Source organism: Elgaria multicarinata, chromosome 1 (genome assembly GCF_023053635.1).
Source record: "Elgaria multicarinata webbii isolate HBS135686 ecotype San Diego chromosome 1, rElgMul1.1.pri, whole genome shotgun sequence".
Classification (NCBI taxonomy): domain Eukaryota; kingdom Metazoa; phylum Chordata; class Lepidosauria; order Squamata; family Anguidae; genus Elgaria; species Elgaria multicarinata.
In genome coordinates this window covers 160,593,343-160,881,700 of record NC_086171.1, presented here as the reverse complement: position 1 = coordinate 160,881,700, position 288,358 = coordinate 160,593,343, and the positions used below count along the sequence as shown (strand labels likewise).

At 41.8% G+C, this 288,358-nt stretch overlaps 11 protein-coding genes across 31 annotated transcripts in view; 7 read left to right on the top strand and 4 right to left on the bottom strand.

The window, feature by feature from the left end:
* The first annotated feature begins 11,505 nt into the window (after positions 1–11,505).
* On the top strand, positions 11,506–53,584 carry BAK1 (BCL2 antagonist/killer 1). The gene is made up of 6 exons (XM_063118924.1): positions 11,506–11,546; positions 24,151–24,241; positions 47,613–47,742; positions 47,853–47,996; positions 51,532–51,712; positions 53,361–53,584. The coding sequence occupies exons 2-6, from the start codon at positions 24,184–24,186 to the stop codon at positions 53,463–53,465; spliced, it is 618 nt and encodes a 205-aa protein (XP_062974994.1). The 5' UTR covers positions 11,506–11,546; positions 24,151–24,183; the 3' UTR covers positions 53,466–53,584.
* A 24,396-nt stretch (positions 53,585–77,980) lies between these two features.
* On the top strand, positions 77,981–87,737 carry TSPO2 (translocator protein 2). Of its 2 annotated transcripts, none has more exons than XM_063141277.1 (4): positions 77,981–78,192; positions 80,524–80,726; positions 81,619–81,757; positions 85,567–87,737. In XM_063141277.1, exons 2-4 carry the CDS (start codon positions 80,560–80,562, stop codon positions 85,744–85,746), a joined length of 486 nt encoding a protein of 161 aa, XP_062997347.1. In that variant the 5' UTR covers positions 77,981–78,192; positions 80,524–80,559; the 3' UTR covers positions 85,747–87,737. The 2 variants fall into 2 exon arrangements, with proteins under 2 accessions (XP_062997347.1, XP_062997337.1); XM_063141267.1 differs by having other exon boundaries at positions 80,519–80,726.
* A 15,976-nt stretch (positions 87,738–103,713) lies between these two features.
* Positions 103,714–120,203, top strand: APOBEC2 (apolipoprotein B mRNA editing enzyme catalytic subunit 2). The gene is made up of 3 exons (XM_063141254.1): positions 103,714–104,104; positions 118,454–119,001; positions 120,054–120,203. The coding sequence occupies exons 1-2, from the start codon at positions 103,932–103,934 to the stop codon at positions 118,992–118,994; spliced, it is 714 nt and encodes a 237-aa protein (XP_062997324.1). The 5' UTR covers positions 103,714–103,931; the 3' UTR covers positions 118,995–119,001; positions 120,054–120,203.
* A 2,694-nt stretch (positions 120,204–122,897) lies between these two features.
* On the bottom strand, positions 122,898–131,640 carry OARD1 (O-acyl-ADP-ribose deacylase 1). 5 transcript variants are annotated; one of them, XM_063141218.1, is made up of 6 exons: positions 131,409–131,640; positions 131,043–131,120; positions 127,003–127,147; positions 125,553–125,611; positions 124,553–124,665; positions 122,898–123,402 (listed from the first exon to the last, which is right to left on the bottom strand). In XM_063141218.1, the coding sequence occupies exons 2-6, from the start codon at positions 131,073–131,075 to the stop codon at positions 123,300–123,302; spliced, it is 453 nt and encodes a 150-aa protein (XP_062997288.1). In that variant the 5' UTR covers positions 131,076–131,120; positions 131,409–131,640; the 3' UTR covers positions 122,898–123,299. The 5 variants fall into 5 exon arrangements, with proteins under 5 accessions (XP_062997288.1, XP_062997312.1, XP_062997295.1 ...); XM_063141242.1 differs by lacking the exon at positions 131,043–131,120 and adding an exon at positions 129,052–129,148 and having other exon boundaries at positions 131,409–131,638; XM_063141225.1 differs by lacking the exon at positions 131,409–131,640 and adding an exon at positions 129,052–129,148 and having other exon boundaries at positions 131,043–131,402.
* Positions 131,641–131,893: 253 nt separating this feature from the next.
* Positions 131,894–159,329, top strand: NFYA (nuclear transcription factor Y subunit alpha). Of its 6 annotated transcripts, none has more exons than XM_063141126.1 (10): positions 131,894–132,068; positions 145,090–145,208; positions 146,302–146,382; positions 148,456–148,602; positions 149,768–149,899; positions 150,547–150,652; positions 152,428–152,594; positions 152,958–153,131; positions 155,252–155,353; positions 156,251–159,329. In XM_063141126.1, the coding sequence occupies exons 2-10, from the start codon at positions 145,134–145,136 to the stop codon at positions 156,302–156,304; spliced, it is 1,038 nt and encodes a 345-aa protein (XP_062997196.1). In that variant the 5' UTR covers positions 131,894–132,068; positions 145,090–145,133; the 3' UTR covers positions 156,305–159,329. The 6 variants fall into 6 exon arrangements, with proteins under 6 accessions (XP_062997196.1, XP_062997205.1, XP_062997212.1 ...); XM_063141135.1 differs by having other exon boundaries at positions 146,302–146,385; positions 152,446–152,594; XM_063141142.1 differs by having other exon boundaries at positions 146,302–146,385; positions 157,624–159,329.
* On the bottom strand, positions 151,093–178,586 carry ETV7 (ETS variant transcription factor 7). Of its 4 annotated transcripts, none has more exons than XM_063141188.1 (9): positions 178,408–178,586; positions 174,697–174,826; positions 172,701–172,865; positions 170,016–170,138; positions 169,091–169,327; positions 168,197–168,339; positions 164,938–165,038; positions 162,906–163,026; positions 151,093–151,170 (listed from the first exon to the last, which is right to left on the bottom strand). In XM_063141188.1, the coding sequence occupies exons 1-8, from the start codon at positions 178,411–178,413 to the stop codon at positions 162,909–162,911; spliced, it is 1,023 nt and encodes a 340-aa protein (XP_062997258.1). In that variant the 5' UTR covers positions 178,414–178,586; the 3' UTR covers positions 151,093–151,170; positions 162,906–162,908. The 4 variants fall into 4 exon arrangements, with proteins under 4 accessions (XP_062997258.1, XP_062997250.1, XP_062997241.1 ...); XM_063141180.1 differs by lacking the exon at positions 151,093–151,170 and adding an exon at positions 157,760–157,838; XM_063141171.1 differs by lacking the exon at positions 151,093–151,170 and having other exon boundaries at positions 160,806–163,026; positions 178,408–178,585.
* KCTD20 (potassium channel tetramerization domain containing 20) lies at positions 178,388–206,598 on the top strand. 5 transcript variants are annotated; one of them, XM_063141092.1, is made up of 8 exons: positions 178,388–178,418; positions 191,206–191,408; positions 193,961–194,141; positions 196,994–197,096; positions 197,668–197,788; positions 197,951–198,148; positions 199,824–199,934; positions 202,396–206,598. In XM_063141092.1, the coding sequence occupies exons 2-8, from the start codon at positions 191,219–191,221 to the stop codon at positions 202,683–202,685; spliced, it is 1,194 nt and encodes a 397-aa protein (XP_062997162.1). In that variant the 5' UTR covers positions 178,388–178,418; positions 191,206–191,218; the 3' UTR covers positions 202,686–206,598. The 5 variants fall into 5 exon arrangements, with proteins under 5 accessions (XP_062997162.1, XP_062997153.1, XP_062997179.1 ...); XM_063141083.1 differs by lacking the exon at positions 178,388–178,418 and adding an exon at positions 185,228–185,328; XM_063141109.1 differs by lacking the exon at positions 178,388–178,418 and adding an exon at positions 185,228–185,332 and having other exon boundaries at positions 193,964–194,141.
* Positions 206,599–207,163: 565 nt separating this feature from the next.
* Positions 207,164–230,990, bottom strand: STK38 (serine/threonine kinase 38). Of its 3 annotated transcripts, none has more exons than XM_063140945.1 (14): positions 230,943–230,990; positions 229,216–229,351; positions 223,837–223,888; positions 223,590–223,712; positions 222,658–222,741; positions 220,644–220,767; positions 219,171–219,325; positions 217,638–217,740; positions 215,486–215,547; positions 213,671–213,788; positions 213,320–213,443; positions 211,970–212,065; positions 211,781–211,875; positions 207,164–210,886 (listed from the first exon to the last, which is right to left on the bottom strand). In XM_063140945.1, exons 2-14 carry the CDS (start codon positions 229,344–229,346, stop codon positions 210,756–210,758), a joined length of 1,398 nt encoding a protein of 465 aa, XP_062997015.1. In that variant the 5' UTR covers positions 229,347–229,351; positions 230,943–230,990; the 3' UTR covers positions 207,164–210,755. The 3 variants fall into 3 exon arrangements, with proteins under 3 accessions (XP_062997015.1, XP_062997006.1, XP_062997023.1); XM_063140936.1 differs by lacking the exon at positions 230,943–230,990 and adding an exon at positions 230,797–230,903; XM_063140953.1 differs by lacking the exon at positions 230,943–230,990 and adding an exon at positions 230,816–230,893.
* A 5,211-nt stretch (positions 230,991–236,201) lies between these two features.
* On the bottom strand, positions 236,202–241,168 carry LOC134406842 (parathyroid hormone 4-like). Its single transcript, XM_063138486.1, has 2 exons — positions 241,080–241,168; positions 236,202–236,613 (listed from the first exon to the last, which is right to left on the bottom strand). The coding sequence occupies exons 1-2, from the start codon at positions 241,166–241,168 to the stop codon at positions 236,202–236,204; spliced, it is 501 nt and encodes a 166-aa protein (XP_062994556.1).
* Positions 241,169–253,336: 12,168 nt separating this feature from the next.
* Positions 253,337–259,170, top strand: SRSF3 (serine and arginine rich splicing factor 3). Of its 2 annotated transcripts, none has more exons than XM_063140859.1 (6): positions 253,337–253,508; positions 254,220–254,427; positions 255,118–255,252; positions 257,271–257,309; positions 257,969–258,055; positions 258,307–259,170. In XM_063140859.1, the coding sequence occupies exons 2-6, from the start codon at positions 254,222–254,224 to the stop codon at positions 258,332–258,334; spliced, it is 495 nt and encodes a 164-aa protein (XP_062996929.1). In that variant the 5' UTR covers positions 253,337–253,508; positions 254,220–254,221; the 3' UTR covers positions 258,335–259,170. The 2 variants fall into 2 exon arrangements, with proteins under 2 accessions (XP_062996929.1, XP_062996930.1); XM_063140860.1 differs by having other exon boundaries at positions 253,345–253,418.
* A 27,145-nt stretch (positions 259,171–286,315) lies between these two features.
* CDKN1A (cyclin dependent kinase inhibitor 1A) overlaps positions 286,316–288,358 on the top strand; it is an 11,683-nt gene continuing 9,640 nt past the window's right edge. Inside the window, exon 1 of the mRNA XM_063140855.1 lies at positions 286,316–286,402. The gene's annotated coding sequence lies outside the window, so the exon portion shown is untranslated. The remainder of the gene's footprint in view (positions 286,403–288,358) is intronic.

The window sequence follows — 288,358 nt, the reverse complement described above, 5'->3', positions numbered from 1 at the left end:
AGCCACCAGAATGTTAAATTATACCATTTTTACAACAATTTCATTGTCTCCCTGTGGATTCCAGACCCAAGTTAACATGCTATTTTTAACCTTTAAAATCCTAAACAATCCCTTATGACAGCCAAAAGACTTACACTATCACATTGGAAGGACAAATTCACACCTCCCATAATGCAATGGGTCGAGGACCTAATAACATTATCAACTTTTGAACGAGTGTTATATAAACACAATTCACAAGTGGATAAACATATGGATATCTGGTCTGCTTTGCTTGAAACCTTTGTATAACTCTCTCTTTTTTTTTTTTTTTTTAATGGTACATACGATGGAAAATGATCATTTTATATACACCATCTATGGGTCGTTGTGTCCCGCACGCCCCCGCCATTTTCACGATGCATTTTCTGTTCTGTTTGTTGATATTCACAATAAAAAGGAGGGGAGAATCCTAAACAGTCTGGATCCAGGATATCTCAAGTACTGCCTTCGGTTATATGAACCTACCCGTACACGAAGAGCTCCCTCGGAGGCCTGCTCTGTGTGCCCCCAACATCTAACGTAGAGTGGGTGGGTTACTCAGGGCAGGACCTTCAGAACAATGGTACAGAAACTGCAGAACTTCCTTCCTAGGAAAGTCCATTTTACTTGACCTCTATGGGCGTTCAGGTGCATGATGATAGTGGCACTCTTTCAGGGACTTTACAGGGCTTGTTGACTATTTTCAGTTTGCAGATTGAATATTGTTACTGACAGTTTTGCTGATGGTTATGATGTTTTCTGCTGGACCTACTGATTCTTACAGCCATGTTATTCCTTTCTTTTTTTGTCACGGTGTTTTTAATCTGTTCTTTGGGTTTTATTTATTTTCTGGCTTGTGGATCTTTAAATCAAAAGTGGGAGATTATATTCTAAGACGTAAAATAATAAATATATAGCAATAATATCAGGCATAACGGGTCTGTGAGTGTCAAGCTTTTGATTTTAAAACAAAGCAAATTTACTGTAGGATTATGGAGTGTGTAAGACCTCAGGGGCCAGCTCATACTGTGACTTTGTTACCTTCACTCTCCTAAGCGGAATCCCATTTTTATTCTTACTTGCAATATGAAAATGCCACTTGCAGAGAAAAACTTTCCAACAGCTTCCCCCTGTCACATAATTACCACTTTAGAAGCAGGGAGCCTCCGGCGCTGCTTGTACATATTGATGAGTCTGTTCCAGGGAGAGAGCTCTGCTTTTGGAGGTTCTCCTTGTACACCTTCTGTTTAAAAGAAAAGCCACATCAACGAGTCATCATGAAGTCCACAGAAGAGGTTTTCCAAGTTTCAACACTTTCTCTTAAACAACACAACAGATTGAAGAATTTTGCTCCATTTACGTAGAGAGCAAAGCAAAGACTGCAAAAATTATGGGAAACATTCAAGATAAGAAATTTCTCCCTTGCCCTAGACAAAAGGTGAACAAGCTTTGTGGGCCTGTGGAAATTTGATAAACTGTCCTGGGCACCATCACAAAATGGCCACGCTGTAGATGAAAACATCACCCTGCAGCCACCCGCCATCTTCATTTCCTAAGAATGAGCTTTATCACACCAGCGTTATACTGTACAATCACTGCGAATTGCGTGCAAAGGACTCCAAAGTTTTCAAGCCTATAATCTGCTTTTATTGTGAAGTACTCTGAAGTTTTCCAGTTTATAATCTGCTTTGACTGTGAAGTACTCCCATGCATCCTGCTTTAATTGTGCTTCAAAGACAAAAGACCCGACCTATTTTGGTACTACTTTTGGAGCGAATCATTTGCTGTTTTCCGAGCGGTCACTGGGGGCATAGGAGCAGGATTTGATATGTTTAAAGAAAAATTAACAAATGCTTACATCTGCATAAGCTTTAAAGATAAAGACATCAAATTTGGCGCAATAATAGATATTAAGGAGAGCTTTAAGCATACCAAATTGGAATCGGATTGGGTCATCTGTAGATTTTTAATGATTTTTTACATTTCCCCCCTTAAACCCATTTCCTGGTATGCAAAGGATCTTAGGAGTGCTGCCGCCCAGGGTGTGATTTAGCTAACAACAACAACAACAATAACAACAGCTAAACACTGTAGGGGATAATTCGAGGGAAATAGGTACGTGGGATGAAGCTAAATGTCTGAGCCCCACTTGTGGCCATGTGGCGTTCATGAGAAAAAGATGGGAGCAGCTAGAGGCCCTCGCTTTGCTTAGAAGCAATTCCAGTTACCAGTAAGACATTTTGTTATTTAAAAAAAGCTAAAAATAGAAAAGTAGGAGGGGTATGGAAACCAAGGAAAGTGTATGGGGGTGCACTAGTGCCCATAGGTGCCACATTGCCTATCCCTGACCTACCCTGTGGGATGACAAGGTCTAAGATGAGAGCAGATGTGACCCCATCTTCCCACATTTTATCAAACTGCAGCCCCCTCTGCTCATTTAGGAATCAGAGAGAAAACTATCAAGGAAGAAACACAACTCCCCCATCCCCAATACAAGAAAATGTGGTTGTAGGGAACAACAAAACTAACTTTGGCCTAGGGAAGTCAAATAGCTTGAAACAGAAGTCCAATTGATTTCAATGGAATTTAATTCAATAGAATTTAATAAACATGCTAAAGTCTGCAATGTTAGTTTACTTCTTATCCATTTTGATGGGCCATCTGACATTATAGAATGTTCCTGGTTATAAGGTTTGCCTCCTGTTTACTTTAAATACAAGCCCAAAACCTCAGATTTCAGGCATCAAATGTGATGTAACAATCAAAGCCCAGCAGCTATTTGGTAAATTATTTATTTATTGCATTTCTATACCGCCCAATAGCCGAAGCTATTATATAGAAACTGGATCAGTAGGAATCTTCTTCCACCCCTCACCTTTCAGTAGATGTTCTCTTTCCTCTTCAGCTCTACTGTCCTTAATTTCTGCCATAGATCCTGTAGACATGGAGACTCCATCATCTGCACATAGGACCTGGGAGATTCTATCTCTAAACCCAAAACACAGCTATTATAGCCATTCCACAGAGTAAGGGATCCCCACAATTCTTTATTCATCACGGAGATGGAAATCCCTGTTTTCTCACCCTGGTATCAAATTCCACTTATTACTCTTAGTAGCTATAACTACATCACTACTGACAGGTGTATGTATTGGACTGAATAAAACCTGCACTGTTGATAGCGACTAAGTTTTTTTTTTAAAAAAAATTCCAAGATCAAGTCTTTCCAGAAAGCATGGTCTCTAGTTGAGTATATGAACAAAGCCATTAATCTTTATCTAAAAGACCCAGATAGTCAGACTCCATGATAATATGTGGCTCATAATAACAGACTGGAAACTTATTCCCAAGGAAATCTTACATTAAGTATTGTTCGTGCTTTACACTGCTTAATATGTCTATTTAAAACTTGAATTCTTCATTTCACAGAATTATTAATTCCATAACAGAGGGGCTACTGAAAAAGTTTATGAGTAAATTGTAGGATTGTCAAGTTTTGCTTTTTAAAAATTCTGGCACCTCAAGCTAAGTGGCTCTCAGCATATTCAGAAGTATTTTTTCCTTACAGTAATGAAAGTCCACCCCCACCCCCAGCTGAAAGACATTTAAGGAAAAATGCTCTGGAGCATGAACAAAGTGTCCTTGTTTGTTGAACTCTTTCAGCCTGCCTGTCAAGGATTATGGCAGCCTGGAACAAAATTGCAGGCAGTCACCCAACTGAGGGGAATAGTGTCGAGACCTGCTCTGGGATGCCTGGCTCATCTGTACGGCAGCAGCTCGGAGACAAACAAACATGCGTGGTCTTGCCAAATAAACCCTGCAAAATGCCACCACCCACTTCTGCACATTTCTCAGTAAGGGCAGATCTCCATCTAACAGCACAGGGCACACACATTCACACTAATAGTGCCTGCGTGCACACACATATGCTAATCTAGTTCTGCTGGATTTTTTTTTTCTGAATTTGCATTCCAAAGCATTAGAAGCCAGCCACAATGATAACAAGCAAGCTAACTCTGTGAAATTCTGACTGGCTGCTAGCTCTAGTAAACTCCTCCTTCCACATGATAGCACTCTTCAAATACTTGAAAGGTTGTCACACAGAGGAGGGCCAGGATCTCTTCTCAATCCCCCCAGAGTGCAGGACACAGAATAATGGGCTCAAGTTACAGGAAGCCAGATTCCAGCTCAAAATCAGGAAAAACTTCCTGACTGTTAGAGCGGTACGACAATGGAACCAGTTACCTAGGGAGGTTGTGGGCTCTCCCATACAAGAGGCATTCAAGAGGCAGCTGGACAGCCATCTGTCAGGGACGTTTTAAGGTGGATTCCTGCACTGAGTTGGACTCAATGTCCTTATAGGCCCCTTCCAACTCTACTATTCTATGATACATCTTCTTGGGTAACATCTCATGCAATGAAGTTAGCAGGAGTCAAGTATCACACACCAATAATTTAGTGTGTGACATTAATCCAAGGGAAAGGTAACACCAAATGTTTTGCCATACCGTCCTTAGCCAAGAATATGAACCATTCTAGTCCTAGTTATTCCCCATGTAATACAGCCTGAAATTAATTAACACAAATGATTATTGTAAAGAGGATTCACAATATCTGACGATCTGTCTTCACACTCTCCTTTAAAGTGAGGTAAGACTAAGCTACAAAGTGCCCATTTTGCTGATAAATAAATTGAGACCTAGAAAGAGAAGAACATGGGAAGGAGCTAATCTCAGATTCACCAAACTGAAGAAATCTTCCAGGATGTTGATCCTATTAGAAACTAGCAGATATACCCAGCGTTGCTCGGGCCCCCTAAGATATATGTCTGTGAGGTAATCATCTTAAAGTAGTAGGCTGGTGCTAGGCCTGTGAGTTAACGGTTAAACAAATTAAATTCGTTTTTCTCCTCTCTCACCCTCACAACAACCTCACAAGGTAGGCCAGCACTAGGTGTATGAGGTAACTTTAAAATGAATTAAATTAATCTCTCTCTCTCTCTCTTTCTCTCTCTCTCCCTCTCCCTCCCTCCCTCTCTCTCTCTCTCACACTCTCTCTCTCTCTCTCTCTCTCTCTCTCTCTCTCTCTCTCTCTCTCTCTCTCTCTCTCTCTCTCTCTCACACACACACACACACACACACACACACACACACACACACACACACACACCAGATGCAGGCCAGGGCTGCCTTGAAGCCACAGCTCTCCATGGTCACCCGGGGCACTGTTTCTGGGCAAGTGCAGAGTGCCTCCCCTTCCTCCCTCCCTCTTAAGGGTGAAGGCCACGCACACATTTCCCCCATATTCTGAGAAAACAGCGATATCAGGACAGGGTGCCTTTAAGCATGTTCAGACTTCAGACTCTCAAAGTCACACTGTTGTATCTAGTTATGATTGTGAAACCATGTTTGGCAGGCAGGAGGAAGCACCACAAATGGAAGCAGCCCATTTATGTGGGTTGTTTGTTTCCTTTTATGTGGAATTGGGTTGACTGCTCGAGACCAACTTTAAGAGTATGGGTTGTGAAAGGCACTCGCCTGTGCACTCACAATGTCCACTAAAGGCTAGTAAGTTTGGCCTACCACCCAAGGCATGCTGGGAGTTGGAGGTTTTTTTTATTAAAATCTTTTTAAAAATATGTAAAACCCGAAATTTCATTTTTCTTCTTCTTCTGGTGCATTTTACAGCCAGACCTATCAGTGCACCAAATTCAAAGTTTCTAACTCATCTGAATGTGGATAAACATTTCTGGACATACATTCCACACATACACTTTCAGCTTCATAGATAGAGATACAATGGTATAAACACTTCATGCTGCGCACCCAGAATTTGGCCTCAACATTGCTGACACAAAACTCACTTCTCCAGTGTTCCTGTGTCACCAGGCTCTTCTTTCTCCTCTCCTGTGACAGGAACTCTTTCACATGGGTGCTGGGCCAAGCCACTTCTCATGGAATCAGCAAAGCCATCCGAGTCTCCCATCTCCATCCCAGTCGACTTAAGTAAGCCAGAAAGCTTCTTCTCATCTGTAGCGATGCTGGCATCTCCAAGACTTCCTTCCTTCAGCAGTGATAGCTCTTCACTGTGGCTGTCCACCAGCCCCTCGTGGATTTCACTGGAAGAAGTGTTGGTAGTGCCTGGCTCTTTACCTAATAACGCTGCTTCACTATCAGGCATGGGACAACCGAGGAGTTCGCTTCCGACATCATCTTTTTCTTTTGCCTTGGGTCTTTGCCCCTCTTGGGTGACATGCCTGCTGCTCCCAAAGAGGTTTCTGAAGAACTGGACCACCCAGGGCCTGCTGGACACAGAGGAGGCTGTGAGAGTATCCATCACTTCCCCCCACCCTTTTGTGGCGAGCTCTTCTGTGGGGTTAGTGAGGCACCTGGGTGGCTGCTCCTCTCAGCAGATTGGAATTAGGGCTTCAAACTGAAACCCCCAACTGTTTAGAATCCTCTGAGAATTCTAGAGTTTTCTGAGGGGGTGGGGCTAGATATAGGGTGACCATATGAAAAGGAGGACAGGGCTCCTGTATCTTTAACAGTTGTATTGAAAAGGGAATTTCTGCAGGTGTCATTTGTATATATGGAGAACCTGGTGAAATTTCCTCTTCATCACAACAGTTAAAGCTGCAGGTGCCCTGCCCTCTTTTAAAATGGTCACTCTAGTATAGCTCCTGCAGCTTTAACTATTGTGATGAAGAGGGAATTTCACCAGGTTCTCCATATATACAAATGACACCTGCTGAAATTCCCTTTTCTATGCAACTGTTAAAGATACAGGAGCCCTGTCCTCCTTTTCCTATTGTCACCCTAGGCTAGAAAGAGGTGAATCCCCTTCCCAGCTTCACAATTTAGGGTTCAGCTTTTCCTCTCTAGGATCAGCAACAGTAATTGCCTAGTTAAAAGATGGTGAAAAATAGATGAAGCGGGCTACAGGGAGACATTTGGAGGTTTATAGCTCCCAATGTCATATAGAAAGCCTAGTGTATTTTGGGTCCAAGTACTTTATTTTTCCATCCTTCCAAAGCATGTTTATTCCACTCTTCAGTCAAAAGGGCTCCCAGAGTGACTTGCAAGAATCGATAATGAAATAAGCCCTGCCTTCAGGCTTACAATCGAAAAAGTCATGAAACACAAGGAAAAAGAATTGGGAGGAAGGAGGAATAAAAAACATTATGAAGCTTAGGCCAATCCAGAAATATTTGAATAATGGTGTTATATGGGGAACTATATATGGAACTATATATGGAACTATAGCAGCCTTCTCCAACTAGATAGTGCCCTCCAGATAGCTGGGAATGATGGGAGTTGCAGTCCAACACATCTGGAGGGCACCCGGTTGGGGAAGAAATGGGTAGTATCCAGTTTTAGTCATACACAGATTAGGCTAATTAAAATGGATGAGAAGTTAGTCATGACTAACAAATCTCATCTATATCAATGTGTCTACTCTATGTAGGACTAACATTGGATACCACAGCAGAACTTACATGATCGCCAGAAGTGGCTTATCCAGCATATCTGACAGGGAACACTTGTATTGATTGATTGATTGATTGATTCCCCATTTTTTCTACCAAGTAAGGCTGCTACCTGATCTTTTTAAGTGGAGCTGCCATGAATTCAACCAGGGGGCATTATACATGTAAAGCAGGTACTCCACCATGAAGTTCTATAATCCGCACAAGCAGGAAGTCTGTCATCTCCTGGAATAGATACATTAGGGGTAGATCTACACTGGGAGATGCCCTTCCCGCAAATAAAAATTAGCAGTTGTTCATTTGTTTCAACATTTGTATGTCTCCTTTCAGGCCAAGCCCTTCCAAAGCAGACCATAACATAGTAAAATGATAACATTCATAAGAACAGACCATAAAACCACAATCTATGCTTACTTAAACACCAAAACAGTCAAGAATATTACCCCAGCAGCAACTTAAAGTGGAAAAATGCTATACATATATTAAATCAAGTAGCTAAAACAAAACAGATGAGAAGGCAGCAGTTTAAATAGAGAACATTACAATATTAATTAAAAGCAGCTAAGAATAGGAAGATCTTCAAAGCTTGAATGGTTCTAGAAAGGAAATTCTGTAAACATGGGACCATGACCAAAAAGGTCCTGTCTCTATGCCCCATCAACCTAATACATCTTGATGGTAGAGCCTCTGAGGTCTGGGCAGGTTTGTATGAGTGCAGGCAGTCCTTCCAATAACGTGGTTTCAACACCTTTAGGGCTTTCACCTGCACTTTAAACTGGGCCCAGAAATGAATTCAAACCAGTGTCGCTGGTCTAGATAGGTGTTATATCCTCTGATCACTTGGTTTCCACAAGCATCCAAGTAGCTGCATTCTGTAACCTGTGGATTGTTTGAACCATTTTTAAAGGCAGCCCCACACAGGGCGCAGTACAGTAGCCTAGTCTGGATGCAATCTGTGCATGTATAATTGTGGCAAAGTCTCATTTCTTTAGCTAGGGTCACAGCTGGTGAATCAATAGATCTCATAAAAGGCACTGCCTGGTTCCCACCTGTGCTTCCATCAATAGAGCAAAGTCCTCCCTGAAACTCCAAACTAATGTGTAAGAGGGGATGCAACTTCATCCAGTGCAGGTTGCAAACCTGCCTCCCAATCAGCAGACTTCCCTACCCACTGTACCTCTATCTCATCAGTATGAAGTTCTTTTTAAACTCTCAAATTTAATTCAGCCACATGTGTAAAGATGACATTCCCATTGCTGACCCTCAACCCTCTTTCAGAATTCAGAATTCAGCTCACAGCAACAGCTGCGGGGTTCATGTTATTTCCGCCACAACCACACAGGAGAGTTTTGGGTGGATGTTTCCAGGAAGCTGCAGCAGTGTGAACAGTGCTACAAACAAAAGAATGGATCCCTTCTGCTATCAGAATTCTGGCATCTTCAGAGTGGAGATAGCTGCTGTGGAGGGAAGAGTTAACCCTCACCAACACTGTGACAGCCCCCCCTCAAAATCCCCCTTCCCCACAGCAATCAGGCTTAAAAAAAAACACGTTGGTGCTAATGGAAGCTCTTTTCAAGCCTAATTACAAATATTAGTATCTGCCCTATGATTAAGACTTGTCTTACTTCAATCCATAAAACAAAGGGTGTTTTCACATGCGCCCTCACCTAAAATATCATTCATTCATATTTCCTTCGTTCCCAAGCGAAGAGTTCTCTTATTTTAAACATCCATATTCCTCTTTCAACTTACATAGAAGAAGATGTTTTCCCACTTGCCAAATCCTGAGTATGTACAAGATATATATTCAGACCTATTGATGGAGGAGCAATAATCCACTCCAGGTGAAGCACATCTGTTCAAAGATAGTGAAATGTGATTATGAATTCAGCTCTCTGCTCAGCTTCCAGTCAGATTTAAAATGAGGGTACTTCACAATCAAAACCACATGCACACAAACAGCGAGCAAGCGAGAGGCTCAAAGTTACTGTTAGTGACCTGTAAAAATGTTCACAAAGCCACAAGGCTTTGTTAGTTTTGCTCACAATTTTGCAACTGTGCTAGCAAACAATAATATTTGAAGAAAAGTTGTTGTTGTCTGTTACCATGTTTCATATCTCCAATCAATACCTCATTCCAGTGTAACATCTCTTTCATCAAATTTTCAGAGCAAAAACACAGATCATAAATACAAGGAGGCACATGGCAAAACCCCAGCGCCATCAGTGATTCCTTCAGCATCCTATCACTTCTCTGCTACATCAGCTAAAAAAATCAATACTACTGCATCAGTCTCTAGCAAGACTATTTTTCCATGGAGTTTAATTCTAACATATGCACATATGTCTTCATTAACCTGTGTCTTGCAGATTATTCTATCTGCAAGATACTATTCATCACAATATTAAGTTTCCCCATTTGTAGTGGTCCTCTATCCCCCCTTTTTTGTCTCTTTCTTTTTCTTTTTTACTGTTCATGCATGATAGCTGTCAGATATTGTCAAAAATTGATTGCATGTCACCTAGCAAATTCAGTCAGATATGGGCTGTACTTATATGCCAACTGTCAAGCAGTGCATACTGCTGCTTCTTGTCTGAGGCCTATTCCATCTTGTACAATTCTCCTAACATCATTATTATTATTATTATTATTATTATTATTATTATTATTTTACATATTTATACCACCCCATAGCTGAAGCTCTCTGGGTGGTTTACAAAGATTAAAAACCATTAAAAATATAGTATACAAAATTTAAAAAACAATAACATAAAAATGCACAGACATTTTAGCTTTCAACATGGACATGAGCAATCTGTTAATGCAATCCTATGGATATGTTCTTGTGCCTGCCTGGAAGAAGGAATTTCCCCCACCCCAAGGCTCCATGGAACTCTTTATGTCCAGGATGGATTGCACCCTTGGATTTTTATGTATATTTCCAATATAAAGGCAATCACAGACATTTTTCTAAATGTAGGCTGCAATCCTAGTATTTGCTTAAATTGGGAAAGAAAAATGGAAAATTGGGGGAGGGGATGCCCTGCATGAGCCCATTACAATTTATGGTATCACAGAAGAGGACATGACTGACTAGCACAAAGGATACTTGCAACATTTTGTTGCTGGTGTCCCACTCGTTGATAAACTGAACTGAACCAAACCATCAATTGTTGACTGCTGCTGCTGCTGCTGTCAGCTTGACAATGTTATTGCTATATGTTGTCGTATGTGGTAATAACACGTGGATGCTACTGCATGACACAGTGATCCAATGCAGTCAAATATTGTATGTGCTACTTGTTTGTTTTTTAAGGTACTTAATATACTAAAAACCCTACGCGGTTCACAGGAAAAACACAACATAACAAGGTAAAATAATAAACAATTTAAAACATTACTACGAAATAACAATAATATAGGGCAGTTCCATAATCTTTTAAAAGTCAGGGAAACAAATGAATTTGAACAAATGCATTTGCAAGAGGATTTTAAAACTTGACATCCAAAGACTGTCCCAAAGGGCAGGTGCCACTACTGGGAAGGCCCGTCTTCATGCCATTACCTGGTACCATTCCATTGATAGTGGTAGGAGCAGTAAAAGTCAGAAAAGATGAAAGTCATATATTTTGCACACGTCAAATACTAACGCCTGGCATGTAGCATTTGACAAATATCTAACAACTATTTCCCAACCATCGTTTGCAGTGGAGGGCTTTGAAGAAATGGGTGGGTTTCGGCCCTACTTTCATCATATAGCTAGCCGCTATAAGTACAGAAACCGTTAGAGGGAGCTGAATGTCGGCATCCCGCTTTCTGCTGGGTCGCATCTATGGTTTTGCTGGCTGACTTCACCCTTCCTCTCACAGTTTCAGGCTTTTGCCGTGCTCCGTCTAGCAGCAAAGGAAGCAGGAAGGGAGGGAGGCAGGCGCTCGGAAGGGCAGCGGAGCTCGAGCCCATCCATTTCTTCCTCAACAGCATCAGAAAAAAAAAGTTGCTTATTGCAAAGGGCGCGGCCGTGGCGACCAGGAGCTAGAAGGTGGGTGAGTGAAAATAAACTCCGGGGATCGGTGCTTTTCGGAGGGGCGCGCAGGAACCCTGCAGTAGATAGTGGGGGGGGGGGGGTTTCGGTGTCTTCTGGGAACGCGAGGCATTTATTCGTCAAGATCCCCCAGGGAGGGAGCAAGGGTTCAACTTCCCTCCGAGCTGGGAGAGAATTGTGGTGCCGGTTTCCTGCCGGGCAGGGCCTCTCAATCGGTCCTCGCGCTTGTGGATGCGGAACGGAGATGCTGGGCTGGCGGCGGCGGCGGCACCGGCGGCAGCAACCACCACCGCCGGCGCGGAAGCGGTCGCGAGGCCGCCTGCCGGGCGCTCAACTGAGCTCGCCCTGCGTGGCGCTCTCTGCGGAGCGGGCCTGCAAAGGCACGCTCGGCAATGTCCCGAAAAGGGCAGCAGAAAAACCCGGCTGGAGGGACCAGTTAGGACCAGTTTCCAGCCAGGCAACGGGCTTGTCTAGCCGGGCGTAGGGACTCGCGTTCGCGGAATGCCTTAAACCCGCCCGTGCGCGTAGAAAAGTAACATTATTATTATTATTATTATTATTATTATTTATTTATTTATTTATTTATTTATTTATTTATTTATTTATATAGCACCATCAATGTACATGGTGCTGTACAGATAACACAGTACATAGCAAGACCCTGCCGCATAGGCTTACAATCTAATAAGTTGTAGTAAACAATAAAGAGGGAAGGAGAATGCAAACAGGCACAGGGAAGTGTAAACAGGCACCGGGTAGGGTAAAGCTAACAGTATAGAGTCAGAACAAACTCAATATTTGAAGGCTATAGGGAAAAGAAAAGTTTTTAGCTGAGTTTTAAAAGCAGTGATTGAGTTTGTAGTTCTCAAGTGTTCTGGAAGAGCGTTCCAGGCGTAAGGGGCAGCAGAAGAAAAAGGACGAAGCCGAGTAAGGGAAGTGGAGGTCCTTGGGCAGGCGAGAAGCATGGCATCAGAGGAGCGGAGAGCCCGAGCTGGGCGATAGTGTGAGATGAGAGAGGAGAGATAGGCAGGAGCTAGACCGTGAAGAGCATTGAAGGTCAGCAGGAGAAGTTTATATTGGATTCTGGAGTGAATTGGAAGCCAATGAAGAGATTTCAGAAGTGGAGTGACATGGTCAGAGCGGCGGGCCAGGAAGATGATCTTAGCGGCATGTGTGTGCGTAGCAAGCATCGCCTCCCACCGCGGGCGCTCTGCCTTTTGGCGGATGCTTGTGGGTGAAGTGAGGAGTTAGAATGACTTTTTTAGGAATTGTGCGCAGGGAACCTCCTCAGACAGGCAGTTACTCCGAATTAAAGAGTAGTGGGTAGCCGAGCGTGATCTTCGGAGGTGCATCCCCGTTTTCCTGTTGTAATTAAACTTACATACTCCGCGGATTACTTCATTACACTTTATCTAGTATTGTAAATGTGCAAGAGAAGCCGGTCTTCCTCTCAGGCTACTGCTAAAGTCGGGGCATTTGCATTGAGAGGGGGTGACTTCCTCCAGCCAAGTCATGGAGGAGCAGCAGTTTCAGTCTGTTATTACTATAGAAGTCAAGTGCTGCCCTCTAACACACTGGACCATAGTTCTGCCCCGAAACTCTTATAATTCCCCATTCGTTCCAGGGACGGGCAACTTGTGGCCTTCCATCATCCCTCACCATTGGCTATGCTGACTGGGGTCTATTGGAGTTGTAGGCGACAACATCTGGAGGGCCAGTTGCCACCTTTCTCCTGCAATGTGTATAGAATTGCAATGTTAAAGGCCTTATCTTCGTTGTCAGTCAGACACATTTTGTGAAAACGGTTTTGTGACACCTTAACTAACAAATATTATCAAAGTTTTTATGAACTAAAGTCTCTTCATCAGATGCATGAAGTTTTGTCTCCCATTGATAGGGGTATTTGGCTATGTAATAAATAAATATTCTACGTATTTTTCAATGTATATATGGGGGGGTAGAGGATGGGTGTAATGGTAAGAGGATCGAAAGAAGGAAAGAAGGTCAAGGACGCCAATAGAGTTGCTGTTGCTTGGAATCAAAGCATCACTATACAAGGGAGGGAGAACTGCAGGCTTTTTCACAAACTACAATTGGGCCAACAATGGAACGAAAACAACAACAAAACCTTAGATATCTAGTTAGCGAATGTGATTACTAGTAGACTTTTTGTATGTAATAGGGAACACAAGCACGGACAGGCAGAATGATTTCAGCGAGATTTAGGTATACCAAACAGTTAATCAGCACTAATGATGCAACCCTATACATGTCTACTCAAAACTAAGTCTCATTGAGTTCAATGGAGCTGAGGATTGCAGCCAAAATTTTCCTTTCTCTGGTTTACAATGGGTATGTGATTTTATCTTAAAAGTATTGCATGTTTAGTTATTCAAGAGTAATAGCCTTTCTTGATATCTGGAGGGAGACCCCACCCCATGCCCTTACCCAGCACTATGAAGTGAATATAAATAGAAGAATCTGCTTTGGAATGTTAATGTTGTGTTCACAGTACAAACTGAAGCTATTACAGGATGGGCAGAGGGGTATACAAAGAAATATATTCCTCTTGCAAATAAACTCACAGGAGAGAGTGGAGCAAAAGACAAATCCCATGTCGGTGATGTTACATGTTATTGCACTGCAGTTTCCAGGAAACAAATTCTACCGAGGTGAACAAGAGTAACATTAAACTAGTAAAACCACAATAAACTATATTAACAACTTTTAAAATAAATAGTACATATAAATGCCTCCTGAAAACGCATCTTTTCACACCAGCTTTCCGTGTAACTGCAGTAACTGCTGCTGGGTTTATTTGGGTTTTACAGGATATTTTTTACACTTTTAAAGCTTATGTTACGTTTTGATTTGCTGCATTTTATGGTTTTAATTGTGCACTGCCTAGACAGCCTCAGCTATTGGACAATATAAAAATATATCTAAATAAAATAAATAAAAATAAAGTAAAAAGCATCAGGATCTTCCTATAAGGGCAATTAATAGAAAATGGGCCTGGTTCAGGGAGAGTCCAGTTGGAACAGGAGCACGTGTCTAGTGTCATCCTCATCTACCACTCTCTCTCTCTTGGAATACTTCTCACAGGGCAGAAGACTAGGGCACGGTCCAGCTAGACTCACCCACTCTGCCAAGCCATCTACTGAGTCTTCCTTGCCTGCTTCTCTCCCTCCCCTGAATTTTTTCCACAGGGCAGTTGATGGTAGATGGCCCTGTGACTTGCCTCTCTCTCTCTCTCCTGGCTTTGTGAGGAGCCATCGTCTGAAGGACCTGCCCCTTCCAAAACCAGACTGCTTAGCGTGACAACAAATGCACATTTTGATAGGTTTGCCATGGTATGCAAACTCCCTGATTCGAGAAACAATATGCAGTTATTTCAGTTGCACAGGTTAGTTTCAGGCTAGATACAGTAGGGCATGAAAAAATCCTGTGCTAAGAGCTTCCAGGGAAAGGTGGGTTTGAGGAGGAATTTGAAAGAAGGAAGAGAGGTGTTCTGGGAGGAAGTTCCAGACATAGTTAGGTGCAACAGGGAGGAAGAGCCAGAGTGTTCTGATGGAGGAGGAGACCTACAGATGGTGGAGGATGATACAGCTAGAGGAACAAACATCATGAGCAGAGATGTATTGGGAATTAGGATATAAGAACATTCATACCCAGGATCACACCTTTAAACCCTTGGTCATCATTTATACTGATGGCAGACACATTCTTCACGTGCCAGTCTTCATGTTGCCAAAACAGTACAATCCGTGCACAACTATTAGCAGGCTCGGGGGGGAACCCCAAGATTTGCAGAAGTACAACAGTACTTTGGGAGGAGGAACAGGAGGTGGATGGGGAATCACAAAATAGCCCAAGGAGGGCTGTACATGCTCAGTGTCCATAGAACACTGACCAATTGTTGGGAAGAGGAACACAAAACCATGTGGGAGGGGAGAATGAAATGTATACTGGAAAAGGGCACGGCTGGCTGGAACCTTGAACAGGACTGTTCTGTACTGCAACATTTTGTTGCAGATCCCACCTGTTAATCTGGAATAACAGGTTGCCACCAATTCCATTTTCATAGTCAAGCATGCAAATTAGAATCCCACTTCACACATAAATGTGCAATGAAATATAGGAAACTCCACTTTTTATGCTCTTTAATCACTCTGATTGTAGTTAGTAGCTGATCTGTGTGAAATGATTTTGGGGATCCTTTTGGTAGCCTCTGATACTACTAGGCTTACTGGGTTCCAAATCTTCCCTGGATCTGCTCCTAATTTCCACATTATGGACCACTTTTGTAAGAAAGGCCTTAGACAGGATTTTGAGGAAGAGAATATTCCCTAGCCTTAAGGGGTTAGGATCCAGAAGGAAGTGAGGGGAGTTTGCAAAGCTTGCTGCCTGCATAAACTTAATGCCTACTGTATGAGGCAAAGGTCTGTTTTATAGCTGGCACTTAGTGACTACATGGCACGCACCCAGTGAGAAAGATAAGCAGGTTTGCAAGCTCTCCGGCATTGATGCTACATCCACATTCTGGTGCTGCTTCTGGTTCCTCTTTCAGATCAGCTGAGCATGCTAGATTATTAAACCTTTCCTAGCTGGCTGATAATTAACCTTAGAACCAGTTTCTGTTGTGCTTGTCTCCAATTTGATTTGTGGCAGGCTTGTTTTTTCTTTCTTTTTTGAACAATGTATTCTAGATTGTTTAAATAAAATCTTAGCTGCCCTGGGCATCATTTTACAAATATAAGGATCAGGGCTGCTATCAAGGGTAGGTATGATTGGGCACTTACTGAGGCCCCACACCAGCAGGGGCCCACTGTCAAGGGCTCCCTGGCGTGTTTGCTCCTCTTCATCATTGCAGCCTGCCTGTTTGCCTGCTTCCTGCTCTGATCCAGACAATGATGGTGGTGAAAAGGAGGAGCAGTAGATACCACTGACTACTTGCTCATTGGCTTACTTGTTCACTGGCTCTCTGCGTGACAAGCAAGCAAGTAGTAGCAATGATGAGAGAGAGAATGAGGAGCAATAGCAGCTGCTAAGAATGGTAGTGAGAAGATAGAATTACAAGGGAACCCACTGGGGTGTCTGGCCCAAAGCCCCCCCAAATCCTGCAGTCGGCACTGATACTGTAAAAGGATATAAATAAGGATATAAATTATTGTAAATAATAAATAGGCAAGGGCCTAACATACATACAGTTATATCCTTGTGGTCTGCGTTCATTAATCTGCAATATAGTCTTCCCCAACTGGGTACCCTCCAGATTATTGAACTACAACTCAGCTGTATTGGAGAATCGTAGTACAACCTCAAGAGAATCATCTGGAAGGTGCCCTGTTGATAAAAGCTGCTGGTAAAAACCTATCACATCCTATTTTTCTACTCACAGCCACTGAGGCATGTTAGAATATTATTTTCATCCATAAATATGAATTGAAGGAATAGTGAAATTTTTATCACCCTGTGCCAAACCCATTGTGTGTTTGACAGGGTGTTAAGGGGTAACTAATCCATGTGAAGTGATCTTAAGAATTAAGCAAATAAGGGTCTAATCTTAATTAGACTAATCTGACTTTTGTTGGGAACATTTTCTTCCCCTTCGCATGAGTGAGTTCCTGAATCTTTGAAATGTGCTATTATAATCAGTATTGTTATTTCAAATGTTTCACAGTTGGGCTATAGATGGGGCGGAGATCTATCCTCTCATACTGTGTGAAGAGCTGATGGCAATATAGAATACTGATAGTGCATTATAATTCTACTCACAGTGATTGTGATAACATACCTTTTAAGTCTTAGTTTTGTAAGATCAGGTTAGATTCTGTAGATGAGATTCTGTAGCGCAGACAAAAATGTTTGGGTAGAATTAACCAACCCATTAGAGCTAATTCACCAGCGTTAAATATTAGTCATACAAAGGATCTGCTTGCTAACAAGATGTGCTGTCATGAGAGTCAGAGGTTTGTAAGGATTCGGATTAGGCATCCTCTTTAAACTTAGTGTTTTATTCAAAGGAAGAGGTACATACAACATAAGAGGAAAGAAAACACATACAAAATCTATAGGCCAGCATGCTATGGCGCACTTCAGAGTCCCAGCCCATGGTGAAGTTCACAGTGGAGGTAGTTCTTTAGGTTTATGTTCCTTCCACCACCACCAGTGCTTGCCATATACATTTTCTATTGGTCATACAGGTGCTTAGCCTTACTGTTAAATCATACCTGACACTGAGATATTATTCTAGCCTAAAGCTCTTGGTCCTGGGTACAGCCAAGACTTAGGTATAGAGAAGACTTATTGCACGCATCAAATCCTAACCTCCTTGCTATACAGAGGTCTTTCAGTGGGTCCCACTACACAAGAACAGGACATGGAGGTGAAACTAGGATAGTCTTGGATGTACTTTAGCTGCAAATTTTGGAGGAATTTCATGGGAGGGAGCAAGGAACACAAATTTGTACCACTAAAACTAATTTATGGAAGATAAGAACCTAAGAAGAGCCCTGCTGGATCAGACCAAGGGTCCATCTAGTCCAACACTCTGTTCGCACCATGGACCCACAAGCAGGACACAGTGCAACAGCAGCCTCCCATCCATGTTCCCCAGCAACTGGTATATTTTCTGCCTCTGATACTGGAGGTTGCACTTAGCCCTCAGGACAAGTAGTCATTGATAGCCTTCCCCTCCAGGAATTTATCCAACCCACTTTAAAAGCCATCCAGACTGGTGGCCAACACTACATCTTGTGGTAGCAATACAGTTGGACTACCATTAAGCAGCAGGAAGCGAGCACAGCAGGGGGCGCTGGCTAGGAAACTGTGGAGCTGCTTAGCCGGCTACTCTCTGCCTCCTGCCGGCAACCCCGCCCCCCCTCCCTAGCTGTGTCCTTGGCGAACAGTGGCAACAGCTCCTCTTCCCTACCCCTGGCTGGCAGCTCAGCCAAAATATTGTGAGACTTCCCGCATTACTTTAGCAGAGACTCCCTGCCAGCCGATGAATGGAGCGGAGCAAGGAGTCGTGAGCCAGGAATCCCTGCCACAGCATGGAAGGTGGGAAGTGGGAGCTGCCACTGCCCCTGCTGTGCGAGCGCAGGGGGAGGGAGGTGTGGGGAGAAGAAGTGGGATGGGGGGGGGGGGCTTGCTTAAGACAGCAACTTTGGTTGGGCTGGGCCTGGGTAGTGAATTCCATAGATTACGCGTTGTGTGAAGAAGTGCTTCCTTTTATGTCCTGAATCTCCCACCAATCAGCTTCACGGGATAACCCCGGGTTCTAGTATTAAGGAAGAGGAAGAAAAATGTCTCCCTATCCACATTCTCCACACCATCCATAGTCTTACACACCTCCATCAGGTTTCTCCTTAACCTCCCTTTTTCCAAGCTAAACACTTCCAGTTGTTGTAACCCTCCCTCATAGGGGAAATTCTCCAGTCCCTTTTCTTCACTTTTTCCAGCTCTGCAATATCTCTGTTTAGGTGTGGTGATGAGAACTATACACAGTATTCTAAGTGTGGTCTCACAATACATTTGTATAAAGGCAGTATGATACTGGCAGTTTTATTCTCAATTCCTTTTCTAATAATGGCTAACCTGGAGTGTGCCGTCTTGACAGCGGCTGCACACTGGGTTGACATTTTCATCGAGCTGTCCACAACCCCAAGATCTCTTTCTTGTTCGGACACCACCAGCTCAGATCCCATCAGGATATACTTGAAGTTGGGATTTTTTGTCCCAACGTGTATCTCTTTATACTTGCTTTCATTGAACCACATCTGCCTACTCTCTGCTTTCTGTTCTTTAAACAGTTATTGATCCATAAGAGGACCTCTCCTTTTATTCCGTGACTGCCAAATTTGCTCAGAAGTCTTTGATGAGGTATTTTATCCTTTTGGAAGTCCAATGTTGTTCTGCTTTTCCATTTGCCCCTCCCACCTTTTATTATTCTAATTTTATATTTTCTCCCCAGTATATGTCTTCTGCAGATACATATACATAAATACCAGAAGGACCAGTTATTAGAATTCTGTTTTGTATTTGGTTGGATTATTGGATTGTTTCTATTTCAACTTATTTAGCTTGATGGAAGGAAAGAGCTATTCACAAAACCAGCGTTTATCACATGATAACAACTAATTTAGTGCAATGGCACAATTGTGCAAATTGGCCATCAGAGAAGAAATTAACTATTTTGATGATTTCATTCATCATCAAGAAAACTCAAAGCCCTTCAATAGAGCCACATTATATCAACTGATAAATTACCACTTCAGCAAGTTGTGAATTGGATGAAGATGTCACAAGGAAACTGATTGAATCTTGCAGAAATCAAAGTCCATTATGTTTTTTGCAATTCTCTTATTCGCTAATTGATTGTTATAGCAACTTGACATGGCATGGTTTAATCACTTCATTTCCATGTGGATGACTCCCCAGTTTCCTCTACAGACTGTTTGCTTGATAATAAGGTAAAGCTAACAGATCTATAATTCGCTATGATGTCCTCTTTACCCCATCTTCATGCACACACCTAAATAGACCTTCCAAGAAACATGCAGTGAGCAATCCAATTTTATTTTCCTGACAGGGATTTTGTGCCTTTAAGAACTTCATGACAAGCCAGTTGATCAGGTGCAGCTTTTCCTAGCATGCAGTTGTAATAATAGGGAAGTCTGCACCTCTTGAATTTCTGCCTGTTGCTCAGCTGTTAAATCTACCTAAGACTTAATTCCAGCAGATTCTAAAAATGGAATTGAAAAAAAAAACTCTTTACTGAAATGTATTTTCTAACTCCTGCTTTATTTGCTGCCTTCTTCTGGGGTAGGGGCAGGGTGAGATTCCTGCAGCAAGTCCAGATCAGCTTGTCATTTGATTAACTTGTTTCTGTCTACGGTCTTATTGAACAATAGCTTCTCTTTGTTTGAGGAACAATTTATTTGGCCCAGAAATCAGGATGCCATCTTTGACTTTGCTGGGTGGAGGTCCTTGTAGAACTGGATGCTAGGTGGAAATTCAAAAGGTCAAGCTTTTCCCATAAGTTCATCTTGATGCTGTGGAAAATGTGCCCCTGCTGAGTTTCTGCCTGCCATCCACAGGAACCCTGCCAGAGAGAGAAGGTGGCTACCTCCTTTACCACCCTAACATAGCAGCTTAATTAGTTTTGATTTTGCTCAAAACATCCCTGAAGAGGAACTCTGTGTAATCCAAAAGCTTGTGCTTCTGGTACTTAAAACATTAATTGGTCTTATATAAGCAACCACTTCCCTTATTCTGTGGCTTTTTTCTTAACCACTATTTACAATTGTTGACATTTCAGACGAGAATGCTTTCCCAGTTTTTATGCAGTTAACGGAGTTAACTCTTTCCCAGTTTTAACTGTGAGTAATTAATGTATGTGATTTCCCTCCAGATTGGTTTCAGTAAGGAAGCTTGATATCTCCATAGGAAAAATTGTTAATCTTTCTTAAATTCTATTTGATCTTGGAGCTTGTAGAGTTAGGGTGGTGAGGTACAAACACAAGCTGTAGTTAATGCCTGTCACACTATGCAGAACCAAAAGTGAACAAAATGTTTGGGACCATTGCTAAGGAACTGCTATCTTTTTTAAAAAAAACTTTCCTCTTCATTCTCAAGATTTTACAAAATTAATTAGCATCTTGCTAATGAATGCTTACACACAGCCATTAGCACTTCCCAAGCCACCTACTCCAGAGTATTCATGATGAGATTTATTGAGCTAAGTAAGCCAGTTACTTTCAGGCTTACACCCTTAGGCAATTTGAAAGCTTGGTACATCAAACCAAACTCAAGACAACTAAGGGCTCATATACAAGCACTTAATAAAACAGGCATTATTGAATTCTACCAGTTATATTTAATTGTGCATTGCTTCATGTAAGTTGCATCCTTGTAGAAAATGGCATGCTTCTAGGACATTGTATGTCTATTTTGCTTGAAATGGCAAGAATCCATTGTCAGTGGTGGCATTCACATGGGATTCACACATTTTCCTCCCCCAAAATGGCTTCCATGAAAGGAACTAGTCTTGAATGAAGAGAACTTTTGTGCTGCCATTATTATTATTATTATTATTATTATTATTATTATTATTATTATTTTAAATCCTCACTTTCCTCAAAGGTGCTCAAAGTGGGATTCTCTCTGAATTTTATCCAGACAACAACCCTGTGAGGTAAATTCAGCTTTGAGAGACTGGCTGAAGATCACCCAATGAGCTTCATGGCTGAGTGGACATTTGAAATTGACTCTCCCCAGTCCCAATACAATGCTCTAACCTAGCCTTCCTACCTGGTGTCCTCTATATGTGTTGGGCCATGTGGGCTGGGAATGATGGGAGTTGCAGTTTCTCACCTGTGCCTTGAAACATTTCATTTGCTAATTCCTGTGCATCAAGTTGCTGTTAATGGAGCAGGCCTGGCTGGGTTTTTTTCAGATCCTAAGATAAGGCAGCTGAAGTTTAACCATGTTCACACACACGGTAGTGGGAAGAGAAGAGACACGGTGGAAGAATATACTCTGCTGCTGTCCCTCTTTAACTGTGTACTCTTGAAAGTTGCTCTGGACACCATGCTCCACTGGCTTCAGGTCTGTTTCTGGACACAATTCAAAGTGCTGGTTATCACTTATAAAGCCCTATATGGATTGGGTCCAAGTTATCTGAAAGACTGTTTTCTCCCATATGAGCATGCCTGTGCTCTGAGATCTTCCGGGGAGGCCTTTCTCTCAGTCCCACCAACTTCCCAGGCATGCCCGATGGGTATGCGGGAGTGGGCCTTCTTGGTGGCTGCTCCAAGGCTCTGGAACTCCCTTCCCAGGGAGGCTAGGCAGAACAACAACACACTTAGACATCAAGAGATATTACACACCTTTGTATTTACTGATAGCATAGAAATAATCACTTTGCTGCTTTGAATTGGGGATGTGACAGAGGATGATCTTCAAGGCTTTCATAAAAACACACAGTTTGTGTGAGAAATGTTCAATAGCTGGGGGATGCATGGCACGGATGTCCTGCATTTAAAGTATATGTGCAAAGCAGAGGCTAGTATCAGACAAATAAAGACCAGCAAGGGCTGCACTAGTTATGTTCTTGTAATAGGAATATGAAAACACATTTTCTCGAGAACAGAACCTTCTGTATTGAAATTTAAAAGAGGATTGTAGAAGAATCACATGTTGAACATTGAATTTAAAAGTTACTAGCAGTAATTAAGTAGTGGGTATCTATTGAGAAGAATTTGATATGTGCAGATTAACCTGTATGTTTGTTTCTAATTTGCTTATTGTCTGTATTGAAATGACATAATGAGATGAGATAGACATGGATTAATGTACGGCTGCAGCTATGTAATGTTTTAAGCATTGTGTTACTTGATTGGAATCTGTCATCAGTCACCTCAGCCCTGAGAGTGTGAGATTACTATCTGGGGATAGTAATATTGTTTGACATTTTAGCCCATTATCTTCATACAGTAGCCAACTTTATCTGCATAAATGCCTGTGACCAAAATGTTGAGGAAACTTTGTTTTTAAATTAATATATCAAAGCTTTAGTTTTTTTACTGGAATATTTTAAGACAGGTTTGTGCTTTTACGTATTGTTTGATATTTAGGGAATAGTAGTAAATAAGTATGGAAATAAATCCTACAACTTTCAGCATTCCTCAGCCAACATGGCTTGCTGGAGAATGCTGGGAGTTTTTGGATATATATTTTTCAATCTAAACATGCATAGGATTGCACCCTTAGTTACTTTATCTTTTAACATTTTGCACTAGAGAAAGAATTGCTTTATATCCTTTTATTATGAGCATCTTCTGTTTAAAGCACAATGTCTTCATGCTATGTTTCAACTACTTCTTAATTTCTTTGGAAATCTGAATTATGATATATGACTGTATCAGTCTCAAAAGCATTTTAGGTTTCCCTAGGAATCTGTGGTTCTTGTTTTGCTTTTCAAAAGACTTATTGCTGTACACTTTGAAGGCCTGCCCTGTCTCATAATTTTATGAAATACCAAATTAAGGGTTCTAAGAACTTAATTGAAGGCAAGCAAGTATGATAAAGACGTTTGGCTCCTTTGAATCAGTTTGCTATTGTGCCAGCACACTCTCCATCTACAGTCAGACTGAAACTGTACAAGGGGAAACGGTATTTAGCAATTGCAAGGAAATCTTATGAAGATACTATTTGTTGCATGTGCTAAATCATTCCGATGCGTGCGTGCGTGCGTGTGTGTGGGAGAGAGATGTTTTACAAGCACTTTACTGGAACATTTTTCCAATGAAGATAGTGTGGGCAAAAGTTAAGAAATTAAGGAACAAGGTTTGAGGAGTGATTCAGGAGGAGGAGCCAGAATGTCTTAGGAAGCGACAGGCAGGGTACTAACATGAAGGGTGAGTAAGAAAAGCAAGAGTCAGATTACGGAGGGGTGGAGCTAAAAGGCTCTTCGGGGAAGAGGAAGCGGCTGAAGTTGTTCGGAGGGAAGGGGCCGTGCGTATACTTAGCATCTAGATCCAAACTCTTGAGCCTCACCGTTACCGACTGGCTTGGCTTGTCTCTTCATCATTTGCAGATTAACGCAGCTCCCCCCAAACTCCACTCCAGCATGGCCTCGGGGAATGGAGGCGACCCAACGGACAGATCATCCCCCGAAAGAGCATCAGGTAAAATCTGCACCTCCTTGTTTACTTTGATTGTGAGCGAAATGATGAATGGAATCGCACCTTTGAAAAGGAAGTTGCAAAACTTTCCTCGTCTGTCACATCAATAGCTTTTACTAATGGAATGGCCAGGACACATTTATTGAATGACTTTGGCTGTGCTTGGGGGTGAGCCCCATTCGACACAGTAGGAGAGCTGTACAAGTTTGTGCTCTGAGTTGGCTCGCTTTCCTGTTATGAATTAATCCATGGGATGTATGTAAAGAAAACCAACAACTGTTCACTTCAGCAGAAGGAATTTACTTAAAGGTAGAGAGGACTACGAGCTACAGTATTTGGGACTTATTTGAAACTGTTTATCTGTGGCATTCACATATACATTTTAAACTTTAAGGGTGCAATCATAGAACTACACCCTAGATGTTTCTTTGGGTTAATTTGTTTTGTTATTTTGCTGGTTAAGCGTTCGTATGCCTCTTACTTTGTAGCATTGTTGTTTATTATATTGTATTTTTATAATTTGATGTATGCAGCCCTGGGATCCTTTGTTGATGAAGGACAGTTTATCCATTTTTAAACTAAATAGATAATTCCTTTCCATGTGGGGGCTTTGGGCAAATCCAGCCCCCATCCCTAAATCCACTCTGCTCATCTCTCTTCCCAGCCACCCTTAAGTGAAGACATCAGAGAAGCCTGTTCATGCTGCATGTGCATAATGTTCGGAGTCTTGCAGGACTCCGGACGTGGGCCCCTTTCTAACATTTTCCTGACAGCACTAGATAATGTAATTCCTGTTTTACAGTTGGAGTACCTGAGGCAGAGGGAGTTGATGGCTTAGCTAGAATGTATTGATTATTTTAATAGCACTTATTAGCATACTCATGAATATGAATATGATGCAGATTGGGAATGGAAGCCAAGGATGACTTTCTCTACAGGGGGTATTGAATAAAATAATTATTAACAATAAATAATGTGTTGTGCTTTTCCTAAGGCCTCAGAGCATTTAGTTATCTTTACAGCAAACTTGTAGGGTAGGCCAGTACGACAGATGAGGACTTGGCTCTGACTCGCCTAAGCCCACCCAGGACTAAGATTTGAACCCTGAACCTTCAGCACAAGCTCGTAATCTCTGGCTGGTTATGCTGACCCTGTGCTGATTGTCCATATAGGCCTCCTCGGTTCTAAGGGAATACTATATATCCATTGTACTTACTATGTTTACATGGGTTCACTCTGAAGGAGCACAATGGTTCTTGGCTCTGGTTTGAATGCATATTGCATCTTGTGCTTAGAAGAAAAGTACAACATAATGATGACTTGTGTGCACTTGCAAGAATGCTTGCGATGTTGATTCATTTAATTTACCCTGATCTTATAAGAACATAAGACGACCCTTGCTGAATCAGATCAAGGCCTATCTAGTCTGGAATTCTGTATCCCACAATGGCCAGCCAGATGCTTAGCCAATAGCCTTCTGCTGCTGTTGTTCTCCAGCAATCGTTATTCAGAGGCAGATCCTGGTATTTAGTCATCATGACTAGTAGGCCTTGATAGCCATGCAGTGCAGTCCTATACATGTCTACTTAGAACTAAGACCCATTGAGTTCAATGGGACTTACTCACAACAAATTATTTATAGTATTGCACTCTTAACCTCCATGAATTTGTCAAGGAGGGCCAAATTTGGCCCAGGGCCTGAGCTTCAACACCCTGATATAGAAAAGCCATTTCAAGCAGGTCAGTGTATACACACAATATATTACAGATTTACTGGACTTCGCATACTTTGGCTGTCATATCAATCATACCATCCCTCCAAAAAGAAGTGCAAAGTTTGTCCAACATAACTAATCAATTTAATATATTTGAAGTGAGCAAAATTGAACATCATTTACATTGTTGGAAATGTTTTGACCAACATCTTTCTCAGTTGCCTTTCTAAAAAAATCCAATATATAGTTTATTTTATTTATTTATTTATTATTTATTTATTTATTTATTACATTTTTATACCGCCCAATAGCCGAAGCTCTCTGGGCAGTTCACAAAAATTAAAACCATCATAAAACAACCAACAAGTTAAAAATACAAATACAAAATACAATATAAAAAGCACAACCAGGATAAAACCACGCAGCAAAATTGATATAAGGTTAAAATACAGAGTTAAAACAGTATAATTTAAATTTAAGTTAAAATTAAGTGTTAAAATACTGAGTGAATAAAAAGGTCTTCAGCTGGCGACGAAAGGAGTACAGAGTAGGCGCCAGGCGGACCTAACAATAGCTACAATGAAGTGAAGCTATATCTTCTTCAGCTTCTGTATGTGCGTGTAATAAAAGAAAATGGCATAATTGATTCCTCAGTTCATGATGTCGGTACCACTTGTTTGTTTATTAACCTTCCCAATTTTGACTGGGAGGCAATATTATCACTTCATACAGAAACATGATTCTTCTGTGCAACATCTGAACATCTGTGCCTTTTCCCTGAACCAAGTTCAGAATAATTTCCAGATGGGTAATTGGGGTTAAAGCACCTGTATATGTTTACTCAGAGTCAGAAGTCCCATTGTGTTCAGTTAAGTGTCCAGGATTGCAGCCATTCAATGCAATTCCAACCAATTTCCAGAGGGGTAGCCATGTTAGTCTCTTACGACAAAGAATCTTGTGGCACCCTAAAGACTAACTGATTTATTATGGCTTTTGTGGACTACAGTCCACTTTATCAGATGCATGAAGAGTTTCAGGTATACCTGTAGTACATGTGGTTCAGTGGGTGGGGGGTAGAATTCTGAACCTTGGGGTCAGAGGGAAATTAAATGAAGGAAATACTGACAGTGACAATTACATTATTAACAGTAGCCATTCACAAAATAGTTGTTGCTGATATCACAATCATCCTGGCATTAGGTGAGCCAACTGTTGGGGGGGAGGGGTTTGCTGTTTTTTAAAAAACTTTATTCCAATTCAAGCCTCTGGAGATAGAACGGATTGTAACCCAGCAGTATTTAGTTCTAATTTCTCTTTGATGTTCCTTTGCTCAGCAACAGGCACTTTAAGGTCAGTAACAGAGACTGCACAATCAGGGAAGGAATATAAGCTACCATGGCCTATTTTCCCACCCCAACGTACTGGTTGCGTACCACCTAATTACCATAATTACCCTTCCCAGACGGGGCTTGGCATGACTTCTGAACCCAGCAAGGTTGGGTAGTGGTTGTGGTTTAGCCACCATCTCCAGAACCCATGGCTTATTCTAGAGTTTCTTCCCCCCGCCCCCCTATCCAGTTATGTGAACTCACCAAGAGTGTCCTGGGAGGCTGAAGTATTCTACCACTGGGTTTTTGAGTATTGCTAATTCTAACCAACAAAATGTTGCTACATAAACCAATAGCTTGTCAACAGTTCGTTGTCTAGCGAATTCTTTATTTCCATTTTGATGGTCATAATTCTATAAAAGGAGATTAGTATTTGGAAGGTGTGTATGGTCTCGCTGTGATGCAGGCATCTGAAGGAAAAAGGCAGAGCCCAATTGAATTGCTAAAAACGTACCTGTACTGCGAACCTTTATGCACAGGTGACCTTTTCACCTGTTTCACTGTCACCTGTTTCACTGTCGACTTGTAAATGAGTCATTGCAGCTTTTGTCACTAATCGCTTATTTGCAACTCTCTGTCTCTGTATTAGTCAGGATAATACATTTGTGTCTCAGTATAGTACTTGGCAGCCAACATGGAATAAAAACTCTGAATATGCTTGGTGCTGCATAAAAACAAACAAACAAAAATGGCCTTTTCTAAGCTGAAGTCTGAGATATAGAAAATCCTCAGATCAGCCCTTCTCTAGCCTGCCCTGTTCACTCGAGTGCGATTGTGTCTAAATAATTATTGCTGAAGCATCCAGAAAATACAATTAGGACAGAGTGTATATTCTATTCTACTCTATTCTATTCAGGTGACCTTATGAAAAGGAGGCCAGGGCTTCTGTATCTTTAACAGTTGTATAGAAAACGGAATTTCAGCAGGTGTCATTTGTATATATGCAGCACCTGTTGAAATTCCCTCTTCATCACAACAGTTAAAGCTGCAGGAACCCAAAGGGCAGAATAATAAAACAGCAGACGTGTCTCAGGGTGGCCTCAAGTGCTAACAGCATGTGCTCCCTGGGCCTTTCCAAACCTGGTGCCCTCTGGCTGTGTTGGACTAGAACTCCCACAATTCCCACTTGACTGGCTTGGAATTATGGGAGTTGTGGTCCAATATAGCTGAAAAGCGCCAGGTTGGGGAAAGCTGTCTTAGACCACATAGTTTGAGGAGGGGCCATAGCTCAGTGTGATAGAGCACCTGCTTTGCATGCAGAAGGTCCCAGGTTCGATTCCCGACTTCTCCAGGTAGGGCAAGGAAAGAATCCTGCCTGAAACCCTGGAGAGAGCTGCTGCCAGTCAGTGTCGACAATACTGGGCTAGATGGACATTGGTCTGACTCAGTATAAGGCAGCTTCTTGTATTCCTATATTCCTAGTTAGTAAACTACCAGTGGTATTTATCCCTATTGAAAGTGTTTATACCAGGGGTAGGCAACTGAGTGCCTTCCTGTTGGTTTAGATTACAATACCCATATCCCAGACCATTGGCCTTGCTGATTGGGGCAGATGGGAGTTGTAATCCAAAATATCCAGGGGGGGCACCAGGTTGGCTACCCCTGGTTTTAGACAATCTAACTGCACAGCTGCAATCAACAGTAATTGTACACTTAAGTCTGGTCGGTGACTGTAATAAAGTTGATGATGATGAGTAATTTTACAACCCGGGTTGTAGTGCATGGGTGAGCATTTTCATGGTCAAAGATATTCATATACCAAAGGGAGCGAATCAGTAAAGCTTAATTACTCTTAGTGTTAATTCCACTGGTTGTATTAATATCTGTCACTGCAGAAGAGTTACTGTTGTTTGTGAAAACAGATATAGCTGCTGTATAAGAAGAAGAAAAAGCATAAAACTAGGACTATTAGTGCTCGTAATTAGATCAATAAAATGAACTGCATAAACAGTTGTTAATATGGAGCTGAGGTAATTTCATAAGTTATTTTAAAGTTGTATCTAAGAACTATGGCACTCTTCCTTTCCCTGCACAAATATGTTTGGTTCTGGTATCAGTGCGTTGGATGTATTGTTGATGACTTGTTGATTTCCTCATTTGACAAGGCTGCCTGCAAAGGAGGTTAAGAAATCGTGATTAGAGCTTGTGCATTATGTTGTATACTGTAGTAGAACGTGGAAAACCCTGCTACAAACTTGGATCCTTTCTCCAGCTTAGCAGTTCGATACCTCTCATACTCACAGGTATCCATTACCTAACAGAAGACAATCTCTTTTCGAATCTACATGTCTTATGTTCCCTAGAGGGACTCAGAGCAAAGGAATCTAGGTGGGACAAATAACTTCTACCAGTCTCTTACAGAATGCAATGTCTTGTTTAATCATATTTTATTAAATTTTATTTCTTACCCGCCTCTCCATTTTGATCGAGGCAGGGAACAACAGTAAATATAAAATACATAAAACTGAATTAAAACATAATATACACTGTTAAAACATCCTAAAAACATTCTAAAATATCTTAATCATATATATTCGAGTTTAAGTACCACCATCTATAGTACTTGTTAAGTCCGTTTATGTCCAAAACTAAATCTTAAGTACTGGTCACTTAAGTCAGTCTTTTGTTTACTGCTTTCTCTTTCTCTTGCAACTTTTTCTGCTGAAGACAGGTTGGATCTTTGCTTCACTCAGTGAACCGGTTCGCACATTCCAGCTTACTATGGATTAAACATCCCCATAGTTAGTCAGGGCTGCACTGCTTGCTTGTCACTTCCACTTTGCATCCGCTTTTGTAAACAGCCAAGCAACAAACCATGGGTTCAGCCTCTGGCCCTGTTTGGACATAACAACAACCCATCAGCTTAAAAATGCTGTCGCTTTGTGTGTTCTGGTGCAGGGGTTTGCGCCGGGGGGGGGGGCATTTGTATTGCCGTGAGTTGATTGGATCAACGCATGGGCAGCATGTGGATGTTGTCACTGGTAAAGTCCCTGATTGGTGGCCTACAGAGGCCTTTCTAGGGGCTCGTAACTGTCATTTCCCCACTGTTTTGTGTTTTCTACTTGTGTGTTTTTCCTTGCTGTCCTTGGGTTGGGCATTGAATACAGCAGCTGTTCTTCTGGTATAGCAGCGGTACCTCTCCATTCCCAATGTAATGGAAGCATCTGATTGCTCTGTCCAAACGAAATTTGAATCAACGATGTTGCATTCTACTTTTTTGACTCTGTCAAACACACTTATTTAGTGTGTTTGACTGAGTAAAAGAAAAATCTTCTGTGTAACAGAAAAATCATGGTGGAAAAATTAGACATCCAAGACCAAGTAGATAAATGTAATCATGACCTTTTTCTTTTTGCTGTGGCAAAGTATGACTATTTATGACTGTCAATCCAAACATCATGGATATTTATTTCCCACCTCATGGAGAATCATTGTTTTGGCCAGTAAACACCACCCTTACTTCTGGAAAGTTCTAGACACTTTAGCCCATTATCCAATGTGCCTACTACGGACTGAAGCGACAGACAAGGCAGCAGGACCTTCTTCAGGGCAGGTGAGCTGTTTCCTGCCACCTGCCAGGCTCTGCCTTGTCCTGTCCTGCGTTTCTGCATGTGGTTTGTTGTTTGAGGGATGCTGAGATCCTCCCCCAGGCTGATTGATAATGTAGGTCAGCTGAGTGCAGTTCACCTGCTCTCACACCTTTCAAGGCTAGGAAGTGACCGGCTTGACTTTACTTCTGAGCAAGTTGCCAACAACTCTGAATTCTCCCTGATTTGAGGCCAAGGTGACTTCCGATGTAACATGTGATTCTGAATCTATAAAGCACTTGCCTCTTCCTAAGTTTCAATCCAAATATTATTATTTTATTAGGGGTAAACATAAATGAAAGCAGAGAGAGGATGGGTGCATTCAAAATAAACAGGATGAATATACTAAGAGCTCATTCAATTGCTATGCCGGCTAGGTAGCCAAAACAAGGCTGAGAAACAAGACGAAGGTATCGGCGTGCTCAGGGTAACGCCACAGTTTGCTGTTTTGAAAATAGCGTCACTTGTGCGAACCAGGAAATTATCTCTCCAGACAATGAGAAAGATGCCCTTTTTATAGCTTATGTATCTCTTCCTCTGTCCGCCATTGCTCATTTCTTTCGGAGGAGGAGGAAAGAGAAAGGGAAAAATAGGATAATGGATGAGGAGACCCAGAGAACTAACTGCCCCATCATCCACTCTCCTGTTTGCCCCTCTGCACCTCTTGCCTTCTCTCTCATTTAGGGCATCTATACACCAAGGGAAGTTGTGTTATTCACCTGGGTCTGTTGTGCTTTCTAGTTCTTGGTGTGACTGATATGGAGAGGGGTGACAAGGTGGAAGATCCTGCTATTTCCTGGGACTCCTTTAAAGGTTTGAATCGAGGGAGCCCCTCCCTCCCTCCCTCCCATGTGTGCAAGGCAGGGGAGGGGAAGTCTGCAGTATTGTTTCCTCATAGCCTCCAGGAAAGCCAGGACTTACTTCTGGGTAGACATAAGACCCTCAGCACATTTGGGAGTAAGTCCCGTTGAACATTATCATCACCGTCATCATCATTATTATATCCTGCCATTTCCCCAATACTAGGACTCACTTCTCAGTAGACGGAAGTCCCTCAGCACACTTACTTGGGAGTAAGACCCATTGAACTGAAAGGGGTGCTCTTGGTGGGGTGGGGGATCAGAGCTGACTCCCTTTGTTTCAGGGGGGCATTTTACCCTCTTCTCCCTCAATTGCAGACACGGGAAACTCCTTCCTCAGTAAGTTCATAGCGCAACCCAAGCTCTACACGTGGCCGATTTCGTGCCATTAGGGTTTATTCCAGCTTTATTTTGATCCGTTCTATAACGGAATAGCAGGGCGGGGGAGAAGCTGCAGGAGACGACCTGCAGAAGAATGCTGGATTGGATAGGCCTGTGGTCTGATCCAGCAAAAGGACACTCAAACTTCCGGGAGTGGCCAGCCACCAGCGTGCATTATTTTGGTCATGTGAAGAAGCCCTTAGTCTCTCTTGTCCCTCCTGCCAGCTGATCGGTGGTGTTTTGAAGCCTCCCGATCTGCTGAGGCTACGCCCTCCTCTGCACAGGTCACAGCCAACAAACTCCTGCCTGGAACCGTGTCAACAATACTGGGCTAGATGGACCAATGGCCTGACTCAGTAGAAGGTCTTATCCTTCCCCTGTCTCCACACCACCACCACCACCCAGAGCTTCCTTTTCCAACTGACTCAATGCTCAGCCCTCCTTAGGAAACTAAGAAGAGCCGGGTTGGATCAGACCAAAGGCCTGTCCAGTCCAGCATTCTTATCCCACGGTGGCCAACCAGATGCCGATGGGAAGCCCACGTGTGGAAAAGGAGTGCAACAGCACTCTCCTGCTCGTGTTCCTAGAACTGGCTTCGGCACAGGCATACTGACTCTCCTACTGGATACTACAGATCTTCACAGACCAATGGTTCAAGAAAATTCTAGACCTTGGGGCAATTATAAAAGAACAAATTCCAATAACCCAGAGACCTGCAGATCATTTCAAAGACAGCAGTATTGATTAGGTACAAACCAGAAAGGGCTGGGTATAATATCCTGGAACCTGGCAGGCTGGGGAAACAAATTGGTGGAGCAGGAATTTGTTAGAATGCTCCAACAATATGATATAGTCTGCATGCAAGAGACATGGTGCCATGAACACAACCCACCACATCTCCAGGGCTATACATCTTTTAATCAGCCAGCCATAAATAAACGTTAAAAAGGCCGAGGAAGTGAGGGTTTAGTAACCTTTATTTCAATAGAATTGGCAGGAGAACCCCAGATGGTAGACTGTGGACTACTGGATACTGATAATGGGCGGCCGGGGGAGGGGGCTCCTAAAATAAGGGGGTTTGTACTTCTGCAAACCTTAGAGTGTAGTGGTGAATTTTGGGTTGCAGGTGTGCATCATGGCAGTCCCCAGAGCCACACACCCAAGGAGAGTCCAACATTTTAGGCTGCTGTGAATATTAACAAACTAGAACAGAAAATACATTGTTAAAACCGGGGGGGGGGGACACATATATTATGTATATAGGATTGTCATCGATTTCCATCATGCATACCCGTTCATGAAATAAAAAAGGTTGGGGAGAGAGTTATACAAAGGTTTCAAGAAAAGCAGACCAGATATCTGTGTATTTATCCACTTGCAAGTTGTGTCTATATAACACCTGTTCAAAAGTTGATAATGTTATTAGGTTCTCGATCCACTGCATTATGGGAGGTGTGGATTTGTCCTTCCAGTGTGATAAGTCTTTTGGCTGTCATAAGGGCTCTGAAGATCCATCTGCACTGACCATGTATTAACTTCCAAGAAGCCAGTAGATCAGTGGTTCCCAATTGGTGGTCCGTGGACTCCAGGGGGTCCATGTAACCCACCCAGGGGGTCCGAGGCACCATTCACATATTAGCTCTACAAGGTCTGTGTTTTAATAAAAGAAAATACGCCGTCTCCCGCGCTCAGTTTGCTTTGACCGTGACGTCATGCGCGAAAGCACCTGCGTGATTTAGCGACTAGCTTCAGAGATTACTTCCCTGCACCTAATCCTGAAAACTCATGGAGAAGGAACCCTTTTGAATGTGGTGGTGTACAGCTAACAACTCTGATGGTTCATTGAAATCATTTTTCAAAGAAAATGGACCAATTCTGGGTGACAGTTTTTCCTGATTATAAGAAATTAGATGAAAAAGCTTTGAAACATCTAGTTCTGACATTTTGTTATATGAACAACTGCACTGCCAAAAGATATGAGTTAAAGAAGCATTAGATGCATTACATCTCCTACAATTGTGCAAGTTAGACAAACCCTTATTAAAAATCCGTTGTGGAGTCCAGTAAACCCGAAACAATTTTTTTTGCTGAATAAGACCAGTGGTAGCTGTTGTCATCTCTACCAGGAGCAGGTCTTTTATGAAGCTTTTGGGTCTTAATTGACCATTCAAGACCAAGTCACACACACACCATCATCCCCTGCATGGCCTGGTCTGGCTGGGGATTGGGAGTGTTGTAGTCCATCACTTCTGGAGCACTCCAGCTTGAGGGAGGGCTGGTGTAGCCTAACAGGAAAAACAGTCCATTATAGCATGTTTTTAAGTTTATTCATTTTTAAGCTTATTTTAAAAAGTAAAAATGAAGAAATAAAATAAAAACTCTTTATATGATTTCCAGACTTAAAAGTTTTCATTTTTTAAAGGTTTTGCTTCCATATTTTAACCTGTCCAATTTAAGAAGCCAGTGAGTGGATCCTGCTGCCTTGTATAAACCATTGTAAGAGAGAGAATATCTATTAGGCAGTATAGAAATGCAATAAATAAATAATAAATAAATAAATAGCTAGACAGGGCGAAATCCTGGGGCGATCCCCGGGATCATTACTGTGCATCCACATGACGCACAGGAGATCCCGGAAGCAGGGAGGGATGGATCTCGCCCTCCCCTTTAAGCCCGCTTTTTCCACCGTCTCGGGCTGATCCTGAGACCGCGGAATGTGTGTGCGGGTGTTGCGGTTTCTCCTGGTTATTCACGAGAAGCTCTGCACCCATTGGGAGTGGGGTGAGCGGGGAAATTAAAATTTTAAAAACTTACCTTTTGTGCACAAGCGTTTGTGCGCTCTTCTTCTTTAAGAAAACAAAATGGCTTGCGCGATGTCCTCTCCCTCCGAGGTCGTCGTGTGCCATGTGTGTGTAAACAGAGGGGGAGATCTTTCGATAAAAATATCATGACATCCTCACCCCTCTGTTGTGCTAGGCCTGGTAGGTCTAGCTGAGACCTGAAGAACGTTTGTTTCCTGGTCACCCTAAGGCTGCTATCTCTTCCTTGGGACCCTGTATCCCTTGCCGTTTTTCAGGTTGTGTCAACTAACATTGGTTTCCTGCATGTAGAACATTGATTGTTGTTCAGTGCTATGTTTACTTGTCAGTGTTTGCCACTGAGTCACCTGTTTACTATTCAGCAAGATTAGCAGGAGAGGAAACAGCCAGTTTCATCTGAGCTATGACAGTGGATTCAACTAAAACAGTTTCAGGCAGACGCACAAAGCAGAAGAGGCTACATTTCTGAATATGAGCACTATCTTTAGAAAGTGTGCTGAGGAATGTCATTGCATAGCACCCAGAAATAAAGGGGGGGGGGCTCAGGCATCCACATACTTCATCTGTGGGTCTCCCCTCCATATCTGAAGGTAAAATCTGTCCCTACCTTGCATAGAGTCACATCATGGAAGAGGTCATTCCGGTGAGATGTGCAGCGATACTTGGCTGCTGAAGAGCAGTTTTGCACCAAGAGAGTAGTTCTGCACTGGAGTTGTAACCTTTGTAAGTTACGTGATGTGTGGATTGGCCTCATCTTGAAGGCAGTCTGCAGGCCAGTACCTGCTGCTGACAGGGAATGCATAGTGCTGGAGTTGAAGCCGTTGTTCACACAATCCAGAAACCAGTAGTGTAGTGCTAAATTTTGAAATGCAGTCACTCATGGTTTAAATCCCATAGTAACACCCCCAAGGAAAGTCCCAAAATGTAGGCAGCTGTGTTGATCCATATCGCTCTGGGTATGTGTGTGTGTATATTATACATGTCTTTTGCAGGTCTTTTGTAAAGCTTTTTTTAAAATTTACAATGTTTATATACTGTTCCACAACTAAAAGATTTCTGGTCCTACTCATTCAAGGCAAAGCCATTCCAAAATACTTTGCATTACAACACGGATAGCTCACAACAATATATTGTTGCTGGGGAAATCCAACATATTTGTTTTATGAGTCTTTGTAGCAGAGCATTTTTAAAAATGTTTTTATGGTTGTTAGCCACCTTGTGCTCCATTTTCTCTGCAGAAAGGTGGAGTATAAATAAATTCATTTCCTCACCAGCTTCTGTGAGGATTTCAGCTAAGCTCAGAGGAAACAGAGAAGTCCATTGAGGGTGGTAGATGACAGGATCTGTTCATTACGTGAACTCAGTGATTGGTTTTGGACATCATGATAACCCACGATGGTGTAATTAACCCATCGTGAGTTATTGTGTTATCTGGTGAGAGTTTTTCAACCCACAATGATTTATTTGGCCAAAATAACCCACTCTGATAACCCACAGTGCAGAGTGGGTTATTTAAACCATCATGGGTTATTGTGTTGTCTGGTGGTCACCGTGGCTTATTTTGGCCGGCTAGAGAGCTGAGCAGTAACAATGGTCAAAACTGCTGCCATTCTGCTCTTTGCCATCTATCAGTGTCAGGGTGCAGGGTTTTGATGATGCATTGGGCGCTTCTCAATCAGAAGAGGCTGTGTGTGGAGTTTGGTTCTGATCCTGCAAACCCCCAAGTTTTTCTAGCCACTTCCCCGTTTTGGTGCACTCAGGATTTTTGCTGCTCTGCTGTAAATGCACAAGGGTTGGTGGTGAAACAGGTGCCTCCTGACTGGGGGAGGCTGTATACGAAGTTTTGTCCTGATCCTGCAAACGTCCAGCACTTCAGAGGTAAAACAGCACCACGGCTGTTTTAAAACAGCACCACGGCGGGAGAACTGCAGCATGATGGGATGGAATGGGGGTGGAATGAGCAAAATACACACAATTGCTCAATCAGCTGTTCACAGTAGCTTATTTGCCCACTATTTAAAAAATAAGCTAACTGTGAGTAGATTATTAACCCATCTTGAGCTATCGTGATGTCCGAATGTAGCAAGTGTCATATCTAGTTTAGTCCTTAGCCCTGCACAATGGCAGCAGAAGGATTCAAGAAGTACAAGAGTTGGTTGGGTTTTTGCCCTACAGGCTAGCTTTCCAGAATGCCCTGGGAGCTTTTTATTCCAGATGATAACGGGGACACAGAATGTTAGTTTTTCCTCCTCCTCCTCCTTCATGACCTGGGTGTTAAACCTTAGTGAATATGGAAAACAGATAGATTTTTCCCCCCTTTGTTGTTTACAACTTGTGGGCTGGTAAGAATTTTTGCAACTGAGATCTACTCTGATATGAGTCAACGCTTTGCTTTCGTTTTTCAGTTGCTGTTTCCCCATCCCGTCCTCCCACCCCTTTCACTGGTCCTGCACAAGCCATGTATTCGTGTTTGATTTCTCAACAATGCCTGAGGGCGTTGTTTTTACAGTAAAACGCAGTATTAACATCAATTGGCATTATCGGTGGTTTTTAAAAGGGATCCTGGCATTGGCAAGTATTTAACATGCACCTGTCCATTTTGGTTTGGTAAGTTATGCCTTGCAGCAAGGTGATGTCCATCTTTCTTTCTTTCTTTCTTTCTTTCTTTCTTTCTTTCTTTCTTTCACACACATTTCTTGGTGAAATGGACACCATGTCATATCAGCATCATGGGGGCCAGAGAGTGGAATGCACTACATGTTACTCATCAGACAGTTGCCCAGATATCTACTGGGAAACCTTCCTCAATCCTGGTACCCTTGAGATGTGTTGGACTACAATTCCCAGCATCCACAGCCAGCATGGTCAATGGTTATGGTGGTTGAGATGGTGGGGAGTTGTACTTAAATGCATCTAGAGGGCATGAGGTTGTGGAAGGCTGGTGCTGAACATCCCCTTTGGCTGAGCATCCTCCAGGCCCCCTGCTCCACCTCATGAAAGAGGTAAGACTCTGAAAAGGGCACGGGGAGGGAGACAGGGAATGATGGTTTTCTTCAGTGAAAGATGAAAAATGTTTAACACTTCCAGGGCACCACCTTCATACTGTGATGCAGATACCGACTAGCCAAGTAACGGCTGAAAATGACCCCTTTAACCTCTTGGAACCTTAGCACACAACATAATGTGATGACCACACGATGTGGCAATTGGGGAAAAAACCCGCTGTTGCTTTCCTGGATATTTGATAAGTTTGCCTATTTTGTGGTTTAAAAATGAAAATAAAAATCTTGCCACTCAGCTGGATGCCATAGAAGACAGGGTTTGGTTGTGTGTGTGTGTGTGTGTGTGTGTGTGTGTGTGTGTGTGTGTGTGTGGTTGTAAGTGCACTGCAGTTAAGTTTTCAGTTCATAAATGTCATCTTTTTCCGTCCCCCAGAAAGCTTTGAATGTTCATGTTTTTAAGGTGTGTGTGTAGATTTGATAAGGAACTGCATTTGGTAAAAAGGGATTAATCCATCATCTGACTTAAAACGCAGTATACACCATGCACCCTGAAAAGTGTAGGGGAGGGGAGGGGGAGGTTGGTGAGGCTGAGAGAGATGACTGAGAACTGAGAGAGAACTTTGTGGCTGAGCTGGAATTTGAACCTGAGCTTCCCAAGTCCTCTGCTCTCTATACCCGCTATAGCACATGGGTTTTCACTTGAGCGTGTGAATACCTATCCTGCAGTTAGAACTAAGGACAGGGGAGAAATTTGTTTAATTAACCTTTTAACACAAACCAGCCTAATTCATCTGGTTGTGGAATACTCTCCCCTTGGAAGCCTGACTGGCACCAACACTAGCTTCATTTCAGCACCAAGTTAAAACATGGCTTTTTACTAAAGACTTTGAGCACTAAACTCTCCATGGTCATACGTAGTTTTAGTTGTTTTTGTCTTTATTGCTTTTTTAAAAAATCTGGTTTTAATTTGTTAAAGATTTAATACTTTTTTGGCTGTGTATATTATTTATGTTTACATTGTTCTGATTTTATCTGTATGCCGCCCTGAGATCCCAGTTATATAGGGCAGGATACAAATGTTTTAATAAATAAAAATAAAATAGTTCTGTTGCGAAACTAATATGCGAATTGGAATACAATTATCCTTTGGTTTCTGTACTTCTCTGAATTTTGTGATGCAGTTCAGGCATCAAAACATCTCTGTGTTTTTGTACACATCCGGAGAAATGTGTACAAAAATGTCTTCAGTTCTGTATGAATTTCTCCCAATACATTGGGAAAGAGATATACAAAAATGCGTACTAAACTGAAGATGCTGAGAGCAGTGCATTTGATATTTTGTGCAGACCTCTAACCAAAAAATCCTGTAAATTGATGCTGAAACTGGACGGAACAAATTTGTGCTTCAAAAAGCTAGAAAGTTGTTGAAACCAAAACAGACTCGCCCATCCCTGGTTAGAACTGATGCTCTTTATTGTTATAGGTGTCCACATGGTGCAAGAGAGTGCTTTTTGAATATGCATGTCAAGGACAACTCCCATTAGTGCAATTACTATCGTGTCTAGTTTGGACCTTTATAGAATGTGTTAATATCTTTGAATTTTTGGGTCTCCTGAAAGTTTTGAACATGTTTCTCTTTCTCTTTTTCTGCTTTGCACTGCCCTCTTGTGTTCACTATATTGAATTACACAGGAGTTGTTTTATGCTAGGTAGTCTTCTTCCACCCACTAACTTCTTTGCCATGATATTTCCTTGAATCTTACTTCCAACTTCTGGATATTGTGGTGATGCATCAAAGCTAAATACCACTTTATTTATTTATGCTATTATTTATAGGATTTATTTCCCACCTTTTCACCAAAGTCCTCAAAGGGTCACCAAAACGACCATTTTAAAAATGAGTACGTCAACAGATAAAAATGAGACTAGCATATAAGAATATGGATTAAATGTTTATTGTGCAGTGGAAGGTTAAATTGAAGTGTCTCTCACAAATGTTAAAAGTCATTAATGGCACAAGAGAACAGGACAGACTTTGCCTGTCACCTTGAAGTCAGCAAAGGAAGTGCCAAGAAGAACACGTATTTGGGGAGGGAGCTTGGGTGCCACTACAGAAAAGGCCCTTTCTGCAGGAGCCAGCTGCCTAACCTCCAAAAGAGGGGAACCCATCAAGAGCCCAGTTAGTGGGCAGGTTCATGTGGGAGAAGGCAATCTTTTATATACTTGGCTTTGAGGCCATTTAGGCCTCTTATTCACTATGATTTGGGAAATGGAGCACCACAGGGCTCTATCTTATCCCCTATGCCGTTTAACATATACATGAAGCCACTGGGGGAGGTTATCCGGAGATGTGGACTGAGGTGTCATCAATATGCGGATGATACCCAGCTCTACCTTTCCTTTTCATCAAACCCAGGTGAGGCAGTGGCTGTTCTGAACCAGTGCCTGGGCACGGTAATGGACTGAATGAGGGCTAACAAACTGAGGCTCAATCCAGACAAAGCGAAGGTACTGTTAGCGGGTAGTTCATCCGTCCACGAGGTGATGTTTACCCTGCACTCTCCCTAAAGGATCGGGTCCGTAGTTTGGGGGTGCTCTTGGATCCAGAACTGTCACTTGAGGCACAGGTGAACTCAGTAGCAAAGAGCACCTTTTATCAGCTTAGGCTGATATACCAACTACACTCTTATCTGGATAGAGATAGCCTAGCTACAGTTATCCATGCTCTGATAACCTCTCGTTCTTCTTCGTGGTCTCTGTGCATCACACATTATGGGCTCTGCGCCTGCGCGGAGCCAGCTCCGAAAAGTTCCCTAGCTGAAAACCGTTTTTGGGCGGGAAACCCTCCCCCACCATCCACTGAGCATGCTCGGGGTTTCCCGCCCTAGCTCTTCAGTTCTCTTCAACTGCCTGTGGATCAACAGCTCTGTGAGAGAACTCCCAGTTAGGTAGTTTTACCTTGTGCTGAAAACTTCCATTCTTTCTATCATTTTTTCTATTCTATTCTCCTTCTCCAGTTTTCTATCTTTTCTATAATAAATAAATAAATTATATTGTTATTGTTAGTTGATAAAATAGGTGCTTATGGCACTGAGAGGACTTTTCAAAAGGTGCAGTAATTGTTGACAAAAGATCTCCCAAACGGACGGACATTCTCTGTGTTTACTGTGCCTGGGAGAAGCACATGTGGTGGACTCCTGCGCTTTTTGCCTGAGATTTTCAAGGCAAGCGAGGAAGAATCGCTCAGATCGCCTTCGGGCTATTCTCTGGGAAAGGGCTCCGGCAGCAGTAGATACTCCTAAGTCGGTCCGAGTATCTACCTCTCCAAAGGAAATGGAGCCTTTGCCCCAGCCTCCTCCTGTACAGAGTGAAGCCCTGTCGGATCCACCCGCTCCAGCTTGTAGCTCTTCCGTCAAAGCGGCAAAGAAGCTTTCTAAAAGAGCTAGGGAGCATAATGGAAGCGAGGACCCTCTTAAAAAGAAAAGCAAGTTGAAGGCGAAACATGGAAAGAAAAAAGGATCGCATCTGTCTTCGTCGGTACCGAAGATCCCGGTACCGAGATCCCCGCCTTCGAAGTCTCCCTCGGTACCGATAAGCCCGATACCGAGGCTTTCGCTACCGAAACCCTTTTCGATACCGAGGCGAGCAACACCATCCTTGCCACCGGCATTAACGCTACCATCTTCCTCATGGTATGAGGAACAACTAGATTCTTCGGTACCATCACCTTGCCAGGGAGTCACGGTACCGGTGGAGGAACCACCATTAAGGGCTTCGATTTCGGAGGGAGAAATTAGAGACTCCCCTCTAAACACTATCACGGAGTGCCCTGTACAGCCACTATCGGAGCATGGGCTTTCCCCTCCTTGGTACCGTGAGGAAACTCATCCTGCAGTCGATAGCAGAAACCGTCGGTACCGAACGATGTCTCCACACTATCGCCCCCGAGACCTCTCCCCTACTTCAATTGCATCAGAGTACTCAGGATGTCAGCGCTCTTTCCACGGCGATCACTCCAGCTCGCCTGCTAGAAGGCATGATTATTATGCTGATTGGTCACCGCCTCCATATCGCCCATTTTATTATGACGACTGGAGGCACCGTAGGGAACAAGACTATTATGACTATTATGAGAGGCAGCCACACTTGCCGTACCCACGTTTTTGACAGCCACCATCAGAAACTGTCTCTCGTCCCCCACCTCCTCCCGATGTCAACCCTATGCCACCACCACCTCCACTGCAACCGATGTGCCCTTCGAACCCGACGCAGCTGGCGCCGGCAACGTAACCATCCGCATCGCTACCGACCGCTTCGGTACTGAACGTGAATATCCCTTCTCACACTATGCACCTACACTTCAATCTGAAGAAGACTATCAGTCTGATTCTTCGCAGGACGCCTCCCCAACGCCGTCTGTTCCTTCACCAGATGATTTAGTTGCCACTCCCGATATAGTCTCCCCGTCAGAGGACCTGGCTCACTTTGCCGAGCAAGTCCAAAGGATGGCGAGGTCTTTGGGCATTGAAATGTCCCAACCCTTGGAAAAGATGAATGATCCAGTCTATGATGATGTATATTGTGAATCAGCTACACCAGCTGCCATCCCGTACTTACCTGTGCTATTAAAGACGGCCCAACAATCCTGGAAGTTGCCATCCTCTATGCCCCCAACTTCTAAGAGATTAGAGAACCTGTATAAGATAAAAGAAAAGACAGCATCATTCCTATTCACTCACCCTAAACCTAACTCCATCGTAGTAGAGGCCTCGCAAGGGCGTTCTCAGAGAAGACATAATGCGCCTATCGATAAGGAAGGGTGTAGACTTGATGGCCTAGGCAGAAGAATTTACTCATCCACTGCACTATTACTGAGAGTTCATAATTACCAAGCCATCATGGCAAAATACCAACTCTTCCTATGGGAGAAGATGGCATCCCTCTGTGGTTATCTTCCGGATGATCAGAGAGAATTGGCCACAGTTTTCTACACGGAGGCGATGAGGCTATCTCGTCAAGAATTAAACACGGCTTGTCATGCCACGGACTGTGCTTCAAAAGCCATGATTGCTTCTATTGCGCTTAGAAGACATGCATGGCTACGATCAGCGGGCTTGTCCCAAGAGGCGCGTACTCGTATAGAGGACTTGCCTTTTGATGGGAAGGGATTATTCAACTGCTCCACCGATGAATCGATGGAAAGTATTCAGAAGGCCAAGAACACAGCCAAAAGAATGGGTATTGGGCAACAGCAGCAACAAAGACCTTTCCGCCAAAGACGCTGGTTCAGGAACCAATCACAATCCTTTCCTAGACAACAACAGCCAAAAGAAGGATTATATCAGTATCACCCTCAAGCGCAATACAAGAAGCAACAATTCACCGGACGTTTCAGACAAAACAAGGGCAAACCGGACGGAGCCCAGAAATGCCGTCTTTGACTGCCCAACTGTTCCTATTTTTTCCCCGTTTTGGAGAAATTCTCGCCCCATTCTACCCTACATGGGCTATCATCACTACCGATACATGGGTCCTAGACATCATCCGCTGGGGCTACAAAATAGAGTTTACTGCCATCCCTCCGCTCAGGATCGCAAGATCTTCACCACCTACAGACGCCCTTCTTCAAGAAACTTCATTTCTGATGAGAAAGGGCGCTATAGAACACTTATCCCCAAGCAATCTGAATCTTGGGGTTTACTCCCGTTATTTTACGGTCCCAAAGCGAGATGGAGGCCTTCACCCCATTTTGGACCTCAGAGAACTGAACAAGTTCATCAAGCCCAAAAAGTTTCGGATGAACTCTTTAGCAACCATCCTCCCATTCCTTTCTCAAGGAGATTGGTTTACAGCAATCAATCTCAGGGATGCATATTTCCATGTGTCAATCCACAAACACCATCGTCATTTCCTTCGCTTCCTCATAGGGGAAGAAATTCTCCAATTCAAAGTCCTACCGTTCGGCCTTTACACTGCTCCTCGAGTTTTCACAAAGTGCATGGCCCCTGTATGCGCTTATCTCAGGACTCAAGGAGTAGAAATCTATCCATATCTAGACGACTGGCTACTGGTGGCAAGTTCGAAACAGGAGGCCATTCACAACACCAGGCTCACGTCCAACCTCCTTTCTGCAGTAGGCCTCTGCATCAACGAGGAAAAGTCCACTTTCATACCCACTCAAAGGATAAAATTCCTAGGAGCTATTCTGGACTCAACTCTCTCCAAGGCTTTCCTTCCGGAATAAAGGGCCGCCACGTTACTAACACTAATGCTCAGACTTTGTCGGTCGCGCAGCATATCTGCCTTCCAGGTACAGAGACTACTTGGATTCATGGCAGTGACGGTGAGCGTTGTGCCATGGGCCCGCCTTCACATGAGGCCCATGGCACAACTGCGGTTGCTGCGGGAATACGACAACACCATGAACGCTCATCGAGTCAGACTTTTGATCCCTATCGCACTGAAGAAGTCCCTTCTATGGTGGACAAACAAAGCCAACATCATGCAAGGCTTGGACTTTAGACCCCCTCGGCCATCCAAGGTCTTGGTGACGGATGCGTCGTTGGTAGGCTGGAGCACCCACCGCGGAAAAATGAAAATCCAACAGCGTTGGAATTTTCTCAGCAGGAGAAAACACATAAATGTTTTAGAACTACTGGCGGTCCAGAAGGCATTACATGCTTTCTGGCGGTCTCTAGCAGAACATGCGGTCCAGATCCGCACAGACAACATGGCTGTTGTCTGACACGTCAACAAACAAGGGAGAACCCGCTCTATGGATCTGATCACGTTGACCCTAGAAATATTCCACTGGGCAATTGCTCAGGACATGGCACTATCCGCCCTTCATATCGCAGGCCAAGACAATATTTTGGCAGACAATCTCAGCCGCAACTTCGTGAACACACATGAGTGGAGAATGTCGAGATCTGCACTTGCAGATGTTTTTCGCACATGGGGCCAGCCGGCAATAGACCTGTTTGCGTTGCCAGAGAATGCCGTCTGCAGCTGTTTTTGCACATGGGGGGGTCACGGACTAGCATCCCTAGGGGACGCCTTCCAAATGACCTGGTTGGGCCATCTACTTTACCTGTTCCCCCCAATACCTCTCATCCCCAAAGTGATAGGGAAGCTACGCAGGGACAATTCCAACGCCATACTAATAGCCCCCTGGTGGCCAAGGCAACCTTGGTTCACGCTGCTTCTCAAACTGTCATCAGCGGAATTCATCAGGTTGCCTCAACGGCCCAACCTAATCTACAAGGAAGAAGGTCTCATTCTCCACCCAGATGTGCATACCCTAAATCTAATGGCTTGGAGGATACGGGTTCAATAGACCAGCAATCTCTCCCTGCAGACGTATGGAAGGTGATACTGGCAGCTAGAAAGCCAGCCACTAGAAAATCATACGATACGAAGTGGGAGTCGTTCTATGCTTTTGTCTTAGCAAGGGACGAGAACCCTGTCTCAGCACCCATTTCTACAATCCTTTTATTTCTCTATTCGTTGTTTAAAAGGGGTCTTAAGTTTTCATCACTTAGAGTGTATCTGGCAGCTATTTCTGCTTCGCACCAATGGATTCTAGGATGTTCTGTATTCACACACCCCTTGGTTAAACGTTTTATGAAGTGAATGAAGAATACCATCCTTCCGGTTCGTTCCTTTGTTCCCCAAAGGAGTCTCTCTGTAGTCCTAAAAGCGCTTTCAGGCAAGCCATTTGAGCCCTTAGCAACCACGGACCTCCATCTATTAACTTTTAAAGTTGCATTCCTGGTTGCCATCACGTCTGCTAGACGCTCATCAGAATTAGCCGCAATTCGCATGGATCCCCCTTACACTGTATTCCACGCCAACAAGGTTGCCCTTAGGCCAGATCCGGCTTTTCTCCCTAAGATTGTCTCGACATTCCACTTCAGCCAAGATATCGTCCTGCCAAGTTTTTTTCCTTCACCATCCTCTCCTCTAGAATCAACCTTGCATACTTTAGATGTTAGTCGTGCTCTCACCTTCTATCAGTCTAGAACAGCCTGTTTTCAGAAATCCCAACGACTGTTTATTTGCTATGGAGGAGTGAAAAACGGTCTACAAGTCTCTTCAGAGAAATTATCAGCCTGGGTCGTACAGACTATTAAGTTAGCGTATGACCTTGCTGGCCTGCCCCTGGAAGGTAGAGTGCGCTCCCATTCCACAAGAGGGGTCGCTATTACTACAGTGTTTGAGAGAGGAATCTCCATACCAGACCTCTGTAAAGCGGCCACCTGGGCAACGCCACTGACGTTTGCCAGTCACTATCGCCTGGGCATTCGGGCACGTCAGGATTGTGCCTTCGGGCGTGCCGTGCTGTCGGCAATCCTTTAAAGAACACATCTCGTCTGACACCACCCTCCTCCGGTAAGTCAGCTTGTTATTCGCCCATAATGTGTGATGCACAGAGACCACGAAGAAGAAAGACAGGTTGCTTACCTGTAACTGTAGTTCTTCGAGTGGTCATCTGTGCAGTCACACAACCCTCCCACTGTCCCCACTATGGTGTCATACCTGACTACGTAGTGGTTTTTACCTCAGTGAGACTGTTTAGGCGGTTTTCAGGAACTGAGGAGCTAGGGCGGGAAACCCCGAGCATGCTCAGTGGACGGTGGGGGAGGGTTTCCAGCCCAAAAATGGTTTTCAGCTAGGGAACTTTCCGGAGCTGGCTCCGCGCAGGTGCAGAGCCCATAATGTGTGACTGCACAGATGACCACTCGAAGAACTACAGTTACAGGTAAGCAACCTGTCTTTTGGATTACTGCAATGTGTTATACGTGGAGCTGCCTTTGAAAACGGTCTGGAAACTTCAGCTGATACAAAACAGGGCAGCCCACCTACTATCAGGGACTGGCCAGTGAGACCATATCATGCCAGTCCTTCTACAACTTCATTGGCAGCCAGTCCAGGCCCGATTCAAAGTGGTGGTACTAACATTCAAAGCCCTAAACGGCTTGGGGCCAGGTTATTTGAAGGAACGCCTCCTCCCATATGTGCCTGCCTGGACCTTAAGATCATCCACAGGGGTCCTTCTCCGCGAACTCCTGCCAAAGGAAGTGAGGCAGGTGGCTACTAGGAGGGCTTTCTCTGCTGTGGCACCCCAGCTGTGGAATGATCTCCCCAGAGAGGTTCGCTTGGCGCCTACAGTGTACACCTTTCATCGCCAGCTGAAGACCTTTTTATTTTCTCAGTACTTTAACACTTAATTTAACTTAAATTTAAACTTTGCTGTTTTAATTCCATATTTTAACCTATATCAATTTTTCTGTGTGGTTTTAATCCTGGTTGTGCTTTTTATATTGTAGTTTGTATTCGTGTTTTTAAATTGTTGGTTGTTTTTATGTTCTTCATGGTTTTAATTTTTGTGAACTGACCAGAGAGCTTTGGCTATTGGGCGGTATAAAAATGTAATAAATAAAAATAAATAAATAAAATATCTAAGAGTCGCCATACCACATCAAGCAACTGGTCCACTTTGTCTTCTAAGTAGATACTTTTATAATTTAATGAGAGCTGAAGCATACTCTGTAGAATCTAGAGTATTATAAATCTAGAGTACAGATGGCTTCCTGATGCTCCCTTATTGTCTCTTCTGCAGAAAACCAGGTGGCTCAGGAGACTGAGGAGGTGTTCCAGAGCTACGTTTACTACCGATATCAGCAGGAGCACACTGAGGGGGATGTGCCAGAAGACCCAGAAATAGCTGAGATCCGTCAGGAGCCAGATAGGTATGACTGCATAGATTTTACATCCTGTTCCCTCCCAAAACACAAGACGTGGCCACATGTCCGCCTCCCTCCACATTCCCATCTAACCATTTCCTTTGTCTTTTGGGCAGCATCCCCAACCAGGTGGGCAGGCGCCTGGTCGTCATCGCCGATGACATCAATAAACGCTACGATAAGGAGTTCTCTGATATGCTGAAGTCACTGCAGCCAACGATGGACAACGCTTATGAGTATTTCATCAACATAGCTTCCAGGTAGGTCAGGCAGGGAGCTGAGGCTGGATTCTTCTCCTTGCACAAAGAGTTCCCGAATGGAGCCCTGAAGGGTCCCCTTATAAGAAAGGGGCAGGTCAACGCTAAGTAGGCAAGAGATTTATACAAGCTCTTAGCAGATCATCCCATCAGCTCAAAGCTATTCCTCTAAGCCCCACTCTCAGCTCTTTGCTTCCTCAGAGTCTGAAGCCAACTGGCAACTGCTGTTGTTTTAACTAGGTCCTCCTCCAGCCCTTGCTTTCTAAGTGGCATAGGTCCCATTTAGAAGACACCTTAGACCATGGCTTTAACCATGGTGGTTAAGCCAGAAAGACAGCCTGTGTTCAGAAGACACCTTAAACCATGACTTTAACCATGGTGAATAAGGCAAAAAGCTTTATTCACCATGGTTAAAGTCATGGTTTAAGGTGTCTTCTAAACACAGCCTGGCTTTCTGGCTTAACTACCATGGTTAAAACCATAGTTTAAGGTGTCTTCTGAACGGGCCATAAAGACCTGTAGTGTTTTCCAAGGCTGTTGTAATTCACATGTAATTCACAACATAGGAGCCGTTTAGCAAATTCTCTGATTTATCTACTTCCAGAGGGGTAGCCATATGTATCTGCTGCAGAAAAAAAACACAAGTCTTTGGGCATCTACCTTAAAGATTATCACATTTATTAAGGTGCAAGCTTAATAAATAGGTTAATCTTTTAAAGTGCCACCAGACTCTTCATTGTTTCTGATTTATCTGACAAGCCTGAATGGAAAGGCAATTTCTTCTTCAGTTTTTTTAGAAACAGCGAACGCCTCTGAATACCTATGGTGCTGACCCTCTTTGAGCCTGAGGGCCGGATTCTATTTCTGAGAAGCTCCCGAGGTGGCTGGAGACAATGGCGGAAGGGGGTGGGGGTCAAAGTGCCAAAACTACCTGTGTATTTTTGCCTAATGCTCTCACTGCTCATTACTAATGTTTAGGGGAGGCATTTCAGCCTTTCAGAATGGGGGCAGGGGAAAACTGTGCAAAGGTCAGGAAGCCACCAAATGATTGGCACTCGGGGTGGGGCCATGGGAAGGGGGCGTGGCAATGTTAGCCAATCGGCCAAGCAGACTGGATAAACCTCTGTGATTGGTAGTTTTGATTATTTATGAACAGTGCAATCCTATGCAAATTTAGACAGGGAACAGTCCTACAACTCCCAGCATCCCATGCTGGGAGTTGTAGGACTGTTCCCTGTCTAAATTTGCATAGGATTGCGCTGTTCATAAATAATCAAAACTACCAATCACTTATCAATACAGTACTCAATTACTAGCAATTATACAAGGAGCAGGCATTAACTGACGGCATTCACTAGATGGGTTGCTTTGGAGAGCCCTTAGCTTGTCCATAGTGGTGAATGCCAAAATGAAGGGCTTGGGTCAGGTGTGTCCTTCACAATTTCTCTCACTTTCTGCCAAAGAACCCACAACATAGACATACCCATATGTAGGTGCACGCCCATCCACTCCCTGTTCTCTGCTAATGTTGTTTAACTGTCTCTTCTGTCCTCTCTTCCTGCTTTCCCTTCCTTGGGAAGCCAAGCGGCGTTGTTCTCACTGCTTTACCACCCTGAGGTAGTCATTATGCTACAACCAGGTAAATTAACACTACAGTACTTTCCCGTTCTTTCTTTTCAGTGGTAATACGTGTAAACCCTCTCCATTCCATACTATGCCTGCTAAACGTCCTGCAACACATATCTCCAAGGTTCTGCAATGTGGCATCCAGCCATGTCATAATTCTCATTTCCTCTTATAATGTTGTGTTTGGGATTTTTTTTAAAAAAAGGCTTTTGTAAAAACGTTATCGGACAAGTCCGCCAAAGAAGCTTTCCAGGCAGCTAACAACCACGTTAAAATGCATATAAAATTCAAGAACACTAAAGTATCAAGAACAAAAACAAATCACGATAGCAATGTTAGATAACCAGTCAAGCAGACTGGATAAACCTCTGTGCGGCCATGCAGCAGGATGAGGTGATCGAGTTCGGTAGATAGTGCCATCCCAGAAAAGGCCCTGCTTCTCACCTCTAGACTATGGTGCCAAGAGCAGCACCCATCTTGAAGATTTAGGAGCTGGAGCAGGCATAATATAGAAGATGGTATTTCTTGTCTTTGTGTGGGTAGAAATTGAAATTATCAGCTTCAACCAGCCTTTTTTCCCTACCTGGTGCTGCCAAAGGCTTAAACAAGTGCTGTCTTAGCTTTGCTTCTCAATTCTATAGCAGCCTTCCCCAACGTGGTGCCCTCTACATGCGTTTGACTACAACATGTAGTGTGATGTAGTGGCTAAAGTATTGGACTGGGAGTCGGGAGATCCAGGTTTTAGTCCCCACTCTGCCAAGGAAACCCACTGGGTGACTTTGGGCCAGTTAGTCTCTCAGCCCAACCTACCTCACAGGGTTGTTGTTATGAGGATAAAATGGAGAGGAGCAGGATTATGTATGCCGCCTTGGGTTCCCTGGAGGAAAAAAGGCGGGATATAAATGCAATAATAAATAAGCTCATCTGGAGGGCACCAGGTTGGGGAAGGACACTTTAGAGTATACTCTGTTATCATACAATTGTAGAGTTGGAAGGGGCCATTTCAGCTATTGAGTCCAACCTCCTGCTCACTACAGGAATGCTGTTTAAAGCATCCCAGACAGGTGGCTCTCCGGTCTTTGCTTGAATACCTCCAGTGACAGAGAGCCCACCACCTCCCTAGGCAGTTAGTTTAATTGTCTGACTGTTAGGACGTTTTTCCTGCTGTTCTGCTGAAATCTGCCTTTCTGTAACTTAAGCCTATTATTTTGGGTCAAACCGTCTTGTATAATGGAGAACAGGCTACGTCTGACTTCTACGAGACAAGCCTTTAGGTACTTAAAAAGTGCCGTCATGTCCCCCTTCAGTCTTCTCTTGTCTAGGCTAAACGTAGAACTTAGTTGGGTTCTATCTCAGCTGACTTTCTGTTGTGCTGGTGGAGAGGGGTTGGATCATGGGGCATTTTTCAAAGCAGGGGAGCATTCAAAAATATCTTCCCTAATCAGAGTCTGAAATGCAATCCATTCTACCACCTCAGGACTCTTCCTCCTCCTTCCATTCTTCATACAGACCAGGCCTAAGTCCCACTGCTAGAGGAGCTGCAGTGCTTTGAGAGGCCCTTGGGGCCTCCCATCCAAGAAGTGCATGTTTTAACTCGAGGAAGGGGTCCGAATGGAAAGTGGCTCAAATTTAGTAGCAGCTGTGCATTCTGTTGATTATATTAATTGGACGAATAGCTTGAACAAGATCTGTGTGTGGATTCTTTCTCCCTTGATAATACACAGGTCTGTTAGAATATGCCTCGTGGGAGCATAAGTGACTCTGGTCTGCTCACACTAGCATAGTTTCCTGGAGTGTCCTGGAGATGCTTTATTGGAGCTAGCAGGATGTGAAGAAGTGGCGCCCCAGTAGAGGGCAGCCAAGAGCCATCCATCCAAATAGCCCTTATTTTTTAAAATCCTCTTTTCCACAGTTTGTTTGAAAGTGGCATAAACTGGGGTCGTGTGATAGCACTGCTGGGCTTTGGCTACAGGATGGCCATCCATGTCTACCAGCATGGGTTGACCGGCTTCCTGAGGAAAATTGCACGCTACATCGCTGAGTTTGTGCTTCGCAACAATATCGCCCGGTGGATTGCCCAACAAGGAGGATGGGTAAGTGAACCTCAGAGCCATCCCAGAGGAGTGGTTTTTTTTCCAAACACACATGCACACAAGCCCCTCACTTGTTTCTCTTCACATGAAAGTAGGCTTGCTCTGACCTGGGATGAATGGGGGTTGTGGGCAGAATTAAGTCTCCTCCCTTGCTCATAGACTTAAAGGCTAGGATACCAATGGCAGGCCTGCCCCTTTCCACAGGGCTCCTTGGCAAAGGGCTTTAGAGCAGGTCAGACCATTGATTCACCTAGTTCATTATTGTCTGAGGACTGGCAATGGCTCTCCAGAATTTCAGACAGGGGCCTTTCCCAACCTTGCCTGGAGATGCCAGGGACTAGGACTGGTACCTTCTGCATCTAAAGCAGGGGTGGACATCATGCAGGGAGCCTGACCCACTGCTGGTGAATTTGCCGCAGGAATTCGGCAACCAAAAAGGGCTTATTTCCCCTTATATTATGCAGAGGTGGGCAACACGCAGCCTGTGGGCCACATGTGCCCCCCCAATCTCCCCCCCATGACATCCATAGTGGCTATGGAATGTCCAAATGACCAAGTTCAGCATGCGTGCTGGCTAAATTCGCCCCTTTGGGCCCTCTGTAGCCACTATGGAGCACTAAACAGGTTAAATTTCAAGTGAAGACAAGCAAAATTTAACCATTATAGCACTACAGCGTGTTTTGCCATAACATTCCAGTGACAATCCAGCGATTTTAACCATTATTTTTAGCTTTTAGCTCGTGAACTACAATGTGTGCCAGGGATCAAAATGGCCCCCGGACTGCCATAAGTTGCCCACACCTTTATTAAAGGAAAGCAAGGTGCTGTTTGTTGCTGAAATTTGGCAGTATGGTAGCAGAACAGAAGAATCTGCTCTTTTTTTGCTGATGATGCATTTTTGCAGTAAATTCAGCGGCACAGTGAGGGGGGCAGGGTATGGACCCCAGTGGGTTTCAGGTGTGTGGCGTGGGGTGGGAATTGTCCCCTGGACCTGCCCACCCCCGATCTAAAGCATGTAGTTTATCACTGAGCTACAGTGTCTGCACCTGTGCTTCTCTTACGGCCTTTTCTCTGATGGTCCAGGTGAAATTTGAGCTGCCTGCTGTCAGCTTCTGATAGGAGGGTGAACACCTGAGCCAGTAGCTGCTCTCCCTCACTCCTCATCCTTCACCTCTTCGGTTGCAGCTTCTCTGTCCCAGTGCCCACATAGGCAGTATGACTTTGCCTAGGTCAGGTGTACCGCACCAGAAGCAAGCCCTGGATCTCAAGGCATTTGAGGCCCGTTTTACACGTTTTCGTTTGTAGAAACTAGGAAAACATGTCACAATTTGTACATGTACATAATTCATCACATGAACTTGTGCTAGGATCTCACACAATTGGACATGAATTCACAAGGTGTGCATTGGGATGTATAAGCAGCAAATTATACATAGGCCATATAAACATGGTTTTCATGAATTTTCCTACGTGTGCTTTGGAGCCCTTATTAAAGTTTGAAAGCCATAAATACATGTCTACATCTAGAACAGCCTGGCCATGCTGCCTGGGGGTGATGGGAATTGTAGTCTCCACACATCTGGAAAGCACCAGGTTGGGGAAGGTGATCCTTTCGTTTTATATTTAACAGTAGTTTTCTTTCCCCTAGGTGGCAGCACTGGACTTAAGCAATGTTTACTTGAAGTATGCGGTGATAGTGGCAGCCATTATCTTGCTGGGCCATTTTGTGGTGCGGCGTTTTTTCACAGACTGACCGAGAAGGAAAGTGTTGCTGGCCACTTGCACGCCAGCCATTGACTCACTGCTCTGTGGTGATACTTTCAAAGACAGGAGGATCCAGGGAACAACCAAAGGAAACCCCGATGTGTTTTGCCAGCTTCTATCCCAATATGGCCTCCGTTTCTTAATCATCCACATGGAGATTCCAAAGCAGGAGATCTACAGCATAGTACTATAAGGAAGGGTGGAAATGAGCGTGGGACAGGATTTATTACTTCAAGAAGCCACGGGGACCAGTGGTGAGAACCGTGAGAGGCTGTGGTGTCCACAGTGCTGCAGGAGAGAAAAGGGACATGATCTCCTCCATGACGTCTCTTAAGAAGAACAAATCCTTTTCCAGAACATTCTCAGGTCCACATTAATTGTAGCCTTTTGCAGTTTTGTCCCCATGGAAAGCAGAATCTCCACGAGCATCATGTGGCATCATGGCTAGCTCTTTGCATATGTGCTGAGATCAATTCCTTTGCCTCCATGAGCTTTTTCAGTTCTGAAATTATCAGGTGGTCGATTAGGAGGCCATGTAGATCTGTCCTTGGATTTATCCAAGGATCATCTACCTGATTAGCCCCTTCTATGATCTGTGGATATCCATATAGGCATAATGTATTTCAGAGGAGAGAGAAAAAAGATACAAAACCCCTACAATACTTCATGAGATGTGGGCCTCTCTTTCATCCGCCAGATTATTTCCTAGCCCAGGTATGGAGTTCAGCACTTGTCAGTGGTTCTCTTATCATCACCTCACTTGCTTTTAACTACCCTGCAATAATCCTTCTCTGTCAGTGGAGCAAGCCAGCCTTTGCTAAAGGGCTTGAATGGGGCCTTGTTTCTCTTCTAGTTGAATCCAAAGGATGTTGAGACTTCATGTGTGTTTGTTTTTCAGATTCCATCATATTTTCCCCCTTTAGACCATCAGTAGCCAAAAGTTAAATTTGCCTTACACAAATGATGGATGAAAAGAGACATTTGATTTCCTGCTAATACATTATTTGGAACCTCTGTTTTCCTTTAAGATATATGGCCATGATCCAGCCAGGTTAAGCACATTTTAAGGCTACAATCCCATACATCGGGAGTTACTGAAATTGGTGAGACTTGCTTCTGAGTAAACAGGCAGATAATAAGGCTGCATGTCCTACTGCTGGGGTAGGAAATGTGTGGCCCTACAGATGTGGGACTCCAACTCCCATCAGCCCAGCCAGTATAGTCAATGGTCAGTAATAATGGGAGTTGCAGTCCAACATCATCTGGAGCATCACACATTCCCCATCCTTGTCCTGCTGATTTTAATTGTGAAGTTGAGCATGTGCTTAACTTGCCCAGTGAAATAAATAAGGACTTAGAAGTGCTTAACTTAGTCTGGATCATGCTTACCTGGAGTTCACCAAGCATTTCAGTGGAAATACATTATCCTGAGTAGTAAAGAGTGACAGGTGTGTAGGGCTGGTGTTTCCATTGCGAAGTTGCTGTTTCTTAAAGTCCCTTTTGGCTTAAAGAAACCAAAATGAGTGGTATTCCTTCCCTAACACTCACTGCAGTCTTTCCCTGCTGCTAGATTTCACTTTGTTGAAATCTGGGATAAAGCTACCATTGATTTTAGTAAAGCCACGATTTTGAACATACAACTGTGGGTTATTTTTCCTTGCTATGTCAGACCTGATTAATAGTGGTTTTTTCATATCTCTCTTTCTGTTACCAAAAGCTATTAATCAGAAGACTTGAAATGCATACCTAGTCTGTACATTTTTGAAGGTTTTTTTAAAAGTCACTCCAACTTAGACCCCCCCTATATGTGTCAGCAATATTTTTTTTTCTTAAAATGATTAATTTGGCTAACCATTTTCAAACTTGGTCATGTTCTTTAAAGAATTGTCATGAGTATGTTTTGACACCTTGTATTTTATCTCCATCCTATGCAACCTTGCTTTGAAGCAAGACCTATTTTGTTTCCAAGGAACATGCTTGCGGTGCCTTAAACTTCAACATTCCCTATTTTTAGAAGCTGAGAGAAAAGTCATTTCCAGAAACTGTTGCAAACAAGCTCGTTCTAAATCCCTTAAGAATTAGAATGGATTCTATGGCTCACCTAGTCCATTCCCTTCAACGTCAGAGTAGATATCTTATAGCAGGAGTGGGCAGAAGGTAGATCTCCAAATGCTTTGGATTTTAACTCCCAGAGGCCCCTGTCAGCAGGAATGCACACAGCTGAAGTCCAAAATATCTGGAGAGCTACTTTCTGCCCACCTGTCTTCTAGTATATCTTAAGGTAGAACAGTTTGCATACAGCAGCATTTCCCTACCTGGCACCTCCATTTGTGTTGGACTACAATCCCCATCATCCAGCCAGCTATCTTGGGATGATGCGAGTTGTAGTCCAGCAGAAGTGGAGGGTGTCATGTTGGGGAAGGCTGACCCACAGTATGTGAAGCAGATGCCTTCTGTAAGCATCTCTGGAAATGTGCCCAAGTCCTCTGTGATGGTGGCAATAATACCACGCAAGCCAAAATAGTAGACTGCATAGAGACTACTACAGGTCTGTTTGACGCTTGTCCTGTCCTTCAGCTGTGTTCTGTCCTTGCAGGCGGTCCCTCGCTCTGGTAATCCACTGCTCCTGGGCAGAAACAGCTGTCCATGTTGTTTTCCTAAAGCCCTTTAATATAGTTTGTAACAAATACAAAGTCCAAAACCATTGGAGAAGGCAAAGGCTCTTCCTGGTGCTGGGCTTCTGACAAAGAGCCAGGGTCCCCTGCTGCTCTCAAGTGGTTTGCAGCCTCCCTTGTAGTTTCTTTCTGCTTTTCTGGTTCTGAGTGTGGGCTAGAAACTTTCCCTCAAGAACTTCCTTCTGGGTTCTCTTAGCTCTTCTGAAAGGTAGCTTTAATTTTCCCCAACCCCTTTCCCAAATTCCACATCCCCCTGGCTAGATTCTACCTCAGAACGCTCAGGTTTGCTTCAGAGGGAGGCAGAGACTCTCATTGCTCATGCTAAGAAGCGTGCAGAAAATGTAGGCAGAAGTAGGCAGAAAATGGTGGCTGGGGCTGACTGAAAGCTGTAGTGGAATTGGCTTATACTTTTCCAGGTATTGCTTAGCTCTTGTGCCATAGACATTTTCTAGGACACCCTGGTACAAATAACCACGTTCACTCACTCATCAGTGGCAGGGTTGCCACAACAAGGGCTAGGATTCTGGCTGACTAATTTATGCTGTACAGCAATGGTTTTTCTTCCCCACCACGCTTTGCATTATTGTATTGCCATAGTCAGGGTTATATGTAGGTCACAATCACACCCATATGAGTACAGAATTGAGAGGGCTGGCTCTTCCATTAGGCAGGGTGAGGTAGCTGCTTCAGGCAGCTTATTTGGGGTGTCATGAAAGGGCACCAAACGGTTATTGTTGTTGTTTTACTGCCATAAATGGGGAGAGATGCTTATGGGATTTTCTGCCTCAGGTACCAAAATGACTTGACTAGCCTTGGGTACTCTCTATGCATTTGCTGCTGTGCCTAAAGGCAGCAAAATGTCTTGGGCTGTCTGTGAATTAGTTAAGCTTTAAGGCGGTGAAGACAGGCCTGCAAATGCATAGAGAATGGCTGATAACATTTCAGAAGCAGGTATGGGCATTATTTTGAGGGGACAAGTTTTCAGCTGCCTGTACCACCCTTTGTACCTTCCATTGACTAGCATAAGCAAATAAATGATACTATACTATATATACAAATTTGCATATATACAAATTTGGATAATTAACTCTAGATGCAGAATTTGGGTTGCCCTGGTGCAGGAGATAGTCCTGGGCCCACCTTCTCTCCTCCTTTGCAAGTTGTGATATTAGTGGAAGTTTTCACGTTCCTACTTCTGGTGTCATGGGTGAGATCAGCCCCTGGCTGGTGCCATTGGGTGGAGGCGTAGCTGCTACTCATCAGTAAATTGATAAATAAAAATAGAGTGGACAAGACTGCATCTTGTCTTAGAGCAGTCTTCCCACAACCTGGTGGCCTTTAGCTGTGTTGGACTAGAACTCCCATCAGCCCCAGCCAGCACAGCCAATAGTCCCAAACGTCTGGAGAGCACCAGGTTGATGAAGGCAGCCACGGGGGTCTAAACACTGGCTTTACTTTTACTAACACTGGCTCTGGTTACTGTGGGTGTATTGGTGCATTTTTCAACCAGCTTTTCCAATTGGGCAGTGCTTGTTTTATCTTTTATTTAACTTTCCATGCCAGTATGTCTGCCATAGAATCCTTATCCCTTGCCAAAGTTCCTGGAACTTATTCAGAGGCACTCACTTGGCCTGTTGCATATTGAACCGAGTGTCCCAGTATTCCCCACACAAGGTTTGATCAAGTCCAGAGCTGCCAGTTACCATGGTACTATTTGGCAGACAGGCAGAACTACTACAGGAACTGCTCCTACTTAGCAACTACCTCCATGCTGCCTTGAATCCATCATGGGTTATTTTTGTTCCCAGGGAGGACCTAGCAGAGAACCCTAAAGGGCAACTGAGGAAAGGGAAAAAAGTACCAGGATATGAAGCTTTTGCTGTTACACCATAGCTTTATGGGCGCACGTTCTGTGTGAGGGTCAGTAGCTGGGTTGGTAGACAATTTGAGTGGAGAAAGCATACCTGGGAGGGAGGCAGACCGGTGCAAGTAGCTCTCTTCTTTGGTGAAAATTGCTAATAGAAGTCATGGAAGATAAGGGGGCATATTGGGAAATGGAATTGCTCCAATAAAGTACCCTTAGACATTTGTTTTTATCTGATGAAGAGTTATGTGGAGCCCAAAAGCTTGCATAGTCCCAAATTGTTTCACATTTTCAAGATGTCATCTAACTTCGTTGTCTCATTTGGGACCAACCTGACAATTGTATAAGTGACTGAAATGTATATGCGATATTTTAATAGATACAGGTACGGTGGGTGTAAGCTAAAAGTACTACAGAAACACAGGACCTGGTATAGCATGCAGAATTCAGCTGCTTGTGAATCTCAGCTTTTTTACTTTTTTTTTAAAATAGACAAGTGTCTAGCCCTCTTGATAATGAAAATATGTTTGAAACTGTTGGACATTTTCTGCCAAAATCTCAGAAGCCAAAAAGGTGGCTTTTAAGTAAGATTTCCAGTGGTTGGCAGTGGGGCTTCAGTGACCTAGATAGCTTCTTATTCCTCACCATGACTAGCCAAACCAGACTAAATCCTGCAAAATAGGAATTTGTGGAGATATACCTTAAGTTTTATTGGCTGCAGAATTTCCGGTACAGAATTTGGATTGTCTGGGCACCGCATTTTAACTTTTAAAGCATGGAGTACACATAGTCCTGGCTAGAGGCAGAGCTTGATCCTTGCCAACACATTGGTTTGTGAAATTCCATTGATCCCTTTAACATGTGAAGAAGACAAAACGGAAGACCCAGTTTCTGAGAGTTTGTCAGTAGCATTGGAATTTTCCCTAAGTAGGAGCGATTTCCCCACTCACACCCCATTTTAGAGTCATTAATTAACACTCCACTTGCCTTCACCCAAATCATTTCCTTAAGGGATTATTTAGACCCTCCATCTGAGCCATAAGAGTTGTGGCCTCTCTATGGCATTACACATACTCCTGGTGACCCTTGGGGCAGTTCTAAATTCATACCTATGAAAGGCGGGGGCAGTGCCTTCCCAAATAGGGTTCTTACCTGCCGATCTGAACCACTTGAACCATTGAGGACATATTTTGGGAAGACTTTGTTTAAGTACATACTTGAAGCCATATGTTTGCCTTTCTTTGCCTTGTATTATATTTAAAAGGCTGCTTTTTATTTTCCATACGTCATACCCAGCTTTAACAGCCCCTTTCCCTCAGGGATTCAAAGGGAATGAAGCCAGTGATCTAGAGGCACCCAGTACATCTGCAGATCAGGCAGAATATTCTTTTTCATTATCTTATTTACCTGTCTCCAAGCTGATTGCTGGGAATGCAAATTGCAGGAGAAAAAGAGAACCGCTTCCAGAAAAGCGCTGCAATCTTCATATCACTTAGTTTGGCCTAATGGCACTGGGGTACACATGGCCAGAACTTTGGAGAATTGGCAGTTCTGAATTCAGATCCTGAATTATGGTTTTTGGGGGAAGAAAGAGATGACAACAATACTTTCTGCTACCTGCATTGCTTTCAGATTTGGAATGACACCTGACTACAGTATTTTATATAAATTATCTAGTAGCGATTTCTGGTTTCAAAAGAAAAGGAGAGGGGGTGCTTCTCTTGGACGTGGGTAAATATGGTAACCCATCATGCATCAAGCAAAAAAGCCAATCATGTTCCATTCTACCTCCATCAAAGAAAGGGACCCCTCCATGGGTGGTGCTACTGGACATGCAGAAAATGTGCCTCTTTTCTCATACACTCCAAATGAGCAATCAAGCATTCGTTGCATGGTGTATCCATGGGGAGTGCACTGGGTTGTTTACTGGAAAGCTGTATTTTTATGTACTTTAAAAGAATCCTTAAATTGTGAAGTGCCTAGCACACTATCGGCACTAAATAAATGTTAAATTGTAGTAGCTGTAATATATATATTTCAAAATAAAAGTGTATGAACATGAATTCCAAACAGAAGGCATTGCTTAAGGGTTTTCTCCGACTCTGGAGAGCTGAATAGGGAGGCAGTTGTGTTGTATGCTTTCTGATTTAAATGGTTGATCGATCTCTGGAAAAGTGGAGTTGTTCTAAGCCCTCACTTTCCACTTACACATGAGGCTGTACAGTTTGTGAAAGCCATCTGGGGGCTTCTACCTTGCAGCTGTTACAATTCATATGTGCTGCTGATCTCTGTTCAGTCATGACCATGGCCTTGGGTGCTGACCCAAATTCAGCTAATGCACTTCCAGACCACTGCAAAAGCTCGCGACACTTCCAATAGCTCTGAATCCACATACGACTGAAGGAGGGGGAGGGGGAGTACTTTTCCATACTGGGATGCCCCAATCATCCAAACTGTTGAGCTATGGGGGAGTCTTGGGAGTAGAAATGGAGTGGTGGTAGTTTTTACCATCCATTCCCTGTCTGTACAATTTGGATGGTAATGAGTTTGCATGAAAATCTCAGCTGAAACAGGGAGTTAGCAGGAACATATTCTTTGAAGTCAGTGGTGCATCCTGCAAGCATCAGACACAACTATGCATCACAACCCTGTGCCCTGAATTAAGTTTTAGAGCCTTCGGTAGTTCGTTGTGATACATTTAACGATCATTTCATAGATAAAATCTCTCGGATAAGAGCCAATTTAGATGCCGTCGTTATAACAGAAACTGAAGATGAGGTGTCCAGCAACTCTGTGAGTAGGATTACGCTGGATCAGTTTCAGTTGGTGAGTACTGAGGATGTGGACAAGCTGCTTGGACGAGTAAGGAGGACAATTTGTCCTCTCGATCCCTGTCCTTGGCTGGTCGCCCAGGGAGGAGATGCAATTAAACAACAACTACAACATATTAATGCATCTCTCAGGGAGGGGAGTTTTCCATCATGTTTAAAAGAAGCAGTGGTACGGCCGCTTCTAAAAAAGCCCTCCCTGGACCTTAGTAACAGACCGGTATCAAATCTTCCATTTTTGGACAAGGTGATTGAGAGGGCAGTTGCCTTTCAACTCCAAGCAGTTTTGGATGATACAGATTTTCTAGACCCATTTCAAAACAGCTTTAGGGCGGGATACGGAGTTGAGACAGCTATGGTCGCCTTAGTGGATGATCTCCGCATGAGTATTGATGGGGAGTGTGTCCCTGCTGGTACTTTTGGACCTTTCAGCGGCTTTCGATACCATTGACCATGGTATCCTTCTGGAACGCCTGAGGGGTTTGGGAATCGGGCGCTGTGCTGCAGTGGTTCTGGATGGTGATGCTTGGGGATAGTTGCTCCTCAAAAAAGGAGCTGTTGTATGGCGTACCACAAGGTGCCATCCTATCCCCAATGCTGTTTAACATCTACATGAAACCGCTGGGAGAGATCATCCGGAGGCATGGAGTGGGGTGCTATCAGTATGCTGATGACACCCAAATATATTTCTCTATGCCTTTGTTAACAGCGTCAGCTAAGGATAGTGTGTCTCCTCTGAATGAATGCTTGGAGGCGGTAATAGGCTGGATGAGGAAAAACAAACTGAAGCTGAATCCAGACAAAACAGAGGTGCTTGCTGTCAAGCGCTCTGACCTAGGTTTGGAGGTGTGTCAACCGGTTCTGGATGGGGCTACACACACACCCCCGAAAGACTGTGTTCGCAGCTTGGGGGTTCTCCTGGATCCGTCGCTCCAAATGACAGCCCAGATAAACGCGACGGTCAGGAGTGCCTACTATCAGCTTCGGCTGATAGTTTTGTATCTATCAGTTTTGTAAACTTCGAGGCAACAATGGATGAAGGCCAATGCACCACAGTACAGAGAACAGCTCCAATAGTGCCCCAAAATAGTGTCCGCAACAATGTAGGAACAAAGCCAGACTATATAAAACACATGGTCTTCGATGTCTATATACTAATGCCCAGAGCATGGGAAACAAACAGAATGAACTTCAACTCTTATTACATGAAGGAAAATATGACTTGATAGGTATAACTGAAACTTGGTGGGATTACTCCCATGACTGAAATATAGCAATTGAAAGATATAACTTGTTCAAAAAGAACAGAAGAAATAGAAAGGGAGGTGGAGTTGCACTATATGTTAAAAATACCTATCCCTGCACAGAAATACAGGCGGATCAGACTGGGAGCCCTGTCGAGAGTGTCTGGATTAAAATAAATGGGGCAAGGAATAAAAAGAACATGATAATCGGAGTCTACTACCGACCACCCAATCAAGGAGAAGACGAGGACGAAACATTTGAGAAACAAATTGCCAGTGTTTCAAGGAAGTGTGATGTAGTAGTGATGGGGGACTTCAATTACACTGATATCTGTTGGGAGACAAATACTGCCAAAAGCCTTCCAAGAAATTCCTGACATGTGTGGGTGATAACTTTCTCCTACAGAAAGGCAATCCTTGACTTGATATTGACCAACAGGGATGACTTAGTGGATAAAGTGGCAGTTACGGGAACTATGGGGGAAAGCGACCACGTCATACTTGAATTCTTGATTATGAAGGAGACAAAAGTCGAGCGTAGCCATACACGTACTCTGGATTTTAGGGAAGCTGATTTTAATAAACTCAGAACTATGATAAGTAAGGTCCCGTGGCAAGTGAGCCTAATGAGAAAAGGAGTGCAGAATGGGTGGGAGTATTTAAAAAAAGAAATTTTAAAGGCACAGTTACAAACAATTCCAACAAGGAGAAAAGATAGAAGACAACAGAGGAAACCAATGTGGCTCCACAAAAAGCTTAGAGATGACCTGAAAACAAAAAGGATACATATAGGAAGTGGGACGAAGGCCAGGCTACAAAAGAAGAGTACAGACAGGTGGCGCAGAAGTGTCGAAATGGCGTCAGGAAGGCTAAAGCTGAGAATGAGCTGAGGTTAGCGAGGGATGCTAAAAGCAATAAAAAGGCTTTCTTCAGATACATGAGTAGTAAAAGACAGAGGAAAGAAATGGTGGTTCAACTGCTTAATGAGGATGGCAAATTGATAACAGATGACAAAGAAAAGGCTGAAGTGCTCAATTCCTACTTTGCCTCACTCTTCTCCCAAAAGCGTGTCTATGACCCCCTGGAGAAAGTGAAGCAGAAGTTGAGGGGGCAGGATTGCAATTTGAGATTGATAAACAAATGGTCAAAGAACACCTAATTTCCTTGAATGAGTTCACATCTCCAGGGCCTGATGAACTGCATCCTAGAGTAATGAAGGAGCTAGCGGAAGAACTCTCAGAAACTTTGTCTATTATCTTTGCAAAATCATGGAAGACGGGTGAGGTGCCGGACGACTAGAGGAGTGCTAACGTTGCCCCTATCTTCAAAAAGGGCAAAAAGGAGGAACCTGGGAACTACAGACCAGTCAGTCTGACATCCATCCCTGGGAAAATTCTGGAGCAGATTATAAAGAAGTCAATCTGTAAACACCTTGAAATCAATGCGGTGATCACTAGAAGCCAACATGGATTTGTCAGGAACAAGTCCTCTCAGACTAATTTGATCTCATTTTTTGATTGGGTAACCTCCCTTGCGGACTGTGGGAATGCTGTGGACGTCATATATCTTGACTTCAGCAAAGCTTTCGACAAAGTACATCATGATATTCTGATTAACAAACTAGCTAAAAGTGGGCTAGATGGAACAACTATTAGGTGGATTCACAGTTGGCTACAGAATCGGACTCAAAGAGTACTTATCAATGGAACCTTCTCAAACTGGGGAGAGGCAACGAGTGGGGTACCGCGGGGCTCAGTCCTGGGCCCAGTGCTCTTCAACATTTTTATTAATGATTTGGACGAGGAAGTGCAGGGAACGCTTATCAAATTTGCAAATGACACAAAATTGGGTGGGATAGCTAATACCCTGGAAGACAGAAACAAACTTCAAAGTGATCTTGATAGGCTGGAGGAAATAGGAAATAGAAACCAAATACACAGTTACAAGATGGGGGATACTTGGCTCAGCAATACTACAAACGAGAAGGATCTTGGAATTGTTGTAGATCGCAAGCTGAATATGAGCCAACAGTGTGATATGGCTGCAAGAAAGGCAAATGCTATTTTGGGTTGCATTAATAGAAGTATAGCTGCCAAATCACGTGAGGTACTGGTTCCTCTCTATTTGGCCCTGGTTAGGCCTCATCTAGAGTATTGCGTCCAGTTCTGGGCTCCACGATTCAAGAAGGATGCAGACAAGCTGGAACGTGTTCAGAGGAGGGCAACCAGGATGATCAGGGGTCTGGAAACAAAGACCTATGAAGAGAGACTGAAAGAACTGGGCATGTTTAGCCTGGAGAAGAGATGATTGAGGGGAGACATGATAGCACTCTTCAAATACTTAAAAGGTTGTCACACAGAGGAGGGCCAGGATCTCTTCTCGATCCTCCCAGAGTGCAGGACACGGAATAACGGGCTCAAGTTAAAGGAAGCCAGATTCCAGCTGGACATCAGGAAAAACTTCCTGACTGTTAGAGCAGTACGACAATGGAATCAGTTGCCTGGTGAGGTTGTGGCCTCTCCCACGCTAGAGGCCTTCAAGAGGCAGCTGGACAACCATCTGTTAGGAATGCTTTAGGGTGGATTCCTGCATTGAGCAGTGGGTTGGACTCGATGGCCTTGTAGACCCCTTCCAACTCTGCTATTCTATGATTCTACGATATGGCAACTGCACCCCTTCTTAGAGTCAGAAGACCTAAAGACGGATGTGCACCTAAATGGTTTGGGTCCAGGTTACCTGCGGAATCGCCTTTTCCCATACAGTCCGCCCCACACACTCAGGTCCTCTGGGGAGAACTTACTTCAGTCAGCCAAGAGTAGGCTGACATCAGTTTCCATGAGTTTCTTCTGTCGCCCCTGGATTATGGAACGGCCTGCCGGAGGAGATTCGTAATATTAACTCCCTCTGTGATTTTAAGGCAGCTTTGAAGACTGGCCTTTTCCATCATGCCTACCCAGATTAATGTAAAATCAAGAATTTTTTTAAAAATGTGTTGATTCCTGCACTAATGTTGTTCCCCACCTCGATCCAAAGGGAGAGGCGGGTAAGAAATAAATAAATAAATATATTATTATTATTATTATTATTATTATTATTATTATTATTATTGGTAATGCCAAACTCAAATGTTAAAGAGGCATATGTTGGGCCTCTATTTATTATTTATTTATTTAAAACATTTATATCCCGCCCTATATCATTAAGATCTCAGAGCGGCGTACAGATAAAAGCATACAGTATGAAACAATAAATATGCACAGTTAAAAACAAATTAAACCATGAACCAAGTTAAAACAGTATATAATTTAAAAGCAGCTAAAACAGTTAAAACAATGTGCCAGTGAGTTTAACCATCAAAGGCTTTGTTAAAAAGACATGTTTTTACTAAAACCATGAGACTTGAACACTTCTCTCACACATTGCAAGGGCAGCGTGGCCCACATTGAAGAGCTGGGGCTTCAGGTTTGCTCTTGAATAGTTGAGCGATTTAAGAGATGGAATCCGTTATTCCATTTCGGTATTGGCAGTGAAGTAACTGCTAGCAGTACATTCTTAGAATCTTCCTAGCACAGGGTTAGAACATGCATCCCTAAAAGCAGTTCCACTTGGCCCATAAAAATACTGGGAGCATTAGTTTTTATGTTTGTGAAGAATTACTTCTAGCACCAGACCAATGTCCTACAACTTGGTCTCCACTCTTACCCTGTGTGCACAGCTACATAAAAGCAAACTTGTCCATTGCCTTCCTTGCAGGCCCTTCTCTTTTCTGAGCAGCAAACCAAGCAGAGGCCTTAACCCTCCAGATGTTTGGACTCCAGTTCCCATCATCTCTACCCATTGGCCTGGCTGACTAGGGCTGATGGGAGCTGGGAGCACCAACAAGATTTGAAGGGCCACGCTTCCTCACACCTGCTCTAATGCGTGTTCTATAAAATGTGTTCTGTGGGTTTCTCAAGAGGAGGAATAAGCAATCGTAATGAATAGTCACGACTGACAGTAAATCACAATACGAGATATATATGTAAGGGAAGATTTGCTAAGAGAGTCTGTTTTCTGTGGCCTTGGGCAGGTCAGTTCATCCTTCTGTTCTGTTGGAGGGGATTGGTTCAGCCAATATGGAGAAAACGAGTTGTAAGCCAAGCAGTCTCTAAGCCTTCCCTTTATTCTGCCTATACCAATGTAATGTCGTTCCAGAACTCTATCAACACAAGGAAAGTAGAATTTTTTCCTGTTCACGTTCTCAGGAGCTCCCAAATACCAGCATTTTCCCTCCCTAACCTTTCCCATGGGTGGCTCATTCTAACCTGTTTCTAATGGGCCACCTTGCCCCTCCTGCTGGAGAGTTTGGCAATTCCTGATGACGTGGAACTGGCAACTGCTGGGTTGCTTCTATGCTTGCCACTTGCTCTACCCTGTCAGTGGTGGAGGCACAGTTCAACCTGCCCATAGCTACCATAGCTCTTATAGAGTTCCCACAGGCACCTATTCAGCTCCTCAAAAAGCTCCAAAGTGACAGGAGCTAGACTTAGTTGGCATGAGAAATAACTGCAGGAAGATGACCATGGCAGTCTTGGCTCTGTGGAAACCTCCGAAACATCCACAGGTGAACAAGCAAGTGGACAAAAAGGGATACTTTCATAGGAATGTCTGGACAGGGACCCTGAATGAAAGTCATGCCTGTGGAGTCCTCCTCCCGATTCTCTGGGTCTATGGACACTTCAGTTCATTCGTCTCCCAAGCTGCAGAAACATATTTTGGCCTCAAGTCTGAAAGAACTGATTCAACTAGTACAAATGTATATTATCCCATAAAAGGGAACGTGGATAAGCTATCCCAACATAAAACTCTTTGTTCATGTATATCTTTAACATGAAGACATCTCTTGGCACCTAGCAGATTCCTTGCCCTTCCTATTTTAATTTTATTTCTCAATATATTTTAAAGTTACTATTTATTTTTTAAAATTGGGATGCTGGCATGTTGGAGGGCAGTGGGAAGTTCTGCCCCCCAGTGCCCTATTTACTTGGGTTCAAAAGGCCAGTTTAGGATTTTGGAGGTCAGACCCCTCTGTTGCCTTATACTTCGCTTCTTGGACAAGTTACTCTTCTTTTAGTCTCACCAGTTTGTCTTCTGGGAAATGAGTGTTTTATGGTTGGCCACGTCCACCATGGCAGCCATTTCATAAACAGGCAAGCCTGCTTACATGGCAGCCATTTTGTGAGAGCACCAGTGACATTTTCTCAAAATTCAAGATCTGGGGTTGGGGACACCTTGCTCAAGTCCATTGGACTCTGTGCTGCCTGCACTCCTGGTTGGCTGCTTCAGGTGTTTACTCTCCCCACTATGTTCCCACAGCTCACCACTGAATGTGAGCAGGTAGCTTCAGCAGCCACATGTATTTGGAGATCAGATGCACTGCAAGTATCCCACCCCCAGAGGAGAGTGCCCACCGCATCTCTGTATGAGTCAGCTTTTACTGGAGATGAGTAGAAGAGCTGGGAGAAACATACTAAAGGGGGTGATTCCAAATGTCCCTAGGTTATGAAGAGCTTTAAAGGTAAACACCAGCATTCTGAAGTGGCCCTAGAAGCAAATGGAACCAGTACAGTTGAGCCAGAATAGGGCAGTATGTCTCCTGCAGCTCATTCCTTTCAAGAGGTTGGCTGCATTCTACACTAGCTACAGCTTCCAAATTAGTGTTAAAGGCAGCCTCAAACAAAGCACATTGCAGTAAGTTAATACATGAGGTTACTGAAGAATAGATGAAGGGCAGATCTCTCTTGGAGACAAGCAGACATAGCCAGCTCACCAGCCTAAGCCCATCAAAGCCACCCAAGGTTACTGTCATCCCCTAAGAATCCACATACATTAACATCTATTGATGAAGTTAGTTGCAGAGTAAATTGAAGGACAGCAGCATGAATATGCATTTCCCCTCCTGCTTTTCGTATTCTGTGGATTATCAGATTGCCACACTGGCAATCTGATGAGCAAAGACAATCAAAGGAAATTGGAAGAGACAAGCAATTAATGAAGAAGGAAAAGGCAATTAACTTAAACCGCTATAAGTGAAGTGTTGGCTGCTGGCTTGGAAAATTCCAAGTGAAAAGACTGGCTTCAGTTGCAATCTTATACTCACTTACCTGGGAGTAAGTCCCACTGAAATGGGCTTACTTCGGAGTGGACAACTATAAGATTGCACTGTTGGGCTACTATCCTAAACATGCTTACTCTTTATTGTGGCAATTTTGCATGGAAGCCACCACTGCCATCTCTGGGAACAGCCATTCAATGTGTGGCAAAACCTCCAGGCCTGCCTGATCAATCCATGGTTTCTGCTTGGGGCCGGGTGGGACTGCATCACCCAATGTTTCTGAAGGAAAAAGCTAAACTGTGCTGGATATTTGCATGATGGAAGGTAGCCTTCCATAACCTGATGTGCTCCAGATGTACTGGCCATTAGCTGGCTGGGGTTGGAATTATAGGAGTTACAGTCCAGCACATCTGGAAAGCACCAGGTTTGGAAAGGCAGATATAACAGGTTGCACAAACATTCTAAATATGCTTATTTGTTGTGATTTATGTCCCATCTTTCTATAAAACATCCTAGGTGGCTTACAATCTATGTAAAAATACACAAACTATAATAATAAAAATAAGAGAGACAACAGCAAATAACAGCAGTGACAGCAGTCTAAAAAGTCGCCTAGTTTTCATCCCACACATGCAAAGTCTAGATGCCTATTTGGGTGCCAATCATTCCCGCTGATGTTATTTGGATCTAACAGCATCTGCAGCTGCTCAAAGAGCTCACAGGGGATTCTGGAATACACACATACAAATGTATCTCGGTGACATTCCAAACATTAACTACAGGGAGCTGCCCAATTGGGTACAAAGACTTCATTCCCTCTCCACATAGGGTTGCAGGCATGGCTGCCAGTCATGATGGCTATACATTACTAGAGATGTGAAGGCCCAGAAAAACCCCAGAAAAATTCAGGAAAAAAATGTTTCTCCACAGTTTTTTTCCAAAGCCTTTTTTGTTTTGTTTTTCTGAAAATTGGAAAAATGGAGGGGAAATGAAGAAAAAAATGGATTATGGGATGCTTTATTTTATTTTAATAAAATGTTTAAGACAAGGTGTTCAGATATTTACTTCTCCAAATGATTTCTAAAAACTATGTACAGTATCATAGTTATTACAATTTCTGTGCACCAAGGACAAGCAAGTCTTAGGTTGCAAACTGAGACTACAACTGTCAAATGCAAGAGCAAGATGCATTTCTGCCTCTAAGGGGCACTGCCATTGAAACAGAGACTGAAACTGACAGTAATAGCTATTACAGCTCAGAAAATGAGTCTGATTAAATTTCATGCATATTCATTGAATCTTGATTCCCCCCCCCCTTTCCTCCCCTCTCAGTTCTTTTTATGGGAATGGGTGCTTTATGTCTGCTTGACACAATGGAGGACTAGTGGAGACATAAATAATTTTCTTTGTTACTAATGTTGATGGTTTCCTCTATTGTTTTTAATTATTTTTTGCCTGTGTTAGAAAAATTGCGGATTACAACCCAATTAAATCAAATAAAAAGGCATCCGGATGCAGTTTCAAAAGGAAAGTTTATTTTCCACCTCAGGTACCAAAAAATCTCTTTGTACAAAGGTCCCTTTCCCTTGCCAATGTAAAGGAAAAAGGCCCGGAACAGAGTTTATGTTTTATTTTATACAGGGGGGAAACATTGTACCCAAATAATTGGTTGCTAGCTCAAATCGTCACAGCTGATCCTCCTCCCTGTTTTCTTGACATGCCCAGATGGGGAGAGACCCTGTTGACCTTGCAAACTCCATTATCACATAATTCCCTTAGTAATGAATCCTGGGACCTTCCTGTCACGTATTCCATTCTTTAACTAATCCCTGTCCACCACTCCCTCCCTGGTTCCCCCCCCCCTTCGCAATGTCCCCTGGGGCATTCCTGTCCCACCTTGCCTATGTGGCAGAAACCTTCCTGCTTCACCTTCCCTTCCCAAATTCCCGCCAGAGTGTGTGGAAAGGAAGGCGAAGAAGAAGCCCCCAGCCCTCAAGATGGCGCCTGACATTCCTTTCAATGGGCGAGCTTCCCACCTCTTATTTCTCTCCCTGGTTTCCCATTGAGCTGTGGGGAAAGGAAATAAGAGGTGGGTGGGTGTGTATGCCAGCTGCGCAAGCAAGCGCCTGGTGATTTAACCAGCAGCTAGGGCTCGTCCTTTACACCTGAGTAAGCGACCTTACCCAAATAGGTAAATTGGACTTTTCTCTCCTACTTGGGAGTAGAGGGTCTATTCTACTCATCTAAATCGCTTATAAATCACCCAAGGATGGCATTTTGGGAAAGGGAAATGAGGAATCTTGGAAGAAGGACAGGAGAGAAGAGATGGCCGAAGGGAGTAGTGGGAAATCAGTTATTGTTCCATAACACCTACTCCTCATAAACTGGCAAAACCAAAGAGGTTCCTTACAGTTCAGGTGTTCCTAACAGTTCAGGAGCTTGCAGCTCCATTTGTTACCCCCCCAAAAAGGTAAAAAAGTAAATTCAATTTGTAATAATTGTTTGAATACACTGTACTTCTAATATACCAAATATAATAATTTTATGCCAAACTAACTTGGACTTAATTATATTTTATGTTCCTAAAGTAACAAAGTGACTTTCAATCTATAAAAAGTGCTAATATTGCATTATTTCAATTTTTCTGAAAATTTGTTTTTTTCTGACACCCCCGCCCCCACCTGAAAAAAAAGGGATTTTTCCAAGATTTAAAAATTTCTGGAAATTTTACATCTCTATTTGCCTCCGGTTTCTGTAACAATATGCTTCTTTATACCAGTTGCTGAGGAACATGAGCAGGAGGGATTTATTGGTTTTAGGTCTTGCTTGTGGGCTTTCCATGGGCGTCTGGGAACAAAATGCTGGACTACATAGGCCTTTGGTTTGATCCAAAAGGGCTCTCCTTATATTCTGCATTCTGTGCCTTTCTCTGCATGCTCAGTCCTCACCAATGTTTTCCACTTATCCAGTTGGGCTAATTTTACAACTAATCTGCCACTGGGAAGCATTTCCAAAATATATTAATTGTGCCTATTTTCAACCAAGCAATGGAGAAAATTTCAGTATCCTCTAAAGTAAGAGGACAGGGCAACTTTGCAGATATTAAGACCGGGGTCCGAGTTTAAATTTGCTATGAGAGTTTGCCAGATGGATCTACAGAACTACCATTATTGTTAATAGAACTTATTTTAACATATGGCCTGCTTTATCCTGAAAGGCTAAGTGTGGATAAAAGACATCTCCATATCTTACTGACCTTGCAAAGGACATTGCTATTCCAATTCTATAGAAGGGGTTAGCTGGAATTTGGTGAATCAGTCCGGGGTTAGCTGGAATTTGAACCCATATCTCCAAGCCCAAATCAGCACTCCATTTGAATGGATTCAAATTATGAGGAAACATGCCGGAGGCGGGGGGGGGGGGGGGAATCCTAACATTTTTTTTTTAATCTGCAAGAATGAAGGGTGGTTACAACTTTTTTAAAATAAATAAAATTAAAATAAACTAATAGCATGCCTATAGTATGAGTTTATTACAACTCATTGCAAAGATGGAACTGGTTTAGCAACCTGCAGCACAGGAAGGGCTAGGCAGTACCTGAAGTAATGTTTGTACAGATCAAGTTGTATCAAAGGGGATCAAAAGTTCCCAGTAAACGTAACAAGATGCAAACAGGCAAAATAGCATTTTTTTGTTTAATCCCACATTCCCATTGTGCACAATGCTTCGTGAGGGCATGGCCTTGAAAGGCAACCTCTAAATACTTCAAATGTCAAAAAATAAATAATAACAGCATGGCGCAGCCTTTCTCAACCTGAGGCGCTCCAGATGTGTTGGACTACAACTCCCAGAATGCCCCAGCCAGCTGGCTGGGGCATTCTGGGAGATGCAGTCCAACACATCTGGAGCGCCTCAGGTTGAGAAAGGCTGGCTTAGAGGAAGCAGAGCAGCTATGAGTATAATGCCCATCTAACCACATTTGCCTGCACCAGAGATATTCTATTTAATTTGTTATCCATATCACGGATATCCATAGTTACTTACGGGCCATAGAACCAGCCCAGCAGCACAAGAGGAGCCATGCTGGATCAGACCGTCTAGTCCACCATTCTGTTCGCACAAGCAGGACACGAGTGCAACAGCAACCTCCTGCCCATGTTCCCCAACAAATGGTGTGCACAGGCTTACTGCCTCTGCTACTGGAGGTTGCACATAGGCATCAGGACCAGTAGTCACTGATGATAGCAAGTGCACCTTCAGTCTATAATGAACAGAATTTGTTTTGCAGAGGTAACTGCTTAGGCTGATTTAAATACGAAGTTCTCTGCATATAACCACCACCACCACTACCAGCTAGGCAGAATCCCATGCGCCCGGCTGCACACACAAATAGCCAGCAGCCATTTGACCAAGGTGTGAAACAGAGGGAGAAAAAAGAAGCACTATTATTCCATTGCCTGAGAGACCAGGTGCCTTTGGCTCTCCTCCACTGTCACCTAACTAGCAGCCATTCCTTCAGGCTACCTGAACTGTTTCCATCCCAGCTGGTCATTCTTAAGCACTGTAGCCTAAAGAACGGGTGCCTAAGCTTGCTTTTTCCCTCCTTCCTCCCCTCTCCTTTTTCCTCATGTGACGTCTGTTCCACGGTAAACCTGAGGGCCAGTACTGTCTTACTACTGATATTTGTAAGCCACTCTGGGAGCCTTTTTGGATAGTGGGGTAAAAAAAAAAAGTGCTTTACATAAATAAACAAGATGCCAAGTGTCCATAGCATCAATGGATATTGTACTGGTGTCTTAACATTGCACTGGTAGCAGCTGAGAGTTTGGTTTAAATGAATCTCAGAGTGCAGGAAACACCACACACGTATGCTCTTCTTGCCTGTCTGGTGTTGCACTTGAGGTCCTTAGGGGGCAATCCTAATGCAGGGTGGCTGGAGCACAGAGGTGATCTTCACCTCTGTGCTCTGGCTGTCCTGTATTTTTGCTAGACGCGCTATTTTGCCCATCTAGCCGTGGGGCTTCTGAACGTGGAAGGAGGCTGGGGCATGCCTAGGAAGCTGCCTAACACAGATTCCCCGGTCTCCTCCACTCCACTCTCCTCTCACAGAACTGCTCCTCCCTCTTTCCCATCTCTGTGTTCAGTTTCCAAGCACGGAGACATGGCTGGGGTGGAAAGAACCGCAGTGGCTACGAGGAGGAGGAGGAGGCAGGGAACGCAGTTTCTGGCCTCCGAGGTCGAAGCCCTGGTCCCGACCTTGCATCCCAGAAACTGAACAATCCTATGTCGTCCTCCCGCAGACGCCGTCTAGGGGACATAGGATTGCTCTCACCGTTTCCCTCTCCTTCCCTCCTCCAGAAGAGCTGGTTTAAAAATCTGATGGAGATTTAACAGATGTAAGATAATTTGATGAATTTAGGCCCGTTAGAGAGCTCCAGACTTGGTTCTGGACTTAAATTTCCCAGTCCAATCTTACTTTAATTAAAGGACTCAACAAACTTCTAATTTGTTGTAGCCTAGACTGTTTGAATAAATAAGATTGAGAGATTGTGTTAACTAACATTATATGGCAGGGCAAGCTAGAAAACTGCCCTTTTTTACGAGGGCTCTTTATTTTTGTTACTATTACCACTGAACAAAGAAGGAGAGAGAGGGAGCCTTGCGGCAGCAGGTGCAACTGGTAACATTCTCTGTCCGTATCTTTTTATAGGTGTCTGCTCAACCTGCTATGAGACAGGATGCTTAAGAATAGACTATGATCTCACTTAAGTTTTGAGGGCAACAAAACTTTTGCCAATGTGGCCTATGCTCAACCAGTGTTTGGGCTGGTGATTATGAGCACACTGTCGTTTTTCTGTGGTTCAAGCACTGGGGGAAAACTCAGGGGCGCTAAGAGTGGTAAAATGAGATTTATTGCACCCTTTTACCAAAATGCTTGTGCGATTTTGTAGACAAAATTAAATCCAATTGCTGCAGAACATGAGTCAGTGCTGCCCCTCTGGCATTGCTTGGCTACAGTGACATCTCATGGGTGTGCACAGTGTCAAGAAACCTTTGAGGAAAGATGGAGCTATGAGTTTTACATAGCTGTGGCATCTATCCCGTGCTGAAAAGGCATCCCTGATCTTGAACAACATTGTCCTCTTCCTCTGATCCATAAGCAGGAATCTTGCAGGTTTGCTTCCATCATTTCTTCAAAACTATTGCAGCAAATTGCAGGAATCAATTCAAATCAAATTCTTTGCAAAGAAACAAGCATACAATAGAGAGCCATGCAATAATGCAAAGCAATCTAAAAAAAAGATTTTTTGACAAAGGCAGCAAGAAAAAAAGTATAGGGAGCAATAAAGACAGCCAGTTTGACCAATGAATAAATTAGACACATCCCATTGATATACATTACTGTGAGACACCATTTCGGCATGGTAGGTCTAAATGAACCATAGGATTACAATGAGAAAATAACAACACAGAATCACATTGCTTAGATCACTTTAAGAAAGGCAGCCTGGAAGGTGTACATTTTTAAGGTATGTTTGAAAGCCTGCATTGTGGGGGCCAAGTGTAATTAATTCAGAAGAGAGTTCAAGAAGGCCGTGTCCACCAACCTAACTGATCTTACCAGCAACTATACAATTACAACCTCCAATGCTCATCATAAAGTACTGGTGTAAAGCCCATACCACCATGGGCACTAGTAGTCCTGCCCTTCAGTCCCCTCACCACAGAGGGGCTCATGTAAAATGTAAATGTGGCTCATACATAGTGAATACCCCCTCTGAAATTTGCGTGCGGTGTAGCCCCATCACCTTATTCATGCCCCCAATTGGACGCCTCCATTCCCTTCACCTTCCTGGCTGGGGGGACACAGCCTAATTGCATGGCAGTGCCCAGGGCCCACCTTCACGACCCATCATCCTGCAGGTGGAAGGGCTGCCCTGCCTATTTGGTGCGGAGGAAATTAATTGCTATTAAATCTCAAGCTTTGAACTTTTTCAAACTTTTCTGCACATCCACACTGCTCAGTTTAAAACAAAAATGAGCAAAATCAGTCAGATAGATCTCGAGTAATAAGGCTTACACTACCATATTCGTATATAAAATAGGCAAGAACAAGCAGGTCCCAAGGCATATCTTCTTAGACATACCAAAACAGCAGCAACAACACATTCGCAAGATCACTTGGCCACATGAAAACTGCAGGGAAAAAGTCTTGCATTGTGGTAGAAATGGCTGGTGAAGCTATTTGCCAATCGAAACACCTGTCTGCAGCACAGTGATGAAAGAGATGGGGGAATTCCCACCTTTTATTTTCAGCAGCCGGGAGATGGCAGGGGAGGCAGGGGAGGCCTCAGTCAACACTGTGGAAGCTTCTGATTGCTGACTAGCTCCCCTGGTGATGTCAGCAGCCTAACTAGCCAGTCAGCAATTAGAGGCTTGCATAATACTGACCAAAGCACCTCTTGCCTGCTAATGGCAAGGATGGGGATCTCCTCCATACAGTGGTCCCTACTAGTCAACCCCTTCATTGGCTACATTGTGCCGATTTTCTCACATTAAGAGCAGTTGTGAGCGGGGGCATGTCTACACCAGCCTTATATCCCGGGATCGTCCCAGGATTGTTCCTGTGCATCTAAATGCCACACAGGGGATCCCGGGAGCAGGCAGGGACCATCCCTCCATTTTCCTGGGATAACTCTTAGGGGGGGATCTACACTACTGCTTTAAAGCGCTTTATAACAGTTTTGACAACTGTTGGGGCCCAGGACACACTGCATATACAGTTTTCAAAACATTTTCAAAGTGCTTTAAAGTGCTTTAAAAGCAGTAGTGTAGATCCCCCCTTAGGTGTAGAAAGGACCTGGGTTGATTGTTCCTTAGAGTGTCTTCCACCAAGCCTGCTGGCCATGAGCTGGGTGTGCTGCCGCAGTGGCAGCCATTATTCTCACACTCGGCTCAAGCAGGAGCAAGGTTCTGCATGTGCAATTGCATGTTCATTTTTTTTTCAAAACAGGGAAATCTTACGAGGTGAGAAATTTCTGTAACAAGCACAAAATGCTGCAGTGTACCCTCTTCACCTCTTAACTGAAGAATTCGTATTCAAGCTTCCAGCTAGCCGGATATGCCCTCTTCCAGCATGCTACAAGCTGTAAGGGGCTCAAGCAGGCCATTCCACCACCACCCCTTCCACTTCCCAATTTTCTTTTCCACCTGACAACTCAAAATGACATCACTCTTGGAGGCCACACTAAGCATGCTTAGGCTTCAATGGGCTATTCGGGGGGGGGATAGGGATGGGGTTATCCCGTTGGATGCATGTTTTTCATTGCGCTTCTGCAAACATTGGGGTTCTCCTAAGCACACTAGAATTTCTTTCTTGTTTCTCAGAATCCAATCCCACGCCCCACACGATGTGTGTTTGCTAAACCATGTGCATGAATTTCGGGTGCAGTAGAACCGTTCTTTAGCTGTTCGTTCTCCACATTTGCTCTTCCTTGTCTATTGCCATTGAGGGCATCTTTGCCCATGGGGGCCCCAAATCCTGGAACCAGCACTGGTCGTACCAACATTTTTGAGTGACATTGTTTGTGATCGAGACCTTTGCTGCAACAGGCACTGTAGTGATATCCAGATGCCCATTCTTGGATTAATGCATACATTACACTTGGCACTTTGAAGAGACAGCTGCATGCAGAAAGTTAACAGCACTTACATGAAGCTCTGTGGAATCACACCAGCGGGGCATCTGCTCCTTAAAATAAATGCCTTCTGCCAAATAATTTTCATCAGCGCTGTTCGAGTGCAATAAAACATAACACTAATTCTGTGCAATAGCAATAGTACTAAATTCCATCTGGACACATCAGCCTGGTTTCGGGCCATAAAAAATTAGATAACTATCCATAGCCAAAGCGAATGAGTTTTTAATGCTCCATGCATTGCAGGCAACCCCCTAATGGAAATGGATGCCTAGCTTTTATTTGCATTTAACATGCATCTGTAATGTTGTTATTATTTATTCAAGTGGCTTATGCTAACTTTGGCGGAGAGGTGCTCCCAAGTGCATATGGTTAATGAAGGTTGAGTTGCAAAGAGCAACAGTAATTAAAACAGCCAAGGCAATAGCTTACATGCTTATGCATTCAGGGTTTGGAACACCAAGGGCCTGTTTCTAATGCATGTTAAAAGTGTTATAGAGGAGGCTGAAGCGAACTGGACAAGATCAGAGTATTCAATGAGATTCACATACAATCTCTCATCCAGTATGCCTATGCAATTGGAATCATTAACTGGCAGGCCAGGGGCTAAATTTGTCCCCTTGGGTACCACCAGCTCCCCCCCCCCTCCTAGTTTCTAGCTCAGAGGTAAGAAAAAAAGAGCCCAGGAGAGATATCTATGGGGCTGTGAATTGTTAACAGTTCGCTTTGGTATACAGGATCACCATCATCTCATCCCCTCTCCAAAATGTCATTTGGGGGGGGGGGCAAACAAAAACAAAAAAAAACTAGTTCCAGATGAGCCTTACAACAACCACCCTACGAGGTAGGACCAATACTTTTGAATCGCCCCTTACCCCAGGTGGGGGAAGGGGGGGTCGGACTAAGGAGAAGCGCGGCTTCCTTGCAGTGCCATAGCCCAGTCCACTTCTAGGCTCTACAGCTGCCTGTGCGTTTACTCTGCTGGGAGGAGCGGGGAGTGCCTGGGTCGGCCACTCGTAAGCCCAAATTTCACTGGCTAGGAGTTGGGCTCCTGAAAAGCTGCATCTGCCACGCCCTCTGCAGACGGTTACACAAACGGCGCTCTCTTCGCGAGCGTATCTTACTTGCCCGCTGCAGCCTCTCGGTTGTGTTGTGTAACCCAATCCACCGCCTCGCCCTCGCTTTCCGCCGCCGCTTGGCCGTAATAGCGACGCCGCTCCAGAAGCCACGAAAAGCGCCACCATCCATTGGCTCACTCGCGAGTTGTTGCGCTTGCCCGGAGAGGTGGGGGGGCAAGATCCGCTCGAAGAAGGTAAGGGAGCCACCAAGCCACCGTGGGTGACCATCAGGGTAGCTTTGCCAAACCTCCCAAAGCAGAACGCTTTCCTCCTCCGACCTTGGAATGCCTCCGAGCCCCAAAATCAACCAAGCGAGTCTTTTTGCAGAGCCCGAGGCAATCGCGCTTCCAAGGAGAAAAGTCAAACCAAGCCAGCTGCGCCTTTCTAGAAATAGGACAACAGAGTCTTCCTGTAACACCCTGAACGGGGACTGTAGTCATAGATTCTGTCATCAATGCATTAGTATTTCACGTGCTACTTTTCTGTTGGGTTTGTTTGGGATTAACACAGGTACACCTCAAAGTTTTCATCTAGGAATGTAAAGTGACCTGTGTGCAAGTGTGGGCAGAAGGTAGAGCTCCAGAAAATTGGGATTCCAACTCCCAGAAACCTGTGCCAGTATGGCCAATGGACAGGAATGCTGGGAGCTGAAGTCCAAAAAAACTATAGATCTACTTTCTGCCCATCACCAATCTGTACAGTCATCATTCACCTATTATATGGTAATGAACATGTTGTTTGAGCATGGATATATGTATCTACTAGTTTTTTATTTTCCCAGCATCCCTTTTCTAAAGGCTTTCTTGAATATTAATAATCTCTCTGTGACTTGCAGAAAAGTTGTCACGTTAGTTTGGCAGAACTGCTGCTCCCATTGTTGTCATTATTTAGGCTTCTAAAAGCTGGCGTCATTGTGACTTTTAATAGCTGTGTGTTAAGCAGAGAGTGAGTGTCAACAGGAGCAGCTGTCCCTAGTATGGGGAAGCTTCACTAGTTGAATTTCTGCCTGCCACACAGCTGTTAAAAGTTGCTGAAGGCCAATCAGAAAAAAAGTGGCATATCTATTCTGGAGGACAAGTGTAAAGAAATGTTGCAGGCTGTCTCCAACAAGTGATTATCTCTTTCTTTCTAAAGTGTATTCTGAACAAGCACACACATGAATTCCTACTGAAATCTTCTACTTAGAACTCCATGAATAACCTTTGATGGGACCTCTGATGAGAGCCCTAGGCCTGTCCACATGATAACTTGACCCATACTCACTTGTCCACTAAACTGGAAGTGTGGAAAGTAGGGAAAGAAGCCCAGAGCTACCTTTTCGCATGAGAAGGGACTGTAGCTCAGTGCGGCAGCCCCTGCTTTGCAAAGAATGATGTACACTCGCTGCATATCCTTTCCCACTGTGTGGGCATGCCAAGTTGTGAGACTCATGGTCATAGAGCAACAGTAACTAGGATTCCAGATGTTTCTAGATTTGGTAGGAAAGTTCTAAACAAACCAATAACAGGAAAAAAAGAAAACATTATCCCAAGTGGAAATTCCCATTGGACTTAAATGGAATGACCCAAAATAGCTTGTTTATTGTCTGTCCCTCCACACACACACTTTGGTGGTCATGATTAAAAGAGTGTTCAGGTTGAAGGGGCTATAAAAAAATCTGTCCAGAATGTGCTTTTTGAGAAGATACCTGTTACCCAGCAAGCTCTATTTAAACAACTGACTCTCATGGAGACTTGTTGGCAAGTCTGTGAAAGTGTTTGGTTATAATCCCAAACGTATTTTAAATCAGTGGTACATACTCCCAAGAAAGTATGTTTCAGTTTGGACATTACTAGATTTCTGATAATAATTCATACCTTTGAAGGCAGTGCTTTAAAATCTGGAGGCACTAATCTGGGGCATAATCCATACTTTGAGAGTGTAATTATGTAGGTAACATTTTGTCAAAGGGAAAAATAAAACTTAAGAATGGCCTTGCTATCTTAACACCAAGACCTATCTAGTCTAGCATCCTGTTTCCAACAGCAAATAATGAATCCGTCCCATATTGTCTCTCCCTGACATCCCATACTCAAGAGATATATACATTGCTTCTGAATATGGAGGCTCCATTTGGGCTTGTAAATAGAGTGGACTTGTGATATCTAAAGAGAGTAGCATTTCACAAAAGAGAGATAAAAGTTGCCAAGTGAGATTGCCCCAGTATTAATAGGAATGGCATTCTTTATATTGTAACAATGTCTTATGCTAATTTTAAAAAGCTAAGAAAAAAAATCCTTTGACAAAAAGAAAAACACATTACTGGAAAATAAGTGCTTCTAACTAACAGAGAGAAAAGCAAAAATCCCTTTTCTGGAGACATATAAACATTGGCAGATCACAGAATAATTATTTGTTGCTGAAATCGTTAATATTTGCTTTAACCTACAGAATGAATCACAGAATATCTTAAGTGAGAGTAAATACCAATCAATATGAAGATAACTAACAACATTCCATTATGATTTTCGGTTTCAAAAGTGCAGGAGTGATTAAAATTCTCTTGAATTGTCTGGCTGAAGATGTGGGTTTGTGGCTTCACCACCTTGCCCCATCTTGGTGGATTCCTTGGCTGGTTCTTTACCCGGAAAGAAGTGCCCACATGGTTTGAAAGTCTGAAGAAACCGTCGTGGCGTCCACCAAATAAAATGTTCCCAGTTGCTTGGACTACATTATATACAAGTATGGGGTAAGGCTTCCTGAATACCTACTTCCTCCTCATCTAAGGCTGCAATCCTTTCTTGGAAGCAAGCCCAATTGAACTCAGAAGGACTTACATCCAAAAGAGTATACATAGTGTCAATCAGAGACCTACTGAGACTTCTGTAGTAATTACCTGCGTGCTATTTTGCACATCATGTAATTATTCTTGATGCAATTGCTCCTCATTTCCTTCTCCATTCCTGCACTTCATGTTGGGAATCACTTTCCTAGAGTCCCTTGTACTGAATAAAGTAGTAGCAAAATGCTGCATTTGATGAGGATGCTCTAACCAACTGTCTCTGTCCAAAAGGACAGAAGTAGCTGTACCAAGGGTGCAAACCCATGCTAATTTGGACTTTTTGTAGGACATTTCATTTTTAAACAAGCACAGGATTGTGCCCTAAATCTTAGAACTGTGCTGTCCCTTAAATGTAGGTCCTTAAATGTCCTTTAAATGCCTTCCCCAACCTGATGCCCTTGAGTTGTTGGACTTCAACTTCCATAAGCTTCAGCTTGGCACTGGTCAGGAATGCTGGGAGTTGTCATCCAAAATATCTGGAGGGCACCAGGTTGGGGAAGGATGTGCTAAATCATCCAATGGTGACTAAATCTGATGTAACAGTAAACTAGCTCTGCGGTTTAAAGTACACTCTGACAATATTTATAAGCCAGAGGTGCAACTGGACTCATAGGTGTGTTGATCGCATTGGATTGCATTATGTCTAGGTTTGAGATTTCTGCTGACAGCTACAAAGGTGCCTAATCCTTCTGAGCTGTATTTAACTGGAGTACAGCTTATCCTGAAAGATCTGCTCAAAGAGAATCCTGTTGAACCTGACATCCGAAAGCAAAGTACTGACTGGTTTCCTTTTCTGCAGCTACGCTTCATATCTGGTGTGGAAAGACCTTGGTGGCTTCAACAGCAGAGCAGTTGTGCCACTGGGCCTCTACGGAGCTCAGCTTGCCCTGAACTGGGCATGGACTCCTATATTCTTCGGAGCTCATAAACTAAAGCTGGTAACAATTCCCCTCTAATTTGCAGTACCTTTATATTGCATGTATTTCAGTTATTTATTTGAGACCTCTAGGAAGGCTGTCTCAGAATTTGCTGGGCTGATTGTACTGCGGAATGTGCAAACTCTTGAAAATTCTAGCATTCTTTTTTATTTAAATGCACACATTTTCTGGGCCTCAGAATATGCTTGCAGCTTCTGCTAAAAAGTTTTTTTAAAAAATACAGGGAGATCCAGAGAGATGCTTTCAACTGTTAAGAACTGGAACCATTTTGTTCATGATGAGGGTTTTTGCTAGACATTTAAAAGATTCTGATATAAATCTACATAAAAATTGTAGCTGCTAATATACACCTATATATGCACATTTAGAAATAATTGCTAGGATTTATTTACATTTCATAGAATGCAAAGCCAGGCAATTGATTTCTCATCCCAAATAAAATATTCAATTAATTTGTACCCACCCCAGATCATTCTTCCCCACCCCAACTAAGCTTAACTGTCCTGCAGATTGCGGGAGAGGGGTTGCAGCATGTCATGAAGGGGGGACTAACCTTTCCCTCCCTACCTGCCATTCCCCCTGAAAATTGTCCCTTGTATGGCAAGCTAGTAAAAAAGCTTCTGTTGGCACCAATGCATACTCAGGGCTTTGGGAAATAAACTGGGGACTGTTGCCCCACATGCCAGGCCTAGCAATGCCTCTGTCCATGACATTGTTCTCTGCTCTCTACGATCCCCACTCTGCCGCAGAACAAAGCATGCAGAGCAAATACATTCATTGAAATGTGCTTCATCTTGCTCACAGTCTATGTGATTCTTTAACGCGAAGTATTGCAGAATGTTTATAGTAGATATTTCATAGCAAGAGCAAGGAGATTTTAGACAAGCCGAGGCAAAAGGCTTGTATCGCTTGTTCCCACTTTGCAACTGGTTCCCGCCAATGATATCAATCCCTTGCAGTTGTGTTGACTGCTTCTAAACTGAAGTAGCTGGCTGTATGGATAAGGGTGTGAAGTTAGTAGCCTCGTGATCAAGGTGCTTCATTTCCTCCGATTGCAAATGGTGCGACTGAGATAAACAGCTCTGAGCACCACCCCTGGACCTAATCAGTAAGCAAATGCTAGAGCTTCAGTGTGAGTTTGTTATTCTGATGAGGCTTATTAAACAGTAAAATCCTCAAGTGTGAAGAGGAGAATCTGTAAGAAAGCATTTGTCAGTTAGTGCATTTAAACAGCTAATGCTGCACTGGGGACAAGAAGGAGGCGCTGCTGGAGTATTCAGATGGCTAAAGTGTAGGCCAGCCTTCTCCAACTTGGTGCCCTCCAGATGTGTTGGACTGCAACTCCCAGCATCTGGAGGGCAACAAGGTTGTGGAAGGCTGGTGTAGTCCAGGGGTGGGCAGAAAGTAGATCCCCTGATGTTTTGGATTTCAATTCCCAGAAGCCCCTGCCAGCATGGCCAACCATCAAGAATGCTGGAAGTTGAAGTCCAAAACATCTGGACATCTACTTTCAGCCTACCACTGGTGTAGTCTATACGGAATTCCAGTGGAAGAATGCTGACTTCTCTGGTATATTAGTATTAAGTACAGATGGAAGTCTCATTGCAACTTGATAATACATTTGAGTTAATGAGTTATAATTCTTCTAAATGTGTTGTGAAAGTGATTGGGATACTGAAAGGATCATGTAATCAAAGCAGGTAGCTTATTGGCAGCTCAGCTCCGGGTCCTGGAGTTCAACCATGTCTCTGTACAAGGACCGTGGCTTCTTTTCATATTATCATATTTTTATGACATAGCGATCTTGGAAGCCACTTTCCTATCAGAAAGCAGCACATGGGAAGAAATAGCACACAAAAAGCCAAAAAGCCATATTCACTGTGGTTAAAGCCGTGGTTTATGGTGTCTTCTGAACAGGGCCACCAACTACCTTCAACAAAGGTGTGGCTATATTCAGAAGGTGTGTGTGCGTAAGTAAGTGTAAGGGACAGCCACCTGTGCGGCAGGAGTGTTGCTTGCTGTTTTTGCTACAGCAGTTCATGCTATCTACAACAGTATTATACAACAGTATAATACTGTTGTATTATACTTCGAATGGTTTTAATTTTTGTGAACTGCCCAGAGAGCTCCAGCTATTGGGCGGTATAGAAATGTAATAAATAAATAAATAAATATCAAAGAGACAAGCTGCTGCTGAATTTAAAAAGTAGCCTATCTCTTGAGCAGTGGAAATGGCCGGGGCAGGGCAGCTGTTATGTGCGGTTCTCTCTTACATATGTATAAACCTTCCTTGGATTCTGACCCTCCTATGTTGGGAGAGAAGTTAAATGCATATTATTGGGGAGTATATTTTAGTACACAACTTCAGATGGAATTTAGTTTGTTAACAGAGCTGGCTGTATTGGCCTCAGAAAGAAACTATTCACTATTTATTAGACCCTGGATCATATACTGTTATGCACCTTTCCTATATTTCCTTAGTGTAAAGTGGGATCAAGAGTTTTTAAGATGTTGAGTTCTAAATTCAAAATCTGCCAATGACATGATCTTGTTCTTAATGGTGGTTGCAGTTCCCTACAGTATTAAAGTTCAAGTGTATGTGGAGCCTCCAGAAAAAATATATATATCTTGAAATGATAGATCTCATGGAGCACAATTCTCTTCCGCACCCTCACCCTCACCCTTCCTATACTGCCTGAAGAAACAGCCCCAACAGCCCAGTTCTATGCTCTGCTGTTGCATTACAGCGTGGTGAAAGGCTTCTAGAGTTGGCCTGTAGTGCTTGAGCAAAGCTGGAACCATCCCATGCACTGAGTCAGCAGCCATCTCTACCATCGGTGCTAGGTAAAACCAAGAGCATTGTGCAAAGAACTTGGTGCAGGAGAAGGTAGTGAGGGAAATGAGGTGACTGGCACGTTGCACAGTCAATGGTGCAACTTTTGCATGGGCAAAAAGCTGTAGCCTAAAGGGCTTGAAAGAGATATATGGAAGGAAATGGGGCAGTCTTGACACCTTTGCCCAGTTGCCATTGTTGGCTCATATTCAGCTTGTGATCTACAACAATTCCAAGATCCTTCTCGTTTCTAGTATTGCTGAGCCAAGTATCCCCCATCTTGTAACTGTGCATTTGGTTTCTATTTCCTAGATGTAGAACTTAGCATTTATCCCTATTAAATTTCATTCTGTTGTTTTCAGCCCAGCACTCCAGCCTATCAAGATCACTTTGAAGTTTGTTTCTGTCTTCCAGGGTATTAACTATCCCACCCAATTTTGTGTCATCTGCAAATTTGATAAGCGTTCGCTGCACCTCCTCATCCAAATCATTAATAAAAATGTTGAAGAGCATTGGGCCCAAGACTGAACCCTGCAGTACCCCACTGTTGTCTGAACAGACCCAATATAAAAAAAAATTATATACAAAACTATTTATATACAAAAACTATTTATATACAAAAACAATTTACAACTATCAACATTAGAAATCCCAGGACTAGTTAAAACCTTATTATATGCTGTCAAGTACGCTGTCAAATATTATATGCTGTCAAATACTTGGGAATAGAGGAAATTCTTAACCCTTTTGCTGAAAGGATGGCAGTGTTGATGTTAGGCGGACCTCACAAGGGAGAATCTTCCATTATCAGGGGACCACCACGGAAAATGTCCTCTCCCTTGTTGTCATCCTCCGAAACTCCCTCCCACAAGGCACCTAGAGGAGGGCCTCAGTTGACAATCATAGTGTATGGGTGGGTTCATATCAGGGAAAGTGCTCCTTCAAGTATTTAGACCTTTCGATTTCTTTCTTCCAGGCCTTGATCGACATTGTGGGTTTGTACGGGCTAGTGCTGGGCACTATGTATTTCTGGTACCCTATTAACAAGACCGCAACACTACTGATGGTGCCTTATCTTGCCTGGCTGACCTTGGCATCTTCTCTCACCTACTGCATCTGGAGAGACAATCCAGAAAAGGGAAAGAAGAAAGAATAAGAAAGGAACTAGTAAAATTGAAGTCATTTAGTGAAACCCTAAGATCCAGTACTATGGAAGGATGTTAATTTGATAGACACAAGACTATTTACCACTTGAGCATGGAGAGATGGGGGATCTTTTACAAAATCCAATGGTGCATATTTGTAAGGCTGCCATACAGACTGAGCTTGAAAACATCAACTCCTTCCTCACTCAGACTGCAATCCTATACATGCCTACTCAGAAGGAAGTCTCACTAAGTTCAATGTGGCTTGCTCCAAGGTAAGTGGGCACAGGATTGCAGCCTCAGTATCTTAATGTGTTGATGTTGTCAGCTTACAATTGTATGGTTATGTCCTCAGTAAAACTTCAAACTAGCTTTGCTTGGTTCTGTCCATTTATATTTTGACGGCTACTTCAGAAAAATCTTGGGAATTATTCTGGAAGTGCACAGGGCTCAACAAGAGCAGAATCAACTTTTATGTGATCTTTAAAAATTGTGCTAAACAGAGATTGTATTAATTACAAATGAGGTCTGCTTCCTCCACACATTCTTGCTTTGAAGTGTATATACTACTTTTCCCTCTCCCGTTTCTCCCTTCTCCCTGTTCTCTTTTCCCACTATCAACATTTTAGATTGAAAGTTCCTTGGAGCAAGGATCTTTTTTTGTGCATATTTCACTTTGTAATGACCATGTACAATGATATTATATAAATAAGCATTACATTATAGGTGTAAAGCATGAATGCGACCAAACACGTGGCTTGCCAACCCATTTTTAAAACAAGCACTGGTACATTTTGAGGGAACAGGGAATGGCCACAGCTCTCTGTTGAGTGGATACTCTTTGATAAAGCTGGGTTTGCCACCACCCTGGAATGTATGAAAAGCAATGTTTGGAATGGAACAGGAAGTATTTTCATCTGATAGGCTTTTTGTTCTTTGTTTTTACAAGGTCAGAAAAAAGGAGACACGAGTTCTCAGGATGCAGATATTTTATTTATTATCAAAGGGCTTTGTGAAATAAAATATCTGCATCCTGAGAATTTGTTTCTCCTTTTTTCTGACCTGGTTTGGATGCTCTCCTTTTGTTTTTGGTCTTTCTTTTTACGAGCCAGTTACTACTTGGGTCAATAGTTTTACATGGATTCACAATGCAGAGATGCTGCACAGGCAAAGGTGGGCTTAGAGATTCATCAGACAGGGGAAAATGGTTCCCTACCGTCACTTCTCCACCCCCACTTCTATCGCACAATACTTCCTCTTTCCTAACTGAGAAGAAAGAGGAAGTAAAGAACGACTACGTGGCCCATTCAGTGGGCGTTTTTATCGCACCACTTCTCCTGCACACAGCAGATTGCAGCAAGTTCCGTTTTTAAAAATAAATTGGACTTACCGGGGACTTCTTTGTCACGGGAAGAAGGCCAGAAAGAGCAAGAGATGGACGGAATCATGAATAGGATCCGCAAAAATCTGTGAGTGCCCAGTAACGAGCATACTATAAAATGCTCGTCTGTTGATCTGCTAAAGGAATCCAGTTCAGTGCGGAAGACAGAAATGAGTAACTGCTATATTTTATATTCCCCCCTCTCCCCAAAAAAGAGGGAAAATTGGGAACAGCCATCTTTGCTTCTTTGTCCCTTTAAGCCTTGGTCCAGCAGTGGCTGAGCTAATTGGGGTGGTCAACTTGTGGCTCTTCAGGCATTTTGGCCTACAGCTCCCATCATCCTTCACCATTGGCTATGCTAATTAGGACTAACGGGATTGCAGACCAAAACATCTGGAGGGCCAAAAGTTGCCCACATCTGGTGCAGAGGGTTGCAGCCTAAATCAGCACAGTTCTTCCTGCACTCCATCTTGACTGTTACAAACTGCAGACTTGGGGGGGTTTAACACCATGCCCTAATTCATTTCCCCTTCCCTTTATTTTGGTTTTTGAAGAACTTGAAAGCTTACTCATGACTTTGTGAATTCTGCCTTGTCATAATAAAGGTATTACTTGACTGTGTCTTTTGGATTTTTTCTAATATGGACTAACATTGCCGCTTATGTATTTAAAGGGGCACAAATTACATGCAAACTCTTCACAGTGGCACAGATCTAGAATTTCCAGCTAGCTAAAATGTACATACAGGTGGTGGCTGTATTTGTAGCACATCACACCGGTATGTGCTCTGAAGCTGTGAATGCCAACAAATACACTCTATAATGGCTTTAACCACAGTGGTTAAGCTAGAAAGCCGGGCCATGTTCAGAAGACACCTTAAACCATGGCTTTAACCACGGTGACTAAAGCAAAAAGCCTTATTCACCATGGTTAAAGCCATGGTTTAAGGTGTCTTCTGAACACGGCCCAGCTTTCTGGCTTAATCACCGTGGTTAAAGCCATGGTTTAAGGTATCTTCTGAACGGACCAATGTTTCATATAGTCCAGCTATCTTAATAAGAGAATCCTAGCAAAGGCTGCTGGCACCATTTTGAAGACTCCATTTTGGTGGGACTGCATGCTTTTGTATTGGTCTCCAGCTGCCCTAAAGACGAGCAGCCCACCCTAGAGACCATTTTTCTTGACTTCACTCAAATGACTGGCTGACATCTCACCTTAGGCTACACTACTGGCAGTGCGACTTCTCTGAGACTACTATCATGCTAGGTGCTCAGGTGGAAATCCAGGCATAGGACAGCAGATTTTACAATCTCTTAGAGAATGAAGAATTGCTCTTTTCGCAAAGGAAAGGCCCTCAGTGCATTGCTCTTAGGTAACTTTTAGAAAGACTCTTACCCCTTGGAAAAGAAGTCTGCACATGCTCAAAGACATTAATCCTAAATACCAGATTTTTTTGTAAATAAAGGGTGGGAACTTATTTTATGGTCTAGCATAGACATAAAAATAATAGAAAGGAATAGAAAATCTGATAGAGAGACTGGCAAGTCTGACATGGGATACTGGCCCTCTATCACTGCAATCTTAACAGATCTCAATTATAAGTCAATGATCTTTCTGAAATTGGATCTTGACAGATGATCCATTCTGATCTCCCATTCTGCATGTTACTCCGTCACTACTTTTAGGATGTAATATTGTCTTCCGAGAGAAGATTACAACTTTTTTTTTTTAAAAAAAAAATTAAAAATAATAATGAAATAAATGCATTCATGAGTAAGTTTTCAGTACTGGCCAGTAGTTGTGTTTGAAAATGGAGGTGAACTGGGACCTTCTATCTTGCAGGTACAAAGGGATCTGCAACTGTTTTATTAGAACTTAAAAGGCCAGACTGCACAAGAAGGGGGAGATCTGGGATGTTCCTATATTTACTTAAAAGCAGCTGTGAGTTAAAAGTAGACCCAGTTTTGAATATAGCAGTAGTGCTGGGGAAGGTATTTTTCCTCTGCAGCATTTTCCTGGCCTAAATCAGCTCAGAATATCCTGCTATTGCTATGGGTGCTCGATCAGGACTACCACAGTGTTGGCTGGGCCTACATTTGGGATTTGTCATCTCTGCTTGCCACAGATATAAAGCATACCATGGAGATAAGCTGATAACAAGATTGCCAAAGAGAGCACAAAATGGAAGATGTTCAGAGAGATAGAATCATAGAATAGTAGAGTTGGAAGGGGCCTAAAAGGCCATCGAGTCCCACCCCCTGCTCAATGCAGGAATCTACCTTAAAGCATCCCTGACAGATGGCTGTCCAGCTGCCTCTTGAATGCCTCTGACGTGGGAGAGCCCACAACCTCCCTAGGTAACTGGTTCCATTGTCGTACTGCTCTAACAGTCAGGAATTTTTCCTGATATCCAGCTGGAATCTGACTTCCTGTAACTTGAGCCCGTTATTCTGTGTCCTGCACTCTGGGATGATCGAGAAGAGATCCTGGCCCTCCTCTGTATGACAATCTTTTAAGTATTTGAAGAGTGCTATCATGTCTCCCCTCAATCTTCTCTTCTCCAGGCTAAACATGCCCAGTTCTTTCAGTCTTTCTTCATAGGGCTTTGTTTCCAGGTTGCCCTCCTCTGGACATGCTCCAGCTTGTCTGAGTCCTTGAAGTGTGGTGCGCAGAACTGGATGCAATACTCTAGATGAGGCCTAACCAGGGCCGAATAGAGAGGAACCAGTACCTCACGCGATTTGGAAGCTATACTTCCAAAGCACTCTTTGAGTCCGATTCTGTAGCCAACTGTGAATCCACCTAATAGTTGTTCCATCTAGCCTGCTTTTAGCTAGTTTGTTAATCAGAATATCATGGGGCACTTTGTCAAAAGCTTTGCTGAAGTCAAGATATATTACGTCCACAGCATTCCCAGTCTACAAGGGATGTTACCCGATCAAAAAATGGGATCAAATTAGTCTGACAGGATTTGTTCCTGACAAATCCATGCTGGCTTCTAGTAATCACTGCATTGTTTTCAAGGTGCTTACAGATTGACTTCTTTATGATCTGCTCCAAAATTTTCCCAGGGATGGATGTCAGACTGGTCTGTAGTTCCCAGGTTCCTTCTTTTTGCCCTTTTTGAAGATGGGGACAACGTTAGCACTCCTCCAGTCATCCGGCACCTCACCCATCTTCCATGATTTCGCAAAGATAATTGACAGTTCTGAGAGTTCTTCCACTAGCTCCTTCATTACTCTAGGATGCAGTTCATCAGGCCCTGGAGATCTGAACTCATTCAAAGAAAAAAGGTGTTTCTTGACCATTTGTTTATCAATCTCAAACTGCAATCCTGCCCCCTCAACTTGTGCTTCACTTTTTCCAGGGAGGTCATAAACCTGCTTTTGGGAGAAGACTGAATCAAAGTAGTAATTGAGCACTTCAGCCTTTTCTTTGTCATCTGTTATCAATTTGCCATCCTCATTAAGCAGTTGAACCACCATTTCCTTCCTCTGTCTTTTACTACTCACGTATCTGAAGAAGGCCTTTTTATTGCTTTTAGCATCCCTCACTAGTCTCAGCTCATTCTCAGCTTTAGCCTTCCTGACGCCATTTCGGCACTTCTGTGCCTCCTGTCTGTACTCTTCTTTTGTAGCCTGGCCTTCCTCCCACTTCCTATATGTATCCTTTTTTGTTTTCAGGTCATCTCTAAGCTTTTTGTGGAACCACGTTGGTTTCTTCTGTTGTCTTCTATCTTTTTTCCTTGTTGGAATTGTTTGTAACTGTGCCTTTAAAATTTCCTTTTTTAAATACTCCCATCCATCCTGCACTCCTTTTCTCATTAGGCTCATTTGCCACGGGACCTTACTTATCATAGTTCTGAGTTTATTAAAATCAGCTTTCCTAAAATCCAGAGTACATGTATGGCTACACTCAGCTTTTATTTCCTTTATAATCAAGAATTCAAGTGTGATGTGGTCACTTTCCCCCAGATGACAACAAGGCACCTGTGAGAAAAGCCCTGCTTTTTCATGAAAAGAGAATCAAAAGCAGACATTTTGAGAAACTCAAGGTGAAGCAATCTTTGGAAGAATGTGTTCTATGTGCCCCAACCAAGTGAAGTGAGGCAGGTAGCTACCAGGGAGAGGGTATTCTTTGCTCACTTGTCACTTTCAATGTAATCTTTCTTGCACCAACTGAAGACTGTTTTATTCACCCAGGCCTTTTAAGCAACTGCCGTATTAAAATCTGGGCTCTTTGTTAGCCACGTTAAGAGATAATATTTTAATGTTGAATTTTAATGTTTTGTTTTTATTTATTATTGTGTATTTTAATATTGTGTTTTATTGTTTTTGCTTTGCCCAGGGAATATGTGTTGATGAGTGGCATGATGGTGATGTGCAAACTTTCCCAAGTATGGCTAATTTCATATTTTATCATATCTGGTAACAATTTGGTAAAGCTGCTACATATGCTTGGAAAGATATGTGGATTTGCATTTCACAGGAAGGGGAATATAAGAAACGATGGAATATATTACACTGAAACTGCCCCTTAATGGATCAACTTGCCTGATCCAAACTATTTATTTATTCATATCATCTGGCCAATCGTCTATGCTATTTAGAGAGCTATAGCACCATCTAGTGATGTGTAGAACAGCAAACAACTATATTCTTCCTGATACAAGAGAAGTATAAAATGCCATTTTGATTCCAGTTGTAAGAGTTTAAAGGAAAATATATGTAAAACAAAGTGATTTTATAACACCAGCCCTTATATGATTTTCACTAGATCATGTTCTATTTGAGAATTAGAGGCAACTGTTTAGTCATTGACCTTGCAGTCAGAACTCTGACCCATAGCAATAATACAGGTATTATCCAAAGGATTGTCTCCTCCCGTATATTCTTGCCTAGACCCTAAGATCATCTCCAGGGGGTTCTTCTCTGTGAGCCCCTGCCAAATAAAGTGAAGCGAGCAGCTACCAGGAAGAGGGCCTTTTCTGCTGTGACACCCCGGCTGTGGAATGAGCTCCCTAGAGAGATGCACATGGTACCTACATTGTATTCCTTTCAGCGCCAGGTAAAGGCCTTTTTATGTTTCCGGCATTTTAGCATCCTAGTTTTTTAGCTCTGCTGTTTTAAATCTCTGCATTGCTGCTTGGTTTTATTCTGGTTGTACTTTTATATAGTGGCTTTAAGCTTCCATATTTTATATTTTATGCTGTAACTTGTGGTTTTAATTTTTGTGAACTGCCCAGAAAGCTTTGGCCTGAAACAATGTTTGACAGTAGTAAGGGGCTGGGTGTGGGAGGAAAAAATGAAATGTATTCCAAGTTAGAGGTACTTATTAGTCAGTGGACCAGTTGATCCAGGAATAAATGTGTATCCTGCACTGCATGGGACTGCACTCTTTCTTACTTTTCAGTTTTGCAGCTTGTGAGTGCTCCTTGTTCCAGTGCAAATTCTAGATCCTCAGATTGCAGTGGTGACTCAAAATACCTTTTACCAGCTTTGGCTAATGCACTGGGGCTGCGCCCTGTTCTAGAGAAAATAGACTTGGCCATGCTCAGTTAACTCCAGAACTGGGGCTGCCCAGGAAAGTGTCCAGAAACTTTAATTGATCCAAATGCTGTTACCAAACTATTGTCTGGGATAGGATGGATAGAGCATATAACTGTGGTCTTACTCAATTTGACTTGGTTACCTGTTCATTTCTAGACTTAATTTAACTTGCCAGTTATGTTGAAAGCCTGAAGCCACTTGGGACCTGTGTTCCTTAAGTACTCTGCCCTCCCATATTCTCCATCCATTAAAGTTTCTGCTATGAGTCCTCCCACTGGCTGAAGTTCAGCGATGGGCACAAGAAAAAGGAGCATTTTGGTTCTGCCATTGACATTTTAGAATGCCACATAGAATGTCTATATAGTCAAGTTACTGTATTCTGTTGTCCCTTTAAGGGGGAGTTTGGAGAAAACTGAACGAATTACTTTCATGATTAAACATTATATTATATGCACGCTTATGACTAATATTCTATTTTTTCTGCTTCTGTGGCGCTCAACAAGTCAGATCATTTGATGTTGACATACATCTGAGATCATCACATTCTACTGATTCCCTTGCCTCTCCACCACGGACACACAGACACTCAGACAGATACGAACACATCGCACTTGCCAGTTCCCTGGGCCTCCAGGGAGTTAGTGTACTGGGTACTACACTGATACCTCACTTGATCTTACTCAAAAGATCACATCCAAAGTTGCTAGTTACCAGGATACGTTTTCATGTAAATAGTTTTTAGTCTTAGCACCAGCCTGTGCCTGAAGATTCACTCATCAGGCACAGGCTGGTGCTAAGTCACAGGCGTGTGTAAAGCAGCATTCTGTGTTTGTATGAAGGACCTGCATTTAATTGTTGAAATTTGAGGAATTCTGTGAAGCCTTTCTGACTGAGTAATTCCATTGGCTCCATCCCAAAATTTAGAAGGGCTTGTGCTGCTTAAAGCTTTCTTAGTTCTTCAGTCAAGTTTCAAAAGAAACATAGGAAGTTCAGTATTGTCACCACCAACAGTTTGCCAAGTTTTAGACAGGTGTCTTTCCCTGCCTTAGCTATAGATGCCGAGGATCAAATTTGGGACCGTCTTCATGCAAAACCGGTGCTCTACCACTGAGCTATAGTGCTTCCTTAACTGACAGAAGGCAAAAGAGGTTGTATGGAACTAGGGTGGAGATGTGCATAGCTTCTAGACCTAGAACAGCAAATGCATGCTTGGAGTTATAACCAACTCCTGATACACATATGCATATCATACACACAGTAGAAGTCACATTTATTGCAAACAACCAATGCAGTTTTATATGTATATAGTTAAAATATAATATATGAAACAAATATTTGACATACAAACATTCCCAGGAAATTCCTTTATCTACAATACTTCATATGTTTGTCTTACTTCTATCTTTTTTCCCTAGACACAATTCTATACATACAATTCTCTCCTCATAGGGCTTTGTTTCCAGACCCCTGATCATCCTTGTTGCCCTCCTCTGAATCCCCTCCAGCTTGCCTGCATACTTCTTGAAGTGTGGTGCCCAGAACTAGATGCAATACTCAAGATGAGGCCTAATCAACACCAAATAGTGTTAGGATTACTAGCAGGATTACTAGCGCAACAACACATCATCAGTAGGGTAAAACTAACCAGTACCTATAGCTTCCAAATCAAGCGAAGTACTGGTTCCCCTCTATTCGACACTGGTTAGACCTCATCTTGGGTATTGTATCCAGTTCTGGGTACCACACTTCAAGAAGGATGCAGACAAACTAGAGGGGGTTCAGAGGAAGGCAATGAGGATAATCAGGGGTCTGGAAACAAAGCCCTATGAGAGACTGAAAGAACCAGGCATGTTTAGCCTTGAGAAGACTGAGGGGAGACACGATAGCACTCTTCAAATACTTGAAAGGTTGTCTCAGAGGAAGGCCAGGAACTCTTCTCAATCATCCCAGAGTGCAGGACACGGAATAATGTGCACGTTACAGGAAACAGATTCCGACTGGACATCAGGAAAAACCACCTGACTGTTAGAGCAATACAACAATGGAACCAATTACCTAGAAACCAAATACCTAGGCTCTCCTACAATAGAGGTGTTCAATAGGCAGCTGGACAACAATCTGCCATGGATGCTTTAACATGGATTCCTGCACTGAGCAGGGGGTTGGACACGATAGCCTTACAGGCCCCTTCCAACTCTACTATTCTAATTCTATGAAATAAGTCCCACTGAATTCAATGGCACTTTCTTTTGAGTAGATATGCATAGGCTTGGATTGTAAGAATCTATGGTCAAGCAGGAATGGAAAGCGCAATTAATGCCATAGATATTTAAACTGTTATTTCACATTCTTATTTTCCATGGACTCGTACTAGTGAAAGCCCGTATCACAATCCTTCAACATTTCTAGATAGCAAATAGGTTGTCTATGTTTCTCCCCCCCCCCCCCGCCCCACCACCCTGTAAAATAATATCTAGGGCCCAGGTTGTTCAAGTATATACATAGTGATAGATTCCACTAGATTAACACATTTGTTTGTCTTCTGAGAACCTTAATATGGATGCCAATTAGTAGTGTGTGGCTTTAATGCGCAGGAGAAAAATAAACAGATGCCAACCAATTAAGGCAGTCCAAGCAAACCTATGAGAAGAGTATCACCATTTCTTCCTTTATAATTTCTCCATACTGTTCCAATGCTGGGTATGGTTCTACAGTATGGAGCAAATCTGTACAGAAATATGAAGTCTTGCCAATCTGTCCATGAAATCTCTGAAATACAGTAGTCAGGGCAAAGTTGCTGGTGTAGAGAAAAGTAAGACTTGCCCTCTATGTTGCTACTAATTAGGTTTGTTTATTGTTTGTTTGTCTTTCAGTAGTTACAACGGGGGGAGAAGCAGAAGAATTGCTGCCAGACAACGTATCCAGGGATATGTTTTGTTTTGATTGCCAGCTGTCCTTTTTATTCTAAAGAGCACATCCCAATTCAGCCTGATACAGGCAGTGTCTTATTTCACCTTTGCTTCTGGCCAACTAAATATTTCCTGAGCCTGTGACAGCAAGGTTCTTTCCCCTGCAGGCTCATTTATAACAGACAATAAAACTGAACTGAATTAATAAAAATAATTAGAAAATATCCAGAGGGGTAAACCCAGCAAAACAGAAGATGCATACACACAAACTGACAAAAAACAAAACGAAAAACACCCACCAGCCCTTAAAAACAGATCATCAAAAGATATTCGACGTTCACTTGCAAATTTAAGAAACCCAATCAGTCATTGAAGCTAGGGGTAGGTTTTGAATGCTGAAAGATACTAATAAGACATCAATTTATGAAGTAGCCTTATTCGCAGTGGGTGCAGTTACGATTTGCTCTCAAACTGTGACTAATGAGCCATTAAGCTAAACTACAGAGGAGATTATTATTAGTGACAGTTTTAGTATGTTTTGAAGTTAGTGGACTATACAGTAGATCTTTTTAGATCTTTTTCATTATTTTATAACTTGTAGGGCTCTTTTGCAATGCAATAGAGATACTGAGAATGAGACATATCTAGTAAATCAAATCAGATTTTGAATCGAAAATTGCATATGCAAAAATTGCATCAGAACACTTTCTGTGAACAGTCACAACAGTCAAAATGAAAGAATTGCAACATTGGAGGGACACAGAAACGTTATAGAAAGGCAAGACAATCATTAGTTTTAAATAACATGCAATATCTTTCCAAGCTCCAACAGGAAGCTGGCCCTCTCACACATTTCTAAAAGGATGCTTCTTCATGTAGACTCTACTGCATATATATAGAAGAGCGAACATCCAAAGATTTGGCCCCATAAAAGTTCATCAGAAAAACCCTTTTTGTCTCCTTAATCCATACCAAAAAAAAAATCCCAAAACAACAACATATTTCACAGTCAATTTGAGAATATCTACTTTCTTAAGGTTTCATAGGATTTTATGATGAGAGTCAATATTGGTATCGATCCACCTAGCTCAGAACGATCTACAATGAGTGTCAGCAGCTCTCCAGGGTCTTTCCTAGCCCTCCCTGGAGATGCCAGGGATTGAACATGGCATTGATTGACTGATGGATGAATTTCTGTACTGCCTTTCTGGAACCAAACAAGGCGATTTACAAAAATTCAAAAAACAAAAATCATAAACAAATAAAGTCATAGTAAAACATTAAAAATAACTTTTTTAAAAGTGTCTTGTTCCACTTCCTGAATGCAAAGAAACTTGGGACCAGTCATAACTTCAGAGGAAGTGTGTTCCAGAGCTTGGGAGAAAGCCCTTTCCAACTTGCCTGAGAAGCGAGGCTGTCTACGAAAGAGTCTCTTGCTGATCTTAGTAATTGAGCAGGTTCCAAGAGAGAGGTAGGTGGTCCCTCTAATAGCTAAGTCTAAGATGGTTAGGGCTTTAAATGTTAAAACCAACACCTTAAATTGAGGCCAGAAAGTAACTGGTAACCGGGGCAGATCTTTTAGTATCAGAGTGATATGATCAGGATAATGTGCTAGCTACCACATTTTGGACAAATGGAGCAGGACTGTCAAAGATACTCCTCATCCTGGACAAAACGTGTTCTAAGAGTTATTTTGTTTAGGAAGCTCACCAGTCTCGTGAAGCTCCCCTGCCCAGCCTTGCTGTCCTTAGATCTTCAGGCAGCAGGGAGTGTACTTGCACACCTATGTCTAGTGAACAAGCTACTGCAGCCATTGCTGTGTCAGCCTAATCTGGAAATAGTTATCTATGGCTTGGTTACATCACAATTCAACTATTGCAATATGCTTTGAAGAGCATCTGGAAGTTTCAATTGGTGCAAGGCTGTCGACTGCTTCCTTGGAATTAGGTAACAAAGAGCAATATAGCTGAGTGCCATCTGCATACTGATGGCATCTCCTCCCAGCGGTTTCATGTAGATGTTAAACAACACAGGGTACAGGGCAGAACTCTGTGGGCCATCATTAACCAAAGACCATGGTGCCAAACTGTAGTCCCCCAACACCATCTTCTAGACGTGATGTGACAGGAAGGACCAGAACCACTGTAACACAGTGCCTCCAAGGCCCAAATCCACCCAGAGATCCAGGAAAATTAGTAGGGCCACAATCCTCCCATCCAGTTCCTGGTGTACATCATCCACCAAAGCAACCAAAGCAATCTCAGTTGCCTATCCTGGCCAAACCCCGACTGGCATGGGTCCAGATAATCAGTATCATCCAAATACATCTAGATTTGCAGGGCCACACCTTGGCCAAGAAGTGAATATTTGGGACTGGTCAATAACTTCTCAAATCCGTTAGGTTCTGAGAAGCTTTCTTTAATAGAGGTCTTATTACTGCAGCCTTCAAGCAAAAGGGACATGCCCCTCCAACATGAAGGCATCAGTCAGTTCCCTTTACCATGTGGCCAGTCCCATACTAGCTGATTTAATCTGCCAGGATAGGAAAGGGTCAAGCAGACAAGGGGTAGTCCTCACCTCTCTAGACACCCTGTCCAGCTCCTCAAGATCCACAAGCTGAAAAGGATCCAGGCCAGTTGGACAGGCTATTTCCAAGGTTACATCCACCTGCCCTGCCCCAGTGTTGGAGTCTGGGTTAAGACGAATCTGAGCAACTGTATCCTTAAAAAATGAGGTAAATTGTTTGCATGTGCTCTGTTGCTGAGCTACAGGCCTTCCCTAGGTATATTCTGGATCCTGAGGACAAGATCCTACTTTCTCAGGGGTGCTTCTTGCATACTGACTGATGTTGTCTCCTATTTATAAAGTAGAATCCCCATGAGAAATGATCAGGTCTGAAAACATCAGTGGACCAGCCTAATGTTGAAGCTGGGAAAGATATTATACGTTATAAATCCATAACATGGATGGCCTTATAGGCCCCTTCCAATTCTACTATTCTATGATTCTATGATACATAGACTATTTCTGTATCAAATTATTATCATTTATTACATTTATATCCTGCCTTTTTTCCTGTTAAGGAACCCAAGGCGGCGTACATAATCCTCTTCCCCTCCATGTTATCCTCATAACAACAACCCTGTGAGGTAAGTTGAGCTGGCCCAAAGTCACACAGTGGGTTTCCATGACCGAATGGGGACTAGAGCCCGGATCTCCCAAGTCCCAGTCCAACATCTTAGCCACTACACCACACTAAAGGGGGGATCTACACTACTGTTTTTAAAGCACTTTAAAGCACTTTGAAAACATTTTGAAAACTGTATATGCAGTGTGACCTGGGCCCAAGCAGTTGTCAAAACTGTTATAAAGCACTTTAAAGCAGTAGTGTAGATCACCCCTTATTAAGGTTCTGAATAGGCATACTCGTTCCTTGCAATTCTTTCATTTTGAAATATGCATGTGTGGATATATAAATATAGCAAAAAACAGACAGCCTTTCTTTCCCGTACAAATTTGCAAAACATCACTATATTCTACAAACACTACACCATCACTACTACACATAGCCTGTGGTGATCTGGCCATATGAATGCAGAGCACTGCCCTAGAAGGAGTTCAACAGCAGCTGAGAAAGAGATAGACCCACAATCCCAGCACCACATTCCGGAGATTAGATTAAAGCTCAGCATTGATCTGTACAGCTTGGCTGGCTCCGGTGAAAGTTAAAGCAGCAAGAATGATGGGACCCTGATTAATCCAGCAGTCAAGAGCTTCCAAAAATAAAGTGGGTCAGAGGGACACAAGAAGGGGCAGGGAAGAGCTATCACTCATCAGCTCAGGATTCCCATCCCCACAATCCCTCCCTAAAATGTCAAAGGTGACAGCGATTGGTCTGGGGTGATGGAATTTGAACATAGTTACCACTGAGAAGAGGAAAACAACCCACTTTCTAAGGAAAATATTCCATACCATTAAAAGGGAAATATTCCGTACTGTTAAAGAACAACCTTTCAGCATAAGACCACAACCAGCTGATAGACAGCTTTATAACCTTAATTGTCACGGGCTCATTTTACAATAAAACTCACCCCAGCAGAAGCAGTTTACCAAATGCACAATGACAGTTCACAAGGGCACTGCGATCACTGCTGGTGCCACATGCTAACTGATGCTGATCCAAGGGATAGAACAGCATTTCTCAAACCGTGGGCCAAGGACCACCAGTAGACCTCAGCCCTCTTTCAGGTGGGCCTCCATGCTGCAGCCTACCCAGTACCTCCTCACTCAACTGCCCTGCGCCCCACAGCCTCTTGGATGGACCAATGCCAGCAGCAGAGGCATGTGGGTGGGTGGGAGGTACTTGCAGAGCAAGGCTCTAGCATGCAACATTGAAAGGAAGGGGGGAAATGACCAAACATATGACAGAGTGGTCAGAAAAGCGCAAGGGAGGGAAGAGAAAGAATGGAGATGAAAAGGGTGGACTGACTGAGGGAGAGGGAAAGGAGAACTACCTGGGGCTGCCGCTTTACTTTCTGGAGCAACAGCCAACTCCTCTGCCTCAGGAAAACAACCTGGCATTGGGCATGCAAAGGACTCCGAATTTTTCCAGCTTATAATCTGCTTTTATTGTGAAGTACTCCCGTGCATCCTGCTTTAATTGAGCTTCTTAACCAAAGAAGTGCAATATTTTGCTACTAGTTTTCGAGCGTATCATTTGTTGTTTTCCGAGCGGCCACTGGGGTGCAGGAGCAGGGTTTGAAGAAAAATTAAACAAATGCATACATCTGCATAAGCTTTAAAGATAAAGACATCAAAATTGGCACAGTAATAGATATTAAGGAGAGCTTTAAGGATACCAAATTTGAATTGGATTGGTTCATCCATTGATTTTTTTATGTTTGTTTTTTACATTTCCCCCCCTTAAACCCATTTCCTGGTATGCAAAGGATCTAGCCGCCTGGTAGCAACAACGGTGACAGCTTAGCGCTGTAGGGGATAATTCAAGGGAAACAGGTACGCGGGATGAAGCTCTAAGTGTGTGCATGAGTTTGCATGTACGTGTGCGTGGAGGAGGCCCGAAGCCAGCATTCAGGGGCAGGGGAAAGGGAACGGAGGGCTCCCTCTCTGAGGGGAAAGGGACCGGGGTGGGGGCAGGCTTTGAAGGAAATTAGAAAGAGAATAAAGGTTGTTTTATTAATACAATTTTAAGAACTATGAGCAGGGGTGGGCAATCGCTGGATAAATGACGTCAAAAGGGTCGTGGGCACACCACTGACATTATTTGGTACCCAGCAGGTGCATCAAGAAGATAATCCTCCTGGCACAACTGACAGGAACTACCTTTGTTGCCCATGAGCCTCCTCCTATTGGAGCAGGTCTATACACAGCAAAGCCACTTCACCTGCTCTTCCCCACACGTGCCTCTCCAAGTCATTGTCATTTCTTCTACCCTCCTCTTTCCATATTTAACCTGGCAGCTGCCTATGCGGCGGCAGCTTTCGGACGCTATAAGCAAACCCCCACACTTTTCCTGCTGCCGGGGGGGGGGGGGAGCTAATCCTGACACAGCAGTGAAAGTGCGGGGTTTCCGGCAGCCAGGCCCATCCCCTGCCCAGGCAGACAGCAATCAATCAGGGGTCACCATCAGCCCCCCACCCCACGCCTTAGTCGCAAGGACAGATGGTGGATGCACTGGACTTGCCTCGCTAAGGATAAAAACATCAGGATAAGTCCCCGACTTTTTTGCTTTGCAACTTCACAGGAAAACCCTGCGATGGCTGCAAGGTGGCGGCTTTATTCATTTATTATTTTATTTATTACATTTATATACATAAGCCTCCATTTTTTCCTCACAACAACAACCCTGTGAGGTAGGTTGGGCTGAGAGTTTGTGACTGGCCCAAAGTCACCCAGTGGGTTTCCATGGCTGAATGGGGACTAGAACCCAGATCTCCTGACTCCCAGTCCAACACTCTAGCCACTATATCATATAATCGACATGGCGGCACTGTACAGCCACCCCAGGGCTTTCAGTGCATATGCGCAGACCCGTATTACCTTCCTCCTGCCCCCCCAACAAGAACTCTGGTCATCCAATGCTCTTCACTTAGTTTCACCTTCTTTCTTCCTCTCCCCAACCCATGTATGTGCACGCACACACACTTGCTTTCTCCAGTTTCCATCGCCCACTGCCAGGTAGTTCTTTGGAGGCAGAAAAAGGTGCAGCAGCAGCCCTGGATGTTACTTTTTCTCACACTTTTCCTCCATCTGGCCTTTTCACCTCCATTATTTCTCTACCTTCCCTCACACTTCTCTAACCACTCTGGCCATCAGTCACTTGTTTCTCTTTTTTTCTATTCACCCAACTTTAGATGCTACAGCCTTGCTCTCTAACCAGCTCTGATCCTTACATACGCCAATGCGCTGTGCAAGCAGAGAACTGCTGGTGGTGGCATTGGTCCAACCCAAAGGCGGTGGTGCGGCTGGGTGTGTGTGAGGCAGTTGAATGAGGAAGTATTGGGTAGGCTGCAGCTCTGAGACCCACCTGAAAGTGGGGCTGAGGTCTGTCCACTGGTGGTTCCTAGCCCACCATGTCAGAAACACTATATTAGAGAGTTCAGAAAGTTTTGGAATCATGGAGTCTGTGTAGCAAATGCAGCAGCTCCCAATGCACAAGGAAGTAAAAAGTGTAAGGTTATCTGTTGTAAAAAGTCCAGATGTACATATTTCAAGTACTGCCTTTCATTATTAATATGGTTTCACTCAGAATGATACAGCTGGTGGATTTTTAAAATCTTTAATGCCTAAATCCTACATGAAAGCCATTCCATGGAATCACCATCCTCAGGAAGTTTTGGATAACTCTGTGCAGAGCAATGCAGATATCCCAACCCCATGCTTGTAAAAATATGAAGCCGAGCTGTGCTCTATATTTTTTTCAGAATGAATGCATGCTTAACTAAGCTCTAATAGGCAGGATCAGCAAACCTCACATCAGACCTTTACTTCCTCCTGATCCAGAGCCAAATCCACTACAATTCAAAGAATTTACCTTGCTCCAAATTTCACAGTGTATGTGTGTGGGGGGGTGGGGAAGTAAACCATAGCACAATGATAGGGCACATGCATTGCACGCAGGAGGTCCCAGTTCAACTTCTGACATCTCCAGGCTAGGGAGGAATATAGCTTGAAACCCTAGAGAGCTGCTACCAGTCAGTAGTGACAGTACTGGGCTAGACAGACCAATGGTCTGACTCAGTATAAAGCAGTTTCCTATGCTCCATGGCATGCTCACTCTCATGTCTCAAACTGCTCTCCTATGCATAATCCATCTGGGCATAATTTTCATCTTCCCACATTCATTTGCGCATTCAATTTTTTAAAATCTCCAATCCAACCATAGCACACATTGATCATGGTCCCTTGACTGTGATTTGTAGCTGAGCAAAACATTAACAGCCAGTCTGACTGTAGAGAAGCAACAGAAGATGTCACCTAATAGACAGAAACTCTTTATTATATATTTCTTATTAACGAATGCTGTCACACTGAAATTACAACAGCAATATACTGCTGGGCACTTCTTGAATCTTCAATGAAGAAAATATTCTGCCCAACACACATACTCTCAGACACGCAAAGAGGCCAAGAATGCTTAAATCAGTGGAGGTTCAGATATTCTCACCCAAAATATTTGAAGTGTGTGATACTGATGCTAAATGAATTTTGTGTCTCATTTTCTTAGTATAGTCCCTATGGAAACTGGCATTTTAAAGCTACATTTTTCATGGCAGGAATATAAAGGAGGTTTTAACAAAAGCCCCCCATCAACTTCTGGCTCAGCTGCAACCAATAATAACCAAAGGCATTTTTTTTAAAATAAAGGAAATGGTGGCATTGAACCTGCCTCTTCCTGTCTACTCTGGCAGGGTAGTCCATCAAGGGCAGGAGGAGGACACATTGGTTTAGTCCAGGAACGTAGGATAGTGGCCAGCTCTCCTGCTTGAAGCCAGATTTCTGTCATGACTATGGATAAATGGGTTACTTCTGCATTCAGGATTTTCCATCCATCACCTAATCCGCCCACGCTGAACTCATCACTTCACGTTCAAAATAAAAAGGGGCAAGAAAGAGTCTAGGGCCAGAGTGAAAGTGAAGTAGAGGCGACATCTGAGAGTGCTGGGGTCAGCCTAGCCTGCTCCCATCCCTGCCACTGCTGTTAGTCCATATATAGCTCCTGACAACTGGAACGTCCAGCTCTTCTCCCCACCCCCACCCCCGTCACATTTCTGCTTCTGAAGCTTGAGCACAGCTCTTGGCCACCACTGTGGTCTTTGGGCACCCACTGCAACAGGATGGCAGAGAAGCAGGAGGAGCCCCAAGCCTCCCAGAATGGCGAAAAGGCTGAAAATGCAGAAAAGGCTGAAAATGCAGAAAAGGCTGAAAACGCAGAGAACCCAGAGAACCCAGAGGAGGCTGAAAAGCCGAAGGAACTGGAGGAGCTGCCACCATTTGAAATTGTAACAGGGTAAGAGACCTATTTTGTCTCATATTCGTCACTAGCAAGTGCATGGAAGTCAAAAGAAGATTTCTATTCAGGGATTTGCAGATGTTGGCCAGCACAATGTTTGTGGGCTTGTTTAGAAAGAAGTTTGCCTCAGGTACAAGTTTTTGCTGATTAAAGAGGAAACCAGATTATTTCTGAGCTTTGTAATAAAAATTGGAGAATCTTACATTTTATCCATGCAGGATGAGCTGAAAGCACATCAGTGGCAAATCCATTTATTTAATCATTAGCAGTTATGGCCCCAAAACTATTATTCTCCCTTACCCAGGGAGGGGGAGGGGAGGGGAGAATCTAACTTATGAACTGAGCCCACAGAAATGTCATGCATCTGTTTAACCTTTTCCACATAAGCAGCTCCACTTAAAAAGAGAGAAAGACACACAGAGAGAGGAAACTTTCTCATTGACTAGTACTACAGAGACTTAAGATCTAATCCAACTCCTAAACTGAGAGTAATGGCAGCATTTTCTGATTAATATCTGGGTATCTAAAATCAAATCTTTGGGAAAGCCATAACAGATTAGTGATATGAGCAATACACTATGTAACAGTCACATAATGAAATCAGCAAATCTTTATTCGTCTATAGAGGAAAGATTAATGCAGAAAAAAATAATCTGCTCTCTTTAAGCATGAATAATAGTTTTCATAGCAGCATATAAATGCAATACATATGGTTTCAAGTAAGACCCGTAGCAAAGAATACATCTTTATCTTCATTACCTTATCATGATGTCTACACCAATGTATTTCATTCACGAGACAAACCAGAACTGGTCATAAACTTTAATCAAGGATCTGAATACAGTAATTCTATCTCAGCTGGCAATTTGGATCAGTACCTTTGCAACACCATTTATTTTTCACTAATCACTATGAGCTGATCTGTACAGATGTTACAGAGCACCAAAGTAAACGCCGATGAATGGAATTTACAGCTAAGCCCTGACACAATGCTTTGTTGTGCTGGGCAGCTCCTGGTTTCAAGGTCTATAAGCTTCTGTTCTTTTGATGAGTATCATCTTGCTCTATTCTAGGATGTTAAGCTAGGGTGGAGCAATAGTTTAAAGAGTAAATATTTTATTCATTCCTTGGTCTCACTAACAAAAATAGCAGCAAGGCAGTTTGGGGCAAATTGTAAATATCCACTTTAACAACACAAGCTGCTGAATTACTTGGAACTAGGAGCCTAAGCTACAATCCTATAGACTTATTTGACAGTAAACTCACTGGAATTTACTTCTAAGTAAATATGCATAGAATTGTGCAGTAAATAATCTTTATCACATATATGTTATGTTTCATATATTGGCAATTGCTTCTGGTCAGCTGGATCACAGATTAAATAGGATCATGGAAGCGAGCTCCTTCAGTTCTGCCAGCTTTACACTGCTAGAAAGACAAATAAGTGATCCACCTCTGGGGAACTGAGAATGAAGTATTATTTATGTTATCTCTTTCCCATCCTCCCTCACAAGGAGGCTCAGGATGGTGTACATGATAGTCACCCCACTCATTTTATTCTCACAACAACCCCATGCGGTAGGTGAGATTTATAGTGACAGATTCAGGCTCACCCAGTAGCTTCAAGGGTAAGAGGGATTTGGACCTGAGGGTCCCTGGATCCTGGTCTGACACTACACCACACTGGCTTCGTGTGAATGCTGAATTATTGAAAGAAATCATGCTGTCGAGATGGATTTTTGCTTGGCAAAGACTAGGGCTAGAATAATAGAATTTCATCTATAGCTGTTACCTCAATTTCATGAGTATTAACTTCCAACAGCTCCAACCAACACAGGCTCCAGAGGAGGAGGAGGAGGAGTCTGCTGCAGCAAATACAACTAAGAGTCTTGGGGTGCTTAAAGACTTAACACATTTATTATGGCAGAAGGTTTCGTGGACTACAACCCATTTCATCTGATGCATGAAATGTTATCCTGAGTTCTTGGATAACCTATATGCATCAGATGAAGCAGGCTATATTTCAAAAAACCTTATGGTGTAGTAAATATGTTAGTCTTTAAGGTGCCACAGGATTCTTTGTCAGTTTTAACCCAGACAAGATTATTAAAAGGTATTTTAGATCTAAAAACATAAATTAAGAATTTCAGTCTTCACTTTAAAGTAGGCTTCCTCAACCTGGTGCCCTCCAAATGTTTTGGATTACATCTCACAGCATTCCTGACTATTGGCCATCAGCTTGGGCTGATTGAAATTGCAGTGCAAAACATTCGAAGGCATTAAGTTAGGGAAGGCAACTTTAAAGACAGAACTCACAATGGAAGTGACTAAAGGCCAAGGAAGTTAAAGGCAAATGCTGACCCCATCCCCCAGACCTTGGAAAGTTCTCATAGTTAATGACTTGTTTTCTTGTCTTTTGTTATGTAGGATTCACATCTTCATATGAATTTCCAGAGGGGTAGTCCTTTTAGTCAAAACAAGGAGTCATGTGACACCTTAAAGACTAACAAATTTATAATGGCATAAACCTTTTTGAACTACAATCCATTTCTGCAAATACACTCGAGACTGTTGGGTTCTGTACATCCAGCACATCCAGAAGATATTCATTTGCAGGCTGAGATATTGATAGCACCACTTATTTGAGCGTTCTTTCCAAGTAATTTCTGCTTGCTGATTTTAGAGGCTTAGTCAGAGTCATGTTAACCAATGTTAGTGTTAAGTATTTTAAAAAAGCAGAACACGTTTAAGGAAGCTTATAAGTAACTGAGGATAAAAATGGGCTACAATAAAACAAACTTTAATAAAACAACTAGTCTAAAATATGAAGTGTAGAAAATGAATGTAATTTTTTTTGATACTACAACTGTAAAATTATGCAAAAGCAAGAAGTTGACAGTCCAGCATGTTGCAGTTACGCATAGTGATATCACTGGTTTCACAGCAGACTTTTTCTGATACAATTGTAATACAGTGAGTTATACTAAAACTTACTGACCTATCCCAAATGTATTTTCGACTATTAAGTGGAAAGGATTTTGTTTCACTGTAACTGTAGCCCAACGAACAACAACAAAAATTATGAGGCTGAATTCTCAGAATAAGACCTGAAAGAAATCCAAACTCACCAGAGCAGATGTTTTCTAGTTGAAGCTGCCAACCTGTAAGGTAAACAAAACTGTAGGTAAGATACTGTTCTTAAAAAGTCTAAACATTGCAGGCTTGGGTACAATACATAATCCACTGCTCTACATTTAACAGCCATAAACTCAGAGCAATGGATTACCTACTGTACCCAAGCCTGAGGTGCTTAAACTTTTTAAGAACAGTACCTTATCTACAGTTTTGTTTACCTTTTGGGTTGGCACATGGATGCATCAACTAGAAATCATCTGGTTTGGTGAGAATACTTTGGTTTTAATTGCTTACAGATAACTTATTTGTGATCAGGTACTGTTACTTAATTTATACTGTATGATTTTGCTTCTTTTATACATCTCAGGAACAGGAGGGAATGGTGGGTTCCCTTCCCCCTCGGTGCATTCAGTTATCAACCACAGCAGGCAAGAAAGATAAGCTACATAGTGTAGACTTACTGGTAAAGAAAACTTATATCAGTCTATATTTGTGCCTAGTTTAACAAATCAAGGCTACCTCAGGTATCTGAAACTTTCTATATTTTTGTCTTGCAAGTCTTATCTTGAGATGACCTAAAATTTATTGCTGTTCTTTAGGCTACAGTTATGGTAAAAAAAGGGCATAAAATTTATTGCTGATCTTTGAGCTACAGATATGTTAAAAAAATTCTCCCATTGACAAAAACCTTAATGGTTGAAACACATTTGCGTTAGGTCAATAAATATTAGTATAACCCTGTTGTTGTTGAATTTGGTTTATGATAGGGCTTTCATTGATATTTATTATTAAATATTAACTGAGCCATTGAGGTTTTTAAACAAAGCTGAGGTTCTTCACAATCCTTGCCACATTCATAATCACAGCCACCTCTATTTCAATTGGGGAACAGAGGCTAAGAAATTATGATTTGCCAAAGGCTGTTCAATAAGTCTATGGTGAGATGAAATTTGAACCCAGACCTAAGTTTAACTACTCACTGTATTAAATTCCTCTTAAGTAGTAAGATTAATGCCTACTTAATACAAGAGGACACACTAGTGTCATGTTCCCCGTTTCCTCCAGCATTCACACGTTCCAGCAAACTGACACAGGGCATCCACGTCAGTGAGATTTCTTTTATTGAGGGAAATCTCACACTCCAAGATAACGTACAGTCAAAATGCTACTCACTACAATAACAACCTGGTTTCCCAGTTGCCATCTCAACGGTTCCAAAAACGGGTTCCAGTCCTGACCAAGGGAGGGGAATGATTCCTGCTTTGTTACATCAGGCAATCACAATGAGACATTCTTAAAAGGCTTAATAAACCATCCCAAGGGAGCTAGTCCAAACGCAGCCACACGTTGGTAACTCAGGGAACATGGTGAAAGCCTAAACAAGATCACGGGATGAGTAAAAATCTCAGGCACAAGAAGTCCCATGTTGATAGCACAGGGAACTCCCCGACACCTGAGTCTGCAGAGAAAAAGTCCAACTATAAAAATCAACCCCAGTCTACCCTTACACTGCGCAGTTGATGAACGAACACACACAATCCACAACAAACAAGAGTTCAAATCTATGAAATGCCTCACAGCACTTTTCAGGGCACAGTCCTTAGTAACCCAAAGTCCAAATAGAAGAGAGTGCATGTGCAGAGTGCTTTCAAAGTCCCAAATGGTGATGGATGCAAACAGGGACGGATTTCAGGTCATGAGTCGAAAGATGATTCTTGCAAAGACTTCTCGCCTTTGCTCCAGCTTGTAAAGGGAGGTGTGGGCCTGTTCAAAACCACTTCACAGACAGGGGCTTTGGCCCACAGACCATGCCCGTGTCCAAACAGGGCGGCACTGCTCAGCCACCAAGATGATCCTACAATCTGAGTGACTCCTTCAACAAGACTCCCCCCCCTCGCACCTTTCTAAACACTTTATCCATTTTCCAGAGAAGTCTTACAGCCTCAATGCCGAGACAGAGAGTACGTGAAGCTATTCTCCTGAGAACTCTTACAGAGATACGTTTGCACATATTCTGACATTCCAAACTAATTCTAATTAAATCTAACTCAACGGCCTTGCTAAAACCTATACCAGACATCTAGATTATTTCAGTGGTCCTGTCAACATTTTAAACATCTGCAGCAAGACAAACAGATTTTTTTTACCTTCACATTTTTCTTTTTAAAAGTTTTGCTCATAAAAAAGGTGCTGCCTCAAGTCTAAGGATACTTCCAGATAAGGCTTTTATTGTGCCATCACATTGCCTCATTCACAGTAGTTTACGGGGGCCCTAGTTGGCATTGCCTTCTATTCGTGACCCTCCCATGTTTTGTTTTACTGTTTCTTCTGCCTTTTTCTTTAACGCAGAAAATTTGTTTTAAAAAGATGGAATAGCTGCACAATGCCTTCTGATTGCTAGTGCTAGGAGCCATCCATCTGGAAGCACCCGACACAACCCCTGTAGCTGCAAAGAGAAATCCCAGTTAAAATTTTCTGTTTATTTATAAGCTTCAGTCTGATGAAGACTGCCATCCAGCTAATGAGGAGATTAAAAACACCAAACATACCGGCAGTTCTATCTAATTATCCAGTGGCAGTTCAAGCATTTTAATTTCCATCTTTGCATTAGGGAAGCTACATGTTGCCTTGCCAGGTTTTTTGATGCTGCTCCAAACAGGTGCAGCTGTAGAAACTGTGCTGGGAATCTGACCAGTCTTTATAATTAAGAATATCCTCCTGCTGCTTTCTACAGCATTATGACATGTCCTAAAGCAGCCAATGTATTATTATTTTTTGAGATTTCTATGGATGCATTCATTTACACTTCGTTCTTCTACAATGTCAATTAAACTATCAGTCAGTAGCTACAGCCTAGAGGATGGAGGAAGATAAAGTGCAAATCCTGCTCCCTTCTTCTTGGCAGTGGCAGATTACTGGCACAATCATGTGGATAACTGATATCAAAAGTGCTTACAGATGGCTGGGGGGGGCTCCTAGTACTAACACTCAAAAAGCATTGTGCAGCTACTCTGGTAAGAAAAAGGAATAAGAAGCAATGGGAAAACACACAGGAAGGCTACCAATGGAAGTTAATATAATCTGGACCTCTTGTAAAATTCCATGAATGAGGCAATGCAATTATACACTAAAGGATAGTGAGGAGTTTAAATAGACTGACATGATGTATTCATGCAGGACGTTACTATGTAGCAATATCCAATGGGACACTTACGGCCCTGCCAATTCTGTTATGCCCCAATTCCCCTCTGCAAGCAGCACCCATCACTTGCAAAATGGAGGCAGACATCGTGAGAGGGACCTGGGAAAATCCGTGAGTGCCCAGTAACGAGCGTGCAATAAAAAGCTCATCTAATTGAGCTCCAAGTGACAAGCCATAGAATTCTAAGGATACTTACTTGAAGAATGCACCATTGAAACAAGTTATTCATTTCCACCAAATAAATGCATTTATCACTTGTTTTGTGAGGATTTCCCCACAAATAGCTGACCTTGAATGCAAAACTACAATATATACCTAATATAAGCCTATATTTTATTCCTTCAAAATAATGGGTGCGAAAACTTTGTCTTGTATAACTCTACCACTGTCACCACCTCTGCCAGACACTATACAAAGATGTGTAATTTGTGTGTGTGTGTGTTTTATTTGGCAGTAAGGAAGGAGCTTCACATTTGTAAAGTAAATACTTGAGATTGCCACAAATATAAAAATACATAGGAGGCATATACTTTCTAGGAAAACAGTAGGAGTTGCCAATTTTACATGAGTGTGTTATCAAAAGGAAAGATCTTCAGCTAGAATAAAAGCAGGTAACAGGTTGAGCATTAAAACAACAACCAGAAAGCAATTAATTTTAACTATCTGCAGAAATATTGCAGGCAAGTGGAAGATTGTCTTCTCCTGCACTTGTTGGAAGGGGTGTGGTTCTGTTTAAAGAGGAAAAACAAAGCTTATAAACAGGTAATATTAACTGAAACTGGAAGATTTTCAAGTGATCATTTGAATAAATTAATGTGTGATTTTAGAAGTGCAGATTCCTGTATTTAGAATACAAAGTGGGGGGGGGACTCAAAGGATCTAAGAAAATGCATTGTGTGATAAAGACTGGGGAATTGACAATCAAACTATTTAAGACTTAGGATTTGCAGTCTCCACTAATGATAAAACATTGTCTGAAAAGAAAGATATTTTCATGTTTGGGGAACACTGAGACCATGTGATTGTGAGACATTTGCTTTGATACAACCATGGGCAACATTTTTGCAATGTGCATTGGACTAATTATACATGTGAATGTGTATTCTCATCAGGAACACGGAAGACAACAATATGCAAGGCTAACGGTTACACTCACACACAAGGCACTTCAACATGATTACATTATGTGGTGGCAGCTCTTGCCTCCCTCCCATGATGATTCTACTACTCTGTATGGACTAGAAGCAACTGGAATGGGGATCACCTTACCCAAAACGTGGATGATGCATTGGGTGGAAGAGTCCTTAAATTATTACCAACAAATAGTATCAATGTTCCCACTCCACAACCCTGGCAGCCACGAGTGTATACTGTGATACTCACTATGCAATGGCTTCATTCCCATTTGGCAAAAGCTTGTACACGTTACAGCTGGGGCAGACATGGGGAAAGAGATATTGAGCCAGGGGCAGTTCATAGGCATTGTAGTGCAGAAGAAGAGATGGCAAATAATGTTCCTTTAAATGGAAGGGGCACGAATTAAGAACCTGTTACATACAGCTATTTCAACTGAAGAATACTTTTAAAAGACAGGAGATACTTCTTTTTTAACAGTTTTTAATCAAAGTGAACACATTATTTTAGCTTAGCTCACATATTTAAAAGTCAAAGTTCATTGTAAACCCCTTAGGCTGCAGTCCTCTGCATGTTTATCTGGGAGTAAGCCCCACTGTACAATTACATGTACAGGCTGTAATTGTCATAAGGATGACAATTTACCAATGAAAGATGGTGCTGTATAGAAACACTATACAGCACCATAGAAAGGTGGGTGTTTTTTTTTTAAAAGTGAACCTTTTCTACTTATTTCTAACCCATAGTTATTATTCTACTCTTGCAAAGAATTTTTTTCAGAGCTCTTCTTATATGTTATATTGCCCACTTAAGTATATTTTCATAAAAGGATATTTAAGGGCAATTGTTGCCTGCCTACATTTTAGGACCATGTAAAGTCTTTAATACATGCTGTTCCTAGTGTTTCTTGTACAATGAACGGGCACTCTATGGGAATTACAGATGAAAGGCTAAAAGTGGATTACCAACAACAGAATTAAAGCACTAGACTTTTGCTTCCTTTCACAGTAAAGATGCCAATGTAATCAACACATTCTTCATGACAAATTGGAACATTACTCTAGTACTCTAACAGAAGGCAACAACAAATGAAGTTGAAACCCCAAATTTCAATCTTTGGTTATAAACACACTGCTCCATTAAAGTGGAAAGCAGAAACAAAAGGATCCGCCAGTTTTCCATGGAGACAAATCACACAAAGTATTACCACGCCTTTCATCCTAGTACCCTTATGCACCAGCTCTAAGCACCTCCAAAACTCAACTTGCTTCCCTATAGGATGAGTATGAAACATTTTTGTATGGCTTTGGGTGTTCTTTGAGTGTGCTGTACTGCCACAAAATCCGAAAAGCAACTTAAAAACACAAAGTCATCTGGGTTCTCCCAAGTTGGCACACAAGCACAAAAACACCTGCTTCATAAAACTTGGAATGTTTAGGTATAAATAAGGAAAAAGTCACCAGGTCTTTTGCACATCCAGATCTCTCTCATTTTGCTTTAAGGACCTAAAGTACTGCAACAGTTACAGTACTGTCCAATGACAGACAAGTCTACTAAAATCCTAGATTTCTCAATTGTATTTTATGGGGTAGCAATCGCTCCACCAGGGAAGCCCCCAAAATGGTTTAAAAATGAACCAGGAAGCTCCTTCTCAAGACAATGGGTGTGCCAATCATTGCTATAACTTCATTCTCTGGCAAAAAACACTGAAAAACAGGAACAAGCTAGTCTCTCACTAAATGACTAGGCAGAATGGTGCCTGCATATTGTATATTGGGTTCTACAAGGTTTAGAGATTTTCTTTTCTTTCTTTTTTAAATGAAATCTGGGGAATCTGGGATTATTTCTTATCTGGCAAAGGTGCCTGATTCCACATGGTGGAGACCACAATGGAGAAGGCCTTCCTACACATCACAACCAAGTGAACATCAGTAAGCCATAGTACGGGAAGCAAGGCCTCCCCCTCAGAAGGTAAAGACCGGCATAACCTATTTGGGAAGAAGCAGTCTCTTCGGAACAAATACTAGCTACTTTGCGCTCAACCTCTTACTTAAGAAATGTAAACTCTGCTTTGTGCTCAACCTATTATTTAAGAAATGTAAACTCTGCTTTTCTGCGCCAAAAGACAAGTTGCTCAAAGCAGCTTACAAAATATAAAAAACATTAAATGGTCATCATTAAAACAAATAAATAACAAGCTAAAATCAGCAGCAAACACAAAAAAAAACATAACAGTCAATAATTAAAATTATAAAATGCTATGTTCTTATTAAGGATTCATGTTAATCTTGCAATAATACAGTTTATATAGGTCAGAAAAAAAGTTGTGGACAGGGTGAGACAAGCATTGTACAGGATGGTGATGACACAGCCAGATGACTGAATTTATGCATGTCTCATACTGTAAAGCTGAGTTGCAATGCCAACTGCCTACCATTGTGGGAACAGGTGAATGTCAAGGCAGCGTTGACAGCTTAGTTTCCAAAATATGTTCATTTCAGGAGAGGCATGACTCCATCTAAAATCTATGGCTTGTATCCAATGGTGTTCTTTCATTAGCAGAACATACATTGCTGGAAGACTGAATTTCTGCTCCCACCATGCACACACCAAATCTACTCCAAGGGTAGGTGCTGGAGGTGAAAAGGCAAGAGGAACTCTTTTTGTGTTCCTCTTGCCTTTTTATTATCCGCCTGCATAATGTTGGGTTTAGCCTCTGTACTATAAAAAAACACTTTACTTTCCTAGCTTTTTATTTGGAGATGATGAGGTTGAAGAGATTCTCAGTGGTCATAGGTCAAAGCAATTCTTATAGCCTAGCTAGGGCAAAATGGACAAAAATAGCTGAAGATAGGGTTAAGCAATCCCTTCACCTACTGACCTTCCCCTGCAAATGTTCCCCTACCAGTACATTCACATTATTTCACCAACATGTGTCATATAGTTCTGCCCTAAGACTGGGAGACACCAGATAATCTGATTTCTTTCCAATATCCTGTTGGATTTGACTGTTATAGCAATACAACAGAACCAATCACCTAAGGAGGTAGTGGGCTCTCCCACACTGGAGGCATTCAAGATGCAGCTGGACAGCCATCTGTCCTTTAATGTGGATTCCTGCTTTGAGCAGGGGGTTGGACTCAATGGCTTTATAGGCCCGTTCCAACTCTACTATGCTATGATCCATCCAATTACAGAGGGAACACAGGAATCAAGATTCACACCCTCAGCCTTCAATATTTATTTAAGAAGCAGCTTACTTCATTTCAAAGGAATTTGTATATGTACTTATTTATTTATTACATTTCTATACCGCCCAATAGCCGGAACTCTCTGGGCAGTTCACAAAAATTAAAAACATTCAAAGTATAAAACAACAGTATAAAACCATACTATAAAATACAATATAAAATGTATAATGTACACATTATTCCTCCATGGGGCTCAAGGCAGTGAACAAGATATTTGTCCCACACACTCACTTTATCTCCACAGCTATCCTATGAGGTAGACTAGGTTGAGAAATGCTGTGCTTCAAGGCTCAATGGAAATTTGAGTAAGTCTGATGCTCCTATACCACCCTGGCCTTCATGTTACTTGTTAGCTTTTTAACTTACCCCTGTTTCATAATAGGAGTAAGGTAGAAATGTATATAAATAAAATGATAGGAGTAATGGACAAGGAGCCATTGGTTCTGGTGTTATCACCATCCTCCAGGGGAGTGCTTCTGGACTAACTGCCTAGGTGGAATACATGTAGGAAAATACAATAATCGAAAAGCAAAGTGATTTGGTTTTTTTCTAGGAAATGACAAAGAATATCCACTTTGCCAGACCCAGCTCACAAATTCACTTAGGATTTTAAATCCAGTCTTTTCCACAATAATCCCTGCATGGAGATAATGACAAAAGCATTCTCACAAAGGGAAAGAGAAACACAGAGAGAGAGGCTCTAATTCTATTTAAGACTGATCTCTAAACACCAGATCATCTGGCATCTGCTTTCCGTGACTCATTTGACGTAGTAAAAGCTAGATAGCACTTTTTTAATAAATAAAACAAGGATATAGGTATTTCTCAAACACACCCACCCTCTTTTATGAACAGAAACTTGAATAGAGAAGACATAATTATTTTCCTACAGCAAACTGGGAGTATCAGAATTGGTCAGCTAGTCTGTGCCTTCCTGTCTCAGATGTGCAGGGAGCTACAAGTGTTAAATGCTTGTAAATTTTGAATAATTGTTGGCTTAGAAATAAACTGCTATTGTTAAGAGCAAAGTGAAAGGCATGCAAGATAGCTTAAAAGATGACTGTGTCAGAGATGTGTGCATATATATATGTGCTGATTTATGGTACACCCAGTTTCTTTCTCCCTTGCCCTTTCAATGATGAATAACTAAGCATTTCAAGAGCTGCAGGGTGCACAAGACATCTGGTACAATTTGTGATTGCTAGGGACAGGGACTTCAAAGACTTGGGGAAAGTTCTCTTTAAAGTCCAACAGAACACACAGTGAAATTTGTACATTGCATTAATTTAAAATTAAGTAGAACATAAAAACACAAGATGGTTATGTTACCTATACAAGACACTTTGACTGCATTAGCACGTTCAATGAACAAAATGTTTTCCTGAGTCAAACCAGCCACTTAAAATCCTAGAGTGTCTTGGTTTTGTTTAAACATACTAAAGTCACCTGAAAATTTGCTACCCATTTTACTGGTAAAAATTATCCTTAATTTTCAAGTTAGTGAATTTTTTTGATTCCAGAAAAACTGACATGTTAGTACAGCGGGAAAGAGAACAAACTAAGCTATGGCACACCTTAAAGTGTAACTATTTATTACAGCATCAGCTTCTATAGGCCACTTTTTCTCATGCATACAATAGAAAGAAATTCACCTGCAAGAGATACAGTGGAGGAAATGCCAATTTTACAAGGTGGAACCTTGATCAAGACAAAAGAGCACTATCAGTGCAATCCTAAAGCTTGATAGGGAGGGCTGGATACGCTTAGGCTCTATTGAGTTCAATCTCCATATAAAAGCATGGCACTGAAAAGATAATCCTTAAAGACAGAAAAACTGTATTGATGAACTGTATTTTCAGTAGCTTCTCACTCTCCACCCCAGCTTTCCTGGGGGGGTGCGAGGAAACAGTACAGCACAAGTTAAGCGGCTAAAACAAGCCTCCTCCTCCTCGCTCCTTTGCACACATTGCCAGGGAAAGAGGAAGGCACTGCCTCAATTCAAACCATGTGTCTGCTGAATATAGGAGCCCTTCCTAATCCTGCAAAGAAAGCAAAAGCAGAAAGCCTTAGTAAAGATGCAGGTGGTTTTTTTTTGTTTTGCTTAATGTAGAGACACCCTAAGTCTCATGGTGATGGCACCCAAGGTCTACCTAAGATAACTGCCTCATCTTACTTCGTGGTAGGTATACTAAGTGAAATGTTAGAATGAACTTTTGCATTCAGTTGAAAACCCACATAGCTCAGGTTTGCAATTTTGAGAGAGTTCTCAAACTAGAGAAGGGAAACAACAGCTGGAGAAAATGTGAGGTGATGGCATAACAAAAGTCATGCCATGGACAAATGTAACTGATGACATACATCCATAAGAACTTTAAAAGAATGGATACAAGTAGGTAGAGTTGTGGAGAAAATTAAAAACAATTGCATTTTTTTTACATTCCCAACAGGGAATCTACTTTTAATCACTTCAAACTGCAGAATGAATAGCTTTTGCAAGGCAATGAAGATTCCAAGCATTATAGAAGGTTCCAAATCTTGACTCATCTGTGAGTCAAGCAGAGTCTGTACCCATGCTGCAGAAAGGTCAGAAGATTCCTAGCACTGGAAATCTCACTGGGGAAGGGGAAGGAAAATATGTACTGGGATTAAGTGCTAACTTCCATGTGTTGTACCAAGGATAGAACAGCCCTAGATGAGGCATCTTGGCTGTAAGAAAGAAGCTGGAAAAGGGGAGAAGATGCACATCTTAATATACAGTGAACCAAAATGAATACACAAAAAAATATTTATTTAATTTAAATTCCACCTTTCTGGCAAAGAATGGCACTCAAGGAAGCTAAGAATAAAAATGAATTAAAACAAAACCTTAATTAAAGCAGAATATCAAAGCAAATAAATTAAAAACACAATTAAAACATCACAGTTGAAGAATTCAGCAGCACCAAGCAATTCAGCAGCAGACTAGCCCATATGCCAAGGGCTTCCCGAAAACAAAAACACATTTGCATGCTGGCAGAAAGACAACAGAGGGAGCCAACCTAGGAGTAGATAGGCAAGTATATCAGCATTCACTTTTAGGGGCTTAGTTGCAAACCCTTTCATGATCTCAAGAGAAAATTAGCTTCTCGGAACTCCATCTACTAGCATGTCCACAAACCAGCATATAATATTGCGTGAAGTACAACTAAGGATGTTAAGTACAACTAAGGACTAGACTAGAAATCCACCTTTTAAGTTATTATTTGATAATCAAAAGGATTAAATATGTGCCTCAACAGATCTCTTAGTGGGTTCAAACACATGAGCTCAACTAGGTTGGGGAAGGCTGTGCTACAGATTGAAAGTAAAACTGATAATAGCTTGTAATTACTTTCCTCTTGATTTGCCCAGTTTCACTGGTAACCCCATTATTATACCAAAACTTTACCTGAAAGAGTGTGGTGGCTTCTAAAGATATTAAGGAAATGTAGCTATTGCCCTATCCTTCCACTACCTTTCACGTAGGTCAGAGGAAAATAGAGTTATGAAATTAACAATAAAATTAACACCTTAATATTATTAGTTGAAAGAGACTATGTATTATAAATTGTGTAACAACACTAAGACTTTTGCTCTTCTATGCAGGGAGCGGTTTCCAGCCTTCTTTTTCAAATTCCAATTCAAGAACGTAGAATACAGTTCAGGCAGGAACAAGACATTCCTGTGCTATATCATAGAGATTCAAAGCAAGGAGCCAAAAACCATACGGGGCTATTTGGAGGACGAACATGCAGCAGCCCATGCAGAAGATGCTTTCTTCAACACCATCCTGCCCACCTGTGAGTCTGGTGTACGCTACAATGTCACCTGGTATGTCTCTTCTAGCCCCTGTGTTGGCTGTGCTGATCAAATAATTAAAGCACTGCAGAAGAATAAGAACCTGCGACTCTCTATCGCAGTGAGCCGTCTCTTCATGTGGGAAGAACCCGAAATCCAAGCTGCTCTGAAGAAAATGAAAGTAGCTGGCTGTAAACTGAGGATCATGAAGCCTCAAGACTTTGAATACATCTGGAAGAATTTTGTAGAACAGGAGGAAGGTGAGGAACCAAAGCCATTTACACCCTGGGAGGACATTCAAGAGAACTTCTTGTATTATGAAGAAAAGCTTGCTGAAGTTTTGCATTGAGGTTCATGTAAGTATATGACTTTTGAAAACTATAATTTTCCTATCTAGGGCAGTTCCTCAGATGTCAGACTATCTAATTTAAGAAACAAAATACATTTTGGTTTTCCAGTGTTAGTAAGAAAAGGCAAATATGGGCAAAACAGCATGGGACACATTGGTTTCAGAAGAGCCATATGGAGGCCTGCTGCATAAATTACACAGGCAGTGTCACATGGCAGCAACTTCCACATGGCAATAACTTGACACAGTTCCTGTAAACATGTGAAGCCTAGTTGCCTCACTACATGGAACCTGTTTTCTCAGACATTTTCAATTAGGGAAGCAAGAACAAAGGAAGCCACCTTATTCCAAATCAGACTACCAGTCCATCTAGTTCACAATTGTCTACACTGATTGGCAGTAGCTGTCTAGGGTTACCAGCAAGGTCTTTCTCAGCTCTGCATGCGAAGCATGTGCTCTATCACCAAAGTAAACTTAATATATTACTTGCATTACAATTTACAACTAACAAGTTATAGATGCATATTTGAAATGGTACTGCCTTTTTGCAGTGCAAACATAGAGCTATAAATCCCATCAATTAAAGTCAGGCAATGAAAACGAGAGGGAAACAGTTTGTATTTTTCACAATAGTTTTAATCTAATGAAGCAACACTATAAACTTCAACTGGAACCTCAACTGTATAAAACTGATGTCTAATACCAGCATCCATATAAACTACCAACAGGAAGGCTAGAGCTGTTGTAAGAGAAGACCACAAGAAATTTTCTGCAGCTACATAAAATGTGTCATATCAGATCAGACGAGATAGGGCGTGTTCAAGGTAGTATGACTGTAGGCAAAATGTGTTATATGAAATTTATTTTAGGAATTTGGAAAGGGGGTGAAGAAAAATCCCCACCCCACCCGCCCATAAACATAACAATTAAAGAAAAAAAATTGTATCATTTTATCAGTCCTTTGCAAGATGAATAAACTAGTGAGGCATTGCTTCTTTTGAGCAGTTAAGCCCCGTATATTTTGAGAAAAGCAAATCAAGTCTCCATTTCTCTCTCCAGGAGAAATCTGCCAACACTACGGAGAGACAAGCATGATATATTTTGACATCTGGGACTTCCCCTTCAGTCCTCCAGAGCCACTTTGAAACAGAAAAACAACACCAGAAGTCTCTAGTTGACATACCGCCATTCTGATAGACTAAAAATACATTTACTATGATGTATGTAAGCATTTGGTTGTTTGAAACTCATAAAAGTGTACTGCTGCTGTTCAAACGGACGGAAAAAAGCATTATGATGTGGAATGAAGTCAAAGGTTAGCAGTGCAAGCTGTTTCACCATTGAAAAAAGAAGTCAACCCACACCAAAAATCTCTTTACAAAATGAGACTGTAAATTAAAGAAATTTAGCATTTGTTTGCTTTTAAAAATTTCAGGTCTTCTTTAAGAAACAGAAAATAAGCATAAACATGTTTTGCACTTTCTTTCATGACGCAGAACTAACATCCATAGGTTAATTGCTCTGTGGCAAATTTTCTAAGTATTCATACTATAAAATAGCAAATGAGAAAATAAAACAAATACCTTTTATTGAACCTATCTTGGGTGAATACTTTTCTCAAAAGAGTAGAGGTAAAAACTACTCTTCATAGAGTTAAGCTAACTCAAGTTTAAAGAAGACATTTCCACTCCACTTACTGCCTACATTACACATCATGCTGCTAGGGCAAGAAATGTTTTGAGCAATACTGGTCATTGTAATACCTCTGATTAAATTGTGGCAAAATTTTCCAAAAGCAAATAGGGCCAGCCCTAGCCATTGCCATATAAGGCAACTGACAAGGGGTGTACATCAACCACAATATTTGGCTCAAACCCTGCTTTAGCAATACAGAAAGCAGTCCAATTTGTCTTGGACTACTTCAAAGGCTGAACAATTTGTCTTGGTTCTGAATTAAGCTTGCCTCAGAAAATCCTAAGCTTTGTGCATACCTCACCCTTAATGATCACTGGAAAATCAACAACCAGTGCTAGCATTTTTGCTTTTTAACATAATTGAATAAAATTGGCAGGCATAGTAGCTACTTTTAAGGGGATGAGGCCTGTCAAATTTCAGACAAATAGGTGCAGGGGGGTTGTGCAAGAATATCCTTCCCAATTTGGGGTCTTTCTAAAATGATTAACTTCTGCACTGTGTTCTTTCTGCGCAATTAGAATGAAAACTGTATGTAACAATCACACATGAGTCAGACAGAAAGTAAAGATCTAGAGTAGTCGGAGCCTAGACACACAGATAGTAAAACAAACAATACCGAACTTAAATCAAAATCAAACCTATACAACTAGAGTCCAAATGAGGAGGGTGAGATAGGAGATAAGGAAAAAGACACTTCCCATGTATAACTTTTTAAAAACCCAATTCAAGGCAGACTCACACAACAGGAAGAATAAATAAAACGCACTAAAATTGGATTTGAGAAAAAGGTAAGGAATTTAGGACAGGACTGAATTGGAAAGGAAAGCATTGGGTGGAATAATGAAGGAAACTGGTTTAGGAATAGATATGATATAAAACACAAGCTCAAATCTCCTAAAAGCCAGCACAACTCTTTAAACACTCCAACTCTGGAGAAAAAGGACAAACAAGGAGCAAAGAACATATTGAAGTAATATATCAGCTTGCCTCCAATGTCCCTCACCCAAAGCAGTATGATTGGAGAACCCTGGTAAAACAATTCCCTGTGACTAGAAGCTAAACTTGTCAATCACAAAACTGTATCACCCAACTCTATTCCCATCCCATCTGCAACTTGGTGTTTTCCTTACATGGGAAGCATGGGAAGAAATGTTGTAATTTTCACAGACACATTTGTTTGCCTTTCCCTTTGCCTCTAAATTGCCTACAAAGCTTTAGGACCACCCAGGTTTGCTTTGGGATGATTCAGAGGAACCTTGGTTCACTTCAGACAAATCCTGAATCTCTCTGCATCAGCCTGATTCAGTTCAGGTTTCATCCAAATCTGATGTACACTGCTAAAATAGGCCAATATGGTTAACACCCATGTAAAACAAAGCAGATACAGGGACTAACACAATGCAGTAAAATTATACTTTTATTGATGCAAGGAAGCTATTTGTATCAGCAGCTTGAACAATAGAATTATAAAGTTAAGAAATACTCGACCGGGATAGGACTAGGTGGCTCGTCTAGTCCTATCCCGGTCCTGATAAGATTCTCCAGATATGAAATTACAATCACTACTCACATTAACCATTCCTACGTATTAAGATTTATGAGCCAGTGTTCCATAAGCAGACAGCAGAAGCAAACAAAGGTCATTACCAAATGAGATGTACTTGTATGCTTCAAAAAATAAATGCAACAAGAAAACTCTAGAAAATTAGCAAAGCCATTTACTGCAAAGTAAAGGGTGGGGAGAAGAAATAAAATAAACAATACAAATCCAGGTTATCTAGCAAATCTGGGCTCAGAAAAAAGCTATGTCCAATCTCACATAAACTAGTTAAGGCCCAAGAATGAAACAAACTTATTTTTCAGCCTGGCTTTCCCTGCAAACTCAAGTGCTATAGAAGAAGGCTACATATTGGCAAGGCCTGGAAAAATCTCAGGTTAAATATAGTGCCCCCCCTCCTAAAGATGTATTGCTCCATTATGTTCACTAGTATTGATTTGTTCCTTTACTGTTTAGCAACATCTGCTCTGAGAAACAAATGACCTGAACATAATTGATTCAGAATTCCACATACATGCAGCTCTTAAATATGCAGGATTCCCAATTAATTTCAACAGTGGAACCAGGTTTGCACATGTGACCTTGCATGTGTGCAATGATGTACTGCACTGTTTCAATAAATAAATAAAATTGGTCATGTTTCAAAAAGGAAATTTACACAAAAGTAAAGGTTTATTTGTATTTCAGAATAAGATGAACAACTATGGTACTTCAATGGTAAACTGTTGAAGATGTATATACTCAGTTAAAGACTACATAGCAAAAAGTGCTAAACTAACCAAAACATAGCCATGCAAGGCTTTTTGTTTGTCTTTCAAACTAGTAGCTTCATTTACTAAAGGAACAATAGACATATCTGCTGCTTAGACAGAGAATTCTTGAAAGAGCCAACTATACATTTCTCCAAAATATTGTTTATGATCGGACACTAGCAATGGTGGGAAATGGCTGGAACAGCGAAGGAAACTGAGACTAAGATTATCCTACCATCTTCTCCCAAATCAATTACAAAAATAGAATACAACAGGGAAACAAGATGATTGTCCCAAGAATTAAAGGGTATAAACTATAATGTTAACATCTGTATCTTCAAATACTTCTTCAAGCATTGTTGAAACTTTACTCCAATCCAGGCGGTCAAGTCCACACCCAATTCTGGAAGATAAAGAATCCAAGTGTCTTGGGAATCTATTTATTTATTTATTACATTTCTATACCGCCCAATAGCCGGAGCTCTCTTTAATTTAATTTCCCATTAAATGTATACAATATACAAGCAGTGCAAAAAAAAAGAAGTACAATTCAAATTGCTAGACTGCAGCCCTATGTATTAGATAGAAGTGTGATATTAGCCCCATGCTTAAGTACCTGCACACACTCACAATTGCTGATATATACTAAACACCCTATGATAATTCCTTTTCCAGCACCATCATAAACATGTTTATTCTCAAATTTATCCCTCCGAGAGCACATACTTCCAGGTAAACACAATTAGGATTGTGACTTTAATTTCCCATTAGAAACCATGAAAATGCCACAACAAAATGAATTCATCAGATCTGCCAGCCATGAAATGGTGTCTAGAATGCCTACGGTTCAGTTCTGAGGTCATGGTGAAACCATGGTTTGGGCATCATAAATTAGGTTTGTGCTTGTGCATTTCCGCCTCTCACGTGCTTCAATGCCCTCCCTTGCTTCATTGATCACAGTAACTATAGTTTGCCAAGACATCCAAGTCTGGCAAATTATGATTACTGTAAACCATACTACGTCTCAATCCAGAATTAGAAACGTATGATTCGTGGTAACAGTAGTCTGCCAAATTTAGACATCATCACAAATTATAATTACCAAACTAGGAAATGAGGGAGGGAATCAGTGTACAAAGGGAGGCGAAAGTAGTAAAACGTTAAATCTTTTCAACAATGAACAAATCATGTTTTGGCTGTGTTGTGATGTCTGAACCAGGCATATGTTACCTGACATATGACACACATAAAAGAATTACTTATAACCCTCAGAACTATTATAAAATATGTACTCAACTGCTAGAAAACTATGGTATTTAGTTGTTTCAAGCAGCTACCTTTTACACAGGACTAAGTTCTGCTTCAGATATAAAAAGTGGAAATAACTAGACCTGTCTCTTTACTGCCACTCTTAAGCTTATTTTGGAACTTTGTGCTGTTGATAATGTACTTCAGCTCCACATAAAAATAATAAAGTGTTTGAAGATCTAACACACCACTTTATGTCCATACCAAAAATACAATAGTAACTTTTCAATAGAGAATGTGCTTACTTGGGCATAGAAACGCAAGTTACAGCATTGTTCTGACAATGGATTTTCATAGCTTCTAAACTCTTCTGTAGATTGCCATATGTAGGCTTATGAAAGTATTTGTCCTTTGAAATCTGAAAGTGCAAAGTAAAACGTAGATTAGCCCCATTTTAGACTCCTTTACAGCACAAGCTCCACATGTCTACTCAAAGCAGGTTCAACTGAATTCAGAGACACTCACTCCCTAGTAAGCATCTTCTGAGTAGACCTGCACAGGATTGCACTGTTAAGACTCTGATATTAGATACAGGCAGTCATATTTCAGACTACAAGCACATTTCGCCTACAAGGAACCAGATCTTTCATCACAGGAATGTTTTGGAGAATATGATTCAACCAAAATGTCACTTTCCTGGATGTGTTAATGGAACTTCCAAATATACTGTAGTTCGGATGGACTAGTAAAAAAAATGGGGGGGGGACCCTAATTAGCTATATAAATATGTAAAGAAACATTTTGAATTCCAGGACCAAGGTAACTTTCATTTTTCAATACAGTTCAGACTACTAAGCTCCACAGAGGTAGAGAAATATGTGAATAAATATCTTACACTCAAATAATACACAACTGGAATGTCAATTGATTTTAATGAATTTTACTTCTAATTATGTTTTGGCTTGAGGTGCAACTCCCAAAGTACCATTTCTCAAAGCACTCAGTGTTTTCTTATAAGGTTTCAAGCAAAGGTGCTACCTGTATATAGTACAAATAATATGAATACATGATAGTACAGACTATTTGAAAATTGATACTAAAAATCAGCCATCCCAGCAGCACTGAAACAGCAATACCACCTGATGAAAAGTCTGTTACTGTCGTTATAGTGAGATTAGTTCACAAAGGTAAGAGTACTTTCACTTGCCTGTCATAAATGAAGATGGAGAAATGCTATTTGTAGAGATATCTCCTTGCTAGAACCAGTACATGTGCCCCAAATCATTTCACATGTTCTACTCTTACCAGATAGTACACATATCGATTCTCTCTCTTCAGAACAGCTACATCTCCAGTCTTCTTTTCTATAACAGAGTTAAAACAATTATTTAATCAATGTATTGCTGATTGTTGAAAGCACTGTAGAAATTTCCTTATTCTTCAAAAATGTCTCAGCTATTTTACAGGAGTACTACTGCAAAAAAAAATGATATTCTAAACCAATGAAACAATCCCTCTTACTCTGTACTGAGGTACACTTCTGTGCAATTATGCATAGCTATGAGATAATCTACCCAAAGTAGCTTGCCTTCAGGTAGAAGATCGAAAAATAGAGTAGGTGGAAATACATATGAAAACAATGTACGGAAATCAATGGCAAATGTTCTGAGGCATAGTCTTAACAAACATGGCTATACACAAATGAACAGAGCTACTGAAAAGACTTCAAGCGCTTATGGGATTTATTCTAAAAACTGTATCACAACCAATATACAGTTAGCATGCCACATATCCTCTAACAAGGGAACACTTTAGTAAAATAGACAAAAGTACTACTGAATTGATTGGTTTAAAGAGAGTATGTTAAAAGGCTAGCTTAAGCACAGCATACATTCCACAAAATACACAAATTCAAATATCAAACCTGAAACTCATGGGGTACTGATGGATTCTTGCCCTGTCAATAAGAGTTCTTTGAAATCATAGACACAAGGTAAGGTTAGTTAATTCAGAAGATCAGTACCTCAGTCGTTTACTGTTCTGTGTGGTCCTTGCATCACTTCTTAGATAGACTATTTCTGGGTGATCCAGCCTCTGTCCAGTCGCTTCTTGACCTCCAAATAATCACCCATTATATGGGAGCATGGGGGGCTGCTGATGTCTTGAACTCCAAATCAGGAACACGTGGAGGCAGTGGTTGTGCAAATCAGTACCTCCACATAGAGGTGGACAACATGTAGTAAGTGCACCTGCAGCAGCTCATAAAAGGGTGGCTGGAATTGCATAGATCACAGCAACTTCATGTCTACACCAGCTTATACAATCAGGGCCTTCTAATAATCCTAGATGGGACACAAGCCCTCTAGTCCTCTATATCATTTGAAGGTCAGGAAACGATTGAACCAGGCCCTACCATGCAATAATGCCCATTATTGATAAGACATCAGAAAGTATTATCCTGCCACACACACACATTTTTGATTTTTGATTGAAGTTAATGAAATTACCCACATAAATACCAACATATTTGTTTGCAGAATCCTGGACTTTAACACCAGAATAATCAGAAAAGGAACAATCCACAATAGTACTTTGGGAAACGTGTTTTTGAAATCGAGACCGCAGATAAGACTTGATTTTAGTAAATTTATATTTTGCTATATTTAATCCAACAGATAATTTGATAACAATATAAGAACAACCTACATTTTTAAAAATATTTTACAAATAGCTCTAGCTTGCCTTCACCACTTACGTTGGCTCAAGATCTCTTGAACACCACCAAACTTCTTCTTAAAAATGGCAGCTATCCCAGCACTCATATGACAATCCGCACTGATACAATGAGCCAAGGATTCTGTTTCAGGACAAGTAAAAAGGTCTCCCTTTATGTACTTAATCTGATTTAAAAAGCCAAAGAGAAAACACAATGAATAAGAAGAAAAGCATTCCAGTTAGAACATAAAGCAACATGTCAATGTCACAGCCCAAGTTACTAGCTACAAACCTAACTACATTTATTCAGAAGTAACTCCCACTGAATTCAGTAATAATTTACTTATACTTACCTGAAGCCTTCATTTATGGCCCTCCAGATCTTGTTGAGCTGCAATTGCCTTTGCTGGTTAGGGATGATGGGAGCTGCAGTCTAGCAACCTCTGGAAGGTCACAAGTTGCCCACCCCTGTCATAAACTACAAACCTTCACTATAGGCATGGGAGGCAATTCAGCAGTTCATTCCAACCTACAGAAGTACAAGACTTCATACTATGCAATACATGAATTTGGGTGGTAGGCAACCTTTTTGGAAAGGATTCATTACAATATGGTCTAGAACCTGTACTTCCTAATGTAAAATCAGAGCAAGAACTTCAAGACTAAAAAGCAATAGCCAGTGTATCTCTGACTGCCTGAGGTTAGTAAGAAACAACCACAGCCAAAGTCTGTAGTACGAGCGCTTCAGTGCTTTCAAAAATCACTACACACTTTCTTGCTGAAGAACCACAAGCAGTTTCCATCTACTGACCTTTAGCACATGGGGAGCAACATAAATGACAATGCCAAAACCACAACAATGTAGAAGCACTGAACCATGACACTGTTTATGCTAAGGTGTGTCAGTGTCAGCATGACTTCTGCAGTGTTTACTTAAAAGCTCCTTTCATTTCAATAGGGTTTGTGTCCAGTGCTCAGATTGCAAACAATCTGTAAGAGCGCAAGACCTTGACTAAAAGAATAACATGAAATGTGGCAGCTTTGTATCAGAATGTTAAACTTTTGGCAATCAGCTAGCTCCTGGAATGGTTGAATTACAAGTAAGGGAAAGTTCCGAAAAATGAATGGAAACTAGGATTACATTGATCCATATAAAGATCCGAATGAATCTCAGGCAGTAATCCTGTGCAAATTTATCTGCATGCAAGTCCCACTGAACCCAACAGAACTTACTTCTCAGTAGACATGCATGGAATTGCACTGTGAATTGACTGAGACTGGCTCAGTTCAGACAACATGTCAGTCAACACAGTGTGAAAACTCTACACAACAGTTGAGTTTTTAGGAGATACTCCCCACACATGTTCTAACTCCACTATTGTGTGACTGTGGGCTACCGTGGGGTTGAGTAAAATCCATTGTGACGTTTGATTGACAGTTCCTCCGCACTATCTCCTTCCCCAGTCCTCCCGATGGTATGCCATCAGCCACTGCTACAAAAACAAACAAACCAATCCCTGCGGCTCTCCTAGAGCAGCACTCACTCCTTTCGCTGCTCTTGCTAGGGAACTCCAAATTCAATACAATGGAAAACTCCACGGAGCCCTCCACACAACACAATGGTTGTGCAGGAACTCTCTTCTGCACAGTGTGGAGTGTTTCAACAAAAAAAAAAACCTCCACCGTGGGGTGGAGTTTTCCAGCCAGACGACACATTTCTCAACGGTGGTATAAAAACTCCACCATGGAGCCACTATTTCATTGTTAAAAAGTAGATTACAAAATATTATCAGCTGTATTTGCACCAAGCTAGAATGGAATTTTAATTGACTTCATACAAGGTGATCAAACAGGTGTTGTTTTTAAAAAAGGGGGGAGACAGCTAGAGGTAAACATCATGAGAATTAGCAGCATAATTAACCTGTTTAGCTTACAAAAGAAAAACAGTAGTTCTAAATTTTGTGAGTGCTGAAAAGGCATTTGACTGTATACAATGGGATTTTTTTAAAAGAAAGTATTAAAAGCATTTGGTATAAGACCAATGCAGATAACATGGATGAACACGAGGTCAGATGAAACAGCATTTTACCTTTCAACAAGAAATTAGGCATCTGTCCTATATTGCCAATACAGAGATAGGTGCTTCTTTGATTGTGTATGTGGCTCGGGATTGTGTAGAGCTCCGGCTATTGGGCGGTATAGAAATGTAATAAATAAATAAATAAATGTTGCTTTGTGAGGACACAGCCCTAAAAGTCATCATAAAGACCATTTAAATAAATACTGTATAAGTTGAAATATTGGCAATTGGTGTAATCACAGAGATAAATGCAGAGATTACAATCACAACTGGTATAACTAAATAATTTATATGTGGATGACATGTTTTTATTTAGGAATTTAATTAAAATATTGTTTGTCACAATATCACAATTAAATAAGATAAATCTGAATCCTATGGGCATATATATATAGGGCAATTTAAAAATCAAGATTGGACTTTTAAGCAGATTTAGGTGAAAAGATACGTATAATAACAGAGGATTTTATTGTCTAAAATGTTTTTAAATTAATGGATAACAATTTGAACTTATTCATTAAAAAAATGAACAGAATTGAGCAAAGCATAATATTTCATGGATAGGGAAGACCATAACTGTGAAAATGGTGTTGCCCAAAGTTATATTTTTGTCCCTACCTTCTTGTTCCCACAAAAACACTGAAATAATCTTATTAATCAACTTACAGTGAATTATAAATTTCATATAGTAAAAAGTAAAGTAATAACAGGACACTTTATAAGGGCATTTGGCAGTTCCTTTCGTTACAAAATATTATGTGGCAATATTCACTGGACGGATGGACAAATCTTTAAAGACGAAATATTGGTTTAAAGAGCAGGAAGGTCTCGTTCAGCCATAACAAGAACCCAGGGCATGGGTTGCGTATTTGTTGTCACTGAAGATTTTTGTGTGCAAACTCTACACTATGGTTTAACCATGGGGTTATTCACACGCCAACAACAAACCATGGATTCTCTCTAATTTGTCCATGGTTAACCACCTATAGTTAAACCATACTGCAGGGTTTGCACATAACAACTCACGATTCAACAACAATCCATACTCAACCTGTACCATGGGTTGTCGTTATGTGTAGACCGAGTCATAGACTATCCATTAGCAGCATAGGTATGATTAAAGAAGTGACATTGTGTAATCCTATGTATGTTTATAGAAGTAATTCCCACTGTGTTCAATATAACTTACTCCCAGGAAATTATGCATATGATTATAGCACAACTTATAATGTAGTAATATGCTAATAAATTTATGGGATGAGTGGAGAGAACAAGTTCAAACCATCACCCGCCCATTGGTTTCAACCTCACTGAAGATGGTAGAGGTATTACTGATCTAAGATAAATCACTTTGCATAATGATTTTCTGTTAAGATCCTGGAAAAAGGGGAGACTTCTTGTAGGGGGAAAATTGACAAGAACAAAGAATTAACTTTTTGAGGTTGTACAAACTATGGGGAAATGTCAATTTCTACTAGATTTTCTTAGTAAAACTGCCAAATTATGTGTGGACAATTTCCTGAGAAGCCCATTAGATGGCAGTGAGTTTGTTATTTTAAGATGGAAGCTTTTTACGGCTCTGCTACACCAGTGAAAGAAGTTCAACTTGAGAAATGGAAGGAGGGCCCGTTCTCTTTGTTTTCGAGGCAAAGCAGTGTCAAGTGAACAGAAGCAGGTTGCACACATTTAGAAAAATAAAAAAGAAAGCGGACTGGAGAGTTTAGTGTTCATTACGTGTAGTATAACACTCCAAAAGGAACCCTAAGCAAAAGGCTGGTCCAATAGACATTTATGAATATAGTTCGCTTAATGCTCCGAATCATCAACCTCTTCTGCCCGAAACGAAAACCCCAAATTCAGCCTCCCTGCATCAGATTTACATGACGCCATATAATTAGGAAAATAAAGATATCTCGATTTCTGCTACAAGAACTAACACAGCAGCCACCATCACCAACCTAGAGAACTAAATTACAACAGTTAAAACCCGCACTACGCACCCTTTCTCCTTTTGCAGACTGGGTGCTAGTCATAGCTGCGCAGCGGAAGGCTTTTCAGGATTTCTTCAGATGCAAACACTAGAAAGGAACGTAGCATTCATGTTCATATCAGAAAAGCCAAACAAGTTAGTATGATTACTGGAAAAGATAGCAGACCCGAACCAAAAAGTACGAATCAGGGCACGGGAAACATTTAAGTAATCTTGAAAAAACGGGAGCGTGGGGTGGGTGGGTGTTTTGTCTTTTAATTTCTGGGCCTTTACTTTTTTTCAACACACTCCGGCCATACTGCCAAGAGTTTCAGCGCAATGCCTCGGTCTACAACGTTCTTGGATAAAGAACTGCATGAAAAGGGCGGCAGCTAACCCTATTCCCGCTACCCGTCGTAACGTCTCTTCTGCTAGGCGTCTCCACAGCTTCGCCTCCAATCCCCGCCCCCGTGGGCTTCCGTCAGTCGACTATAACGAAGAAGCGACGCGCTCCGCTTCCCGGAACGTATAAGGACACGGTCTTCCTCCCGCCTCGTCACCTATATTTGCTACCCGCAATCTTTGCTTGGGGAACCCTCCTCCAGTTCTTCCCCAGCGAAAAGCACAAAATGGCAGCCACCATATATGCCTTTCTAGGCAGAGCGCTCTATGGCGTCACCCCAAAATATTCACGGTGTGAGGAGGAGGGGGCAGAAATTACCATAGGGAAAAAAGCGTTAAAAATAGTAATAATCATGGCCTGCACATGCGTAGAGCAGTTGCCTAAAGAGTTGAAGGACTGAGTGAGAAAAAAAAGAGGCTGACTCGCGCGCGCGCGACAGTTCTGCGCACGCGCGCAGAGTTTCAAACAAACGCAACCTTCGGCGGGAGGAGCTCTTCTGCGGCGCCTGCGCGGGGGCGCCCTCGTCTTCTCTTTGTTGGGCGTCGGGGGTTGGGCGCCATTTTGCGCGGCGGCTGAGTGGAGGCGCTGATTGGGTTTCGGGGACCGGTGGCGGAGCCAATCAGAGCGGGACCCGAACCGGGGGAGCAAGGCACGGTGAGTGCGAGCAGCCAATATGGAGCCCCCGAGCGCCGGCCCAAGAGCCGGGATTGGCGGGGCCGAGTGGCCAGTCAGGAGGCCGCGCGCGGGCTAGGGCTGGGCGAGCGCTGGGGCAGCGAGTGGCTGTGGCCCGTTGGGTGCCCAAAACTTACATTGAGGCAGGATGGGTGGCTGACTACCGTGGGGACGGGGAGTCGGGGAGGTCACCCTCAGTGGGCAAACACGGGTAGGGTTAGTTAGTGCCGTTCTTCGGTGTCCCTGAGGCCGCTGGAGAAGCCTCCGGGATGCCCGTTTGTGAACTCAGCTGGGAGGAGGTGCAGCTGTTGAGAACCGCAGTGAGGGAAACCCATGGGCCTGATAAGGATTAGTGGCCTCTTTCATCCTCCAAGCTGACACGCTTGTGTCCAGTGTAGGACTCCTCCTGACTCCCACTGTCCAGCGAGGTCAAGTTTATTCGGACACCTTAGAACAACCTTTAAGACCATGGGCTGAAATTGAACACCACGGGGCTTACCGTCCTGTGTGAACCCGGAATTCTCTGCCAAATTCTTGTCTTCGTAAAAAAATAATAGTCTTCGATGAAGAGCAGTATTGCAAGGGGATAGGGGCCTTCCCGGGCTCTCGCTTCCTTCTAGATGTAAAGGCAGGCGTCTTGCATTATTCATCATTTCGTATGGCAAAAGAATTGGAAACCCATCTCAGACGAACATTGCTGTTGATTGGGGATGCTAAAGTGTATGGATTAAACAAACAGTTTTGGAATTGATTTTGGGGAACTTAATTGCAGATCTGTGTAAGACTAGATCTCTCTCTAGGATGCTTTGCATGTTGCGGAACTAGCATATATTCTGTGCACCAGTAGTATCCCATAACCGGAGAAAATTCTTTTTACAAACAGTTTTTAAAAAGCATGTTTTCTTTCACGTTAGAATGCAGTATTGTGATCATTTTGTAATGTTATGTGGTTCTTGATGTGCTTCCTGAAGCAAAAGCAGGGTTTAGCTATTATGATTTTAATGGTCTTAAACATGTGTATTTTCATATTTTGAAGAGTGATCTGTCTTCTTCCTGAACTGCAAGTTTAGTTTCTGGGTGTTTGTTTTTTTACATTGAGTTCAGTGATGCAGATGTTTCTCTATGAAGGATGTGAGATAAAAGACTAGTTGAAATCAATCCCACATGGAACTGAAAGTATTATTTATTTACTTAAGGCTTGGGAGTTACTTGCTTTGTGGTCCAATCAGGAATTTGAAGATAGGGAGTGCATTGTATTAAACATCTTTTAAAAATTAAATTTATCATAAAGTAGCTATGTCTATTCTTTGGTGCATAAATACATCTTGAAATTCCAGTTAAAGTCTTAAGAAATTTTATATTTATTTATTTATTACATTTATATACCACCCCACAGCCGAAGCTCTCTGGGCGGTTCATAGAATGAAAAAGGTGAAGTTTTAAATATCAGCCACTCTGAGCTATATTAGTGGGGTCGTTGTCAACCACCTCCTCCATGATAGATTTTCACACTCTTCTGCTGAAAACAGCAAAGAATGATAATGCCTGTGCAGTGATATGAAGTCTCATACTTGTTTAGTAGCTGAGTTCCCCTTCTTGACCTCATAAATGAATCCAGAAGAAAGGCAGTGTCAGTATATCTGGTATCTTAGTTTTAGTGTTTGATGGAAGACATGTACTCCTATCTAATGGAGTCTTGCTCCAGTTTTTGCCTAAGTGCCCTTTGTCTGCCCCAACATTAATCACAATGTGAGGTGAATACTTCATGAAGATGGAAATGCCAGCCAGCTAACTCTATCACAGCATTGTGGTACTGCCATTTACTCACAATTTACTTTGCAGCTTGCATCTTCTTGAGGCTTTTCTACTATCTGCTCCCAATGAAGGTGCTTGGGAGTTACAAACCTCTGCCCAAGAAGGTGGGTTTAAATATGAACTAAATATAGCTATATGGTAAGGTACTATGAAGGTAAAACTGAGACTTGTGGCACCTTAAAGATGAACAAATATATTGCTAATACCCCTCTAGAAATGAAATATTTTTTTTGCATTTAAAATAATGTCTTCATTTGCTATTAAGTAAATAGTTACTCTTGTAACAATAAAAAAATATGAAAAATGGTAGCTAGAGTTCTGCCTCACCATTTGGAAAAGGTTTGGGGAGCTTACAATGTAGAAAAAGCTGTAAAGTTTTTAAAAAGATTAAATAAATTTAAACCGATGAGATTATTTAAAATTCTCCAGATTAAAATTGCCCTTTTATCAGTTTGAGCCAAAGGCAGCTCAAATCAGTAAGTCTTGCATTACTTTCCAGAAGATGCTTGGGTTTGGACATGTCTCAGAAGGGAGGGAAATTCACAGTGATGAAGCTGCTATCTCTGCCTTCATTTAGAACAGAAATCCATTTTTGGAATTTTGAAAAGTGCTATGGGTACTGACCCCTAGTTTGCTCCCCACCATAGACACAAAGCACTACTCACACTATTTTTCCACTGGACCTTGGTAAGAGGCAGATCCGGTTAAAATGAAGGTACTTGAATTTGAATATTTTTGCATGTGGTGTCGTCATCCCCCACAATCACCATGCCTTGAAAGTTTACATTGGCATCTGTATACTGCACAGTAAAAATCAGGTCCAGTTTCACCATGACACAAAAACATGGATCCAAAGCACAGATCCTACTAGATGTTCATGATTTGATGATGGCCAAGAGAGCCACAATCAGATCACAGAACATCTGTGGAAACAAAAGGTGACCTATGGTTTGGTGAGTATTGTAAGCTCTATGACAATAATGATCTGTGCGTGGGGTCCATGTTTCATGGTGGTTTGGGGGGATTCTTTGGGGGGGAAGGCCTAAATTCATGAAGATGTGTTTTACTGGATCTGATTTTTGAGTGTGTGTGGAGGGAGTTCTTTTTGAGAATATGCGTTTTCTTCCCTGTACCCCATATTCTCTCAGTGCCACCCCATTTATGTGTGCATATTCTCTTTCCCTCTAGCACTCCATTCATTCTCCCCTGACCCTTGTGTCTTGCTTGTTCTGCATTCCTCTCTTCTCTTTTCCCCTCCATACCCTCTGCCAAGATTACCAGGCAGCAGTGGTCTGTTGTTGTTTTCTTTTTGTGTTTAAATCAATTTTAGTGGCTGGCTGGGCACACTTCAATGCAAAGTACCAGCAAGGCTCCAGCCACCCACTTACTGTCTTCACTTCCTGAAGAATGCCTATGGGCCCCAGGTGATGGGCAGCTGGAGCCTTGTTGGCACTGCCTGGTCGCCCACTCAAAAATGAAACATTAATTGAAAGGGATCATGGAGATAGCAGAATGCTTTTGTGGGTGCAATAATAGCTGCAGGCATCACACTGTAGGAAATAGAGGGTGCATGTGTATTATAATCACAAGGTCAGTCAGACTTTGAGACGATGGCAGAAGGGAAGTGGTGATACCAGCAGATTTCTATCTACTTGTAAAGCTTGCACTGCTGACAGCGATGCTCTTCATTAATTACTTTGTTTTGTGTTGTCTCTTATCTCATTCTGTCATCTGCTGCTTCTGTACCTATTCTTGATTATGTTCTGAGGGGTTGTGGCATCTCATGAGTCAAAACATTTGGTAGTACCATATTTATTGCATTTTAAAACAATCCTATTTTTGTGATCTTCTGTCCAACTATGAGAACGAGTATGCAAGGGAACAACCCCTGTGACTTCCATGTTGTAAAGATAGCTTAGATAGGGTGACCATATGAAAAGGAGGACAGGGCTCCTGTATCTTTAACAGTTGCATAGAAAAGGGAATTTCAGCAGGTGTCATTTGTATATATGGAGAACCTGGTGAAATTCCCTCTTCGTCACAACAGAAAGCTGCAGGAGCTATACTAGAGTGACCAGATTTAAAAGAGGGCAGGGCACCTGCAGCTTTAACTTTTGTGATGAAGAGGAAATTTCACCAGGTTCTCCATATATACAAATGACACCTGCAGAAATTCCCTTTTCAATACAACTGTTAAAGATACGAGAGCCTTGTCCTCCTTTTCATATGGTCACCCTAGCTCAGAAAATCCCTAATGGACCTTAACTTCCTGCAAAAGAGGCCGAGTTTTCCACTTGTGTTTTCTTCTGTCCCTTTTTAAGTGTACCACAGTGATGTGAGTTTTCTAAAAAAAAAAAAAAAATTGAATTGGAAAATTTTCTAATGCAAATTAGGTTAGCAGGGACATCTTCAGTTTTCATCGGAAAATATTCTGATGCCTTAGCTCAGAGAGAGCTAATTTAACATGTTTATTATATTTTACAGTTAATAAACAAAGCTACAAGTGTTTGACCTGAAGTATTTGAGGGGGGGAATTAAAGTAAACTTAATGTGATTTAAATGTTATATTATGTGTGTCATGTGACATCACCTATTAAGATGGAAGCATGGAGCATGAATTCCTTGACTCATACCAAGGAATCCAGTCTGCATCTAACAATTATTAAGCCAGCCAGCAATTAAGTCCAATGTACTTGGAAAACTTACAGATCATCTTAACAGCCCTGCAGAAGGCACATAACTATCTAGGCCCCAGGCACTGAAAACAGTCTCCAGAACAGGAGGTGGTGCCTCATATGTTACACCTCAGGGTATATCTGCAGATCTTACTGCTGAAATCCTGAGCTAGATATGGGCACTAAGGGAAGAATTACAGCCTACTTAACTCCTCATTAAGAAAACACTGGAGAAAATGGAATGTATGAGAGGAATGGAGAAAACTGCCACTGAAGCCCTAGAAACTGCCACCAATAATACTTTCTAAGAGGGAGAAGGAACTGCGTGCCAAAATCAATGATTTGGAAAACTGATTATAGGGCTAATTTCAGTTTTCATGTGTTTTAAAACCACATGGAATGGTCTGACAGAGGTTTCTGCTAGAAAGGCTAGGCACAGTACTTACAAATCTTTCTCCTCAGTTGGCACTAATTGAAAGAGCCCATAAACTACGTCTTTTATTCACAACAACAGAATAAAACAATTTCTAAATTTGTGCTTACCAAAACTCAAGGCACTTATGTTGGGCTCAGTTTCCTAGCACCTTCTGGCAATTTGACACAAATCACTGTTTACAGTGAAACTCTTTATTGCAGTAGATCAGGTTTCACAAATTGCCTTTCCAGAGTTTCATTGCAGAAATTACAACATTTATAATCCCCTATAAATCAAATACCTCTATAAAAGCTATCAGCACACTGCTTGGTTCAAGAAACAGTTTCAAGGCTAAAATTAATTCAGTCATAAGTCATGCAACAAATTGGAGATGAGAATCTTACATTGCAAAGTCATAGCAGATGAAAGTTAGAGATTAACAGTAAATCCAGGCAAGTAAATATACTGATCACTAAAGACATTGATCTCAGTAAGGGTACTTTGGATATCAGTTGCTTAACTTTTGGTGTCACAAAAATCTGCAAGATTACACAATTTATTCTCATGTACACACATTGACTACATTTTAGCATGTGTATTGTGAATCAACTAACATGCATTTATTGGAATAAGGGTAATCTTTGATCATGCATGGGTTGCTTGCACTGTGTTGAAAACAATGCAGCCCCTAGATCAACTACATGGACTTTTGATGTTCTGTTACTACAGATTCAAATTATAAGAGAAACGGTACAAAGAGAATTGATAAATTGTTTTTAAGAAAGTATGACACTAGGTATAATTTTTTTTAACAATATGGGATGCCATGAAATGAGAAGAAGAAGAAAGAAAACAAGTATATAATCAGCGGAGAGTCCTTGAATCTAAACATAAACAAGGGTTATACCCTCTAAGACTTCTTCTTGAAACCCACAAATCCCAAAAAGATCTGGTTTATTTAAAGCAAAAATATTAAGAATTTGGAATAAAACTTAAGATTACTAAGTGTCTACATGAATAGTAAAGTATTTAAAATTAAGGATAACAAAAATATTTTATATCAAACTTTAGAAGAGATTAATAACCAGTTTAAATATTTCTACCAAGGTTTATATACTTCAGAGAAATCCAAACATAGAATATTGATAGTTACCTAAATTCTGTTGACATCCCTATACTTTCAGAGGAAATCAAGTTTTCTTTGAGAGCCTAATATCAAAAAGAGAAATTAAATGGGTGATTAACTAAAAAAAACGGGAAGCTCCTAGGACTGGCTGACCTACCAGGTGAGTTTTATAAAGACTTATCTCACTTTTAACTACACTATTCAATTCCATTTTACAAAAAAGGCTCACTTCTAGAATCGTGGAAAACTGGTAGGATAATGACAATACCCAAACTGCATCAAGATGCAACACAATTGTGTTTTATAGATAGATAACATTGCTAAACCAAGATGCCACCTTGTTTACTTCAGTTATAGCCCAATGACAATAATCTAATGGGGGCATAAGTCCACAAAGATCAAACAGGCTTCATGTCCAATAGACAAGTCTCAGATAATATTAGAAGAGTGTTGAAGACAATATATTTTTGCAAAGCAAGTGATACCAGCACTCATTGTTTCTTTAGATGATCAAAAAGGCTTTGACCATTTAGAGTGGTCCTTTATGAAATCAATGCTATCTAAAATGGGTATGGGACAGACTTCTGCATACTGTTGAACAATTTTACACAGGATCAAGAGCAGTGATCAAAGCAAATGCATTAGATTCATCCCCTATTACTCTGCAGAGAACAAGGCAAGGTGCCCTCTATTGCGTCTGCTTTTTGCCCCGTCTGTTAAACGTCTGGCAATTCCATTAAAGAATAATAGAAAAATTACTGGCATCACAAAATACATCTGTTTACAGATGATGTGGCAATTGCCAGTAGTAATCCTAAACTGTTACTTCAAGAAATCCAAAGAGAAGTCAGTAGCTGTGGTAAGGTTTCAGGCTTTAAAGTTAACTATGAGACATCAGAAATTAGATGACCAGACACAAAATCATCTTAGCAAGATATTTCAGTTTGCATGGATAGCTAGGCATGGAAATATTTAGGCACCAGTATTGCAAAATCTATACAAATCTGGTTAAAAATAATCATTTCTTAGTTACGAAGCAAATTGAAAAACAAATACATTCATGGAAATCTTTCCACCTCCCTTGGTATGGGAAGATTGCAGTTGTCATAATGACATTACTCCCAAAACTAAGTCCTATCTCAGACCATGCCCCTTTTACATCCTAGACACTATCTTTAAAAAATGACAAAAAATATTAATGATTTATATGGAAGAAGAAAAGACCCAGATGTAATAAAAAAAAAAGATTTATAGAAAGAAAACCTAGTGGGATGACTCCCATGACTGGAATATAGCAATTGAAGGATATAACTTGTTCAAAAAGAACAGAAGAAATAGAAAGGGAGGTGGAGTTGCACTATATGTTAAAAATACCCATCCCTGCACAGAAATACAGGCGGATCAGACTGGGAGCCCCATCGAGAGCATCTGGATTAAAATAAATGGGGCAAGGAATAAAAAGAACATGATAATCGGAGTCTACTACCGACCACCTAATCAAGGAGAAGACGACAAAACTTTTGAGAAACAAATTGCCAGTGTTTCAAGGAAGTGTGATGTAGTAGTGATGGGGGACTTCAATTACCCTGATATCAGTTGGGAGACCAATACTGCCAAAAGCGCCCCTTCCAAGAAATTCCTGACATGTATGGGTGATAACTTTCTCCTACAGAAAGTGGAGGAAGGAACTAGAGGATCGGCAATCCTTGACTTGATATTGACCAATAGGGATGACTTAGTGGATAAAGTGGCAGTTACAGGAACTCTGAGGGAAGGTGACCATGTCATACTTGAATTTTTTATTATGAAGGAGACAAAAGTTGAGTGTAGCCATACATGTACTCTGGATTTTAGGAAAGCTGATTTTAATAAACTCAGAACTATGATAAGTAAGGTCCCATGGCAAATGAGCCTAATGAGAAAAGGAGTGCAGAATGGGTGGGAGTATTTAAAAAAGGAAATTTAAAAGGCACAGTTACAAACAATTCCAACAACGAGAAAAGATAGAAGACAACAGAGGAAACCAATGTGGCTCCACAAAAAGCTTAGAGATGACCTGAAAACAAAAAAGGATTCATATAGGAAGTGGGACGAAGGCCAGGCTACAAAAGAAGAGTACAGACAGGTGGCGCAGAAGTGCCGAAATGGCATCGGGAAGGCTAAAGCTGAGAATGAACTGAGATTAGCGAGGGATGCTAAAAGCAATAAAAAGGCTTTCTTCAGATACGTGAGTAGTAAAAGACAGAGGAAAGAAATGGTGGTTCAACTGCTTAATGAGGATGGCAAATTGATAACAGATGACAAAGAAAAAGCTGAAGTGCTCAATTCCTACTTTGCCACAGTCTTCTCCGAAAAGCGGGTCTATGACCCCCCTGGAAAAAGTGAAGCAGAAGTTGAGGGGGCAGGATTACAGTTTGAGATTGATAAACAAATGGTCAAAGAACACTTAATTTCCTTGAATGAGTTCAAATCTCCAGGGCCCGATGAACTGCATCCTAGAGTAATGAAGGAGCTAGCGGAAGAACTCTCAGAACCTTTGTCTATTATCTTTGCAAAATCATGGAAGACGGGTGAGGTGCCGGACGACTGGAGGAGGGCTAACGTTGTCCCTATCTTCAAAAAGGGCAAAAAGGAGGAACCTGGGAACTACAGACCAGTCAGTCTGACATCCATCCCTGGGAAAATTCTGGAGCAGATTATAAAGAAGTCAATCTGTAAACATCTTGAAATCAATGCGGAATCAATGTAGAATTATGTGATCACTAGAAGCCAACATGGATTTGTCAAGAACAAGTCCTGTCAGACAAATTTGATCTCATTTTTTGATATGGTAACCTCCCTTGTGGACTGTGGGAATGCTGTGGATGTCATATATCTTGACTTCTGCAAAACTTTTGACAAAGTACCACATGACATTCTGATTAACAAATTAGCTAAAAGTGGGCTAGATGGAACAACTATTAGGTGGATTCACAGTTGGCTACAGAATCTGACTCAAACTGGGGAGAGGCAACGAGTGGGGTAGCGCAGGGCTTAGTCCTGGTCCCAGTGCTCTTCAACATTTTTATTAATGATTTGGACAAGGAGGTGCAGGGAACGCTTATCAAATTTGCAGATGACACAAAATCGGGTGGGATAGCTAATACCCTGGAAGACAGAAACAAATTTCAAAGTGATCTTGATAGGCTGGAGTGCTGGGCTGAAAACAACAGAATGAAATTTAATAGGGATAAATGCCAAGTTCTACATTTAGGAAATAGAAACCAAATGTACAGTTACAAGATGGGGGATACTTGGCTCAGCAATACTACAAACGAGAAGGATCTTGGAATTGTTGTAGATCGCAAGCTGAATATGAGCCAACAGTGCGATATGGCTCCAAGAAAGGCAAATGCTATTTTGGGCTGCATTAATAGAAGTATAGCTTCCAAATCACGTGAGGTACTGGTTCCTCTCTATTCGGCTCTGGTTAGGCCTCATCTAGAGTATTGCGTCCAGTTCTGGGCTCCACAATTCAAGAAGGACGCAGACAAGCTGGAGCATGTTCAGAGGAGGGCAACCAGGATGATCAGGGGTCTGGAAACAAAGCCCTATGAAGAGAGACTGAAAGAACTGGGCATGTTTAGCCTAGAGAAGATTGAGGGGAGACATGATAGCACTCTTCAAATACTTCAAAGGTTGTCACACAGAGGAGGGCCAGGATCTCTTCTCGATCGTCCCAGAGTGCAGGACACGGAATAACGGGCTCCAGTTAAAAGAAGCCAGATTCCAGCTGGACATCAGGAAAAACTTCCTGACTGTCAGAGCAGTATGACAATGGAACCAGTTACCTAGAGAGGTTGTGGGCTCTCCCACACTAGAGGCCTTCAAGAGGCAGCTGGACAACCATCTGTCAGGGATGCTTTAGGGTGGATTCCTGCATTGAGCAGGGGGTTGGACTCGATGGCCTTGTAGGCCCCTTCCAACTCTGCTATTCTATGATTCTATGAAAAAGAAAGAAAGGGGATTAGGGATTCCAAATTTTAAAAAATGTTATGAAGCATTTCAGTTAAACCAATTAATAAATGTATATCAGCAGCAGGATTAGCTATGCATGGAATAAACAGGTGCAGAGGGTTCCTATTAATGAGATCATGACAATTCTGTCTGCATTAAAACATATACATGAGATCAGAAGTCCTTTCACAGTTCAACTTTTGCAATATGGAAATGATGGACAAAAGGCATTCACATTGTATATCCTATGAATTTTGGAAGGAAATTACTGTTGTTTTTGGAACACTATTCACAATAAACAATGTTTTATCTGGCTGATATGAAAGAGAAATTGGAAGATACAAGTCTTCATTGGTTCCAGTATATGCAGATAATGCCGCCTTGTATGTTGTCCTCATGCATTGCCGGAGGTAACAAATCCACTGCCTAATTTTTTATGCTTTTTGAATTCTAAATCTCTATAGAGTTAAAAGGCACGGTACCCAAGCTATACAAATCGCTGATTGAATTATTTTCTGAATCATCCGAAGCATTAAAAGCATGTTTGGAAGTAGATTTTGGGATACCAATAGACAATTCCCTTTGGGACAAGTGCTTTGTTTCTGACTCGGTGAAGGCAATGAGTACAAGGGCAAGGAAACTGACTCTCAAAGTACTTTCTTGGTAGCACTTAACCCCTGCCAAGGGACAGAAGATCTTCAAAACAACTTCAAATCAATTTGATCAAACAAAATATCAAGACTTCTGTACTGGGAATTCTGGGTATTTTTCCAAAGGATTTATAGTATAACCTGCATAAAGACGTTATTGTTCACTCTTTAGCAGCAGCAAGAGCAACGATTTCAAACCAGTGGAAAGGTTTGTGGACTTTTCTGTCAAAGTTTGGATTCAGAGGTTTGGGGGTCATTTATTAATAGATAAGCTTACCTACCATATGAAAGTTGTTAATGGTCATGGAAAACCTGAAACATTTTGTATGGCGTGGTACCCCTTTTTGTGGTATGGTGTTCACATGTCCCAGACCCAAGCCTCTCCGGATCATTATAAGATTTTGCTAAGAGAACATAATTTTAGCTTAACGGTTTTGCAATTCTGCACTCTACTCATTCTAACTGGATTGTGTTTGATTATCTTTGTTTAAATTTTAAGTCTTTTTTTTAGCCCATACTCATTGCACTGAAAAAAATGATTTAAAAATAAAGTTTAAAAATGTTACATTATGTTACATTATGTAGAATGTTTATTAAAATATTGTAAATGTTTAAAGACAATAGCTTATACCTCCCTTATATTGTTCAAATTTAAGGGGGGGGGAATTAATTTAATGATAACTGTTGACACACTAATTTTAGTAACCTAAAGAAATGTGCATGATATATTGACAGCCACTCATTTATTTCAACAGAGTTCAGCTGTCTTCCACTAAGGTTTGTTAAGGGCACCTTCAGTTTCACTGTCACAACTTATTAATTCCGTTTCATATGTGAAATACATATATTTCAATGACATAAATGTATTCTCTCACATAATTTCTAGGGTTGTTCATCAGAAAAACATTAATTACGATTTTGAAACTACCAAGCTTGCCTAATAGTATATTTGCAATTGGGACACATTCATTTTTACTAAAGAATTTACTAAATGGGAGTTTTTCTACAGAAAAATAAAGCACTGCAAAAAAAATTCCACCCCACATCATTGGTTATCACAGAAGAGGTAGGGCCATTCTGACATAACATGGAAAGCACGGTACTCACTGAAGTGTGATTCCACACACGACTAAGGTAACAGGAGAAGTCCCAGGCAACATGGACAAGAATCCGAGATGGGCTCCTTTCCCCATTAGTGTTGCCCCAATTTTGGCCACAGCTACATTATGGATTTCTGTTGTGTAGCCTGGGGCTTCCAGTGTTACCTAAGCCACCAGAAAGAGCCATGTTGCAGCAGTTTTTAGGAACTTGGGTAACATTCAGAAGAGGATGCATTTCATTCCCACGTGTGCATTAACCCCACTCCCTGTTGCCTGAAATATTGCATCTTACAAGAGGAAAAGGAACTCAGGTTAGCAACTAGGAGGCCATACAGTACCTGTTGGTATAAGGCAGCCCTGAAGGGCATTGGCTAGTTCCTATTATACATTGAATTACTTAATTGTATTTAAACAGAGCTTTGGCTATTGGACAGTATAGAAATGAAATGAAGTATTTTGTAACCCTGCATGTTACCCTGTATAGGATGCTTTGGAACTATGGTTCCACCATATCTGAATTTCAAAATGGGGTATATTTTGAGCACTTAAAAATGGGATTTATTCCCGGGTAGTCCCCTGTATTCCCAGTGATTTTCTTTCACTTTCTCTCTTTTTAGTTTGCTGTCCATTGGGGCTTCTGGTGTCATTTTTAGAACTGCCATTCTTCCCAAAAGCAATCTGAGAGGAGTCGTAGTAGGACGGCCAAAGTGTAATATAAAAGCAACACCATATGGCATCTGTGAGCCCCCTCCAGCTTAGAAAGCCTTGCAATCAGCTGTTCTTGTGTCTCAGTCTTTATGAAGTAGCCTGTCCTGTGTTGTTGGCAATGAATAAGGGAAGACAAGCAGAGAGGATCTTTAGCTCTTTTCTTGACATCTGTGGTAGTTCTGAATGAGGGTTGTTGGAAGATAATAAGATATTTTATTCCTGTGGCCCTTTACTATGAAAGCTCCAAACAGATTTAAGTTTATGTGTTTAAAGAAAATAAAACAATGAACTTCTCCTTGAAACAACTATCTTTAATTCATTTCCACAGACACATTCAATATTTGTATTACCTATACCCAAGATTTCCAAAGTGTATTACATTTAAATTTATTGAATCTTTCAAAACAATGGGATTCTTGGAAGGGAAGAGAAAATCTGTAGAATAGGTGACTTTTTTCATCTCTGTAAATTAATTCCCAATCAGTGTTGAAGATAATGTTCTCTCTTTTTCTCATTAGGTTTCCACCTGACGATTGGCTAAAGGATTGGCACTAGAAAAACTATGGAGCAGTACACAGCAAACAGCAATAGCTCGACGGAACAAATAGTTGTGCAGGCGGGACAAATTCAGCAACAGGTGTGGGAAATTACTTGAGATAGCATACTCAAAGCCTTGGGTTCTAAATTTCTGCTTTAAGAGTAGACAAGAATAGATACTTCCTTGCTACTTATGATCTGATCAAGACCTTCTTCCCACTGATATATTTTCAACATCTTAAGATAATCCACCACAATATGTACTTGTGGAACATTCTGGGTTGTATCCAGTGTTGGTGCTACCTAAAGTAGACCCATTGAAATGAATGGGATTTAAATTAGACTACATTGGATACAATCCTTTGTCTTTCAAATGTGCATTTTTCTATTGTTCTCACCCATTCTTCCAAACTGTTCTGAGTTTTCTTTAACAATGTTTAAGCTGATACAAGGTTGTAAAGTAACCTTTGGAAAAAGAAATCTTGAAATGTCTTTGTACAAAAATGACTGTTTAGTTGCTTACACAGCATAAGTAACATTAGCATCACTTCATGAAATATTGAACTTATTTACTTTTGGGGGTAGGTGTTTTTTTCCACCACTAATCCAGATATGATATTCATGCTTGATTTAGTATCAACTGTTATAATGCTTCTTGTAGAGTAGTATAAAGACATCCTTAGATCCCTGCCAAAGCTTAGACTGTAATGCAGGAAATTCATGGATTGACAGCATGGATTAATGTAGGTAAGGTAATAGTAGCCTCTTACTTCCCTTTCCCTGCTTCTTATATCTGTGTGCTTTTTTTCCCTTAGGAACATCCTAGCACTGTAACTTAAAGGGAATTCTGATCTAGGCAGAATGCAATTACAGGATATTTAGATCCATTCTTTAGAATTCAGGGGCCTCCAATTGCCTGTTTATTTATTTATCATTATTGGGAGCTTACAAGAGATTCTAGACTTAGTATGAGGGCAGCAGCAGTGCCATGCTTTTCGTTCTTTAGCCTATGAATGTTATTCAGGCCAAAACACGGGAGGCTCATCATATTAGAACCGAACCACATTAGAAGCAGATAGTTCCCCTTCGTAGGGCCTGTCATCCTTCTCCCAGCTGTAAGGGTTGTTTCTTGTCTTGAGCTCTTCCTTTCCTCCTGTGAAGTTTCAAGCTCTTCCTGTTCCTGTTCCCTGCAGCAGGGCGGTGTCACTGCTGTCCAGTTGCAGACTGAGGCTCAGGTGGCATCTGCCTCAGGCCAGCAAGTCCAGACCCTCCAGGTAGTGGTGATCTATCTGTTGTATTTGTGTGAGCACTGCATGAATCATCCCCATCACCTCATGTTTGATGCTGTGTTTGCACTGGGGCTTGAAATACGAACAGAAACATAGTGGCAGTTTTATGTACTGTAACAGCTATGGTTTAAGCTAACTGTAGAGGGATAACAGTTAACATTAACAAAAACGTTGGAGCTGATCTCCCACTTCATGCATGCAGCAAACCAGTTCCGTGAAACGCCTGCTGTTGTGGATGTGTAACTGGGAGGGCAGCAGGGGGTGGGGAGGGGAGGAGCTCTCTGTAGACTTGCAACCCTTCGTTATGGCCTCTCTTTGTTAAGGAAATTTATTTTTTAGAAATGATACATATTTGAAAGGGGTTCTCCTCCAGTCAGATATTTCTAAAAGAACTTTATTGCAGTAATCAGAAGATCTGTGAATTAGATATTTTAAGAAAGGAAGTCCATTGAGGAAATATTTCAAACCCTGTCTTCTGTTCTTGTGAAATTATTAATGTCATTGTGAACATCATTCCGATAAGATATGTCAGGACAGCCAAGAGTGCATACGTGTGTGTGTGTGTGTGTGTGTGTGTGTGTGTGTGTGTGTTTAATGGTGAATGTTATGAAGATCATTGTTAATCTCCATCTTCATATCATCAAAGGCTTTCCTGGGGGTCTTTTGCTTGTTAAATTATTTGAATTAATATATTTTTTTATGATTCTGAGTTGAAAACTGATCAAAAGGGCTTACTTGCACTAGGCATAGCTTGGAGATTACATTGCGCCTGTCTTCAACACTTTGTCTTGTTTTTTAAGCTCTGTAGAAAACATTCATAAAGGAAAAGCTGGCTTTCGTTGGTTTCTTCATAGATCTATTTTGACCAATATATCTCATTCTGTCTATCCTACTGCTTAGAGTACTCATTAATTTCCTAAATGAAATCTAACTTCACATGAATTAGTCTAAATATTCATAGGGAATCACAGCATTTTGTATCAGAAAGATAAATGAGACCATAGTCTGGGTCATATTCAGGTCTCATACTTGGAAGGTTTCAGTTAGATCTGCCAATACCAAGAGCCTTGTCTACTATGTGAGCTGCCTGCAAAACTCAGTGGTTTGTTAGTGTTTGTTTTCCACAAGTGCTCTGTTATGTCCCATGTTGCAAACAGCTATGCAAGACAGGCCTCAAAGCATATTGCCCGCCTGCTTCATCCCGTTTAAATAGCTTCCATCTTCCCAGTAGTATAGGATCTTCAGTCGGACGATGCACTTGGGGAGGGTTTAAAGGTGGTGGCTGATACCTCTGCCTTTGAGTCTGCATATCTCCACAGAGAGGCACTAAATGGGGAGGAGATTTTTGTTACCTTCCCGCACTGTCTCTCAACTCTGCCTTGCGCTGGGACTGATGAGCTGAGAGGTGCTATGAGTAGGGTGATTACTTTTTTTATCCTTTACCTCTCACCGCTGCCATCAGCTGAGAATTATCTGTTGTAAAAGTGTCCAGATTGCCTTCTTCCCTTGCAAGCTTCCCCTTCCCAAAGGCAGGGGAGTCGTTAAAACACTTTCCCCCCTGCTTTGTCTTGTAAAGCTCTTCCTTCCCAGCCTGGCTGAGGACAGAACTACATATTACAAAGATTGTGGCGCTACTGCCAAAACCAGCAGTTTGTCGTAATATGTACCTTTAAGGTACCATAGAATCTGATCTAGTTTAATAAGTTATTAAGATGTAAAACCAGATATGACCTGTGAGTTCTTTATAAGGTTTCAAGTCTCTGGGTCTATGTACCATTTGCTTGTTATCAGTATAACCATTGATGATGGAGTATTTCTTTCTCTTAAACTTGGCATTTTTGGATAACTTGTAATGCAAAGGTGCAACTGACATATTTTTAAGAAACAAAGTTTTTCAATTGCTTGAAGTTTGAGCCTGTGGTGATGCATGAAACAATTTCATTGCTGCTGCATTTTGCCCCTTCTATACAATGTCTGAAGAAGTAGCTCTTGATGACTGATGTAGATGGTGTATTGGACATCTATTTCATTGTAGTTCTCTTCCTTCCTATTCCTTAGGTCCAGGGTCAGCCACTGATGGTACAAGTGAGTGGAGGCCAGCTGATCACATCAACTGGTCAGCCAATTATGGTACAGGCTGTACCTGGGAGTCAAGGTCAGACCATTATGCAAGTACCAGTTTCAGGATCACAAGGGCTTCAGCAGGTCAGTATGCCCAAATTCCTTGAGCTGTAGATTATGAAGTATAAACCAACAGTGGCTAGCTCAATGCCCCAGGGCATAACAGAGTTGTTGTCCCCATCATCTGATGATTGGAAGTATAATGTCACTGAACGTACAGATTCTTTTCTCAGTTTTAGCTAATCACTATTGATAGACATAGTCTTGATGGATTAGTTTACTCCCTTTTAAGAGCCATCTGTGCTATTGTCAGTGGATTTCGTAACATGTTGTGTGAAAAAGTGCTTCCTACATAAATAGGCTGTGGAGTAGAATTATTTCTGAGACTCAGACAAATAGCAAATTGGCTTTGGAGGAGGACTTGGCTTTTTTTTTAATCAAAGGGAGAACACATAGAAGTATCACAGTAGGGCCCTACTCTTCACTGCAAGGCCCATAGGCCACTGATGACATGCAAAAGGTGTGGTGGAGGAAGAGTGAATTGTGCACTTCCCCACAGGAGGACCTCCCTTTAATGTCACCACCTCCACCATGTCTTCCCTCCCTCCCCATCTTGTTGCCACCGCCTGCTCTGCAGGTCCTCTTAGAGCAAGCCAGCACGGGGCGGAGTTCTCTGCAGAGATGCATCAGGGAAAGTGGCCAGCACAGCTTTTTAGAGAGGCAGCCATGCTGAAATGCCTGGCTCTGAGGGGTCCTTCATTTGAGCCAGGCATGGCGGGAGAAGGGGTGTCCTTGGCTGGAATACTCAAGTGGTCACACGCACACACTGTTCTGTAACAAGGAAGGAGAGAATTGACTCCACCAAATTCTCACTCTGAGAGCTGTGATATGGCTTTCTTATTTAGGACTGGGAGGGCAGAAGCTCTTATAAATAAAACATGATAAGTGGCTCTTAGGATTTTAAAAATGTTGTTCTGCCCCTGCTCTTGGTCAGTCCTTTTGAAGACAGCGAATTAACTGATAGGATATATTAACACAGATAAATCTCCCTTTAGCGTTGTCTTGTCTTTTCTTTATTCATTGTCTAGAAATGCATTCTTCTGCCTTGGTTTTAAAAAAGGAATAAAGAGATTTTGTATGTTGGCAGTTTGCTGAGAATAACTAGATAATGCCAAGATTAGGTTTAGAAATTTTGGGTTTAGTTTTGGGGTTGTTGTTGTTGTTACCTCTTTGATTCATCCTTCCATAGATTCAGTTGGTCCAACCTGGTCAGATTCAGATTCAGGGTGGGCAAGCTGTGCAAGTCCAGGGCCAGCAGGGCCAGACACAGCAAATCATCATCCAGCAGCCACAGACTGCAGTCACTGCTGGCCAGACTCAGGTAATGTATGAAATGTGGGAGGGAATTTGCAGGGGACACCGAGGGACTAAAGTGAAATGAAACGCACAAAACTGGTGGTCTTAGTGCAGCTACATTACGGGATGTAATTAGAAGATCCCAAGGCATGATAGTTTTTATTGCATTCAGGGCAACTGGGGGGAGGGGGAACCAAGGCAGGGGAACCACCTTTTCCATTGCCCGGTTAGGTTGCATCAGGGAAGAAGGGGAAGGTGTGCGTGGTCTTTTCTCTTTATTTGGCAGTGTCCAGCCATTTCTTTCTTCTTCTATTTTACTTTTCCCTCCCATTGATTCCAATGGAAGGGAAATGAACTGTGCCAGCTCCAGGGCTGGTGTAGTTCTTCCTCACTTTGGGTGAGTGGGGGAGACATGGTATTGGGGGCATGGGAGGATTTTGGATCCTGTGGATGCACTGCTCCCCACAGTCCCATGGAATGCCTCCTTTTTATGCTCTGACATCAGAGAAGCACCAGCTGCAGACCTTTCTGCAACCTCATGGAGGAGGCTTCTGAGGTTGGGTCTCTTGGAGAGGGAGAATCTAGAAAATCCTTTTACTCCCAAAATGCCTTTCTGGAGACCATAGGATTGCAGCCTTAGTGTTTTCTCTAATGCGATGCTGTTCTTTGCAGACCCAGCCACAAATCGCAGTCCAGGGGCAGCAGGTAGCTCAGACGGCAGAGGGCCAGACAATTGTCTATCAACCTGTTAATGCTGATGGAACGATTCTTCAACAAGGTATGAAATTTACATGCCGCAGGGTACTGTGGCTTTTTCTGAAATAATATTGATAATTTCCAGAACAATATGCACTCTGCATTTTTAGCCTTTAGGCATCAAGGAGTTGCTGTTAAAATTGGTGTCCAATATTTTGAATCCTGTTTATTAGAATAGTACATTATAGATACTGTGATACTATGTTAATATTTCTTATTCTGAATGACACCTGAGTGTTTTAGGATTCTAGTAGGAGCCCAAGGATTGTATTAAGTTGTGTTTATGTATGAGTTTGCGCATGCATGGGCAACTTGCAAGTCATACGTTGTTTGCCCCATGCATTCATATTTGTACAACAAAAGACATATTTTCATAGACTGGTGGTACAGGTGAAAGGATTTCTTTTGGAAATACAATTTAGAAAACACAAATAGGTGCAGAATTTTATGCTGTGAAGATTGGAGGATGAGCTGCAGAGCAAGGATAAATTAAGTAACCTGGATGTAATCTTTGGGTGGGGTTGTGTGCACTCTGATCCTCTAAAAATAAAATAAAAATATGTATTAAATTAGCCAACAGTCAGTCTGGTGAGAGAAAGTCAAAATTCAATATGGTTTAATAACAATTTTTGCACATACTTTAATCTTTGAAAATTCAGTCTCTATAACTTAGGAGATAAGGTGTTACACAGAGCATTGTAAGATACATCATTGACCACTAGGAGGCATTGCTCCCTGCCATGGCTTCTGAGACATCCTCAGGCACAGCTAACGTGTTTTCAAATTTCTCTACACATCCATAAAGCATTTAAAAATCCCTTTAAAAGGGAAAGTTGATAGATTCTAAAAGCTGAGAGTCTCTGAATGCAGGAACATTGTGGATTTTAGAATTCACTCTACCAATTAATGAAGATGCAAAGCTGGATATAAAAGATCCTAGTCCCATTTACTTTATTGGGACTAAACTGTTCTATGTTGTTTTTTGATTGCATTGTCCACAAGCCTTGACTATTTATGCAAGAAATTAACTTCCAGTAGCAAAGTATGCACCTTTGGCTTATTCATGGGGCGAACATTAAGGAGCAGGACAAGAAAGCAACATTACTATTTTGGTAGTCCCCTGGCAACTGGAATTCAGCTCACTTTACAGCCACGGTAAAGTAAGCCTAGAAACTATATCTCTTGTGTTGTCCATATACTGAGGTTGTTCAGATGATCAGCAGGAAAACAATGCAGCATTGGTTGTTTCCCATGCTGGTCATACAACCACAGGTTACCCTAATTAGCTACACCGCAAGTTGCCATGTCACCCAAACCCAGCATGTGGTGTTGCCATGGTGACTTTTCACCCACCCTACAACCCCTACTGCAAGCCATGGGTTGGGTGAAAAGTAACCTTGGTCATGCCCTGGGTTTGGACAACACAACAACCCACGGCATGGGTAATTAGGGTAATCCTGGTCACACACCCGGCGTACGCTGGGGCAGGGGAAGCAACCGACACCGCGTTGTTTCCCCTGCTGATCGTCCAAACTGGTCACTGCCTTATCTACAAACTAGTTAACAGAAGTTCTGAATGTTGTGCTGATTTCGCCCCTTTAGAGGAACACATCTTTCACTTGGTTACACATTAGTTTGTTCATATTTCTTCAGAAATCTCATTTGAACCCACCCACCCCCCTAAAAAAATCCAAATTGGTATGTTTTCAGGACAGAGTGAATTAAATCCGAAGTGGGACTAATTATGTTCCCTTCATCTTTTGTGTACGTGTTTGTGTTTGTGTTTGTTTCTTAAAGTTACAGTCCCTGTTACAGGCATGATCACCATTCCGGCAGCCAGTTTGGCTGGAGCACAGATAGTCCAGGCTGGCACCAACACCAACACAACCAGCAGCGGACAAGGGACGGTAACTGTGACGCTGCCTGTGGCTGGAAATGTGGTTAATTCTGGCGGGATGGTCATGGTGCGTACGGCATTTTTCTGATACTCCTTTCCAATGCTGGGATTAATCTATCGACTAAATCTTCAATTTGGGGACTAGGGTTATATTTTTTAGGAAAGTGGTTTTGACCTTCAGTTTGCTGTAATGTATGTTTAGAATTTCCTTGAATCTAATTTGGTTAATGCTTGAGCTACCATGTGCTTTTACGCTAAATCTTATTATGGGGGTTGAAGAAATATATAACTGCAGTATTGTTTGTTTGGTTTTAGCATTAATGTTTGATTTCTGATTTCAAGGAGCCAACTCCTTTATTTTTAAATTTTATACGTGCTGTTTGTATGCTGCTTATACTGAGAGTTGCCTTCATTTCTTGCTTTAATATAGATGGTCCCAGGCGCTGGATCTGTGCCAGCTATCCAGAGGATACCTTTGCCTGGAGCTGAGATGCTTGAAGAAGAGCCCTTATACGTGAATGCTAAACAGTACCACCGAATTCTGAAAAGGAGGCAAGCAAGAGCTAAATTGGAAGCAGAAGGGAAAATACCTAAAGAGAGAAGGGTGAGATTAAAATCCCTAACGTTCACAAAAGGCGACTGAGGTTTTTTGATGTTCACTGTTTTTAACTTTTGTAAATTGCCCAGAGAGCTTCGGCTATGGGGCGGTATATAAATGTAATAATGATGATGATGTGTCACTGTAACTGGGATTCCTAATAGAACAGCATTCCTCAACATAGTCCCTTTCAGATATTTTGGACTACAAATCCCATTAGCCCCAGCTAGCATGGCCAGTGATCACTGTTGATGAGAGCTGTAGTCCCAAAGATCTGGAGGACACGGCTTTAGGAAAAGGTTTAATAGAAATTCCTCTCATTCACCCAACTAATTTTCTTCCACTGATCAAATATTTTAATCATTTTGGACTAAAAGAATATCATAGTTACCCTGTAAACTGGCCTCCTGCATCTGAAGCCTTCTTCCTTACTGAACTAAAGATGAAGTAGTCCTGAGCTTCAGTTAGACGTAGGACTAGATTGCTGATCTGGAAAGTGAACAAGCAGGTTGCTTAAGGTTTTAGAGTAGAACTGATGTCATCTTAAAAATGTGATGTCATGCACTATGACTAGCAACAGGTTCAACTGGAAGTGTTAGAGGAGGATCTTTGTAGTTACAGAATGATCTGTGAGCAACCAATGTATATATAACATGTGCCATTTCCAGCAGGAGTAGAGAGCTGTTAACGTCGCTGTACAAGGCACTAGTAAGGGCCCATTTAGAATAATGCTCCAAGTTTGGGTTACCTGTATTTAAGAAGCACAGATTCATTAAAAACTGCAAAAACAAACAACTTGAAGGATTAAAGGAATAGACAATATCTATACTATGAGAAGAGGTTAAAGAAACTTGCAGTTCATCTTATGAGCCACTGTTTAAGTGTGGAGAATCAGGCAGTTACATACGGATTCTACAATATGTTCTGCAGGAAATCCATAAATAGAGATGAGAATCCAAAGATTTCTAGACATCTAAAGTGTGAGCCTCAGAAGCAGTACCTCTATAATGTCTTTGTCTTATTTAATGAATCAGGGAAGGAATATCTGTCCTATTTGTCTTTTCCCCTTTCCACTCCTCTCACCCCTCCTAGCCAAATGAATAGTCTACCCCAAAAAACCCTCACTTTTTTCTCTCCTCTCCCTTTGCAGAATCATTTCCTTCCCTCACTTTTCACCAAACAGGGCCAGGAAAGAATAGGTTTCTCTGTCCACCTCTCCCAGCCATCCCCAGCCTTAATCTTCTCTGTCTCTTTTGTCAAATAAAGGAAGGAAGGTGGTGCAGCAGGGGGAAGAGAACTGTACAGGGCTGGCCCTACCATTGGGCATGATGAGGCAGCTGTCTGAGTTGGCAGATACTGAGGGAAGGGCAGAGGCTACACAGATGTCCTCCCCAAAACTGGGGAGGGCCTTCGCTTTCAAGCCCCACCTTTCCTCTCATCTGATCAATGTGGGGGAACAGCTGCAAAACCGCTGGAGGTGGTGGTTGCCAGATATCCGTGTGCCCGCCAGCATGAAGCCTGGGAGAAGAGAGGGGCAACCATAGAAAGTGGCATAGCCCTGCCACACCCATCCCTCTTTCAAAACAGAACTGGGTAGTTTTATTTCAAACATACCAGAGTATGAGTTCCAATATGACCCGTTAGCAGCAGTTTTGGGGTCTGGAATGTTCTTTCTCCTAAAATGTTGTCTTCTGGGGGTGGGGACGGTGGCATCTGAGGTATCCACAACTGGGTGGGAAATAGTGTTCAGTGGGTTTTTATTTTCATTCTCAGACCTCAATCCAGCAAAACATAGTTGTGAAGAAAGCCAGTTGAAACTAACGAAACAGATTAGTCACAACTATAGTTCTTCTGCTTTCAATGATACTTTAACTGGATTGGGGCCTTTGGAGCTGGCTGTTTTGCACATTATATGTTGGGAAGGGCTTCTCTTCCAGGCCAAGTGGACTGGGTGATGCCAAGGTTCTTTCCCCTTCCTCTCTAGCCTAAGCTGTTTCCAGTCTTTTTGCAATTATTTCTTGCCCTGTGTCTGGTACAGGGCATTTTCACCTGCTGTCTGCTTGTGATATTTGTGCTAGTTTTAAGGGATCCCTTTTGTCGTTACAATTTTGTGGTCTTGTATGTAGAAATATCTGCATGAGTCCCGGCACCGTCATGCCATGGCAAGAAAACGAGGAGAGGGTGGACGGTTCTTTTCACCAAAAGAAAAAGATGGCCCTGATATGCAGGTAAGCAAAACTTCCCTTCTTTTTTGTTTTGTTTTTGTTTTAGCTGGTGTTTAGCTGCATATGTTCTCAATTTATTATTTGGAATCAGCTGAAAACAAACTCCAGACACCAGTCATTTCTCTCTCACCTTGTTAAGCTTGCAGATCTACTTTTCAAACATTTCTGATTCTTTATGGGTCACCCTAGGAGGAATTTCCTGACTCATTTATGAAAAGGAACAAGTGACTATGCAAAGATGTAATCCACTTCAGAAAACACTCCTATACACACACGCACACACTTTTAATTTCTTAGATACTCTTAAATAATAATGCTGGTGCTGATAGGATTCAGTCCAAATTGTAAAAATGACAAGCTGATGTGATTTTGTTTTTAAAGAATGGCTTTGACCTGTAAGAAATTATTGCTCTATGCAATAAGCCAGGGTTAGGCATTGGTACTCTTGGACACCTTTCTTGGCACTTGCCAAGGAGCCCAGCCCCTCCCACTTAAAAGCAACAACACGTTTTCTTACTGGCAGTTGGAATTGCTGTGAAATAGATTTCTGTTGTCTAGTGGCAGCAAACAAACAAAAAGGGTTTGGAGGCAGCCTGTCTGCCACCTGCTGACCGTCTCTGGACTACACTGTAGTTAAACTTATTGTACCCTACGGTTACTAGCAGATCTTTAGAAATGTGCTGGTTCCTGCTGTTCCAGCCTGCATGGCACATTCCAGAACAGGAACTGTAGCACAAAACCCTCACTAGCTGGTACCTCTTCCTTGACATACATTTTCCTCCACATCTGGCTTAATGCTATAGCACTAAACAGTTGGGTGTCTACCTTAAAGGGCAGGCTACTGTTGTTTGATGCTATGATGGGCTGCAGGTTACAACACTTTTTTTCCCCTCTGTACAGGATCCTAGCCAGGCAAATGAAGAAGCAATGACACAGATGATTAGAGTATCCTAACAACCAGCTAAAGAACAAAGCATCTGGACAAATACTTTGTCTCTCTGCAACTGTTCCCTACCCTACCTATCAAACAAACTTCTGAATGGGAAGATTTGCCATATGCACAGCCTGTTCTCTTTTCCAGAACAAATACTGCACTCTCATTGAGTGGTTTGTTTTAGGATTTTAACTGCAGTGGACTCGGCAAACGGAAACATCTCTGGACTTTTGTTATCCACACACCCAGTTCAGACCAGGGAGCTGAAAAGTCTGACCCAGCAGGTCTTTAACATCTGTGACAATGACAGTGGCCCAGCTTGAAACTGCCACTGCCTCAGCAATAACTGGCACGTTGAAATAGGGCTAGCGACACCATTTGGAAGCCATGGCTCTTGAACTGCCCAGGAATGCTAATATTTGAAGCAGCCCACACTGGCATGGTTTTGTTTTCTCAATGCAGCCTTTTCGGTCCCGGCTGAACTTCACAACCTCAGACTTTCTGTTTTCGGGCAGCACAACTTTCCACTGCAGAAGCATCTTCTCTGATTAAAATTATGATAAGATGCTGGGAGTTCTACTCTAGATAAATTGACATCTTGCTTTCGGGACAAAATTCATCAACCCTTGTAAAAAGTATTGGGAAAGTCATGTGACTGGAGGATAATGCATGCATGTTCCAAGGGATGGCAAGGAGGTTGCATAATGGCCCTACGACTGTTCACAGGTGGGGGCAATAAGCGAGTGTTGAAGCTGGAAAGTGCTTGTGATGGCTGAAATCGTGGGAAAGCTCACTGACTGGATCTTCCCACAGTCTGTTAAAATGGCTGTGTTTATTCCCAAATACTCAAACTGGCCCTGTTCTTGACACAGTTGTTCTCCAAGATCACTGGATTAGATTCTGTTCTGTGAGCATTAGTCAAGATACAACACCCGTGTAATTGCCCCAACCATTGCATCCTGCTGTAGCTCAGACTGTTTTGCAAATGAGAATTGATATGGATAGTTGTTTCAAGCTTTATACATAATGATCTTTGTAAATCTGGCACTTAATAATTCTGTAGCTATCAATTTCTGTTGGAAATGGCACTTCTCTTCCTGCCCCCACCCCTCTTGTGATGGCCCCAGATGAGTTTTGACTATTTGGTGCTGAATCATGATGAGAAGGGGGAAAACAAGGTTTGATTTTTTTATGTCACACGACCATTCAAAATGTGGGGTTTGATTCAAGATTCTTTCTGGCAAGCACCGCTTTGCTGCCTCTTTCACCTTATCACTGCTCATTTAGGTACTGCCGTAATGTCCAGCTAGCATTATATTCTGCTTTTGTATGTTCACAGGCTTATGTTTAAGCCTGCATTGCTTACCAGGATTGAAAGCGGAGGAGGACTGGAGCAGGCGCATCACTGAAAAATGAGAGGTGAACTGCACAACGAAAGCAGTAGCAATACAGGAGTGCTGCATAGAAAAGAAGAGGCCTGGGTGTTGACCATTCAGTTTTTTAGAGGAGTCTCTTGGCTTTGGAACAGGTGCCATTGTTTGGTGAAAGCTCTCGCTAGTGGAAAAAAAAAGTAGAAATTATTCTTCACTTGATCTTGCAGTTGCTTGGGGGCAGGCCACCTTCACAAGACTTCTTTTCATATCTTAAAACGGAGGGAGGACTTGAGAGTGTGCGTGTGAATGATTGGTCCCAGGAAATGAAAATTTCAGAGAACAACCGATTCAACAGGGATGCCAACCCTGAAGTGGGTTTGATGAAAACAGTGTGATACTTCATGCGGAGCAGAGTTTAAGTGGTTTATGGTTACCTGATGTTGCAGTGCCCTAACTTAAGCTATTGGAAGCATATAAAGATATGTATTGTTTAATTTTGTACTGACTACTCAAGTCATTTTTAAGCCTGCGTGCAAGTTGTATGTTTCTAGATGTTTGTTTTTTAAAAAAATAAATAAACCTGATAGCCTTTGTATTCACTCCTCTGCATCTTAACCATCCTGGGTGCCTTTGATTACCTCTGTGGTATTCATCAGCTGGCTGCTTCAGTGTCATCTAGCATTTCTCTTCACTGGCTCTAACAAATATTCAACTAAGGGTTTAGGTGACTGTAGTAGTGAAGGATCAATGAATGCTTTGGGGGGTATTTTTTTTTAGCATTATTGTAAATATTAAAAGCATTGGTACGTCCTAAGGTAGTGATAGGCATGGTGAGGTTAAAATACTGTATAGACTGGATTAAAGACATTTCTCTCTGACTTCCCCCTTTCAGTTGTCAGCTTTATCACTGCAAACTGGGATGTTAAGGGAATCAAGGTTCTCCTTATTTGTGTGTGTAAAACCCTCACAAGACATTTTCAACTTAAAAAGATCTACCCCTTTCCCCACATTTGAAAAACAACAATATTGGTCTTTGTGATAGCTATATGTAGATGATGGAGACACATATTTAATTTTGGGTCTTTAGAGAATTTCTATAGTTTTTTCTGTAATGGTGTAAAATGTCCTGATAGGATCTATTATACCAATGGCTTAGACTTCATGTGTGTAGGTCAAACTTACTTCAAAATATTTGTTACTATTGGGAGTCTCAAACTGCAATATGTTGCAAAATGTTCTGTTCCTAGGTTAAAAACAGAAGTAATGCCAAATGCAAAGTCTTGATTAAAAGTCAGACCATGAAATATTTAATTGGCGATAGAGTTAAGGATGAGATTGTAGTGAGTTCTGAGGGAAGTGTAAATTCTTCTGTTGACCTATAAAGCACTGGAACATTGAGCCCATTTAAAGCGGTTTGATACTTACGGGGTCGAGTAGCAACCCTTAACTAATGCTCGACTTTTTTCAGATACTTTGCATGTAAAAAAAACCTATTTCTTGGTTGTGAATGGGGATGAGGGGCATTGATATTTGTGAAATTGTAAGGCAAAGTTTGTATATAGTTCAAAAGTTTATAATTTTTTATGCTGCATTTTGAAGTGTATTTTGTCTTTAATAGATACAATTGTAAGTACTGTGTACACTATCCAGCCAATAAAATGTTTATAAAATACGTTGTTGACTTCTGGTCTAATCATACTCATGCTTCAGTTGGGAACTACAAGAATGCTCAGCAGTTCCAGATAAGTGAAAAGAATGGGATAAGAGAACACAGGCAGATAGTGCTTATTGAGACAGTTCTGCATCCATCTCTTTGTATCAAATTTTTAAAGCCTTTATCTTCCCTTATAAGCTGCATAATCAAGGGTGATGTCTATTGACCCCTGGACCAAACTGTGTGCCCCTTGAATTGTGCTGCCTCAGGTAACTTTCTAGTCTACCTGTAGGAGAGCATTTGCTCTGCATTATACAAGATCACACTAGCTCTGTTGATTTTTAAAGCACTGTTCCAAATAAGTCAGTCTGATGTGTTGTCTCGTGCTCCTTTTAGAGGTATGAGACAACACTTACCAAAAATCTGAATTGGAATCCCAGACTACACTTTGCATCTAGAGTTCAGGTGTGCTCAATTTCTTCCAAGGTGGTGAAGGTGTCTTTTTCATGTAATGGATTTACATGATTAGCTGAATGCATGGTGAAGCTCTTCCTAGACTGTGCCACTGCAGATTGCATGCAGTGGGATGCATGCATGCCTGATTGTTCTCCCAATTAAAAGAAATAATCTCACGCAGAAAAAAATAGCATGTTAGGGGGAAAATCTAGTTTTCTATGAGTGGGGAGATTTGGGGAATAGAGAGGAGCACTCAGTCATGAAATTCCTTGATGCATTCCAGGAAGATGCATTGTATAGTTCTCAATTGTGACAGAGGTGTGACTCAATCCCTGTAGCTTTATTGTTCATCTTCTGAACCATCAATACCTGTTTTGATACTAGGAACAAAGTGCAATTAATTTTTCCCTCTCCATGCTTTTAAAACAAATATATCAAAGCCTAGTATTGATTGAGAGTTGTCTATACTTGTATTATATATTACACTTATAGGGGTCTAGTAAATGAACTTGTCATTGTGTTCTTGTCTACTGAAAACTCACTTCTGCAGCCTGATATATGGATATATATCTACTTTATATAAGATAGCAGCATGACCTGATCTTATTCAGGCAGTTTATCATTCTACACACCATCATAAAACAACTTCTTTAAAAAAACAAACACCTTGGCATTCTTTGATTTCCGTTTCAAAAATTGGATCTGGAATTCAAGGGTCTGTCCGCATTGCCACTTTGAGCTCCACATGTTGTGTGTTGCTTTGAAGAAATTGCCCCATTATCTTATTAACTTGCTAGGGAGGAAAAGTGTCTCTAATCAGAGAGAGCAGTAGTCAAATCAGTGCAAATGAAAAATATAAGGCCCTTGTGCTACATGAATAACTAGAACCTGAGGAGGTTCAGTAAATCCTCTGACAAATGCTTCCTGTTTAATTTATTTTGTAGCATCATTCCTTTTGAAATACAAAGCAAGCATCTTCACTGTCTACCTATGCAACAATCTTTGCTTCTTCCTGCTGCAGCAAAACACATTAGTGCATGCTTTATTTATTTATTTATTTATTATATATTTATACTTCCCAACAGCCTAAACTCTCTGGGCAGTTTACAACTAAAACCATAAAATCCAGATTAAAACTTTAAAATCACATAAAATCAGAATAAATTACAGTCCAGGGAAGGCTTGTTTAAAAAGATGTTTTTAGGAGGTGTTTAAAAGTTATTACATTTTCCGCCTCCCGAACCGCACGAGGGAGGGTTTTCCAGAGGGTGGGTGCCGCTACAGAGAAGGCCCGCCATCAAGGTTCTTCATGGCGACATTCTCTTTGTGTTGGGATGACGAGCAGGGCCTCCTCTGAAGATCATAAATGTCGCCTAGGGTATATATGCTTTACTGCAAGGGTATGTTCACATTCAATTCAGAGACACCAAAATTCAAATACTAAATTAACATTCATCCCCTAAAACAGCATTTTTTTTCAAAAATTTCAACTGTTCTCCCTTGTCAACTTTGTTCTACCTTCTGCTTTCCCCACTCCACACATTACATAGAATCACAGAATAGCAGAGTTGGAAGGGGCCTACAAGGCCATCGAGTGACACACAGAAATCCATGTATGCAGCAGTATGTATACAGCCTAATACTGCATGTGAGGATCTATTTACCACTAGAATGTGGCCCCTGTGAGCTTCTCCAAATTCAGCCCTTGGACTGAAAGAGGTTCAACACTCCTGACCATGGCCCAGATGTCGTCTCTCCCCCAAGTGGGGTGTGTCCTGCTGCTTGATCCATTGCATTCCCCATAATAAACCAAAGGCAATGTTTCCATAGAACAGAAGTTTGATCCAGCCGCAAGGGAAATCTACCTTCCGAAGCAACTTACACACATGCAAGTAATACATATTCAGATAAGCGTTTGCATCCACACTGCATTGCTTATTTAGGCCCCATTGAACTAAGCAGATGCATCTTCTGATGCAGCTCTTCTCATCCAGAGACAACTAGTTGTGGCGGAGTCTGGTTACATGCAACTAGAGCCAGACCACAGTCAAAGATGCTAATTATTGCCAGTAATTTTGAAATGAAAACCACTCAGTTTTGACATGAAATATTTGATAGTGATCGATAAAAGCAACTTTTTCAAGAAGCACTTAAATACAAAATAAAATAATGCAAGTAAAAGTTTCAGACTTTCATGTTCAGGTGGCTGAGACTCTTGATTCTTATTATCCATGCACCATCTTAACAAATTTCTGCAACCAGTGGAGAAAGTTGGCATTTTGTGTGGCTGTGATGGACATTTTGTTTATATCAGCAGGTTTGTTAAAAAAAATTAAAAAGTATCTTTATTTTCTCTCTCAGACTCCATTTCCTGTTTGTAAAAACAAAAAAACAAAAAAAACAGAACTGGAATAGCAACCCCACCAGCTAAAGATGAAAACAATTTGTGAAATAAGGTGTCATGAAGGCAATAATATTATTTTGATCTACGCTAGCAGTTGACAGTGGGTCATGGCTTAATTGGTTTAGAAAAAAACAGCCTACACTTTTTACTGGGTTTGCAAGTTTCAGGCTGCACTTCTTTCAAGGGAGGCAACCATTCCTACTCAAGACAAAAACGTGTGAAGCCTGAAAACCAAATTAGTTTTTGTGGTGGTTGTGTGTTGGCCAAACGGGCCTAATTTTGTGCCTTTTCATGCCTGCTGCTGGGCTGCTTTAATCTGGTACAAAACATTGATCAGTTTGCAGATGTGTGTGTTGAGTTTTTATTATTAGCAGCAAAACTGTACAACTCTCTATGGTGTATAGAAAATGGTGTGTGTGTGTGTAAAAAGGCTGATCTTTGAGAGAGTCACTAGCAAGTCCACCAGCAACAACCTGGGGGTGCAGGGACACCTTATCCCAAGGACCATTGTTTCTGAATACAACACCCCGCTGCTTTGTGTACACCGAGTTCACTTACAATTTGACAGCAGCTTAAAAGTAGATGGTCCAGTTCAAAGGCAGCAGAGATCTGGTGGATTAATTCCACACACTTGAGCTGCAGTAAGCTACAGAATAGATACGCCCTTGAGACATTAATTTACTTCATTCAGTAATTAAAAAGCCTTTCCGTCACATAAAACACATTCTTGATACCATCTAAGGCGAGATTTCCAGCACATCATCTTTCCAGTCCTCCCCTTCTTGCTCTTCATGGTCCAGCTGTTCAAATTTACTGGATTTGTCATGTTTTATCTCTCCAGGCGTTTTCAGGAATCTGAAATTAAAATATTAATAAATCGCTCTGAGCGATTGTGATGATCCAATCAAGGTCTGTTATAATCTCAGCAAAAATATTTTTATTGACCAGAACAGGGCCGGTACCTATAAAAAATTCATGCATTAATTTAGCAATGGAGACGGTGCAGAACAGGAGATGCTAATAGCCCAGCTCTATTATATGGAAAATAAAGATGCTTAGCTGCTTGTATGATGGAGGAACACATTGACAAAAAATATTCTGTACTTATTTTTTAAAAACAAACAAACCTGGGATCTGCCCTACTTCCCAGTCTCACAATTGGTAACACCACCAGTAAACAGCAAAAAGATAATCAAACCATTGCAACCAGTATGATCTCAGACCAAATGTTGAGGATCTGGAGGAAATAAGCCAATCTACATACAAACTAGGTTTTTGTATTTGCAGCAGTTATAATGGGTTGCTGAGCCTTTTGTCATTTATCCCGATGTGGAAGACAAATTCTATACTAAACAGAAGCACCATTTTCACACTGAATTTATGCCTAAATTTTGAAGAGTATTTGGATCCTTTGAGATTATATCATTAGAATACTGGGCTTTAATAGGGGATTGTAGTCCAGTTCCTCCTGGGTCAGTAGAAGAAAGCACAACACTATTTAAGTGGTTGATATTGGTTCTGTTCTCCTTCCAGCCCCAGATGATTCCTATCCTTTGGAGTCACTGATTACGCCAGTGTGTTTAACCAGGCCTCTTGTATTCTGGAGATAAATTACCCGCAGGGGCCCATTCTGGAATGTGCTCCTGATCCAAATCCAGGACCTGCCAGTTTTCTGTTGAAAATCACTCCCTACTCAGCTGTAATTTGCCCCCAACTGTGCTTTTTGCAGTAAACAGTAGTTGTGGAGTTGGGGGGAGCACAAAAAGCGATCAGTAGGAAGTTCTGTTTAGCAGAAAACCAGCATGGGGCCACAATCTGCTTGGGGAGCAAGTTTCAGATTGGCACTCCATGGCTGCTGTTTCTCCAGAATAAGATCAGACCGATTAAGCTTGCTTGTTTGAACATGTGACTAAACTCACGTGTAATTTGGTCCATCACCTCAGCTAAGGGGTTCATGCTTAGAGAAGGAGATTCTTGGCTCAATCCCTCCAAAGTCATCTTTGACCCGCTGTCTCTAATATTAATTCCTTGCGTCTTTTCTGCAACAAGCCTCTTCACAGAGAAGAGTCCTCTAATTTAGGACTGAACTTCATACTATGTCAAATGCCTAATATGAAGCTGATCCTAACTTTTTTTTCTTATCCAGATTGGACCACTGTGCATAGGTAGGCGCAGTTCTAAACCTTCCCACCCAGACACTTTCCATCCCCACCCCTAAATCCACCCCCTACCCAACGGGGGAGGGGTGCTAAAGGAAAAAGCCCTCCATTGCCCCCATTAAGCCCTGTGACCAAGAGGGGCAAATTTAAGGGGGTAGAAGTGTCTAGTAGGAAGCTTTGACACCCTACCCAACTACACACACAGGTCCTGATTTGAATTAGGGCCTTACACACTTACCCTAAAGTAAAAAGAAAGGGGGCAGTAGGATCAGCTGCATGCCATGCATGTAATGTAGTGTGTAGTCTAGCTCCAAGCAGAACAGATTTCCCAAAGAACCATGTGTTGTTTTTACTGTGGCTTTAAGAGGGTGTAGGGCAAGCTGGTCACTGGCACTGCACCCCACAACCTCCAGGACTTCTTTCTGCTGCAGGTGGGGCACAGCTGAGTCTCCCCCATCATCCTGATCCATTATGAAGTGGAGCACTTGTTATGTTATAGGGTCTCAGAGTTCCACCAAAGTACACAACACCTATATTTGCCTCCCCATCATGCTGTACTCTAGCAATATCTCACCAATACATTCACTTCACCTGTTGCCTTCCTCACCTGAATAAGAGTTTCTGTCCAGGTTCCTTTTTGATGATGTTGAGTTTATAGTAATGTCTCAAAGCCCTTGACATCTTCTCATATGTCATGTTTCTACGGTTCTGCAAATTAAAAAGAGAATGACTTTGATAGTGGCTTCTGACTTCTTTTGACCATTTTTCAATGGTTCGCATTGGATTCACCAAGGAGTAACAGGAGATCTCACTGCAGAACCAAAGTTCAATGGACATAGGCTGTTGGATTCAATGAAGGATGTTTTGAGAACTTAATTTCAAACTTCATAAATCACAGCAGATGTTAGGTTTTAATTGAGGTTGAGCTGGTTCTGCAGATGTCATATGGAACTGTGCATTTATAGGATATAAAGAGCTGCCTTAGACCATGGTCCATCTAGCTCAATCTAGATGGATTCCTCCAGATATTGTCCCATTAGGCCCAGACAGCATGGCCAATGATCCTTGATTGTGACGGTTGTAGTACAAAAACTTTGGGAGGGATCTGGGATTCAGGAAGGCTGGTCTACCCATTGTTGTCTATTTCAAGTGGTGAAGGCTCAATGTGTTAGCAGAAGTAGGTCTTCCCCATTCTTGCTATTCAAGATCCTTGCTAGGGAAGCAGAAGAAGCACATCTGGCTATATTTGGGGGGAATGTATTTCCATTAAGTAATGCTGAAAAGATTTTTTGGGGTTACAAGAGATGTATTAGGATATGAGATCTAGTTATCCCTATTAACAGCACTTTTAGGTTTTATGGGAGAAAAAAGCTTGAAGCAATGGTTATATGTTAATGTTAGTACATCACTTAGTAGCAAAGAAACAGAATGGTGAAGGAGGAGACTGTGGAACACAATTCTCACGAATAAAATTTGCTTCAGCTATAGGGTGATACAGAAATGCCATAAATAAATACACCAATAAATAGTTATAAGAAGTTGCCTTATACCAAGTCAGACTTTTGGTTCATCTAGCCAGTACTGTCAACACTGACTGGCAGTGGCTCTTCAGGGTTTCAGGCAGGACTCTCTTGAGACTTACCTGGAAACACTGAGGATCGAACCTGGGACCTTTGGCATGCAAAGCCTGCACTCTACCACTGTGCTGTGTCCCCTCCTCATAAAAAAACATTTATGGGAAGGCAGAAGAAACTCATTGGTGATCTTTCAGGAACACTGGTCTACATTTATACAATAATGGAACCGATACAGATCAGATGTCTTTGCAACAATGGATATGATAACAATGCATTAAATTGTATTACATTTGTATCATAGCAGAAGGTACTATCCTTATTTGTTTTGTATAATGTCGATGGATATAGAAAATGGATTCTGATGTATTTGTGGGGGGTTTGCCTTCTTTGTTTGTAATTTATTTACATAATAAAATAATTTTAATCGGGATTTAAATTTAGAATTTTACATATACAAAGCATGTGCTCTACCACTGAGCTATGGCTCCTCTTATATACTGAGACCCTGCATAGTGAAGGGTTTAAGAGACGTTTATGAGATCACATTAATGAATTTTACTGCTTGAACAGAACACCATGGACTCAGTTTCAAGGAAAATAATAGTGTCAATGGGAAGATGGCATCTCTAAGGCAGGACAAGAATGCCAATAAAATCTAGCCACTTTTGATGGAAGACAGGCTTCCAGTTTTACCGGGAGGGGGGATTAATGACACAAGCATTGCAGTTAAACCACAAGGTAGGGAACATTTTCTGTCTTATCCATCACTGTATAACAGCTCCATTAACTGGAGAAAGAGAAAAGTTACCAAGTTTCTTTCAACCTGGCTAAACAACCATATAAAAAGTAGTGGGGTTATTATCTGTAATGGACATATATAGACAGGGACTGTTATCCAGGTTTCTTAAGATAACAACACTGAGACAAACAGCCCCTGAAGTTTGCCTCCGTCTCCAAACCATTAAACTCAACTAATGATCTGTTCATAATTTGGGAGAGTGGCATCAAGCCCTCTTTATGACCAAAGAAACTGGGGACGGGGTGGGAATTGAACTTGAAGGAGGCTGATTCTCTCCGGAAGCAGAGTCCCCCTTTACTGCAGAAAGGAACTGAGTTTGGTGGATGTACATCACAAGGTGTGCATGTTCCAAGACCAAGTCCTACCCTATCTCCCCCAGCCACACCAAACCATACACACTAGTTGGTTTTCAGCAAAACGGAAAACCTCCCAATTCACTCTTCCTTTAGGCCTTGTTTCTCCCCAGCTTATCAACCTCCCAGCCTCAGACAACTGAAGGTATTTAATGCCTCCCTGCTGCTTTCTACTGCCAGGGTTCCTTGGTAGCCCTGAAGCCAACATGCATCTACAGCCCTTGTCCCACCAGCTGAAGTGGAGGGTGGCATTCATGAGTAGAAATGTGAGTGGGGAGCACTCCAACCTGAAGCATTTCCCAGCCATAGAACAGTTGCCAGGCTGGTGTTTCCAATGGCAGGCTCAAGCCCTCCCCAGATTCAAACACCCCAAAGAGGAGGGCTCCAGCCAAGCAGTTGAAACGAAGCTCTTCCCAGCCAGCTGATCAGCATCCATTACATTGACTCTCATCAGACAGGGAGGACAGGGACCATGTTTCCCTACCGTTGCTTTGCGTCCTGCTTCTGTCCCACAATAGGTACAAACAGCTTCCTCTTTCTTCACATGGGGAAGAAAGAGGAAGCAAACAATGACCACATGGTCCATTCAGTGGGTATTTTTATCGTGCTGCTTCTCCTGCATGCAGCAGGAAATGGCAGCAGGTATCATTATAGTTTTTTTTAAAAGGGTTTTCTGGGTCTTATTTTTTGATGGAAAAAAGAGCAGAAGGAGCGGAAGTCATGCAGGAGGCAGAAAGCGGCATCAAAAGGCCCTGCGAACATCCATGAGCGGCCAGTAACAAGCGTGCTATCAAACACTCGTCTGGTGACACTTGTTGTCTCAAATGTTAGTCCTACTTATAGAAGACCTATTTTAACAAACTGCACTTAAATTAGATTATCATTAGATATAATCTCATGAGTAATTACTTTAGGGATGCTTATTCATGAGTGGATCTCCTGGCAACGAACTCTTCCCAACCAAGAAATCTGATATCCTTAGCATATCTATTCACACTGGGCACCCCAAAGGGAACTTCACAAATGATCATGTACAAGTCATTCAGATTAAAAATATGCATTCCTCTTAAATACAACACAAAAATGTCCACTGATTTCAGCCTTGATTAGGGAAGGCATGACAAGCTTATTACGTACCTTGTGATTTCCCCAAAGTCTGGCTAGTCCATTGGGATCAACGACTCGAAAGATCTTGGCTTCTTTGTCTTCCCATTTGATAAACGCTTCATATCGACTGTCACAGAGGAGCTGGTAGACATAATCCCAGAGTAACCTGCAGTCTGAGAGTCAGTATAGCAGGGAGTTGTGATCACACACGCTTAGCTTGTTCATTCTGTAGCATTAAAGTGAGCTGAGGAATGCACTTACAGGCTGCTACTATTAAGTAGGGTGACCATATGGAAAGGAGGACAGAGCTCCAGTAACAGTTGCGTAAAATAGGGAATTTCAGCAGGTGTCATTTGTATGCATACAGCACCTGGTGAAATTCCATCTTAATCACAACAGTTAAAGCTGCAGGAACCCTGCCCTCTTTTGTATCTGATCAAGAGGGCAGAGCTCCTGCAGCTTTAACTGTTGTGATGAAGATAGAATTTCACCAGGTATTGCATGCATACAAATGACACCTGCTGAAATTCCCTTTTCTATGCAACTGTTAAAGATACAGGAGTCCTGTCCTCCTTTCCATATGGTCACCCTATGTAAAGCATGAAGTGGGGAAGCCTCTGTTTCCTTTGTCATGTGTAATTCAGCTCTAACTAAGATAGAAACTATAGCTGCAGTCTTTACTTGTACTAAGGACTCCTTATAAGCTTCTGAAAACTAAAGAAGGGCCTTAACGTGGGACCATGAGGTTAAAATTTCATGATCCAGAGAGCCATATAGATGTGTGCTTTTTCACAATCTAAATTCTATATAATCTATCTTCTTCCATATAAATAAAAGAAAGTCTTTGTTTATATGTCCTCAAACCTTAATCATGTTTGAGAGCCAGGTGACAAGTTTTACATGTCTCAGAGAACTGATACTTACCTGCGATTTTACCACTGACTGGAGCTGACGATGTCACAGGAAAAGAACACACAAGATTTGCTCTGTAGCTGATCTCTGCATTGTGATGAGGAAGAGAGGTTGCCCCAGGACTGTAGAAAGCTTTGGTGGAAGACCTGGATTGGTCTCCATGGCTTGGATGACTCGCAGTGATGATCAAACATTCTGTAGGTAGTGCATGGCTATCAGTTGGGAGACCTTCTAACCTGCATTTCAGGCCTGTGAGGAGACCAGGGCACCTTTCAGCATATTATCGGTCACCGAAACACCAAAAAATGACAAGGGCAGAGCAATTATATGAGGAGGTGGGTAAAGATCCATGATGGACTTGCCACCATTTCCTAAGCCCTCTCAGCTCATGCTGGTGGGGATGTACAACCTTCCCCCCCACCCACCGCCCCTTTCCCCCTATCCCATTGCCTCCAATGGGTTACAATGGAGGGTTACAATGGAGCCTAGGACTTTTTCGATCGTCAGCCTCTGACTCCACCTCTGAAACCATCCTGTTTTCTGCTCCACCACTGGTGAATCAGCCACAGCAGCAGAAAACACCACCACTGTTCAAGGAGGACTTCCGATAGCGGACCTCCTTCTTTGTCAACTGATAGGAAGCCTCACAGCATCCATTATCTCCTTGGCCAACCTTGCAGGAAGATTGTGATTGCTCCATTACTGGGCAATTTCCTTCCCTAGTATTTATCTTGTGGCGCTGCTTGGGCTTCGGTACTGGTGAGAATTCAGTGGAGGATAGTGGCTCCAATGTCAGTGGGGCGGTGAATCCACTCTGGGTTTCAGTCAGAATTCTAACCCTTGCACTTTGGATAGCTTTTGAACCCCAGAGTGGATTCACCGCCCCACTGACATTGCAAGCTGAGGGTAATTTAAACCACTGCTCCATAGTACTCACCTTCTGGAGCGCTCTGGGATGGTTTGTGTTCTGCATCCTGAAAAGGAGAGTTAAAAAAAGGGCTGCAAACAAGGGCTCTTCTCTGGGTCTTAATGTATTGGAGTAACTCATACAAAACATCTCCTGTGGGAAAAGAAACAAAGAAACACCAATTTTACCAGATTTATATCTGAAGAATGAATATGAACTGCAACTTGAGGCTGATGATGGAAATGATGGGTGAGAAACTGGCTGCCATTTTGTGATGCCATTTCATCTTGAAAGAAGCCCCCATCTGCTGCTCAGTTTAATAGGTCTTTAATTCAACCTCAGAAATTTCCAACTTGTTTTGCAAAATGGATGTTCAGTTCCCTGATGCCAAGTACATGGGACACTGAAATTTATCATTAAACCCTACAATGCATTTAGCCCATTCAGAGTGATTAAGTCGTATCCTCTGATGTCATTTCCTGCTCCACACAGACAGCTTTTGGGGGATGGACTAATAACAAGAAGATCAAATGGATCAATTGAGTTAATTGGTTCCTTCTGCCATTGAAAACTATCATACTGCAAACCTGCCTACTGCTCTACAGTAGGCAGGTCTAGGACGGACAATTCAGAAGGACAATCTCTTTCTAAAGTGATGGGGAGCTGAAAGCACTGACACACCTCATGGTCTTTCTGGGGACTCCCTGTGTGTGCCTGCGACTGAGTGTGGGTTCCCGTCGTGCCCTCACTGGAGACATCCCAGAGACAAACAATATCAACAAGCAGCCCATGCCAGAAGACCAGGAGGAGCCTGGGCTCTTGGGGAGATGGCTGCAGGTCCATCCCTTTGAGACAGAGACTAAGTGACCACCTAGCCCCTGAGAGCATCGTTGTCTCAAGAGCCAAGCCAGAAGGATGGCCTGGTTGCAAAGGAAGGCTCCTGATGTGCAGAGGACTCCTCATGCCCCACAGATTGCCCCAAGACTGAACCTGACCTGGACTAAGGAGGACAGTTCCTAATATTTCATAAAGGTCATCATTTGGTCTGTCCCAGGCATTTCAATGCCATTTCAACAGCCATCTAGAGGGCAATACTTTTCAGTTTGGCCATTTGGGGACAGTCCTGAAAGACCAGTTCTTTAAATCAAGGATTATCAGCTGCTTAATGCAGCCTTCTCCAACCTGATGCCCTTCAGAAGCTTTGACTTCAATTTCCCATCAGCCCCAGACAGCATAGCCAATGGTCAGGAATCTTGGGAGTTGTACATCAAAATGTCTGGAGGGCATCAAGTCAGGGAAGGCTACTTTAATGCATTCTGATGGCAATCTGAAAATTTAACGTAGTCCCAGAGCCATTCAGAAGGAACCAATGTATTACAACAGCCATTCAGTATAAGCCTTTTTAGTACATTCCCAACTATGAACTGGAGTGTTCGTGATCAGCTCAGAATAAAGAATTAAACTAACCCTACCTCTGTTTTGCTGCCCTCAGTGAACCATTATGGAAAAGACAGGATGGTGGCTGTAGAGAGGAGATCAAGATGAAGGTGCAAAGGCTACAAAAGAACAATCTAATGCAGCCTTCCCTCAGTTGACCCAGTTAATAGCAGCACTGGCCAAAGTGAATAAGGCTATACACTTTGGGCTACTGTCACCACTGTGCTCCTCTTGACTTCAGTGGAATAATTCTAGGATAAGAAGCTGGAAGTATACGATCTAGGATGGTAAACCCTCTTGTTTTGAAACTGCCTTGTGTGCACCCCAATACCTGTTTACTTAGAAGTAAGTCCCACTTTTATTCACTGGGATTTATTACTTCCAAGTAGCACCCATGGGATTGCAGTTTAGGGTGTATTTCACCTCACCACTGGCAGTTACCCAATTACAACTCAAACCTCAAGGTGATGTGCTCACAGGAGAAATCCGCTGACCAATGTGGTTTCACAAAGTCATTCTACATGCTTTCTTATACTGTTAGACCTAAAACCAGAAGCCCGTCTACACTTGTCTAGATGAAACGTAACAAGTTGGCAGAGATGATGTCAGCAGTCACATGATGCTGTTGTTGTTACGTTTCTTCTGACTTTTAAAACCGTTCCACTTTCTGTTAAAATCGTTTTAAAACTAACAATGTGCCCCAACCTTTCGTTGTATTCAATGCCGTCTTTCAAAGTCATGTCTCGTGACCATGGTCTTTGCTTCCTGATTAGGACGTGAGGGCTTTTCTAGGGGAGGGAGAGCTGGCACAACGCGACAAGGGGGAGGGGGAGAGGGAGGGAGGGTGGTGAAAGAGGGGACAGAGGCTTAATTTTTTTAAAAAACCGCTTATCTTTCGGGGCGCACGTGGCCCCTTTAAGATGCTGCAGGGCTTCCCTCGTCCCTACGCGTCGCCCCGCCTCCCTGCCGGCTTATCCCAGCAGGTCTAGCTCAGAGTCACCGGAAGAAGGAGGTTTACTTCAGAGCTAATGAAGAACGTTCTAAAGAAGAGTGTGCCCGGGTAAAACGATAGAAGAAAAGGTATTTCGATTGACTGGGCTCAAGTTGCATTTTGTAACGTAGCAAGGGAGGACGCAACAATGCACTTAAACAACGGTGTAATGAATAGTGTAGATCCTGCCCAGGCCTACATGGAAGTGGTTTGAATTATCTTTCCTTGTAAGCCAGTCAAATCTGGAAAGGGTCCTTCCTTTCCCTTAAGTAATTAGCTCCTCTAACCTGAATTAGGAGCCCGAAATCTGAAATCTTCCTTGGTGAGAATACAAAGGGCTTTCCCGTTCATTTCAAACTTGTTTGCATCAGATTCCCGGAGTGAATATTCTTTTTCAGCCCATCTTAACCAGTGAATGACATCATCTTTGCTCCATAGGGATGGCTGGATTCCTGAAAGCAAACCAGACTGATATTTAAATAACATTATGGATATAACATACACACCCCACTCCCCTCCCAACACAGTTCCTCCCCCTTCTGCACACAAAATCAGAATTTATCACACGAACAAAATAGATGTGAAGTTTAGATCTCCTCTTTCTCAAACTCCAAAAATATCCCTCCCTAGCAGTTTCAAATAGACTATCATCATTCCCTTTTCAAAGAAGGATGGGTTTCTCGTTTCTTTTCCTGTTGATCATATATCATGTGCAACTATCGTCCATCAGTCTGGTATCTACTCCAGCCTTCCCCCAATCTGGTGCCCTCCAGATGTGTTAGTCAACATTTCCCATCATGAAAGAGGTTATGGGGATTGTAGTCTGACACATCTGGAGGGCACCAGGCTGGGGAAGGATGGTGACCTCTAAGGACCGAGACAGAGAATCTATCTCATCGCTTGCAGTAACTGGTGTATAAAGGCAGAAAGCCTATATGCACCAGCTGCTGGGGAACATGAGTGGGAGGATGCTGTTGCACCGTGTCCTGCATGTGGGTCCCTGGTCTACAGCTGGTTGGCCACTGTGTGAACAAAGTGCTGGACTAGATGGGCCCTTGGTCTGATCCAGCAAGGCTCTTCTTATATTCTTGCTACTTTTCACCTGGAAATGCTGGGCATTGAACTTAGGATCTATGAAGCAGGTTCTGTTTGGCTGAGCTATGGTCCCTTTCCTTTCCCCCTCCTCATTGCGCAAACATGTATTAGGCAACATGCCTCAAAGCCCCATGTCCTCATGCCCATTTTTGTAGGCACTGATTAGATTTGGAACTGAAATGAAACCTCAGTCCACATTTTCACAAAAAGCTGCACAAGGCACAGAAACCTCATCCCAGCCAATGGAAATCCTGCTCAGCTATCTCCTGCCCCCAGCCACTGAGCTTTCCCCATGTAGGGACTACTACCCATCTTTGCCACTAGGAATTGGCTTTTTATCAAATAGCCCCAGAGTGTGAAATTCTGCACTCATTGGAATACTGAATTCTGTGTTTGCTCAATACAATCATGACAAAATACACAGCCCTGACCAAGACTGGTTTCAGACATGACCTTCAAATAGGTTTTTAATTTCCTGCAACTCTAAACTGACCGGAAAAGGTACATTGGCTAGCATATATATTCTATTTAACAATAGTTTTCTTCTGCTTTCTGTCTAAGCATTTGGATAGCAAGGCATTCTTATCATCACTTCATGTTAATGCAGGAGGGAGCAACTTGTGGCCCTCCAGATGTTTTGGCCTACAATTCCCATGATCCCTCACCATTAGCTAAGCTGGCTTGGGCTGATGGGGAGTTGTAGGCCAAAACATCTGGTGAAGTAACCCCATGGCCCACCCCTGCTTAATGGGTGAAGGCAGATGAAGTATTTAAAGCAAAGTCACAGGGGTTTCTTCAGCCACAGTGTGGCTGAAGAAGAACATCACAGCAAACAGAACACTGGTTCAGCTGTCATTCTTGTCCAACCCCTCCCCTCCCCAGTTTCATGCTTCACAAAATTGCAGAACTGGCTTTTCAGAACTCGCCCTGAGAGAAAACAGTTACTTTTGGAATGAACATGTTGGGAGCACTTTCAAACCAGCCCTACTCCTCTAAGAAATGTATATCTTTCTTCATCTGTACATTAAAAGTGCTTTCATAACATGGCCAGGATTGGATGTGCCTCCACAGTATATGACCTGACCCAGTTCCTGTTCCGCAAAGTTATTTGTACAGATGAGAACTGCTATCTAGATGCTAATTTGTATTGATCTATGTGGTCTCTTGGATGATGCCTCTTCTACTCACTGAGCCGGCCTGGTAACATGCAGATTTGTCCATCACCGAGCGACTGTAATGATATCCCTGCCACGGGCTGCAACTGCAGAGGCAAAGCAGATGTTACCACAGGAGTTGAAGAACTAGCTGCCACTTCGCCCTTAAGAGAAGAGAAACATATCGAAGCTATATGGATCCCCTGTATGAAATCATCTGTATTTCCATAGTGCCACTATACTTCTTATATCATTTTGTGCAGTACAGAAGCAAGCACAAACTAGTTTGGATGATAAACAACAAAGGAAATCCCAAAGAAGTACAACTAAAGCAGGCTTCCACAACTCTGGGTCCTCCAGATGTGTTAGACCACAACTCCCATCACTACAACCAACATGGTCAACACATTTGGAGGATACCAGTTTGGGGAAGGCTGAACTAGAGCTTGTAGGTATATAACAAAGTTTTGATGGATGGACAGGGCAGACACAGATCTAAAAGGCTACTTACCCATGTGGCTCATCACGTGACCTTGGGCCAATCACTTTTTCTGCACCAAATCTACATCTCAAGTGCAGATAAAATGGGATAACCCCACATCTGCTACCTTGAGCATCTTAGAAGGAGCGTGGGGTAAAAAACCCTCTATTAATAGCAACAGTTATGCTATTGCAATCTACCACAATTTGATCACAATCATACAGCAAATAGTGCTGATGATTTAATTTGGGGGAGCTTGCTTCTTTAGCTTGTGTCTGTAGTGAACCAAGATTCACACATAGCCCAGGTATTACAACAAGTGCTATTTGGAGGCAAGAATCAAGAATGTAAAAACAATGCTGGATCAGGCCAAGGGCCCATCCAGTCCAGCATTCTGTTCACACAGTGGCCAACCAGCTGTCCACAGGAAACCCACAAGCAGGACATGAGTGCAACAGCACCATCAAATGAGATTTGAAGCAGATTTTTAATCTCAGTTGTCCCAGTTCTCATGAAAAAGCTGTTTGGGGCCAAAAGGGGCCTGGCACCAACATCGTTATCTTTTCAGCGCCAGGTTAAGACCTTTCTCTTCTCCCAGGCATTTAACAGCATTTAACAACATATGCTGAGTTTGCTTGTTTTTAACAGACCCCAGAATCACTGTTTTTATAAGGTGACTGTGTTTTATGCTTTTTATGTTTTTAAACTTTGTATATTTGATTTAATGTTTACTGATTTTAACTTTTGTAAACCACCCAGAGAGCTTCAGCTATGGGGCAGTATATAAATGAAATAAATAAATAAATAAATAAAAGCATTGCCTTTATGTCAGATTATGGGAGTTGGAGTCCTACAACATCTGCAGGGCTACAGGTTCCCCACCTCTACTATAAAGCTTCAATCCTATAAATAAATGCTTAGGAATAAATCTCATTGGGTTGAATCCAGACTAAGTTAGTTGCATTAGTTCCCACTGAAATAAATGAGGCTTAATTTCAGTCATGACTAACCTTTCACATTGATTTCAATAGGACCTAAAACTAACTTAGCCAGCATCCAAGCCATTTAATGTAAGAAGACTTACTTCTAGGTAGACATGTATAGAATTGCACTGTCAATGTACTTCATCCTTTGTTCACTTGTGATCTAATGGATTATCTTGTACTAAAGATAATGACAGCATATAGTTCTGGAGTAGTCAATCATTGGTAATGTACATGGCACAAAAGCTAATTTAAGGAATCAGCCTGAACTTTAAAAAAGGGAAGTTAGTACTGAAAAAGAACAAATACATCAGCTCTCATATGCTACAGCTAAATGTAAAACTTTTACATAATTATGATTATAACTTAGTCAAACACAATTTATCTGTGAAGACATAGCTGGATTGTATGGGACCTTTCAACCCTACAAATTGCTTTTTCACTAAAGCCAATAGGATTATTACAAAATAAATAAACGGAAGACTATAGTCCATGTATTTTAAAAAGATGTTTTGTACGGGGGAAAGTACAGATTGCTTCAAGATAAGTCTTATAATTAGCAGAGGACCAGACATCTGTTGTTGAAAAAATAGCAGTCTTTTGACACTTTAAACACCTATGAACTTATTATGGGGTATGTTTTCATGGCTAGAGTCGAGAATCCATATAACCAAGTAGACAAAAGCTTGTACCATTATCCACAGAAGCTTATACCATTATTTATTTGATTTGTACAATGCTTTTCTACCAAGAAAAATGGCACTCAAGGTCTTATAAATAAAACTTGATTAAAAACTATAATAATAATAATAATAATAATAATAATAATAATAATAAATGTGCTAGGATTCTTCCAGATGGAGCACAATGAATTAGCAGATATTGTGAGGCAATTCCATCTTTTTCTCCTCAACAGGTTTTCTGCAGTAAGAAAAAACACAGAAGAAGTGGTAGGAAAATGCAAGAGGTTTACGAGTAGAAGATGACTATCTCTGGACCCCTCATAAAATTCAATGGATGAGCTAAGGCGAGGGCATGATAAAAGCCTCATCTGAAAGCATCCCAAATCTTTAAGGTGCCACAATACTGATGGCTGTTTTTGCTGTGATAACTAATATAAGGTTTACTAGACTGCAAGAACTCCTTATACAGCAGCACATAAAAAATGTTTTTCAAATTCACTGTACAGAGAAAATAAAAGTGAAAGACGTCCTCACTATAAATTTCTTTAAAATGTTTTTTTTAAAAGAAAACCACTGCATTTTCAACAACAATCCCTGGCTTACACAAATGAAAATAAGTTTAATGCCCTTTGTTTGTTTGGTTTTGGCTACTGAACATTTAATCAGATTGTTCAGCTAACATTTTATTTCTCCGTTTGTGCCAAAATATCCTTTTATTGATAGAAGGTAAGGCTGTTTTCACAATCAATGCCTAATTTCTTTGCTTTTCCAGCAAATGTAATGTGAATCTATAACCTACATTGTCAAAAATGCCGGGTAGGTGACCATGTATTGTGGAGTTCTTCTACTTTCTAGCCTGCTTTAACAAACATGTGCAAGCCTGACATATTCCAAATTAAAGGGCGGCTTTTTCTTCTTCTTCCTCCTCCTCCACTTGTGTCAATACACCCTAACAACGTTGGTCTTGAAACAAATAAAAGTATCCAAGGAGATAAGTTTCAACTGATCTTTTTTGCTTCCTCGACTTCATTTTTTAAAAGTTAATTATATCTGTTCCCGCCCCGCCCCCCACTAATTTTGCTCTCCAAAATGCTACCTCCTAAGGAATATTAGCAACTTGCTTGTTTTTTCTCTTTCGCTTTGTGAAATGCCCTCTCTGGGGAATTGTAGAGTTTGCCCATTCGGAAACAATTCAAAAACAGTCCAGAAAGAGCGACAGAAGGTTTAAGAACTTGTCCACGGAATCCACGAGGCTCTGGAGAGTGGGTGGGTCCTCGATACAAATTGGAGGCTGAGGTGAAGTCTAAGGAGGGGGATCGAGGGGTTTGGGAACAGGGGAGGAGGCGGCAGTAGACTTGCGTGCGTAGGAACTTGAGATGTGTATTCAGGGAGATGGCGCGGGGAGGGAGGAAGATAAAACGGGGTGGGTAACACAGGGATGGCCGTAGGGATGTGTGGGGTGTGGGTGTGGAGTATAAACGGAGATTGAACGGATTAACTGCCGAGAGGGGACGGGGAGGAAGGCACGAAGAGTCCGAGGAGTACCTGGAGTGGGACAATCCACCTGACTGGCTCAGGGGTTCCGCTACAGCTCTTACCTGCATTACAGGTGGAAGGTGAGGAGGCGCCCCTGCTCTTGGGGCTGGGTGGGAGCCTTTGGATGCCACTCCGGCTTCTGCCCAGATCCCCTCAACCCCCCTCAATCAGCTCGTGAGCGAACGCAGAGAGTAGCGTGGTCTGCGACGATTTATCCTTCCCGGAAACGAAAATGAAACAAGCCGGATCCGAAAGTCGCTGGAGTTCGGCCCGTGAAACAGCGACAGACGCGCGGAGATCGCCACTCGGCCTCGCCCGCGTGCCCGCTTCTTCCGCCTTATGTTTGTTCCCCCACCCGCCCCAAAGCTAGCCTGCATGGGGAGAGCGGCAGAGAGAAGCACGGACCCGGTCCGTAGCAGCAGGCATCCAGAGTAACGGCCGTGGCGTTGCCTTAGGAGCGCGCTGGGAGCCTGGCTGGACCAAAGGGTCTTTGGGCACCTCAAAAAGGAGCCCACGATCATCATGGCGTGGGCTGCCTGCCTGGCTGGCTCAGTATACTCGGCCTGAGACTTTAAGGTGCCGAAATTCTCTGGGGGACGATGATGTGGCGCTGCTGCCAGTCAAAGTAATTGGCGAAAAGTACATAATCTGCCCTCGATGACTATATACGAGGAAAGGTTATACCTATTGGGATAAATCTAACCTTAGTCCTACTTAAAGTAGACCCAATGAAATGAACGGGGCTTAAGAGTGACTGACATTGGATACAATAACGCAAGTCTGGTTCACCTTTATTGGGATATGCCTGATGTGCTGTAGATTATGCCAGTAAAGATTGTCTTGTAAGCAAACCTGTGAGTCTAACTACTTTTGTTTCCTTGGTAATCCCGAAAAAACCAAAAAGCTGGGGCATACATATGCCTAATAAGTGTCCCACTTAATAGAGGATTGTTCTCCTAATCTAGGGAGGATCTACACTACTGCTTTAAAGCGCTTTATAACAGTTTTGACAATTGTTTGGGCCCAGGACACACTGCATATACAGGTTTCAAAACATTTTCAAAGTGCTTTAAAAGCAGTAGTGTAGATCCCCCCTTTTTCAAAGCGCATAAGGCAGGCTCTTCTAAGGAGAAGGAAGCAATTACTAGAAGAGACTATTAACAACTAGGCTATTAGTAGTGCAACCCTATTCACATGTGAACTCCATTAAGTTCAATAGGATTTATTCCTAGGTATGACTTCCAGCCTAGGCAAAGAACTGGCTTGGAAATTATGCCAGGTTTTGGGGGTGGGCACTGAATTTGGGGGAAGGGCTGTCTAGTCAAATATCCTTGCGACAGCTGAAACAAACAGTACAAATAATTCATCTTTCTTTGTAAAGCTAGCAACGCTACATTTATGGCCAGCAGTGTGTTAGTGTTCATTGTTTATAATTCACAGGAATACTTACAACACCAGTGCCTGTTCAACAAAGTGTGTGTGTGACTGAGTGTTACTGATTTGTGATTGGATCCATGCTGCAAACATATTGTCTTATAGTAACAAGGATAAGTCATGCATGCAGATTGTACATCAAAAGTCCTGGAATGCAATTTAAGGTATTCAAAAGCAGAACAATGGGGCAGGGGTGTCAAAGATGCTTCTAGCTCTGGATACCTTTTGGTCTAAGAGTTCTTTCCTTTAGGAAGTTCACCACAGCCCCCGCCCTTACCCTGTCTGTGGGTCTTCAGGCGGGATCAGTGGCAAGGAGTGTGCTCGCACAACTAGGTCTAGTGTGCCAGCTCTGGCTTCTCCTGAGTTGGCCTGATATGGCAGGCAATAGTTACCTATGCCAAATTATTGTAATGCGTTCTGTGTGGGGCTGCCTTTGAAGACTGTCCGGAGGTTTCAATTGGTGCAAAATGTGGCAGCTTTGCTGCTGGCAGGTACACTGTATTGGGATAACATCATTCTAATACTGAAAGATCAGCACTGGTTGCCAATTATTTTCTGGGCTCTGTTCAAAATGTGGATTTTAAACTTTAAAGCCCTAAATGGCTTAGGGTCTGGCTATCTGAGGGATTGATTCTCTTGGTATGAACCTGTTTAGATACGAAGATCAGCAGGAGAGGCCCTTTTGAAGACACCCTCGTTTACCTGCTGGTCAGGCAATCAGGAAAGGGCTTTCTCCTGTGTTGCTCCCAAACTCAGGTACACACTTCCTCTAGAGTTCCAATTGGTCCCCTGTCTTTCTTGCATTCAGACAGGCGATCAAGAGACATCTTTTTAATTTGGCTTTTCAAACTTATAATTTTAAGGTTGTTTTTAAAATTTTATTATGTTTGTATAATAAAAAAGACCAAATATATCCCATCACACAGTTTTCCCCTGGCCACTCTATTGAGTCCCTTATGATTTTTTTTACTCCAGGGTACCAACAAGTTAAACATTGAGCAAGTAGTCAAATTCCTGGACCTGGTTATCCTCACTAGACCACTTAAGGTGGGTTGATCATATTCCTTGTGGAGACAAATTCACTGTTCAGTTCCTTAATGATTTTGTATCTCTCATATTAATATGTGTATATTTAATATGCTGTACTAATGGTCTGTTGTGTTGACTGTAAATAAAGGTTGATTGATTGATATGTTTGAATTTGTTTTTTATTCTTTTTCGAATTCTTGTAAACTACCTTGGTTGATTACCGAAAGGCGGTATATAAATGCAATCAATCAGGTTTATGGAGACGTTTTTGCTGCCCCGTGGGAGGCCTGTCCCTGTGTAAACAGAATGTGTGCTCCATAATTCCCCATGCTGGAAACAATGCAAGTTGGAATTGTGCTGCCATATGTAGCTGCCTAGTCTGCACATACCAGGGGGTGTTAAACCTCCATCAGCTTGAGAACTGAATTGCATTTTGGAAAAGCTCTTGATTAAGTGCATTCCAGTGGTAGGTCAGGCCAAAGGCAAAAAAGGTGGGGCCAAAGTTAAAGGGGCAGGTGCAAAAATACCAGCATAATTTAGCTGAAAGCTCTTACTGCCAGTAACTAAGCCTTGGGAGAGAGGGGGGAAACTGGGCCTGGTAATTTATTTGCTTTCAAATTGTCAGTAATGTTAACAACTTAATCTTTTGTTACCACTATTTGCTTCAGTTCCTCAGGCTCCCTTCCTGAAAACATCCATTCAGGCACAGGTATCTGTCCTGTATCTTCTGCACTGAACACTGATGTGAATAATTCATTCAGTTTCTCTGCAATCTCCCTGTCCTCCTTTAGTACTTCCTTAACTCCGTTGTCATCCAACTGCCCAACTGCTTCCCTAGCTGATTTCCTGCTACTGATATATTTAAAGAATCCTTTATTGTTGGCCTTGATATTATTAACGATGTGCTCTTCAATATGCTTTTTTGCATCGCCTTTGTGCAAGCTTGTGCTCCCTTTTATTTTCCTCGCTTGGGCAAGACTTCCATTTTCTGAGGGAAGCCCTCTTTTCTACAATAGCTTCCTTGACAATGCTTGTTAACCACACTGGTGACCTCTTGGACTTGGTGCTGACTTTCCTAACCTGTGGAATACATTGTAGTTGAGCTTTTATTGTTGTGCTTTTGAGTAAGCTCCACGCATTTTGCAATAATTTAATCCACCTGATTCCTCCTTTCAACTTTATTGTCACCAGTTCCTCCTAGTGAAAAGAAGTTTCCTTTTTTGAAGTTAAATGTGACTGTGTTGGACTTCCTGGGGAGTGTTCCACTTAAATATATATATTGAATCTGATAGCACTGTGGTCACTATTACTGATTGGTTCAACAATATTTACATCTTGTATTAGGTCCTGGGCAACATCAATTAGGATTAAGTCCAGGGTCGCCTCTCTGCTGGTCGGTTCCATGACCAACTGTTCTAGGGCACAGTTATTTAGGACATCAAGAAATTTAACCTCCTTGTCATGACTAGAATATGCATTAATCCAGTCAATGTGAGGAAAATTGAAGTCATCCATTAGTACAGCACTTCCTCATTTAAAGGCTTCCCTGATTTTCCATTTCAAGATCACCCTGAGCATTTTAGTCTGGGGGATGATAGCACATTCCTAGTACTAAATTAGTTTTAGGGCCCTGTATTGTCACCCACAGCACTTCTGTGGAAGAGTTTGTTAAGTTTAAGAAAGTAAAAGGCTTGCGTAGTCATTAAAATTGTGTGTGTGGCTATCTCAAGGCTAAACAGAGGAAGACTATCTGTGAACAATTACCTTGAGATAGAAGCTGTACTGGGAACCTTGCCAGGATTCTCTAAGATATCATGGTGTTAATGATATGAATATACCAAAGATCCTTGAGGCTGGGTTAGCCTAATCTCAGCTGTATGTAATATAGATAAAAACTGTGTATATATGTGTATAGCTTTTGTCACTCTGCACAATGACACGGAACTGTAAAGATGTCTGAAGCTAATAAACTTACTCTGCTAAGTAAGAGCTGCATTGTGAGCTGTGTTTCTGAGCACAAACAGAATTCCCAAGGAAAAGTTCTGGCCCCAACAGAGTTTGCCCCGTTTAGGTGCTCTGGTCTACTTGACACTATGCCCTCTTTGACATACAGTGCAACCCAGTACGTCCTTCCCTGTCATTCCTGTAGAGTATACACTCAGAGATGTCCGCATCTCCCTGGTTCTCTCTGTGCCTTTAGGTTTCTGTAATGCCCACTATGTTCAGGTTCAGTTTTGAAACCAAGCACTCCAAGGCCATAGCTAGATGGGGTGATCCCCGGGATTGTCCCTATGTGTCCACATGATGCACAAGGGATCCCGGGAGAAGGGAGGGATGATCCCTCCCTTTCCCTGGGATCTCGCCTTCCCTTTGAGCCCACTTTTTTCATGGTCTTGGGCTGATTCTGAGACTGCGGAACATGTGGGTTGGCATCACGGTTTGTCCCAGTTCCTCGCAAGGAGCCGGGATCCGCACCCATCGGGGGTGGGGGGGGGAAGCAGGGGAAAAAATGTAAAATAAAAAACACTGACCTTTTGCGCCCGAACATTTGTGCGCTCCTCTCCTTTAACAAAAAACAAAACAAAATGGCGGGTGCAATGTTCTCTCTCTCCGAGGTCATCGCATGGCGTGTGTAGGGGGAGATCTCGCGAGATCCTCACCCCACCCCCCATCACACTAGACCAAGTAGGTCTAGCTGAGGCCCAATTCTCCCATTTTGGCTTGGAGGCTTCTAGCCTTTGCATAGAAACCTTATACATGGTGTCCCTCCCCAGATGTCTCTGGAGTGTCCCTTTTTCATTGTTGCACTTTAACCTCTTTGATTGGCTATCATGTTCTGTCCTGTACTCATGGGCTATTTGCTCCCCTTCTGCACTGGGACAATCAAAAGCATTTCATATTCATCTCCTTCAGATGATTTAACCCAAACCGGATGTTTCCCAGCTGAGCGCCTGTTGGCTTTCCCCCAGGATTTAGTTTAAAAGCAGCTCTGCCGCCTTTTTATGTTTAGCTTGGACATGATTTCAGTACATATAAATTTGTTTTGTGGGAAATGATCCTTGTGGTAGTTAAGAATGTGTGTTTTAACTCTTTCAGTGTGTACAGTGGTTCAACTAGGTCTGGATCTTGGGGCTAACATCCAGGGCTCCATAGCCTGGGGAGGGGGCAAATTACCCCCTCCATCAGCTGATGGGGCAACAGTAAACAGGCCTAGTGTCAGCACCTGGGCCATCATGGGCATGCATGTCAGAGCCCATGAGAGCTGGTGATGCTTGCCACAGCATTCTTTCTTATTTCTAAAATCATGTTAGGGGGTGCCCAACCATGCATATACATGGTTAAAAAAGAAATGCCCTTTTAAAACTTCTCAAATATATTACCTTTTCTACAAGAAAATGGCGATTATTTCCAAGTAAAGGTGTTCAGTGTTAAGACAGCAGAACAAAACTCCATTTTATTCCAGAAATCATGATGGTTCCAGGACTTAAGTGACTTTAAAAGGAAAAACTGTTAAGATTTTTTTCTGTTAAGAGTTTTATTAGGACTGGCCAACAAGTTTTTTGCTTTTGTTTGTTTTTGCTCTAATTTATCAAGAATGTCGAAGTAGTTGTAAAGCAGAGGGTGGCGGGTCATTTGTGATTCACAACAGAAATAATATGGCCGTCCAAAGGAACCCCTCATAAACCGTTAAATCCACGGTCTCCTGTGTGTATGATTGTAATCCGTATTTGCAATTGTTTCTATAGAATTAGGAGTGTTCGTTAATTCGAAAAAAAGTCCTACAACTCCCAGCATTCCCTTTGCTCACTGGGGAATGCTGGGAGTTGTAGGACTTTTTTCTGTCTAAACACGCATAGAATTTCACCTTTAAGTAATCTTCTGCAATAAAAAGGACTGGTGTGATGTTGGGCGCTCCGTGGGGTCTTTTCAAGTAGGTTAAGAAGCGGGGCGTAATATTTTTTCCGAAGAACAAACGGATCCGAAAAGGTTTGTGTCATATACTGGCGTGTATTCTTTACAAATGTATTTTATTTATGAGAACCTGTGATTTCTCCCTTCCGAACATTCTAGTTTATTCTATTTGGATGTGTTTTCTTTTGGTAAGACAGTGTGATTAAATAAGATATCTTAAACGTAAACATGTTGCATCAAGAAGCAGTTAATATGGCAATACTAAGTCCTGGGATGGGGCAGAAAAGCGGAGTTCTGAAATATATCTTAAGACATCCAGTATGAATGCATAGTATTTCTTTGCCAGTATTCAACATTAACTAGATGCTCGTAGTGGATCTAGGCATTTTTACTCTTATTTTCGCGTGTGTTGGGCAAGGACTCTTAATTTGAAATTTGCCCATGAATCACCATCTGGGTTTAGATAGGGGGAGGAGAGTCCGATCGCTACAGCACAAACAAGTCTTTACTGTCGGCTATTCCGCCGCTTGGATTTGTCCACGTTCTTCAGGAAAAAATACTTTTCAAGATTTCCAGATTGTTCTCTCAGCTGAGACCATTTATTTATTGTAGGTAAGTATAGAATATTTAATTTGTCTTCAAAATTTGGGAACATGACTCCAAGAATAGAATTTGACATTGATTAGGTCAGTGTTTCAATTGTTGGAAGTGTTCCATGCATATAATTCTTGAGGCCTGGAGCAGAAAGCTAAAAAAACACCCAAAACTTGTGAGATTTCTGCTTTTGTAAATGCAGATGAATTACGATGTGTAAAATGTATCTATGTAAAGTCCCAAAATTGGCATTTTTAAAAACGGAAATTCAGTGTGCATAGTTATAAAGGGAGGCCCTGGGAAGACAGAATCGTTGCTTTGGCATATTAAAAGAAATAATTTTTAAAAGTCTACATTATTTTGTGTTGGACGGAAGTCACCTTTCTATGTTTTGTGTAGGCCTTTAAGTAACTCTTTGAAGGAGCAGCACAAAACAGGAAGATTTATTGTGTACAGGCTCTTGTAATCCTTTGTTAAAAGGTTATGAAATGCTTTTTAGTAGATCTGTCTATTAACAACCCAAATAATGGCTTATAGAATTTCTCACAGTCCCGAGGCAATAATCCTAGCATTGTTTATCCCAGAACGATTGTATCCCAAATTTAAGAAATAATAATTTTTAAAAGGATGTCAGTGACACAGTTCTATTGTGTGATTGTTTTGGACTGCACCTTTGTTTTTTATTTCTTTTATATAAATACAAAGAATTCCAATGTTATTTACATAATCTTGATTCCAATACTAGTTAATAAGAAACTCAGGTGCAGCTCTGTCTGCCCGTTTCTCCAATAGATGTCTGTCAATTTGTCCTTGTTTGTATTGTCCAACCACAGAAGCTTTTTCCAATATCGAGAAAATGTATTCTTGACTGCAGCACTGAGATTTCTAATGAATTAGTTGCTACTGCTAGGAAAGCCCCTCCCCACTATTTATTTTAAAGCACATATACCCTCCGTTTCTGTCACTTGGACAGAATTAAGGTAGCTAACAAACATGCACACTCAGCCAAAAAATAAGATAAAATAAAAACATTAAAATACCATGTTATCAAAAAGCCGTAGTACCAAAAAGCCACATAAACTCTAAAACAACTAGAAGAGATAGCAAAATTTGCAGCGTCAGGAATCATTCAGTGTACCGTACCCCCAGATGTTTTTTGGAACAGCATCTTCATGATACAATGAAACCCAAGGTGTGACAGTGCTGAACGTGATCCCCAGGGAAGGGAATTCTCGAGGGAGTAATCCCTGAAAAGGCCCTTTCTTGCATGGGCACCTACCTTACCTCAGGAGTCATGGCGACCTAGAGCAGGGTATCAGACAAACAAGTAGGTACATACTGTAGGATGTGGTCCTTAAGATGTCCTGTGTGTTTTTCAATGAAAAAACTTTTTTGTTTGTCTTTTGACTTCCTCTTTTAATCTCCTCCCCCTAAATCAGGCATTAGCTTACTAGATTTGCCCCCACCCCTTCATTGAAGAAAATAATAATAATAATAATAATAATAATAATAATAATAATAATAAATTTATTTCTTACCCACCTCTCCCTTTGGATGTAGGATTGGGGAGACTCGGGTTCAAGTTCCCACTCATGAAGTTCACTGGGTGACCTTGGACCAGTCATTACCACTCACCCTAACCATATCTCTCTGGGTTGTTGTGAGAATAAAAATGGAGGTAGGGGACCATGTACACTTGGAGAAAAGATGGAAATGAATGCAGTCAATAAAGTAGTTTTAATTGCTTTTGCCTTGTTCCTCTCTTGGAATCTGTCAGCTCTAGGGTGGGTTTCTTTCCTTTAACTGTACATCCAAATGGTTTATTATTCGCACCTGTGTCAGGAAGAATATATTTTCGGCTAAAATACGAGTAGTATTTAATAATCTCCTTGTTTGTTGATATATCGTTGAAGAATTTTGTATTACTTATTAACTGAATTGGTGTTTTCCTAAATATTGAACTGAATGTTTATTTACAATCATAATGTAGCATTTTTACTGCTGGATAATTTACATATTGTTTGCCTTTTGACATTATTGTTTGTATGAAGTTGGTAGCCTCTTTGGGCTTCCTTTTTAGAGGGATAAGTGGGGTCCAAATAAAATGGCCATGACGACAACAATTCTAGTCTGAAGTGACAATTAGCTTCAAAGAGACTTATATGTAACTGCTATTTGCAAGCATTTCTGTCAGATATTCTACAATATTTGGCTTGCTTGACACAGGCTTACCTTTTAGGAGAGCATTGAGTGGTCAGTCACACACAGTTCTCAAGTCACTTGAGAATATCTTTAAAATTCCAGCTTTTGGATTGGATCCAGGTAGGGCATTCTATTCACAGAAGGCACCTGGATCCAGCAGAGTCTTCCCACTGAGGAGGCACCTTGGACTGCTTCTTTAGTTCTGACAGGTTCTCACTGAAACCTGAAGCTGATTCACTGCCGGACATCAGAGCCACCAGCCACCAATACTCTTAGGGGACTTTCAGGAATGGCCAGGGAGCTGCCATGGGAAGGGAGAGGAAACTGAGCAGAGGTAGCTTGTCCTCTGGATAGGTTTGTGGGGGGGGGGGGAGCTGCAATGGGGAGAGGGCAGTGGGAAAGCCCCACTGCACAAGCAGCTCACACAACCTCAGGAATCTAGATCCAAGCCCATATAGACTACATATAGTAAATCCTGGAAGAATTTTTTTTTAGTTAAATAACATGAATAACATGAGTAATCTTCATACTTGGGAGGAAAAAAGAATCATAGAATAGCAGAGTTGGAAGGGGCCTACAAGGCCATCGAGTCCAACCCCCTACTCAATGCAGGAATCCACCCTAAAGTATCCCTGACAGATGATTGTCCAGCTGCCTCTTGAATGCCTCTAGTGTGGGAGGGCTTATAAAAACATGAGAAAGCTTATAATAACATGAGAAAACCATAATCATCATCACTGAAGCAAATACAGCCCTTTAGGTTTCATGGGAACTTAGTTATTACAACGCATCCTGAGAAAAACACCTGAAGAAGCCAAGGAAGATCTTGTTTCTTGTAAACACACTGCTGTACCTTGGGTGTGTGTACACACAGTAAGTGACCCACTTGATCTCTCTCTCTGTCCCACAATCCCTTTCCCAAAAGACACCATTTATTATGGCCAGCTGGCACATGCATATGAAAGTGGCCATGTGTCCTGCTTTACAGAGGACAGACCTCTGCTTGAAGGCCTGTCAGAAGACAGTCCTCTCTTTGACGGCATCCTTTGTTAGAAGGGCTGTCCAGTCCAAATCCAGTTTAAAATTAAAAACTGTAAGAAGAGAGAGCAGCAGAGGTCTCAGAATTATTCTTGAACAGTTAGTGTCTGGGCAGCAGATTGATTGAGCAGGCACACAGGTCACCTGGTTACAATCTTCCCCACTATGTTGAGAGTATTGTATTTCTATTTAAATTCTAGGGTTAAATCCCATGTAAGTCCTACTTAGAGTAGACCTATTGAAATGAATGGGACTTCAGGCCATGACTAATTTAAATCTCATTTCATTATGATAGGCTTACATGGGATTTTACCCATAGTTATTATTTCTACATTTGCATTTAAACATATACATTTATATTGCACACACACATTTTATGCAAATCTGTGTCCTCTTTTTTTGTTTGTTTGCCATGTTTAAATGGCCACCTGGATGGACACACACACATGCTACAGATTGCTAAAGCAGCAGTGCTCATTGGCCAAGAATAGCTCAGCTTGCGTGGTTGGGTTAAGCCTGCCCTGGTTATGGTGCTGCTGATGTAAAGTAGGGATAAAAGAAGTGAGGGTAGGCGTGGGCCGTGTAGGAATCAAGGGACAGATCACTAGAAGAAAAGTCATTGCAGGCCACATGCTGTTTCTGGGCCATACTGCAAATAACAACTGTGTTGAAAGAAAAATTGGTGAAATTCACATGGTAGCCTCATATCCTTTTCTCTGTATTAATCTTTGAACTAAAACAGACATTATTCTAAATGTGTGTCTAGCAGCTCTATCTCTTTTTCCTTTTATTTTTACTCTAGGGTAGGTACAGCCCCCTCTGATCCAGATCAGGACCCTAATGTGGGAGGGAAGGCCCCCCCATACCTACTCTAGAGTGAAAATGAAAAGAGGACATAGCTGCTAGACACAAATTTAAAGTAATGTCTGTTTTGTCCCTGTGTTTTAGGCCACAGTTTAAAGATTCTATGTGAAGAAACTGGATTTATTTTAAAATGAGAATATACCAACAATCCTCGCACATATTAAGTCTAGCATTTATCAAACTATTACAGAAAAGCATTTCATCAGATTTACAGAGCGACCTTGAATATTTTTCCCTGTAATCTCGCGGTTCACTTGGATACTAATACAATAAGATACAAGGTTAGGAAAAACGCAGGCAGGAATACATTAGCAATGTGATCATGGTTTCCCCCCATATTACAGTTGGACAGAGGAGCGTTGTTGCTAGATTCTCATGAATCTGAAAACATTATGAGAGAACAATGAATCCACCTCAGAGAAAGATACATTAAGTTTGTTTGGCAGCAACAAAGTTGGTGTCTTGCAGTTTAATTTATGCGTTCTGCGCTGCTAATTCCTGACAAAGGAGTGACCCATAGAAGTACTGATGTGCCGCTCAGGGCTGCTTCACACATGATATTTTCTCTGTGTAGGTGTACATTGGTGTGTGTGTTTGTGGGGAGGGGGAAGTCCATGTAAACATAATCCAGATGTTTAGTTTGATGGGAATAAATCATTGATAACCTGCTGCCAGTGGCCGCTTCTCAATTCGTATATATCTGCCAGAATAGACACTTGCACAGTCTTAATGCATGGCAGTGTACACTGATTTTATTTTGTCCAGTGTATATCAATGTAAGAAAAACATGTGTGAGGTTCACCTTCATTGTACCTCCTCCAGGTTTTGGTGAAGCGGGTGGGTATAGCCTGCTATAGTGGTTGAACTAGGGTGTGGAAACCTGAGTGCAAATCCCCACTCAATCATTGGGTGACCTTGGGTCAATCACAGCATAACCTACCTCACTGAGCACAAAATGGGCTGGAAGGAGGAAGAACCATGAAAGTTCTCCAGTGTTTTTTGTTGGGTTTTTTTTTGTTTTTGTGAAGAAGGGCAGGAAATAAATCAAGAGGTGCAAAAGGCAGGTGGCTTAAAAGTTTTTTTAAAATTTAAGAATAATATTTGGCATTTATTTAACTATTTTTGAGGGATTTAAGAGCTTTACATATACCAATCCTATGCCCATTTACTCCCAAGTAAGTGTAAGTACCAACCGAGGCAATCTGGTGTCCTCCAGAGTTTTGGACTACAGCTACCATCAGCCCCAGACGGCATGGCAAATAGGCAGTAATTATGGGAATTCTAGCCATACACACATGGGAGTTTGCCTGCAGCAATGTAACATAGATAAGTGTCATTATCTCCATATTGCAAACGGGTTGAGCCTGAGAGACTGTGGCATGCCCAAAGTGAGATTTTGAATGGGGACATATAAGTTTATCCACTAACTCCTAGCTGCAAAATTATACTAGTTCTCTGAAGGATGTTCCTTGCAGGGTGGTAGTGGTTGTTTTTTCTGAGTAAAAAAAGCCAAGAGTCTTGCTAGTTCCACAATCTTAGCCTATTCTAACCTTTTCAAATATTTGATAGGGCAGCTTAAAGAAAGAAAATCCATGACTTGCAATTAGCAAAAGTACACACATTTGGATGACACATTATTAAGTGTTTAGGAATGCATTTTGTTAGGGGTCCAAAGGCCCTTCAATGTAATACATGTAATTGGATTCTGATGTGGATCACGCCTTAAGAGCACATTAGGTTGAGAGGTTTCTGCTGGATGTAACCCCCATCCTATCTCTTACTAACAGGACCTTTCTCCAGATGGGCAGTCATTTTGAATTGCGGACTTCCCAAATGAGTATTAATCGTGCCTCTGGAATGGAAAGGTTGAACAATCTAGAATCTCCTCAGTTGAGTGAAAACGTAACTGCTGTAATCCGTGATCTGGGTGAAAGCAATGTGAAACAGGGTGGCCAAACTGTTAACATTCCTCCACTATGCAGAAATCATGGTAAGTTCAAAAAGGGTGTTTATTTTAGAATGTGTAACATGCGCCCCAATCCTGTGCATTTGTTTTTGAGTCAAGCTACGTCTTGGCATGAAATGGTGAGGCGTGTTTCTGAGCTCCATCACACCAGCAATTTATCGCACACTCATCATGCTTAGTATGCAGATTTTCAGCCCAGTACTCATATGACATTGTCCACGTCCTGCACTCATTTTGCCTCTTACCCTCCATGTTTGGTTTCTTTTTGGAGCAGGGAAGTCTGGATTATTTTCCCTCCCTGCAAAATAAATGCGCTCCTCCTGCCCTGTATTGCTGTCGTTAAATTCTATCCCACCATCCCATTCTTTGTTGGGGACTTGTGTGTCTAAGGGTGGTCTCGCTAACAAAAGAGGACAGAGCGGTTCTCCACTCAGCTGTGAAAGGGGAGGGAGAGAGGTCCCATTTAACTCTAGGCATTTTCACCTTAAAAGAAATGTGGAAAATGCTCCCTCCTTGTCTGCAGCTCCCTCATTTTAAAAATAAAGAGATAAAAATAAAAAATAAAGAGCTCTTAAGGAGGGCTTTAGCCACCCCAAGTTTGAATCAGATTGGGTCATCCCTTGATTTGAAGGAATTTTTAAAATGGAAATTTAAAAAACGCTCACATCTGTGTAAGTTTTAAAGATCAAAATTGGCACAGTGATAGCACTTGAGGGCTTTCAGCATGCCAAGTTTGAATCATATTGGTTCATCCCTTGATTTTGTATGTTTTTTAAAATCCCCCCTAACCCATTTGCCTAGTAGTCCACAAGTGTGAAGGATCGAGCTTCCATTCCTTTGATCATGCGAAGCTGTGCATCTTCAAATTCATAAACTACAGATCTGCTGCTTCCCTTACTCAAGAGTAAATCCCATTGCTTTCAACTGCATTTACATCCAAGTCATACTAAAATCCGATGCATGCTTCTCTTTGAGTAAACCCCATTGAACAGAGAGAGACTTACTTCTGAGTAAACAGAAGTAAGACCTCAGAAGTAAGCATAGGGTTGCAGAGCACATCTTTCCAGTTTGCTGTTTTAGATTTTTTAAAAAACAATCTGAGTGACCACACTATTAAAAGTCAAAATTCTATACGTGCCAGAATCCTGGTTTCTCATTCCATGTGAATATGGTTGTGGCGTTAAAAGCGTTTTGGTTTTGCAGGATTTTAATTTTTTTTAAATAGCATCCATGGGGGTACCCAACCATGATCAGGAGTACTGTATGGCACACAGGGAGGTTTAAGAATTGTTGTTCCAGATATTATTGGAACATTGTCAAAAATGTTTTTATTGAAAAGTCAATTGATTGCTTCATGGATTGCTATAACTGTTTGTGTGTGAATCACAGCATGGATCCTGACACACACACCCCATACACACACACACACACACGGCTGCTATTTAAAGTTAAAACCAGAATCACACAACACTTAACAACTGGTGGCACAAGCTGTAGCTAGGCCTAAAGCCACAGAGCTCTTTGGCGCCTTCTCACTTGATAGGCAACTTGTTGCCCTTACAAGGAATGACTGGTGCTGATTTGCACTGACCTGGTAGTTCCTGAGACCCCGGAGGCTCCTGGAAACTCCCAGGTACAAGAGTCCCGGAAGAGATTCCGTTCCATCTTCATCAGAGCTATGAGACTACCTTGGTCTAATGGTAGGATGTGGCTGCCACACTAGAAGAAGCTAATGATGGGACTTAGTTTCAGTTTAGCTCTCCTACTTGATCCTGGACTCTGTCACCTTATCCCATGAGTTCATTTTGCTTTATTTTTTATTTAATATATTTCTAGGCTGCCTTTCAGGCCAGGAGCCCCTCCCAAAGAGGTTTACAACAACAAAATCCCATATCGTAAATTTCTGCTTGTGCAGAAACATAAAGGAAGTTAAAGCTTTTGTGCAGAGCTGCAGATACTGTGGCCCTTCAGATGATCTTGGACTTCAGTTCCCATCAGACCAGATAGCCTGGCCAGTGGCAAGGGATAATGGGAATAGTAGTTCATCAGTGTCTGGAGAGTTGTCCATTCCCCGGCCCTCGGCATGTGATTTTTCCAGAACTGTGATGGCAATTTGGGATGTTAAAGTAAATGTGACTCATGCCAGCAGTGTGCAAACATGAACATGATCTGATTGTGCATATACATGGCTAATTCATCTGTCATCAACTGATGCGTGTACAGTTTTGCCAGGGTGTTTTGAACAATCCTCTGTGATAATATTCTAAGTCAGAAGTGTCTCTTCTCTTGGCATTATTTATATTTATTTATTTATTTATTTATTCATTCATTCATTACATTTCTATGCCGCCCAACAGCCGAAGCTCTCTGGGCGTTTTATACTGCTATCTATTTGATGAGTCATTTAAAATTATATGCAAGGGTTGTTGTTGTTTTTAATCTAATGGATCATGCCAGTTACTCAGTCGCTGCTTGTGTCTGCTGTGTTTAGACACAGAGCTTAAATGTGGCTTCTCACCTTGCAAGTCCTCATTATTCAAATGCTCCTGAAGATTCCTAAAGTGTTTATTTTCAAGCAGGGGGGAAAAGAAATCCAGACTACCATCCTGCCTCAGAACAGTTTGGAAACAGTTGTAATTGCTTGAACAGCAGTGTACAAGTCCAAGCACCAGAGAAAGTGACTCTTGTTGTAGATGGCACTAGATTTGTGGTAAATCCCCAGATTTTCACCGCTCATCCTGATACAATGTTGGGAAGGTAAGTGGCTTTATTACCTTCTAAAAACTGTAGACTACTTCACAAATGGAAATAGAGGGTTGGATCCAGATTGGCGCATTTTGTGAACAGAAAGGAGAAGGAACCAGTGGAGATGGGGGAAGCAGACAACCCCCTGCATCCGCTCTCCTGCTGCTCCGGAGGGTCCCCCAGCCCTCCAGAGTGGCTTTTCATGTGGCCCAGGGGGCTGCAGGAAGACTCAGGGAGATTATCTCCCTACCCCATTTATCCAGCACAAGCAGAACACCACTAAGTGCTACTCTGGATCTAATCCTGATTCTCATTTTGGAAGATGTTTAGATTTTAAAACACCCATCACAACTGCTTTGTGCATAACGGCCAAGTACTTAGAAGACCCACTGGAATTTGGATGTATTTCAACATGACAGGATCTTCATAACTTACTTGGAAATTCATCCCATTGAGGTCAATGGGATTTAACTCCAGGTAAATGCGTTTAGGGTGATAGAGCACAATGCAAATCAGGATGAAAGCATTAATGGCCTATTCCACAGATTGTGTAGTGAACGCTACTGGTCTAGATGGGAGTAATTTTAGCGTCCAAACTGGATATAACGTGATTCAAAAGCATGCTTAGAATAGCCAAATCATTTTATTTACAAAAGAGCCATTAATTTGCTGTGGTTGGTGGTTGGGGGTTAACCTTTTCCCTAGTGCTGTTTTCGTGTTGATATTCTTCCCCTGGAAGCTACTGCTTGCCTCAATTAACATTGTTTTTCAATGGGGCAAATAACAGCTTTACAAGGCAATTTTCAGCAGGAGAAGTTACTGGCCATCCTCTACGCTGAGGTCCTAGCGGGTGTCTATAAGCCCTATTTATCCTGTCATGGCTGCGGAGTGGCGCTGTGTTGTTTATTTGCTTGCTTGCTTTCATTCATTTCATTTCATTTCTATACTGCCCAATAGTAGAAGCTCTCTGAGTGGTTCACAAAAGATGATGATGATTATAATATTTATTTCCCGCCTTTTTCCCAATACTGGGACTCAAGGTGGCTTTAGAAATTAAAACATGTACAGTTAAAACAGATAGAGATATAATTTTTTTTTTAAATAAATGTACTACAATATTAAAACATTTAAAATACTTTTTTTTAAAAAAAAAAATCCAATATACAATGCATAAAAGGAGGTCCAGACTAACCCCCCTCAAAGGCCAGTCAGAAAAGAAAAGTTTTCGCCTGACTCTGGAAACACACCAGGGAGGGAGCCAGTCTAGCTTCCCTGGGAAGGGACTTCCAGAGCCCTGGGGCAGCCACCGAGAAAGCCCTCTCCTGCGTTCCCACTAGGGGCATGTCTGCACGAAGGGTTTGCCCCAGGTGGATTTGCAGTAGCAGCAGGTCATCTACATGACGCAGCCGCCATTGCGAAGCCATCCGGGGGCAAACCCTGGAAACTCCGCTGAAAAGAAATTGGGCACTTACCCAGACTTTTTTGGCAGCGGAGGCTGGTCACAGCCCATGACGCCTCTGATTGGTTGCCGTGGGCTGGACAGGGAAGGGGGCGGACCTCCAGGAACTCAGGAGAGCCCTGTGCCCCATGGTAAATAATAATAATAATAAAAAGGGGGGAGGAGAAGAACAGGGCCTGTTCCTCCCCCCCTTTTTTTTTACATTTTATTATCTGTATCTGTGCAGCTGCACAGTTACAGATAATAAAAAATGGGGCGGGGAGGAACAGGCAGCCATAGGGAGGTCAGAGGGAGGTGAGGTGGTTTGGGCACCCAACGTCCCTCTCCTCTCCCTGCCTCGTTCTTGTCCCATCCCTCCCGATGCTCAGTGCCATGGGGAAAGTTCGCACTTTCGTTCCTTCTCGTGCAGATGCCAGGAAGGAACGCAAGTACAGGAGCCAGATGCCTCGCGGCGCCGAAGTGCCAACGTCATCACAGGGGCCAAGTGTGCCTGTGATGGTGATGGAGCTGAGAGAAGGGCCTCCCTGAAGATCTCAAAGGACAGACGGGCTTGTAAGGGAGAATATAGTCTTTCAGATAACCTGAAAGTTAAAACCATAAGCATAGCATAAAATATAATACGAAAGCTTAAAACCACAGTCTAAAACCACAATACAAAAGTACAACCAGAATAAAACCAAGCAGCAATGCAGAGTTTTAAAATAGCAGAGTTATTTATATAATGCAGCCACCAACTCACAGCCATGACGGGTTTCCCCCCCAAAACCAGGCTTTTTAAAAGTGTTGATTTATGGCAACTTTTTCCTTTGCTCCGAGGACACCACATTGTTTTTTTGTGTGTCACTGGTGGCCTTGGGAGGATCCGTAAGCATTTCCTCATTAGGGCACGGGGCAAAGGGTGGGTTTAACAAGCCAAATTGTTGCCGGCACTGTGGCTTATAGCGCACGCTCCCACCTGCCGTCTGATGTCATTGCTTCCACCTCACAGCAGCGAAGCGGTGGAGTTTATGAGGAAAGGAGACGCCAACGTGGCGTTATATAGACACCTGCCTGATCTGCTTTGAGAGAAGCCATAGCTAAAGACAGGCATGTAAGTGGAGGAGGGGAGAGTCAAGGCCAGAGTGTGTGGGCACACAACTCATTCTTGGCCCGAGAAACCATGTTCTTTGGGCCCGCGATTAAGAAGTCTGAACAGGGCCTTTTCTAGCGGCGTTAAATGGCACCCATCTCTTGACCAAAGGACCTCAGTGCCACTGCATTCTCAAATAATGCTTTCTTTCTTTAGAAAGGATTATGCTTTCTTTCTTTAGATAAGTCTTGGTGGGGGTCTGTTTATTTCAACACATCAGCTGTTATTGAAATACAGGCAACTAAATACATTTATGTGTGCTTTGATACCTTTCAGAATGTTTGGACCAGGACGAGAATATAACTTTACTCGGCCAAACGAGAAGGGTGAATATGAAATTGCAGAAGGCATCAGCTCAACTGTCTTCCGGACTGTGCTGGTGAGGAAGCCCACAAAGTTGTTGTTTGAAAAGTTCCTGTTCTTGCTTTCGAGTTCAAAGGAACACTTGAGTTTCTCAAGCAGCATTTTCCATTCTATTTATAGATTTGGGGTCTCCCCCGCCCCGTTTCCTCCCCATTTCCAACTTCTTAGATGGCACATCCCGCTTACATCATGCCTTATTGCATGAATGACCTTTTCTGTTTTCTCCCATAATGTTTCTCATTCATGGGACATGGGAGAACATGATGCTAACTAAAAATGCGGAGCTTTTAAAGTAAAATAGAATGAATCGAGGGCCTGTGAACCTTGTAACAGTGCTCATGCTGAGCAAAGACCTAATCAGTTGCCCCAGCCTTCATCAACCTGGTGCCCTCTAGATGGGTGTTGGCTGGAAATAATGGGAATTGTAGTCCAATAGATTGCCACGTTGGGAAAGGCTGAATTCCTGGATGAGAGACTGTGTGGGAGCCCTGAATGGGCCGCTTTGAACATTTTGAAGGAACAACAGGATACCACTGATATAAGCAAGTACAATAACAGTAGTCATGCTTTACCATTTGTACTTTCAGGATTATTACAAAACTGGAATCGTTAACTGCCCTGATGGGATTTCTATTCCTGATCTCAGAGACACATGCGACTATCTTTGTATCAACTTTGACTTCAACACAATCAAGTGTCAGGATTTAAGTAAGTGCAACAAGACATAGAAGAGAGACATGTCAGCGCTGTATCTATCAGGGCCGTTCTGCTGCAGATCCTGTCGTCAGGATGACCTTTGAGGCTTACGGGGCTAGGTCTGTAACTTCCAATTGTATGTGAAGGGCTCATGTGTGACGTCTTTCCTGCTAGGTGCATTGTTGCATGAACTGTCTAATGATGGGGCTCACAAGCAGTTTGATTGCTATCTGGAAGAGCTCATCCTGCCTATAATGGTGGGCAGTGCCCAGAAAGGAGAACGCGAGTGTCACATTGTGGTATTAACTGATGAAGACATTGTGGACTGGGATGAAGACTATCCACCACCGATGGGAGAGGAATACTCACAAAGTAAGTGATCTGCACTTAAAACAAAATCATGGTAGACAAAAGTTTTTAAAACCAGTATAAGCTACATGTTATACGCAGTGCATTTATATAACATTCGTTGCTTCTTGTCCCACATTTTCAAAATGTGTCGTTTTATTCCAGTATCTTATAAACAGCTATGCATTTCCCAAGGAATCTTTGCTTTTATAAAGAAAGCATTCATTTTTGCTTTGTGCAAAGGCTGATTCCCAAGAATCATTTTGTTCCAGTGATCCTGTTCCAGACAAGACAGAAGTGCCCCTGGTCAGTTGTAAGGCAGATGTATAACTGGATATAAGCTTGTATGCTAAAGGCCTTCCAATACAATAATTTATTCATGCAATCAGTGTCCAGTATTTGCTCATGTGTTGCTTGAGATCTAGACCTCTTCCCTCATTGCAGGGATAGCATCTCTCTGAACAGCAATCTTTTGTCATGAGGAAAATGCAGTTCTTCCTGACGCAAGTTCACGCATTGCTATTGTGAGTGCTTTGTGGAATGTGGCTGTGCAAGTGTCACCAATACGTGTACAGGTGAAGCCACGAGTGACAAATAATGCAACTCTGTTCCCCGCTGCCTGTATCATTCACTGTTCCCTATAGAGGGACCTTGGGCTGGCCTAGACCCACAATCCAAAATATACTTAAGCAAGCTCTCACCCATTTATTTCAGTGGGATTGGGTCAAGTTTGTTCATGGCACCCTTCTCCAACCTGGTGCTCTCCAAACATGTCAGACTACAAGTCCCATAATTCCCAGCCAGCATGGGGATTTTATCACTCATAATTTCACAGAGCACAATGCACAAGACTCTTTTGCACATCTAAGTAATACAATATTTTGATTTATTTATTTATTTATTTATTTATTTATTTTATTACAGTTCTATACCGCCCAATAGCCGAAGCTCTCTGGGCGGCTCACAAAAACAAACCTTCCCTGATTGACAACCAGCCACGGTTTTATTGGCATAATGTGATTTTAAATATTTTTATTATGAATTTTTATTTTTTCTTTCTTTTTATTGTTCACCACTTGAGAATCTTGTTAGGTATAGAGCAGTCTTAAAATGTAAAATACATGGGGCCACAAGCTGACTGTCTATTTTACTCATAATTAATTATAAAATGCAACACCTTCCATGCACTATTGTTTTTTTTACAATGTACACATTTACCTCCTTTGAATTAGATGATGATGATGATAATAATAATAGTAATAATATAATATTTCTTACCCGCCTCTCCATCCTGATCAAGGTGGGGAACAGTAAGTGTAAAATACATAAAATACTGATTAAAAACCTAGTATATATTGTTAAAATTTCCTAAAAAACATCCTAAAAGCATACTAAAAGCATCCTAAAATTCCACTGGATAGGCCTGCTGGAAGAGATCAGTCTTTATAGCTTTCTTAAAAACTTAAAAGACTCTTAAGATAACTTTTATTGCCCATTCTCTCACTTTTTGTAGGATCTTTCAGCACTGTTTTATGTCTGCTTTTGACTGAATAATTTTGAATCGTTCCTAATTGCCCATTAGTTTCAAGCACTCGTTTTTTTAAAAAAGGTGACTAGATGGTTATACTAGCTACTGCTACTGTTAATATTTTCAGAAGATGCAGATTATTAATTATGGCTTCTTTATCCCACTCCCAAGTTCTCTATAGTTCGAAGCTCTACAGATTCTTCAAATACATTGAGAATCGGGATGTTGCAAAAACTGTTTTGAAAGAACGTGGCTTGAAAAATATTCGAATTGGCATTGAAGGTGAGTATAGTATTTCCTAAATAATAGTGTTTAAAAAGAAATCAGCAGCACTTTCCTTTCTAGAAGCTCCCCTTTACTGGTTTTGCTGCAACTTGGCTCTGTCAATCCTGTGTTCCAATGTTGCTGCTCTCTTAAGCCAGAACCTTTGCCCTGCTTCTTGGTGTTACTAAATCACAGCAATCCAATTGATCGGTGATTTTATGCATAGGGAGCACTGAACATTGCCTGTTTCTGAACTCTGGGCTCTGGGGTGAGCTGTGCTCCATTTGGGGGCGCTGATTTGCAGTTAGCTCTGCACCTCTGAGATTAATGGTGGCTGACAGACTTGGCTAGTAGTCTATTTATTTCCACCTCTCCATCCAAATAATGCTCAAGGCAGCTAACAAACTGAAAATGTGACAAAGTTATAATTAAACAATTAAAACTCATCAATTGAAAACACATCCAATAAAACACACACACACACACACACACACACACACACACACACACACACGCACATCCGTAAGAAAGAAAATAACAGCACCCACCAGATTAAAAGTCTAATGTGGCAGCAAATCAGTTTAGGTGCCCCAAATTTGCCTCAATACAAATGTCTCTGCCTGCTAGCAGAAAGATGACAGAGGTGGAGCTAGCCTGACTTCCCTTTGCAGGGAGTTCTAAAGATGGGGAGCAGCCACCAAGAAGGGTCTTCAAATAACATTGTTGCAAGCCATATGTAGCTTAGATACAAACTAGGCGTGACAAGGCAACCCTGTTCACATATAAAGTGTGGGTGGAGCCTATTCTTTATTTGAAAATGAGCACATCGTGGTGGTGCTGAGCAAAATCCCCCCCTCCTCTGCCTTACCTCACTGCACTGCTTTTTCCCTATCCCAGCTCACATCTAGTATCAAAGCTGGGCTGGAGAAAACCGTCTGAAGTAGCAAGAGTGCAGCAAGATAATATGGCAGGTTTGCCCCACCCACCCCCACTCCCATAAGCTCTTTTTCATGCACCCCTGCTTCAAATATAAATGAGGCAAACATGGATAAAACACACAGGCCTGACCTGTCGTGTCTAATTTGACCCTTCCTTTCCAAGCAGAGTTTGATTGGCATGTCTGTCCCTGAGGGCAGCACTCTGCTTCCCCCCTCCCAAAACCTTGCCGGTGATTCTTTGAGCCTGCTCAGATAGCGTAGGAAGGGAACTTATGTACTCTCTACAAGGGTGTCAGTTCTGGCATCTCCTCTCTTCCATGCCACATGGCTTAAAAGTAGTCGTTTGGTCAGTCCCAGAACTATCAGGGCTGGTCCAAGTCCTCTTGCTGCCTGAGGCAAAGGACCACCAGATGGAACCACCACAACCCTGCTCCTTATACAGAAGCCGACTCTGGACTGGTAGCTGAATCTTGGTTCCACACTGGTGATGGGAGACCATTCTCCACTGTATCTGAGGGCAGCAGGCTAGCTTAGTGGGGCACAGGGTAGGCCATGTAATACACAGCTCTGGTTTCCAACACTTTGACCCCTGCCAGCAGCCACTCAGTCTGCCTAATGGTAGGGCCGGCCCTCTATGCATACTTTTCGCTGCAGGGATGGGGTGCGGGAGAGAAAATTAACACTCTGTGTCTCTTCTCCCTTCTTTACCACTAAAAATCAAGTGGTTTTTACGGCTCAGTATGGGTTTTTTTCTTCTTTTGTTTTCACGATGTATTTTCTGTTCTGTTGATATTCATAATTTTAAAAATGGCTCAGTCTCTCTGCTTTTGAAACTTGCTAGCCCTCATTTCAAAAACTGGGAATTGCGAAGAATGTAAACTTCTGTATTGTAAAGATGACTTGTTTGTAAAGTGGGGAGAGCTCATCTATCTCTTCCTTAGAGGATCTTCTGTATCAAGACCCATCAAGCTTTAAACAGCTTGAAATCAGGGTATTTGACGAACAAACTTTTCACTCATGAATCTGCCTGGCTATTAAAATTGGCTTCTGAGGCCTTGCTCTGGGTCCCTCCACCTTCTGAAGTGAGGTGGATGGTGACTGGAGAAAGGACCTTCCCTCTAAGGAATTTCCTCTCTAGAGTGGTTCTTCTCCTATTGTCCTTGTTATTTGCTCATGCTGTTTAGTGGTTTTATGCTGGTATATTTTCTCTGCTGTGATTTGATCTTTTTATTGTGATTTGTTTTATTGTGGCCACTTTGAGTAATTTACCTGAAGAGGAGCTAATAAATAAAATGTGTGTAAGAGTGTCTACAACTTAGATTCTGGAAATCCTCTTAGGGTCAATCCTATGCACATTTAGACAGAAAAAAATCCTCTGAATTCCAGCATGGCTGGCTGGGGAATGCTGAAATTCGTAGGATTTCTTTCTGTCTAAATGTGCATAGGATTCTGCCCTTAATTTATTGAATAAGTAGTAGGGCTGCTCACAGAGGCTGGAGTTGGCTTGAGATGATAACGATGCCAAAATAATCGTGTTTCAGGTTACCCAACCTGTAAAGAGAAAGTGAAGAGGAGACCTGGAGGGCGCTCCGAAGTCATTTATAACTATGTGCAACGCCCATTCATCCAGATGTCTTGGGAAAAGGAAGAAGGGAAGAGCCGCCATGTTGATTTCCAGTGTGTCAGAAGTAAATCTCTAACAAACCTTGTGGTTGGTGAAGATGTAGCAGAAGATCAGGAGGCTGTGCTACACCACCCTCCCCAGGTGGATGAACTTGATAGATTAAATGCACCATTTTCTCAAATGAATCCTAATGATCCTGCAGAGTAGTACTTTGGATAAGTGTCAAGTTCTCTCAAATGGATTTGGCTGATCTGCTGGGTCAGGACTAAATTCCCAGAGCACTCTGTCACCAGTCATCCCACAACTGACTCTCTACATACAGTTGCTTCAAGTAAAGAGGACCCCAGTCATCCACCAAAGAAGATCTGGACTCTGGGGACTGGATTTAAGACTGAGTTATACCTCATCCTGTCAAAAGCAAAACTAAATCTTCCCATTTCTTGCAATGTAAATACATATGCAATTCTATCTCAAAGCTCAGCAGCAATTGCTCAGTTACAAAAATACCCAAGTATTGCATCATGTATGACTCTACTATAGTAGTACAATTGTTATCGGTGAGAACAAAAGATTATGAATTGGATCCAGATTGGTCATTCGGTGAACTGATGGGCTCCTTTTGCTCATGGAGAACTTTGAGATCCAGTGAAGGCTCCCTGCTGAAGCAAAGGTACAGGGAAATTATCTTTATCAATTCCCTTTTCCTTCTCAAGCTTCCTGTGTTGCCTCTCTGGCTGCTCCGGAGGATTCTCCAGCTCTCCAGAACAGCTTTCCAGGAGCCACAGGGAGCTGCAAGGAGAAGGAGGAATCCCAAACATCACCTGGCCTCCACCTCCACCAAGAGTGGAAAGCTAAATGCTACTCTGGATCAACCCTATGGCTGTTTTCAATGAGGGGTGTGTGCATGCACACAGTGACAGTATGTAAGAGTTGTTTTTTAGTTTCCTGCTTAGCAGCTCATATGCTAAATCAGTAAATTGCTTCTTAATCTCAGGGAGCTGATGAAAAGGAAATTAAAATTCTGGTACAGAGGTGCACACATTTCTGAGTTCTAGTTTATACACGGGAAGACATGAGCTCAGCACATTGGGAGCTGCTTCTGCAGAAGTCCACATTAAACGTACAAAGTTGCATCCTAAAGAGATGGTATTATTCAAGAAACTGAATGCCAATCTGCATCCTAAAATGCTGCATTTTCAACTCAGGGCAAAATTACTCTTGTCTTGGCACAAAATGTTAAATTAGTGGATTCCATTACATGTCCTGAAATGTACACTTTGTGATACGCAGATGTGCAAATTAAGAAATATCTCTGTTGACATGTTGCATCTCTAAGTTGCTCTCTCTTCTAAGAGTCCCATAGATTAGTCAGAATGCCTTAAGGCTACAGCAAGTGCTAATTTCTACTGCCAAAAGGGCGATAGTAGCCTAAATTGCACCAGAATTTTCCTATTCCAACAGCATAGCCTTGGCAACCCTCCCATCTGTATTGTTGCACAGCATATGTACAGGTGGGACTGTTTCAGGAGTCTCATGTTGCCAATGGAAGCAGAAGTATTACTGGGTTGCTTCCTTTTGCATGTAAGATAACACTGAACGTTTGAATTGGCTTAGCAAGGGCACATGCTATAGGACTCTGCCTTCCCCTCTCCAGATGTTTTCAACCACACCACTCAGCATTCCTGACCATTGACCATGCTGGTCAAAGCTGATGGGAGTTGAAGTAAAAAATATCTCAAGGGCACAAGTTGGGGAAGGCTGATGTAGGCCATGAGAGAAAAACCACATATTTAAATATATTCTAGTATAGCCTTCACCATCCTGGTTCCCTCCAGATGTTTTTGATTTAATCTCCATCAGCCACAGCCAGCATGTCCATTGGTCAGGAATGCTGGGAGATGTAGGCCAAAACATCAGGAATACACTGGGTTGTGGGAGGCTGCCCTAGTATAACAAATTTATGTGGGGAAAACTTACATATCTTTCATTGTTGTGCTACCTTTCCTTTTGCAGTGAGATTTTTGATGGATGAGCACAGAAAACATGCAGGTAGAGTCCAGTGGGAAATGCAAGAAGAGTGCACTGCATGGCCTTTCTGGGTAATGGAATTGGTTCTAATATAGGTGCAAAGAGGGAGGGGACACTATAGCTTTGAACTACTTATGCTAGCCTATAATATAATAGCAAGCTGCTTTAAAAGCTGATGCAGGATAATTATTTATATTCTCTGAAACAGAGGGAAAATGTTGTTTGATATGCAAATGGAGAATCTTACTATGGAAGAAAGGAAATACAGCCCTAAAACATGTCTTGGATTCCCGCAACTTAGGATTTTAGAACAGGTAACATAGCATTAGTGTGCAGTCATAAGACCCACAATTAATTACAAATGTGCTTTCAATGCATGCAAGCAGCTCTATCTTGCGGACTCAGAAGGGCAAAAAGGACTGGTTGCCATCAGTTTGGGATCACAATGTAGGAATCAAGCCACCTGATTCTACAATATATTGGAGAGGGTTTTGTTTTCAGAAAAAGCAGTTTACTTTCTGGGAAAGAACTGCCCAAAGTCAGTATTATCTTCAATGAGCTCATGGTCTGTCTGTCCATTCAACCTTTGATTAAACTTTCCAGTTTTATTGTTAAGAAAGATTAATGGGCCTTAGTATTAGCACACTGTTGTAGATAAAGTAGACTTACAGTACAATCCTATACATATTTACTCAGAAGTAAGGCCAGCTGTGTTCAATGAGGCTACTCTCAGGAAAGTATGCATAGGATTCCAGCCTTAGAGCTACTGTAAAGTTTCTTTTAATGGAAGAGCCAAATATTTAGTAATATTCAGACCTAGCTGTGATTTTATTTAATCATCCAGTGATCTTTTCACAAAAGTGCCTACAGAAAGGTTTTTCAAAGGCATACAGAGGGACCACTTCTGCTATCAAGCAAGGTGAGGTGGTCTACAGTCCCTTTGTTCTTTTTGAAGGTATCCTGCTACTATGTCTGCTAGGATGCTTTAAGCACCTACCATTTAAATGGTTCATGCAAACAAAAACATGAAATTGCATATGAATGCTTCTAGTACTCAACAATTGAAAGATGAAATCAAATTGGGGTAAGTACAGTATCCTGAGCTAGCAAAGTGTGCCGGTCTCACTTTAGTGGGACTTGCTCTCACACACAAATGAAACATTTACTTAAAAGGCGAATCACCAATACAAAATTAAGTCTGTTTTAAAACTGGTTTGACCCGTTTTTCCTTTGCAGAAACGAGTTATGTGGGGATAATGAGAATTGTTGATAAGATCTCTAACAACCTAGAGAAAGCTATGAATGTTCAAGTATAGCTTAAGGAAGAAAAAATTACACGGTAACAGTGTTTGCCACAACTACATTGGTGTTTCCAAGAGCAACTGCATGTAAGACAAATACGTTACTAAACAGGTTCATGCTGAGAAGTCCCAGGAGACTATATTACATTTGCTGCAGCAGACACTAGTGCATGCACAGCAAACATAATAGGTTAGATCCAGATTTAGTCACACTTTAGATTAAAACCAATCCTCATTATTTTAACTCTTTAGTGTGGATCCAACCCAATAGCCACATAAAATATGAAGCAGCTTTTAAAACAGTATTCTGAGAACCAAGACTTAAATTTGAGTGCTTGAACATGGGGCATCACAATGAATGGAAGAGTACCCATTCCAAATAAAGCCAAGATGACTGGTAGATTGAGGGCACCTTTGCAGGATTACATTCTCCCACCACCCCAATTTAGCTAAGAGCTGAACATGCAGAGATGCAGTACATATGCTTCAAAGGTTATTCACTTATGTTGCTTTCCCAAAGAAATAGAATATGTTTACTTTTTATGTGAAGCAAGAAGATTTTTTTATATACACAGCAAAGTCTACTGGAGTTTGGGTAATGGAACATTTCTGAGAAGGGATTACATCACAGGGTAATATATTACTTCTTTCTCCATTATCTACCATTAAAGAACAAATACAAGTTTCTCATTTTATTTTTAGTCCAGTGTTTACAAGACATAGTCTGTAGTTAGTTTTCTGCAAATGTTTACATGCTGTTGCATATTCTTTATTAAAATGGTTTTTATCTTTTTGTGCTTCTCATCTATTTCCTGTGTCTTTTCTTCTGATGCCTGCTCAGCCACACTAAAGTGGACGAGCATCAAGGAAATGTGCAGAAAATCTAATCTTCTAAAGAACTGTGTACTACATTGAACCCAAGCCATTCCCTCCACCCATGTACACACATTGTAGAAACGAAGAGTATACCCAGTATCCCATTTTGCAGGGTACAGCTGGCGCCCCACTAATTCTGTAATGTGTGAAACAGCCCTGAATATGTTTTACGTTGTATCAAAATAAGTTTGCATACTGCAAGGCAAACAGTATGAATCCACTTGTTCTCAGTATTTTGTGGCAACCACAAGTTAGTGACAGGATTTATGTACACTTCCTCGTCTTCACCCAATCATCCAGTACCATATATCATTTTCTCCCCTACCTTCCCTGCTTAACTAAGAAGTTTGGTTTCATGGTGGGTTTTTTTTGCAAGAAATTAAATTCAGCAACTTAAATAAGTTAACCTTTTCATTATTTATTCTAGTTACATCTAATCTGTAGATAGGTTTTTTTTTCAGTCAAAGAAGCCACGAAACATTAGCAAAACTACATTTATTGAAGAGGAATTTAAACAGTTCAGAATGCAAAGATTGTTCCATAAAAGACTTCGTCTTCACACAAAACCCAAGGATCACATACAAAGTATACCAAATTGTACATTGCAATTAGTAACAGCTGTATGCGAATACAAAATAATTCTCACTTGCCAAAATAAGGCAGAACCCAGGCACATTGGTTAATCAGTACCTAAGTGCAATACTCTGCTAGGAACCACACACAACTGGCAGTATTTTTTATATTTATTTCAGTCAGAACTTTTATTTTCTCCTGTACTCACACTTGCCAAAACGTTTACAGCTTTTGGGGTATGCTGAAGTAACACCAGCATTTAATAGTGCAGAAAACAGCAAAATGTATCAACTTGCAGAACTAGTAAGTTGTGTAATTACTTGGCTACTATATCTAAAACTTGTCAAAGAATGAAGTGTGCCATCTACTAAGATAGTGACCCTTTTGCAAGAATTTACTATGGGTTGCAGGGTGACAGAGCCAGCAATATGAGATTGGGAGCCAATTGAGGATTATGCACTCCCTTCTGTTTGCATTGGCCTTGACAATAATGGCAGTTAAGGTTTATCAGAGTTCCTGTTTAACCAAAATTTAAAACAATGGTTTCAAATCGTAGTTAAATGGGAGCCTTAGTTTACCTTAAGGTCAATACCAATGTAAGTTTAACTGTGGTTAAAGATGGGAATGGGATGTTTACTGCAGGGATGCTCATGTGGAGCACTCCCTTAATTGCAGTTAAGACAGCCAACGTTACATTTGCAAATATATGGCCTGCTTGGTGAAAACCCTGTTTTAGTGTTTTGTTTTTTAAAAAACGGCCATAGGAATCCACATTATAATGCTTGTGAGGGCAAAATCGCTGGCTGGGTGTTTGTTTGCTTAAAAACCAAATAGAACAGATCACGGATTTTCAAGGGCATAAATCTCATTTTCACAAGCCTCTTGATGCGTACTGTGCTTGTTTGTGAGCTGCTTCCATTCATCACAATGATGGTGTCAATCGAACACAGCAGGTGAGCTCTGGAGAGTCAACTGTAATCTTGGCTGCTGCTGAAACTACAAGGCTCAAGACTAGACTCTTGTTTGCAGCAATATGCTCGATTCATTCTCACTACAAAACAAATTAAATCTTCCAGGAATTCCTAATTGTAAAAGAAAATTGTGTCTTAGATTGTAGTTTAATTTACTCACAAACATACAATGCTTGCCATATTGTGGCACTGAGATGCTTTTCTATATAGTAATAACGCAGAAGAATTACTTAAAGAAGCGGCAGGCAACAATGTTTTCTTCCCTTTTGTGCAGGTTGTTGGCTAGGCAGGTCTCTAGGCAATTAGGTTATCCTGAGGTCTTCTACAGCTTTTTCGTTAAGGCTTTATAAGCACCAGTTATGTATGCTACATGTTTTCAATATTCAGCAAGCACCAGAAATTTAAACCCATCATTATATAGCAAATAAGCAAAATTCTAGCCCCACCACAGGTGGGACACGTCATTGGAGTACAGTAATAAGCATAAACCAGGCACAGAGGGTACATGAAAGCAGGAACAAGAGTTACTTCCTTGTAACCTCTCACTAAATACATTTCTTAGAAAAAAGCTTAAATGCAAAATATTTAATTAGTTTCCTTCTTACTGAAGCTTCTGTGTAGTTCCACACTGAGAAAACTGGTTAAGTGGCAGAATCTCTGGATTTAGTGGAGTACCAAGATAGACAGCAAAAACTTATAGCAATAATAATGATGGGCAAAATGCAAGGGACAGGGGGATGGATGACAACCCATTTTAGACTAGTACTTAAGACCACTTTATCTAGGAGGCATGTGGGACACTGCATCTCAGGACATGTCACTCTATATGGCTCTACAATGGTTACTAAAACAGCTTTTATTTATTATTCTGGGAAAACAGTTCCACAGACTCCAGTAGGATAAGGACAAAATCAAATACCGTTGAACCACTTCAGTGAGAATGGCTAAGATATCTGTCACCGAGATACCACAGCAGTCTTTATCAGTTTTTCTAAAGGCAGAGACTACAATGGTCTTTGACAAGTGCCTCCTAAATTTCAACAATTAATCCTGGGCCCTACATCTGATGTGAGAACTAAGCACTTCAGTTGCTTTTAGCCTACTTATTCATCAATAAATAAAGCTGCCAGAACACAATACTAAAGGAAAGCTTCACGTTTTTACTAAATCACCTGATAAATATTCTGGTGTATCTGGAATGTCCGAAAACATACGTTTAGGCCTCAACTGTTAATTTTCCTTTTCTTTTTGGTTCCCGAATGCACTAGATTTCTTCCTATACAACTACCCCATCTATCTGGAGCTTACTATCATCTAGAACTACTTCAAAGATAGTTACATGCATAGGACAGCAAGTGAAAATTGTGAAAGAGATACTAAATGATGACAGTCTCCTGTATCATACAGAGACAAGGAGGGCAGGAGTTCACCTGGACTATCTGAATAAAATTAAACTAGGATCACAAGCAAAGTCCAAAGTGTGGAACTACACCACAAAGAAAATTTGAACAATCAAGTTTAATTAAAACAGTCCCCATTACCCTAGGAGATCTCAACGGGAAGTACTGTGAAGGCACTTATGGGCTCTCAGCCTCCAAGCTTAAGGAGGATGAAGAGCCAAAGTATCTCACACACCATTAGCTAAAACCATATACATTATCATTCTCTGCCTGAAGTAACTCCCTGGCTTTGATTAGTGAAAGAGGGAAGGAAGTCCTCTTCCCGATCTACTACCAAATCTATAAGGACAGGCATTCTTACAGTATTAGCTAGGGTATGCTAACACTGTTATTACCAGTGATCTGCTTTTTACCAGGTAGATAAAGTGTTAGTTACATAAAATACATTTTACAAGAAATTACCCCCAGCGCTCTTGATTTTTTTTTTTTATAAAAAGCATAATATTCCACAAATCTGAAATTTAGAAAAAAGCATAATACTTTTAGGATCATTATTTTAGTACCAAAAGTAAAGTGCAGCAGGTTTTGAGGCTATTGTTGGGTTGAAAAGATGCTATCCAAAAAGCTTTTGAAGAAAGTATAAAACACTAGAGTGACCTTTAAGGCAATATAGGTTTTGCCCTCATATAGGATAAGTTACTGAGAGTTTGGTCTACTTCATACTAGTTATTGCTCTGTTTCCTCTATAATACCATAGCCCTTAGAACAGTGCTGTACCTTCACACAGCACTTCTAAGATAGAACACATAAAACACAATCATGCTATGCTTTGCCACATTAGTAAGTAAAAGCCTGCTCTTTCCTCGATGTTGATAAGTAGCAGTCTTAAGTATTTTAACTAAAGCCAGAAGAACCTATATCCGCAAAAAAATCTGCAAAGGCAGACAGTAAGTGCAGTTTGTGGAAGTTTTCCATTGATAAATCCGTTGTAATGTAAACACATTGCATAAGATGTTATCCTGCACTCTTCAAGAGTTCACAGCCCTCAGGTACAGTTTTTGAAGCATAGAAGAAAACTTGTGTTGACAAGCAAGAATGAAAGTCCAGGAATAGTTCCATCATGAGCCACTACTTTCCCGCTTTCATGTAGGATGGTATTGCCCCTCGAGCTGTCAGGCCTTCAAAACGCTTGTAGGTATAATTGATAAAGACCCAGTCTTTATTCTTGTAGTCTGTCTCTGGATGGTTACTTGTGGTCACTGATGAAAAGCAGCATACAGAAGTTAGATATCAACCACACAGCTTAACAAACAGAATACAACAACTTTCCTGTCAAGAACATTCTAAAATTGCTCAATGCAAAAATCCTGTGCTCCAATTATATCCTTCAGTTTAGTTCCAAGGTGTACTATTACTGTTTGAAACATGTTAGAGACAGCCACACATACATCATCCTCATGCCATTAGAGGCCATGAAAGACATCAAATCTAGCATATAATAAAGATGCACATTAATAAGGCAATGAAGCAGTTTACTCACAAAAAATGTTTTCATGCATTTAACCAACTTGCTTTGGGGTAAAATAAACCCTTGACAACTTCATGTCACTTTCACAAACTTTTCCTGCTCTATATTATCAGAAAATGCATTAAAAATAAGGAATCAGCAAGGAGGAGAGAAATGATTTTAAAATATCACACACAGAAAAAGAGCTTAAAATTAGTTCAGAAGACACTTCAGCCACAACCCAATGACTTGTGCTTAAATCCACCAGAGAAAAGCAAGGGTAACAGGGCTGGCAGAAGCTGACATATACACCCAGCAGCTGCCCTCAAGAGTCAGGGGACCTTGCTGAATAGGGTGGGCTATGGTATGGAGGCTGAGGGGAAGGCATCCCTAAAAATCAGCCTGAGACAAATTCATAAAGAACAAGTGAACTTCTGCCAGCATTCTTTAGTGCAAACCCATAAAAAACAGGCTTAAATACATGCTTAACTGCATTGGATTTTGGCCTATAGCTCTAAAGCGCCCACAAAGTCAAACGTAAATTTAATGCAGACTATTTCCTATGAAATGGCTAATTCTTGAGAAAGAAGTGAATACTAAAGCCCTATATAAAAATGAAATTAAAAGTCAAAAAGGAAGTATTTACCTGCTGGTTTAAGGATATCAGATTCTGGAAATTCATCGAAGTTTGATGTATCATCGATACTTTTGATTTCTATGGATATTGCAGCTGGTCTCTCCCTGATAAAAATCAGTCTTGGTTAGACTTTATGGTGCAAGATTTATTGAGTTAGAAAACGAAACAAAGTGAGCATCCTGGAATAAAATATTGTACCTGATATGCTCCCAGTCAACTCCTTCAAAAAAGGGGTTTGTTTTAATTTCTTCAACACCTGGGGCACCAATTCGGTGTTCCCATTCACAGCAGAATCTGAAGAGAAAAAGATTCAGCATTGCGAGTTTAAAAGTAGGAAAATAATAATATATACCATTGAATGGAAAAGGGAATTCTGCCAGAATAGAGCAGGGATGGGAAAGTTGTGGCCCTCTAGATGTTGTTGGATTGCAACTCCCATTGAGCATCAGCTATGCTGGCCAGGACTGATGGGAGCTGCAGTCCAGCAACGTCTTGAGGGCCACACATTTCCCATCCCAGGTATAGAGGAACACTTAATTCCAAGTAAATGAAATCCATTATAGGGCAAGCCTCATACCTTGAAAAAAAATATTGTAATCAATGTTGGTAAAGTGTTATGGCGTTTGTTGTAATCTATTGGCTAAGATCAGAGCGAAACTGGGAAATGGACAAGATCTCAACCACCCCTCACCTAGAAGACTGGAAATATTTCAAGAGCTTTGATTTTCTTTTTAGGCATCTGAAACATAAAAGGTCATTTCCCCCACTCCCAAGTTTTCTTTGCTTTGTAGAGATATCATCAGACGTGTAGAATTCTTTATGCTGGGCTTCACGGTACATCAAATAATACCAGTCTCTTACACTTCTAGGTAATGCAATACACAAAGTGAGTACACCATCACCAAGAATCTCCAGTGCACAAAAATTGGGAGCAAGTGCAAATTCTCTCCGTAACACTGGTCTTGCAGGAGGGCTGGAAGCAGTATGCATCCTTGCTGACCTTTGTAGAATGCTCAATAAGGGAGAATAGCTATTGCCTTCTCAAGTCATCTGCAAGATACAGAGAACTTAAGGGAAGGACGTCTCACTTCATGGAGTTGCCAGTGAAGGTGGAGGAATCACAAGAAAAGTTCAAACTGCTTCCAACAATCCTGGAAGCTCGCAGTAAGAACATAAGAAGAGCTATATTGAATCAGGACAAAGGCCTATCTAGTTAAGCATTCTGTTCACAGAGTGGCTAACCAGATGCATTTGGGAAAGCAGGACATGAGTACAATAGCACCCTCCCAGTTGTTTTCCACAGCAACTGGAATTCAAAGGCATGCTGTGTGGTACTGGCGGGAATACATAACCATCATAACTAGCAGCCATTGATAGCTTTATCCTCCATGAATTTGTTCATGAAGTGGCAATGGTGGAGTGATTTACTGAGGGGTAAACCAAACCAATGCAGACTGAACACTCGAGAAACTCTGTAATTTGCATCATGAAAACACAAGCAAGTGTCAGTTACATCCTCCTCCAAGATTTATTGATAGAATCAGATACCTTAGAATAAGATCTTTGGCTCTCTCAGAGATTGGAACTTCTGGAGGAAATATTAGGGTCTCTTTCCAATTCATTACTTTCTTGTATGTTTCTTGAGGAGTCTCTGAACAGAAAGGGGGGTAACCTGTGGAATAAGTTATGGAAATCATGGTTAGTGATTAAGGAAGGCTATACTTAACTATCATCTCCTACCCCCTTAAAACTCTGCTTTAGGGTCAAACACAACTGCAAATAAAAACCACGGTAAGAAAGTGTATCTAATGGAACATAACTACTTAGAAGCCAAGGAAGGGACAGAGACCCATTAAAATATTATATTTTTATTCTTAGAGACAATGCATTGATTCCTACCAATTAGCATCTCATACATGATGACCCCAAGTGACCACCAGTCACAAAGCTTATTGTAGCCTGTCTGCATGAAGACCTCTGGAGCAATATAGTCTGGAGTTCCCACAGTAGAGAAGGCCTGAAATCAAACAACATTTGTTACTGTTTCAGAAGCACCTTTTCTGTGAACAGAGAAGGCTTAAATATACAAGGAAAAATATGCAAGACAAATTGCTTGTTAATAATCATCCATGAACCTGCTTGCAAACCATGCTGTGTGTCCTCATTCTTCAGGATGCAGGGAAATGGGACTGGTAACATGGCCATAAAACAAAGCTTCACTGTGTCTCTCTTCCTGACAGTAAACAATTCTTCAAATTATTTAAGTTTTATGTTTTAATGTGCTTGAGCATATTAGTCAAGAGAAGCACAAAATTAATACGGGAATTCATCAGTAGTGACGTGAAGATCTGGCAGGGGGAGGGCAGGGGAACAGAAACATTCAAACCAATCCACCCTCCCTTTTTGAGATTGGAAATGGGTTTGGACTGGATTACTGAACAAGCAACACTCCTAGGCCTTGTTTTAGAAAAGTAAAGAACTTTGAAATGTTGCAAAAAAGAATACATCACTTCTTCCAGTATTTATTCAAGAATGCAACCAGGGGTACATGACACACTTATAGTTCCTGCAGCATAGTGGTAAGGGCTTAAACAAAACAACCTATGATTCCTTTTGCTTCACACACCTTTTCTTACTGCATCAAATGAAACAATATGAAGTCTATTTGAAAATTCAACAATATCAAGGAACAAAATAAAGTGTGGAGAAGTTGAGAAGCTTGTTTCAGTTCATGCAAATCTTTTATTTTCTGAAGTCCAGGAAGCTCAGACATCTAGAATCTGAAGTTATGGAACATTTACAGCGCAATCCTATGCATGTCTACTCATAGAGTTCAATCGGCCTTACTCCCAAGTAAGTGCGTACAGGATTGCAGCTAATTATAAAAATAAACTTGAATTAAAGTAGCATTTTTCAAGGATATCTTACTTGGGTGAAGAGGTATATAAAGTAAATATGGGTTCAGAATAGTTACTATGATACTTGCATCCTGACCCCATGTATGACCGACCCAGAAGCAAATCTTAAAAAGCTCATCGGAGTTTATTCCCAGGTAAGCACGTGTAGGAGGAGACAAATACTACTGAACATTGCAGATTATAAAGTCTAATTGAATATTCACTTTAGTACTCCTTGATGATAGGAGTGGCGCAGAGTGGTAAGAGGCAGTTACTGCAGCCGAAACTCTCCCCACGGCCTGAGTTCGATCCCAGAAGAAGCTGGTTCTCAGGCAGCTGGCTCAGGTCAACTCAGCCTTCCATCCTTCCGAGGTCGGTAAAATGAGTACCCAGCTAGCTTGGGGAAAGGTAACTGCGACTGGGGAAGGCAATGGCAAACTACCCCACTACAAAGTCTGCCAAGAAAACGTCAGTGAGAGCAGGCACGAGAAAACAGGCAATGACTCAAGTGCTTGCACGAGAGGTTCCTTTCCTTTTCCACTCCTTGATGATAGTACGTTTATTTTCAACGTTTTTCTGTAAACATATTTTTTCTGTTTCTGCAGGTTAAATGCTGAGATCTATATAGTGTTTGTAAGCCCAAATAAAAGGTTGGCAGATTCTATTTTCAACTCTCCTCCCACCATACTTTATTTTCTGAAGTAAGGTACACTTAGGCCTATGCAGATTTACTTGGGAGTAAGCCCTACTGAGCACAGTGACATTTACATCTGTTCTAAACAAATATAACATGGTCTCTATATAGAGCAATACCTACCAACTGCCGTCTGTTTCTTTTCCAAGTTTCTGCTTTCCTTTTGGAGTTCATATTCTGAAAAGCTAAAGATTAAAGACAAACAGGGATATTGTTAATTACATTTTAGTGGCTTTTTTTTGATATGTTGAAGAGGTCCAGTTTTTGTACAACTCCTCTGAGTCCACTGACTTCCATCTCCACTCTCACTCAATAACCAAGAATATATGAGAAAAAGAGAAAAAAGAAAGAAGGAAAGAACAGGATATTGCAGTAAAAAAAGATTGCTTATGGGTGGTTCTGAGATGCAAATTAAGCTTTAATTAGTACATATTTCCAAAAATGGCTGCACTTTATTCTAGTGCCTAGTGGGCATATACCACACCTTCCATTTTGTGAAGGCATTAATTTTGGCTGCTAGTCAGTACTGCTCTTGCAACTTAGATTTTCTTTTGAAAACACCATACGACTGGAATATCTTAGACTGAAGAGGTTCAGCGTAAAGGTTAGTTTCAATATAATTCAAATGCAACAGAGAGACCCATGCTAGTACAGCCCCTGAAGGAAGAACTTGAGAATTACACCAGCACACAACCATCCCCATAACTACCTCTGGAAAATATCCTATCATCACCTCCTACAGGCACACACGTTCCTTTCTCCTTGATTTTATTATTGCGGGCCTCCTACCGTGCCTCCTACCAAGACATTAGAGGGACCAGATGCATGAGATGCTAATCCATGGTCTCGTTCCCTTCCCCAGATCACCAATCATTGGGTGGTTCTCCAGCTTTTGAGCAGCCCCCCTCCCCCATTCTAAAAGGTGGAAATGCATTTCCTAAGATTTACTTATTAGCAGTAGGAGCTTTAAGCTACAATATGCTGGTATTTTTGGTATTCTGGTTTCATCCCTTTTGCTGTCGCCCCCATCTACCACTGGAATCCAGCCCCCCACCCCCACCCCCACCCCGAGCTTCCCCAAAATGGAATTCGGCCCTTTGGCTGAAAGAGCTCCTGCACACCTACCACATAATCACCACAATCATTCATGGAGCACATAGGGGACATCTTGTATTTATTTATTTATTTATTACATTTCTATACCGCCCAACAGCCAGAGCTCTCGGTTCACAAAAATTAAAAACATTCAAAGTATAAAACAACAGTATAAAACCATAATATAAAACTTGTACTTGTTCCCCTCTACCACCAGTGCTCTTTAATGTGTTCAATTGTCAAATTTATGAATATTTATGATTCCACTAGCCAACAGCATAGGCATTTACTTTCCATCTTACTGAGAAACACTATTTTGTCTAGAAATATGACCATAGCACACAGCTGATGGTGCACAGTAAAGAAGTTTTCAATCAGAACAAGTAACTTGATAAAGACTATTTTCACTCTGATTGTACAGGTTAACTGGAACTGTACAAATATCAGTTGGCTGAAAAAGAAGCAATGCGAAGAAGGACCACTCATTGGCTCATGAGACCCCAGGGCCATTGGGTTCCTCCCTCAACTATTTCCATTCAAACTAGACAGGACTGGCCGTTCCACTAGGCAAAGTGAGACACCTGCGTCAAGTGCCTGATGCTACAGGGTTAGAGGGAGCAGCGGTGATAAGTTCCAGGACAGAGCTGTGTGTGCCGTATGTCTTTCCCTGCACTCTCAAAGCTAGCCCTTTTTCTCGGCTGCAGTCCAAGATGCTGGCCTGCTGCTAGTGTTGGAGTAAGATTCAACTGCCAGTCTGGTTGTCTTTAATACATGGAATGGGAGGGGGCACCATCTTGTCCTTTGCCTCCAGCAGCAAAGTATCTTTGACTGGCCCTGAAGATCGTCATTATAAGAACACAGTAACTTTAAGAACTTTTGCCTAAATTTGTTTATTTTAGTCTTCCCTCATCATCCCTTATTCTTTTCATGTCATGTCTTTGAGATTGTAAGCCTTTAGGTGGGGATTGTACAGAAGCCACAGAGGAAAGAAAAATAAGCTACTCTCATAATGTATTCCTCCAGGAAGGTTCAATAGTGAATGGGAAAGTGAACAGGAAATAATCTTAAGGAGACTGATCTGCCACACATCAGTATTTTGGGCAATTATTGGAAACAGCCATTTCCCCAGACTATGCTGAGGTTTCCAAGAGCATGTAGGTACTAGAATAATACAACTTACTGAAGTCACTAGGAAGATTGTGGCTCAAATTTCTATAGAACTCTGTTCTGTGTGCTTTCTTTAGTCCAGTGCACAGACCAAAGTCTGATAGCTTCACATGGCCCTGCAGGTCAAGAAGAACAAAATAAAAAGCAAATAAAATATAAAACAGTATACTGTAGAGACATTGGTTGTTGTTTTTTTACCATATATATTACAGAGCATCTGATTTTTTCCCACCCTGAACACATCTACCCAGGGAAAAAATAAGCAGGGCCTATATATATTCTCTATATAGAGAGAGAAAGGCAAGCTCCCAGCAAAAATTAGGATAAGGGGAAATTGGAAAAAACCAACATATTAATGATTCTTGTGCAGGCATAGAATGTCATAGTAGGAACGAACATAGAGAGTGCCATACTAATTAAATCCATGGTCTAGCTAGCTAACATCCAGATCTTTTGATTAAATTGAATAGAATAATGTATAGATTGATTTGTTTCCTCCCAGCTTTTAACAATTAATCAATTTGAGACAGTGACTGCTAGTTTTTAAAGTAATTTTTGAAATGTTTCCTAAAAATACATTGAAATTGAATATAATTAAAGCTCCACTAGATTCCTGCTAGTTATGATTTGGGGCTCTTCTCTGAAAAATCCACATATATTTTCATTATCAGCAAAAGGGAACTGACAATGGACAAATGCAATGTCTGAAACTGACCAATCTGCAGAAAGCCCTTCATTTCATTCAGACCCTTGGGCCATTATAACAGACAGAAAGTTTGGTATTACATATGGTATATGACTGCAGTTATTCAGTTAAGGCAAGGATGGGGAATGCATGGCCCTCCAGATATTGACTGCAACTTCCATCAGCCCCAGCCACCATGGGAGCTGCAGTCCAACAACACCTGGAGGGCCACATGTTCCCCATCCCTGACAAAGTATTTTGAGAATATGTACATGAAGGATCAGAACAAAACTTTTAACTTGCAACCAAAATAGTATCTATTATGAATCTTCTTTAATGCCCAAAGTCTGAACTCTGGTTCATATATTTTTAAATCTTACACACAAAACAACCCTAAATGGAAGCCCACAAGTTCTCTATCTGGAGGGGAAGGGCAGAACACATCTGAGTGGGGCCTCATGGGGACTGGATGTTGACAAGAGTTACTGCTTTCCCCCAGCTCATACGTTACATCACTGCACTGCTATGACAACAAGGTCTCCGAATGGCAGGTTCTTAAACATATAAAGCAGAGCTGAGTAACAGGTTCAATTCATATAACTACTTAGCAATGCTCTTCTATGTCTAGCCTTTAGAGCAGAGGCATAGAATCTGTGGTCCTCCATGTGGTTGGGCTGCAATTACCATCAGCCCCAGCCAGCATGGCCAATGGTAAGGGTTTATGGAAGTTGCAGTCTATCAGCACTTGGAGGGCTATAGGTTTCTGAACTATATAGTAATGCCATAACATAGCAAACTACTGTATTTCTACAAGGGAACAGTACTTATTAGATAATGCCAACTAGTAAAGAATACTCATACCTTACTGTCCAAGAGAAGATTATCTGGCTTGATATCACGATGAATAAAACCCAGCTGATGAATCGAATCTATAGCTAGCACAGTCTCTGCTATATAAAACTGAGTCTCTTCTTCTGTTAGAGTATCTTTTTTCATCAATAATGTCATCATATCACCTGCATGTACAGATAACAGGAAGTGAAGTGAACTGAGATTGTATGCAGCTCCTTTGTAACGTTAACTTTAGTAGTTGTTTTTACTGAGCCTAAATTCTAAGATGAACTTACTGTGTTCTGTTCAGAATCTTTCCTCATAACAAGTTCATTTACTTTTTAAGTACATTTTGTTCCCAATATAGGCAAGGAAATAACTTCATAGACAGAATAACCTTACATCCTGAAAATTTACATGGATTACTTCGGGATGCCTTAGGCATAATCAGTACTGGTTTGGGGGAAGTTTGCAACTGCTAGTAAGGACACCTAAATTAGACTGAACTAGATGCTCATCCCATCAGAATTATATCAGCCTATAATAGTAGAATGACTGTTAATTTCTGAATGTGCTGTTAATTTCACCAGCCCTATTAAAAAAAACTTTAACCAGGTTTATAACATGCTTGTAAACAAATACAATTTTATCCAACTTCTGCACAAGCAGCTTCAACTTATTTCTGCAGCTAGTAAGTAAAAATATTAGAAAATGGAAATCTTGTTACAGCTCTGAAAAGGTAGTTATCGAGCAGTAAAGAAGGTGGGACATTTGAACCAAAACACTCATCCTTCAGTTTCCTTGTACATTGATGGTGCTATATAAATAAATAATAATAATCCTTCTCCTCTTTCAAACACACATGGACACTTTGACAAACATTACACAGCAAAATTATCAATCTCAGCAGAACATCTCGCACAAGCAGATGTTATAAGGGCCAAAACAGTCTTTCTCTCAGTTCCATCAACATCTCAGGCATGCCTGATGGGTACAAAGGAGAGGGCCTTCTCAGTGGCTGCTCCAAGGCTCTAGAACTCCCTTCCCAGGGAGGCTAAACTGGCTTCCTCTTTGTTACAGAGGCAGGCAAAACCATTTTTGTTTCGGCAGGGTTTTGGAAATAGTCTGGACCTGTGTTAATATCTTTTTCTTAAATTGTTACTGCTTTGTAAAAAAATAAAAGTTTTTAATTTTACTGTGGGTTGAATTCTATTTTAACTTTTGTAAATTTATATTTATATGGTTTAATTGTGTATGTTTTAATCTTTTAACTGCCTTAAGTTCCAGTACTGGAAAAAGGCTAATAATAATAATAATAATAATAATAATAATAATAATAATAATGTAGATTTGCTGACAATATATCAAACTCTATGCTTCATTTGGCAACGCACTAAACAACTATTAGCACATGCTCAACCCATGAACCGATAGACTGGAGCAGTCACATGTACAAGTAGCATTAGAGAACAAAAGGAGCCATCTGCTATTTTAAATAATTACCTCCAGGCAGGAACTCCATGATTAGGTAGAGGTTTAGCTTATCCTGAAAGCTATAGAACATTTTTACAACCCACAAACTGTCTGCTTCCACTAGAATGTCACGCTCTGCTCGAATATGGCCAACCTAGAAAAGGATATATAAATGCATTTTTTAAAAAATAAAACCTGGTTTGTAAGTAAGGATATAGTTTCACATATTTGCAGTTGTTATTCAGGACCACTAGGCCGCTAGATAGTCTTGAAATTTTAATGCTGGTTATGTTTTAAGTTGAGCAAGGACTGTAAACCTAGCAACACTAGAACTGCCCACTCACATTCAAAGAGTTTCAAGATGGAAGCAATGGGCTCTTTAGCTCTCTCTGCCCAAGTGTGATGTTTGTGAGTGGCTAGATGTGGGGGAATAAGCTGACACAGTGATAAAGGGAGCAACCAGTTCCAGATGGGGCTGCACTCCCTTTGAAAGATCAGGTTTGCTGTTTTAGGGTGCTTTTGGACTTGGTTCTACTGCAGATAAAATATGTAGCTGGTGGCTGTGGCCAAGATCACTTTCACTCAGCTTTGGTTATTGAAGCAATTGTGCCCGTTCCTGGAGCAGTCAGATCTAGACTTGTATCCAATATTAGTCCTATTTAGAGTAGAACCATTGAAATAAATAGGATTTAAGTTAGTCATGACAAACTTAAGTCCCATTCATTTCAATGGGTGTAAGTAAGTAGGACTAACATTGGATACAGACCCTAGCCTTTGTAACTCATGCACTAATTACATAAATGGGGTTGCGCTTGAAAATCATTCAGAAACTTCAGTTAGTGCAGAATGCTACTAAATTATTTCACCAGGGCTAAATTTCAGAACTGCATTATCCCTTTGCAATACCAGGGAACTGATTGCTGGGCTATTTCTGAAAGCAATTCAATGTGCTTTTTTAAAGCTCTCGGCAGCCTAGGACCACGTTATGTAAAGGACTGCTTTTGCCAATAGGAGTCTGTTCGCCCTCATAGATCAGGGAAGGTCCTTTTATGAATTCTATTATCCTTTTTTGTGTGAAATTTATGTGAAATTTATGTGAAATTCTGCCCCAGAAACTGGGTCATCTCCTGCACTTCCCATTTTCTGTTGTTTGAAAACTTTTCCAGCAAGCTTTTGAGCTATCTGTTTCTTTGTTTTTAGTTACAAGCTTATTAGTATTTTTTGCTGCTTTTTTGCATTTTTAGTGATACTGACATTAATTTGAATTCAGCGGTTTTTATATTTTGTCAGCCATATATCTGGAAAAGCCAGATAGAAATCCCAAAATAAGTCTGTATTGCTGGCGTGCAAGTTCTGCATCCACATGGCTAAGCAAAGCATCTTAATTAATATGCAGCTGGAGCACCTACTCAGGTATATGCTTTCTGACAACTTTCTTGTTGCCTGGATGTTTTAATCATTTGCGCTTAGTCCTGCAACTCAGGGGCTAATTTCTGTTTGCATGCAACTAGGTTCTTTCACAAGAGCCAAAGCTAAGATGATTAATGGGAGAATTCTGGACTTCATCTGCCTGTACAGCTCAAAATACACATATGAAAACTCATGCAACATCAGGTCAGAACACATCTATTCAACCTTACTTGTGTAGAGCTCTAATGTGAGACTTACAGCACAATTCTATGCAGATTTATGGCAAATACATACCACTATATTCAGTAAGACTTACTCCCAAGTAAGTGTGCATAGCACTGCACTCTTGTTAATGATATTTAGCTAAAGATTGAGAGCTGGATGCAGGTTCAAAAAGCATCATCAACAAGCATACATTTTTTATGGTACAATCCAAAATGAAGGTTACCAGAATTATTACTCAATCCAATTGATGATTACCAGAAGGGATTTATTTTCCTGGGGTTCCTTTATCTTCGAGGAATTCCAATTATTGCCCACCCCTGATCTAAAGGCTCCAACAAGGAAGAACCTTGCCACTAATCAGCATCCAGGGTAAGAATGTGCTAGCATTACATTTGGAATCTGTAGTTACCTGCTCTTTTTCAAGCATGTCTGCTTTGCGTAGGATTTTCATTGCATACACATGCCCAGTGTCTTTCTTCTGAACAAGCCGCACCTAGAAGTTCAGCATAGACAACACCTCCATTAAGACCCCTTTCAGCTGTTTGTTTTTTCTAAGTTAGGCCTAATAGTTATGAAAAGCAGCATATATTAGAAAAATAGGAGCACTACTCTTTGCAGTATGGCTGAAAGACCCTATCTCTATATTAATGTAGCATAGCTAGCTTCAATTACTATGGAGACCAACTCTCTCTGACAATGGGCATTTAATGATTATTTTTCCTACCCGTTATCTTTTATAATCAGTTATGGTAAGAGATACTGGGAGTACATACCATGAAGGCATGCTTGAGATGTATCCAAAAATATTTAGATAATATGCATAGATAAAGAGGAATGATTTTGCTAGAGCACTACAGTGCCATAGAGCAATTTGAAGTGGGTACAAAAACCATAAATTAATTAAGCTAGAAGTTTGGGGAAACCAAGATTATACCATTAGCTGATTTTCAGAGAAGCCAATAGGATGCTGCCTACTGACGTTTAGAACATTATCTGAATATTGTAAATAACTTCTATAAACAGTTAACAAACAAACATTATGGAGCTCAGCTTGAGACTGCACTTCATTTGGCAAACTGTGCAATATGAATCAAGCAATAATGCCTAGTTGTCCATTTCTTTAAGCGGATACACTAAATTGCTAACATTTATTTAATGCATACACTGAAAGTAAACTCTGCAGGGGAAGATTATTTGTTACAGGATGATAAGATGTTCCTCTTATTCTAGTTGGGCAGCCGACCAGTGCTACAGGAGCGGTAAAAGTTGATTGTCTATGTTTTTCAGTGGACTTTTCAAGTCATCAGTATGTGTAATGATGTTACTTTCTTGGGGTCTTACCTCTCCAAATGCTCCTCTGCCTATTACTTTTAAAGATTCAAAATCTTCCAAACCAAGTCTGGTTCTTTTCAGGCGCAGAAACTCTGTTTCCTTTCTGGCATGTGCTGATCTCCTCATTCTTTTCTAGTTATTTTTCAGAGGGGAAAAATGTAGTTTTGTAATACATTCAACAACAAATCCCTAGACATTCACAGCAAGCACTGGAACATGTCCAATATGAAACCTCGACCAAGCAAGCATTTAATACCTCTTCATCTTTTAAGCCTTCTTCTTCCATCACCTTTTCTAGCTTTTTTTGTCTGGAAAAAACAACAACAAAAAGGTTTTCTAAATAAGAAAGTCTCCATAAGTTAGTATGTGCATGAATCCAATTTCAGCACCAAGTAAAGCTGTCCAGAAAAAAAAGTCAGGCAACAGGGATTTGGAATACCAGGGCTCCATTCTCAGCAAACACACTGGTCAAGACAAATACTGTTTCCATTTAAACGTCTGTGAAATGAGATTGCCCATATTGTGCTTCTTATATGGCATACGTTAAATACATCCAAATCTTTTGTCCAATGAAGGGCACAAAACAGAAGAGAAGTACAAATAATTTTGATCATTTATAATAACTAACAAATGCATGAACAGTTATGTGATTACAGGACTGAGAATTTTGAGAAGGTATCAGACTTGCTGCTTTGTTCAAGATGGGGGTAGAAGTGATGAAGAGCTTGAGGAGGCAGCTGGCAAGTGTGACAGAGGCTAAACAAACATAGCCCATCTAAGGCACGATCCACAGTGCACAATTCAACTGCATTATGCCACATGGTGGTCAATGCAAGGTATAGGAAAAGCTACAATTTTATCGCATATACCCTATTTCTTCAATTCTAAGACACACTTTTCCCCCCATATGAACATCTCTAAAAATGGGGTGCGTCTTAGAATTGCAGGTGTGTCTTAGGTTTTTTTTTTCTGTTGGTGGTACTGAAATTAGTGTGCGTCTTACAATTGATGGCGTCTTACAATCGAAGAAATACGGTATAATTATAGGGCTATGACATCTACATTTATAAAATATAACAGATGGCTGCTGTGTCCAGGAGTGCATTCTACCAACTTAGGCTGGTACGCCAGCTGCAGCCCTATCTGGAGAGGATAGACCTTGCCTTAGTTATCCACATACTAGTCACGTCCAGGCTAGACGACTGTAATACTCTTTACGTGGGACTGCCTTTGAAGATGGTTTGGGAACTCCAACTGGAGCAGAATGCTGCTGCCCGAGTACTGGTAGGGGTGAGGTGATTTGATTATATAATGACCATACTGCACCAACTGTACTCGTTACCTATGTTTCTGAGCCCAATTCAACATGCTGGTTTTAACCTTTAAATCTCAAACGGGTTGGGACCTAGTTACTTTATCCATATCTGCCTGCCTGCACTTTAAGATCAGAAAGAGAGGCCCTTCTCATTTGCCCACCTGAGAGGGCAACTAGGTGGGTCTCCACACAGGAGAGGCCCTTTTCTGCAGTGGCCCCAAACCTCTGGAACAAACTCCCTAGAACACATACCATGATGTGGATCGATTACAGAAAAATCTAGACAACTTCTGCAACTACATTGACATAATGAAAGTCTCCACATTTTGCAATTTATTTCTAGTATAGGGTGGCCAAGAAGTTTGTTTACTATATTCTACATTCTCTGCAACCATAACCTTTTTCACCCTTCAGTCCAGCATTGATAAATATGACATCTCATTCTCCACATACTAATGTAGAAAATAGGTTAGAAGTGCATCTTACAACAGTGTTTTTGAAACAATGTTACAAATAAGTCTACAAAAATTAGTATGTCACAAAAAGTATTATTAACCTGACAGCCTAGCAGTAGTTCTACTTAAGAGACCTCAAAAATTGTGGGGGGAGGAGAGAGAAGAGAAAGAGGGCACACACCCCGATTTTTAAAGGCTACCACGCCCACAGCCAATCCTTAATTCACAGTAGACAAGTAGCTAGCTACACAAGACCATTCTAATAATTCTGACAGGAACATTGATTTCTTATGTAGACTGCTAGAAAACCTACTTCACATTCTCACTAAATAGTGTGCATTATTTATAACAACACAATACGTTGTAGTTCCTTCTCTAGGTCAGGAGTCAACTCATGACCTTTTGTGCTGAAGTGGGTGTGGAGGGGAGACTCACTCAAAACTACAGGGGCTATATTTGGAGATTATTTGGTCAGAAGACAGCTATGAAGGTTTACTCTTCATATTGTGGGAAGAAGATCTAAATAGGGTGGGGTGGAGACAGACATCCGATCACTCCAGGAAAACCAGAATTGGTATCAACAAAGACATTACAACAGAAGCTTTTCCCCCCAAAAAGGGACTCTATTTCTTGCAAGAAAAATCTGAGCAATTATGATTCATAAAAAACCACTCATAATACCATGTTGTTCTTGGAGTGTTATCTTAGATTCAAGATGCCCAAGTACAAACCTCCAGTCACAAAACTCACTGGGTGACCCTGGAGCAGCCAGTCTTTCCCAGTCTGAGTTGTTGAGGATAAAATGGTGGTGGTGTGTGTGGTATGAGAAACTCATATATACCACCCTCAGCTATTTGGAGAAAAGGCAGATAAAAGTATCAAAGATATGTAGAAAGACGACATCTTATGCAACTAGTACTTTTGCAATATCATCTTCCGGCTACCTTTGCAACTGCTGGGAACTGATAATATTTTGAGTCCTCTGACTGAAAGACGGTGTGTGGCTATTCACAGAGATCTCACAAATGTGCAGTAGTAATAGCGAGCAGATACTTGAAAGGGAGAGAATTATATGCCAATAAATACTCTGCCAACCTTAACCATGTCTGTTTGACAATTCAAATTTTAACTGTTAACGTACCAAGTCTTGAAGTATATCTACTGACATAAGACTGTGTGCATGCATGGCTAACTTTCAATAGGGAAAGAATGGAAGTTGTAGCCCAGGGAAATTGTAGGAATAATCTGTAGAATTTAAGAAGTAGCCAAGATGCACAAGAAGATAGTAACTTTGTACATGATCATAGCAGCAGTTGTATTGCATGGAACAAAGAATACATGCAAAGTGCATATATTTCTTCTGGTACAGAAAGGCATTTTCAGAAAAGATTTAGCACCTTATTTATTCTAATATTAAACTGAAGTGTGCCTGTAACAAGCACAAATTTAAATTAACCACAGAGCTGTATGTAAGGTGGAAAGAATTCAGCTATTTAAAGTGTACGGATCAGGTGTTACGTCATCAGGGATATACAAAATTTACATTGCATGTTCACAAGTACAGCAGAGTGTAGAACCTGTCACCTAATATAGAATCCAGCAGCTTGAAAAGAATCCAGTGCCTGAAAGAATCTGGAAGACCTCATCCAGAGCCAACTCCAGGTTTTGGAGAGCCCTTGACAAGACACCCAATGGGCCCCCTCCCTCAGTAAGCCTACCTTCTCACCACTATTGCTAGTATCTGCTATTGCTCCTCTTCTTCCTTTCTCATCAGGCAAAAAGCCAGTGGCAAGTAGACAGTGGCATCTTCTGCTCCTCTTCTCACCACTACTCTTGCCTGGGCCAAAGCAAGATTCAGGTGAAGCAGGTTGCAATGATGAAGAGGAGCAATTGCAGGGTGCTCTTGTCAGTGAGCCCCTGGCGGGGTGTGGGCCCTTGGCAGGTGCCCAACCATGACTACTTTTGACACCAGCCCTGAACGCATGTTATATTTCAATGTAAAAATATTTTGTTTTGCCTATATAGCTTTAAGATGAGAGGGAGACAACCTCAGGAATCCTAGAATTGGAGCAAATCTGTGCCCTTAAGTCTATGTCTCTTCATTTTTTCCATCACCATGCCACATTTTAAACACAAGACTCAACCCTTCCTAAATCCCTCGCAAAGAAGAAAATGAACAAGCAAAAATTCTATTCTATAAAAAATAAGTCCAAAAGTCCCAGTTGTATATCTATATAAACTTGGTTCTTGCCTTGAAAGCCCCATACAGCTTAGGTCTTCATTATATTAGAGAACATCTCCTCCTGTACAATTCTTTTCATGCTCAGCATCTGAGACCTTCTGATGAGGTTCTGCTCCAAATTTCATCTTATACGGAGGAGGGACTAGCTTCCACTAGGAGATGGCCTTCTTAGTAGCAGCTGTCTCAGTAGCATACCTTCCAAGTCTATACAGCCTCCTTTCTACTGTCTTTTAGGAATAGGTTATGCAAATTTGCATCAATTTTACTTACATACTGTACTTAAAAACACACATATACTGCTCCTATACCATTTCCACAGTGGTTCACAAATTATAAAAGCTAACAAAAGCATCAGTAAAATAATCCAGAACAATGGAAATTAAAGCAAAGAATTGAATACTGAAACAGCAGTGCAACTATAGGAGTATAATAAAACTTATTGGTAACGGGTCAAGGTCTTAATCACCAGTTTCCAAAGGCTTTTTGATTTTATTTTTTTTAGTGTTTTTCAAAATACAATTCAGAATTTTCTCACAAAATTCAAAAGCCCTTCTTCATTATCAGAATTAAAGAGCTTACCACATTAACTTTCTTGGGACCTACAAATAATCAATGGATTCCAGAATAAATATTATGCCTGCATCTGTCATCTGATTCAGACATAATATTCCATAATTCCTAACCAAAGCTACTTAACATATGATGAGGTTTTGCAAACCCTAGCTGTGGGAGAATCTAATTATCATTAAGCTTGGTTACTGCTGATGCAGATGTAATGCAGCACCATGTTTAAAGCTAACCATAGAATTGAGGGATGAATTTGTATGAGCGAGGAAAGGGCAGTGTGAAAGCCTGAAATGTCGCTCCCACTCTTCTAAGAGATTGAAAAGTGACATCTTATTTAAATGGCTTAGAACCTGGGTACCTTAACAAATAACTCCTCCCACATTAAAGGAAAGAGTATTAAGATCTTCCTTAGAGGTGCTTCTCTGGGTATTCCCCTCAGCGAGATAAGTATTCACTATTCCAAATTTAAAAATAAATCTGTAACACAATGTTTTTATATATTTTAAAACCATTGTGAAACTGCTTGATCACTACTTGTAGCAGAAAACAGCAAAGAAATTTTAAAAATTAATACAAAATAGATTTTAGAAATAAATACAAAATACAAGATTGAAAAAGGAATGAAGTCCAGACGAGGCAATCAAATGTGTTTGGAGAGTCTGGTTTTTATTATCATGCTCAACAGAGCCAAATGTGTTTCGCAATGCAAACTGTGTTTATACTGGACACATTGAAATCAAAAGGAAATATTAAGTGAAAGAAGGAAAAACAAGTATTATTCCAGGAAAATCCTTTTAATCAAGCAATTTCAATGGAACAGCCTCGATTGAAATGCATAATCATAGAACAGTGCAGTAGCTGAGAAATATCATGGTAACATAACTAAGCTGTTTTGGGGGCATTCTGTAGACTGAAAAGTGCTACAAAGAGCTGTCTACCAGGACAAGAGAAGATTAATGCATTTGTGCAGATCTTAAAAAGAATCCAGTGTTTCTTTTTAATCTTGAGATTAAGAAAATAGCACTTTTTGATATTGATGCAGCTGGGATTTTTTACCTCATTTCCCGTTCTTCATGTTGTGCTATCAGATTACTGTAGAAGTTTTCTAGTGTCACTTTTGTCATTGTAACTCGTTCCTTAGTATGGTTGCTCATAGAGGAGCAAGGTGCTGGACCAGTCATCGCCATGATTACTAGGAAAGTTTAATAAGAAAAAAACCTTGATCATGATATAATTTTTAGAACAAGAATTCCAGGCTAGGTGATTATTTAAATTAAAAAAGGAGGGAGCCAAGTTAAACAAAGCTATGCAAAAATACAATATAATCACAAGCAGTCATCCAAGCTGGAAGCTACATAGAGTAGCAGACCACAAGTTACAAAATAATTTTGTATGTCAGACTTCCTGTTTTTGTACATGGGTTATGAACAAGGAAGGAAGAAATGTGATAAGTAGCATGCCTCCAAATTACATTTTCAGATTGTATTACAAATATTACGGGTCTGATATATTTGCATTCCTAGTCATTTAAAACACTAACATGGTTTAAACAAAGGTATTTTCATGACAAAATATTTAGAAAAAATATTGCAAACTCTACTTGTTTCAATGAAGCTTAATATTGTCAGTTTTGCAAACAAATCCTGTGGATGTTTACTCAGAATTAAGTCCCTTATATAGGACTGTAGCCTAAGAATTAATTTGCCTTGAAGAATAGCAGAAATAAAGTTCCTGAGCCTATTTTCATGCTGCTGCTCCACAGGGCAACTAACCAACCTAGAACCACCTACTGATTACAATTGAGGAAAGCTAAAGTGAACACATAACGTGCAGCTGTTTTTAAAGTTTGCCCAATTTAATTGGAATTTCTCTGCAAATTAACTTAACAAGACCTTGCTAGAAGAACTCTTCAAGAAGTGCTATTTAAATGGCATCTTATGTTTGCAAGGTCCTTTGAACACAATCATCTAAAATGGCACTTTTTTGTTGTTGAAGAATTTCTATCGGATCACCTAATTTCTTCTTGCAACTGCAGCTCCTTCTTAGCAGCTGAAGTATCCAATAATAATATCCAAAACAAAAACAAAAACCCAATCTCACTATGTGAATTCAAAGCAGAGATTCCCCTATGCAGACCGAGTGACTATAAACATAGCAGCCTAAGGCTACAAACCCTTGCACATTTACTTGGGAGTAAATTCCCCCTGAAGTCAGTAGGACCTTATTTCTGAGCAAACAGGCAAGAATGAGATGGGGCTGCACGGCCCATTTCCCACATAAAAAGTTATGAGGAGAAACCATAAGAGACAAGCAGGTGTTGCAGAGAAAGAGGAAAGGGAAAGCCGGGAGAGGCCGCCCGCCCCACTGGAAACCCGGCCGGACCGTGGTAACGAGGAGGGGGAGGCTCAAAGGAAGGACCAGGCGGCTTTAATCCCACCTACCCACCGCGCTGCGTGGATACAACAAGACCGCCTACCTGGGCAGCAAAGCCGGGGTGGGGTGTAGATTGAGACCAGGGCACTATGGAAACAGAGGGAGGAGGGGGCTCAGCCTAAGGGGAGCAGAACTTTTTTCTGAGGGGAGGACACAGAAGCTAAGGCTGGAGGGGGAGACAGCGCCGGGGCGGGAGTCGCTTACCAGACACCCCCCTTCCTACCGGGGTAGGGGAGTATCAGCGAGAAGCCTCGCCGCCTAATTCCTTCTCAGGCCCCAAACACGAGAGAGAAAGTAGTTCCCAGAGCCCTAGCCCCGCCCCTCCTCCCGCTTCTCTTCATCCCCCTCACCCAAAGAAAAGCCGGAGCCTACGACGGGACAGACGCCAACTAGTAACTCTGGTGTTACGCCGCATGCGCGAAACCCCTTTCCGCCTAGACTCCACCCCTTTTAGGGGGCGAGGCTCGACTGTTCCTTGTCGGTAGCTCAAGAAGGCGGGGATGGCTTACTTTGTTTAGCCGGTGGCGATGCGCATGCGCCATCCGTTTCGGCGAACAAGTAGGCAGGGTGTGTGTTGTTGGGTTTTATCTTCCGCGTACGAGGAAGTAAGAGCGCATATTTTTTCCGCGCGATGCAAATCACGCAGCCCGATCCTAAGCGTGTTTATAGAGAAGTAACCCCCATTGTGTTCGAAAGCACTTGCTTCCAATTAAGTGTGAGTAGGATTCCAACTTTAGCATGATAACTCAGAAGTAGTCGCACTTTTAGTTGGACTTACTCCCCGAAAAGACTGCAGTCCTAATTATAGTTATTGTGCTTAGGATCGTGGTGCTTGGTTGCTTAGGACAGCAGCCTGATCCTATGCGCATTTACTCACGGTGAGCACGCAGTTCCATAAAGGTAAGTAGTTATAGAATTGTAGCCCTGCTTCAAAGTAAACATGGATAGCACTTTGTTTTAATAAGGATGAATCTCAGCAGTTATAAATGTTCAAAAATCATGAAGTAACACTGAAAACAACGGTATGCCCAGTGTATCTGGTGTACATTTTTCTGGACTAGAACCCACTGTGCTATATGCAGTGGGCTCTGATTCACAAAATTAATGGCAAAATAAACCTGTTAGTGTTTAATGTACCACAGGAATCTTGGTTGTTTTCCTGCAACAAACTAATATGGCTACAACCTTAGAATGTAAAAATCAGGCAGTTCATTAAAACATCCCTGGAGGTACAAACTAGAGTAGTTCACTTCAGTAGTTGTCTCTTTGTCAGTCAGATACATTGTCTATGGACAATGGAAAGATTTGTCCAATCAGTAGAAGGCTTGATATATGCCATTGGCTCTAGTCAGTAGATATTAACTTTGTGTAGAATCCCTGGCCTCTAATCATTAAATTGTGTTAGTTGCGGAAAAAGAGGCACTAAGGGTGCAATCCTATGCATGTTGAGACAGGAAAAAAAGTCTTACAATTCCCAGCATCCCCCATGCTGGTTGGGGAATGCTGGGAGTTGTAGGACTTTTTTCTGTCTAAACATGGATAGATTTGCACCCTAAACCAGAGCTGTTGAACCTCAGGCCTATGAACTAAATCCACCCCATTTGAAGTCCTAATCTGGCCCTCTGGAGTTCTCCAGGTGGCCATACCTCCTCCTTCCTGACCACCAATCATCTGGTTGTTTCCCAGCTTTTGTGCATTTTTCTCCATTCTAAAAGGTTGAAATGCCTCTCTTAAGGCTTAGCTACAGGCAGTCAGAGCTTTAAACTAAAATATGCAAGAGTTTTGGTATTTCTGGAATTTTGTCTCACCTCTTCTGCCTTCAGTCCTGTCCGCCACTGGAATGTGGTCCCCAAGGGTGCTAAACTATTCTATCAAACTTTGATTCTTAGCTGGCTGATTCTCATGATATGAAATTAGCAGTGTCATGTGTGTATAATAATGACACCTTATGTCAGCTAGATCAGAACGCTGAACTGTTCCTTGGGTTCAAAGCAAACATTTACTCCTCAGTCATATAAATCATAAGACTAATGTAGCTTTTTAAAATAATCTTGCAATATAATTGTAATGCATTTTTTATTTTGCAAAAGCTTCCAGCAACATTTTAAACTGCTAATTTATCCAATAAAAAGTATCATTTAATTTAGTCTGTTTCTCACTCTGTGGTATCACATAATTGCTCACACTCTGAGTTGAACATGATACTTAGATGAAGAATCCGGTTAGCTTCAGCCATGGGGCAGTATATAAATGAAATAAATAAATAAATACTTCTAAATCCACCTATTGGTGTGGTATACAATTATAACTGAGATAACAGTGATGGCAGACTCATATGGCTGTGGAAGCCACTATCTCATACCTATTGTCAAGGCTAAGATATCACGGAGTTTCCTTTCAAGAACATTTTATCAGTAGCTTTGATTCCACTTTCTTTGAAAATGTGTAGGTATTAGCAAAATCTTGCTTTATTTTTCATTTAGATTTCTACAGGAAGTACAACATTTTAATACATTCCATGCAAAACATATATATGTTTATATATTCCATGAGACTGAGGATAGAGGGCTTGTTTGAGATGGGTAATATTTATCTGCATTTAGTCATTATCAGGATGATTTTAACAGAGCTTGTGTGTTATATTTATAATAACATCCTATATAGTAATATATAGAAACACTGACGTTGTTGGCTTGAAAAACAAAGCTATAGCAATACTGCATTTGTACTTGAAATATATATTTTAGCACTTATACCTCTTGCTTTACTTAGACATATTCAATAATTATTAGTGACAAAGGGCAGTATTCAGTGCTGCCCATGCTCCAGCATAACCCACCACTAGAGCTTCTTAAAGCAGCTGGAAATGAGCTGAAACACTCGTTTCTAGAATAGAACAGGTCGGTGGAGCTAGCAGAAGGCTATTTGGGTCACCTGCCCTCTTCCCAAAACAAACATTTTGGCTTGTTTCCAGAGTTGCTTTAGGAAGAGCTAGCTTCCTGTTGCACTAGCAGTGGGTTCCTCTTGTGCGACACACACATTGGAGGCACAGTGGCAGCATTGAATACTGCCCAAATAAAATACATTTGTGCCCTTTATTACTCCCCTGGAATGTGGTACTGTATATGTTCCCTTCTCAAAGTAAGACATTATTAACACCTCAGTCCTAATCATGTTTGTTTGGAAGTAAGTCCCAGTGTTTTTAGTAGGGCTTGCTCCTTAATAAATATGTTAAGGACAATACAATTCAGAGTTTTGTGTATTATTTTCCTGAATTAGTTTAGATCTATGTGATCTGAAATGTGGCAGTGGAAATTGAAAGATTGCTCTCCTTACTCATAACAAAAAGGAACTTTAATGCTAGATTCTACCCCCATGTGTAGTAGCCTTCAGAGATTCCCCAAGAAAAATTAGAGATATACAATAAAATATTTACAATACCAAAATAAAAAGCAAGAAATAAAGTCATGTCCCAGATCATCTAATAAGGGCCTCAAGCAGTGTCTCCAAAAACACAAATCTGCAGGGTGGCTTCATATCTGGTACATTTCAGATCACATTGATCATGCAATGTGTGCAATGATTATAGATTGGCTGTGAGTGGTGAACAACAGAACTACATGATCTGCGCCGATATGAATACTTTTTTTCATGGTTATGGCAGCATACAGAGTGTTAGGATTAGTATAGCATTCTTCCTGTGCTGTATTTGGGCCTAGTGAATTAACTATGCACTGTCCTTTTATGTATAACACCCTCTAATGACTTCCCAAACCTGGTGGCCCTCCAGATGTGTTAGATCAGCCATGCATATCTGGTGGGCTCCAGGTTGGGGAAGAATGGTCTATAATGCCCCCTCCCACACTTCCCTTGAATTAGGAGGAAATGGGTTGTAAACTCGTGCTTAGAGACCTGCTAGGGCGTTGACTTCTTGAATAGTTGTCAGCATTTGAGTGGAGAAACCTGAATCAGTCATCCTTAACTGTTTCTGATTTAAGATGTACAATCTGCACCTCAGTCCTGTTTTGCCGTGTTAGGTCCATAGTCCCCAACACTGCAGCAAGTAAAATATCTCTCTAGCTTCATAGGAACAGAATCAGGAAGTCTTCTCACACTTTCAACCCTCTGGAACCTGGTAACTCTACCTACTCATATAGGTATATTTTATCTGACATTGTTCAAACTTGTGGTCAATCAATTGCAGTGATTTCTTCTAATTCCACATCTTCAGAGTTATGCCAGAATTTTAGTTAAAATATGTATATTTGACTTTTCCATTGGCAGAGCAATCCTGATATGCATACTGCAGACAGTTGTCTAAGAGGGATAAGGAAGCGGGGGGGGTGTCTTTTGGGAATGGGGGGCTGCATCCAAAATGGAGACCCCAGTTACACATGTGGAAAGTTCCACAGGTATAACTCTACTTCCAGTGGTGTCCCTGCCAGAAGTAGGCTGTAAAACAGGGTGATCTGGGGTGGGTGGGTAGAGTGGGATAGAGGCAGCCCCTTCATTCACTAAGGAGGTCCTAGGATCATTCCATCATGGAGCTGGCATGACTAATCCCTCCCAATGGAGGAGCTGAGAAGAATCACAATGAAGACCCATGCAGGGGGAAGACTAGTATGTCATTCCACCACCCCCACATCCTGCCCTGGCCAACACAAAATCTACTGCCACATTGCACACATATGCAGAGAGGTCTCTGTGGATTCCACTGTAAATGTTCTAAGCAGCTAAATGTTCATGGTAGGCTGTGGCATCAATCTGGATGCCTTGATTTCCTTGGAAAGCTTTGATTAGGTCAGATTTTTTGTCATCTTATCCAATGCATGTTTACTCAGAAGTATGTTCCACAGCAACTTGTGATCCTTCAGACATTGTTGGTCTGCCACTCCCATGAGTCCTCACCATTGGCTATGCTTGCTAGGGCTAATAGGAGTTGCAGTCCGACAACATCTGGAGGGCCACAAGTTGCCCACCCTGTTCCATGGGGTTTATTCTCAAGTAAGGCTGCAATCCTATATTCACTTCCATGAGAGTAAGCTCCATTAAACTCTAATCAGACTTACTTCTGAATTAGACATGTATTGGATTGTGCTGTAAGTTTGTATAGGATTCCAACGTTACCCTAAAAAGTAAGTATTGTATTTGCTCCAGGAAGACAATATAAACATGTACAAACAATCTGGGACCCAACCTCATGCTTTCCAGATGTGTTGTACTACAGCGTCCAGGTTCCGCTAGCCAGCCTGCAAGTATACTCCGATAATCAGAATATGCACTTCTCTCAATAAATCTATTTAGCAAGTGTAAAGAGTAAAGTAGCAATAACATTTACTGTGCATCCCTGGAAATATTGCTAGCACTTTGAAGAGCTTGTGATGTCTACAATGGAAAACTCTGGGTGTGTTTCTTTTTACGTAGCCTTTTGAATCAGAGCATGGGAGCAGGCATTCTCCCCGCAATGAGACTGTCTGAACAATGCCAAGGAGTAGTAAATGGCACAAACATGTTTTCTTTGTGGTTCACCTTTGTTTTTGTTCTGTCTCAAGATACCAGTCTATATATCTCAAGTAACGGACAGACTGCACTAGGCTGGGTCAGGAGATCTATGTTTGAGAACTGAGATTTCTTTTGCCATCTTGATCTCCAACTTGAAATAAGTCAGAAAGGTCTTGCATGTCCTGACTACCTTTTACATTCTTTAGGTATTGCAACACGTTTGTTTTCCTTAGTACAGCAAAAGGCGACTCTTTCTCCAGCAGTCCCAGCAGCAGCTGTTTCATCGTGTCTTGCGTCTCTTCCCTACCCGTGCTGTCGTAGAAGTCGGAGGGGTCTTGGTTCTTCGGTGAGGTCCACATAATGTGCGCCTGGGAGATGTCTCTGCCGCTGGCTGTATGCACTCCCCCCATTACATTGTGGAGCCACATCAGTCGCTTAAGCCCTTGAAGGGCTCTCCCTCTATCATTCAGGAGCTGGTGTTCCGTCACCGCTCTTTTATTGAAATGTGAAAACTCAGAACTGTTGAGAAGCAGAGGTACATTCAAATATGAGCAAGAAAACATTCCCAGTGTTAGTGTAGCTCGTTTTATCCCACAGGCCACCGAACAGAGAAGTATAAGTATAATTACTGATAATAGAAGAAACTAGACACAGAAAGTGATGGTGCTCAGTCTTGTTGAAATATCTGGCACCATCCAACTTCTTGCACAGTATCCCTAGGGTCTGAACTAGAAGTACACAGACCAGTGTTAGCCCCTGGAAGGTTTGACACCTGCATTAGAAAAACAATTTTCCTTCTAGAATTATTTTGACCAACAACAAGTTGTCAGTCCCAAAATAATCCAATGGGAATATGTCATTTTCATCCCGATTATTGTCCCACAGCTCCTCGTCCACCTTTATATAGATTTTAGTAATTTAAAGCTTCAAGCAGGCAATCCAGGGGCCATGGGATATTTCAGATCTTTCCTCTTAGAAGAGTTCGAAAGAGAGAGATCCAGGAAGACCAAAACCAGAACAGGAAATGAACACAAAAACGCTCTTCTCCCTCTCATCTGCTCTGTCCGCATGAGCCTGGCAGGGCTTTGGATTCTTCGGAGACTTGCACAGTTAGGCTGGGATCTTATACGTACCTATTTGGGAGTAGTCACTTGAACTCAGTGGAGCTTACTTCTGAATAGACATATAGGATTATACTGTAAGGTTGGAGTTCTATGCACACTTATTTTGGAGTATGTTGCACTGAATTCAGTGGGAGACATCCAAGTAAACATGCATAGGATCTTACCGTTAATGTTGTCTCCTCTATGACCTTACATAGATATGAGGTGAGTTCGGATGATCACAATAAGGAAAGCAACCATTGTGGCTGCTGCCCATGTGCGTGACCACCATTGTATAAATGTAATAAATCAAATCAAATCAATCTGCATTATTCTCCATGCTGCAGTGTGGCATGTAATCTGAACCCAGCGTACAGCAGGGAGGGGTGGTCAAACTCATCCTATAATCTCTAGTGCACGCCATAGATTGTAGAATGGGGAGGGGGGCTGTCTAAACATCCTCTTTGCCCCACGGTGGCTGTGAATCAGCACTGCATCGGTTATAGGATGCTGCCACCAATTCGCAGCCACCACTGGGCTTTTCCCTGAAGCTGCGTTGTAAAAAAGTCAAGGATTTAACCCAACTTTTTTCTTCAAAGTGAGGTCTCTGTGGCCCTTCTGCCAGGGGACCTCGGTCCAGTGTCAAACCAGGGGTGGTCCAGGGCTAATGGTGACTGATGATTATTTATTTATTTATTTAAAACATTTATATTCCGCCCTATATCAATAAGATCTCAGGGTGGCGTACAGATAAAAGCATACAGTATAAAACAGTAAATATACACAGCTAAAAACAAATTAAACCATAAACCAAGTTAAAACAATATATAATTTAAAAGCAGTAAAACTATTAAAACCGTTAAAACAATGTGCCAACTTAGTGAATTCAACCATTAAAAGCTTTGTTAGTCACCGGAAGCCTGGGAAGAGTTGGTAAGGTGGTGGGCTCCAGCACCCAAATGGCTGGCAAAACCAGCACTCCCTGCTGGTGTGGAGATTTCCCACACCTGCTATGCAGCAGTGATACTGTGGGTTTCAGGGGGAAGGCGTGGCAAAGCAGCACTGTGAAGACAGGCCCTGCATATGCACGCTGGGTTTGGACAAAATGCCAACCTTCACTGCAGCACAGGGAATAATGCACATGGCGGACATGCGGGGGCGGAGCAGCCACGATGGTTGCTTCTCCCACTGTGATCATTCGAACCTGTTCATTATTTCACTACCAACACAACGTCTAATAATTATTAACATTTACTGAATGTTAGGTATCCTAGTTGGGAACACAATCCGAAAAACATGCAGCGCATAGATCTGATTTGGAAGTACATCTAACACTCATTGAATTGGACTTTGGGAAAGTGAAGAAGAGGGAACCTTGAAAATATGAGTAAGGAAGTGATAAGGAAATTTGTCTGTACAAATTCATGGAGGGGAAAACATTAACAGCCTGACCAGTGTCTTTTCTCACAATGTACAATTAAGGTGCCATAGGTAGTTATTAGCTAAAACTAAATATTTCCAGCCATTATACTATGTTGAGCCTTATGAGCCTTATGAGGTACTGTTAGCGGGTGGTTCATCTGTCTGGCAAGGTGTTGTTTGCCCTGTCCTGGACGGGGTTGCACTCCCCCTAAAGGATCGGGTCCGTAGTTTGGGGGTGCTCTTGGATCCAGAATTGTCACAGGTGAACTCAGTGGCAAAGAGCACCTTTTATCAGCTTAGGCTGATATACCAACTGCGCCCTTATCTGGACAGAGATAGCCTAGCTACAGTTATCCATGCTCTGATAACCTCTCGTTTGGATTACTGCAATGCATTATACGTGGGGCTGCCTTTGAAAACGGTCCAGAAACTTCAACTGGTTCAAAACAGGGCAGCACGTTTACTAACAGGGACTGGCCGACGAGACCACATTATGCCAGTACTTTTCCAGCTTCATTGGCTGCCAGTCCAGGTCTGGGCCCGATTCAAAGTGCTGGTATTAACATTTAAAGCCCTAAATGGCTTGGGGCCAGGTTATCTGAAGGAATGCCTCCTCCCATATGTACCTGCCCGGACCCTAAGGTCATCCTCAGGGGTCCTTCTCCGCGAGCCCCTGCCAAAGGAAGTGAGGCAAGTGGCTACCAGCAGGAGGGCCTTCTCTGCTGTGGCACCCTGGCTGTGGAATGAGCTCCCTCAGGAGGTTTGCTTGGCACCTACATTATATGCTTTTAGGTGAAGACCTTTTTATTCTCCCAGCATTTTAACAGTCTATAAATAAATTTTAACTTGGTGTTTTAAATTTGTAATTTTGCATTGCTGCTGTTTTTATCTGGTTGAGCTTTTATATTGTATTTTATATTATGGTTTTATACTGTTTTATACTTTGAATGTTTTTAATTTTTGTGACCCGCCCAGAGAGCTCCAGCTATTGCGCGGTATAGAAATGTAACTAATAAAATAATAATAAAATAAATTATGAGCGCAAACTAGGCATGATGGTGGCAGCCACATTTTTTTATTATCCATGTGTCTAGTCCATTCATCTATAAAGCTGTGGTGCGTGTCTATAAGGAGATTAGAAGCTTCTTCTTTTAAACATACCACAGTTCCTTGTTAAGCTCCATCACATATAGGAAGAAATGCTGGCTACCGTCACTCCTCCATCGTCACTCAATTACTTCCTGTTTGAAAACAGTAAGTAAACAAGGAGCACGAGGGCCATTCAGTCCGGTGCTGTAATCATGCTGCTTCTCCCACACACAGCAGGAGAGAACAGCAACCGGACTTTTTCTGGTTTTTCTTGCGGCGCAAGAAAGGCCAGAAGGGTCGAGACAGGAAGACGCTGTCATGTGAGGAACCTGCAAAAAATCTGTGAGTGCCCAGTAACGAGCGTGCAATAAAATGCTCGTCAGATGGAGCTCGTTTTGTCCAACCCCACATATGAATTAACAGTAAGGTTCTTCATTGCTTTCTAAACCCTCTTTCAAAGTTCCATGAGATAAGCACCATTAAGGCTTGTAGTTTACCTTAGCAAATTTGTAATTTTCACTACAGCAGGGGTGGGCAGAATATAGATTCAGATCTACTATCAGTTTGTGGGTGATTTGCAGAAGATCAGCTAGCATTTCTCACACCCAGTTGTTTAACAATAGCAGCAGCAAAATCACCCCTCTGCCCTGCCGCCCTAAATTACAATGCTGAAGTGAAAGAAGCCTAGTAAGAAGTGGATTTTGGGGTGGAAGGGCTGCAAGTTCTGTTCAGTTGTGTGGAAATGCTGCAGGTTCTAACCTTACTCTGAAATCTTTAATTCTAAAAGCTCCATCCAACAAATGTTTTACTGCACGCTCGTTACTCGGCACTCACGGATTGCTCACATGACGTTTCGTCTGCCTCTCTCGCGTCTTCCGCACCTTCTGGCCTTTGTTGCGCCACACACACACACACAAAAAAAAAAAACAGAAAAAGTCCGGTTGCTGCTTTCTCCTACCAGACTGAGTGGGCCTAATTACTTCCTGTTTTCAGGAAGCAACTTCAGAGCGACAACAGAGAAGGGACGGGAGCCGCACGTTTCGACCTAGATGTGATGGGGCTTTTATACCAGGCTCTGTTTGGTGAATCTTGTGGTCGATTCTGCAAGCCTGAATTCTATCCACCCCTGCACTACAGAATAATCTTGTCTTTAAAAGCTTCTGCCAAAATTTCCATTAAAATATTTTAAGAATAAGAATTTTGAAAACAGACTAGTTAAACCTCCTGTTTAGATATTGACTTCCCCCCCTGTGGAAATGCACTATAAAATGACACTAAATTGTATCAGTAGGTTTTACAAAGGCACAGCAGTAGAAAATGCATCACATTAAAATAGTGCTTATCAACATTTTATCTAAAAATAATTCTTACTTTTCATCTTCTTGACATGTTGCAAAGCAAGCAAGAAAACAAATGGATAAAAGTTTCACCATCTGTAGATACCTTTGGGACAAGAGCATCTTCAGTCCTGCAAACTATTCAACAAGATTAAATGATAATCATTGAAATGTAACTATAACATACTCCAGTTAAATAATGGCTAGTAAAATTAAACCATAGTAACACATTAATAGTAGCAAATTAAGGGTGCAATTGTATATATGTTTAGACAGATCCAATCCTGGGAGTTGTAAGACTTGTTTCTTTCTAAACAGGGATAGGGATGTGCCATAAATAGATACATCCATTTTCGCCCATTCGTATTAACTGTCACACACACAAATTAAACAAGATGGGTACCAGAAGGTTTGTAACATATCAATATCTCCAAAGCTATAGAATTACACTGAATGTTTTATTTGTATTTTTAGTTCAGATTTGAAAGAGAAAATTTTATTTTAAAGCCATTCCAAATAAATTTATTCAGCATTTCGTAAATATATTTGCCATATTTAGTTGAGTTAGTGTAACACATGAAAACCAATAGCATCACATACTTCTAAGATCATAGGCTTTTGGAAGCCACAAAGCAAATGTGATGAACTAAACTACTTTTCAAGAAATATGTGCAGACAAAAAAAAAGTATATTGAAAGACAAGAGAAAGACAAGACAGACAAGAGATACTAATTCAGTTTTTTAAGTACAATGACCATTTATTAGCCATTTTTGTCTAGTATGCAATATTTTTATATATATTTACAAATAGACAATAATTACATACAAATTGAAAGAAAATCTTTTAAAGAGTTACCCCAAAGGCACTATCATACACAGTACTTACTATTAGTCTTTCTATTAGAATAGAGTGGCGTTGACCTGTTGGAGTCTCCCTCGTGTGAAACTTCTACTGCCACGGCAGTGTCTTCCCAGCTTCTTTTATAGCCACTCTGTGGCCACACTAACAATAGGAAGGGGCTGTGCATCATGTTCTGTGACTAAGACTGTCCCCCCACCCGACCCCTTGTATAAATGAAATATGTGCTTCTCTTGCAGACAATAAACCTCGGACGATAAAGTCTACTGTCCTGCAGATGATTAAGGCACTACGACCTCCTATATTTGAAATATTGCTCATCCTGTTGCAGTGATCCTGTTGTTTTCAGAGGATCATAAAACCATACAAATGGAATTTTGATCGAGAGCAGGGCAGAAGAATGTGAGGCTTTTGATCACCGGGGGCACAATCCAGCTATATTTAAGGACTTCTCACTTTACCATTTTTAAGATGGATTTCAGGATCAGAACCAATGAATTGTATCCAATGTTAGTCTAACTAAAGTCCCATTCATTTCAGTGGATCTACTCTAAGTAGGACAAACATTGGATGCAACCCAATGGATGAAATACGTTATATGTTCAGAGTAGGAATTAGCTGGATTTTGTGAGTAGCCAGTCAGCAAGAGGGAAAGAGAGAGAGAGATGGAGACATGAGGACATAAACAAAAGTAAGAAGAACTCCATTTCTTCGCCTATTCTGGTTGGAACATAAGTTGGTACAGAGCTTACAATGGTGCATACCTGCAACATATCAGTGCCAAGGCTCAGCGTGAAAACATGAATGTTAATGCATCTACATAAATCTCTCCTAAATATGATCAATTTTCCCACCCCTGCTACCATCAATTCTATTTGCCAGTAGTTCTGCTCCACGTATCCTATAAGTTGGTCCCCAGCTGAAGGATCATAAGCAAGCGGATTTAAATGACATAACAAGCAGATAATACTACGGAAGAACCAGCATTTGAGCATAATTCATTTTAGGCTTTCTAATAATGGTTGTTATAGCCTGGATCAAATTTAAAGGTGTCAGAAGTGATTGGAATTTTGCATGCCTACCCTAAATTTGTTTGACTGCTATTGGTTATGATTATACTGTAACTTTGAATTTGTTGTGCTATTATTCATGGTTGAGATTATTATAAATGTAGAAAACATGGGGTTAAATGTAATATATTATCTTTTGCTACCTGAAGGCATATTACAGAAGGATATGAATTCAAAGGAGCCAGATTTAATTCTCTAAAACTAGTGTATTTTGAGGGTTGTGGTTTTTTTAAAAAATGTAACAAATAGTTTGATTCACTTAGATAAATAGCTCAGGAAACAAAATATAAATGAAAATATGGAGTAAACGAAGTTGCGATTATTAGATTCTAAAGCATTTGCCCATTTATACTAATTTTGGTCTCACAGCCTAAACTTGAGTCAAGGCTCATCAGGACTTCGTCCTTGAACCTGGGGTGCTTCCGGGCAAGGCTTTTACTGTGCTATGGGGCAAGCAGAGGCAGAGCTAACAAAATCTAGTTTTTCTGCACAAAAGCAACAGGGCATCCGTTGCTTTTCCTCCATGCAATCACAGCCAGTGTGGTGTAGTGGCTAAAGTGTTGGACTGGGAATCAGGAGATCCAGGTTCTTGTCCCCACATGGCCGTGGAAGCCCAGCGGGTGACTTTGGGCCAGTCACAACCTCTCAGCCCGACCTACCTCACAGGGTTGTTGTTGTGACGATAAAATGGAGGAGGATTATATACACCGCCTTGGGTTCCTTGGAGGAAAAAAGGTGGGATATAAATGCAATAATAAATAAAATAAATAAACACAAATTTTAAAAGAAAATAAAAAGTCCACAGCTATTTTTGGGCAACTCCAGACCCACCAAGGCATGCACATTCAAACACACAGCTCCACAGCAAGCAGATATGAGTCTGGTAAAAAATGTCCCATGCCCACTGCAATATCTTGCCCAGGAAAACAATGCTACTGCCTCACAAGCACCATATGTTGCTCAGAAAAAAAATAGGGATGTTGGGGGAATCTGGATTGGGGGTGGATCTGAGCAAGCTTTCATCAGCTCAGCTCCTCAGACTCCCTTCTGACTTCTGCACAGTGATGGGGCATGGCAAGTTGAACTAGATGCAGACTCACCTAAAAACATCCCAACAGCAGTTCATAAAGATGTTTCTGCAAGTACACACACTTAAGTGCTTGATATAAGGTAACCTGCTGTACTTAATATTGCAACTGATGTCAGGATATACATGGCCACTGTTCTGGCACAGGGATGGGATTCTGCCATATTAATTTATTATTTATTTGAAGTATATTTTCAATTTGTAATTTCTGAGGCAGGCTTACAAGAATTTTAAATAAGTTAAAGTACAATAAAATACAAAAAAAGTAGGTGCAGCAGATTGAAAACACCAAAACAAATAGTCATATCAGCAACTTAAAAACCCAACAGAGCTTTATACCATATAACTATATTGCAATATATTGCTATCGCTGTATTGCCATGGGTATTCTGTGCCTCTTTATAGCTACATTTAAAATTAAGATTATTTTTAAGGAATTAATAACAAAAGCAGTAGTAGGTAAACATCAATATTACAGACACAACTAATTCTTCCTTCTACCATCTGTTGTCTAGATGTGCTTATTTTGAGTCACTACGTTTCTCAGCTGTTCACTAAAGGCTCCTAGCTTTGTTACCTGACTTTCAATTGCTAAGCATAAGAGTCATTTATTGAAAAGGTCAAAACCTGTAACCAATTAAACATTTAAATAGAGGTTGCTAAATTGGTACTTCTGAGCTCTTTTTAGTTTCCAGGATACCCCTAAAGCTAAAGTAAATTATCTCTCTGTGAAAGCAGGACTTCCTAGTTACATGTTCCCAGACTAATAAGCACAGGCCAAAGTCAAGTCTAAAACATCTGGTCTAATTCACTGTTCACCTTTATCACTCAGTTCATTTAATAGGCATTCATTTAGGGACAACTACCATTCTCATAAGGACTATGATTTCATTCATCTGAGCAAGCGAATGTCAGCCAGAGAAATTGAAAGATGCTCATTGAATGACCACTTAAAGCATTCTATTATGGACAAAGTGAACTGCCATGGCTACTCAGTTCCACTGTGCTTGGGGAGTTGTATTTTACGGAACATCCAGACTGCTCTTTGTTTAAAGATCAGGTGCTGAGGTAGAGAAATTATGGATGCTTCAAGCCATACTGGCTCCCCATTGGGCCACAGAACTGCTGGACAACAGCGAGGAACCAATGGTTCACAAAGCTGGCTTCCTCAGCTGTCCTCAAGAGTGTCCCTAGGGGAAACAAACAAACCTGGCCATGCCTATAAGCACCATCACACAGGGGCAAATCACATTTGCTTACTGTCGCTTCTCTGCCTGTGCGTTTGTCCCTCATTACTTCTCTTTTGAAAGAGGAAGTAAACAACGTGCACATGGCCTATTCATTGGGCCGTTTTGATCACACTGCTTCTCCTACATACAGCAGGAGATAGCAACTTCCTTCTTTTTTTTTAAGTCGGACTTATTGGGGTGTTTTTTGTGGTGCGAAGAAGGCAAGAAGAGGCATGAGAGGGAGCTGTCATGAGAGGGACTGGTGAAAATCTGTGAGGGCCCAGTAACTAGCGTGCAATAAAACCTTCAGCTGATGAAGCTCTATATGATGATGCTTTGCCTCCTGATTTCCCCCAAACCTCATAGCATCGCTGCTGCCAAGCAGAAACAATAGAGTTACATGCAGGAGTGACCGCAGGCTATCCAGCCCAGGAAAAATTGCAGCGCTGGTTTAAAAATAGCTCAATTCTTGCTATTTTAAATTTATTTGAAGGCAAGGGAGATGGGGTGGGGGAGGTAACAGCAGAGTCACCATGAAGACCCGAGCAAAAACCAAGCACCAGGGGCCATTTGGCTTGTCAAGCCCGTCCTCTGCCCTATGTTCCCACATCACTTGAATCCACCTGTAGCAACACCTATTACCTTGACCTGAACCAAGGCCACAACTTTTGTGAACCGCCCAGAGAGCTTCGGCTATTGGGTGGTATAAAAATGTAATAAATAAATAAATAAACTGTCAGTTGAAGAAACAATGTGGTGACCTCCAAGCAACTGAAAAAGTTGCAGTAAAACAACACTGCAAAAAAGCGCAGTTTCAGGGTGGGGGGAGCCTGACGTGGCTGTGAGCTGGTGGCTGCATCATATAAACAATGCAACACCACTGTACACTACATTGACCCAACTAGAAGTGAAGGAAGCTGGTATGATGTACAGTTAAGAGATTTTGAGGCTTTATCTTTATTCATTGCCATTGTTGTCATCATCACCATCAATGATACCATTATTCTCTGTATATCTAAGATTTGGAGCTAGAGAGTTGGTTCCAGTCTACAGAGAATACTGTATATAAATACTTTGTAACATCCCATCTGTAACCCTTTTGCTAACAGCAGTGACAATAACATGGATTGGGTTTGTTTTGAATTTGGCATTAGCTATCACACCCCCACCCATGAGAAACCTGGAATCTAGGTATCACTAATTGGGTGCCTAGAAAGTCCAACAAAATATGAAACGGGGGAAGCAGGGGAGGAAAGTCATAGAACTGGGGTATAACGATACAGAAATAGGGGGGAATCGAGGAAAATCCAAGAGCTTCGGCTATTGGGCGGTATAAAAATGTAATAAATAAATAAACAAACAAACAATAAACTGTAGGGGGAGGTACAAAGGAAATCAATGGGCAGAGGTGATGGTGAAAACAACAAGTGTGGGAGTGAACCTCAGCGGGATAACTGCAAGCGCTACAGGAGAGGTGTAAAGATGTTTGGACGTACAAGCGCACAGGTGTAAGTTTGCAAGCTTTCATATGCTGTGGAAACAAAGTGGGATAATTCGAGGGAAAATGTGTAGGTGTGATGGAGCTTATAGTATAAGTGGAGAGGGAGGTTGTGCATAGAAGAGCATACAGAGGAAGATTGTAGTAGACAAGAACTTAGAAGGATCGGAAACAAATTGTTTACAATCCCAATGGACTAAACCAACAAGAAAACAAAAAGGCTTTTCAAGGGATCTCATAGCCTAATTGGACTTACTGAAACCCCTACTATTTTCAGATGTTGGCTGAATGCTATCCGGTCCAGAATTACCCATGCTGTTGAAACAATTTCAAGGAGTATGTCTTTCTGATAATGACACAGACATCCCTCCAAGTTTTCCACATCCTTTGGTACTCAACACACATGAACTTTCAAAGGCAGGGTATTGCCTCCTGTATGAAAGAGGAGGAATGTCTCTTCTAAGATCATTTTCGTATGTACTCGTGATTAAAATAACTAGGGTGGGTTGTTTTTTTAGAGAAATCTGTTGCTCAATTAAATGGGCACCTTTATACTCAACCTAATAGTTTTAGATTTATTACCAGCCTTCCCCAACCTGGTGCCCTCCAGATACATCACTCCTATAATTCCCATGGCCATAGCCAGGCTAGTTGAGAAGGGAGTTGCAGCCCAGCACATCTGGAGGGCACCAGGCTGGGAAAGACTGAATTAATCTAACTGAATAGATTCAACATTGCAGTCATGTGGTTAAGATTTGCATACCTGCTTGGTCAAGGAATTACAACATGTATTTGCATACCTACTTGGTCAAGGAATTACAACATGAAGCTGGTGTTTTATACCAAATCTTTCACATTTTAAAATCTGTTTATATATGAATATGTTTTTAAAAATTAAATTACTAAATCTATAAAAATGTATAAACTGGATGCGCTATTAGTGGTCATTTGTTTTGGTTTTTGAAGAGCATGCCAAGAGGTTGGCCATGGTGTGGGATATGTATATCTCCACTCTGTGTGCAAAAAAAGAGTTATGCCAAAAGAAATACTAGAAAAATGGATGAACCTCTGTCTTGATTCATTGAACTATCAGAAGCTTTCCTATCCTTGACTTATAAGATTGCTACTGCTACATGTAAACCCGGCAAAGCTCTATGAACTGCAGGAGAGCAGTTTGTCATATTAATGGGTTTAAAATGCGGATGTCTAGTTGCAATCATAAGGAAGCTGATACCAAATGTACAATATATAACATCCTCAGTGAAAGTAGCATGTGATAATGTCAACATCTACTGTTGATATCCACAGTATGCAGCATTTCCAGGTTTGTACATACAATTCATAGGAAGCACAAAACTAGTTGCCCCTGAATGTCAGTGATCTTTAGATAACTTGTAATTTTCTGGGGGTTTACTTCTCAGCTCTCCTTGGAATAGGAGGTACCGTGGGCTGGAAAAACTGCAAGAGAATCCCCCAACTAGTTGATCAGATGCAAAGATGGGGTTATGCACAAGCAGTGGGAAGCAGATAGGAAACTGGCTTCATCTCCAGAAGGCAAACAGGTTTCCTTGCTCGCCACTAGGTGGCAAAGTCCAACAGCATCACACACACACACACACGCGCGAGAGACTCATTCCACCACATGTAATCAGTAGCAGGCATATCTGCTATCACCACAATGTGAAGAGACTTATATATATATTTTAAAAAGTGGTCATTTCAGTTATGTGAATGCTTTGTTGTAGAAAAAGTATACCATTTGTTAATAGCTGCTAGGATTTTAATACTGGAAATGAGCAGAAGTCCAGGGATGGAGAAAGACTGGCTCTCCAGATATTGTTGGATAGCTCCCATCATCCTGCACCTTTGGCTATCCTGGCTTGTGCTGATGGGATCTGCAGTCCACCAACATCTGGAGGGCCACAAGTTGCCCAACCCCTGAATTACACGATGGGAAATAGGCCAAGCAATTCTATGTTCCAATGGCAGAAGGGGAGGTGGAGGTACACTGCCACCACAGCAGTGCAATGGGCACCATGTCCTATATGTCAGGTGTGAGGAACAGGATTAATCCACAGTGCTGGATGACATCAGGAGGTGGCCTCCCACTAAGCCTTGCCCCTGTCATCACCTGCCCCATTTTGCCTTTCTCTGCTACCTTTGCTCCTGCGCTTTCCTAATTGGGGAAGGCAAGGGAGGAGCAAAATGTTCTCTGCCTCTAGGAATGCCTCTCAAGGCTGCAGCTAAGTCCAAAGCCAACTTTCTTCCTCCCCTTTCCCAATCGTGCAAAATGCAGGAAGAATGAAGCGGCCAGGGCAGTGAGACTCTAGTGGCTCATTTGCTCTCCTGTCCCCTTTCTCTTTTGGCAGGGAAGGGGCCTTGCTAAAGGCCCTGGGGCCCAGCTGAATGTAGCTCATGGGGCAGAGATTCCCCACTCCTGATATATGTGCTCAGGGGGTTACCCTTCATAATCCCTCCATTCGCTGCCTCACACACTAAAGCAGCAGCAACCATTCCTTTTGTACACCCTGAAAGGCCTGCTCCTTGTAGTTCAACATAATAAAGGCTTTCATTTTGCAAAATGTGTTATTTCTTTCCCCCCACCCCATGGATCCTTCCCACCCTCCTACTTTGAACTGGCTTCAGAATGGACTCTGAAAGGAGGAGCAGGGACATTGATGGGCTCTGGGGCTGGCCCAAGACATTTTGCTATGTAAGGAAGAGAACAATATGGCACCCCCTCACAATTCCATGGACAGAAGCTGTTGTGGCCAGTAGTTAAATCTTACTTCAACATTGGCAATAGGGCAGCATCCTCTACTAAAACTGAGGTCAGCATAGGGTTGCATGGCAAGCTAGATGGTACACACAGCTTGGCCTTCTTTAGAGAAAGAGAAAGACAGAAGCATGGCAAATAAATATTATAATAAAATAATAGAAATTAAAATAAAGCGATAAGAGCCAAATAGAATTGGTAGGCCACATCTTATGGGAGTAGGGTCTGTTTCTCCATCAGTATGGCACTCTGAGTTGAGTGTAGTTTGGGATAAGAGGCAAACTGGCACAGTGACCAACCAAGAAAGAGACTTTGGGGTTGTGGCAGACAGCTCGATAAAAATGTCAACCTAGTGTGCTGCTGCTGTTAAAAAAAAAAAAAAAAAAAAAAAAAAGCAAACTCCATTTTAGGCATAATTAGGAAAGGAACTGAGACTAAAAGCTCCCTACCTTCGCTTCTCCGCCCTTTTTGTTCCTCAGTTACTTCCTCTTTTCAAAAGAGGAAGTACATAATGGGCACAATGCCCATTGAGTCCGCTGTTTCAGAACTTTATCACACCAGGATTATACTGTGTAATCACTGCGAATTGCATGCAAAGGACTCAGAAGTCCCCCCCCCTTATAATCTGCTTTGATTGTGAAGTAATCCCATGCATCCTGCCTTAATTGTACAATAAAGTAAAAAGATTCGCCGTATTTAGCCCGTACATTTTGAGCGTATCTTCCGAGCCGCCCCTGGGGCGCAGGAGCAAGATTTTAAAGAAATGCTTACATCTGTGTAAGCTTTAAAGATAAAGACACCAAAATTGGCACAGTAATAGATATTAGGGAGAGCTTTAAGCATACCAAATTTGAATTGAATTGGGTCATCCGTTGATTTTTTAATGATTTTTTACATTTCCCCCCTTAAACTCACTTCCTGGTATGCAAAGTATTGCTGTTGCCCGGTAGCAAAAACAACAACAACGGCGAAAGCTTAGCGCTACGGGAATAATCCAAGGGAAGCAGGTATGTGGGATGAAGCTAATAATGGCGCTGCTTCTCCTGCACACAGCAGGAGAGAGAAGCAATTCCAAATTTAAAAAAACATCGGACTTAACAAGTTTTTTTTTTTTATCTCACAAGTAAGGCCAGAAGCAGCAGAAGGCGCACAAGAGGCAGACGACGTCATGTGAGGGACCTGAGCAAACTCCGTGAGTGCCCAGTAACGAGTGTGCAATAAAACACTCATGGGATGGAGCTTTAAAACTGCCAATATCATATTGCCCTACAAATCCATGGTGCGACCAGACTTAGAATACTGTGTATAGTTCTGGTCACCGCACCTAAGAAAAGATATTGTAGAGTTGGAAAAGGTGAGTCAGAGGAGACATGATAGAGACATACAAAATTATGCATGCAGTGGAAAATCTGGATAGGGAGACATTTTTCTCCCTCTCTCATAATACTAGAATCTGTGGTCATCCCATGAAACTGACGGGTGGCAGATTCAAGACAGATAAAAAAGCAAGTACTTCTTCACACAATGCATAATTAAACCATGGAATTCACTACCACAAGACGTGGTGACGGCCACCAATTTAAATGGCTTTAAAAGGGGGTTAGACAAATTCCTAGAGGAGAAGTCTATCAATGGTTATTGGTCCTGATGGCTATCTTCTACTTCCAGTATCAGAGGCAGTATAGCTATGTACAGCAGTTGCTGGGGAACATGGGTGGGGAGGTACTGTTTCACTCACGTCCTGCTTGTGGTTTTCCCATCAGCAGCTGGTTGGCCATTCTATGAACAGAATGCTGGACTAGATGGACTCTTGGTATGATCCGGCATGGTTCTTCTTTGAGCTGAGTACTGCCAGGAGGCTGTTTCCCTGGCATACAGGTAAGTGGTTAGAAGTTTTACCTGCTACATTTTTGTACATCAGATTTCTGTTGAAAGGAACCAGGACTAGGAAAAAAAGGTGGCAACACTAAAAAGTCCTGTATGGGATTTACTAAGGGGTTATCACCTCAGGCATTCATAACTAAATGAGCAATCTTAAAATTAAACTCTGTTGGATTTACATCAAGTTAGAAAGCTCTGGCATGGGCTGGTCCATGAAATCACGAAGAGTCGGAAGCGACTGAATGAATACACAACAATGTGTTTAAGGCTGCGATCCTTTTACAATTTCCAGAGGAGAAGCCATGTTAGACTGTTGCAGCAAAAACAATGAAGTCTTATGAAGACTAACAAATTTATTACGGTATTATTTATTTTATTATTTTTATTTTATTACGTTTTTATACCGCCCAATAGCCGAAGCTCTCTGGGCGGTTCACAAACCACTTCTTCAGATGCATGAAGAGGGTGTGGGGAGGGATGGGGAGAATTGTAATGAGTGAGGTCAGAGGGAAATGAAACACAGAAATTACAGATAGTGATAATTAACTATGGCCATTCACAGAACAGTTGTTGGGTGGTAACATAAACATCCTTGCACTGGTGAGGTAGTATGATTTTAATGATTAAAAAAACTCCTTTGTCCTTGATCAACCTAGAGGAAGTAAAAGTTGGATCTCTTCAATGAATTGCAGCATAACTGTTTCACATTGAGATATGTTTTTGAAGTTCCTTTGTTCTAGAATATCTACTTTAAGGTCAGTGACAACTGTGAGTTTCAAATGTCCCTCCGTGGTGTTTTTTGTTTTTAATGTTGCCTTTTCTGATTTCAGATATATATGCCCATCTATTCTTTTGCATAGAGACTGGCCTGTTTTCCTATGTAGAATGCAAAGGTACATATTATTTGACTTATTGCCATTATCATTAATTGCTTTTCTTCTTTATTGAAAGCTTTAGGCTGAAATCCTATACCTAGGAATAAGCCCCATTGCACTCAATGTGACTTACTTTTGTTCAATACATAAACATTTTTTAAAAAAAGTCAGAATGCATTAGGCACCATCACGACCAATCGGGTTCCCATTTTGAAATAAGTGATTTGCATTACCGTGTAAGGATGGCCCCGCAAGATCATTAAGTGCGGGATCCATGAGCATTTATAGTGTTTTTCATTCACCACTTAATAATCAGTCCTTATACATCTTGCAGCCCGAATCTAGTTTTGAATGTTGTATTCTTTTTATTTGACTATTGTTTTTGTTTTGAAATTTTTGTAAATCGCTTTGATTGGGCCCAGAAAAAGCAGTATAGAAATACAATACAAAAGGCAAATAATAATAAACAATAGTCTTCGAAAGTTAAAGCCCCATGGGTTTTCAAAGGGCAGTCCTTGGTAAGAATAGTTAAACAAAGGCACCTCCCCATTAACCATTGTTTTTTTCTTGCTCCCAATCCACGGTGGGTTGTGGTTATAATTGCAGAGGCTCAGTTGGGAGATCCCTTAAAACAAGATTAAATGCACCACACCGAGTTACTGAACTCGGCAGCAGCTTGCACAATTGTGCCAGGGAGGGAAACACGCTTCCATCATAAACCCGACCTCTTCCAGTGCCTCCATGAGGTACTGCAGGCCCTACCGAGCCTTCCCTTCCCCTCCCCGTCTTCTCTGGTTGCTATGGTGAGTGCGATCCTGCCTGCTGGGTAATAGAACAGCTTTGTGAATAGGAGTAAAGGAGGAGCTGCTCCTTGAGGCGGAGCTGCGCGCCTGGGAAAGGGTAGGGCGCAGAGGAACGTCGATCACCGGAGAAGCGATTTGTAATTGGTGGAAGTTCTGATCACGTGCTTATGTGGGCAGGACGTATATAAACTCAGGGCGTGTAGGTGCCGTCCGCCATTTTGTCCAGTGCGAAGAAGTAAGAGCGGCAGCGAAATCGAGTCTTGGCGGGAAAGCGAGAGACACCGATCGAACTTAGGTTGCTGAGGGACGAAGTAAAGGAGGCGGCGAAGGAGAGAGAGTAGTAGTATTTATCGAGAGTCCTTCGCACTCCTGGTCCCGGAAGCCGGTGAGGGAGGGGCTGGGTCGGGATGGGAGGCCTCGCGGTTGAGACAGCGGACAAAGAGCCGCCGCCATTTTGTATGGTCGAAGTAACGTCAGGTCTTCTGCCGGGATGATGGTCCCGTGAATGAAAGGGAAGAAGAACGGACTTGGGCACAAGGGGCACTGTCGTTGTATGCCCAGACTAGGGAGGGAGAGTCGTGGGGGTTGAAGGATGCCTGGTTGGGCGGGAACCGGCTTCGAAAGCGCGCCACCAACCTGGCTAATTATAAGCCTTAAGTTACCTCGTGAGTGAACCCGAGGCCCGCCTCGTATCCCTACCGGGCTGCATGGTTAGAAGCGTGCCTTGGAAATCCGAAAATTCACGCCTTTGGAAGCTCAACCCTGCCTCCTTTTTTTAAAAAAAAAAACAAGAACCAGAGAAAAAGATCGGCTGCTTCTCCCGCCTTGCCTTCAAAAAATTTTGGATTTCGATTTGTGCTCTCTGAACTCAGATAACGTTTCTGGAAACAGAACTAGCTATATACAGACATGACTTAAGTGCATTGTCAGTTGTAAGTCATCCACGGTGCATTTTTAACATCTGAATGCTAGACTCTAGAGTTGTTATAAATCTCTTACAATTTAAGAGATTCCTCTGTTGTGTGGTAAGCCTTACTGTAGGTTAATTTTTTTACTGTGAACAGAAAGTGATTTTTTTCTCTTGCATTTCTTTCAGAGATGCATCGTGATTCGTGTCCACTGGACTGCAAGGTTTATGTAGGTAACCTTGGGAACAATGGCAACAAAACTGAATTGGAACGAGCTTTTGGCTATTATGGACCACTGCGTAGTGTGTGGGTTGCTAGAAATCCCCCTGGTTTTGCTTTCGTTGAATTTGAAGACCCACGTGATGCTGCTGATGCAGTGAGAGAACTAGATGGGAGGTAAAGTCCATTTAATTCTGGTTGAGCTTGCTTGAGCTTACCCTCTGATAAGTCAATGTAATAACTCTACACTGAATTAATACAGAAAAGTACATAGCAGATAGGCTTGTTGAAAAGAATTTTCAGTCATGGCCTTTTAGGTATGGAGATGTTAAGAAATAGAACTGATATTATCCCAAGGTGAAGTTATCCAAACTGCTAGCAGAATCTATTAAACTTGTTTAAAATAATAATTTATGTCTTGTGTAAGAAGGGTTTATTTTGAAAGTAATCTAGACATGTTACATATGAATTTGACACTTCATAGTTTCTGTTTAGGCTCCAAATATTTTAAGTGCTCTAACCTTAGAGGACAAATGGCTCAGTATGTAAACAAATTTCAGTCATATTTCAGATAGTATCAGCATTGATTTTTGCATGCTATTTTTTTTAAAAAAACCTTTGGTTTCTATAAGGAAGCTTAACACTGAAGACCAGTGTGCGCTCTACACCGTAAAAACACTTTAAAATGCTGGCTGCTTCCTGAGAATGAAGTACTGGTTTCCAATCTGTTCCATTTCAGCAAAGCACAACCAATAGCCTGGATGGTAAAGTTTTGTGTCTAGTAGTTATCAAGAGGTTCTTTCCAAAAGTTGAAAACTTTGGCTCCATTTGAATATTGGTATTGACCATCAGCATCTTATCTCGCAGAACACTTTGTGGGTGTCGTGTCAGGGTGGAACTGTCCAATGGTGAAAAACGTAGTCGGAACCGTGGTCCACCTCCCTCATGGGGTAGACGTCCTCGAGATGATTATCGCAGGAGAAGTCCTCCACCTCGTCGCAGGTATCTAGGATCAAAGAACTTGCATAGTGATGTTGGCAGTATTACCTTTTTGGCATAATAGGGTTTTAAAAGCATATTGATGTCTGTCAATATTGAACCACCAAATTCTAAAGCATTAAGCATGTGTTAGAGGGATACACTGTGTTGAATACTGACTTTTATCCTTAGGTGTCTATACCAGTTGATAGTGCCCTCTAACATGGATTATCATCTTTTCTTCTGAAGTCTATTCATCTTCTAGTCGCTTCCTTTTTCTTCCCAGTACTCCAACATGGTTTTTTGCTTTCCTTTACTCCATTGTTGGTAAACGTTACTTACAACAGCTTGGCTTTTTTTCACTCAAGAGGTTTTTCCACTTTAGGACAGGTAATGCCAGGCAGGCAACTGTTTAAAGAATGCTAAAGCAATGAACAGTTACTTAGCTAAACTTGACAGTGTAGTAGAACCATTGAAATATGACTCCCATGAATTCTGCAAGATTAATTTTCAGAATAAAACAGACTTTTATTTGATGATGCATTCTCTGACCCAGACAAGTTGGCTGGGTGTTAAATATTCACTTCAGTACTTAAATCCAGATTTCTGCAAGGGCTGATCTTAACCTATTGCAGGTGAATGAAGTCCATACAAGATAAGAGTGAAACCTATTCCCTTTCACTGTAGAACACAATAGGAGTATTTGTTAGCTGATAGATGGTTGTACTGATGGCTTGTTTTTCATTTTTTTATGCTTTTTGGTCCATCTATTAATAAAAATGAACCCGTTACAGAGTCACCATCATGTCTCTTCTCACCACCCTCTGAGTCTGCATTAGCCAGTCAACTAGCCCTTTCAGCGTCATGTGACCAGCGCGCCCCATTCAGCTTGGCTGGTGTCGTTTCACATGACCCAGGCATGGCCAGTCGTCAGGTTGCACCGCCCTTTGGTTCCCGAGCATGCTGTTTTCTCTCAGCCTTCTCTCCAACCTTAACCAAATCGGCAGCAGCCACCTCGACCGCCCACACATTCCCGGCCAATCAGCTCAGCTGTTTATTTACCAAATGTCTTCACAACAACTACAGCAGCAGCCTTCGGCTAACAAAAAAGCAGGAAAAATCCACAACACCCCCTTCGCCAACCAACTAAATACAACGCAACATCTGGCAAAACCTTTTCAGCAAATTCTTCTTGGCAGTCAGTCCGGCAGCCTCACCTCACCATTTCTAGCTTGTTGAAACCAAAAACTAGTAAGTTTTTCCTGCTTATACAGTTTACTGCTGGTTAAAATAAGGAGTAAGCGGCTTATAAGTAATTACTTTTTCTCAATCAAAGGCTGGCTGTGCATAATTTCGTGGTAACATTCATATGTTGCTTAAATAAAACTTTTAAGGGTGTTAAGGAAATTTAATCTAAGTAACTAAACTGCAGTATATTTGCATGTGAAATGGCAAGCTACACTTAATTGCTAACTTAGTTTTTCCTTACAAAATCTGCCAACTCCTTTCACCTTTAAACTGTTTTACTAACGGTTTCAGAACAGTTATTTTTTGGGATAAACTGGGCAAACTAAGATTCTTTAGACTAAACACACTATGACAGATTAAAATTTACATTCACAAATATGCAATTCTAATGGCGTTTAATGGCATTGTCACTGTGTGCATTAGTCTTTCACTTGGTACCTTATGTCCTGTTGAGGACTTGACCTTGCATGGGTTCCAAAATATTGGTTTATACCAATTTTGGAACTACTTGTGGGACGTTGGTATAGTATTCTAGGCAGTGGATTTAGTTGAGATGGAAGTGCTGCATTGGACAGGTTTGCTATGATGTGGTGTTAGTTAAAACAAACTCATGGTTGGAAACATGCTGATCACACTGAGTTTTTTTAATGCCTGAATCTTTCCATTTTGCTGGACGATGGGTGCCATTTATCTTGGCACATTCACTGGGCCCAACAGTGACTTGACAAGTTGGGAATTGCCTCACCCTAGTAGTGTTGAATTGATAAATACTCACTTTTCTGTTTTGATTGTAGATCTCCACGAAGGAGAAGCTTCTCTCGTAGCCGCAGCAGGTAAAGTGTTGATACTAAATTTGAATTGTCTAGTGATTTACTATAGAATAAGGAGCTTTCCCACTACTTTAAACTGATGACATTGTAGTGCAAAAGAAAAATGACCCAGATGGAAAGTAGTTAAAAGTTCTAAAACACTTTACTTGAAAGTAGCTCAAGTTGTCCAAAGGATAGCTTATATAAATGGTTATACAATTGACTTGCCATATTTTTTATTTTCTTCGAATCACAGCCTAATAAGAAATCACACTTTAAAAATTCTGGATTTTTTTCTGGCATTAAATGTGATACCTTGCATTTGAAATCATTCAGTATCAGTGTTGTGTTACAAATTCATTTAAAATGAAAATGGACTTCTTTTCAGGCATGATTTCAGAGCATTGTAAAAATTAATGTTTTGAAGCTGTGGATTACTCAGATAGAAAGCACATCAGCTATAATTATTAATTATGTGTTTGCACACTGGCCCTAATTATTAATTAGGAACTCATTTTAAGTTTTAAATTAACTGTTTTGGGTAACTTAGAAAAACATTTGTTATTCAAGGACTGAAATCAAGAAAGGCCTCTAAAAATGCATTTATATTAGTGAAATATTTTATTCCAGAATCCTCTCAGTCTTCATATGCATTCTCTTGTAATTCTGAATTTCTCTTTCAGGTCCCTTTCTAGAGATAGAAGGAGAGAGAGATCATTGTCAAGGGAGAGAAATCATAAGCCTTCTCGTTCATTTTCTAGATCTCGTAGGTAAGCACATCAAGTCTCTCGATTCAGACATAAGGGTAATTCTGAAGTGTGTTCACTAGATAAATCCCTCTAGTGCAGTAATTAAGAGCCCTTAATTTAATATGTATAATGGGCAAGTCGAAAGTTCAGGTGTAACTTAAATTTATTTGGATAGAAAATCATAACAAGGTTTAGATAGTGAAGTTGAAGTATATTGCACTGGGGAATCAACTTCTATTTAACTGAGAATCTTTAATGTATATTTTATCTAGCCGTTCCAGGTCAAATGACAGGAAATAAGACCTTCTGGAAGAGCAATGTACAGGAAGTCACACTAGATCTGAAGAAAGGAGTATGTACAGAACATTGTTTTCTTTAAGACTTCATAAGCTTGGTGCATTTTTAAGATGTTTTAGCTGTCAAATTTTGTTTTCCTTGTCTCTTGTAACAGGTGACAAATGTAACAGTTGTGAATCTGTATATGGTTCTGAGCAGGTCATATGAAGTGTAATAAACCCGTTGCTTTACAGTGTACCCTTAAGCATAACTTTGATTTGCTTTAGTGTTAGCCAATTACCTTGCATAGACTTACCAAATAAAACCTCAAAAGCCATGCAGTGGCAAATGTTCTTAGTCTTTTTGAGTTGTTTTGGAATCTTTTCAGGATCTAAACTTGAAAGGAAGTTCTCAGCACTCAAGGACTATTAATCATGAGCATTTGCTGCAATCACAAATGGGCAATCTGTGCAGGGTGAGACCTGGAAGTTTAATTAGCTGGTCAGAATAGTGGAAAGAATAGAAATATTAGAAAGGGACTGTGAAAGCCTTATAGGTAGACTTCTTTTCTAAAACTGTTGAAGTTCTGATTTATACCAGCTTAGTCAGAACTACCTTTTATTGTGTAAAATGTAGATTGAGTTTTGTACCTTTTTGTCTAGAGTGCTACCTAAACTGCAAAAATACAAGCTGCCTAACAATTTTCACTATTGAGCAGACCAAAATAAGGACCCATAGCTGGGTAAATATGGATGCATAAGGGTACATTGTAATTGCAAAATGTCCTTATTGTGCATAAATTGTCATGTCACTGTAAACTCTTGGAGCTCTTTGGATTAAAGTTTTGGTTACAAATCGTTCTAAGTATTTAACTTTTGTATCTTGACATTCATGCAAAATATAATATTCAGGTAGACTTGTATACAGTTTAATTCAAATCTACTATTGTGAACAGTTTGAAGCCATAATCAAATTTCACTGTGTTAATGTCTGGTTAATTGGCTGTTCCGAGAGAGTTCATACATAAGTAAGAGATACACAAAGCTCCTTTTGAAATATGTCTGATCAGGAGGTAATTACCTTATATTAAAATATGGCTATTCCAACATCAAAACAAGTTATAGTAATGTCTGGCTTAGCATGAGATGAGCCTTTGCATTTGACTGATGTAGCACTCAAACATGTATACCAGAAGTGAACTTGCAATCCAGGGATTCAAAATGAAGAATACAATTTAGCTTTGTCATGTCTGCAAAGCTTTAAAGTGCCCTGCATTAAACAAATGTTGCATGCAATGTTTTATCCACAACAGAAGCCATTTGTGGCATGTAATTAGAATGCCAAAATGTACATCGGTCGTGTACCCCAGAAAATGACTGGTCTTGTGCATTTAGATTAAATCCATGCTACTTGAAAATATCTGGTTTAATTTCCTTATCTAGCATTGAAAGATAAGTATATGGTCATCCAAAGATGGTTAATGTTTAGGGGTTTATTTAAATAGGAACATCAAAAGGGAAATATAAGTCTTCATTCAAGGCGTCTTGTACAACTTCATTGTGCCTTGTCAAGCTGTGTAGATAAAGCATTCTATACGCAGCTCACCTTGTAGTGCAGTAGAGCTGTTGTAGGCTCATGGTGGAATATAGCCTTGTTTGGGGGATGGTTTCAGAAGTAGCAGTTGGTGAAAAGTTCAGTCCTGCTGAAACTATTCTTGGGACTCAAAGCACTTCATAAGTATTATGCACTTTTTAGCCTACTAAATCCCTGTATATCAGCTAGCAGTGTCTCAACTATAGATAGAAAGCCCTGCTGAAAAATGAAGGGAAGGCGATAAAGTCAACCCCCTTAAAGCATCTAGATCTAACCCATACAAAGCTAGGTGGCAAGCTACAGAGAAAGAGTTCAAACTGGACTAGGTGCTCCACAAAGCCTATCCCTGTCCATTGTAGTTGTTTGTAGGTCCTCTATCTCTAAAATTTACCTCTACAATAAAGTATTTTCAATGTAGAAAACTTGCTCAAACATTGAGGTCTGAAACCTAGTGTAAAGGGAACATGATATACTATAGAGCAGAATTGCAAAATATTAGTACAATAAATCCTTGTAAATTGGGCATTTGTTAAGCAATAATTGTTTCTGGTTGCTGCATGATCTTGTCTAGGCAAGTCATTCAGGTAGCTGGGATATCCTTGTGTTCTTTGTACAATACAAAGCTGTCTGGATTGCCTTTACTTGTCAGTTCCCACTAGCGATTTGTTAGGAAGTAGGAATCAAGTGGGTACTGCCTGGTTGCATCCCTAGACATTTTTCCTGGTTGTAACATTGTAATCATTGTAAGGATTTTATCTACCTCTTACCAAAAATGGCTATCATGAAAGTGCTGTTCAATGCACACACACAAACTGATATATGAACTTAAAGGAGTTTAAGGTGTAATTGGAGGCATACAGTATGTATGCTCTTCTATACAGCAGTCAACATATTGCAAGAATAATTTATATGGTGTTCACTACATAAAGAAGGATGTGCTGTTACTCAGGTTATGACAATTTATGGTGTTACCACACACAATTCACTATTTTGGGAGGAAATTACATTTAGTTATGGTAGCTGCTAATCATGACTTCACATCTTTGTACAGACTTGATGAAATATATGGATGTGCAAATAAGCACTATAGTATATACTGAAATTCTTGCTGATAATTAGGTCCATGTAAGAACAATTTGTATAAAATAGTCCTGCTAATGCACTATTATGATTGTCCCTTACATATTTAACTTAATTCTGTAGTAGCTTTTCTCTAACTTATGCTTTTTAGTGAATAAACATTGGGTAAAATTTGTAGGTAGACTATATAGAGTAATTACTATCACAGTTCGAGGGAGCTACAGATCCATGACCCAAAGCCAAGTGCCAGTGAAGCATTCCTGATTTGTTCATAGACCCACGGCTTTTAAATATTTCTGGCTTGTTTTACACTTCCCAATATAAGGAAAGGAACAAGATTAACCTCACAACCATGTCAGTTTATTGCCAAAACAAAACTATTGAATGAAAAGTACTTTTTATTGTGCCAAGTTTGGTATTAAGAATAGAGGTTGGGGTTTAAAACAGTTTTTAATCTTCAGTTTTAATAGTGGGTTATGACACACAGCATCAGTGACTGCTGTCTGAGATTAACAAAATAAAAAATGAGCCCAATGTTCTCTTAAACACAAGGTGCTTGATTCACAAGTCTGTTCTCCTGACTAGTCAAATCACATTTTAGTTTTTATAGGAGGTTTGAAGAAAATATACCACAGGCCGTGCTAGGCTGACCTAGTTAGCATGTGTGTTTCTTCTTTACTTAAAGTTAGCAGCACCCATTAAATTCAATTAAATCTGGGGCAAGTGGGAACCCACAGACATGCAAGATAAAGGTACATTGAGGAAAACAACTTTCTTTGCAAACAGTTCATGTCACCGTTGAACAGAACCCAAATCAGTTTGTCCATTTACCTCTTTTTTTAAACAAACGTGACATAGATGAACCACTGTACGTAGAAGAAAAATTAAAAAGTTGATAGCAAATCACACAAATCCAGTTCTCATTTGAAAAGTTTTATTAAAAGGGTTACAGGGAAGGGAAGAAAACTAGAAAGTAGCACACAGCAAAATAAACATTCTAAGTGATCTATTGATACAGTCTTAAAAGAGATTATATAAGGTTCAGTTAAGGAATTGTGGAAAACTTGACAAAATCATAGGGAAAATCCCAAGCATTTATCTCTACAGCAAGGATGGTGAACCTCTTTCAGTCTGAGAGCAGAATTGAATTTCAGAAAAGCTGCATTCCAGTGATAGGTAGTTCCGAAGATAAAGGGGGCACAGCTAAAGGCAAAAGGGTTGGCCCAAAAATTAGCTTATTTTAGTTTGAAAGTTCTTACTGCCAGTAACTAAGGTTTAGGACAGGCACTTCAATCTCCTAGGACGGAGAAAATGCACAAAGCTGAAAAACCACCAAATGATTGACGCTTGGAGGGAAGGATATAGCTACCTGAGAAACCTTGAAGGGCTGGATTTGGCCCCTGGGCCTGAGTTTCCCATCCCTCCTACAAGATCAAAAGAAGTGGGGGAAGAGACTCCAGCAATCAGATGAGGCTCTTATCACTTTGGAGTTGTCCCAAGGAACATGACTTGTGCATGTCGTCAGGAAGCCCTTGTGGAAATAAGATCACGTCCCAACAGCCCAGGTAGGTAGGACATGTGATGTGAATGGGAGATGTGCTTCGCAGGACTCATGGGGCGGGGTAGGCACTTCATCCTGTGTATGACAGTGAAGCTTGATATATGACAGAAGGGGAACCATGGAATGGAAAGTAAGTCATTGGGGCCAGAGAGAATGGTGGTGGTGTTTTTACACATGCTGTATTCTCAGCCTGTGTTCACAGCTTGACAGAGTGGTAAAATTTTTTGTTACAAACTGAAGAAATAGTCAATTTTGAATTGCAACATCTGAGAACAGTCCTAAGTCAATCAAACATCCCTGGTGTGTGAATGTGTTCTCAGTACTGTTCCCTTAGGTCCTTAGCGCTCACATATTCTTAATAGGGTAGACTGACAATTCAGTCAAGGGAGCAGAATAAGCCATGTGACTGGATAGATGAGTTTTTAAATAGTTGAAAGCAAGATGGCCATCCATTGTTTTCCCCTTTTGGCAGTGACGCCTCTAATGTTGCTTGAGCTGATGTCCACAAACATTCCAATTGCTTCGAGATCAAAGTTGTCAACAAAATATCCACAGTCCAGCTCTAGTTGGGATAGAAGGGATGGTTTAACCCCTTGATCAAAGGGGTTAAAACTTCACAGATCCTGTGGAAAGATGAGCTGTATAGGGAACCTAAAGACTGGGAATCTGACAAGGAAGGAGGTACTGGACCATGGGTAGGCATGCAGTTCCCCAAGAATATTGTGTGGCTCCCACTGTGTTTTTTCTGCCACCGCTAAAATTGAGCTACACAGAGAATGGCTGCATCAACTCTCTTCCCCCCCCCCCCCCCCGCTCCATCAGTTTTTGAGCAGTAAAAGCTGTTGTGATTTTGGCCACTACTGTTGGGGGAGCACAAGCAGGAAATAAGATTTTGCTTGGAAACCAACCTTACTTCCCTGCAAAATTGCTGCAATTTTGGCTGCCGCTGCAGTGGCAAATGCAGCGGGGTTAGGGCACCATCCCCATTGGGTTCCAGGGGGAGGCAATGTGGTCCCCTGACCCCTGAAGTTGGCCCACCCCTGTACTTGACAATGGAGAATCTTAAAGTTCAGAGATCCTAGAGGCAGTCTGGCTGATAGAAATGGACAGAATGAGCAGTGGATTCAGGAACATACGGAAAAAGCAGATGAAGCAGGCTTGAGGAAAAATGGTTTGGGACAATTAGAGAGCAAAAGGTTGCCATGTCATTGAGAAGAGTCCCTGGACGTTTAAGAGCTGCAGAGAAGGGAGAATTCTGCCAGCTGTAGCTTCTATGGTTACTAACATTGTGACCTGGTAGTCTTGAGGCAGAGAGTGCCGAGGCTGTGGGACATGATGCTATGGATCACATACTAATTGAAGCTAATCAGCTTGATCTTTGGTAGTGGGCTTCTGGTATCATCAGCTCCATAGCTATGATAGATGTCAAAACAGAAACAATATCTTCCATTAGATCAGCTTCTGTTTGTATGCATATGGACACTCGGAATATTTCATCAGGAAAGCTACCAATCACTGAGATAACCTCTTAAGTCTGGGGAAGAGTACAGGGGTGAGCAACCTTGGGGGTTAGGAGACCACATTGCTTCCCCCTGGAACCCAATGGGGGCTGTACCCTACCCCCATTGCATCTGCTGCTGCAGTTTGGATAAGAAAATAATTATTATCAGGAATAATTGCTTAGCTTTAGAGATCTACCTGGGGTATCCAATTATAATGCCTACAGCTTCAAATCTTAACTACCCAACTCTCCCTAAATGCTAGCATACTCTTAGTAATTTTTACAAAAGGATAAGGATGCTAATTTGGGGTGAGATATGTCCAGCAATTTCTTAGGATCAGAATAAAGGCTTTACTAAAAAGAAATTAGCTTAATTATTTAACATACCCAATGAACCTAAAGATGCAATCAAAGAAATTAAAAGCAAAGTTTTTGTACTGTAGCTTAATACTTGCCTTAAGTGAATCGAGCAAGGGTGGGCAGACTTCAAGCTTGTGGGATCTACTTTGTGTTTTCTAGAAAACCGAGATCTACCAACTGGAGGCTGGTGCAAAAGACATACACTTCGAATTTAAGAATTGTGAGCCCAGACTTATTTATAGAAGCATGGCATCCCGTTATTGCATTTGCAATACCCCCCTTCCCCTGCTCCATCTGTACAACTCAGATTTTAGAGTATCCTTTCCAGTACTGACCCCTTCCTTTCCAATAATGTTTTATACCAAAAACAAACAAACCTTAATTAAAAAAAGAGAGAACGTAGCCACCGTGCTGCTCACAGCAAAGAAAAGAATTCTGAGGCCAAGAATTTGTTTCGAGCACCAGAACCAAATGGAGTTTTCACAGTTCTGCTACACCAAAATGCACTCCTGGTTACCTACAAACTTTTGTCATTTCACTAGAATGATATTGGGGGTGGGGGGAAATTTAATTGCTGCTATTGCTGCAATTCAGAATCAGAAATCTTTGCTGATTTACTGCAAATAATTCAGAGATCTACCAGCAGATCCAGAGCTATCTTGCCCGCCCCCCAAATCTGGACTGGTGTTATATAGGGCTAACTTTACACATTTTTTTGTTTAACAAAATGTCCTTTGGCGGGCCTCTTCCTGTGTTGTTGGGTCCTAGGATTACCTGATGGTGGGCAGCAGCAGTGCTATGATGACTACTAGGTACCTTGGGACTGCCCTCTTAATTTCCCAAAATGCTCCAACATAGCATTGTTTGAGGGCATTGTTGGACATTAAAATGGCAGGTGATGTCACCATTTTAATTTCCTGCAGTGCCTAAGGGCAACAGTCTGGTGGGGTCATTCTGGGAAATTAAAATGGACACTAACTCCCAGAATCGGCTGCCTGGAGCCTGCCTCCGCACCCCTCCAGGTAGGCATCAGTTTAGTAGTGGGGCCTGCTAGTGCTGCGGTTGGCCAAAGGATGTTGGGTGTTGATTTCAGGGTTGCAATTACAGTTCACTGGTTGCAGATCCATCATCATGAGCAGCAATTCCTAAGTTAGAAATCCAATTTCCTCTCTTCCTTCTGGGCAGATAAGGGCTCCTCTTGGAAAGCAGGGAGTACAATTGTTTTGCCACTAACGCTAGGCTAAAGGCAACATAAAACAGCCTTAGCTGTATCATTACAGATAAACTTGGCTGTTGACCTAGCCTAGGGCACAGCATGATCCTTGGGAGCTAGAATAATAGAGCAGAGCAAGTTCAGGCTTGTCTTTGGCAGCTAATACATATCTGTGATGATTTCTGTATGTCTGGGATTTTGAGGAAACCGCAGCTGGGAGTAAACAATTACTGGGTGAAATCTGGTCCCATAATAAGGATGGAAATTCTGGCCAATGCAATGCAGGCATAGACTTCTAGACTGAATACCATTCCTCAGTATCTATCTATCTATCTATCTATCTATCTATCTATCTATCTATCTATTTGGTAGTCATGTTGGGCCATCAAAAAAAATCTTAAGAAGTAAGAGTAGGGCTACACCTTTCTTAGGACCAATTAAAGTAGTGTTCTCCAGGTTGGATGTTAAGCAAAATAACGGGAGATGTGGAAGGTTAGCCCAACTGCCCTTTCTGTTACCTGAAACCTATTTTGCACTCAGTGCAATTTAATTAAGTCTGCACAACCCATCTTAAGACTATTACAAACTGCAGAATTTGAGGGTTTTCCATCATATCTCTGTAGAGCAGCCTTTCCCAACCTGAGACCCTCCAGATGTGGTGGATTGCAACTCCCATCATTAAGAGCCAGCATGGACAGGCTGGCTGGAAATGATGGGAGTTGTAGTCCAACACATCTGAGGGGGCCCAAGTTGGGGAAGATTGCTTTAGTGTCTCTTCTTTTTGAACATAGGACAAGATGATTAACATCATTATGTATGTTTCTGGACATATATCTATATTTCAGGTACTCAAACCTTGCTTTTCCAGCTAAAAACTGCTTTAGGGAGCTTGCAATAGCACATTATAAACAAAATAATAATTAAAAAAATATGAAGCCTATGATAAAAAGAAAAATGAACACTGATACTGCACACTAATTAACACAAGGGAGCAAAATAGTGTCAGCACTAATAACTCACACCTCCAGCCAGCGAAATGTCTGCTAGAATAACAAATAGTCTTCAGTTTGGTGTGAAATGCTATCAGGGATCTTCCAGAGTGGGGCGTCCCCACATGGCAACAGAGTAGGCCATTTCTCTCATTACTGCCATTCAAGCCTCAACTTCCAGCAGGGCATATAAGAAGACCTCTCCTGATGACTTCAGGGAGTGGGTACGTTCATATAGCAAGAGATGGTTCTTCAGGGATCCTGATCCTAAGTCATTTAAGGTCCAATTCTATGCATGTTTAGACATTAAAAAGTATTATTGTTCCCAACATGGCGGGTTGGGGAATGCAAGGAATTGTAGGACTTTTCTGTCTAAACATGCATAGGATTGCATCCATAGGGCTTTAAATAACCAGTGCTTTGAACTGGACCTGGAATCAAACCTGCAGCCATCGAAAGTAATATAATAAAGAAGTTACATGCTCCTGATAACTGGCTTCCATCAAAAAATGTGCAGCAGCATTTTGCACCAGCTGAAGTTTCTGGATAGTGGTAGCCCTACCTAGAGTGGATTATAACAAACTAACCTTGATGTAGCTAAAGCATGCATGATCATGGCTAGATTCACCTTCTACCTGGGCAAAAGTATTTATGGCACAGCCACTACCTGAGCTTACAAGAACAAAGGTTGATCTAGGAGTACTCCCACGCTGCAAACCTGACTCGTTAAAGGGAGCCCAACCCCATCTAAAACAGGTTGTATTCCTGCTGCCAAATTTGTTGTTTTACTAACTAGGAATACTTTTGACTTAACTGGTTTGATCTTCAATTTGTTAACCTTCATTCAGCAGTTACTGATTCCAGGCACCCATTCAGAACCTCTGTGGCTTCCCTAGTTCAAGACAGAAAGAAGACTCAAGATTTGGATGCCATCAGCATACTGATGGCAGTGAACTCCTGTGACAAAGGCCTATATTCTGATTGGCACATATTGATTGGCTTCTCTTCTCTTAAGAATCTTGTCTACATCCTCAGATAAATTGAAAAGTATATGTCACAACAGGACAATCAGTAGCTACAGGTACATCTGAAAATTACTGTTAATGTAGCATGCAAGTCAGAATGGATTCAAATGACTTTATCCACCAAGTACTTTGAATCTGATCACACAAGGCTACCAAGGACTCCACTGTGAGGACCATGATGCAACCAAACCTTTATCACTCAGAAGGGCTCTGCTGGACTACCAGTACTATGCAGATGCAATGGTGGTGGAAAACTAAGATATCTTCACATCCATCATAACCATGGAGTTTGCTCTAAAATGGGCATGTTTGCTTAGATTTGTAATTGGTTTTCTTCCACCATCACTCTAGTCAGCTGCCCAGAAAACCAAGGGAGCCAACTACACTCTTACCAGTGAGAGAAGATGTTTAAGAGAAGTGTCAACCAGCCAGGCCACGTAAATTGTCCATATGCAGATTATGAAAAGTCACATATTTTGGTCATGGCTGCAGAATTCAGCATCAGATTTCATATTTTAAACTAGAGTGGGCAGACTTCAGGATTTTGAGATCTGCTTTGTTTGTTTTTTCACTTGAACCCTGTGTTCTATCATCAGGAACCAAGTGCAAAATTGTAGCTCAGAAGATAGAGCCAGATACAAAATAGTAGCTCAGAGGCAGAGTTAATTTCCTCCTGCAGACCAGGAACCATATGCTGGGATAAGATACATATATACAACTAGGATGAGGAATGTGTGGTCCTCCAGATGTTGTTGGACTGCAGCTCCCATCATTCCTTGCCATTGGCTACGCTGGATAGGACTGATGGGAGCTGCAGCCCACTAACATCTGGAGGACCACACATTTCCTCATCCCAGATACTGAACAATAAATCTACACTTGAATTACTACAGATTTATTTATTTATTTATTTATTTTATTACATTTATATACTACCCCATAGCTGAAGCTCTCTGGGCGGTTTATGTCAGAGAGTCTGACATAAACCCCCCCACTTACACTGGTCAGCAGAGTTGCATGAAGTTCTGATCAAAGACAAATAACTGTTACTCCCATCTTACAGGTGACTGAATGAGGGACACTGAGGTTGTGAGATAAGCAATTAGCACAAGACCAGCCATGGCAGAGAGTTAATTTATTTGCATTTATTTCCAAGGGACTGAATCTCAGAGAACAAGAGCGCCCACCAGAAATGCCTCTGCATGCCTTCACTTTGTTTGTATTTGACACATGAAGATTGGAGAACAGTGTCAGGAAACTGTCCTTGTCTGAGAGGCTCCATTTTAAAATGATGCTGGATATGCAAATACACACCTGTATGGGCTCACATGTAGCTGGTAACATTTAAAACAGTTTATTGCCCACCGCACACCCAGCATTCGCATGACCAGAATCCATGGCCAGGATGCTCCTATTTACATTTTTTGTAAACCACCCAGAGACCTTTGGCTATGCGGTATATAAATTTAATAAATAAATAAATAAATAAATAAATAAGGCAACATGTTGGCTGTGTGTCAACCTACACAGGTAAGTCCCTCCACTGCACACGTACACACACACACACACTTAAATGATATTGAAATTAGGCCGTAAGGATCATTGATCTTTCCCCCTGTACCTTTAATCAGCATGACTTGAAAAACAAAATCTAGAGGTACAACTATCTTCTGCATGGAGATGCAAGGAGTGGGTTCCATGCAACTTACTCCCAAGTAAATGAGTAGAGGATTGTAGCCTAACAGTGCAATCCTATTCTACTAAGAAGTAATTTCCACTGAGTTCAGCAGAATTTACTCCCAGGCTATTGGGTATAGAATTTCAGCCTAAGAGTCCTTAAAACAGCCTTCCCCAACCTGGTGCCCCACCCGGATGTTTTGGACTACAACTCTCATCATCCCTAACCATTGGCCATATTAGCTGACATTGCTGGGAGTTTTAGTCCAAAACATCTAGAGGGCATCTGGTTGGGGAAGGCTGCCTTAAAACACTGTGGCTGGAAAGCTGTGCTCACCTACTTGTGAGTAAGCCCCATTGTTTTGAAATGGGACACTCCCAAGTAAGTGTTCACAGCCTGCTGCTGATGTGGAGCTAGAAATGGACACACAACTATGTTGCCTGCAAGCATTAGGTCCCCTGTAGTCAACAGTGAAAGTAATAGGTGTAGACATTATGCTTAGTCATAATTAAACTGCAGCAAATGGGGTGACTCAGCAAAAACGTGTTGGCGGAAAAGCCCAGGTAGTCCTTACTGCCTTTTGAATGCAGTGCACTGGAACAATGACGTTTCTTTTTCTGCCAGCCAAAAAACTCCACCAGACATAAATGAAACGTTCCTGAAGCAATTACGTTAATGACTGTGAATGAGCCCAGAAACAAGGATGGGTGAAAAATGAATGGGGAGAAAGAGGGGGAGGCAAGACTAAAATGAGCAATTCAGTGCAATTCATCAAGCAGACTGCCTGGATCCAGCAATGTCACCAGGAGCCAAGAGAACTTGTTTTAGAGAATGTCTCATCCACCCTGTGTTTGGCAGGATTGTGTTTACACACTGCTGCATTTTGGGTCCTATCAAGATGCTTTCATAAATGGAGCGGACAATGGCTGAATATGGCATAGCAGGGAGGGAGTCAATTAACATGATCCAAATTAGTAGAGGGGCAGAGTTAATCAAGCATCCAGTGCTTTGTCATTCTTGTCTTTCTTTCATGGGAAAATCCTATTAGTATAAAATCACTTAATAGAGGCACTTCAAAGAGATGATGGGGAAACATTCCCCCCCCCTCGGATGTGAGCACCATTCAGCTGAACACTGGATCCATTTAGGCTCTTACTGAAGCATGAGTTCCATTAAGGGTGTTCACGTTTCCCTGCTCTCGGAAAAGATACTTGTCAGTAGAGATAACAAAATGCATCTGAGAACTGTGGCGCAAACCTCCTATGCGTGTTTACTTGGAAGTAAGCACTGGGGAACACTATGGGGCTTGAATACAGATAAGTGTATATAGGATTGCAGCCTTCAGAGCCCAATTTCCACTGATGGCAATATCTCTTTAGGCATGATATCTGGCAGAAGAGGTGTGAAACTTTAGCTTCGCTAGCAGGAAGCCTTTCTCTGCCTCTATGGAAAAAAGATACAGGAGACTCCCTTGGGCATTTCAGGTCAGAATACGAAAACCTTCAAAAATAAAGAGTGTTTTCAGGTAATGGAACACCTCTATGGCAGGTTAAGACCCACTAAATAGCTGCTGGTTTCTTCTGGTGGATAATGCTGTGTTGGCAAGCGACAGAGTAGGACACAGGACTTTAATGGCTGAGCGACATCCAGGTCAAATCTGGGACCCACTGGTAAAACCTTGTACAAAGACAGAATTCTGCTGGTGGTTTCTTTTAGTTAAGAAGAAAAAAGCAAGACTTTTTTTGGTTTTTTGTTCACGCAGTGGCTCGTAATGGCGTAGCTACAGAGATCAAATCTTCCTAGCAAGTGACTTTGTTCCTTGCCAGGGAAAAACCCTGACTGGGACCTTACCTTGATCATCTGCTTTCCTACTTGGATACATGGAAATGTACCGTATCTGTAACAGAAGGATGTTGGATGGCAGAGAGTCATTTCCAGATAAGGGAATATACTGCATTTGAAGAGCCCTAGTCATTTAGGGCGCAATCCTATGCATGTTTGGACAGAAAAAAAAGTCCTACAACTCTCAGCATTCCCCAGCCAGCATGGCTGGCTGGAGAATGCTGGGAATAGTAGGGCTTTTCCCGCTGTCTAAACATGCCTAGGATTGCGCCCTTAAAGAACAAGGGGCGGTGGTCCAGCTCTCTTCCAGGATCTCCCATTTCCCCTCCCCTCTGGGTTTCAGTCTCCCCGGCCTCAAAGTTAAGCAGCATTCTGTGCCCACTGAGTAAGGTCAGTCCTCATTGGGCTGGTAGCTCTGGCACTTAATGGATTTTTTCCTTAAAGATTGCTGGTACTTCTGCAAACTTTGGGGTTTCCCCTTGCTTGCTGATGCAGGGCCTCGTGGGTGGATGGTGGCCTTTTGCCTACTTAAGGATCCACATTCAGAGACTATGTCCACTACTAGTATATAAGCTTTTCAATATCTGTTGAACTCGAACCATTCATAATAGCACCACGAACCAGGGAACATAGGGTGACCAACTGTCAGGATTTCCCCGGATTTGTCCTGTTTTTTGTTCTTTCCATGGTGTCAGGGGGGATTTTCTATAATTTTCAATAATGTCCTGGAATGACACACCTTCCCCTTTAAGGCTGCCATTAGCATGGCAGGAGGGAATGACATGCTTTCTTGAGGCACATCTTTCCCCCACCCTGAGCTCCAATTGAGGTCTTAAAGGCGAAAGTGGGTCATTCGTGGACATTATAGAAAAGGCCCCAATTGGTGTGGATGGTGGTGGTGCAGAATGAAATCCTTTCCCCTCCTCCACTCCAATCGGGTTCTTTAAGGTGGCGGGGGAATAACATACTTTCTGCAGGACTCAGAAAGCTGCTTCCCCACACACACCAATATGGTCACCCTAGTACTATGACTGTTGTGGTTGTTTATTATGTTATAAAAAATAAAGAAATGGTTTTATATAAGTGTAAGTTCCTTTTTTAGTATTTAGTATATCATTATAGTAGTTGTGTGCCTTTGCTACTCATTGGTTGCTATCATTTACTTTTTGTGAACCGCCCAGAGAGCTTCGGCTGTTGGGCAGTATAAAAATGTAATAAATAAATAAATGTGACCGAGGCCACGCCCCTTGGAGGCCGGACATGTTGAGTTGGCACTGCTTTGGGGGTGGGCATGTTGGGGTGGCCACGCCTCCTGAGGACGGCCATTTTGTCCTCCTTTTTGGTTTCCAAAATATGGTCACCCTAGGGAACACCAATTTCTGATTTTTGAAATATATATTTTTAAAGGCCCACTCCTTTAATACTCTGTTTTCTGGCTTAAAGAGTGTTGCATAGTAACCAATATCAGGCAATTACACACTTCCAGGGCTAAAGTTTCCTTGCAGGGCAGGCTAGGAATTATGAACTATTGTTCCTACTTGATTTCATTATAAATGGGTTTTGTTATCTACTTCTTCAGTCTTCATCTGCTACAACACTACTCGGCCCCATTCATCTGGTGGGTGTAAGAATGTTTGGTGCTTTACCCTTTTGAAAGAATCCTGGTTTACTTGGTACTGAATAACATGCAATATAATTTCCCAGTAATTAATTTCTAAATAGAGAGGTTTTCCTGCCTGCTTGCAAGCCACACCCTGTGACCTAGTAGCCATACCCTCTGACCCATTGGTCTGGATCAGGCTCTAGTTACAGCAATGCTCTCACAGGCATTTATTTTTAAAAGTTATTTAGTAGAGTGACTAACAAGACAGAAAAAAAATGAAATTTAAAGCACAGCGTTTTGTCTTCTGCCTGCTTCAGCTGCTCTGATATGAAACACAGTGTTCTGTAGCAAAGTTGGCAGTGATAGAACCAGGCAATGCTTATTAACTGGATATTTGGGATTTGTAAAAAGAAAAAAGAAAAAAAGTCCCACCACCCCAAGATGCACAGTCAGGGCTGGTCCAAGATATTTTCCTAAAGCAAAGGGCAAGATGGTACACCCTCCCATTCCATATACAAAAGGCGACTGGACTGGCAGTTGAATTTTTCCTTTGCATTGGCAATGAGAAAGCAACCTCCATCACGCTGGGAGGCATCAGGGTAGCTGGGAGGTACAGCCAGACCATGTGGCCTGCAGCTCTCTCCTCAAGAACCTTGCTGCCAACTCCCAGCACCTGTCACTTGAGGGGACTGCCTCACTTTGCCCCATGATAGGGCTGGGTCTGTGCACAGTGCCTTCCATTTTGGGCTGTTAATGACTGCTTGCGTTTTCGAAGGGAAACTTGCACATGAAAGCTGCATAGGTCCTTGATATACATACAAACAGCACTAGAAGAAAGTGTACCTGGCACCATAATGGACTGACAGCACTTTTTCATGTGTAGGTTTTTGAGGGCGCTTGGGCAAGGCAACTTGAGTGGGCTCTCTCCCTCAGGGAGTCTACCTTCTCACCGCCATTGTCACCAGCTGCTCTTGCTCCTCATCCTGTTCCTCATCATGGCCGACATTTGCTTGCTTGATAGGCAAAGAGCCAATGAGCAAATAGGCAGTGGCATCTACGGCTCCTCCGTCTCACCACAGCTCCTCCTTCACACCACTACTGTTCCCTGGGCCTGAGTGAGAAGCAAGTGAACAAGTAGGTTGCAAGGATGGTGCAGTGGCTAAGGTGTTGGACTGGGAGTCGGGAAATCCAGGTTTTAGTCCCCACTCAGCCATGGAAACACTGGGTGTCTTTGGGCCTGTCACATACTCTCAGCCCAACCTACCTCACAGGGTTGTTGTGAGGATAACATGGAGGGAAGGAGGATTATGTATGCCACCTTGGGTTCCTTGCAGGAAAAAAGGTGGGATATAAATTTAATAAATAAATAAATAAGGATGGTGAGGAAGAGCAGCTCCAGGAGGCTCTTGTCATTGGGCCGCTGTTGGGGTGTGGGCCCTTGGATGGTGCCTGACCATGCTTACCTTTGACATCGGCCCTACATGCTCTGCTGGTGAACTTCCCAGAGGTACCTAATTAGGGTGACCATATGAAAAGGAGGACAGGGCCCCTGTATCTTTAACAGTTGTATTGAAAAGGGAATTTCTGCAGGTGTCATTTGTATATATGGAGAACCTGGTGAAATTTCCTCTTCATCACAACAGTTAAAGCTGCAGGTGCCCTGCCCTCTTTTAAAATGGTCACTCTAGTATAGCTCCTGCAGCTTTAACTGTTGTGATGAAGAGGGAATTTCACCAGGTTCTCCATATATACAAATGACACCTGCTGAAATTCCCTTTTCTATGCAACTATTAAAGATACAGGAGCCTTGTCCTTCTTTTCATAGGATCTCCATATACCTAATTGATTCAGTATGCTGGCCAAGGTGGGCCCTCAATGCAGTCCAGCAGGGTTCTTCTAAAGTCCTTAAAGTTAATTCAAAGCCTGTCTCAGTTTCAATGGGTAGCCTGATGTTAGCCAAGTCCCAACATATTCCCTTTAGTATAAATGCTTGTGCTGACTTCTTTTAAAAAATGACCAAAAGCCTTGGAAGGGCAAGAAACCAAGAAGCAGAAGGAATATGTTCAGGCATGTTCTACTGAATCCTCCTCTCCTAATGAATCCTTCTCTCTTCTGGTCAGATCCACCCTCTCTGACATTCTTCTTGCAGGGGGATTACTCATATCACTTGCAGTCACAGTGCTAAAAACAAAACAAAACAAAAAACAGGCATTGCAACTGGGGTTCCAGGTTTTCTGGTTTGCCAAGATCTCCACCTTGATCACAGAACGAGTGATGTGTCTAGGAATTGTGTTTCCCCTTTTTCTTTTCATATTTACCAGAATGATGAGTAATGAATGTACTGAAATAGCCTTCAGATTCAATGTCCATTCAATGTTGGTTGCTACTCATTTGTTTCATTGGCTGGTGGTTTATGGTATATGCTAAAGGGTTTAAATTGCTTCTGTTGGTCTTTGTGAACCACTTTGAGCACCCATTTGGATGGAAAGATAGCCAATGGATTGACTATACCCATACAATGACAGCTGTAATGTAGAAAATGAACTGTTTACATCAGCGACTGGTTACCTGGATCTCTCACTTTCACTGATAGTGTTCACAATGAATATGTTTGAGAGGCCCAGAGTCTACAGTAGATTGACAGTGGCACTCTGTGGCCTTTTTAAACAAACAGAAAGGGTATAATAAAATGAATAGAAAAAATATCAAACATTCATATGGATTAGTTCCTTCCATTTAGAGTCAGGTGTGCATGATTATACTATACAGTGTAACTACATTTGTTTTAACTGTTTTAATAGTTTTACTGCTTTTAAATTATATATCGTTTTAACTTGGTTTATGGTTTAATTTGTTTTTAGCTGTGTATATTTACTGTTTTATACTGTATGCTTTTATCCCTGAGATCTTATTGATATAGGGTAGGATATAAATGTTTTAAATAAATAAATAAATAAATAAATATATGGCCCCTGTTCAGACAATATGCTAAGCCACAGTGGTTAAGTATTTTGGGCTAAATATTATGGCTTAGCATGTGAACCATGACTTAGCATGTTGTGTAAACCATTCCAAACCATAGTGTCCACATAGCCATGGTTTAAACATGTTCACTAACCATTTGCTATAAATGGGTTAGCGGCCTAATCATGGCTTAGTGTGTTGTCTGAACAGACCCATACTGTCCAATCCAATGAATACATTAGTCTGGCAGCTGGCTAATGGCATCATGCTGCATCATCTTGAAGGTCTGAAGAAGTCTGGGATCTTGGCTAAGTTCCATTCCTCCCCTGACATGCCCCTGGCACTGCCTATTGCCAGACTCTCTACCAGTGGAATTGTGCCAATGGTATGCTTACACTAGCTAATATTATGTTGATATAACCCTGACACATAAAGTCCCCAACCCGACTGGGAACATAGGAAGTTGCCTTATACTGTGTCAGAGTGTTGTTCCATCTAGCCACACAACTCCTGACACTGACTGGCAGCCGTCTCAAGAGTTTCAAGTAGGCGTTTTTCCAGCCCTACCTGGAGATACCAGGGATTGAACCTGTGACCTTTTGAATGCAAAGCTGATACCCTCACTGAGCTATGGCCCCCTCCTAATCCTCACAATTCCCCAGTTCTGGGTTCTTAGGCTCCAGCTGATATAACTGAAACACAGGATTGCACTGTCACTGTGGGATTGAAATTCCACGAGAGGCTCAAATCTCTGAAAGGTAAGTGCAGAGATCTTGCCAAGCATTTGACATGTTGAGTCCTTTTGACAATGTGGTCAGTGGGTGGAGACCTGTTGTGTAACGCCTGCCTCTAACAGCCACAAAAGATCCAGAAAGTATATGGCAGAATGCATCCACAAAGACTTTTCTGAAGGGAAATTCAGAGCGTGGCATCTGTCTCTGTCCCTTTGAGATTCCAGTGCTCCATCTGAGTTGCTGGAATGTCTTTTTAATCTATCCTTGCATAAGGGCATGGTTTGCATGACTGCAGATGTAGGAGTCAGATTTACTTTTGCGGAAGGCTGCCTTTTAAACCCCCTGCTAGCTCCTCCTGTGAGTAAATTTATACAACCCAATCCAGCAAAGAATCTGAAGCACTTTTAAGGACAAAAACGTTATGGGCTGTCACTTCCAGAATATTGTTCCTGGCCATTCTGAAAGCCACAATTGGAATGCGACGTCTGAACTGAGCCACTGACAAACTGTGTAAGGTTTGTTTTCTTTTCAAATTTATTAAAAAGGGGAGCATCATATTCTGTTAATTAAGGCGACAGTACAATACAGGGGTACTTAAACCTATTGATTTCTAAGGATTTAAGTGCAACTCTGTTAGAGTGTAGCCTACATTGGGTGGCCATAACATCTCGGCTGGAACAAGCAAAAACAAAAACAAACAAACCCACAGAAAAAGCATAACGACCACAAAAAAACCCAAACATCTGAGACTTTTTTGAGGCTCAGAAAGGGTGACCATATGAACAGGAGAACGGGGCTCCTGTATCTTTAACAGTTGCATAGAAAAGGGGATTTCACTCAGCAGGTGTCATTTCTGTGCATGCATCACTTGGTGAAATGCCCTCTTTATCACAACAATTAAATTTGCAGGAGCTATACTAGAGTGACCAGATACAAAAGAGGGCAGGGCTCCTGCAGCTTTAACTGTTGTGATGAAGAGGGCATTTCATCAGGTGCTGCATGCAGAGAAATGACACCTGGTGAAAGCCCCTTTTCTATACAACTGTTAAAGATACAGGAATCCTGTTCTCCTTTCCATATGGTCACCTTAGGCGCAAACAAACCATTACATCTCAAAGTTTTGAGGCTCATTAGGGGAGTATGACTTCTCTGCCTACTCCAGCCTAGTTGCTGAGGCTGCTTGGTTTGCAGGATTGGGAACATGTCTGGAGTGTGTGCACACTCACGTTCTTGATACCTGAGTTGAATCTATTGAATACTCAGGGCAAAGAGGTATTATTTTTAAGGCATATTTAGGGTTACAAGAACTGTAGGGAGAAAGTAACAACAATTACTTCTTGTTCTAGCTAGCTGTGAATTCGGCTGACTTGATCACTGCGGGCTCAGGACCTTGACAAAGAATGTTGATTATTATTTATTATTTATACAGCCCCATCCATGCACATAGTGCTTTACAAGGAACAGGTTTGACGAGTCCCTACCCCAAAGAGTTTACAATCTAAAAATAGACAAAAGGCAAATGAGAGAAGAGAAGGGAAATGGAAGGGAGGGGGAATATTTGATTATTTTGGATACACCGTGCTTTAGCTTAGTTACAGTGGGGTACTGGACTGCAGTAATGTTTTGGAATGACTGTGGACGGCCCTCTGTATGAGTGATTCACCTGCAGTGAGTGGAGCCTGAAGCCACAGCTTGGTAATTGGTTTGTGTGAGAATCTGCAGTTTGGAGTATGAAACGGCAAGAGACAGAAAGAGTGGAGAGTTTCTGATTGGAGGTAGTCAGAAACAGTGGTGCAGACTTGTGGAAAACAACATAATGATTCTTTGGGGATTTGCTGCTTGCTGAAGAAGGCCCATTTGCTCCCACAATATTCTGCATGTAGATTTGTAAATAAACCAGATAATACAAAGGCACCAGTGTTTTCTCATCCAAAGGCAATTACGTTCTGTAGCACTAGCCTGAAACTTCCCACTGCTCAGGGAAGTTGATAACAATATTCTTAAAGATGGAACATGCCAAACAGGACCTATTATTATTATTATTATTATTATTATTATTATTATTATTATTATTATTATTATTATGTGCCATCAATGTACATGGTGCTGTACAGAGTAAAACAATAAAATAGCAAGACCCTGAACATACATGTTTATAATCCATTATTCAAATAATACAAAGCAGCTTCAATCACAGAATTACTCAGCTGCCCAGAACTAGGCCAGGCTACAATAATAACCATATCGCCCACATCAGGTCAGAGTGAAGGCAAAAGAAGGCCGCGATGCTACCTTAAACCGACAAAGGCCTTTAGGACTGGGGAAAGGATGACCTCCGAACACATGGTAACAATAAAAGTCCTGAAGTGTGTAGTGACTTCTTTGCTCTAGGTCAGGAGATGGGCTGACTACAGCTCTTACAGATAACAATGGGTCTTTCATATTCAGAATAAATTCTCAAGAGGAGGAGAAAGTGCCGGGGAATACACAAGTGTCTCCCCTCCCTGAGTTCTTTTGTAGCCCAACAAGTAATTAGTGAAATGCTCTAAGCTAGAGGAAATAGATGAAACAGACCTTGATTTCCTTATCTGTGGCCAGCAGGGGTTTCCACCTCTAAAATGGGATCTTACCATTTTAGATGGCTTGAACAAAAACAACAAGGTAATAGACATAATCATAGTAAACACGGCCTGATTTTCACCACAGGAAATAATATACTAATTGCAAACTCATTCTTGGAGTGCCTGTCCTTATGTAGACAAATGGCACTAGGGAGGTTTCAGCTGGCTTGGTGGGGGGGATACCCAAGGTTTGCAAAAGGACAACAACAAAGTACAACTTTTTTTTGTACTTCTAAAGAGGGAACCCCAAAACAGCCCAATGAGCTTGCTCGGAGGCTGTGGAATGCTGCCTGGCTGCCAGTTGGAAGCAGGGTGATTACAAATCAGAAGGGAAAGGGAATGGAGTGACTGGAAACCTGTGTGCATCTGAAAACCACTGTTTGTATCCTTTCATCCTTGTCACAGATGGGGATCACAGTGCCACTTTGCCCAGCACTGCCTGCACACCGGCAGCTGCGACATTGGTGCAGGATTCTGCCATACCCCCATCCGTCCCTACTTCTTTAAGGATGGTTTCTCACACTCATAATCACTTGCAACATTTCTCAGACTTTTTAAAACCCTGTTTTCCTTCCAAACGTATTTTACCTGCTGAGGCTCCCAACCCTCTGGCAACTGTTTCTTTGGCAGCTAAGTGCAAAGAATTCTTGCACCCAACTGCATGTCTTCAGCGTGCTGTTATGTATGTCCAGATGTGTGGACTGGAGCACTTACTTCATCATTGGCATAAGAAGAGAGCTTTTGTTGTTGTTTATTCGTTCAGTCGTTTCCGACTCTTCGTGACTTCATGGACCAGTCCACGCCAGAGCTTTCTGTCGGCTGTCGCCACCCCCAGCTTCCCCAAGGTCAAGTCTGTCACCTCCAGAATATCATCCATCCATCTTGCCCTTGGTCGGCCCCTCTTCCTTTTGCCTTCCTCTTTCCCTAGCATCAGCCTCTTCTCCAGTGTATCCTGTCTTCTCATTATGTGGCCAAAGTACTTCAGTTTTGCCTTTAATACCATTCCCTCAAGTGAGCAGTCTGGCTTTATTTCCTGGAGTATGGACTGGTTCAGACACTCTCCAAAAACCAGGCAGCCACAGGAGAAGGAAAGTTGAGAGACAATGTGGTGTCGTACAAAAAAAGTGAACCTAAAGAAAAAAGAATCCAAATGAAAATTCTAAAATCTGCTTCATCACAATTCCTTTAATAGGCCAACTCAAAGGTCGCAAAATACTGCATAAGCTTTCAGGTTCTCCAGAACTCTTCATTGGGCAAGATAGTAAACAAAGAAAAAAACATTTAAAAAAGAGAGGAAATGGGGGAGGGGGGAATGTTCAAGCACTAGAGTATGTGTTTGGTTAAGATAGAAAAGGGAAGAAGGCTGCAGACATTCAAAGTAGATTTTGCCAGGTACAGAGATGGTTTCAGGCTGCATCTAGGACCCTCTCAAGGGTGCTTTTTGAAAATATAAAATTCAGCTGTGACTCAAAAACCATCTCCACCTAAGCAGGTTCCTTGGTAGATGGAAAACAAAAGTAGAGAGGAAGTAGACCGTTTTTAATATTAACGAAGTGGAGCTAGAGTGTTGGACCAGGACTGGGGAGTTTTGAGTTCAAAACCTTAGCCGTCAAGGGCTAAGCAATATCTCTCAGGCTGTTACCTCATAGGTTTGTGTTGAGGATAAAACAGGGGCAGGGGAGAGATCCATATATACCACCTTGAGCTCCTTGGAGGAAAGAGCTTACACACGCACAGCTTCTGCATCTTCCATGTTAAGCCTGGCCATTTCGGTGGCTGCAGTGCTGAATTCTGTTTTCTCCTTCCAGCTTCTTGTGCGACTAGGATGGGGGCTGTCTCCTCCGTTTAGGAATCATTCCTCTAGTGCTAAAAGCAACAGTGGAAGAAGAAATATGGTAGCTAGACCTGGCTCTTATCAGATGGCCTAGTTTTCAAAGTAACACATCTTCTATGTTTTAGAATGCGCTATTAGGCCATGACCGTCAATGGAACAAGGCATGTGATATTATTAAAAAAGAAGAAGACAGCTTCTGCTATTGTTCTTGTAATAGGAGTGTTTACTCTTTTGGCAGTATTTGAAAACATATGGCAATGGTTTTTTATTTTTTATTTTTACACCCATTACTGCTAGGTTGTAGCAGCAGCAGTTCTTGGCATGACATTAATGCCTTCCCATATCCTCTACACTATTTTTTAAAAAAACATAATTTCTTTGCTCTATTTATCTGACCGAGAGAGCCGTGGGCACAACAAGGGAACTCTTTTCTGTGGGGCCAGGGGGAAGCAATAGGACCAGAGAAGGAACCAGTCACTGAGCAGTTAAGGGTGCAGTGGCTGGCACAAAGAATAGGGACACTTCACAGATAGGAAATGTTTACAGATCATATTTCCTATTATATGTTACACTACAATAGATTGTATAACATAGCATTTCTTGTAACATATACAACAAATAGTATGACATATAACAGATAGTATAACATATACTTCGGTCTGAATGCTAGACCCTGAACATTTTATTTATTTACATGTTTTAAAGAGGTGCATGTTGCCTTTTAGAGAAAATCCTCCCATGCTGATGTACAACAAAACCTAAAACACAATAAACCAATAATAATACGGATAAAATAAAAAAAAAACCAACAGTTAAAATAAAAGTGCACCATACACAAAGGTTCCTGTAGAATCCTAACTCAATTATACACTGAGGTAAACAGGCCTGTAAGATGGAACCTGGCAGACATCCGTTGGAACAGAGTTTCACATATGTGCAGTGGGGGACACTACCAAGAAGGCCCTGTTATCCCTAATTGCTCTTATGGGCAGGTACACACGTAGTGTCTCCGATACTGAACTCACAGCTCTAATGCAGGGGTGGGCAACTTTTGGCCCTTCAGATGGTTTGGCCTACAACTCCCATCATTCCTCACCTTTAGCAACGGAGTTGTAGGCCAAAACATCTGGAGGGCCCCAAGTTGCCCACCCCTGCTCTAATGCTTCTAAAAGCTTCAGAAAAGACAGAAATTAAACAGGAACCACAGCTGAATATATTGTTTTCTGAATCATCTCCCTGTGAGTAGCCATATGTGTTGACAAAAGAAACACTCAAGTGGTGGTTTGAAAGAAACTTTACTTTAGGAATAAGGAACTTTCCATTCCAGGGTAGGATGGCTCAGTTCAGCCATGTGGTCAGCAACCCATGAGGGGCAGGAAACAACAAGAAGGAGGAAGTAGAAGGGAGAAGACAGGAAAGGGAAAAACAAAGGTCCCAGCAATCCCCTCCCACCTCGTTCAGGTACACATTAACCCTTTAGCTCCAGTTTCAGTGACCTGTAGCCCGAGTTCTGCTAAAAGAATAGATATGTGGTGCTGGAGGAAGCTGAATCTATTGAACTTCTCCCTCTCACACAGCATTAAACACAGATGTGTTCTGCCTAGTAGCAGTCACAATGACCGCACTGTACAAGTAAGCACATACCCACTCGGTTTTGTAGAACCAAGGGCTTAATATGGAGTCCTGAATTTGAGCAAAAGTGAAAGCACACCACAGTCAATCGGTGTAACTCATGTAGAACAAGACATCTGAAGATGGAAACCACAGAAGTACCACACTGTGTTCTAGTTTTTAATAAGTGATGTTATTTGCCTAGGAGGAGGAACCTCAGTCAGAAGGATGCAGCCTCTCTAGTGTGACATGCCCAAACATGTTCCTTATTAGAACACATCAGCCTGAAATCTGCTTATCTAGGCACTTTTACTATGAATGCTCAAAGGGTAAACTGCATCCACATTTTGTCCCCAGAAGCCAATTTCCCAAACCAGCTGTTTTAATTGACTTTTCTGGTGTGTTGAGAATGGGGTCCTAAAGGAGGCACTGAGGTTTTGTTAGATATGAAATAGCTGAAAGCTGTCTAAATAATTCTACTGGTAATAATCCCTCTCCCTAAAGAATTAAAAACTTCTTCATAGCCAGATGGTGAAATCCAACATATGTCATGGCTAAGTTAAGTCCTATTCATTTCAATGGGTCTGCTCTAAGTAGGACTTATGTTGCATTTTACCCAGAGATTCCATGCTATCTTAGCTGCAGGAAATTAATTCAGTTTGTAACATAGTGGCCATGTGTTATACTAGGGGAAACATAATATGTTTCATAGTGAGTTTGAAAAATGAGGTGAGGGTCCAGCTGAATGACAAGCAGATATTCAACAGGTGTAATTCCCCCCAGCATATAGTTGTAGTGATGAAAGCTTTGACTGGTACATTTCTGCCTATCACACAGCTGTTGAAGACACAGGAGCCTTTATCATGCAGGGGCAGGGGGATGTAGAATTCTTCACTCTAAAGGTCCTGATGTAACTCCAGACAGAGAAGATTGTTATATTCTTATAGCTGCAGTTTATTTCCTTGTTTACGTTTGTCCCTTTAGCATAAGGGTGCAGAACCTCAGATGCAAAGGTCAAATCTTGCTCTCCTGGGTTCCCAATCCAGCCCTTTTGGGTTCCCCAGAAAACCACATCCCTTGGCTCCACCCACTTCCCCCTGACCACCAATCATTTGGTGGTCTCCTGGCTTTGGTGCATTTCCTCCCCCCCCTCCGTTGTCCTAATTCTCTAAGGTTGAAATGCCTCTCTTAAAGCTTAGCTACTTGCAGCAAGAGCTTTAAGCTGAAATACAATGGCCTTTTCAGCCCCTGTCACTTTTGCCTGCAACCCCACCCATCACTGGAATATTTATTTATTATTTATTTATTACATTTTTATACCACCTAATAGCCGAAGCTCTCTGGGCGGTTCACAATGTCCCACGAGAATTTCCCCAAAATGGAATTTGGGCTGAAAGAGGTTCAACAATCCCTGCGTTAGCTTTTCTGAAATCTAGCCCTTACAGCCAGGCTCTTTATGATCAAGAAGGTAGAAAAGGAGAGGTCAGGGACTGTAGAAAAGCAGGGCTGGTGCAAGACATTTTGCTGCCTGAGGCCGAGGCCAAGATGGTGCCCTCTGCCATTCTATGCACAAAAGCTATCAGAATTAGCAGTTGATTCTTCAACATGGGCAATGGAACAGCAACTTCCACCCTATCTGAAAGTAGTAGGCTATCTTAGGGGGCACAGGACAGGCCGCCTGTCTATAGCTCTCTCCTCCAACACCTTGCTGCTGCCTCCCAGCATCTGCTGCCTGAGGCAACTGCCTCAATCTGCCTAATCGTAGGGCCAGCCCTGTAGAAAAGCAGGTGTAAGTGGGAGAGAAAGATCTTGTCTAGACTAGTATGTTCTCCTTGCCAGAGACAAGCTATTAAACTTGTTGCTGTATAATATATACATACAGCCTAGGTGGTGGCTCTGTAGTTGCAGAATGTCCAGTGTGGCTGGCATTGACATCAGGAGGGCATGAATGTCAGTAGAGTTGAAGCTGGTAGCAGCCTGTCATACACAGGATCCCATCATGGATCAACAAGGATTCCTGATTTTATCACACTGCCATTTTACAGTACATGGGATGCAGGTTAAATAATGCTACACTGAAGATCAGCTAGAAGAAGAGACTTGAAATCAATCAGAAAATTACAGTGGGCCTCCATTCTCCACCCGTTGCTCTGATGGGGCCACCCTAGAGTTCTTGTTATGTGTCACCCCTTCTTCCCATGGGCTGAGCCTTAGGAGACAGTGGCATTCCTAATGATGCAATTTGAGAGTAGCATAGAAAACTAGGTTTGTCTAAATCTAATTCAATCTCCCAACAAAGATTACAAATAACTTTAATGCAGCTCTTAACACACAGGAATCTAGTTTTAATTCCACTGAGGATCGTGTAGAGATACTGTACAAGTTTTTTTAAAAAAAATATTAAGCAGAATGAGGTCATCCCATTGGGGCATCTGATTTGAGGTGCCATGAAAAAACAACTTATTTTTTCAATTAATTATTGTTGTATTATTACTGTCATTTTGGAATTTGGAGAGTGTTATGGGTGTTCTTACAAAATGGCTACCTTGCCTTCCCCCCATCCATTTATAAAATGGCTGCCATGATGGGCATGGCCAGTCACAAAACATCCATTTCCCAGAAGGCTAAAAGAAAACTAACTTTCCCAAGAATGTAAAAGGCAGAGATGGGGATTTGAACTCCAAAACACAACACCACTCTTTTGAACCCAAATAAAGATGCGTTGGAAGGCAGCACTTTGTTTTGTGGCATGTCAGTCTCCCAGTTATTACTTTGTTTTGTACAATTAAACAAAATCTTAAATAAAATCAAAATCTGGAGGGGCAGGGAAACTTTTGGCCACCAAGTGATGTGCTCAAAGCCCCCACTTTAGAGACCCTAGCCAGTATAGTCGATGAGTGCTGGGAGTTATAGGCCAAAAGTTTGGGGGGGGGACGACTAGTTGCCCATGCCTGCCCAAAAGCCGAGGCCTACCATTTTTTGGGGTGGGTGGGTCTGTTCTCTCTTGCAACTAGGGAGAGCGGGTTGAAAGCCCTTTGTGAATTATTATTATTATTATTATTATTATTATTATTATTATTATTATTATTTATATAGCACCATCAATGTACATTGATGAGCTGGAAAGAGCCAAGCAGGCATATGTATTTTATCTTTTATTGTTGTTCCCTGCCTCGATCAGAATGGAGAGGCGGGTAAGAAATAATTTATTATTATTATTCGTCCCACTCGTGCGTCTGTGCGTTTGCTGCGCCTGCGAGATTTCTACTTGTCAAACAGTCCGCTAAGGAACAAAAGCCCTTCCAGGTGGGGGCTGCGGTGGGGTGGGGGTATTGTCCAAATGCTGATGTTCTGAGTGATCCTCCTTGAAGTGACTTTCAAGGCATTGCGGGAAAAGACCCTGCGCAGCTTTTTCCACACATGAGACTAAAAAGCAAAATCCCTTGAGCCTATCTCAGGCTATTTGAGCCACGAGTGAATATTGTTATTAACCCTGGCCGGAAACCCTTAAACATTAAAAACGATCAGGTGTTTCACACTGGCAGCGCAGATTGTCGGTTTCAGGCGCGCGTATAAAACCTCCTCGAATGAGCAGCGCAGCTCTTTGTGTGATTAGAAATGACGGCTGGCATATTCTTGCGGAGAAGGTTGATTCCGTCTCGGGTGGAGGAGGAAGGGCAGTCAGTCAGTCAGTCAGTTAGGCCAATGAAGGAGGGTCTCTGGAAATTCCTGGGCGGGAGAAGCGAAGCCCCGCCTCGCCCCTTCAGTAGGGGGCGGGCTTTTGCAGGCTTTATGTAGTCCCGCAAGCTACTGCTTAAGCTCAGAGCTGCCGACTCTGAGGGCGCCTTGGCTGGATCGAGCGAAGGGAGGTGGTGCGAGGAAGGTGAGCGCAGTTTATTCCCCGGTCTTGGCGGGGTGGTGTTGGGCTGCCCCCTAACATTGCGTAGAAGCGAGTGGGTGTTGCTTCTGCAGCGTCTATGGACAAGCTTTGGGGATAAAATTGATTCGTATTTATGCTGTCCCCGCGGCTCTGATGAAGGAACTCTTCTTCGCTGTTCCAAAGCACACGCAGGTGGAGTCCGCTTCTTTTTGATGTCCTTCGCCCTCCCCACGCCCCAATCGCGGACTAGGATTAATTCTCTTTCCTTTGGGATTTGCTACCTGTTCAGTTGGGAATTTCAGATGCGCTGCATATAGAGCATCATGTCCTTTCCCTCCGTGCTCGCTGCTCATCCAACCAACCTTGCGTGATTTGTGTTTTTTTAAAATATTTTGACGTGAGGTGGGCAAAGAGGAGTATCAGTGGACGACCGGTCGTGAACCTAGTCGCTATAGCGATTCTCTGAGCCTCCCCCTCCTCCCCAAACCTTCTGATCCTGGTGTTTTAGCGGACTTCGAGATCCCTAAGAGATCCTCTTCCACCTGTTCTTTCCACCTCTAACAGGGCTGAGATTTTCGGCGTGATTCTCTCTTTTCACCGCGGGGACTTCCTACCTACCGATAGGAGGAGATAACAAGGGGGGTAGTCTTGAAGCGGGTTCAGACCTCGAGAGTTACTGTAAAACCTTCCTAGACTTAGAGCGGGAGTTGGCTTTTGGTCGTGCGCTTGTGCCTGAAGTGCGTATGACAGTCACATCCATCGCTGTCGGAGGAGGAAAGTGTCGGTGGCTCCTAGCTTGGGAGAACTAGATCAATTCACTATGAAAATGCAACAACATTATTTGCTCAGATTTGTGTGGTGGTGAGTGGTATAGATATTATCCTATTCCCGAAAGGTCCGTTTATGGAGTAGGTGGGGGCAGTGATGCGCGCGCCTGTTCGCACGTAACCTGAGTTCTTTTACACATCGAAACCAAAACATCTCGGTGGTGACACACTGAAGTAGTACCTGTTCTTGGCTAGTGATCGGGGCGGATGGTCTTCGACAGAAGCGCGGGGTGGCTAGTCCTGGCAGGAAAGAGGGGAATTCTCTTTCTTTGATGACGAGTGACTTATTTGGGCGCCTTCCTTGGAAGCGGTGAGCGGGGTAGTGGGCAATTCCCTTTTGAAGTGCAGCTGTGGATCCTTCCGATGCCTTACCGGAGGGGGTGCTGTCATCGGTAGCCGGACTGGTGGCTTTGCATGGCTAAGGGAGTATGTCGGGGCATGCCCTGGCAAGGAGGCGGCGGCGGCTGCTCGGCGGGAGGGGTCAGGCGGCGGCTGTGACTCAGTGTGACAGACAGTCACTCTCTCGGGCTGATGTAAGAGTCCAGGCCCTGCCCTGACGGTTCCATCCCGGGGCATTTCTGAGTGCCCCGTTTGGCCGGGGATGTTTCCCCGTAAAAGAGGCTGCGGTCTCGTCCGGGGCTGCCTTGCTTGTTGCCACTGCCATCCCCGAGCAGAAGGCGGCTCACAGGCGCTCTCTGGGTGGGACTTGAAAGACGCACGAGTTCTTTTGACTCCCCGCCCATGTTCTCTTCTCGGCTGGGAACTTCTTGTTCCCGACCCGAGTTTTATTTTTGTGCTCGCTCTGTTTGGAGAGGATCAGCCCGGTTGATTACGCTGTTTTTGAGAGGCGCGCGCAAACTCGGCGGCGGGGAGGGAGAACGAAGAGCCCTTCTGTTTCTCCTCAGTAGGTCCGAGCCACTTAAGACCCACAGCTTGCTGGCTTACGCTTTTGGCTACCTGCTGTGCCCCCCCCCCCTCTCTTGAGGTGCGAAGGAAGCACCTGATTTTATTTTTTGTGAACCGCCCAGAGAGCTTCGGCTATTGGGCGGTATAAAAATGTAATAAATAAATAAATAATAAATAAATGATTTGCATCCGGTGTTAGCCCAACTTGGAGTAGACCCATTGAAAG

Coding starts and splice junctions, on each gene's coding strand:
- BAK1 (XM_063118924.1), top strand. CDS start 24,184: ATGGCCTCGGGGAATGGAGGCGACCCAACGGACAGATCATCCCCCGAA. Junction 47,743..47,852: donor ATCCGTCAGGAGCCAGATAG/GTATGACTGCAT, acceptor TCTTTTGGGCAG/CATCCCCAACCAGGTGGGCA. Junction 51,713..53,360: donor TTGCCCAACAAGGAGGATGG/GTAAGTGAACCT, acceptor TCTTTCCCCTAG/GTGGCAGCACTGGACTTAAG.
- TSPO2 (XM_063141277.1), top strand. CDS start 80,560: ATGTGGGTTTGTGGCTTCACCACCTTGCCCCATCTTGGTGGATTCCTT. Junction 80,727..81,618: donor ACATTATATACAAGTATGGG/GTAAGGCTTCCT, acceptor CCTTTTCTGCAG/CTACGCTTCATATCTGGTGT. Junction 81,758..85,566: donor GAGCTCATAAACTAAAGCTG/GTAACAATTCCC, acceptor TCTTTCTTCCAG/GCCTTGATCGACATTGTGGG.
- APOBEC2 (XM_063141254.1), top strand. CDS start 103,932: ATGGCAGAGAAGCAGGAGGAGCCCCAAGCCTCCCAGAATGGCGAAAAG. Junction 104,105..118,453: donor CCATTTGAAATTGTAACAGG/GTAAGAGACCTA, acceptor TCTTCTATGCAG/GGAGCGGTTTCCAGCCTTCT.
- OARD1 (XM_063141218.1), bottom strand. CDS start 131,075: ATGACTAGCACCCAGTCTGCAAAAGGAGAAAGG. Junction 127,148..131,042: donor AGTCTGCAAAAGGAGAAAGG/GTGCGTAGTGCG, acceptor TTTTTAAATCAG/ATTAAGTACATAAAGGGAGA. Junction 125,612..127,002: donor TCAAGAGATCTTGAGCCAAC/GTAAGTGGTGAA, acceptor ACTCTGTTATAG/AAAAGAAGACTGGAGATGTA.
- NFYA (XM_063141119.1), top strand. CDS start 145,134: ATGGAGCAGTACACAGCAAACAGCAATAGCTCGACGGAACAAATAGTT. Junction 148,603..149,767: donor GATCACAAGGGCTTCAGCAG/GTCAGTATGCCC, acceptor ATCCTTCCATAG/ATTCAGTTGGTCCAACCTGG. Junction 150,653..152,427: donor TGGAACGATTCTTCAACAAG/GTATGAAATTTA, acceptor TGTTTCTTAAAG/TTACAGTCCCTGTTACAGGC.
- ETV7 (XM_063141188.1), bottom strand. Junction 165,039..168,196: donor GACTTTGGGGAAATCACAAG/GTACGTAATAAG, acceptor TTTAATTTGCAG/AACCGTAGAAACATGACATA. Junction 163,027..164,937: donor GGACAGAAACTCTTATTCAG/GTGAGGAAGGCA, acceptor TTTTAATTTCAG/ATTCCTGAAAACGCCTGGAG.
- KCTD20 (XM_063141092.1), top strand. CDS start 191,219: ATGGGCAGTCATTTTGAATTGCGGACTTCCCAAATGAGTATTAATCGT. Junction 191,409..193,960: donor TCCACTATGCAGAAATCATG/GTAAGTTCAAAA, acceptor TTTATTTTCAAG/CAGGGGGGAAAAGAAATCCA. Junction 194,142..196,993: donor CCTGATACAATGTTGGGAAG/GTAAGTGGCTTT, acceptor GATACCTTTCAG/AATGTTTGGACCAGGACGAG.
- STK38 (XM_063140945.1), bottom strand. CDS start 229,346: ATGGCGATGACTGGTCCAGCACCTTGCTCCTCTATGAGCAACCATACT. Junction 223,713..223,836: donor AAGGCTTAAAAGATGAAGAG/GTATTAAATGCT, acceptor AAAAATAACTAG/AAAAGAATGAGGAGATCAGC. Junction 222,742..223,589: donor GCAGAGGAGCATTTGGAGAG/GTAAGACCCCAA, acceptor CTGAACTTCTAG/GTGCGGCTTGTTCAGAAGAA.
- LOC134406842 (XM_063138486.1), bottom strand. CDS start 241,168: ATGCTCTTGTCCCAAAGGTATCTACAGATGGTGAAACTTTTATCCATT. Junction 236,614..241,079: donor ACATGTCAAGAAGATGAAAA/GTAAGAATTATT, acceptor GCTTCTCAACAG/TTCTGAGTTTTCACATTTCA.
- SRSF3 (XM_063140859.1), top strand. CDS start 254,222: ATGCATCGTGATTCGTGTCCACTGGACTGCAAGGTTTATGTAGGTAAC. Junction 254,428..255,117: donor GTGAGAGAACTAGATGGGAG/GTAAAGTCCATT, acceptor CTTATCTCGCAG/AACACTTTGTGGGTGTCGTG. Junction 257,310..257,968: donor TTCTCTCGTAGCCGCAGCAG/GTAAAGTGTTGA, acceptor TTTCTCTTTCAG/GTCCCTTTCTAGAGATAGAA.